At 40.1% G+C, this 207,827-nt stretch overlaps 3 protein-coding genes across 13 annotated transcripts; 1 reads left to right on the forward strand and 2 right to left on the reverse strand.

The window, feature by feature from the left end:
- Window positions 1–13,012: 13,012 nt before the first annotated feature.
- On the reverse strand, window positions 13,013–13,668 carry LOC117973264 (serum amyloid P-component-like). Its single transcript, XM_058995628.1, has one exon. The coding sequence runs from the start codon at window positions 13,666–13,668 to the stop codon at window positions 13,033–13,035; it is 636 nt and encodes a 211-aa protein (XP_058851611.1). The 3' UTR covers window positions 13,013–13,032.
- Window positions 13,669–19,372: 5,704 nt separating this feature from the next.
- Window positions 19,373–39,497, forward strand: LOC117428497 (refilin-A-like). 2 transcript variants are annotated; one of them, XM_058994552.1, is made up of 4 exons: window positions 19,373–19,648; window positions 20,500–20,850; window positions 32,680–32,789; window positions 34,251–39,497. In XM_058994552.1, exons 2-4 carry the CDS (start codon window positions 20,632–20,634, stop codon window positions 34,582–34,584), a joined length of 663 nt encoding a protein of 220 aa, XP_058850535.1. In that variant the 5' UTR covers window positions 19,373–19,648; window positions 20,500–20,631; the 3' UTR covers window positions 34,585–39,497. The 2 variants fall into 2 exon arrangements, with proteins under 2 accessions (XP_058850535.1, XP_033903474.2); XM_034047583.3 differs by lacking the exon at window positions 19,373–19,648 and adding an exon at window positions 19,674–19,804.
- Window positions 39,498–48,850: 9,353 nt separating this feature from the next.
- LOC117428496 (nuclear receptor corepressor 2-like) lies at window positions 48,851–181,664 on the reverse strand. 10 transcript variants are annotated; one of them, XM_058994557.1, is made up of 47 exons: window positions 181,181–181,663; window positions 159,876–160,037; window positions 155,922–156,049; window positions 146,020–146,200; window positions 130,958–131,140; window positions 124,091–124,204; window positions 118,170–118,226; window positions 116,367–116,419; window positions 110,446–110,512; window positions 107,218–107,390; window positions 106,408–106,498; window positions 105,644–105,822; window positions 101,852–101,906; window positions 100,708–100,806; window positions 95,093–95,244; window positions 93,416–93,585; window positions 90,546–90,608; window positions 85,753–85,895; window positions 84,632–84,779; window positions 83,518–84,004; window positions 81,890–82,010; window positions 80,877–81,126; window positions 79,385–79,432; window positions 77,895–78,059; window positions 72,704–72,861; window positions 72,287–72,392; window positions 71,962–72,042; window positions 71,427–71,530; window positions 71,046–71,196; window positions 68,943–69,086; window positions 68,500–68,586; window positions 67,883–68,118; window positions 67,173–67,515; window positions 66,386–66,616; window positions 65,971–66,216; window positions 65,412–65,564; window positions 64,961–65,197; window positions 64,538–64,712; window positions 63,439–63,992; window positions 59,675–59,823; window positions 58,847–59,049; window positions 58,436–58,570; window positions 58,185–58,330; window positions 57,912–57,965; window positions 55,691–55,909; window positions 52,858–53,034; window positions 48,851–52,407 (listed from the first exon to the last, which is right to left on the reverse strand). In XM_058994557.1, the coding sequence occupies exons 2-47, from the start codon at window positions 159,978–159,980 to the stop codon at window positions 52,238–52,240; spliced, it is 7,491 nt and encodes a 2,496-aa protein (XP_058850540.1). In that variant the 5' UTR covers window positions 159,981–160,037; window positions 181,181–181,663; the 3' UTR covers window positions 48,851–52,237. The 10 variants fall into 10 exon arrangements, with proteins under 10 accessions (XP_058850540.1, XP_058850539.1, XP_058850537.1 ...); XM_058994556.1 differs by having other exon boundaries at window positions 95,093–95,247; XM_058994554.1 differs by having other exon boundaries at window positions 106,408–106,501.
- Window positions 181,665–207,827: the final 26,163 nt, after the last annotated feature.

Here is a 207,827-nt window from a genome sequence, read left to right on the forward strand (position 1 = left end):
TATATAATTTTCTCATCCATGTGTACTAAACTGCACTGCAAGAGGTTGTACACCTTGTTCCTCCATTGCTTTATGAAAGCAGTAAAAACATCTTCAAGGTTCAAATGAGTGCATTGGCCCTTTCAGGGGATCAGTGTTGTAACAGATTGAACACTGGAACTGTTATTACAGTGCTTTCAGTTCTTTCACGATCAGATAAGACACAGGTGTGACCCCAGGCAGTGATTCACTCTGCTGCCTGGGCCCCACCTGTACCTGTGTAATAATCTCTTGACATAACACTGGAGAGGCTCAGCAAAGCACCTATTAAAATCATTAGACCAGCCCTATGTTTCAACGTGCCTCGTGTGGGGACTTGTTCTCTGCCTACGGTAAGAGGAAAACCAGTCAGCTATGTGCCAGTGGAGAAATGTTACAGCTTGTCACAGCCGAGAGACCTGTCTGTCTTGGCTGCCCCAGTGGTATCCTCTAAACTTACTTTCCAAGCACTGTTAAAAGTAACATGTGAAATTGACTTCAAAGTAATCCCTGTACTAAGAATGTGACATGTTCTGGGGCGAATCTGTCAAGGGGCAATAAATAAGGTGTACAAAATAAAATAATGTTCTTACTCACGTATCATTCCTGTTATTTGGTTTCCAGTTCTTATACTGTTTGCTATTTTCATTACATCCTTGAAACTTATTGTTAAAAAGGGTTCAGCATGGTTCACAGCAATATATGCTCTACCCATGACCAATAATACACGCCTCTAGTATCTCCGCACAAGGACGGTTTGCATCCTGTGAGAGTAACGATAAAAGACAGATACTAATTTGATTGATAGTGTTAATATTATGTCTATACATAATATAAGTACATGATTTCATCAATATTTAGCTGTGAAATATGTATTTGGAAGAACCAGTGTCAATAATACAAAAATCATACAGTAACTTGTGGATATCCATAAAGGATTAGCAATAGCACATACATGATTTGCAATTACTCCAGTCTGAGTTGAGTGTTCATTCACTGTGCAATAAACCATTATGTGGAATTGCAGAAAATTGCTGTACATGGAGCAGTATGAATCAGTGTTTGTTTGTTTTTCTTTTTTAAAGAGGGGCTGCCGTAAACACTGTTTAGCCTCGGTAGATTCAAATCTGAAAATGAGTCCAGCAATGTTCAAATAAAGCCTGCTTTCTATACTTTTAATTGCTTACTGTTCTTCGGCACCAACCAATGATTTTAATCACTAGAAGAAAAAAAAAACAGGACATGGTTAAAATATGGACTACTACAGTAAAAGAAAGACATTTACTGCTGGCTCCTTCTACCAACAAGCCCTGCTATGTACATACATCAGATATTATCACATTGTCAGATGGAGACATAAATCAAGAAACAGGTCTGAGCTGAGCGACCCAATGAGCAACCGTGAAGGAGAATTTCCCTTTGTTACTGGTGGACAGGTCTACCCTTACATTGAGGAAAATAATAAATGGCTCCAGGCATGCTTTGTGACTTGATTTGAGTGTTTTATAACTGAATTAAAATTTGAGACATTGTTCACATTGTATATGCCATTGGACAGCCCTGATGTGCATCCTTACATGTGATATATTTTTTTTAGGCACGTTTTCCTAGCTAGACTAGTGCATAGAAGTTATTTTATTCCGGTCCTTTCACTGCTCCATATGTAAAATCGCACGGCTATGAGCGAAAAACATCATGTGTGACCTAATTGCTCTTAACAAGGATGGCCACATGCATGCTATCATTTGAATTGTACCAAGTTCTTTATGAATGCATAAGCAAAAGCATAAGGAAATATATCCTATAAACGTGATATATGTTGGCTTCTGTTGAGTTACTAAAAGCAAAATTATCATGGCGTGTAATACTAAAGTAATGTATGAGATATGAGATAAGAGATGCTAAGCCTACAGAAACCACAATGAACACAATCAGAGGTCTGTCTGGTGGATTTTATTTTGTACTCAATTATAATGTTGCTAGTTCATCAAACTGTTCTCTGTTTTATAGTACCAGCTGCTGCAATAAACCAAAATGTTTACCAAGTTAAAGTATGTGTTTTTGTCATCCAGGTAAACAAATACAATTAAATTAGCGGATGTCATCCACTTGAATCAACATTTTTTAATTAGGTAGAACTGCTCTTTTTTTAAAGTTTTGCCAATTTAAGAATTTAAGAGGATCTGGATAGCACAATATCTTATTACAGGATGTCTCTGATGGGGGGGGGGGGGGGGGGGGATGGCTTTTGTGTTTCTTTCCTTTGTACTGTTGGAAAAAGACCAAAGCCTAGAGGCTTGGGTTTAAACAGTCTAAAAGATGAATAAAAGGGTGAAGAAAACATTTAAAACGATTAAATACATGAAATAAATTGCAGCCATGCCTAGTCCTAAGGGTACAGATAGGTTTTTAAAGAATGTAATTGAGGATTATTTCTTACTCTATCTAAATCATCTAAATAATGCACGATAAATTAATAAAAAGAGGAGCTACTGTACCACATTTCCTATTGTAGGCTCATATAAAATACCGCCCCATAATACTGACTGAAATACTAGAATGTCTCCAAAGATATATGCATACTGCACACAGTACATTTTTCATAGAGGGAGTATGTTACGGTTTTCATGCAGACATGTGTTTACCCAGATATTTCAATTGGCAGTTTCTGTAACAACGTTGAGATTTCAAATAAAACTAGTTAGAACTACAGACAAATAAGGAAACGTTAAAAACAGTAAAATGTTACAACCGTCTAGCAGACTTTTTCAAGAGAAAAAGTGAAAAATCAAGGGCACAATTACTGTATTCTACAAGCAAAACCAGCTGCAACTGGCTGTACCTCCTCGACTTAATGTAGCAGTGTATGCTAAATGTAGAGTGCAAGTGAGGAATGCAAGACGATTACCGTAGACATGTGTGCCACTTTGCATTGTATCAATTCCTGATCTTAAATGAAGTGTTAGCAAGACATGCTGCACCATAAAGAATGGAAATGTATGGAAATACAATGTGCTTAAACTGTCCCAGCCCTGTTGAAAACACAAAGCCAGGCCATGCCTGTTGAATTGTGAAGCCATTCACGTCTGCTTGGGGCCTTCCTCTAGCAATGTAAATGGCATGCCATGCATTTGTTGAACTGAACCTGCCTGAGGTGTCAGTATCAACTTGATTTTTTCCTAGTATATTGGAGCACTGACTGTGATGTTTGTATCATTCAAGCATCCTCAAGCAGTATTTATTTAGAATGTATGAGATTTTATATATATATATATATATATATATATATATAGTAAAAGAATCGCACCTCTCCGCGGTTCGTTGCCCCTTTAAAAACACCGACCCAACACACACAGGAATGGATTTTTGAAAGCGCGGTTGCGCTATTTTTAATGAAACACAAAAAACAAAAATAAACAAAACAAACACCTAGCTCTCTTTGAGCAATAACTAAACAGAACAGGAACCTAAACTAAAACAGGACAGCTAAGCTGTTTACCTGTACAAAAACAAAACAAACAAAACAGCACACACAAAAAAGGCTTCACACTACCTTTTCTTTTAATTACGGCTGTACCCACACACCAGCACAGTCGGGCCTCTGCCCTCTTCAGCAGCCGCCCAGAGGAGACTGACTGCTCTCCTTTTAAACCCTGCACCTGGTTCCAATTTTCAATAGTAGCCAGGTGCAGGTAAGGATTAATCAATAAAACAATTAAACAAAAAAAAATGTGCCTTCCGCACATGTTTTCCTGCAGGGAGGTTTTAACCCCCTCCCTGCTGTCTCACAATATATATATATATATATATATATATATATATATATAGAGAGAGAGAGAGAGAGAGAGAGAGAGAGAGAGAGAGAGAGGCCATTATTTTAAAGTGATTCTATAATACTGTATACTATAAGAATGCTCCTTGTTGTGAGTTAATGCTCAATGCTCCTTGTTGTGAGTTACACGCAGCTGCCTTTCATGCATTGTCAAACCCCCTCATAAAGCCATCACAGTCTAGAGTTCCCATTGAAGTCCCAGTGGTAATCAGTATGTAGCTGATCCCACAAGTGGGGCACAGAAACAATTAGATTAGGGCAGCAGTGTGGAGTAGTGGTTAGGGCTCTGGACTCTTGACCGGAGGGTTGTGGGTTCAATACCCAGTGGGGACACTGCTGTTGTACCCTTGAGCAAGGTACTTTACCGAGATTGCTCCAGTAAAAACCCAACTGTATAAATGGGTAATTGTATGTAAAATAATGTGATATCTGTATAATGTGAAATAATGTATAATGTGATATCTTGTAACAATTGTAAGTCGCCCTGGATAAGGACGTCTGCTAATAAATAAATAATAATAATAATAAATAAAGGGCATTCAAAAGCAATATGCTTTGGTTAATTTTCGTCTTTTTTTACGACCCTGCAGGACATTGCATGCATAGAAATTGTGATTCAAGAGGAGGCCATTCAGCCCATCAATGCTGCCAACGCTGTGTCCTGTATAGAGAGGCAGCAGGTAATCGATAATCTGTGATTGATAATTATTAAACATGCGCTGACTGCTTAATCACCCTGATACCCTTCTTTGAGCCTCAAGTATATGAAATATTTTATTACCACATGTATGTTTTCAGTTACATTTCAAGGTCTTGCTTCCTGTGTTTCTTCTCAATGCACCAGTAATTATTGATTATTATTACATGTCTGGTATTTGATTAGGATACTGCTGATTGCACCTGTAGTCCTGTACTGATATGAGTTGCTGTAGGAGGGCACATGAGACATGGCATTTCTGAAGGTTCGGTCAAGAACAAGACTGGTAGCATAGCATGAGACCAAAAACCATTTGTTTTCTACTAACATAGTACATTTCCATCCTTTCCCACATTTTCACAAGCTTTGACAATTCTTCTTAATGCTTTCCACAATTTTAACACGCAGGGCAGTTTGTATACCGCAGTACATTTTAATAAGAGACTGTGTGCCAAGCCATATTTCATATTCATCTTCCACAGGAAATAACTTCATAATGGCTAGGAAGGAGTTCAGAAATCCAAAATACGAAAACGTAATCACATTTACAGCTAAGCTGGTCTGCCGTCATCAAAGCATGTTGAGAAAGATCTTGTATAAATACTGTACATGAAATTAACAAAGACACTGAGGAGGTACTTGAAGAAGCTTCACTGTAAATGTTTAATTGTGCTTTATTGGCGTTTGCAATCACTTTGAGCGCTTCTGGGTTCTGTTACAATACTGAGCTGTACTATATTCTTAATGTAAACCTGCCTTTACGAGACTTCAAGCTTGGGCTAGCAGAGTTGAAACAAATACTCTGCCTTGTTGGTCTGCATTGGAAGGATATGAATCGTTTTTTGGGGTACCTGAAATGTAAAATATTTAGCTTGTATTTGAAAAAGGGATGACTGTCTATTGAGGGACCTCAATACATTTAACAACGAGACTGATCTGCTTCCCATATTTACTGCAGTAAACCAGTATGTTTCTGATCTTACTTTCTTGCATTTCTTATTTGTTATTCTTCAAGGGATAATAAATAAAGAACTACACAGGGTGGGGAATATGAAGTTCAGATCAAATAAACAAATGCTTGTAAAGTTATACAAAGCCAAACATGGAAAAGCCAATCAGGCAAACATTCAAAGGAGTCATAAGTATAATTAATGGTCCTTTATTACTTGCATATGCAGAGATTGGTCAAAAAGTCAACTGATGAAAAATTGTCTATTGTAACCTGATTTAACCTCACAGCCGATTCCTGAAATTCTGATGCAATTAAATGAATATTAAGCAGTGATATTGCTGGGATATTTGTTTAGGGAGAACCTTACTGTACTGCAAGTGGGTGCATGCAATTTCAAGCACAGAGCAGGATTATCTACAAATTATGTCTTGAGGGAAAAAATGGAATTAGATATTGTAAATGATATACAGTACCAGTATTTTAATAGTGTACAATTATTCTGTTCAGTGCAACTTAAAACAATTATATGAAACAATTCCTTTGTACATACTTCTGCATATGGTTTTGCTTTAGTTAAAAAATCAAATCATTCTTTTTTTTATTGCTGTCAAAGGAATTAAGAAAAAAAAAAATAAACAGAATTCTAAACCTAGAAAAAGATGCTTTTAATTTGTGGGCTACAACAACATTCCCCTAAATCCATACTAGTTTTGTAAAAGTAACAGTTGTGCTTTTCAAAACATACAATGTCAACTGAGTAATTGAAAAAAGCTTATCAAACAATCCTACATTTCATTTTTACTCTTTCTTGTCATAAAGTTGGCACCGAAGCAAACACTGTGTTCTATAAATCTGTTCTCCTGCCATCTGTTTGTTATATTTATGATGTGCTTCCTAATGATTGAAATGTGTATTAAAACAACAGAAAGGTAAGTTATGTGCTTGTTTTAAAATGTCTGCTTTGTAATTTACAGTACAAAGCTGGATTGCAAGGAGGGAGAACATGTTTACAGTGGCCGGGCGATATTTAAAATGCTACCAACACAACAGGCTCCAACTTGTTGACCTTGTGTTCTGTTGTTCTTAATAGACACGGGTAAGTTTACATCTTATAATAAAATAAGTGTTGCAGATTTCAGGTGCTGATCATTTTCAAGCCGCCCAATTTACCTGATTGAATTACAGCATGCTGGGTGGTTTACGGACCTCGGGAGGGGACATGACAGGAAAAATATATATCTTGTGCGCATGTCTTTCTATCTCGTGGCCACGGTAAGTCGTGCGCATGAGATATTATCTCGTGGCCATGACGTAATGAGACGCACGCACAAGATAAATATTTCGGCTAGTTTTGAAAGTTTTTCGTGCAAGGTCCTGATCTCAAAAACAGGTGAATATGCCAAGAAAGCCCTTTACTTTAGGGAAATAAAGTGGATCATAAAGCAGTGCCCTATTTCTTGATTGAATTCTCCATAAGGTAAACATTTTCACTGGAGATTTGTAGCTGAATTAAATCAACATTTTATTAGGGCTATATCTATAGCAGTGCTATAGTGCTATTGGGTAACACACTTAAATGATACCATAACTGCAGTATCAGCGCTTTCATTTCAATATAATGTTTTATGATCCTTGATTGAGGTCTTGACAAATAGAGGTGATGAATAGAACCTGACATCAGTGCTGGAGTATTTGTGGGGCTTGTCTGACAGGTCCCCAAAGCGTACTGACAGTGAACCCTGACTGAGGGCTTCCAATGACAGGACCTCAATTGTGATGTGCAACATGATACCCTTTCATCTTTGGGTTTGCATCCGTAATTGCCTGTGTTTATTTTGCTGTCAAGTTTGTTGAGCTGCAAGCAAAAATAATGACAGCAGATCGATCATTCTACGGTGATTATTCTTCATTTTAAGATGATGGGGATATGTGATTTCTCGACAGGCCCCTAACTGGAGATTAACAAGCTAATACTCAGCTGGGAGGAATACAACTACTGATGCAACAATGTGAGAAATGAGCCCTCCTGAAGGTACATGTTCAAATTATTACAACAATATTGCTGCACAGAGAACAGATCAGTTTTATAAATTGTTAAAGCAAAAGAAAAACGTTCACTTAGGAGACCATACGTTTACAGTACATTATTCAATACTTTTGGGATTGTAACCTTGTATTGCCCTGTAACACCTGTACATACAATATTCTAGCTTTAGGCTGTCCAGCTTTGAGTGTAATCCATGGATCTATACGTTATAGGTGTGTGAAAATCTATACATATCAACAACAAGGGGAACTACAATACTATTATAGAAAGCCTTCCTTTATCAGGAGCAGGCAGCCTCTGCAAGCAAGCAGCAGACTGTTTTGTTTATTTGAGGTAACACCTTCTCTTAAAAGGGATTCAGCCACATTCAATTACTATGAGTGCCAGTGCTCATCTTGCATCAACAGACTAATGCTGCTAATGACCGCTGGGCTTTTCGATATGTCAGCGTGATTGCACCTGACCTGCATTTCCTAACTCTGAACAGGTGTCGCAAGTCCCTCTGTCACCTGGGAGACAGAAATCTGATACGAGGAAGCAAACATAATTAGGGGTATTGGTACGTCTATTTGCAGGCTCTAACATGTCGGCACAGGCTTGTTTACCCACACACTGACTTCAGGGTTGATTGCAAGGCAAAACTCTGGTTCTGTTTGTTCCATGCCAACCACTGTTTTTTTCCAGCAAGGGTAAGAATCAATATTATTACTATTTGTTCAATTTTTCTACTTAAAAAAAAAAAATGATATCCTGATTTTACGCACTATTATACATTTTGTATGCCTGATCTAAATTTAGGCAATTAAAAACTATTTGATTATCTAACGCTTTATATTAATCGGGCAACAATTAATCATAGCTATTATTATAAGATCTCACCAAGTAATTTGGTATTATTTTGTATTATTACCCTTAACCTCAGTCCTATTGGTGTGTAATTGCTGAGGTTAATGAATCTGTAATTACTGCTTATTGTTGCCCAGGTAATATTAATCTTAACCTGTTAACACTGTGGAAATAACCAAGTCGCTTAGTGAACAGGTCAAGAACTTTTTAAAACGAGTAAACTTCCCCTTCAAAGAACCTGCCTGCAAGTCTATCCACTTGACTTCCCACAGCTTATCTCTCAGTTCCTTAAAGTTTGGAAGGGACTTTTAAATGATGTCTGTAATTTCCTTGAACATCCAGCAAAGAAAATGTCCCCTAAATATTATGTTGTATTGTATTGCATTGTATATTTCTAGGGAATATGAGCTCTCATGTATTACCATTCACTTTGTACAGTAGCTCTCACATGTTCCAATATGAAAGACAATGGAAAACGTATGCATACATGCATATTTATATATTTTTCCCATACCAATTTGTCAATTTGCTGCTGCTTGATGCACTTATGCCTGTCTTGTCCTGTCTCTTTTTGGGGAGGTCGCTGTAGGAGACCTGGAATTAAGTATTTAGTTTCAGTGTAAATGTTGCTTCTTTGATAAAACACTACAAATACCAGAATCCTATTCAGGTGGAACATTTTCTGGGAAAAATGTGGCGGGCGGATAAGTTTTATGTAGAGCTGTGATTGAGTTTCATTTACCCCCTAATATAATTTAAAACATATTGAATCACCGCAATACATTACAGCCACAAGAAGAAAACATAAATTATACTGTATATTTGAGGACACTGTGAATTGACATATTTTAAATAATATCACATTTATTAAAAAAAAGGTACATTTAACATTGGTAAGCAGTGAGTTTTTACTGTTTAACTGGTTATAAATAAATCAAACACATAATGTGGAATTCAGGTACAAGCAAAAAAAAAAAAAAAAAACTAACTAGAACGGCTGCATGTCACTGATAAATTGCAAATGGGTCAGGTCAAGGTTTTGCAACCCAGTGTTTGATTTGAATTAGTAATACTGTTTCTGTAGCGTTCCCCTTTTAAAACAAGTTACTGATTAAGCCACTCAGAACACACTACACAAAATAACAAGGAGCTACAGTTTTAACTAAGTTAATAGAGTTACCTCTTCAGTTAATGCCCACAAGCAAAATACAAACAGAAACACCACAGCCAGTGACAGATAAAAACACAAAGAGTTTAAGGATTATTAGCAAAAATGACAGGGAGTACACCTGTATATGGATATCAGTGACAGGGAGTACACCTGTATATGAATATCAGTGACAGGGAGTACACCTGTATATGAATATCAGTGACCTGGAGTTCACCTGTATATGGATATCAGTGACCTGGAGTACACCTGTATATGAATATCAGTGACCTGGAGTACACCTGTATATGGATATCAGTGACCTGGAGTACACCTGTATATGAATATCAGTGACCTGGAGTACACCTGTATATGAATATCAGTGACCTGGAGTACACCTGTATATGGATATCAGTGACAGGGAGGCTGTAGTGTTTCTGGGCCTAGATGATATAAAATTGAACTAGATGGTTGGATACATCATTCTTCATTTTGTCTAGCGGACATTTTCTAACAAGATAAATGAAAAAGATCTTCGTGACATTGTAATATAAGAGCCAAACACTGTAGCTACACCTGGTTGATTATATAATTTTTGTTTCTCAAACAGACAGTATGAGGTTTGACAAAATGCCAGAAGGTGTACTTTAGATGAGCTGAATGTTATTCTGTTATTCTGGTGAGGATAAATACAGTTTTGGAGCAATTTCTCAAATGTTTTGCCTAAAAAACAAAACAAAAACTGAACCACTGCTGTACACATCCTTATCAAATGCATTTCATAACAAACAAACTGCCTTTATTTCTTTATTTATTATTTTTTATTGTGTTTGCAGACAAAGTGGAACCCAAATTATAAGAACTGGAACCCCATGCTATACGAATACCTTTGTAACAAGGGGATCTTTACTGACTAAGGAAAATAATCTAACATGGCAAAGGGAAGACCATGTGTCTCTGTGGCTTTGACTGACCCCCAGTGCTTTACTCTGAGGCTCTTTAGGGTTTTCAGCTACATTCCATGACAAACATCTAAAACAGCCATAGCCCTCCTCCTTCCCCAGGTCATCCTTGACAAACAGGATTGCTGTTCACCTCAAAGACCCCCCCCCCCCCCCCCCCCCCCCCTCCACCCATGGGAACCAAGAATCAGCTGCATTCACGGAAAGAAGTGCCTCCCCCTAGAGAACATGCAAAAGATTTAGTAAAAACCACAATGAATACAAAGCACACTGTGCCTATAGGCAAAGGCAGAAACACAAAGACATGTTTGTAAAATACAGTCATACTTTGTTATGCATGATAATTAAAAACAACCATTCGATATGTTGTATTCCAGGAGATTCAGGGGGGTTGTTGAGATGTTAAAGGCAAAGAAATTCAGTTTTGAGCAGCCAGAAACGCTCAGCTTCACTCGTGCAAACTGCATGAGATGCCATCTCTTGTACAATAAGAGACAATGTGTTAGCTTTCAGTTCAATGCAGAAGTGCCGTTATTACTGTGTGGTTATTGTACATTAATACTATTCCTCAGTATGGAGCACATTGTTTAAAAAACAAATTATTCTTCTAATAATGCTATCTATATTATTGGTGGGCAGCCGTTTGCAAATAGGACGGTAAATCTCATGCTGTATATAACAAACAACGAAGCCTTCTGAGACATTTGGATCTGCCAATACAGTACAGTAAATAATATTCGATACATTTTAGAATATAATTCTTGTTTGGTAAACTTTAAGTTTGGGTATATTCCACTGCTCAGGGTCCCTCTTAGGTGAATGCAAGGTTCTCTATTTAGAGGTGGTATCTTTGGTAGCGAGCAGACAGGAGCCAGTGATTTCCACACAGCATTGCTGCTCCACTGGCCGACATGTAAAAACTTAACAAATACACAGAACAAACAAGCAGAGCAAACGTTCCGTAGCGCCTTTGTTTATTATCTTCCATCTACAGGAAGTTCATTTCATTTCTCTTTACAGCCTGACAACGTAGGCGCAAGAAAGCTCATGTGCCCTTGCAAATAATTATTATCTCTGCTTACTTCCCCTTTCACAATTGCGTTTTTTCCCATAATTTTCTCCAAAATGAAAGCAATCCCATTAGAAATAATAATAATAATAATAAAAAACTACATATATTTTGTGTGTTTTGCTAAAATACATATTGTTTTTTGTTTTGCCTAATTGCAAGTAAATGTATGTAAAAGTACCAAAATGGAATATTGTTAAATGTACCAAATTAAGACATATACATGAAAAATTATGTAATATGAACACTGTGGTACAATTAGGATTTGGGGCCTATGCAGGTAGAACTGGCTGGAAAGCCTTCCCAGCATGCACCAGCACACGATAAAACTGATCTACTGACTTGTGTTTTCTGTTCTGTTAGGATGGAGTTAGAGACTGGATTGTGCTTTTATTTTGTGGTTACAGCACAGTGTTTTGAAAACAGTGGTTATAGTTACTCACTGTTGATGTTTTCTTTTTTTCATAAAAAGGTGAGACTGATAAAAAAAAAGGATCAAACTGGTGTCATATCTCCAACCCTCCCACAGTAATTTCTCACCTTGACCTTGTTATCTTTGGGTGGGTGTACACAGTACAAATGAAAACCACCTATCCACACACATGACACACATGTCAACATTTAAACAAAGGAGATAAGAGATTGGAAATGGATATATCAGCAATAATCCCTTGAGTACATTTCTTCTGAGTGAATTCCTTTCCAGTCTCTGAATTTTTTTTTAAAGGGGATTTAACTGAAGTTTATTGAAGTGTGTAGCAAGTCACAGACAATATACAGCAAGTTATATTGGAATACCATAATAATACCAGTTTCATATGTAATAAAACCTTGCAATAAAGAAAGAGCAGCGTTTCCCCACACCTGCATGTTCCACTTACAGCAGTGATTACCGTCTTCACTGTTTAACACTCCTACTTTTCAAGCATGTGCACAGACCTCAAAATCAGAGTGGGAGAACACAGGATATAAATGATGATCTGCTGGCATGACTATTGACATAAACATGACTCAGATGAGTTAATGGGTTCAGTGCTCACTGTCTGGCTAAAAGGGTGAGTCATTCCAACAGGATTATTAAGAATACACAGAACAAAACCACAAGGTCTTTTTAAAATACCTTTTTTCAATAATGTAACATTTTTATCACTGTGCAGTTAAACTTTCTCGTTAATGTCCTTGTACACCGACAAGGGTTGAACAACAAAACATATATAAATGCCAATAATATGTCAGAATTTCATTCAAATGGTCTCTTTTTTTTAAATGTGTTATCCCTGACTTGTACTCCCTGTTGCAATGTTGTTTAAAGAAAACATTTCTTTTTTCAGTTCATAAGTGAATCACATTACTGTATTTGAACTTGGGGTTTATCAACAGATAACACGTTATTTCATTTTAGTAAATGTTATTTTACATGGTAGGTACAACAAACAGTATTGTACCTAGTATTTTCTTTATTTTATTTCACATAGCAGGTATCATCAATGCTCTTCACTAACACATGACCACTGCGAGTGTACTGCATTGACTTCCAGTTTAAAACATTCCCAGGGTTAACAGCCAAACCAACGCTCATGGCGCTTATTTCACACTCTGACAGCACGTAATCCCACATGTGTACCTCTGTGATTTGGCCAACAAAGGCCTGGGACGATTGGAATCCCCCTCTGTAAGTGTCTTGATCTTGACCGAGGATTATGATAGGCTTCCCTTCAACTAACATTCCTTTCTTTACCGCCTTCATCTCTCTGCCTTTCCCGTTGATCCACAGCTTCCCACTGCTCGTCTCCCAGGTCCCGCACACATGAGTCCATCCTGATGGAGTTCTCTCATCCGACATGAGCAACTCCGGCTGATCGTTGTTCATGGCCATGGTGTGTTTGCCATACCCGAATTTGAAGAGGAGAAATGTGTTGTCTTTGGAAGGGGTGGCAAAGGATAAGAGACACTGATCTGTTGTCAGGGTGGAGTGGTACCTGTGGCAGATGGTCGCTGCACTCACAGCCTCCTCCTTGTCCGGTATGAGCTTCACGTAGTTGCTGCTGGACGTCTCATGAAAGTAGAAGGCTTTCCCTGATAGATCTATTTGGGGCATAAACAAAGGATTTCAAGAGTTGATGCTGTTCATTAGATCAACTATTATATGCAAACACTAGTTTCAAGACAGCAAAACTGGTAACTGAATTGGAACCTAAAAAGTGATGTAATTGCAGAAGCAGTGGCACAAAATAACCTCAATCTGTTATCACTATTACCTCGATTAACACAGCAAAAACATCCATCTCTTTCAAGGAAATCTATCAAACTATCTATGTATATACAGTGCAATCCATATTTTGACCAAAGAAACTGAGTGAACTGGTCCTAATATAAAGCAGAGGGATACTTGCTGATTATCTCCAGACTCAAAGGCACTGACTGATTGGTCTCATTGATAAACTGGTCTTCGCAATGATACACCCTGTTCTGACGTCTGTCTTGCTGCCATGCTTTAGTTTTATTAGGTAGTTTAGTAGCACAGCTGGTATCTGGTTCTCATCTTGTGAAGCTCCAGAGCAGCCCGGCAGCAGAAGCAACAGAAAAAACAGCTTCTGCATGTTAGTGAATCCCAGGGTTCAGAGCCTGCTTCTGCTTCAGGAACATTAACATTTTCTATTGATTTTTGGTGCATTTTTATTGCCCACTTCAACAACTTGCAAAATCAATTTTTGGACTGTACTGTTTTGTGTCAACACTTCGATTAGGCAATTTTATTCAAAAGGTTTAAAGATTACAGATTAAGTATCGAAAAGAAAACAAACACATTGTGCTGCTCATTAGGGAACATGCAAGATACATACACAAAAAGATCTTATTTTAATTAGCCTTTATTAATGGTGTTACTACAGTTTCTAAGTCAAGTCTATTAAGCATATAATATATATTAAGTATTCTTAATATATTAACGATATAGTAGTACTGAAGAAAAATTACAATCAGTAAACGAATAACAATGTCTGAACACCGATTCTGTGACTTAACAGAAAAGTAATTACAATTAGCTTGCCTACTAAAAAAACAACAACAAACTTTACGATTGATTCAAAGCTAGACTGGTGGTCTCAGTGGATGGTAGTGTAATCCACATAACACAACTATTGCACCATTCAACAAAGGGCATGGAGAATAAAATGCTCTCTTATCCCCAAACAAACTTCATGCTGTTGCTCTTTAACGCTATATTAATCCCCCCATGGGTGATGGATTGACCCATAAGATAAATGAGATCTGCAATATTTGTTACCTGCCTTACCCCACTCAGACAGCGTGCCTACTAAATCACTGAATATATTTGTCCATTTGTTTTTCACTAACTATAAAACAGACTAACTGCGTGGGATATTTGTTCTTCAATTTTACCCCCCTCCAAAATGGTGAAATACCAAGACAGCGTTGAAACTATTTTACATTTGCTTTCTGCTATGTATTATATCGTGCTTCATTTCCAAAGGACTCCCTGTTAGCACCTGTGGACTGCCAGAAACTTAACTGAGCTCCTGAGTTAGTGTTTCTGCAAACATGGCTGAACTCTTCTCTGAGGGGTTATATTGTTTAAACTCCAGGCGACAACAGATGCATGTTCCTGCAAGTTTTCTTAAACTTATCATTAATCAAAAATAAAGCTAAGCTACTGTATACAATGTGCTTCCAATTAATATCATATGTAGTTTATGAAAGGCCCCAAAATAAATTATAATGGTAACTTATACTACTACTACTACTACTACTACTAATAAATAAGATATAAAAGAGCACATTATCCATGAGTTCAAATGAATTAAATCTTGAGATGATTTATTTATTTGGGATATCAACACTGTTATCCCTAGTCTCCAGGATGTACTGCTTTGGAGTGTGATCTTGTCTGCTCTCAGTCTCTCAAAGTTTGGGCCTTGTCAATACTTGGGCCTCGAGGGACAGGCGTTGCTGTGGGCCGTGTTTGTGTTGGCTCAGTAGGAGGCGCTATTCCTTCAGTGCGAGAGCCTGTGCCTCAGCATGGTGCTAAAGGAGTTGTCCTCCTTTGTAAATATGACTGTCCAGTTGCAAACTGGCCTCACCAGTGGAATCACAGAAATAATACACCACTGCGTCCTGTGTTTACCTGTGTTTACCTTTCATCAGTCACTCAGCCACTGACAGATTGCTGTCCAACAGCCAGACTTCATTTAACATGCCTGAGGATTACTGTTAATCGGTCTAGAGAAACGAGAAAAGTAGGTTAGAACAACACAAGGGGAAAAGTTAATATATGATATGATATGGCAGGGAACCAGACAAAACACCACATTGCAGTCCTTTGTTTGTGGTTTGTATTTTAGTTTGGATTATAAATAGTTAGTCTAAAATACAGTCCAAGAGGGCTTGCTCTGGTTGGTCCTGTATACCAGGCCTAGACAGACCAATTAAACTTCAGACCAGATTCAGTTTCAATCTTGGTTTAATCTTCTTTCCTGACAGGGTGGGTCACATCCTGACACCTTCAGATTGGAACAGTGTTTCTAAACGGCCCTTATTTTCGTACTTTTAGGCGTGGAACTTGACACTCCAATGTCTGCACAACAATTACTCTTGTTAAAGCCCGACGAGCTCATAACAATTCTAATTGTCACGCTGGTTGCCATGTTTCGAACAGCGTCAATAAAAACACCAATTTTTATGTAAAAGCCTATTATTAATTTGGCAATTCAAAATACATAAAAGAAGTGTCAGTATCAGTAAAATGAAATACTCTAAGCGTGGACACATGCTTTCCTACTGAAGTCTTTCATCTTGTGCACCATCGTCTGTGCGGTACATATTCAGTATCATAATTCTTCTGTTTTAGCCAAAAAAAAAATACCATTATTCAAAAATAAATATTTGAGCCGGAGCTGGGATCTATGCTCGTGGTTAAATGTTATAATTAACTTGCTCCTCTCCAAACGCACAAAAAAAACATGTTCTTACAACAAACTAAAACAGCCTCGCGTTTCACAAGAATCATGCTGAATTCATCAGCCCCAGCAAAACTCACACTTTCTGTCTTTTTCTTTTTTTTCACAGAGCCACTAAGCCAACATTTCCATCGTATATGGTTTCATTGTTTCCATTATTATAAAATGGTTTATTTACTTTGTTTCCACTACAGCCACCATGAAGACTGAATTACATTTAATTGGATAATAAATGTTATTGTTGCAGAGCGCACATCTTTAACTGACATGTTCTCAATGACTTCATAAGGTTTGGGATTGCTATAGTGGGCGCTTGTGGAATATATTATCTCTGCACTTTAAAGCTACAGATAAGAGACACTTAAACCCGGCAATACAGAGCATTGTTCTGGAGTTATTTTACACCTTAGTGAAATCATTAAAACTGTTACGGACACAAGTACAGTACAGTGATTGGTCAGGATCAGCTCTTGGGGCCAGCAGTATGCACCGCTTCCCTCTCACTTTTTGCGACCAGTCGCAACATTTGGTATGTCAATTTGCTGTACATACAGCACTTCTCCATTTATGTATACCCTCCCAGCCAATGAGAGAGCAAGATTTATTACCATTGTGAATAAATTATCATTTTAGCTTACCTATCAAAATACCCTACCTTCACCAAAATAAAGCATTATAGTTTCCACCTCTGTCAAATTCATCCTACTAACCTCCTGTACTGCAGTACAAGACTTTCACCTGCTTCGTCTATCGCTTTCCTACACCTTCATTTTAATCCCAGGTTAAGCCACTTTATTCAATTGAGTTATAGAGATTGGCTATGACAGACACACTTCTCCATGTTTTACCATACAGTGACTAATACAGTTATTACAAAACCAGTCTCTCAAAATACCCAGTCTATGGTGTTCTCTGTCAACACAGGTGTGAGATTGTGGGAATGTTCAAGGTGCGGAATGGAAAGACAAGTCTGATAGGACGCAGAAAAGGATGGAAAAGTGTCACTTTGGTTCTGAATATACATTTGGGTGCTGATGCTTGTCAGAAACAGCACTGTTATTTGTCCAGGACACAACTGTAACTCGTAACACTTAGTTGGCATTCATCATCCGTGACTTTTTTTTTTTAAATCATGTATAAAAAAATAGGATTTATTGGAATAAATGTGGATGACACTACCTATTATTGAGCCTAACTGCACAACATGACATAACTAAATTCCCATTGCTTGGTGATTTCATGCAAGGATGAAATTGAACAGGAAAGTAAACATATTATATTGTAGTCAAGCAGGAGATTGAACACGCTTGTGTTAGCCCAGGATCCCTTGCAGATTGAATAGGTTTAGGCTGAACAGGTTGCAAAGGACCAATAGAAGATTCACAAAGGTCACGTACAGTATCTTGCACGTGTTTAGATGACTTTCTCTGGGGAAACTTGAGACTCTTGAATACCCAAAGGCCAATATAAGGGCTGAATGTGTCCTGAAGGTTGTACTTAACCTTCAGGATCAACATCTGACAACATCAAGAACGGTGTGCAACTGAAGATGATATTGAGTTACCATCAACATCTGGGAGGATCTGATATGAAGGCCTTGTATCTAAGCACTAAACAGGCTGAACTCTGCTTAGCTTCTCAGAACAGACAAGATTTAAAAAAATAGAAATACTCTGTATCGGGAATGTTAGACAGCTGCTCACATGCACAGGTTGTGTTTTGTAGCCCTTAGGAGACTTTCAACCTTTTTTCCTTGAGTGGGAGAAGAAACGCATCGACCCTCTGAAATGGAAGCTGTTCATCTTTTATTTTATACAATCAACCCGTTTTAATAATAATATTGGGAGGACTGTAGTGCAGACAATATATACCATTATATCTGTGTAGAGTCTATTAAACCTGTGATGAAAAAACTCTTTGCTTTTACCTTTATCATAGAGGAAGTGCATGTGTTTCCCCATTTGTTTATCACAAAGTAACAAAAAAAGAGAAAAAAGTCCATTAGCATGGATGATTGTATAAATACCAGCATATAGTGTCAATACTGAAATGCAATATTTCACTGAATGGCTTCAAGTCCTATTTTGTTTGTTAAGAAGTTGTGGTGTGTGCGTGCGTGCGTGTGTGTGTGTGTGTGTGTGTGCGTGCTTGTGTGTTTATGTATATAGTGTATGCCTGCATCATGTTAAAAAGTCTGTCTAAAACAATTCAATTAAAATCACTTACTAAATTGCAGCATTTCAAAGTGACCTTAAACATGCCAGTACTGTTAGTATATTTACAGTATCCTTTAAAAAAAAGAAGACAATACAGTATTAACATTGTAGTCCTTGACAACACAGTATTAACATTGTAGTCCTTGACTGAACTGTGGTGTGCAGTTTCGTATTCCAGACGGCAGCATATTAGGGCTATTGTGTGGGCTGCTGCCTCTGAGCTGTGCCAAGGCAGTAGTGTGTTCTGCAGAGGTTAGTGTAAACCGTTTACCAATCACAAGTGCTGAATACTCCACTGATTGTGGGGAGAGCTGGGCCTCCCTGGCCTCGATCTTACCCTGAACTGGAATTAACGCACTGAAAGCACAACCCCAATAACTACAGCTCATTTAAAACGTAATAGTGCAGCTGCTGTGGATCTGCTGAAGTGTACTGGTACACCAGTGCTCTTTTTAAGGAGAGCAAACCAATGCTTTAAAATCAAAGCTGGCTGTGTTTTCTGTTCGGGGAGGACAGCAACATTTTAATTTGAGTGTAATGCGAAGACTGTCCAGTAGGTGCGTTTAGAGTACTGTGAAAACAGTAATATGTTTGTGTACTATGTAGCATTGCAGTATTGTAGTAGGTTGAAAACCTATACCATCAAGATTGTAATCCCATCATTTATCCGGATTCTCAAAGGCCTCAGTTGTTGCTGTTTCCATTTGCAACGTGTTTGATATTCACAGCTGATCAGCCCAAGTCCAGGCTGTGGAGTCCTTTCCTCGCTCTCTCCACATATTTACAACTCAACTACTGGAAGGATGGATGTACAGTATATGAGAGCTCTCCCTACTGGCCGGATCTGGAATCGTTCCAGATAATCATTGGGCTGGAATCTCTCCAGGTAGGAAAAGTAGCTGGCACTCAGAATTAAGAGCAGTCTCTCAAAGCAGGGCTGCTCAGTTTAGTGCGACGGGAGACACTCGGTGCAGAGACCACGGATTTATAAAAAGAACCCGACTACTGTACTGACTAGAGCTGTATTCTTCACAGAGCTCGGGTACTTTTTTTAAATTATTATTTGTGTGCATAATGTACGTCGGTGTGTCTGTTTTTTCTTCTACGTTATTGTTTTCTATTTACAAATTATAATTACCTGTATAATTTCAATACTAAGCGGGTTTCTTTAAATATTGTACAGTTTACCTCTAAACAGGATTGTATTATTGTTTATTCGAGATTTATTTTGCCGTTCCTGTGAATAATATTTATTTTTTTGTGTAGTGTATTGAAAATGTCAATGTTATTATTAATTTATATACTTTACAATTTAGCGTTTAAGAGAACGTAAATTAATCTACTGTACTATTTGTGGTCCTATGCAATATTTACGCTTTGGTAGATTATTCCTTCGCGTTTTAAATGCGCTTTACACTAGTTACATATTTGCTGTCAGTCAAATCTATAGCTGTCAAAAGAAGGTTCGAGTCAAGCAGTAATTCTGTTCAGTAATGTTCACCGCAATGGTATAAGATTAGCCGAGCAAGTGTTAGCTTATACAGTTGACATTTAGTTTGATTCAGATAATGACATAAGTATTAGCTAGATCTAGGATTTATTTAATTTAAATTATTATTGTGTTGCTTATTGTAAATAAAAGTGTTTTGTAAACACACACACAGAGCTTTCGATACGACATAGGTTAATAGAATTGCAATAAAACAACTAATTGTTTTTCCGATTTCTTTTTTGCAGATATCTCACACGTAGGAGCTTCGTGGTTTAGCTATTTTATCATCCTGGATTTGTTAAACATTAACCAAATTTGTAATCGAGATTAACATTTACGAGAGAGTTTTCCCAAGTTTGAATTCAGTTGCCCCAGAAATGGTGGGCCATCTACACTTGCAAGCGATGGATGACAGCTTGAAAGGGAAGAACCGGGAAGGGTTGCTTGACAGTCCGGATTCAGGGCTGCCTCCGAGCCCCAGCCCGCCTTTCTATTCTATCTCCCCGGGTATACTGGAGAGCCGAGCCGGGGGAAGCAGCACACCCATTGAACAGCATGGATACAATTACAGAAAGGAGAGCAAGGAAGGCAAACTGGTAAGAAACCAAGTATTTATTTATTTATTTATTTATTTGTTTGTTTATTTATTTATTTAGTTAGTTAGTTAGTTAGTTAGTTAGTTAGTTAGTTAGTTAGTTGCCTATTTATTTGTTATAAAAAATGAAATACTGTTTAGCATGTGATACTAATAACATACACACTTATTTAAGGAGATGTAATTGCAATTAAAAGGACTGTACTGTAATTGGATTTTATTTACAGTACATGCCCAGTCTGAAATCACACAATTACATGATGATAATAGTCTACATGCAGTACAATAAAGCCTTCCAACAGCTAGTCTACTATTGATGATACATATTAAATGCTAGCCTCCAGTTAATATGAAACTAAATAACAACTAGCCTTGGTCAGGGAATATAGTAGACCGGTAATGTAAATCATTACCCATCAATGAGGGTCATCTGCCTTATGAGAAATTCCAGCGCACAGAACTGTTCTTGTGTTATAATAAAGGTGATGTACTTTACCCCTAGCTTATAAGCGAGTAGCTGTGTGTTATTGTTCTGAACTATTGCTGGTCTTTAGCTAAACCAGCAGTTGCTGGAATTTCTGGTAGAGTGGAAACCTGAATATCTGCATACCCAACAATGCAGACTGCAGTAAACAATAGCAACCTGTTTTTGACCAATTATTGGAGTGTGTGGTGTTAACTGTGGACAACTGGCGTGTTCAGACGCACAGCGGACGGTAGGGTGGAACTTCAGTATGTCACAAAATAAAGTTCTCCAGATAGGATTGAGATAGGAAACGTCATTATTCTAAAAGTATTCTGGGTTTAATGTTGCAGTACCTGTCTAAAGTAAATGACCAGGGCAAGGGTACAATGGGACCTCTCACTGGCTACTATAAGCAGGTCTATACCTAACATTAGCTGAAACAAAGCAAATGTTCTGCCATCAAATAAGAACACTATTGTTGGTATATTGACCTTCCAGACTGCTTATTCATTTTATACGAGTACGTAGTGCTCAGCATTAGGCTTGGATGCCTGTTAGGATTTTAAGAAAACCATTGTTTGTAAGCGGCAATGTTGTTTTGTGTATTTTACTCATTAAGGCTCATGTGCAATTCTTAAAGACAGCGACCAAGTCAAAAGGCAACGTAATGAAAATACAATGTAAAATACTTGAGATTTGCACCAGATGTCATAGTAAATTAATATCTGCATATAAGAAAAATATAATATTATGTTCTTCATATCTGTGGTCTTTCGTTAGTTACTGTTACAACAGGGGTGGTTTTCAAACCTGTGCAAAATGAATTACATTTTATTAATTTATATTTAAAAATTAGCACCACAGTAGTACAGCAGATATTACAGTAAATGTGGCACATTGAAAGTAAAACAATTAGTTAACAAAAAAAAGGCACTCCATTCATTGAACAATCAATCCACACATTTCAATTTAATTAAAGACCTCTACATATTTACAAATACACAGCACATGTTTCCCTTTCATTGTCGATCTTTCAAATACCGTTCAAATTGAAGATGAAAGACTCACTTCAGGGTTTAACATTGGCTGCACACTAAGTAGAATAGGAGCAACAGCTAACTACGCAGACTGGCAAGAAATAACATGACATTTATTGGGTTGTTAAGCAGAGTAAAAAGTTATCTGCAAGATTGTTAGGATTCTAGCTATACCCCAGACAGTGCCTGATGCCTTCTTCCAACGACCCAAGGGTGGCCTGTTGTTATGTTACTGAAATATATATGAGTTTCATCTGCAAAAGCTATTTCATGACAATGTACTTTATTCTATAGACATTGTTTTCTAAGCTGTATGTCTTTTGAAGGATTTGCATTCCCTCAGAAAAGTACATTGTTGTGTTCAGCACTGCACGCAGAGCAAATTACCATGCAAATCTAGTTAAATAACCAGCCCTTTGCTTTCTCAATGCAGCCACGCAATGCCGTGTTTGGAACTGTTTGCATCTAATGCCCTGCTGTCATTTGAATGTAGAATTGCAGCTCTTTCCGTCACAAGTGCACACATTCCAACTTTCGATATTCAATACGTCAGCCTGAAACAGAAATCAGAAAACTTACTGTCCATCAAACGTTAAAATCTCCCAACTACCTACTACCCACCTTTAGAAACCTGACATGTTTTGAATGAAGGTTCCATGAGGTTAAACATTCTATGGATCTGTGTTGTCCTTTAACCAGCATGCTTTAAAAATAGTTTCCAAGACCGTCAGGTTCCATACACGCCACTTATCAGTACTTCTTGACTGCAGGGCACACAAATTAATTTTTTGGGGGGCAATGTGTGCCAGTGCCCTGTTCCTGTTAGTTTAGGAATGTGTTGATTATTACTTTGGTCCTGCCTGTCACATGACTGGATTTCTGGAATTGCAGCCTTGCATGTAAGCTGAGACAGGCTGTCTGTCAGGAACCGAGCGTCTTTGCTGTCCAGCCTGTCCCCACAGAGCTACATTTCACTGGGGACGCAGGGTACCCTTGTCCTTGTGGGGGAGGGAGGGAGGGGGCGGGTCAACTTCTGTGGAATAAAAGTGCTTGTAAGGAAGCAGAATTCAAAACTCGGTATGCTAGATTCTTCACCAAGTACAATACTGCAATAATACTTCTGCAGAATTGTGTGTTTGCAAACCAGTCGTGAAGTCCATACTGCAGCAGCATACTTGTTCAGTTTTGTGCTACCATTTGGCATCAGAATTGGTGTCAGAGAAAATAAAACAATAATTTAAAATATATATATATAAAATAAATAATATAAATATAAAATAATATAAATATAAAATTGGTGTCAGTACCTATTTGCATAAATATAATTCATATGAATTACAGAGTAAATAATAGGGCAATTATCTGTAATCATCTTCTCTGTTTCCCAGTAGTGCTTATATGCATATGAAAATATAAAGGAAAATGACTGGTTAATTGACATTCTGGTTAATAGACTTCCGGATGCTCAACTCTGTACTGTTCTGTATTAGCAGCTTCCCAATAGGTGGTGAATTGACAGCACTAGTGACTGATGTATTTATCCACAGATCATGTTTAACTCGGTGTAGTATTGCCTGTACACTTTCCTGCTAATGCACTTGAACCATAACCTACTGCGACCTCTGTGCTCTGTCAGCCTGTGAGCCTGGCCGTGGTGTGAAGTGCGCAATGAGACAGGGGTTAGTAATGTGGACTGCTGAGCCCGAGACCACGGGAATGAGCTAACAGCAGCAAACTCCTCTGTAACCCTGTCTGGCTTCAGCCCCAGCTGTCCAGCAGCTACAGACATTTACTTGACTATTTGAAAAGGACCCGGGAGCTGGCTAGGTACAGCCTGTGTTCATTTGTTTTCACCTCTGGGCTTTTAGTGAAATGGGTTTGGAAGTCCCAATCTACAGCTATGGCCAAATATATATATATATATATATATATATATATATATATATATATATATATATATATATATATATATATATATATTAAGATCTTTTATTTAACATCATGTAATCATAGAAACTACAAAATTATATCGCAAAAGTCTACCATAATAGTAGTACAGTATTTTATGTTAGATTTCGAAATGTCACATTTTTTTATTTTTGGTAGTTTTTCATTAAGTATATGGAAAACTACAAAGCACTATGTAATTCAATATGTTAACTTAACATTATTCAGCAGGTTTCATGTGACTTTATGAAGCACAATGAGTTAATTCTATAGGGGGGATGCAAACCTTTTGGCCACACAGCTGTAGGAGCCCAGTGGCCATTGCTCTTCACATAGCCATTGCGCTGGTCTCCAGGACTGAATGATAGGGGCTTCAAGACAGGATCAAGGTGTGGCAAACGATACATGGTCAGTCACTGTATTAATCTGTACAGACAGCATGAGGTGCCATATTTTCTACCTATACTGTTTATATATAAGGAGATAAGTAAGGTATTTTTTTTTTAATATATGAATGTATTTATTTTTAAATTCATGCCATTTCTCAATCATACCCAATATTTTCCATAAAATGAGATATGCCATACATGCCAGTATTCTCAGTTTTCTTTCTGGGATATTTCACAATATAAGTGCATAAAATAAGCACTTGCATGAGGTGCACAGTGTCTGAAATAAGGACGGTTCTCCATAGCGCTTCACTGTTAAACAGCTTGTTTCCATGTAAGATGTAATCCTTTAGAAGTTACTATTTTAATAGCATAAATCAACAGTACCATACTGTACTGTGTTTCCTCTTTTTAAGTGGGAACTACAATAGGGAAGAACAGTAAGTCACACTGTAGCTTTTGTTTTTTAATTTGATAGATAACCTGTTTATGAAAGTTCTGCATTGTTGTTTAAACACATGCTGGCTGTACTAAAGAACAGTGGATTCATTATTTAATGCAGAGGAATGGCTTTTGATGGTCTTTTGATTATAGGGGTTATATGAGCTCAATGTTCTTAGATATCAGAGTTGCATGGTGACTTTTTCCCATTACACCTAGTTATGTGTGTATGTAAATGTGTTAGTGTGGGGCCTCCTGTTGATTTTTCTGGCCTGTGGTTTCTCTGGATACATTGCTTTGAGGATTATCCTTCATATCAGTGCACTGAGGTCTGTGTTAACAGCAGCAACATCACAGCACAATTCTGCAGGGTTCACGTTTCAGATTGGGAATTAGAATTAGAGTTCATAGACTTCTACCTGGCTGGTTTACGTGGAGCTGACGTGGAGTTTTTATATTCCTTTTAAATTCACAAACTCACTAAACAATTAATAAACATTTACCTAGAGAAGCTAATGAAACCAGAATTGAATGATAGAAATACCATGTATATAAATGGCAGAAACATAAACCATAAAACTCTGCGAAATGCACACACATTTACACTTACAGTTTATTTAGTCAGTGATTAGACATTCATTCCAGCTCATTTAATACGCTATCAAGTGAAATGTTCCTAAAACACATTAGAAATCTAAGAACAGGCTTTTTTCTTCTATTCCAAAGGAAAACAAACACTGGATAGACATCCAGCAGACAAAAGGTTAATTTATGAGAGCATGAACCAGCAGCTAACACTGGGAAGGAAAAAAATAATAATTAAAAAGTAAATAAATACCAGTAAGTCCGTAAAGTGTTATCTTTTTTCAGCGTTTATTTTTTTGCTGTGATTAATGGTAATTTCCGATAGACATGCACATTTGTCAAAGTTAAATTTCACACGTGTCCCCTTTAATCGCTCCAGAGAAACTCTAAATAGATGCACCCCATTGGAAAAATATAGTACTTTTTTTTTTCTTCCCTAAAACGTGACATTTTTTAAATTCCACCAGGAAACCGGCCTTCACCTGAGATAACAAACCTTTGGGGCTGTGCTAATCAGTTTATTTTCTGCTGGTGCTGCTTTCCAATAGACACATGCTGTGCACGGGTTGCGTATTCCCTTACCGTGCACTTACTGTGCGTGGGATAGGTACTCCCAACACTTTTATGTGTACATTCACTCAGATTATATTCCAATCTGCCGTGCATGTACAGTAATATACTGCACAGCTGTCAACTGGGCATCAAAAGCATGTTTTTCTAATTAATCGATTACTCGCGCAGGTAAACCTTTACACTTGTATATATTGTAATATCCGAGGGCCACCTACCATTCCAAGGGTAACAAAAAGCTAAGTGGTATTCCTGGTATATCTAAAAGAAAGAAAGAAAGACAACATTCATTCTGCAGGAACTCAGCTTTATATTTTGGAAACAAGTAGGTTTACAGTGAAGCTACACTTGGGAAAATAATAAGGTATTTTTAATATGTAAGCTTTTGCCTATGTGATGTATTATAACTATTACTGAATACTATATATACACAGTGATCTTCACTATTGAATGTTCAGTATTGTTTTGAATTTGTAACTGTTTGAATTGACAGGACACTGTTGACAGTGAGATGTTACAGTATGTTTCAGTAGGTATCTCACGGTTAAATACATTTCATTTAACTGCGTAATGCTTTTGTATAGATTTCAAAACATGTTACTTATAAGATATTAAAACGTTTTGCTTGAAACGTATAACATTATAAAAAGTTCAATTCTAGGTTTGAAACACCTGCATGTTTTTTTTATTTTTTATTTATTTTTTATTTTTTAATGAACTGACAGGAAACTAAATAAGCCCTGCCATTATATTAGTCTTTTTACTTAATAACTTAATACTCTCTTGTCCGTACCAATTACTCCGTACCTCCTCCCTAGTGCAGTGGCTTGTAGGTCTATTCTATGTATTGTTTTCAATTTTCTTCTCCGGCTCTCAATAACTCTCTTGAAAATGAAACCTAGTAGCTTTATCTCAAGAGACCTGACCTACAAAACTACATTTGAAATGAACAAACAGAAATAGCCTTACATATTTTTTTTCTTTTGATAAGTGTATAAAATTTGACTTTTTAGCTTTGTTTTTTGGTAAGCATGTAATCTGTCTACTTGGCAGCTGAATGTATTTTTATTTAATGTGTCAAATAGGCTAAATGATTGTAAGTACTTACTATATATTTACAGAGGGCACTGGAATCAATATCGATTGTGTGAAGGTGAATTAATACTTTAATGACAGGCCAAACATCTTGTTTTAATAAAGTACCTTGAGGAAGTGGTGTACAGTTTTTATTTGTATTTTATTTTAATATCTGCTTCTTCAAACTTGATTGAATCCATTCTAGGATTAGACATTATCTGTTAAATGAGTGCAGTTCAGTACTATGTTATCAGTACAATTTGCTGTAGGCCTGCATTACTGATAACTGATCTTTCTGAAAGAAGAAAAGGCCTGCAAGACTTTCGTGAACGCCGATTAAAAGTACGCATTTTTCTGTTGATAATACTAAAAGGTTTTTTTTTTTTTTTTGCAGCACTTTCTGTAATGTGTAAAACCGGTCCTACAGTGCAATCCAGTTTGCATTTCTACTGTTTAACGTCTAAAAGGAGGACTTCTGTAAGAGTACAGAAAAGGTGCAAAGTCAGTTATAAAAAAAAGGCAAATAAAAAAAAAAGTGAGACTCAGATACATGCGCCAGTGGTAATGAGATAGAAGGGCAACAGGAACTAAAGGAAGCAATGGATTCTGGCATAGAGTTATCAGTGTCTATTCACCCAGACACAGCTCCAGACAAATTAGTTTATCAGAAAACTTTTGGCATTCATTTTGTATCTGTGGTAATTTTTTAAAAATATAAACCTGTTCCAGCATCATTCCTATTATTCGCCTGACTTTTCTGCCATGCTTGCAACCAAAATGAAAATAATATTCTGGAAGACATAAAAAAAAAAAAAAATTATCAAAATGCAAGTTCATAAAATGTAAGCTTAAATACATGTATCTGTGTTACCTCATTATGGGCTGGTGCCATGCGATTTACTGTCTCACTGCTCAATTACAGACGTCAGCGTATGCCGTTCTTGTTTTGTGTGCACACTTTTTATTTTGAGCGCTGGACAGTGTTTTGCACCCAGTGGAGCATTTTTGAGTGTTAGACAATTCGGACACAACTACTCTACAGTAATCCATTATACTTATAATGACCTTCATTCAAGCAGCACTCAATACTGGAGTTAAAAATTAGGTTTCATATTAACGTTTGGCATTCTGGTTTGTAGTCGTGTCTCAAGTAGTAATAATGTGTTACTTGTTACACAACTCATTCCAATCAGTGAGACTATTATAAGAATGCTACTGCTGTATCTCAGGTGCTAATGCAACATTGTGTCTTCCCTGAGAGAACTGCTGACTTAGTGACTCATCTTGGGAGGTCTCGTTTGTTTTCTTCTGTCTGGTTTAAAATCGCGTTTCGAGGGAGTCCAGGTTAAAGATATAGGAATTGCTAAGTGCTAGGTGGCGCAGTAGCCTCTCAGCGATTCGTTCCCTCCACACTGATTGGCGTGGTTTTTGCTGATTGGCACTCTTCTTGAGAGTGAATAGCAGGAACGGTTCCGAGTTCTTCTGTACGGCTCATCTGTTGTCCGCCCTGCACTGCACCTGTCATAGAGGTGGATTTTCCACTTCCCCTTATTAAATTGTGTTGAAAACGCCCCCTCATTTAGGTTAAATATCCCAGTGTAAGGGACATGCAGTATGAAAATAAATGTCATCTAAAAGAAATATATGAGACAGGTGTGATCACAGCTTTATTATATGACCTTACTAAATTAAATAAGTAGTGATTCCAGCATAGTGGGGAATACGACCCATTGTCCCACTATTAAGAACATTATTATTTTTTTTGCAGGCATTGGGGTCCACTGAGCATCAGCATTAGAATGGTTAAAATAATTACTTTTTGATTATGACAGAAAGAATGAGCATTCAATAACTGAAAGAAAAAAAAGAAACACAAACTATATACCTAGACATACATACATTTACAGTATCAACAGCAGATACATGTTTTAGCAAAATATACAGTCTCTTTAGCAACTGGAACAAGCTCTGACTTGCAATAATTTATTGATGTGTTGTGATGGGTTGAGCAGGTGTAGTAAGAGCGGTGCCCAGATACAGACAGACAGGCCAGCGAGTCAACCTTCTGATAAGAAAAACTATTGAGGTGCTGGTTGCTTATTATTATTATTATTATTATTATTATTTATTTCTTAGCAGACGCCCTTATCCAGGGCGACTTACAATCGCAAGCAAATACAAATACATTCAAGTGTTACAATATAAGTCATACAATAAGAACAAGAATTACAATAATTCTCAAGTGTGACAAACCACAATTCAATAATACAGCAGATAATAGTGAAAGTTACATCAGGATATGATTAAATGGTGATAGTTACATCAGGATATGATTAAGTACAAAATACTACAGATTAAACACTTGGCAGATTACAATATTCTGAGGTACAGGATTAAATGCAGTAAAATATTCGATACTCATACAAAACCTCTGCAAACAGCACATATGCTCTGTATGGCAATGCCCACCTACCATGATGAATTGTACATATTTTGTGAAACATCATGAAAAATATAGTGTTGGCAGCAGGTAGTGTAAAACAACAACAGTCTTGTTCTCTAAACCGAGGATTTGGTGCTCCAACGAAACAAGATTATTCAATTTAGAGAGCATGAGAATGCACTGAAGTACTGGCAGTGCAAACTTCTGTATCTGGAATCTTTCTCTGGAGATTCATGGTTTAAATATTTGGGTTTTTTTTACATACATTTTTTTTGTCTGTCTTGGTGTTTTCCAATTAGCATTGCGTCAATCTGTCTGTATTTAGATTAAGCTCATCACATCAGTTCTGACTAATATCAAAACCATAACCTAACTGGATAAAATTAATAGCATTATCCACAAATATAAAACACTCAGTGGTGGAGTATGTAGTAATACTTCAAGAAACAAAACTTATACATTTCTTCTAGTATGAATACATAAAAATGTTGAGAACTTGCACCATTCCTTTTTTATGTAAAGATCTACAATATAGCATATGCAATGTATTGTGGCTATACTAATACATTTGCGCGCCTAGTGGAGGAGTTCTGTGCTGTACTGGAAGGGCAAACTTATTTAACTGCATTAGATATACACCAGCAGGTGCCTTTTCAGAGAGAAATCATTCCTGCCAAGACATGTTCAGGGAAAATGACTAGTCGCACAACCCTATGTAAATTGAAATTCGTATGCAAGAGCCGCCATATGCAAACGCTGTTGTTGGTTTGTTCAGCATTTAGCCATCCAGGCGGTCTAAGAGTGGTTAGGAGACCAGTCAAACCACTCTGCTATAGGCACTGTCCTTTACCCTTCACAATGGGATTTAATATTAACTGTAATATTACGTTCAGCGTTTAATTAAGTTATTAAAGTTATATTACTAGAGTAATTACTTTTCTTTTTGTCGTCATCATCAGCATCAGTAGTAGTCTGTATCTGTAGTTCAATGCCGTATCAATTCATGATTTTGTCTAGCCTGCTGGACTCTCCAGCTGGTCCTTCCATTGATTTTTTTTTGACTGGTTGTCACTCGTGCCACGCAATATTGGGTTAAAAAGCGTTTTGGGAACCTGTTTGTACCACAAACCTGCGCTGGAATCTGAGGACTGCAGGATGGAGGCTGGGGCTGACTCAGCGGAGTTCTGGAGAAACTAGCTGCCTGTCTGGAGTGTATGTAAATCCTAAACTGCCAAGGGGACATGGATCCGAAGCATGTCCTGCTGCTGACAAGAGCAAGCAGCAGGGTACCTCCAGCAGCATTAGGCACTGCACTTACCATACCTGGCTACTGAGTCGCAATAATAACAGCACAATAATAACATTTAAATAGCACAGATTTTTAAAGCAGACATCTTAAGGTTCTGTACATTTAAATAAAGGTGTAAAAAAAAGTGGTGATTTTGTAGATTATCCACATTGCTGACTGTGCTTGAATGCCACTAAGTAGCATGATACCCCCCCCCATGTCCAAATATCCTAGCAACACCACTGGGAAAAAAGTGAACAATCTGCCCTAGAGTTACAGGCTGATAACAGCTAGAGAGTGGGAGAGAGAAACAGTTAAACATTTGAAGGGTGATTTGCTTTGCTTGGCTGCACACATTCACTGTGATAAAACTATATTACACAAAGGAGTTTTCTTACATTACGTTAATTAACTTAAAGCCTTTCTCACTCCAAAATAATATAGCTGTCGTCTAGTTTGTTACAGTATCTCAGAACAGATTCAGCCATAGCCACCAATGCCAAGGCTTATACAGTTGTAAACAGCTTTCACTTTAAAACCTGGCTTGATGTTTGCTTTGACAAGCAAATCTCGAGCTCTGCCACTGGGGTAGACAGGGGGATTGAAAACACAATTAAACATTCATGCTGAAGTACAAAAGGAACATTGTTCACACGTCCCTGCTTAGGTCAGCAAAAAACAACAACAAAAAAAAAAAAACCCTCCCCTACCATTCAAAAGAACAACCAACAAACAATGAAATACAAGAGCATTTATCATTCTTTTCTGCTGCCATTTCCCAAGCAAACTTAATACAATTTCCAAAGAACTGGCAGCTTGCAGTTTTGTTTTCACGCATGCATACCACACAAAAACAAACAGTCCTTATGCATCAAGGGCTGTGCATACTGTGCCGAACAGGCAAATGCTATCAAATAAGAGACTACACATAGACCAATCATGCCATGTACTGTAGGTCAGGTGTGTACAGAGTTGGTCCTTCCATTCCTGGTCTTTGTTCTAGCCCTGTTCTAAATTGTTTAATTGACCCTGACATACTTCGTTATATCATTTTACCTGTTAAACGTGGAGTGGAATGGCCCTCCAGGACTGGGATTGGACACCCCTACTGTAATCAGTAGATGAAACTGTACAGCCAACTAAAGAGAATGGTGGTTACAACCCTTGCTAACCTTTAAAACACTTATACTGGTATCTGTTTCCTCTGCTAATCCCAGGGAATCAGTACATAATCTTATAAAGACCCCAAACCATGACAGGCTTTGCCAGCAGACTCTAAACTCTAAGACTCTAATCTGTTCTTATTGTTTTTGATTTTGTATATATTTTTTGTATATAGGTTTATATATTGGTTTTATTCTGGTTTGTCAACTGACAGTATGCAAAGAGCCTTACATGAAATGTGTTTGCATAGTATATAATGTAGTATAGTTTTAAAAATATATTCTGCACATGTGCACAGAACAGTATGTGTCTTTTCTTATCTCACCCTTGGAGTTCCGTAACGTTTATAATCAGTGCTTATTTTACAAAATCCAATTCTGAAATGGAATGCGACTCAGCTCTTCTTTCCCCTGTTGTGTGCAGCTGCCGTATCTCCTCCTGAACTCCCCTGGGACTGAGATGAAGCCCAGAATGTACCCGGTGTTCTTCGGAGAAAGCATCGAGGTGAAATCAGAACCAGCTAAAGAAATCAGGTCAGTTAAAAGAAGCAGGTGACGCTTTTCTATCCACTGCACCTCCTTGAGGTTTACATCATGTTGAGCAGAATATCGTGTGTGCACAACTGTATGGCTTGCAGTTTTGCTACTTATTTAATTAAGCAATATTCTACACCAGGGGTGACCAATCCTGGTCCTGGAGAGCCGCAGGGTCTTCTGGTTTTCGTTCCACCCGAGTTCTCCGTTACTTAATTGAACCAATTATTTTCGCAATTGAACCAATTTTTTTTAATTGGTCAACACTAACATGTTTCCTAGGTCTTCGGCCATTGATGATTTAAAGAGACCCAGAAAACCTGCAGGATTGGCCACTGCTTTTCTACACCATCACCACCTTTACAACCAATCAGATCGCTCTGTCGCTGTACGATATGTCACATTACAGCTTTTTCTGTAGTTAAGGAAATTCAACAAGAAAAACAACATTCCAACTGGCTAAAGTACCGCATAAGAGAGCAAAGTAAAAAACAAGACTGTCTAGATTCATTCAGATATCCCAGTATAAAAAGCAAAAGAAAGGAAACAAAAACATGTTTCAAGGTATTTTTCTATAAAGTAATGGTGCCTGATTTGTTTTTAAGTGCAGTAAAGGTGGAGGTAAACATTCCAAATTCTAAAATAAACGACTTGCCAGGCATTTCTTATAATTGGGAATGTTAACCTCCTTGTGCTCTACACTTAAAAACTAATTATGGCTTAAATACACCTTGAAATGTGATTGGCTGAGATGATCTGTGAGGTTTAGATCATTAGAATTTTATAATGGATCCATTGAGGTGCAAATACTGTCTGGGTTTTTTTGAGAGCAGACGTTTTCTTTGGGGTAAGGGTGGTGATTGACCAGCAACGGTTCGACCAGTAATGAGAACATGCATATGGGATCTATGCATGTTTCTGAGTGGTCGGGGGTTTACATTTTCTTCAGTATTTAATTCATAAATCCAGCATTAGTTCGCCTGCTCTGTGGATTAGCTCCTCACTGATTATATTTAGATAGCAGTGCCACCTAGTTGCTGGAACTGGAACTGTTCTTCTCAGAGTGGAATCAGTTATTCTTAGCTGTCAAAAGTCATTCCTGGAGCTGCCGTTATGGAGCAAGGACACTGTTGTTTTGTGTTTACAATTACCTCCCTATCTTTTGCCCCCTGTTCTTGCATTCTTGAAAAAAACATATGTAACGGGCAGTGTTGTGATGGATTCTGTCGTCCCGTTGGTGAGATGAGGTTAAAAGCTCTAAAACCACGAATGCAGAGGAGCCCGGCTCTTTTGCATTGTGGTTAAGATGCTCGCTTGCGGTGTACGGGGTCCCCAGTTCGCGGCCAGCCTTCTCCCTGTTACACATAGACAGTTCCAAATGAATGATTTATCAAACAACTTTTCTTCTTTTTACCTCTGACAACTTATTTTAATTGAAATTGCATTTCTTTTTCATTCCAGGTGCAACTCGGAGGTGAAGTACGACTCCGACAAGCACTACAGAAATGAAGTCTACTGCGCCCCGATCCCCACCGTCACCTCTTACAGCGAGACCTTCATCGCGGCCCCTAACTGCACATGGCGGAACTACAAGTCTGAGCTCCAGTTCGAGCCCCGGCAGAAAGCACTGCGGTTCCAGAGCACAACCATCATCTTCCCCAAGCACGCCAAGAACATTTACAGAACCACCCTCAACTACAACTCTGCCAGCGCCAAAAGATGGTTTGTGTCCAGCGTGCAGCTGAAGTCGAGCGAGGACGTCAGCCCCTGTATAATCTACACCGAGGACCTTTAACTGGTGCAAAGCTCATCCCCTAGTGAGAGAGAGAGAGAGAGTCCTGTAAAGACTGACACGCTGGGCTTAGCGGCTGTTTGCTAACAGTGAAAAGGTACTTGAAATTTTAATGGCAGGACTTGTGCTGTCTGGATGACTGTACATATTTATATACATCATATACGTTTGCTGCCTAAAGCAGACATTTTTAATGTTATTGCTTAGTCGTCTTGGTATAGGGTAACGCTCTTATTTTTGTTTTAGTTTGTGGTTTATTTGTGTTCTGGGATTTGGTGGAGTGTGCCCCCTCAAGACTACGACTATATCTCCTGGGTTGGGAGTGAGACTGGGAGACCAGCACTTTTTCTTTCATTCCTTAGGCACTACTCCCACAAGGCTCCAAGCCCAGAGGTGGGGTATCACCAACAATGAGTAATACTATTAAGGGGCTATTGCCTACTTATCTGGCTGCCTGTCAGATGTAGCAGCGGTGTATGAGGGAAACAGAATTGAGAGTTTCTGATAAGATTAGGCAGGTGTGGTGCCTTTGATTGCTCTGGTATACCCTCCTTGGTCCTTTTGCTCAATATACCAAACATTTTTCATTTGAAATTTTCATTTCATATGAAAACAATATCCTTCCAAGTGCCAGGGTAGTGCCTTTTAAATATTGGATGTAATATTAAGCATTTGAATGCGCAATGCAGATTAATTTTAATATATTTTCGGTTGTGTTTCTGAAACAGATTACTATGCTCATGAGTAAAATCATTCACCTGGTGTATAAAATAAGTGCCTTTGTTTTCTTTTTTACACATGATTTAGTGGTAGCATGAAAAAAAAAAAAAAACTCCCAAATTGTCTGTATTGTGGACCAAAGATTTCATAAAGAATCAGGTCAAGCTGCGATGCACTGATATGTAAAGAAATATCAGCAATGCAAGGCCTTATTACTTCAGTAGGAAGGCTTGTTTTACTTGTGGCAGATGTAATTCTATAATAATGTTTTAAATTATTGCGTCAGTGTACTTTAACCAGCTTTTCTCTTTGCTAAATGTATCTAGTCAAAAAGGTAACATTACATTCTGAAGGACAGCTAAGCAGGATTTTCAAGCAGAAAAACTGATGCTGCAGAGACGGACAAGAATTGTGCTTCATCTTATGTTTATCAGTCATTCTTAAAAAATACAAAACATTTTCAATGAGAAAAAACAAGTTCAAATGACAACACCAAAGAGATGACTTTTCTAAAGTCGACAGGAGTCTGATTCGTTCGATAGGTCTTTGTGGGCCTTCCCTTAGCTTTGGTCATTGCCTAGCACTGGCTTTGGCTTGGAGGCCCGGTTTATGCCATACACTGTACCTACAGTATCTGTAAGATATATTTATAAGGTCGAAATCTGGGGAAAATCTAAAGTGATGCAATGTTTGTGTCCTCCACTGTAGATCTTAAAAAGCCTCCACACCTGAATTGCATTACTGCACCGCTAATGCCAAATAACTGGCTTAGGAAGCCCTGGTTTGTTGTTGTAACCTCATCGAGGGAATAACCATAAATATGCTTGTTGTTTTTTAATGACCAAGACATGGACGCTGTAAACATTCATATCACTGTGCAATATCATTCGTCTCATGTCCTCTTTCCAGTTGTGCATCTTGGGCCCTAATTTTCAGAAGTTGGTAATGGGGTTTACTAAATAGCAAGGATTATATCTTACTTTTGACATTTTAGGCCCTTAGCACAAAACTTTTGAATTCACACACAAAATGTATTCCCTATGAGATACACAGTGTGTGCTAGCAAGCTTCAAACATTTTAGCCCTGCAGGTAGATGCATGTGTTTCTTGAAGCTGCGCTACAGTTAATGGGATGTGAGCAGCAGCCGCCACAGATTGCGTTCAAGGATAGAAAATGTAACTGGAAGGAAATCCCTCAAGTCTGCCTCTGTTTCACAGTGATTTACAAGCCTGGTACCCTGGCCTGGTGCGGGAAGCTGGACATGAAGCAGGAAACACAATGAATCATACATCAGCTTTTTACAGCTTGTCACAGGCACTTATAAAACGGCTGAAACATAAAAAACATTTATAAAGCTCTGCCACCACAACGCTGTGTTGCTAATACAGCGTGTGCACGTAGCACTGCCTGATAACTCTGAAGATCAGCGGCATCTGATACTACCCAGGTCACTCTTACCAGTATCAGCCGCATGAAATTTATTCCAATATAGAGCAATGCACTCCTTATCCATCTTTTTGTACTCTACTGTAGCATTTAAAGGTACTTTACGGAACAGATCAGCTCTTATGTAGGCAAATGACCACCCATAACCTAAATCCTCAATCATAAAAATTAGAGTACTGCTAAAAAAAATAACATGGTGATAAAAATCAGACCATGGTTTTGATGAAAAGACTTGCACTGCATGACTGCTTTTTCCAGTCAGTTTAGCTGCCCTTCAAATCTAACTTACTGTCTGTCTTTCATGTTGTTTGCCGTGCAAACTCTCAAAATGTAATCCTATAAAAACGAAAAATATATATATAAATAGTACTTGAAGAAGTGACCAAATCTTTTTGAGGATTTTTTTTTTTTTAAATCTGTTCCCAACAGAAAAATTAAGAGATTTAAAAAATATATATATATATAAACAAAACAAAACCAAAATAGTCCGTTTTTAAACACATTGCATGTTAGTTGTTGAGTGTTGTAAATGTAAATTCCATTGGATTAAGTGAGGGAGAAACAAATAAAGACCAGTTCAACATTGGTTTATGGCTCTACAAACATTTCAAATTTATTGTTGAATGATAAACTTTTAAACATTGATGCTAGAGCTAAGAGTTCTGCCCTCCCAGAAACACAGAAAAAAAGTCCTGACCTAGAAAAAATGTGCTAAGTGAATTGAAACAGAAGCCTGGCTGCCTAATCTAAGGTACAGATTCCCTTTTGTGCAGCTGTGCCAGGACTCGGTTTCAGCACCTATTGTGAGATATTGTAAGGGCTGTATATTTAATGAATTAAAGTACTTTTTTTTTCACAGGGGTGGGTTTAGTAGCCACTGAATCCTAGTGGTTCTGTTTTTAATATACAGGGAGTCAGTCTTCCTTGCATGCTGCCACATGTGCTACTGAAACTTATCCTCACCAAAGGCTTGGAGAGTTTGCGTTTTATCGACATAATGATATGTGATTTGTAATAAAACATGCTGAAGGAGGTATTAAAAAGCCTTTATAAATTCCCTCCCCAGTTTCTTATTCCGTCGTCAGTTGTTTTGTAGATTTCAGGATGTTAATATTTACCCAGTTCATCACTGCCAGGAAAACAATTGTGCCTGTGATGTTGCACCTTATTGCAATATTTGTAATCAAACTCACCTTAACGTTTTAATGCCTTCATCTACGTTATTAAAGATTTTGACAATTATTAACTAGGAAAACTACAATGCAATTCTACGGGCACCTTGCTAGTAGAAATACTTGTGTCATATTATAAAGTAATTATGATGCTTCTTGTAATTCCTGATTTGCCTATTATTTTTACTAGGTAATGTTAATAGCTGCCTAATACATCCTGTTTCACACATTTAGATGTATAATGAATTCTTCATAATGGATCCTTAAGCTAAAGTGCTGTTAAATATACATCCTGATACATGTACATTATGTACTGACCTTTTAATGTTTGTATTACTGGTCTTATTTTAAATGTTGCTTACCTCGTTTTTTTTTCCTCACACACGGTCTGCCAGTTTCTCTTTATGTTGTTCAACACTGCATAATTACATCACAGAATTGCTGCCGTTTTTTTTTTTTGTTATTATTATTTAAGAAATATGTATTCTGGTGAAGATAATGATATTCCTGTATGTTTATGCATTTTAAATTCAGAATACATCGCAGAAGGACTATGAGACAAAGGAGTATGTTTTATGAATTTTATATAAGTGTGGGTCACACTGTATGTTTAACAGTAATGAGTGTGTATAACAGCGAGAGCTGCTGGGCTGGAATTGTATAATTGCTGTTTCAGACTGTTGAATGAAGATGGTTGTGGTGAAGGTGCAGAAAGACAATGTGGACTAAATAAAACAAACAAAACTGGTGCCTTATACAATAGTTCCAATCAGTTGCCGAGGTTCTAAATGTAGTTACAGAAATAAAGTTGTTCCTATTGTTATAGCCTGTAAAAGGAGGCAGGGAACTTCGGTAGTTTTGGACATTATTCAAAGCCTGGCTCATACTGGTCAATGGTGACTTTCTGTAAAGCACATTGAAAAAAGTTGAAATGTTGCCTTAAGTTACACCTCGTTTAAGTCAACAAGCATGAAGTTGAACAAAACTCTACTTCACACAAGATTATCACATTCTGTAGCTGGGTTCCAATTTCAGTAGCACTTCATCAAACCTGTCTCAGAGGCCTGCTAGACTTCCTTATCTCCAGCCCCCAATTATTAAATGCTGCTGCAGCCACCCAAGAGAAATCTTCAAAGGTTTTGTACAATCATTTTTGAACCCCCCCCCCAACCCTGCCTCCAAAAAGATGGATACCAGCTGATCTGCTTTCTCGTCTCAGTCAGTAGCGACCTTCCAGAATACAGCACTGTGCTTTTGAATTTTTAAAAGTTTGTGGTTTGTCTCTACCACAGTACCTACGGCATACGTGTCCTTGATGGCAGTGAAAGATGTAGCTGGTCCGAGCAGAGTAGAGAAAGGTGACGTGAAGGGAGTATGTGTAATATAAGTTTTTTTGTAATAACTGTTGGTTTTTCTAACTTCTTGACAACTGCTTGTAAAATACTTTCATGTTGTAAATGTGGCAATAAGGCACTTCACAATTTCCTTTATATTTTTGTATAATTCCCACGTTTATCCTTTTCTGAACAATCAATAAGAAAAGAATTAAAAAAAGACAAATGTATATCTAAATAAAATGTTTGTTGTCTTGTGGTTGATTTTCATAACCTCTTACATATTGTCCAGCAGAATGTGAACTATTACGATGTGTACACAGATATCATTCAAGGACAACTGTGTTCTATAATCTGGCATCCATCCATTAGTGAATATGTCTCTGTCTGCTAACTGATGCTTGAAAACAAATTTCATACCGCATATTAACTTTACTTACATTACCTTTTATTCTACTGAGAATGTTTTACTTGTTTTGTTTTTTATTACCTTGATCCAAAATATGTAAATATTTCAAATACGACATTGTATAATCTGCTGCATGCTGCTACCTTTGCTGTGACTCACATAGTCTCATTGCAGATGAACCATTGGAGAGAGTTTGAACGTAATTAGTAACCACTTTGAAAAATTACAAAATACAAGCAAAAAACAAACAAACAAAAATATTATCAATATATAAAGAACATTGCAATACAAAAAAGGACGAAAATCAATTCCATCCAGTGTGATATTGCATATCCTATTGTGAGCAGCTGCTTGAAATAAATTGGAATAACAACATTTATGAAAAAAAAAACTAAAAAACGTGAAGCTCTATATATCATTCATCGTAACTCCCTGCTTTCCCAAGCTTTCATGTCTACGGAAAGGAATTTAATTTGTCCTGTACACAAGCAAGGAAGTTTCCCAGACATCAGGGCACTTAAGGGAAAGGTCACTCAATTAACGTGGCCAGCTTTTAAATGGAAAAATGTGCACTAACACTTTGGTGCAGTCAGATGGTCTCTTTGAAGACTGGGTTGAGATCTCGTTCTCCAGTGCTGGAGTCAGTCCTGTTCTCATTGCGGCCTCTGCAGCTTCAGACCTCACTCTTTTAATCTGTCTCCATAGCCCACAAATATTTCATGCATTGTTTTTACATGGATATCTATTTTGGGATTACAATTTTATTATTTTTTTCCTATGAAGCTTTGGGCTGAAGGACATCCAATAAACACACAACTTAAGTAAATGACTTGCTGGTTGAGAGGTACATGGTACAAAAAGCACTAAGAAAATACAATACCATGAAGTTAATTATCTATCTGTACCACGCCTAAACACTCACTGACAGTTTACTGAATGTAGAACAAAATCACATGACATTGTTGGTGGTCTATCATGTGAGAACAGTTCCTGTAAGTTCATTAACAGGTACGGGAAATTAAGTTAGATTTTATACACAGCCCAGAGAAGAGGACTAGAGGGCATAAACCAAGATGGAACTTGAGCAAAAGCAAGACAAACCAACTGTACTTGTTTCTGGGGGCAGACTGACTGGCTGCAGGGGTGTTTCTCCAGCCTTTCTCCTGATGCCATGCTGTGCTATGCAAGCTCCTTCCTGAGTTAAAGCCTCTCTGTTTTCTCTCTGCTTCAGATTGTTTCAATTGGTGGCACCTTAGTTAGTTTTGCTGCCAGACCACTCATGGGCTCTGCTGTGAATTCACCTCCAGGCTTACCTGCATGCTGATTCTTCAAGGACTCTAGACATGAACTAGCACCATGCAGGTCCATAAGAGCTCCTAAATCACACATGTGTTTTGCTTTAGTTTAGACAGCATTGAGTTTAAATGTCCCTTCATTTAAGTTGCCCTAGTTTAAGAGGTGTGACATTTAAAAATGAATGTATTTTAAGAGGAAAGGAAAACATGAAACTGGTTTAATTACAGAAAGGGTGATTATATCATTTTTTGACCTTACTAAATGAAGTATGTCATGCCTTTATAATTAAAGCACAGTTGGAAATGGGCTACATTTACTGTATAAACATGACTATCTACAATATAACAGGTCACTCTGAATGCATGATGGATTAATAGTGATTATATATACTGAATTTATATATACTGTAAAGGATACGGTAACCATGGAATGTATCTGAATCTGCATTGAATGAGAAATCATGTGTTAGCAATTTCATATGAATTACTGCCACTTATGAACAGTTACCAAAATATGTCTTTAAATAAGTCTGGCAATTAAAGCTTGTGTGCTTTTATTGCAAGCACTGGGACTTGCTTGGCGTGAGATGGAGGGAGCTGGGCTCGTCCTACTGTAGTTAGTGGCTTTTGTTGACTGGCACATCTGCATAGAGTAGGAATTGTTTTCATTTTTACTTCATATTTTTGCACGTGTCAAGATGACAGTGCAGGAAAAAAAAGTAAAGAAATATTTCATTCTCTTCAGCCAGTACTAAAACCCTTCAGCTGAAAGGCTTATGGAGGGGCGTCAACAGAAGTACTTGATGCCATATTCATAAAAAACGAGTGTTCCCATACAGTAAATACACATGCAATGACAGCACGCAAATCCATTACTCTTAGAGAGCTCAGTGCCTCGAAATACTGTTTGCTCTGGGTTAAACTGATTGAAGCAGATTCAAAAGCACAAATCTTCTTGAATCATCTGACTGTCTTAAAATAGGGGAGAATCAGGATTTTGCATTGTCATATCCACCAGAGCCCATAGCCCCACTGATCACATTTACATGTGAGTAGCATTAACAATCAATTCATTTCTAATTCAGGGGATTGCCCAGGTATTGTTTTGTATATATGTAACGGGCAGTGTTGTGTGATACACTGCCGTTACAGATTCTGTCCCCTGTCGGTGAGATGAGAGGAGGTTCAAAGCTCTAAAACGAACCGTCTCTTTTGCTTTGCTCCTCTTGGAGTTTTTCATGACAATCCTCCACTCCTTGGTGTGGTAGTCAGAAAGAAAACTTCTAGACAAGAGAGGGAGACCCCGAATTTCAACAAGGTGAGTCTCACAGCATGCATTAAATAAAACAGCCATCAATTACAGACAATAAATCTTTCTTTTGAGAAATTTCAAGAGGAAGGACTGATCTGGAAAAACACACATGCTCCTCTCCTGGGCTTCCTAGAGAAATGACTAGATTTCTCTTATGACAGTGAGAAACATCAACACTATCCTTTTCTTCATTAAGTATTTTTTTATGACTGATGAGTATCCTGATTCTCCTTAGATATAGAGCGGTTTTCTGTTTTTGAATTAATTCTCTCTCTATATCTATCTATCTATCTATCTATATCTATGTATGTATACAAACGTTTGATTTCCAATAAAGAATAAAAGCTGATTGTAATATTTGTTAACAGATGGTTCATGCATGGGCGTTGTGAAGTGCGTGCTCGCCACAGACAGGGTGGGCGAGGACAGTCTACTGCAGTGGGAGGTGTTCTGATTCCTCTCCAGGCTCTTCAGCAAGGATCCAGGCTCCAGCACTTTATAATCTGGCTGTACATACAGACAGCGATCCACCGCACCAAGAGGCCACCTACACGAAACTCAAAACCTTTTACAGGCTGGAGGACGCAGAGTGATGACCTGTTTATTATCTGTGCGAGTGTCTGGGTGGCGCTCTGTCTTTAAAAAAAACAAACACCCAAAACCACGGCACGGACGCTCAGTGTTTGTTAGATTAAACATCATTCCTGTTCCTTCAGGTTTCACTGTGTGTGTCAACATCTGCTACACTTGGGATATTTTATAGCGTTTTTATGGATCGTATTCATTTTGTATCAACAGCAGTTGTTCAGCTGATACCAGTCACTTTTATTAAATATGAAACACTGCCAAATCTATTGAATGAAATTGGCATAAAATTGCCTATTTCATGAATACAGAAGGGCCAACAGTTGCTTGTAATTTTTCAAAATGGGAAAATTGTCTGCCAAAAGTAACATACGTAGTGCAATAACTAACTGCTTTGAAAGCCCAAACAATATACTAGATTATATTCTTTTTCATGGCGTGAACCTAATCTAGTTGTTGCAGAAATAGTGCACACAAAAGGTCAGTTTCACTACTTCTATATCTTCAGGGAAAGTCTCTACAGTTTCCAAGGAAGAGTTCAATTTCCTGATGAATCCAGAAGACTCCTGCTGACCCACTGAAACAGTTACAGGTTTTATTTTCTCAGGAAATAATGTAGACCGAGACTAAACAGTCTACATCTTCATTCACTGTGACAAGGGTACACATAACCCTGTGTTACATACTGCAAAATCAAAACAGCAAAACTGATTCAAAGGGTTTTAGAAAACATAAATATAGTCAAGGAAAGACTTTAAGTACAGCTTACCAGCAACACATCTTTAAAAACTTCTGAAGTTAAACTCTATACACTGTATGAGCTTCTTAATTGATATACCGATATTCTGGACAAAATGCCACCAAAGGTTATAACGAATGCCCTGGTTAATCAATGGATGCATCAGCACTGTAGTGTCTAAGAGTGTACAGTATATCCTGTATCTGCCGAACCATTCTGACTCCAGAGTAACCTCTCCAGTCCAGACGGGCAGAATAAAAGAACCCTGCTCTCCCATTAGTTCTGTTTTATATTATCTACCATTCCAGTAATACTGTTGTCTTATTATCCCAGTGCGCTGTAAGCCAAGTGGCCTGGCCTAGAAATCTCAAGCAGACAGCCTTCCTTTGAAGCCCTTGCTATAATTTATTGCTCATAACCAAACATTTATAAAGGAATTATAGTTATAATTGTCTTTTATTAATCAAATGAATTAAAAATATTTTTCAAATCAATTTTAAATAATCTTTCTTAAAATTGTATACAAATAAAGAGAAACTGTTTTGAGCAAAATACAAAACAGACAGACTATTTGCAATTGTTTCACCACAGCTACAATATGTCTTGAGCCTCTCTGCTTACGTGGCAAATCTGGAGAAGAATACAGTCTTCACCAGAATCTAAGGTTTAGAAATTTGTTCCAAGCTTTAGGGCTTTTTTGTGGTCTTTAACTTCTAAAAACAGTGTGACACACAGTTAGTGTGCGATTTACAACTGAGCCACCACCACCAACGAAGATCCTTTTCAGGGGATGTAATGCAAGCACCTCATGGATCAATAAAACATTCCTGGCTAGCAAAAAATAAAGAAAAAAAAAAAGACTCTCCGATGCTGGATTTAGTTTTTGTCGAGTCTTAACACGAAAGGTGTTCCTGCAAGTCAAATATTTTTATAAGCCCATTTGAAAAATAAATCTTGCAGGTTGATGGATGTCTCGCAGTGCCACACCTCACAACTTGCCAAATGACAGAGGGGGGTGTCTGAGTTCAGAAGCTGTGTTCCTACGGTCACAGGCAGCTTCATTCAGTCCTCAGCGAGGGTGGTTAGTAAAGCATTCTCAGGGCAGGCTAAGTGAGCACACATTCTACTCAGTATAGTATCATAGGTCTTTCTTTCCATTAATATTAGTAATTCATATGTGTTGTGATATATACCGATTAATTAATTTCAACTTCAGAACAATCTCAGTTGGGTTTTGCCTCATTTTAACCATTCCTGCTATTTTAGACTTGTGATGAATCAACGTTTTCCCAAATCTCTTATTGATGTAGCAGTTTTGATGTGTCCCAACTTTAACACACCTTACTTTCAATAAACAAACAACAAAAAAAGATGGAGGTTCACATTTTTTTGTGCATTATTTCATAAGCAGATAACCAACTGTATAAAAGTCACCACGCACAACAACAACCCTCTCCTTTACTGGGCTTTCCACACAATCAAATCAATTATCTCATCCCTGCCTGCATGCCTCAGTGGAATGTGATAGCCCCACAATTAGCTAATTAACTTGACTACAAATGGATTCATACTATACCAATACCCTAAATAATACTCGATCCTCACATGTTGAAAACGTGGTTGTGAATGAATGGCGTGGTTTCAGAGCCTGATGATTGCGCATTACACATTACACTTTCTTATGCGTACAGACACAGTTTTACAGCCACTTTCTACAGAGAGCTCAATAGAAATCAGAGCAACACCCCGGTTAATCTGAATAATATATTCATTCATTCAATCATTAAAAAGGGCACGAGAAGGTTAATTATTACTTCACCCATAACTCAGCTAAAATGTTTGTCTAATTAGTTTGACCTGTATTTCTCATTTAAATGTGTCTTGCATACACCGTTAAAACTTAACTGTACATTAAAACTGTGTGTAAATGAAATGTATATTCCTAGAATTTACCTTTATAAAAAGAAAATGCATCAACGGTAGACAGTGTTGATTCAGTATCTTTCTTCTTGATCTATGCCCCTAAAAGGAATCCCTCTGTACCTGAACAGGAGCCAAAACAACTAAATTGCCAGCGACTGCTGACGTGCTCAATGCACTGCCAAGTTCTGCTAGACTATTCTGTTTTTATTAAATAAGGGATGAGCTTGCATAATTGCAGCCTCTTTGTTGGAGCTCGGATTCGGCAGCTCTTGATTTACTGCACCTTTCCTGGCTCACTGTCAAACATGTCACTTCCAGTAATGGCCAGCTGCCAACTAGAAATCATTTAGTGGGAATGGAGCACCAGCATGGCTGTTGAGCTGCCAGTCAGAAAACCAAGCCAACAGCCTTGCTTTAAATTTGAAGGTTTTGAAACTAATTTACGACAATAAATTATCAAGTTCAATTAAGATCTTGATCGCAGTAGATTTAAGCTGTTGCAGTAAATCAAATTACGGTGGAGCTAAAACTCAGCACTTCTGAAGCATGGGTATTATGTGAAAAGTGTAAACTTGTTTCATTTTACCTTCCAATTTAATATTGAGTGTTGCATTTGAGGGCTGGGGTTTTTTTTTTTAAATCGGTATTTGTCACTTGCCTTTTTATGGGACAAGAAAAAAGAAAACTAATATTTCCTCAAAACAGCCAAAAAGTCTTGAAGAAGGAAAACAGCAACACACAAAAATTACGGACACTTATGAAATTAAACACTCAAGACCAAACAAAACAGTCGTGCATCAAATAGAATGATTCATTTTGGATAACTGAATAAAGTCAGAATAAACACAGACTGCCAACTCGTACTCAATTTAAAGCTCCTGACAATGGTTGGGCGCCACAGCTAAGCACTTGTGTGTCCATCAGGCTATTTCTGTCGGGCTCTTTTATATAATCCAGACTGTCCTTCCCTGAGGGTGTTGGAAAACACCAGGGGTTCGTAAACAAGTTGAGTCACACGCACCGGGCCTCAGGCCAGGCCTGGGGGAACGAAATGCCACCTGTGCACTTCACTGAACCGTGCTCGTCAGCAGATCAAGATGCACCAGCAAAGAGCAGGAGGGGAACCCTGGGGTTTCATATACACACACACACACACACACACACAAACACACACCCTGTACAGAAGAAGGGTTTAAAAAGGGTGATATAGAGCAGATTCTAGTTTCACCTGAGGAGAGGGAGACACACACGCATGCTCTTTTCAGTCCTAGCATGGCAAAATGACATTGGTGGGTAGGGGGTGTACAGTTATTAGACAAATGAAGCAATCAATATAACACATACTGTGCTGTACATACTAGACATGCAATTGTCCATTCTAGAAATTAGCAGTGCATCTCCAAGCAAACTGAACTCAATCACTATGTGTTCTTACTGGACTTTACTCATATAAGAAAATAGTTACTATAAGGTTTAACTGCACTTAGTCAAATTCACTCTTACTTATTAGTTACTGAATGCATTATTTTGCTCTTGAATTGATTTTATTGTACTTTCATATCTGCATTATGATATTCTGTAATGTGATATTTTATAATGCAATTCTTTTGTACTGTGATAGCTTGTAACAATTGTAAGTCGCCCTGGATAATAATAATATACCTGCTCATGCAGTGCAGCCTGCATGCTTAGTAATACAAGGCAACCTCCCCTAATGCTGCTCAAAATAAGAAACACATTTTGGTAAACGCTCATTTGCTTACACAGCACTGCGCGCCTGGAACAAATTATCGCCTGACCTCAGAAACGTTGAATCTCCGTATCTTTAAAAAGAGCCATCACACAAAATTCTAGCCTGGCATTTGCAGTTGTTTTCAACGCACATTTTATTACATTTCTGTTCTTTTTTTTTTTTTTTTTTTTTTTTTTTTAAGATGAGGATACATTTGCTTGTGTTTCGACAGGATGTTCCTGTAAAGAGAAGTCTGTACAGTTGACCAATGACCCAGCCTTTGGAAAGTATCCTGTCCACATCTAGTCAAAATATAAAAAATAAAATTAATATTCTGTATAAATAAATCTACACAGAAAAACCCCACTAATTAAATGAATATACTCATTCTGCAAGTCTTGGTAATTGGAAGTAGTTCATTATAAGGACTGGTTTTACATGCACTTATTAGCACTACTCTTTGACTACTGAAGGTAAGGTAGTCCAAGAGCTGTTCTTATCCGAATCAATGAAACCAGCAGATAACATCGGTAATAAAACGTTTCACCAAGTAATTGCAGCGGTCTAAGCAGTGTGAAGTAACCTGAGAGCAGCACGCTCTTTATAACAGACTCAAGCCCAACCCTCCACAGAGAAAGAGCTGCAGTAGTTCATTACCCCCCCCCCCCCCGCAGCACCTAGTCCCACAGGACACTTGACATGAAACACATTTAAACAATGGTTTCCATATGGTCTTAGTGTGGGGGAGCTGGCTGGTGGATCCAACTGAATCCTTTTTGCGTTTTACATAATAATCCATTTCCAATAATCTACTTTTTGCAAATGGGGTTACTGGGGCACACTCCATTCTACATGACCTTTAGCCCTACCCCGCTTATAATATACATTTTAAAATTGTGTGAACAGAGAGTCCCGGTTCTGTGGTGGGAAGTTATTGTGTCTGTACAGCGTTTTTGAGAGGGGGGGGAGCACAGAGTTTCCTCAAATGAATACAACAGATGCTATAAATTAAAAGTGGCTGGCATGAGCTTCAGATGTATTTCTGTATAAATGCAGCCATCATGAGGATTAATCTTGCAACTGCAATTTACTCACTCCAGATTACTTCACTGACCAGCTGCAACGGTATTTAAACGGTGAACTACGTGTACATGTGGAGAAACTGAGCATAGGTGTGGTAAAAGAACTGTGGCTGGTTTAATTCTAGCTGCTCGGAATTTAATAGTACCACTGGCAGGGGTGCAAACTGTTTTGAAAGTTTAGCTCCAGAGAGCCTACTGGTGCTGAACTATTAAACCCTGCCCTAATCAAGGTCCCCTCACAAATTTCTCACACGACACGAATCTTCTCTCCTGTGTATGTGGATGAGTGTGGGTGGGTCATTTGAGTAGTCAGACCCAATGGGAAACTGTCAACATCTACTAGCGCCAGTATTTAAGTGTTGCTGGCACTATATGAGGTACCCTGGCGCTAGAATCTGAAGCTAGATTATCTGCGAAGGAATGAGATTTTCTGCTGGAATTTGTGACCCTGGTGTGTGTCGGCTGTCCCGGTTATGCGCGTGTGAAAAAGTAAAATAAAATAAATAAATGTCAAACATATTGTCTTTGCTGGCAATAAGCTTTTTTATTTAAACATTAAGGCAGTGTAAAAACACTGCTACCCACAATGCTTGCTGGTGGGCATGTCGAGTAAAACCGTGAACAAAATCTCCTTCTGTTGAAGAAAAACAACCCTGTAGCAAGCCACATAAATATTTACATCTCTTCAGTTCTATATACAGTCCATTCTATCATACACTGGGTTCGAAAGATCAACATGCACAATGTTGGTTGTACAAAAGATAGACTTTTTTTTTTCCTTCCCCCTTGTTGTACAGTTGAGACAATAGATTGGCCTTACTCGTTCATTTTAATTACAAAAAAAAAATAACACTAACATTTTTCACTTTTGCTTTCGAACATAAAATCGTTCGTCTGATTGCACAATCAATAGAAACAATAGCAGGCAGCACAAAAAGACACATTCCACAAAAAAAAAGAAATAACCAGATGCTTAAACAATGACTTTAAAAGTAAGAAAACTGTTTGAAAAAGAAAAAAATGAACAGTGTGTTTCTGGTACTGTTATTTCCTTAGCATCCCCCCTTCAATTCGACTGATGTTTTTGCTTTGCGGCCAGTTTTAATAATATAGATTTGTAGTCGGGACACAAACAGCCTAATCGCTCTACTCCGATGGCAATGGTAGTCGGCAGGCAACCGGTGCATTAAGACCAAACAGTCCTGGTATCAGAGAAGTGTTCACTCATAAGACAGGTTCATTCATATGACTGAGTTACAGATAACACTGTATAGCACAGTATAGTATTTCATAGTATTGTTTACCAGAGGTGTGTTGAACTTGGTTAATGGTTCTTTTTGAAGAAGTCCACAAAGTTAACTGGATAGAGGTCTGTTTTATTTTGTGCTGAGGCTCTTGTAGAGGCCTACACGGCTGTCTTCGGCTAGGTCTTTGCAACTGTTATCATCTGTCGTTTTTTGTCTGGTTTTTTAAAACGCACTCGCTAAAGGGAAAGGGTTAAAAACATGGACCAGGACTACATTTAATAAGTGTTTCTGGGACCTGAGTAAAACACCAAGGTATTAACCACAACTGATCACAATTGTTGATCCAACCTCCACCTCGGTAAGGTTAAACAATCAGATCACAAGATGTTTGGCAACACAGATTTGCTTAGTAATGATGGGTAAACGGATCAGTCGTTCTGCCTGACTGGAAACGTATCTCATGCAGACAAGAAGGTAACCGTATGGGAGGGGGGGAGGGGGGGAACAATTCAAAATCATTATCAGATTTTCTTTTTTTGTTTGTTTTTTAAACAGTACAGTATTTTCCAAATCATAAAACTGGCCAGCTCTGCTTGAAAACAAAACAACTTTCAAGTTAAAGAAAATGAAAACTTCACTCCTAACACTTTCTACCTCAGCAGCGATGCAACAGTCTCGTATTTGTAACAATAACCTTTTAAAAATAAAAACACCTGTATGAATGTTAGGATATTGAAATGACAATGTTACTGCCGCTTTCAATACTGCATTAGAGTTTGGCTTTGAAGATTGTTTTTTTTGTGAATTGCAAACCAGGGACTGCAAGATACAATAACGTATATACAATACATTTTAAATGATGATTAAAACCAAGCTTACAGGTGAAATCTGAATTATAATATAGCATGAACCGTTCAAAAAGAAGTCTTTACATAACAGAAAGGTAAAGTCTTAGCAGTACACATGGTTCTCTAGGTTTAATCACTTGAATATGTTAACAAACTGCAGTCACTTTCCTTTTGTTTTTTCTTCCTGTGGTGCTGATGCTGTTTTTTTTTTAAAAGTCTTGATTTTATAGAACACCATTAGTTAAACATCCAACAGGTTCGTTTGTTCTACTGCAGATGCAGTTTCACATTTATGATGGTGATTATTTAACAAAAAGGGAATCTCTTCAGATTTGTAATACAGTACCTCTAAACATGTACACCTTGGCATTTTAAAACACTTGTGCGTAGTCACTTGGTAAATTCACTTCTGTATTGTGTATGTTACATCAATGGCACTTTAACACTAAAATATTTTATAAATGTACATAAACAAAACGTTTTTTTTGTTTCTAATAATAATAATAAACAGAAATGTGTATAATGTCGTAGAACTGTTTCTCAGATTGACAGGCCAGTGCAGCACCATGCACTGATAAGATTGTAATACCACATTGCTACCAGCAGAGGGGGTCAATTTATTTTACTCTGTATTTTTTTTTTTTTTTTAAATGTTACTGGGGAAAGTTCAAGTAAGCATGTGAATGGCCTTAGAAAACTAGCCTGCCACTGCCCCCTGGCTGTTTTTAAATGCTACTAACTTCAACCTATTGTGCAACAGTGACAAGTGTCCAGTGGTTACACAGACGATGTACCATGTAAATCTAGTATACCAACGTCTTGCAGTAAGTGCCTATACAAGAAAATGATTACTCCCTCTGAAGAACATGCATAGCTCGTTCACAAACTACAGTAAAAACTGTGCTGCCGTGACACACATTCCACTCTTGTAATGGTTAACAAAGGGAAAACAAACTGTAACTGTTCATTTAGTTTGGGAAGATCTCTCTGATGCTTTAGAATAGATCAAACCCTTAATTATCTAACCACAGGATACATACAATACAGTGATTACATCACTTCCAGTTGTTGACCATGTAACTGATACAGTGCAGCCACCTGGACACACAGTGGTGTGTAGAACTGTCCTCTTCAGTCCTGTGCTAAGGTGCTTTACCAACCTGTAAATGCCCCCTAGACTAGAAGGGCCAACCTTTGAAACCGAATAGGATTTGGGGTGATTGAAGGGCACCTGCGTGCTGAATAAACTCCTGGAACAGTTATTTTCGCTATGCTTCTGCATGTTCAGCTGTTTTAAAGATATCTGAGCTGATAATCCAGTGCTTTGAGAATGTACGTCCCCACCCCCACTGCCTGACACTGATTTAGAATCGAATGAGTTCAACAGTTCTGTTCAATTACCCAAACAATAGCATTCGCTGGTCCTGTTTTAGTTCAAGGGTTACAGGTTGCTACAGTACCTTCCACCAGCAAGCTTCAGCCCTGCAGGTATGTTGGGAAGGCTGGTGAAACACATGTTCATTACCCAGAATTCTTTGCATATGTTTTGTGGTCGTCTTGACAGTAAGGTCAGCCAGTCCCAGTTCACAGCCAATGATTTGAGAACAGAGAAAGCCTTAATGTTAATGTGTGTGTGTGTGTGTGTGTGTGTGTGTGTGTGTGTGTGTGTGTGTGTGTGTGTGTGTGTGTGTGTGTGTGTGTGTGTGTTTCCCCTTAAGGCCAGCAAGGACATAAAAACCCAGCTCCTCTTAAAACTGGATCCCCAGGCAAAGTCCATGATGAATCTGCAGCAGACCCGCAGTCTCTGCAGCTCACTCGCTGTCCGAAAGGGTCTCATACTGGGAGCAGAGCAGTGGCTTTGGTTCCTCGTCCCACACTCTGTTGGGACCGCTAGCGCTGCCCTGCTGAATTGTCGAGGGGCCCGGTACAAGGCCGGTGGGGAGTTGCATTGTCAGTGGATTGCAGGGGAAGGGAGTCGAACCTGTAACCGGGATACAAAAAAAAAAAAGAAGAGCCTTCTAATAAGAGTTGACTCACACATGAAAATGAAATCAGACGGCGTTCAGTTTTATACCAATGTTGTTCTTCAGTGGTACTCTAATCTAGGACCTTGCCCCCACCAGGTTACTAATAATTCAATTAGGAGACCGGGTTGGACTGTTCAAATAAATAAATTAAGCAAGCGATTAGTACAAGATGCTAGACTGGAAAGCACAGGAATACTGCTTTTGTTGTTGCTCATACAGTGGTATTGAGAATGACCTAATTTGCCATACTTGTCTTTACACACATTTATGACAGATTGTTTCCTTTTTTTTTGTTTTTACTGTATTGAATTTGTATTCGATTTAGTTTTGCAGATCGTTTCAGTGACCCAGCTGAACAATGCGGTTCTACAGCACAGGTTCTGAGGCTGGGCAGGGAGCTGTACCTGCGGAGGAGGGCCTATCCTCCCAGACCCGGTTGGTCAGTGGTGTCTGGCGGTTGCAGTCACCCTCGGAGTGCACAGAGGAGACGGACGAAGGCCTCTCGCCGCCGGACAGGCCGGGGCCCGGAGACTTGCTTTTCCGGCTATTCGACCGGCCGCTGCCCTTTGGCTTCCCTCCAGCTGCAAGCAAAAGAGCTCATTACTTAATCTTCACCTGCTCCTTCCGTTACTTACAGATAACACAGAGTTTACAGCGATCTGCATATCGCCACTTCTAAAGCTGAACCAAAACCACGACTGTTCTTGTTGCCAGCGCTTCTTTCTCTTCTCCTTTGATGTAATATTGAGCGTGTTATACCGGCCTCGCCAGGAATCTCTTGTTAACAATTTGTTTAACCTCAGTGGCTGGTAAGCTTTCCTGGTGTCTGTGGTTACCACGTAGATGTCAGCCAGTCACAGAACTTGTAACCTACAGTATTCCCTGGATCCTTGAGATCTCACGAGCTAATAAAAGTGCCTTAAATGCTTTAAATAAGGTCTGTGGTCCTGTTCTGAAGCAAAGGAACATTTTCAGAAATGAATCAAATAAAATATAAAAGTAAACAAACACACCAATTCAACTGCTCATTCTGGTGACTAAGTTGTTTGTTGCGATTTCCTCATAGCTTGACCCAGGAAGTACCTTTCCACCTGTTGCTGTGGTTACACCAATAACCATAAACACATTTCTAGTGACCCAAACACCCACATCCTGGCACTTGGATTTGGTTTGGTACACAGACACAGGAAGTGAGCTACTTTCTGAATCGGGGGTGGGGCAAGGGACACACTTAGGGCCTGATGTAAGGACTGGCACAGTGCAAACAATTGTGGCTGCAAAATCCAAATGACCTAGCAGCCAGGCAATTATTTTGCACTGCGGCCTACGTGAACTTAAGAGCAATGCAAATTACTCAACACCCGTAAATAATGAGCTGCAATCATGATAATGAGGGTCGCAATGAGCACCGCCTGTGCATCGGGCGGCCGCACCTACAGCCCCGAGGTGAGTTAGGAGTACAGAGAGCAGGAGGCACTGTATGAGATTTGTAAAGCACGAAATTCAAACCAAACAAAAAAAAATATGTCTGAAGGGCAGCGAAGTCCTGTTGGCGCACAGAAAATAAAAGTTTTCTGAGGAGTAGCCGAGAGTCCTTACGGCTGAGATCACTCAGCATGAAATTTAGTTATTTGGAAAAGCCTCAGCTAACATCAGTTTTGCTGCCAACAATCTTTATTTGTATATATCCTTATTCAATCTTTATTTGTAAATATTCCTATGTATATATCTTTTTGTATTTTCCTTTATTTATATTTATTTTGTATATGTGTTTGTTTTTCATTTTTATTACCTGTAATGTATATACTTTTATATTTTGTTTAATTTTCTGTAGGTCTCTTTGGATTATTAATAATAATAATAATAATAATAATAATAATAATAATACCAAAGAGGCCATTGGTTCTCTATAGTGGAGAAAGTCAATGGTGTTACCAGGAGGACAGGTGATGAAAAGGTGGCAGGACCTGCAGCGGCGAACAAAAGCTTAACTCGCAGCAGGAACAGGAGGAGGAACGCCATCCACATCACAGCTTGACATCACTGGACAGGCAAGCGGAGAGGACAATCCATCCCAAACAAAGTGACCCTGGGTTTGAATATGCAGGGTCTTCCCATCTCCTCTGAAGGTTTTCCTGCCTCTCCTCAACAAGAGCCAAACTCGTCGTCGCATCAGGAAGCGCACCACAGCAGCCATCCTGAGGCCAATGCCTGGTCTCTGAAGGTGTGTGCTTTTATACAGCTCTTAATTACTCACTTCTAGAATTGTTTGCACCTTGTCAGAGGAGGTGCAAAGTTATTGGAGGGTCAGCAGTTGCCCAAGTGCAAGGCAAAATCCTTACATCTCATTATAATGTTTGCGCCCGCTTAGTATTCCAGATCCCTGCCCAATTCCATGCTCTTTTCTTCATTTGAATACATTTCAATATCATGGATTCATGATGGCAAAGTGCTAATTTGATAGCAGGTGCAGAACGCCAGGTGAAAACCATTCTTTACACACGCCGCATTTTTAGTGACCGCTATAGTCTCATTTTACGGCAGCTAAAGGCGTTATTTGGCAGCACTATGGGTGTTTTGCAGCCGCAGATCACTTTGCACGTATCCTTACATCGGCCCCTTAATCAGACAGTGAGGCTTCTCATAAGAAAGCACATGTGTGAAATGGAGAGCATAAAAAATGAATACAATTGCAAAACTGCAGCAAACAGACAAGCAGGCCCATTAAGAACACAAATCTATGAAGAAACTCATTACTGTACTTTCAATTGCTCATTATAAACAGCCTAAGAAGAGTGAATGAAAACACTAGACTCAAATAGACATTCAATACATAGTGAATTACAAACAGCCATATGGTGTGACACAATCATAGGTTTGAGTGCCAATGCCTCATTTTCACTTTTTTTTTGGCCTTAGGAGAGAGAGAGAGAGAGAGAGAGAGAGAGAGAGAGAGAGAGAGAGAGAGAGAGAGAGAGAGAGAGAGAGAGAGAGAGAAATGTGATGCATCCGTTCAAAGCAAACAACCAGCTGTGGCTAAAAGCTGACAGATAGAGAGGCGCCTTTTAGAGGTTTTAAAAGGTTACGGTATTAGCAAATTAAACAGAAAGACACGTTAAAAAGAGGTAAGAAAAAACAAAACAAAGCTTAAAGCCTTTTGCAGAAATCCAGACAAAAAACAAACAAACAAAAAAAACAAAAAAAAACTGTGGAGTAGTCTGGAAAAGAAATGCAGACCTGCCAAGGAGTGAATGTCCTCATTCTGTCCATCAGCAGCAGCAGCAATGGGGATAGCAGCAGGCACACTTGCACTGGCAGCCAGAGTGTTAATAGCAACGGCACGCTCCTCCCCTTGGTCATCATATTTACCCATTAGGGCCTTCCTAATTATTGCCTCCAAGCCTATGTTGTTACTGGAATGTTCTGGAGTGCTGTGGCTTCTATTACTGATTGGCCCTGGGAGACAGAGGTGTTGAAAAACCAGTGAGAAGGAAGAAAGATATGAAGGGAGGGAGAAAAGAAAGGTGGTTTCAAAGTGAGGAAAGTACAAAACAGACAGAGAGAGAGAGAAAAGGGAAGAAACAAACAAACAGTCAGCACATTATGGCAAGCGACATACTTATTCAGTGCAAGTAGTAGATTAAGTTTCTTTACAAGCTCTTGGAAAAAAATAAAATAAAAACCAACCCACCGCCTTCCCGGAAAACAGACAGAAAAACAAACATGTTTTTTGTGCTGCCACTAGTAGTTTTAGAACTGATTGCAGTACAAATTGCATAGCTTGGCCAGGTTAATAAAATCCAGTCTGTTAAATACAATACTAATTCATACTGCACTTGCATTCCCATCACCAGCTCACTGACTTTATTAGGTGTGGCAGTGTAATTTAATACAGTAGTAATGGGCCTTTAAATGATCATTTCTCTACGAAGTCTGGCCACTAAGTGGTAGGCCAATTGCCTTCAGCTTCAGTCTGGTGCCCCACAACCATGGATTGTAGCATGTTAAACTTTTATAGTCTGCACTGCAGCAAGCATGAAGATGCTGAAGCAATTCCAGTCTGCATGCAACTGGACGGGTGGTGGCAGAGTTAAGCAGAGAGCTTTCTTGGCATGTCCACGCGCTACAGGACACAGGAAACAGACAAAACAAGGAATGTCCAGTGCTGGGACCCAAACCTCCTATTTGTGTTTAACCCTTTGCGGTCCATTGTCGGACTGGGTCCGACATTGCAATTATTCCTCTCAGGTCCTTTGTCAGACTGGGTCCGACATCATTATAGAAACGCAAAAAACGGGTTTCTGGTCGTTTTTTCTCCGGAAAAAGCCGAGAAAACCATTTCAATTGCCGAGTGGGAGCGACAGGAGCCGAGACAAGTCGAAAAAACAAAAAAAAACAAAACAAAGACGTATCTCATGAATAGTCATACATGGCCCTGGTATCAGATAACGGGGCGGTCGTAAGTAAACAAGCTGGCTGCCTGTGAATCAGCGCACAGAGAACACAGACATTTGCAGAGCTTTTTTGAGATGTTATAGTAATAAAATAATGACTTGGATCGCATTATTGAGGAGTTTGGTGATAAAACGAGTGATCAGGAGATGATTGATCGGTATGTACGACTATTATTTTTATTATTATTTATTTCTTACATAGGTGAAAGCTATAGCGAACAAAAGGGTGGGGCGGGGCTGGAGATGCCTAGCGAGTGCTTTGTTGATATGCAGGGCCATTTAAACCCGTTTGACTGTGGAAAAAAATACTTTTAAACAGCGCGTCTAAAATTAACTGCGCGTGTGAAAATTAATTAGACCTGACGTGCCTGACGCACATTTAATAAATGGACCGCAAAGGGTTAAAGCATCAATATCGGCTACTGTAGCGTCTATTAAGAACATACACATATTCACAAGGTCCTAGGATTATTAGAATATTTGAGAGGCTAGCATAATACATTTTCAAATCAACTTCTACAGATTCTCTTTCTTTCTTTGTAGAATGGCAAAGCCAACTTAGCTCACTGTGCTCAAAGTGTAAAACACAGAACTCAAGGTATGCAAAATTCTTTCAAGGCACAAGATCAATATGTTCTTATGCGTACAGTACACCCATTCTACTGGTCCATAACCTGTCCTCCTTGTATACCCTTACTGTACACCCCCTGTAACCAAAGGGCCCTATTGATTAGTCAGTCTGCATTGGAGCAACTTGCTTTCTAATATAGAAGGTTACCAAAATTGCCACCTACAGTCGTTTTGAAAAACTATTCCAGAAGTTTCTGAAACTCACACAATTTTTAATGAATAAAAGACCAGAGCAGAAACAGCCAAACCTGCCTAACAACAAACACTCAAGGTGCAATTTAACAGGCAAGTAAACTTTGTCTTCATTTAAAGAACCCCTTCAACAAGCAAAAAAGGTATCATTATTACAGAAAACACAAAACCAACAACATTACCTGCTGTCGTCGAAGCTGGCATATTGAATATTTCAGTTCCTGGCTGTCCAGTGTCTAGAATAGAATGATAAAAGCAAAATGAGTTACTTTTTTTATTTTCCAACAACATTTTTTAGCCCCCACAGCAAAACTGATTCTAATTAATAACATACAGGTAGGTAATGCAGTATTGGCAACCAGGAAAAAGTTCATGTAAGATTGAACAATGTGCAATAGCAGCCATGGTTTTGCACGGTCCCCTCCAGATACAGAACGCTGAAACAATGCCCTTACTGAAGTGCGGCTCATTTCCACTGACTGCGCTCATCTTCTTGAACATCTCCTGCTTCTTGGACTTGACGATGGCAGAGTTGCTCTCCGTCAGCTTGCTGAAGAAGGCTGGGGGCTGCGAGCTGTTCGCCGGAGAGCGGGAGCCCATTCTGCAAGAAACGAAGAAATCACGAGTCTCAGAACACGCCGGCGAGGGAAGACTCCTCTGCTCCTTACACACGATATAAAACAAAACAACAAAAAAAAAAGCTTACGATTGATCTTCCTGATCCCCGTGACAGCCAGGGCCCTGGGACTGCTCGGGCTCAGATAGGCCCCCTGCTGGGGAGATGGGTTCAATGCCATCTCCTGACCCACTCATTGGTGACACCTTGTTCTGCAGCGGAGACCTAAGTGAACAAATATCTTCTGTCATACGATGTGAGGGTATGGAGGTGCATTAATACCAGGGATAATCCAAACCATCTGTCTGCAGAAGGTTTGGGTTTTAAGCCCTCTATAAGGATCTATTTTTGATCCAACATGCTCAGCGATTTTCTTCCAGTACTGCACGCTAGTCTCTTTGACTAAGGCATGCTGTCATTAATTTGGAATCTGGTGCCGATGCTTGAAGGGTTGCACATGCTTGGTCCTGTGCTGAGCTATAGTTTTCAAAGCTGCCCTACCTGTCACGGCCCCTGTCCATGCCTGCCCCATCCGGAGTGTAGCGGGCACTCTGGCCAGGCTCCTGCTGCTGCTGGGAGAGCTGCTCACTGGGGGTGCGTCTCAGGTCCAGCACTGGGGAGCTCTGGAAGGGGTAGCCCTGCTGCTGGGGCTGGGAGTTCAGCTGCTGGGGGTACTGACGGGTGTAGTCCTGCGTGATCACCTCCTGTCAGGACACACAAGGCAATTATGATTGTTATTAACTATTCAAACATTTCGTTCAGAAGAGACAGCAATAATACATCCATCCATCCCTTGATCCTTATCCATTAACATTGGAGACGTGTATAGATCCAGAGTACATGATCTCATAATGCAAGCTCTATAGCTCTTGTAACAGTACAGTGTTATTATATAAAGGTCATGGTTATGGGTATTTAACCCTCATGGGGTGCTGGAATCAGCTCCTGTGTGTCTTTGTTATTTCCAGGTGGCCTTGTGATTCTCTTTTCACTTTCATGGGGTATACTTTATACCAATCCTGGTCCTGGAGGGCTGGTGTCCCTCCTGGTTTTTGTTCCAGCTGCACCCTAAATTGCTTAATTGGTCCAATTACTTAATTAATTTCATCCTTTATATACAGATATCATGTTGCAAAAACATAAGTGATTAACAACCAAGGCAATCGTCTTCATCTTGTAAGTGAGCACCTATTTTAACCAGTAAGAGTGCCTTTAGTTAAGAAGCTATTGAGCTACAACATGACAATATACCCCAAACTTACTATAGAATCTTTCCTACTTCTTGAATATTTCATACCCCCCCCCCATACTAACAACGTTAACACCTACGTTGATGTGCTGAGCCAGGGTGACGACTCTCTGATGCCCTTTGAAGGAGGAGGGCTGCTGTTGCTGTGTGGGGTGACCTGGTGACTGGTACCCTTCAGGTACAGTGCGGAAATGCTGGAGATGGGACTCCGAAGACATCTTCTGTTGAACTGGAGAACAAAACAAAAAACAAGATGTGTTCAGCCAGCGAGGTTCAGTTTCACAAGACGACAAGAACTGAGCAAGGATACACACAAGAGGCTCTTAGGGCCAGATTTACAAAGTTTGAAAAGAAATAACCAACCCATAATCTGACCAGTCTGAACTCTGTTTTCCACAATAATAAACAGCATCATTTCTTTCAGTTGCTTGGGGGAGTTTCCTTCATTTTTCTTTATAGGGAGTATTTCTAAGGAGCAGCTACTGTGTACAGCACATTTGCAAACGGAAGAGCACACATACGTTTTACTTCAAACTCTTGGGCATGTCAAAATGGAATCAAGGACTTAAGTAAGTTTGCCTTGTATTCTAATTCATCAGAAATGTGAACACAAAAAAAAGTCCAGGTGAACATACTATTACAAAAACTATCTGAGCTACAGTCGCCCGGTGCACCTGTTAAACCGACACAAAGCACTACATACAGAGTCATCATGCCACCTGTTTTATTCATTAGCAACACTGGCCTTTCAAACACTCTGCACATGTACTGCTGTACTGTATCAAGCAGTCATGGATTCTGTACTGCAGGCCTGGTTCAAAGTGCTGTGCTGGAGTACTGGAAAATAGTTTCTTGGGAGGGGGGTAATCTCAAAAGGTCTTTGGGGCCAAAGGTACAACCTGTTGGCTCCATTTAAGTTATTTTTGTTAGTGAGTCTCCTTATGGTTTCAGAGTTTGATGAATGACTCAGAAGCACTTTTTCCATGCTTAACCTGAATATAGAAAAGCTACAAACTCAATCATCTACATGTACACAGCACCTTGATGAAATAACCAGAGTGCCTTCAGAAGGTAACGCATCTTATACATAATGTACCTGTGTGTGCTTGTGTTCTCATTAATGAGACAGTAGGGGAAGTCAGGCACCATTTAAAAGGCAAAGCTTACTTCTATTTATTACATGCTCATTGCTGATCATGTATCTCTACACAAAATAACCCTCTACGCGGATTTGCTTATTGAAATGTGTACTTTTATTGTTGAGGTTATAGGCAAGTGTTTCGGGGCGAGACACTGTGTTAGTCCACTTTTTTAAAAAAAATTTTTTGTAGTGTCCAGTTTCAGTGATCATACCTGCCTATGTGGCAACCACCTGGGCCAGTATTGAGGGTTTGTTCAGCATCATTCAGTTTGAAAGAATGGGGACTGCTTTGGAAACAGCTGATGCACACAATAACAAGCACTGACAGGGACCTCAATACACATAATAGAAGTAAATACAAAATACACAACTGCACCCTTTGATTTCAAGCCAGCCTTTTTGCATGTGATGAAGGATCATCCTTGGTCATGCATCTGACTAAACCAGCTTCTCTCTTCACTTGCGTAACATGGAGAAGATCTCCATTCACAGCAGATTCAGCGCTACCTGGACTACTGAAATATCCTTCTAATCCCCCACCTCGGCCGGAATTAAATACATACAGTAATGCTATCTTGTAAAGGCTACATCATTGTTAGAAGTTTAATTCAGGCCGTATCACTAGATTATTTTTAAACACCAAGTTAAACAAAATGCAAAGGTCACAGAAAAACAAAACTGTAATATACTGTGGTGGTTGCAAATGTAGTTTTCACTGAAAAAAATTCTCATATACAGGTAGTACCCATATAATAAGACTTAACCATATAATATGTACCCTGCTTGCAATAAACATGCAAGTCAACAATATACAGTAAGCATCAACTACTGACTACCAGCAGCACATTGATCATAGCAAAAAACTATATATAGTATAAAAAAGAAAAGAAAAAAAAGGCTTTAACATGCAAGTAACTAGGCAGAAAGCTGGGGTGGGCCCGTATGCCACAGGAAACATGCACCTACAATGCACAGATACTGTACACAGGTTTTACCCCCCCAGTGACAACATACTAAAAGGCAAAATCTGAACAGCAATCAGTACAGCTTAAAAGTAGCTTTAAAAAACAACCCAACCGAAAGCTTCAGGAAATGCAAATATCAGCTTTAACAGTGGTCTGTATGAGAAACGTGGTTCATTCCTTCTTTACTAAACCTCAGGAGGAGATTTAAAAAATTCTGTTCTGTTTTTGCTTCTCTATACACTGCATCCATGAAATTGGCTCTACAAAGCGTTTAGAAGTGGCTTAACCACAATTGTATAATTAGAGCTGTTTGTCTAGGTTTTTGTCAAGATTTCTCTGGGAATGAGATACACTTTTTTCATGTTATCCTAGATAAATGAATTGAGCATTATAAAGACCGAAAGACATGCAATTTAAATCTGGTTCAAAGCCCTTTTAAAATCTACATTTAAAGACCACCTTCATGCGCATGTGTCTACTTTGACACTTGATGTGGCAACATGGATTGTCCTTAATCTAAAGCCTTCAACTGTGTGTTCAAGATCGAACATAAAAATGTGGTTGCCCTGTATTCCTGAGAAACAGCCTGGAAACAAAGCATCGTTTTTCCACGAGACACATTTTAAATAAACACATTTAAACTCAACCTTGGGCAGGCCATGTGTCCAAATGAACCTGCTGTGCTACAGATTGGAAAGCAGAGCCCTGCTGACGACTATTCCTCTTGGTTAAATGTATGGTCAATCTAGCCCTATTGTATAAGCCAATACATTCTGTCCAGCTAGTTTTCTACTTTTGCAGTGAAAGAGCGTTACGCAACACAGGTTATTACGAACGACATTCTCATCATTGATCTTGATAACCAGCATCCGCTCCACAGTTCAGATCCCAGTGCTCGCAGTTCACTTTCGTTCTGGTGTGGGTTTTAACTGGGGAATTATGGGTGAGTGATCACTGTATTAAAACAGCAGATTAACCTCTAGTGCCCTCTAATCTCTACATGTGAAAGCTTTGCAGTCTCCAATAGGATTTCAGATACAGTAGGAGCAGAAATAATCCCACCAATAACCTCCACCCCTCTCTTGAAATGCAAAATGCTGTACATTTCCTAAATTACAGAGAGTACTGATGCTCTAATTAACATAGCACAGTGGGAAACTATTAAAAAATGTAAAGCAAGCTTACTACTGAATTGTAGCTGGATGTAGATAGATTGAGACGTAAATAATCCAACTGACAGCACCGTGAGATCACAGCTACGCACTGTCCCTCATCGTTGTAAATATAACCCTGTTATATCTATACATTACAAATGCATTGTCTCTCCAGTCTGGCATTTTTCCAGCACAGTGATGGCTTAACAGTGCTTTCCACTGGTTCTGCAGTTTGCCATAGGAGTCTCCATTTGAGAATAATTCAAAATTCTTGCACATCTCACTTTAATTAAAAATCGACCATACCACACACAGAGGCCACTAATAAAACTGAGATCTACCAAAGCTCAACACCCGGCCAAAAAAATCATTGTCTTAAAAAAAAAACAACAAAAAAAAAACACCCACCAGCCCATAAATTGTTTTTAAAAACAAACAAACAAATAAACAAACCCACAAATGATTACAACAATAAATATATAAAAAGAAAAAAAAAAAAAGTATACATCACTGATTTGATAATGCCAACCACCACAACGTGCAATAGGCCACAAACTGGAACCCCTTGTTCCCGAGCATCTTACCATCACAAGCGGAGCTGGCAGCGAGCGAGCCTCTCTCTCGCTTCCCCTTATCGCAAGGAATTTGACGCATGATAATTGCGTTTATGAAGTTGGCCGCAGTCATGGTGGTCTTACCGAGTGCTCGGAGCTCCTGTTCCTGAACCGAAACGGCTTTGTTTTGAGTATTGTCCCTACTGGGGTGCTCGTTGGCGGCCGGGTCCGAGGAGGGCAGGGTGTGCAGGTGCTGGTTGGGTAGTACATGATGGTTTCGACCCTGTTGCAGTTGGTACTGGCTGTTGTAGCCCGCGCCCAGTGTGGCAATCAATGCCCTGGGCTCAGTTTTGGCGGGTAAGGCTGCGTGCTCTTGGGAGTGCTTTGGCATCATGATGTTGCTGCTCGCCCTGTTGTGGTGGCGCTCTGCCTTGCCTCCTTCATGCCCCCTCCCTAAGTCCCCTTTGGGCACGTTGGCAGGGTCCATGCCCGACTGGTAAGTCTCTGCTGAGCTGATGGGTCTCTGAAGCTGGGGGTTATACCCAGTGTATCGGCCTGCTGGGGAGCCTGCTGAAGACATGGACCTGAAAACAAAAAAAACAATAATGAAGTTAAAACTCTCAGAATGAATAAGGCTGCCACCTTTACATGTGGAAACTTCTCGGTCAGTTTACAGCTAACTAGTAAACATTTAGTTGTGTTATTGCACTACAATCGCGTAGTTTACTTGAAAATTAAATCAAGATCAATGTTTCTGGGAAAATCTCCTAGGAAATAAATAAATAAATAAATAAATAAATAAATAAACACTGAAGCAGAATAGGCCTGGTCTGCTTTAAACCTAGTAAGCAAGCAAGCAGAGACAACATGATGTCAGCACCTGGCACAGAGGCACACAACATCATTATCAAAAACGAGCGGTCAAGCCGGTGGGTGGTGGGTGGAACCCACAGTGGAAACTTTCTGACGTCAGCTACCAGTGTAGGGGCCTGTCTGACTGGCCAAACGCCCAGACATTCAAAACCCGAGCAAGTGGTTTTGAGTGCAACAAATTCACTATTGCAAGTATAAACACTAGTCCCTGTTCCAGCATGTAGCTCCCTCCTCATTGTTTTTCTGTACAGCTCACCTGAGCACGGAGGGTGTGGTGGACTCGCTGGTGGGCAGGGGGAGCGTCTTGTGCAGCACGCTGGGTCTCTGCTGGATGTTGTCCTGGGTGCGCGGGGAGACCGGGGAGTGCTGGAGGCTGTAGGAATGTGTGGGGGGGTGGCTGCTGCTGCTGCTGCCGCTGCTCTGCTCTGTGCCTGCAGGAAAGAAAGGAAACAAACGACACTGGATGTCACGCCTCAGCTGGCAAAAAGAGCAACTCACTGACACATGAAAACACACCACATGCTCAGGACTAGACCTGGTGGTGTTCCTCTGTGTTGCCTGCTAATTGTAGGAATTTAAATGTTGTCTACCATAAAAATCGAACTATAATGCTTTTATGTGATCCTTGATTTTTCTGTATCCAGAGGTAAATAAAGTGATAAATAAAGCCAACTCTCACCGGGTCTCCAGATGGGGGCATGCTTCTCGTTGGCAGCAGACGGAGTAGGCTTCTCCCTCTCCCTGTCCCTGTCTCTCTCCCTGTCCCTGTCTCTCTCCCTCTCTTTCTCCCTCTCCCTCTCCCTGTCTCTCTCCCTCTCTCTGTCCCTGTCTCTCTCCCGCTCTCGCTCTCTTTCCCGTTCTCGTTCCCGCTCTGACGAAGGTGTCCCGGGCATTTTGGTCATGTGAGATGGCCCACCTGAATTAAAAAATAAATAAATGAATAAGTAATAATAAAAATCAATATCTAAAATATGTATATGATTTCTTCTGAGATGTGTTGCTGCTGAGGCCCTGCCTCACTATCTTGTAAAGGATCTGGTTCAATTAACTTTAAGCTGGAGCGAAACACTATGGGCAGGTGTAATATCATGCAGGTAATCGGAGTGGAATGTAGAGCAATATATATTCACCTGGTGAGATCGGGGAGGTGTTGTAAGGCCTACTCCCGTAGGCAGAGGGCGCTCCAGGGATGTACGTGATCCGATCCATAGGGGGCGCTGATGCACCAGCACTAGACTGCACCAGGACAGGCAAGTGTGGAACTTGAGACAGGTCAATGATCCCTGCAAAACAGACCAGGTGTACATGCTTACAATCCTGGCAAGTGAAATCTACGCATGGTGTTGGACACCAATTGTTCCCATTTGGAAATTACCAAGACACACACAGGATGATTCATTTTGAGCGATACCACTGTAAAAACCAGTTAGATCCTTACATTCCTTCAGTGTCAGGTCTGGGTTTTATTATTGTTTAAGTGCCTTGTGGTGAGCATGTGTTTAAGTATGCTTTACAAGTGCTATTCTGTATTACACAGCCCATGAAAAACTGTTGCCAGGAAATCCCCCCAACACCATTCCACACGCTCCAGTAAATGAGCCTATGGATTCCAGAAAATGACTCAGTCCACACTGTGTACACCAATTACTGCCAACCCCAGAGGTGGGAGGCAGGGAAAGCTGTACGTACCCCGCGGGCCTGCAGAGTAGGAGAGAGCCAGGGCCTGTTCCCGAGGCGACAGCCCACGCAGCAGGTCGGCCCTCTGGGCCATGGCAGCGGCTGCGGCGTGGTGCATCTGCTGGGAGGTGATGTAATCGTTGAGGATGGTCTGTCTGTTCTCCAGTGCGGCCGTCTCGGGGAACCCACGGATCAGGTAGGGGGGGTAGGGGTGCCCATATGCGTGGTTGGGGGCGAGGTGCCGAGGAAGGTAGTAGGCTGTGAAAAGACAAGAAAGAATGGCTTGCATCTCATGGAGAAATATAAATATTAAAAGAAACTTACTAAACTCAAATCACTTTCAATGCTTAATGTACATGTTTTTTGTGACACCCAGGCATATAGGCAGTTGTTTTGTAGGTTCCGCTTGGTTCCCTTAGCACAATACCTGGTTCCATTGGGATGCCCCTGGGCAGGGAGGCAGGGTCGAAGGTCAGGGGGATCTGCCCGCGGTACAGCTCGGCCGCACCCACGCCCCGCAGCAGCTGCTCGTAGGAGGCCAGCGAGGGGTGGTGGTCCTGGACGCCGGTGTGGGGGGACTTGGTGGCGCTCACCTCCCTTGGTGTGGGCGTGGACTTCCTCTCCTGAGACTGAGCCTTCCCTGAACTCATCCCACTGCCTGGAGACAGACGGACAGAGAGCAGAGCGTCATGACACCCCCAAACAGACACACTGCATACAGTATGTGTGTATGCACTATATAGAAGCACTGTTATACTGTAGGTAAATATAAGCAAACATTTAAATACAAGTAAACAATATACTTTATGTTTAAATGGTAAACAGCTGTTAACTGAAAGGTTTTCAACATTTATGGTTAGATTCTCAAAACTCTTAATTGGAAATGGTCTTTTTTTTACCATTTCAGCACTTTACAAAAAGACTACCCAAGGATAAATTAAATAGTTTCTTTGTCTGATAATGAAAAAAAAAAAAAAAAAAAAAAAAAAATTATATATATATATATATATATATATATATATATATATATATATATATATATATAAATAAATGGGCTTGGATACACATGATAGTATATTAGTTTACTGGTCTCCTTATTCGAGAGGCATTATCTTCAGTGGTCTCTGGAATTATCCTTCCCAGGCCTGCTGTATTGTGTCAAAAGGCCCATATCTTGCTCAGTTCCCCACTGAAGATGAATAATGAAGCCTTACTCTCGTGCTGCCTGGCTGCGGATTCCCTTGACGATACAGGAGAGCAGCGGTGGGGCTGCCCAGCGAATGTGGCCCTGTGTGCGGCCTTGTGGTCCTCATAGGCCAGGGGGCTGTGGTGGGCCTTGCCTGGCTCAGTGATGATGACCGGGGAGCCGCGGGAGATGGAGCCCGGGGTGCTGACCACCGCGCTGGGCCGGCCCTTGAGGCTCTCCTCATAGCGTGCCCGCGCGTCCTGCAGCATCTCCAGGTGGTGCTGCATCGGGTGGTACCGCGATGGGTTCCCGATGATCGAACGCACATCGTGCCTTTTACTGGAACCGCTGTCGTGCTTCATTGGGGTGCCCTAGAGTTTAAAAAAGAAAAAAAATATATAGATAGCACCTGCTTTACGATTTGTCCGTTTACTGTTTACATTCTTCCAGGATTAGCCTTCTATGTATTGAAAGGTATATTTTTTATTAATGCATTGTTGTAATTTTATGTATTGCATGTGTGTAGTTATTGTTCTGCCTGCTACCTCTCCACTTGCATAAACAATACATTGCATCTCAATGAGATTGCAGTTAATAAGGAATCAGTAGGGAGTGGAAATGAAGACAAAACAGGTACAGTAAAGCTTCTCCTCAAGTGAGACTTGTACGGAAACGGCCGGTCATTAACTGTTAAACCAGCTGAGTGCGACTCCAGTGACCAAAGTGATAAGCACTCACCTGGGTAATGGATCCCTCTTTGGCAGGCTTTGTCGCTATGGAAACCTCTGGAATGTGCCGCATCTCCTCTCGCGGGATCTCGTGAATGGACCTGCCAGGCTCCTTCACCGTGGCAACTTCGTGCCTTCCTTTGAGAGCCTCAGGGGGCGGGCCTCGGGGAGGAGTGTTCTCTCTCTTTAATTGTTTGCCGTCTCTTCGGAGATAATCCTCCATGGGCTCCATGTGGCGAGGTATACCTGCAAGAGCAGTCAGCCTGTCAGCACAGGAAGCACTGGACGGCTTTGTTTTATACGGCTTATTGGATGTTTAAAAGCAAACTCATTCTCAAAAGAAAGAACATAAGGAGTTTAGCCATTGTTACTGAATTACGGCGCTTTGTGCACCTGCTGTTTTCCTATGTGTTTAAAACATGCCATACGCTAGTCATAATGTGATCATATGTAAAAGGAACAAAATGTGCCAAGATGTACGTTCACAAAAAACAAACTATAATATCATTTCAGTTGCTGATACTGAAATGATATTATAGATACTGTGGCGATGATCAGCCCGAGAGTCAGTACAGTAAATGAGCGAGCCGTGCTCCGTTGTGTCCACGCTCACACACTGTACTGTACCTTGTGAGATTGATCCCCGGATGTGATGCGCATCCTTGTAGTGGTGAGGACTGTGTCTGTCCTGTGGCATGGCTCGACCAATCAGCCCTGAGCACAAAGAAAACGCTATCACTCAACACCACCCATCATCCAATCACAGACTTCTACAGTCCTTCATTAACACCTAGAAAATTACGATTTAAGAGACCTAACAGAAACTTTGCCTATGTAAATGTCCCTCTTAATTATATCATTTGTTTGGTTTTGTAAAATGATCAGGGGTCTTTTTCCTTTCAAAAAAAAAATTAAAGAATGAAAGAGCTTATAAATCTTCCTTTTTTTTAAATTTACAGCAGGTGTCAATGCATCACCCAGGCAAATGCTATGAAAACAGTATAGAGCAAATATAGAAAACCAACGCAGAGAGTAAGACGAATGCTCAGGCTGACTAGTCCCGCTCATACCTTCACAGTTGACAGACAGGGAGTCCCGTACAGGTAACCCTCTGGAGATTCCTCCTTCCATCATGTCATAGGAGCGCTTCATTCCCGTCGCCTCGGGGGGGGCGCTCGGCCCCCTGCTTTCCTCTTTAGAGTTCTGGCCAGCACCTGGACCCAAACAACACACAGTCATACCCTACAATAGCAACTCAAACAGAGTACTGCAGGAGAAGCTGAAAATGTACATGCAGCATAACATAAAACAGCATACTGTACCACTTGTTTCTTGAAGCTCACCTTCTGTTTTATTGTTACAGTCTATCATCAGTATTAAAAAAGAGCTTTACACTTTGAAAAATCTCAACCCCCAGCAGAGATCATTTTTACAGTGTCTTTGGGACAGGCTAGGTCCTAATGCATCCTTCTAGCGTGGGTACATCATTGGCAAAGTGGTAAAATAAAAAAAAAAAACAGGCAATTTTTTGTATTGCCCAATAGGAACATACGGTAGGAACTTTTATTATAGCAACAGTTTGACATGAAATGCTGAAAATGGGCTTGTTTACAGTGCACTGCTTTAGCGATCTGAAGGGTGCACACTCAAGATAAATGCAATGCCATTCAGTATTGTTTGAGTTTGTCCTTCAGTGCATACAGTAGCTCTCAGGTTCTGATTAAATGGTTCTGAAGTACAAACACAATCCATTATCCATCCAATCAAGCATCTAATCAAAAAATGGCTGCGGCATTACAAACTGGACGCGCTTCATGTTTGTACATTATGCAACAATGGACTCCTGACATTTATCTCTTGCATTTCAGACTGGAGCATTTCAGACTGGGGTACATTACTCTCCTAGACAAGTGATCAGCAAACATCAGGCTTATGTGCTTGTTCCCCCCCACTCCCGAACAAGACTGTACAAACATCATCTGAGCAAACAGTGTTTGTAGGGCGAGGACCGTGGTTGTCGAGTTTAGTTGTGTAATGTGATGACTATAAGGACATCCACTGATAGGAGGGTGGCAGTAAAACAAAAAAAAAAGTCTCGCCATTTTATATGACAAAAAATCAGGCAATAATAGGCAGATGTGTTCCACAGCCATGCTTTTGGATGGAAAGTATCTGCTCATACAAGATGTAAGGTTGGTTAATGATTTTCTCAGATTATCCTGCAATAATGGATAGCAATAAAACAAAGCTATTCTGCAATACTAAATTAAGCTTGTAATAAAACTGACTCTTAAAGGTTTTAAGTCAACATACAATAAACCTCATGGATTTTTCTTTTTTTTATAGGCTGGAAAGTATATAAAAGCCTGGAATGATGTTCGATTCTTTGACACTCCCTGTATTAGCAGGTTTTGTCCGTGCATTTTTAAGGAATGATCCGATCCAGCCCTTGCATTCCCAAAATGCTTCGGAATGTTTTACAGTACGTTGTAGCCGACACAAAGCAGTATTTCACTTGAGTCAGCTCCGTTTCTGGCAGGCTAACTCGCTTGCATGCAGTTTCAGGAGCGCTCTCTCTGGTGAAAGGCACTGTCCTGGTGGTAAGCAAATGGAAGGAGCGTTATTGGGCACGGAAGCCCTGTCCCCCAGGATGTGTACAACTCTGCGGTCAGTGAACTATTTCCTGCCACATATTAGAGAGAATGCTGTTCCTGTTAAGTCAACGTGAATCACCATTTTGAGTGTGTAACGCATCTTGCTCTTAATAGAAATGCAATGGATTTTGCTTGTTGGCTTTGTAGATCACTGATGAAGCAAATATTGCATTTGTCGTGAGGTTTTTAACTAGTAATTGCGTGATATTTGTTTTTTGCAATACAAGTTAGACACTTATTAGTCGTAATCATACAATATTTTACATTAAATATGACAGAGAGCATGTGTTTTCTGCTTTGGGCTGACACTACACTGTATTATAACATTTTGATACACATTTGAGGTGTCGGTACCATGTCACCACAGCCTACAGGAGTGGAATAATATATTGTAATAAATGCCCATGTAGTGTATGCAGCCTTCATTCCTGCCACCAATCAAGAACTCAAGAAAAACAACTTTGTTCCAAATATTCAACGTGAAGCTTCCAAGCAAGAAGCTCCCTCCAGCTCCCGTACCATCGTAGGACAGTATGTGGCCGATCTTTCCCTCGTAGATGACGTGTCCTTTACTCGAGGCCTCCTCTCTAGCTCGCTCTGTTCGGTTGGGACTGTCTTCAGTTATTATCCTTGCGATGGTACCTTTGTACAGGACCTCTGCCGGAGTGCCCTTCAAGAAAACAAAGAAAAAGAATTTATTCAGTAGAATGTTGCAAACCCTTTCAATCTGAGCAAACCACTGAACCACGCTTTAAAAAGCAAAGCACTGTGTCTGTGTGTGTTTATTAGGGGTGTGCTCATACTGCCTTTCAGGAGTATTTATTGGCAGGTATTAAACCAATCCACTCCACCTGCTTAGAAATGCTGTGCAATGCTTACAGAAGATGTTCTCAGACTAACCTGAGTGATGGACCCTCTGTAGGTCATTGGTGCCTCCTGAGGGATTCTGTTGCCGGGGATTCCCTTGGTAATGCTGCCCCCTTGCACTGCAGAGATGGAGGACCCTGCAACGACATTCTACCGTCACCTTCTGGTACGCAATAGGCATTTAAGAGGCCGAATGATTTCAACAGAGATGAAACAGTGGAGAATGGCTGCCGGCTGCAGCTTAAGACAATTTCAGGTTAATGGAAATGGCTTGTTGTGTCTACAGGAAGCAGTTTTCATTCTTTAGGGTTTGACAGGAGTATGCCTTCCTGACCCCACGATTAGGAACACAAACTGGAAACAACACTTGGGATTCCGTTTAAGAATTAGGTAAACTAAACCATCATTTTATTTTATTGCGTTTTGTAACAATGCTGCTTCCTGAAGTACACCATGTATTTCTTTGGCTGCAGTTTAAGATTAAAAGAGGATGTTGCAGCGAGGCTGGTTGCATCACACCTGTGTATCATACAGAGTTCATTAGTTTCACAAGAGAGTTCTGACTCACCCCTGATAATGGTGCTCTCTTGGGTAAGCATGCTCTCCACCTGGATCGTTTGACTGCGAGGAGAAAGCTGCTCCTGTTTCACTGCAGGGAATGGAAAACAAGCAAAGCAAACGCATCAGTAAAACCAGGAACACTGAACGAAGCACTGCAATAGGACGCAAACAGGACTGCAATGAAGTCTCCCTAACTGTGTTTCTAGTGTGGTGTGATCTAGATGGATGCACGCACTATAGACTGCTGAAAATCACTGAGAAATCATGACGATGAACAGTACAAGATGTGCAGTATTCAATAGTTCCCCAATCTGTTACAAAGAGATTCCTACCCGTTTTTTTGTGATCCATCCAGGGCATCCCCAGGGTGAGCGAACCTGCAGAGTCCTTTCCATGTTCAGAGACATAAGCCGAACTGTGAAGCTGAACGGGTGTGCCCTAAAAAAAAAAGTACAATATAGTACAGTACCCCCTATGGAGCTAGTGACCTATGCATGAGTTAATATACAAGTCTATTGATTACAGTACATTTTAGAAATCAATGGTCAGACTGCCCTTATAAAAAGTTTATCATAGTGAAAGCATAGCAATGTGTAATATAGCACCTTGAAAAGCATGGCAAAGCATAGGTAAGCATGGAAAAGCGTATTAAAAAAACCAACAACAACATGGCAAACTATGGTAAATGCATAGTACAATCATGGGACAAGCATGGTAGAACTGTAAACTTTTCTAAGGGTGGTCCTTACTTGTGTGATGGAGCCCCCCGGCCTCTCCAGCATGCCGGGGGGCTTGGTTGACGAGATGAGCGGAGGGGGGTTGGGGATTTGGAGGGGTCTGACTGCCGCCAGTCCACCGCTGTCCTGCTGCAAGTTTATTGGCATGTGGTGAGCCGCAGTCTGATAACCTGGAAACGGCAACAAAAACGACAGCATTAAAAACAACGCTAACAATAATAATCACGAATATGAAAATTCACGTGCATTTCTTTTTACTTTGTCAACATAGCAATAAAGACTCGTCATCTTATCATCGTATCTGGGAGCAGGTTCCACCAGTATGGTAATCATTTTATAGTAAGACCCAACTGTCTCGGGGCTGGAATGAAACTCAATCTGAACCCAGTTCTCTGCAGTGAAATCCAAGATCGACCCATTATGAGATCTGCGTCACACTGCTATGATTTCGCAATGAAACACATTACTAGTTATACTGTTACTGACTGAAGCTGGGAACACAGGCCACTTCATAAAAATGTATTCATCCAAACCCTTTACCCTTGCTGAAGGCTTTTGGTGTTGCCAGGTAACAGTGCTCTGTAAAGATCTCTGGAATCCCCAGAAGGGCCTTCATGACACGGCACTTGTGCAGCTAGAAGAGACACTGTTTTTTTTCTTTCCATTTCTATCGCAAAAACATTGTGAAATACTAATCATTACCTGTACTCTGTGTTTCTCCAGAAACTACAAAATACACTGATAACCTTTAGTTTACTGCAGAAGGCCTACATCCCCTACACACAAGAAAAACTAAGGGCCTGATTTTCCAAGTTGGTCAATTTGAAAACTGATTGTATTGTTTTTAAACCCAAGAACACCTCCTTATGTCGGACAACCATGTCCGGTTTAGCGAGGGGCTACTGTATGATTATGAAAAGCTTAACTATAGAATCTGATGGGATTAAACTGCCTTTCATATATATATATATATATATATATATATATATATATATATATATATATATATATATATTGTAAAAGATCTCACCCACTCGGGTTCGTTGCCCCTTTAAAAATAGACCCAACACACAGAAATGGGGTTTTTATGCGCTGACGCGCTATTTTTAATTCACACAACAAAAAATAAACAAACACAAAACAACACCTAGCTCCTTCGGAGCGCTAACTAAACCTCAGGAACACCCTGACTATAAAGTGGGACGGCTAAGCCGTTTCCCCACAACACAAAACAAATACACACTGTATTTTTTCAAAACCCTTACTTTTTCCAGTGGCTGCTTGGACACAGAACACTCTACCTGTCTCCTTCTAGACAGCAGCCCTGTGCAGACTGACTGCACCTCTTATATACCCTGCACCTGGTCACAATTCTCAATTACTATCAGGTGCAGGGGATCATTAACAATAAACCAATTAAATAAAACAATTAACCAAACTAAGGTTTTTCCCTCTGGGAGATGTAGTCCCATTCCCCCAGGACTACACTACCTTACACTTCCTCCCCCTTGTCTTTACAAGACTCCGGCCATTTAACGGCCATCTCCCCCCCCCCACCCTTAAAAGCCCACCCACCCTCAAGTCCCAAGTCTTTGGTCTTCAGCCTCTTCCACAGGCGTGCTTGAGGGTGGGTCGGTCCTTCCTCCGGCACACTCAGGAAGGGACCACGCACCAGCCAGAAGGGACCAGGACGGCTTGTCCTGGGTGACCGAAACGCAGGCCTTTGACCGGGAGTGAGCTGTGACAGGCAGAAGTGAGTCGCTCGGGACCGGCACAGCGACGTCTGGGACCCTGAGGGGAACAAAGTGGAAGGAAGGGGGAGCGCACGCGACGTCTGACGCCCACGGCGTGACGTCTCAGGTTCCGGGAGGAGCGGAGCTGGGGACCGTGCACCCAATTGTGCCTGGCAGAGCTGCGACCTGGGCATAAGGTCGAGTGGAGGGAGGTCGGGGCATTCCGGACTGGTGTCCATGTAGCTGGAGCACGGGACCGCACTTGAAAGTGGCGGAGTGTCTCCCTCGGCCTGTTGCTGAGGCTCTGTTGGAGGTGGGTTGCTCACCTCCTCCCCCTTGACTGCATCCGGTGGTTCCTGTGACAGCTCCACCCCCTCTGGCTCTCGGGATGGTAGCTCCACCCCCTCTAGGGCTGCAGCCAGCGGTGCCTCTCTTGCCTGCTCCCACTTTTGGAGCAGCAGCACCAGCCTGTTTGGCTCCGGCTCCGGCAGCTCCAGCCCCTCTGGCTCTCGAGACTGCAGCTCCACCCCTTCTGGCTCTCGGGACAGCAACAGGTCCTCCTTGTCCTGCTCAGGAGACAGCGGTGCTTCCGGCACACCAGGCTCCCGTGCACTTTCCACCCATCTCTGGAACATGAGCTCTATCTCTGTAGGCTCCGGATCCGGGAGCCCCCTCTCTGCTCTCCACTTCCTGTTGCTCTCTTGCATAGCAGCAGTATTCCTATTGATCTGTTCGATCAATGCCTTTAAATCAATATCCATTTCTGGGTCTCTAGGGGCGCCCACACACGCTGCCACCAAATGTAAAAGATCTCACCCACTCGGGTTCGTTGCCCCTTTAAAAATAGACCCAACACACAGAAATGGGGTTTTTATGCGCTGACGCGCTATTTTTAATTCACACAACAAAAAATAAACAAACACAAAACAACACCTAGCTCCTTCGGAGCGCTAACTAAACCTCAGGAACACCCTGACTATAAAGTGGGACGGCTAAGCCGTTTCCCCACAACACAAAACAAATACACACTGTATTTTTTCAAAACCCTTACTTTTTCCAGTGGCTGCTTGGACACAGAACACTCTACCTGTCTCCTTCTAGACAGCAGCCCTGTGCAGACTGACTGCACCTCTTATATACCCTGCACCTGGTCACAATTCTCAATTACTATCAGGTGCAGGGGATCATTAACAATAAACCAATTAAATAAAACAATTAACCAAACTAAGGTTTTTCCCTCTGGGAGATGTAGTCCCATTCCCCCAGGACTACACTACCTTACAATATATATATATATATATATATATATATATATATACATACACAGACGTGCTCAAATTTGTTGGTACCCTTACAGCTCATTGAAATAATGCTTCATTCCTCCTGAAAAGTGATGAAATTAAAAGCTATTTTATCATGTATACTTGCATGCCTTTGGTATGTCATAGAATAAAGCAAAGAAGCTGTGAAGAGAGATGAATTATTGTTTATTCTACAAAGATATTCTAAAATGGCCTGGACACATTTGTTGGTACCCCTTAGAAAAGATAATAAATAATTGGATTATAGTGATATTTCAAACTAATTCGTTTCTTTAATTAGTATCACACATGTCTCCAATCTTGTAATCAGTCATTCAGCCTATTTAAATGGAGAAAAGTAGTCACTGTGCTGTTTGGTATCATTGTGTGCACCACACTGAACATGGACCAGAGAAAGCAAAGGAGAGAGTTGTCTGAGGAGATCAGAAAGAAAATAATAGACAAGCATGGTAAAGGTAAAGGCTACAAGACCATCTCCAAGCAGCTTGATGTTCCTGTGACAACAGTTGCAAATATTATTAAGAAGTTTAAGGTCCATGGAACTGTAGCCAACCTCCCTGGGCACGGCCGCAAGAGGAAAATCGACCCCAGAGTGAACAGAAGGATAGTGCGAATGGTAGAAAAAGAACCAAGGATAACTGCCAAAGAGATACAAGCTGAACTCCAAGGTGAAGGTACGTCAGTTTCTGATCACACCATCCGTTGCTTTTTGAGCGAAAGTGGGCTCCATGGAAGAAGACCCAGGAGGACTCCACTTTTGAAAGAAAAACATAAAAAAGCCAGACTGGAATTTGCTAAAATGCATATTGACAAGCCACAATCCTTCTGGGAGAATGTCCTTTGGACAGATGAGTCAAAACTGGAGCTTTTTGGCAAGTCACATCAGCTCTATGTTCACAGACGAGAAAATGAAGCTTTCAAAGAAAAGAACACCATACCTACAGTGAAACATGGAGGTGGCTCGGTTATGTTTTGGGGCTGCTTTGCTGCGCCTGGCACAGGGTGCCTTGAATCTGTGCAGGGCACAATGAAATCTCAAGACTATCAAGGCATTCTGGAGCGAAACGTACTGCCCAGTGTCAGAAAGCTCTGTCTCAGTCGCAGGTCATGGGTCCTCCAACAGGATAATGACCCAAAACACACAGCTAAAAGCACCCAAGAATGGATAAGAACAAAACATTGGACTATTCTGAAGTGGCCTTCTGTGAGTCCTGATCTGAATCCTATCGAACATCTATGGAAAGAGCTGAAACTTGCAGTCTGGAGAAGGCACCCATCAAACCTGAGACAGCTGGAGCTGTTTGCTCAGGAAGAGTGGGCCAAACTACCTGTTAACAGGTGCAGAAGTCTCATTGAGAGCTACAGAAAACGTTTGATTGCAGTGATTGCCTCTAAAGGTTGTGCAACAAAATATTAGGTTAGCGGTCCCATCATTTTTGTCCATGCCATTTTCATTTGTTTTCTTATTTACAATATTATGTTGAATAAAAAATCAAAAGCAAAGTCTGATTTCTATTAAATATGGAATAAACAATGGTGGATGCCAATTACTTTTGTCAGTTTCAAGTTATTTCAGAGAAAATTGTTTTGTGGAGGGGTACCAACAAATTTGAGCACGTCTGTATATATATATATATATATATATATATATATATATATATATATATATACACACACACACACACACACACACACACACACAGTATTAAAACAGGTAAAATAAAGACAGAACTGATTGCATTGTACAGAGGATGTTTACACTTAAAAAAAAAAAAAAAAAAAATGTTATTTGGATTCTTGCAACCTTGCATGTATAGCCATTATCCTTTGGGCACCCTCTGCTGCAGCAAACCACAACTCAGCTTCGTATATTGCGGCTCTCTTCATTAACATATTTTTTTCTTAGTATATATGACAAAATGTTTACTTTGCCAAGTGTCGCAACGAAAATGCAAATTGCAGTATGTTTGCGCTGCGACTAGCCCATCTTAGCACATCTACCCCTCAGTGTTTAATAGTTATGGACGTGCAATAAAGACATCCTTACAGGTTACCACAGGCTGTTCAAATAAAAGGCGTTTGTGAAAATTAATTACTTTACACTAAAAGCATAAACTTAGCTAAATGATATATGGCTCTAGGACTCACCTTGGTTGTAATGCAATAGGTGAGGCTCAGGGTGAGAGGAGGTTTTGGGCATCTCTCTTGGAGAATGCTGGTATGGCGACAATGTGGGCCTAGACAGGTTGGTAGGCCTCAAATCCTGCTCCCCACTCTGCTTCCTCCCTTCTGGAGAGTAGGCAGATTGTTTATCTGGAGGACAGAGAGAATAGCAGAGAGTCAGTACTGGACTCATTTAAAATGAAAACAACATTATTAGTAGTTCTGTATTTATTTATGTATTTAAAAAATAAATGTTTTTAATGTCAATACTAGAATTTTGATTTAATTCAGTGCCAAACAGAATGGCGTTCAGCTGCAACACCTTTTGGAGTCAAACATGGATAAAATCATGACCGCTACGCAATTCAAGGAATGAACAGGTTAACTCTCTTATTTACTAGCTGAAAAACAATCTATAATTCCGAACTTCCAAAACCAAACCGAAAGCCTACAGGTCCTTTACTACGATTGCTTGGCAGGTATCCAACAGTTCCTTAACATTAACATATGAATTGTAACACAACACAAGTCTGTGTGCCCAGTACATGGTCAAGGGCAGGAAGCTGGGGCTTTAGGTTCTGATACTGGAGTATTTAGGAGCTCTAAACTGCATCTCCCTTTGGGTAGTCTGGACTGACTGCTCCCTAGAGAGAGGGTAGCTACAACACTGCACTTCTGTCTATCAGTGGGAGGGCAGATTGCATGTGGGGAATGCACAGATTAAATTGATATAAACATCAAGACAATAAGATGATTTCTTTCAAATTCTTTTGTGATATGGACTGTTTACCTCATCAGTGGCATGCGATTAACCACATGACTAGATCAACGGCTGAAGCAGCTGTATCAAATGTCCATTACTGATGTCGTTGCTGAATACTGTAATTTAGAAATACTGAAAGAAATGTAAATACATTCAATAACAAGCGCTTTGACTCCGATGTATTTTTAAATATCTTCAATGTTGAAATGAGCTTCTCCTTGCTTACAGTAACTAGCGCCAAACACACTTGTGAGGTTAATAACGTCTGATATGTGCCAAATCAGCATATTCACATTGCTCTTAATGGGTCCATTAAGAGATCCTTCACACTTTATCATTTGGTGGGGGAGTCCACATCACCCAGTGATAAAAGTATACGAATCAAAACTCCTTTGAATACTGACGACATTGAAAAAGACATCGGAGTCAAAACGCTTGTAACTGAATATAATCTAAATGATGCACTACTGTATACTAGATCACATTAAGCACTAGCTTCTTAAATTGGTCAATTCTAGCTCAATAAAAAGGTGTGCGTTTCCTTGGTCAACCATGCTCTGACCAGTGCCGAGGTGTATCACACACACACACACAACAGTTCTAGCAGGTTAAAGGTTAGGCATTTCTCTCCACACACAAGGGGTTTACGAATTTGAAACTTGCGAATTAGTTTTGCTTTCGCAATACATAAAAGGTGTAAAGAATAACCTACGCAATCCATGTAGCAGAGTCTGCAGCCATCTCTCGTTCTCATTGATTTCTGTAAGGGACACAGACACAAGCTTCCTCTTCAATATGCATACGTGTGGGTCACAAATTACATTCCAGCCACAACCAATCATTAGTGTTTGACAACGCCCTTCTGAAAAAACAATACTGACCCTTTCATTCCTAGTTTTCAAAATTTTCATTTTAACAAGTCAAAAATATATATATATATATTTTTACACTAACCACAGTTTTTTGTTTTTTTTTTTTTGCTCAGTACGGTAAATTCAAGACACCAGTAAAAAGTAAACACAAGTTAAAAAGGAAACTTAGGCCATTTATTCACATAATGTGTTTATATCAAATATTTGGAAGCAATGAGAAATTCCAACATGAATGGAAAGTTAGGTCTTTTACTTCAAATACAAGTCATTTATAAGGGAGTTTGTCTTCACTCTAGTAAGAAGTACAATGCTTGCTGGTGAATACACTGGAACTGCAGTCCATGTACAACAGACGATTTCAATACACATACACAGCTTCACATGTTATGATTGGGCTCAATCAATACGCTATTATTTATCATGAAGAGTAAACAGGAAACCCTCAACGAAACGGCTTGTTCAAAGATCATCATTAGGGTTCATTTACTCAGAAATCAGCAACAGAAATGTCACTGTGCTCTTAAGAGCCAGCTGCTCACAGTGCTGCAGGTTGCTAGTTGAGAGGCTGTAACCAATAAGAAAGTAAACAAAACAATAAAATAAACCACACTCTTCCTGTTACGTCCAGAAGAGATATTATTTGCGCACAAGATTATTTTTGTACAGTGACTCCAAATACCTAGAACCTAACACAGTTTCCCCATTAGTGAATTCAGTGCACTTTGTGTGTGAAAGCACCACAATGCCAGCAGAAAAGCACAACCCCCCAGAGCCTGAGGTTTTATTTCAGAGAGAAACAAACTTGTCACGTTGTAAACTGGAAGTGAAACCAATCTCTTCTGGCCTAATTCAGTGAGGGTGCTGCGGCTACATCAACTGGCAACGCACTGGCCTTTGCGTGGAGAGTAACACACCAAAACTGCCTGCAAGGCTGAGTTACAAAATAAATCCCCTTTATTAATAGAAAATAGGCACAAAAAAAATGAAAACCACTGCATAATGAATGGCTAAATAAACAAACAGAACGGTATTTTATAGGCATAAAAAAAACACAAAACGACTGATTAAATTGGAAGGCGTAACCAAGCAGCTGGAATATCTACAATATATGACACATGGCAAAAACTACAGAAACAGAGAGCTTGTTCAATATCAGCCTTAGGACCAAGAAGGACTTTTAAACCCCTGTAAAAAAAATACAAAAGGAGAAAGCCTACTACTGTTATCTGCCCTTCAGCACCTGCAATCTAAAAAAAAAAAAGTACCGTATTTATTTTGTTGTGTGAAGTAGGGTAAAGGGTTATGAGAACAGGGAAGGGGAGTGCTTATTACCTTCTCTGTCGCTGGGGGCTGCAGGGCTCCTGGTTTTGATCCGAGGGCTGCTGCTCAGCTGCTTCTCTCTTTCAGCCTGTTGCTGTTGCTGCTGCTGCTGCTGCTGCTGCTGCTGCTGTTTTATCGCTGCCTTATTCTCCTGCACAGATTCATGCACCATTGTAATTTGTTGCTGGTATAGGGCCAAGGCATGGTGAGGAGCCTGAGGCTTCCCGCTGCGGGGCGTTCCCTGAAGGGACACCTCGGACATCTAGCGAAACACAGAAGAAAAAAGCTCAAACGCTAGCGCTGCAGAAAGCCAATCTGACCCCAATTACTTCAAACTCCAGCATCGTAAAGGGGCTGCTTAATCCCAGCGGCACAAGCAACTGAAGCTCTAACCTCCAGTTTGAATTAGTCCTACAGCAATGCTGCCACCGCACCTGGCTTCACTTATACCATCCGCCAGAAACAAACAAGAGTACTACAGAGGAGCAGAGATTGCAAAACAATATTACTGCATTCTCATCTTCAGGGGCCGGTTGCTTAGACAATAAGAATAATATACATACAATACCTGCCTGTCAGTCTGAAGCTGGTTATCATGTGATGTTCAGCTAATGGTTTTCAGAGCTTCATACAGTAGCTTATGGGGCGTGTTCTTTAATACCCAACCCAAAACAACCAAGTTACTTTTTAACAATGAATCTGAGCCAAACTGCTACTTCATAAAAATGGAAGAAAAGTAAAAACACAAGTGTTTGTTTGTTTATTTTCCCCCCAGTTTCCCTTCTATTTTTTCTGACTCAGATGTGCATGTTGCTGATTGGATTTCAGCTGATGACCAGTATTAATGTATTGGTCATTCGCTGTGGTTTATTGTGGAATAATATAGTATGTGATTTTGGTCTCTACATGTGGTTGTGTACTGCTGCCTATGTCTGTTTCTAGTCTGAGACCCCCACTGTTAATAAGGTTACTTCACCTCACCTGGCCGTGTTTTTACCTGGTTATTTCTTTTTTTAAACACTTACAATGGGAGGGATGGCTGCAGCCCGCTGTTTTAGCTGTTTGAGGTCCATCGGCTTCTGCAGCGGTGAGTTTATGACAGTGTCGTGGGAGTAATTCAGCAGGCTTGGCCGGGGTGAGGTCATCCTAAATAAAACAGAAATCCTTCTGTTGGCATGGTGTACAATACTCCAGTGCTGAATCATGGTGACTGCTGTTGGATCACGATCCCTTCTATTAGGTGTGCTCCAGCTGGATAACAAGACCGTGAAACACCAGGCAACATCCACGCAGCGTTTATCTGTCAGCTGAATGTGACATTTTCAAGCAGTTTTCATTGTTTCTCACAGCAAAATTGCTGACGTGTATACTGCTCAACCGACTTGCACAATGAACATTGCTAAAAAACAGCAGCTGCATACTTCAGTAGCTGCTTGAAAGGCTGACAAAGTTACTTCACAAAATACACTGAACCTGGGAAAGACTGTTCTCAATTCAGGGAAACATGTACTGTACCAAGGACAAACAAACACAAGCTTGTTACAATAAATGAAAACCATGCCGGGTGAAACTGTAATTGCCATTAGTTAGAAATGAAGTTCAAATGCAGTTCCTGTTTACTGTAACTCGAGTTGTATTTACAGAACACACATGGCGTTCAGACAGGGTGACTCGCAATGTTCTTGCCACCACGGAATGGATCAGACCTGTGTAAAGCCGTGTAATGAAACCATTAGATGCCTGCATCAATAACAGAACATATAGAAGATTACATGGGCACACAACTACAAGCCACTCTCAACAAGACAGCAACACGGAAACACACTGTAGTGCAGCTAAAGGAAAGTTACCACGCAAATGCAGCAGGTGAGCAATTAATATATATTTGAAAAATATTTGAGGTATTTCAGAATGACAGGTGAAAGGTTTGACGATCTGTTAAGGAGGTACACCTTTTCAAATAATATTGCAGATGACGTAATTCCGACTTGTCACACAGTCAAAAGCAATAGCCTTTATATTATAGTTTTTTGGGGAACTATTTAAAAGCTCCTATGTATGTTGATGTAGCTAAAACTGTATTATTTGGTCTGCTGGTCCTCATATGCTAACAGAAATGTCAGCCTGTGAATCGCACGGTGCCCTCCAGGGCTCACCTGGCAGACTGCCAGCTTTTAATTGTTACACAACTTACACTCTGCTCTGTCAAAACGGATCAATCTCTCCAGAAGCACGTCTCGTCCTAGCTTGTTTAACTCTCCTTTACACTCCCCCTCCATAAACAAATCTGTTATGTATTTTGTAGGGTATCCCTTATTATTATAGAAGATGTAATCTTGCGCAGTTTGGGATTTCTGCTATACATGCAAAAGTATTAAAAAAAATTACGATTGTACTCAGGAACTTCTATAAATGTAAGAAACAGTTGTTGATTTTTTGTTTTTCTGAATTAGAACGATGTCATATGTTCTATGCACCAGGTGACGGCTATACAAGATGGTACGGTACATGGACGGAAACATTTTAGAAAGCCGACAACTGCCTCCATGTCTCCAATAGTTACGCAATGGAAATTGCATTGAAATCAGCAGTACCTGGTGCACCTCATTGCTGGCACCTAACAGCCACCTATCTGTATGCAGTCTGCCCTTACCTGTTCTTGTCTGAGGTATCTGGCTCCTCTACTTCATCTGCACTGCAGGTGGCGCTAGAGTCACTGTCAGTGTTCGCGCCAGCCTTGTGTCCATGCTGGTTTTCCACTTTCATAGCCTTGGCTGTCCTTTTGCCTGCCTCAATATCCCCTGCTGGTTTCTTGTCAGTAGAGTCCGATTGCTGCTCCTTTGAATCCTCAGAGGCTTCACTCTTAATGAGGTCTTCTTTGAGAGTCTCCTCGACTTCAACTTTCACCTCTTTCTGCTCCTTAGGCTTGCTGCTCTGAGCAGAGGCCTTGTCTGGAATTCTATGGGGCTCTCCAGCCGCAATGTCGTCTGATCCAGCACTGGGTCCAGCGCTGTTCTCTACTCCAGCTCCAGGAGTTGACTTGGGCCTGTTACCTTCATTGTTGTTGTCTTTGGTTTTGCTTTCCTCTGAAGATCTGGGAGATGGGAGGCTTTCTGTGTCTGAGCTATTATTGGCTGCACCTAAAATAAAAAGAAAACATATTAGGAGATATAAACAAGGCAGGATATTACATTTATTTTCATTATGTATGACTAAATCAGTTCTTAAATAGTTATAAAGAGCTAGTGCTCAACACCATCAATTTACACGTATGCCCAAGCAATTTCTAGCACTAAAACATGCCATCATCCAAATGACTGAAGGAAAGAGAGACAGCACTGGATAAAGGTGGTTGCTACTCCAATGTACGCGTCCTGTAGCTGTCCTTTGTTTTTGAAGCTGTGTTTATTAAAAAATAATGAAAGATGAGGGATGTCTAGCCTTGGATAGGCTCTGTGCAAATTTCCTCACAAAGCTCCAGCAAAACTACACAATATCTCTGACAGGCGGTGACATCACACCCCCATCCTTTTACATTACAGCATTTTAAAAAGAGCCTTCTGATAAATTCATATGATTACCATTAGCTCATAGTTCAGTGACTCACTGCAATCAATGGATTCTGTGGCCACCTCTCCACGCAGCAGCCTACAAATCGCGCTACAATCTGAAGAGATCATTCTGAATTAAAATGGTTCCCCATTGTCCCTTCAGCTACGGAAGTGAATTTGACCCCCTCCCACCCTCCCTTGCTGGGAAGGTCGTACCCTCTGCGTCCTCGGCCATCTCCTCCTCGTTGCCGCTGGCCCCCGACCCCTCCATCTCCTCCTCCTCTGCTGCGGACGGGGCGCTGGCCTCCTCGCTCTGCACCGCCGCTGCGTTCTTCTTCTTCCGTCGGCCGTTGCGCTCCTTCTCCTGTGGCACAGAACACCCCCCTGTGTTAAGCTGCTGTTACAATCGAGTTCAGGGCTCTACTTTCCTGCCGTAGATACATGCAACCTAGGCTAGATCAAGCAGGGTCTCTACAGAAAGCAGAGCCAGCACTAGGGGTCAATTTTCCTTTAGTTTGGCTGGCAATGGACTGCTGTGAACTAGATGGCCTACATTGCTGTCATATCAGAGGCAACTGAATAAATCCAAGTTGTATCCAAGCGTGTAAAATGCCACACATCCTATATATTGAATAGCTGTCAAGACCCTGAAAGAACAGACTGGGAAAGTACCAAAATTTTCATGCCTATGTTTCTTTAAAAATGAATTTTCTAGAAAGTGATAAACAATGAATACAAAAGCCCCATAAGTACAGTATGATTGACAGCAAGGTATACCCCATAATGATCCAGGGCTGTGAATTAGAAATACAAGGCAAGTTTTCAGCTGTTACTTGCTTGTATCATGTGATGTTCTCGTTAACATGATCTCCAAGTTACCTCACCTTTAACTTTTGAGTTAAAAATAGTCGGCCCAGTTTCTACGAGGGGCATCGTCAAGCTTGTTTCACTTCTGCTTGGAGCCCTGCAGGGTTTTTTTTTTTTTTCACTTCTCCCCCCTCCAAAGTTCACATTTATGGTTTCCTCTTTCTTGACTTATCAGATAACACCCTTTGGCTTTAATTCAAAGCATTGCCCCATTAAACAAAGAGATTCACATTATTAGAGTGATCATCTCTTTATTCACAGGCATCACTTACTGGAATGACAGCTTGGAAAACTCCAGGAGCCTCTATTTGCATTGTAATATGTACTCTACACATCCACAATAAGAAAACCTGTATACACTGTGTTACACAGTACAGTACAATGCAGTCTTGTGAAAAAAAACAACAAATATCTATCTATCTATTTTTTTAAAAAAAATAAGGTTATATAGTTAACCTGCACTGACTTACCACTTTCATTTTGTGTTGCTGCAGAATTTCATCCAGTTTCTGCCTCTTCTTGTAGTTAAAGTAGAAGTTCTTGCACTGGGACACAGTTTTGGAGCCCACCATTTTGGCAATAGCAGACCAATTTCTGCCATGCTGAAGAAGGCCTAGTGAAACAAGAAAATAAGATTTAGAACAAGGGAGGAGACTACAAAACAATAAGGACTTTAAAAATATATCTGTTCACCAGTATGATCCAACCTTTACAACACAGTGGATCTGATAATGCTTAACAAACCATAGCAATCGGATTGTGAAACTGAAGGGCACTGTGTGTTAAGACTGGATTTGAATCCTTATCACAAAGTTTCCTTTATTAGGATTATTTATTACCCTGAGCAAAAAAAATAAAATAATAATAATTCACACATTCTAAACAACGTGAGGCTGGGAAAAAAAAAAAATCATGAATCATCATTATTATTATTATTATTACATCTCTGTTTATATAAATAACAGAGATGGAAATAACTCCCATTCATCACTCAGTTTAAATAAACACAGCTGAGCTTGTTACCTTCTACACTGTGGCTAGTCAAGCTCCGAGTTAAACCTGAAATGGGTGAAATTGTTATGAAATAGGATATTGTTATGAATAGGATTGTTATGAATATGATTTCTATACCTGAATAATAATAATAATAATAATAATAATAATAATAATTAAATGCTGCAGTATATGAAGTAGCTAGCAGAGTGGAAAAGGTTAACCTGGCTCACGCTGGGGGAAGTCTCTGTAAATCATTTGCTTGTTACAGCCCAATAGCTCCATCTCATACAAAAAGGTACAGATAAGATAGCTGGTTCGATTACTAAACTAACAGAAGCACAAGATACACAGACAGCAAGGCAAACAGCGCAAACCACTGCTTACCAACGACTTGTACAGTACAAAACTTTAAAAGGCATCTATAAACAGGAAATATTCTGTGTACTACTGGCAGTCCAGACCACAGTCCATTCCACTGACCACAGTCCATTCCACTGACCACAGTCCATTCCGCTGACCACAGTCCATTCCGCTGACCACAGTCCATTCCACTGACCACAGTCCATTCCACTGACCACAGTCCATTCTGCTGCAACAACTACTGTACTGTTACACTTCCCAAGGAACGTATGCTATTTCATGAGAATATAATACTTTAGAAAACTGCACAATTAAAAAAATAAAGACTGTAATTACATTCACCCTGAGGAATAAAACAGCAGACAGGACAAAGAAACGTCAATCCCAAGCTTAACGTCAAGAACACAAACACATTTTCCATTGAAAGCCACAGATTTTTAATCTCCTGGGTTGGTCAATGTTGGTTCTACAGTACATAACACAATAAACCTAGCAGCCTCTTCAAAGCCAAAATCCCAATTAACTTAAAAGCAACCTCCCATAGATAGTCACATAGAGTCATTTCTTCTTTTTTTCTTTTCCAATATACCGTAATGCATGGCACAGCGCAAGACATTACATCCTTGATTACATTTCTAAATGCTAAACTACCTTTTTATCTTGTAGAATCCTGTAAATGCTTCACATTCACTCCGATAAGGATATATAAATATATTTTTTTATTTTTAAAGTACCAACATCAATCCAAAAGAAAGTAATATTTAAAAAAAAAAAAACGCAGCTCCAATTCCCAACAGGACATAAAAAAAGTTGTATTTCCCAATCCCCTCCTTCCTGGCGTCCTCAGCTCACATGCTTTCCACCCCTATCGCCTTCAGAAGAGAGTCCCAAGAGGCTGTTTTGAGTTGCCATAGGCCAGGTCTTCAATGTAACACGTTATTAGCGAGCAAATACTTCAATATTGAGCTCAAATCCAGGGCAGAAGCCCTTAGACCCCCAGGCCCCGCCAGCAAGGGCAACACAGACGACACTTGAGAAGCTGTGAAAGGCACATGCAGCGGCTGTGCATACTTTCCTAGTGTGGGCCTGTGCTGTGATAAATACAGCGCCCCTTTCACAGCTGCAGCGGGACTTCAGAAGTAGTATCTGCTCTCTGCTCAGTATTCCATGCCTCCTTAGCCATCCTCTCTCTCTGCCACTGAACTGATGACTATGAGCGGGTACCAGAATACCACTTTCAAAGCCCCGTCCCTACCAAGTAAATAAAGTGGAGGGGAGGGAGGGAGAGAGAAAAAAAAAGAATGTGAGAGAGAGAGCGAGAGAGAGAGAGAATGAGAGAGAGAGAGAGAGCGAGAGAGAGCGAGAGCGAGAGAGAGCGAGAGCGAGAGAGAGCGAGAGCGAGAGAGAGCGAGAGCGAGAGAGAGCGAGAGCGAGAGAGAGCGCGAGAGAGAGGGAGAGAGTGCCAGCCTGGCAGTGCTGCAGGAAGCCTGCCAGCTGAAGGAGAATTGATGCCGTTGCTATAGAAAGGAGCAGCACATGAGTTCTAATCTTTCCCCTGGCTGACCCCGCGTCTCATCTCCTCTGAATGTGACCTCTAGAGTGAGCATTAATATCAGAAAGAGTGGCACCGGTCCAGGCTGGCAGGGCTGCGGGCGGCTTGGCACTGGTTTTGCCCCCACGCCTCTCTATTAAACACACATCACGCATTCTGAACGTCAGCGAGGCGAAGCGATTGGCAGGAGTCACTCGACGGAGCCAAAACTCCTTCAGTTCCTACAGAACAAGGCAGGAGGCGATTATCCGACTGTATTTCGCTCGGAAACAGCTTGACAGATTAGACGACTTACATAAAAGGAAGTCAAGGTGCATCAGGTTGATCATGTTTTTTGTTTACAGAGAAAGCACTTGACTATGAAAAGGCACTGCTGTGCCTGTCTTTTGAGGATATTTAACAGCATCTGACAAGTGTTTTAGGTTTTGCAAGGAAAGGAGGCACCAACACTTTTAATCTTATCCTTAAATAGACACTATCTATATACAAGCACCTCTATTCAACAGCATTTATTAAATAGGTCAACTGAGTTTCAAGGAGAAATAGAGAGAACAATCTATCAAGCCACTTCAAATTATACATTACAATCACATACGCAAGATGTACATTATGTGAACAGCGAGAGGAAACTCAATAAACGAAGGAGCCAATGCACATTTACCCTCTTATAATCATTCTGGAATAAAAGTTTGGCTGAACTAACCAGTAATCCACTTAGCCTCATATGAAAGTCAGCTCTCTATTAAACGCCAGTATATTAGCTCTGCTGCACAATGCCAGCTGTAGTAAAAACGAAACAAATGCCATGCCAAGGTTAACCCTTCAACCAGTTACACATTTACAGTTGAGTCTTTGTTTAACCTCATTAAACAAATAGGGCCATACACTACAGCCTTCAAACACTTGCTAAAAAGATCTTGAAGTATAACACTGTTAGGTTATATTATTGTATGGCTAGACAGTGTTCATTGAAAAATAAATACTCATTCTCCCAAAGTTGCAATCTGATTCCATTGCTATAGTCACTAGCATCTCAAAAGCATTCAGTGCTGCACAATGCAGATAGGAGATGTGCTGTACAGAAAAAAGAGAGCACTGAACACTGTATAATGTATCCGGCATCTACTATATTATGAGGCTAGTATGCCAGTCTGGTATTAGGAACAAGACGTCAAATCCACAAACCCCTCTATAAACCCTAAACAAAATCTGAATACTTGTTTCCAGAATCACCCAAGTGTAAAATACATGTATATTTTCATTTTATCCTATTTATGGAAGCAAACCCTCCATCCATCCACTGCAGTTATATCAAAACCTTTATACAGATCCAGATCATCGCTCTGCCTGCTGCAGAATTAATCTAGGATCTGGGACTGAATCCTGTTAATCTCCCCTAGGAGAATGGAATTGAAAACATTACCATGGATTAAAAGGAGCTTGTTCCTAATGAAGACATACTGTAGGGAGGGACTGCACAGTAAATAAAACAGACACTTCTACTGGGAAGACTGATACATCTCATCAGGTGCTCTGATGGTGAAGTGACCACAAGTCTTAAAACAGTTCTTTAAACAAGTGTAACGTTTTAAAAGCAAAGCCTTGTAAGGTACATACTGTACAAAACAGTCCCACTAATGTTTTAAAAATGGAACAGCTGTTATTTATATGATATTCCCCTAGATCATGCAGCGTAGATTACTGACCCACTTATTAACATTACCACTTACCAAAAAAATGCAGTGAAATGAGTCCTGCAGAAAAATCTGACTCACACTTTAGGGCAGCAGTATTGAGATCTGCCTCTGTTTAGATCATTAAAAGAAAACCCTAATAGCCCAATAACAGCAGAAGGTATAGATATGTTACAACTGTATTTGGATTCAAATACATTTGTGGCTGAAATGCCAAAATTGAGATATACTGGAAGTGACTTAAACTCCGATAGTCTCCTATTCAAAGGGCAAAACCCTTTAAAAAGAAAAATGAAACCGTTTACGTTTGAACTGGAACAAAAGCTTATTAAATGGATTCATCCTGTTTACTCCGCGATCGCAGATGGATCTATTTGAGTATAGTGAAACCGATTTTCCTTTTACAGAAAATAGTGCAGATTACATTCAGTGCTTCTGGCAGAAGCTTGGGTTCCAGAAGCAGTGTCTTCAGTTACATATTTGAATTGAAAATGATCTAAGAAAATAGGGCATTCGCTGAGCAAGGGAAAACAATGCATAAAAGAAAAAGGAGCACGGCACACTAATCTAGGAAGTGAAACACAGATCACTGAACTGCAGACTGAGGCAGGCAAGCTTGCCCCAGTCAGAAGAGGTGAGGCAACAATAGACACATTTCTACCTTTTTTGGCGGTATCCATTTCCTCCTCTGTCCAGCGAGAGCTTTCATTCATCTCCAGATTAGCTGGAAAGCAAGTCAGAGTCACATGTAAGAAAACATGAGCAGACAAGCACAGGTTTACTCACACACAGCTATTCAGCTGCTCCTGGTTTAATCAACTAAACGCCATTTAGCGGGAAGCCCACACCAAATTCAGTTAATCATTAGTTATTACAAGCATGCATTTATCCCACAGCATGACTGGGTTTAGTGTATCCCAGTCACAACACCACCAGGAATAACACTGCAACCCCTCAAATCCAAGTATAACAAACATAAGTAAGAAAATGTACGAGCGAGAGGAGGGCAATTCAGCCCAGCAACTCTTGTTCTGTTTCTAGGAGCCTGTTGATCTCAGACCACTTCCTTCTCCCATGTTATCTGAGACTCGAAGCATGTTTCTGATGCTAAATTGCTTATTCAGCTTGTATAGCTGAGTGCAGATGGCTCAATAATTGTCAGTAGATATACGCCTCCACCTGTAGAAAGATGTGTGTACTGCTATAATCCACAGTTCAGAACAGGATACATTTAAAAATAATTGGGGGGGAGGGGAGGGGAGGTGGGGAAACCGGGGTAAAAAACCATTGGCGACAACTAAATTTAAATAAATAAATAAATAAATAAATAAATAAATAAATGCTTCCCGAAATGTAAAACCAATTACTGAATGTTTTACAGTTTATGAAAATCAAGGGACGTGGGATGCACTATCCACAAAAAAAAAAAAAAAGAATGTTTCCCCTGCCCACAGCCAATTACAGCTAATATTACAAAAATGATGCCTGTGGTTTGAGCGAAGAACTGGGAGCCAAGAATTTCTGGTTTCAAATCCCTGACTGCCAATACACATCCTCCTAGGAGACCTTGAATTATGTTTCTTTAACTTTGTGTTCCTTGGCGTCTTCTGCTTTTAAACCAGGAACAAACAGAACTCCCACAAAGTGTGTATGTGTGTGTGTGTGTGTGTGTGTGTGTGTGGATACAAACAGTGAAAACGTTAGAGGATTAAGTCTCGCCTCTGTGGGCATGTTCTTGCTACAACCCTGGTCAAAAATGAAGTTTCCAGTTTGAACTGCCATTAAGGTTCCCCTACCATATATTTAAAAAAAAAACCCAAAAAACAACCACATGTAATCCCCAGTTAGTCACAGTTGCAGATAATTGCACAACAACTGTGTAGGTGGAAGTCGATTCTCAGACAAACCAACACAGCATAGGCACTGTTCTACCTCTGCAGATTACCTGAAGGACAAAAAAACACCTGTATGCTTGTAGTGCTTTATGCAGGTGGTTTTGCAGGTCAAAAACCAGGCCTTAAAATAGTTGTTGGTTGTTTTTTTCTTCACCTTATTGTAAGTTTCTCTTCAAATACATTTCCAGACATTTTCATATGTGATATTAGAATAACTGTAAATGTTTAACTTTTGAACATTGAACAGGTCAGGCACTGTATGGGTTCAAACACAATCGGATTTCCTTTGCTCCCACAAGATTCCCGCGAGTTGTAAAGCGCAGCAGTGACTCACTGTGCAGTCAGCAGAGCACTGCTGCAGTGACCCTGCCTACATGAAGGTCGCAGGTAGTTTACAGTCGGATTTTGCTGGCTGGTAAGTTTGGGGATCAGCAGCAATCACAGGAGCGGCCTGGCTCGCTTCCAGGGATCCTTATCCTGGGCAATTAGGAGAGGAGCGTGCCCCTCCTTGGGGTTTGGACCAGCCGAGCCCCTGACACATCTGCTAAGCTCCCCTCACTCAGACTGGCTTTGTCAGGCACTAGCTGTAGGGGAGTCTGCAACTGTACTGGCCAGTCACTCTGCCTCTCATCACACGAAGCCAAGGGGCAGGCTGAGTGTACTGAGAGACAAAAGAGCAACATGCAGAGCAAAACTCAAGTGAACTCTATGCATGACTGGCTTTAAGAAAAGCAGTCTCTAATTATGCACCCATGGTGATTAAGCCTTTTATTATATTCTCCCTTTGAGGTAAGTCATTAGCTACGAGTAACAAACCACTTGCAAGGCGAATACATTGTTTGTAGGTCTGGATTTAAGGAATGGCAACAGCGGTGCACATGTTTGGATGGGAATTTACAGCAATTGGCCCAACACCCTGCACTGACAGGCCCTCCCCATCCATCAGAAATGTTACATCTAAAATATCTGACAATACACGTTTCAGTACAGTGTTTGTGGTAAAATATAACATTTACAGCATTTGTTTAGGCAAATTAATTTCTAAGATGTCAAAGTTTGCTACTCAAAACTAGAAATAAAGAACACTGAATGTCAACTGCATGCAATTTGAAATAAGCACAATAATATTAGTAATAACAATAACAATAATAAAATTACCGGTACTAGAGAGAGAGTTGTCTTACGCGTACTAGTGGAAAAACGAAAATAAATCTTTCGATCATCGTTGTAAGAAAAACTTGGAATCTTGTCAGGGCTTCCTCCGAGGACTGGAGCTGTGCGCCTCGTCCCCAGCCTTTTCTTGAGAGCTGCTCATGTTTCCGTAGTCTCAGGCTGGTACTTCCCCTCACATGAGCCTCAGACAAAGAACAAGATCCAACCACATGGCTCTCTGGTTTTCACTATTGCTCATTTTGTAATCCTGTTAGTTATTGCGCAAGCTAAGCAGGGCACTAACGGCTATACAGTGCCTTCCTTATGTGTTGTATCTTTACATCTATCTAAACCACTAGTAAACTGAAGGTGGCAAATGATTAAACTCTTATACCATTACTACTATTATAAATATATGGTAGTCTACTACTGTACTTAACGTGTGCTTGCAGATTTGAGGCACTGAAAGCAGAGCTTCTCTTACCAAGTTCGTTGCTGAGCTGTGGCGCGGAGGCCTCCTCGTTCTCATTGGCCATTGAGCGAGTGATGCGCCCCTTGCGCCGCCCTTGGCTGTTGGCGGTCCGGCGGCCCTTGAAAGCGACAGTGGGCTCCTTGTCTTCCCCTTCCTCTCCCGAGGTGTCCCCGCTTCTGTCCCTGAGAAACCCAAGCAGAGGGTGGGGTCAGAACACTGGAAACAGGAAGCATTTCAACAGCACACTTCGATTGTGTTGTCTTCTAGTCAACTGTAAAACTTCACTAGCAAAGCATTGCCCGCTCACAGCCAGAAACACGTTTCTCTACAGTGCTGTGAACCCTGTTTATCTACAGATGTATTAATTCAGTTATTTAACCTGTTCACATACGCCTCTCAAGAGTCTTGTCAATTTACAATACTGTACGTTATTCAATATGCAATACCGCTATACCTAATCAAGGTCAACAAGATTGTTCTTTTAAAAACACACTTGTTCCAAGGGAAATAAAAGCTGAAAAGAAACAGCAATAAAGAAATAACAACTTTACAGGGTTTTACCGAAAGGACCTTCAAGCAGCTTTCTGCAATTTCTGCAACATAGGCACAACCAGCCAGCTGACAGCAAAGCCTTTCCAAATTCATCATTGCCGGCTCCTAATTAATCCTTGTGAAAGAAACCTGCTGCTGAACTTCGGGCTAAACTAAATATAGCTGAGCCAGATGTTACACCGACTGCATCAGGGTGCCAGGGCCCGCTCTGGACCTCACTGAACATCACTTCCTTTAGGAAGAGTACCTTTGTGGCTGTACACATTTCTTATTTTTTAGGCGCACTGCATTATTAAATATGATATTGCTTATTGAGGTTATAGTGAATACTGCTACTACTACTAATAATAATTCAACAATTTTACATAGTTAAGTAGGGTTGGTCAGCAGCAGATTTCAGTCTTTCTCTCTATCTAGTTCGGTCTGCTCCTGCTTGCTCTGACTCAAGTCTGATGGAAATATAAAGTGAATGACCTAAAACATTCCTCTGGCACCAAGCACTGGCAGAAACAAAACAGTTCCCTCACATCTGAGCTGAAGTGCGCAGAAACTCAGAAACAGCTGCAACAGTTGGAGCAGTGTGCCGATCGCATTGTTTAGACTAAAAAGGACTTTCTTTGGAGAACACGTCTCTGCCCTGGGGACTGGCTGTGAGAAAATAATCTCATTTTAAATTGGACTCTGTGCCCCTGGAACTCAATATTGGGGAAACAAAACCGAGAACCACCCAGGAAATGGAAAACACGGGCCAGTTTCCCAAAACACTGCTGGCACTTAGAAGGGTGCTAGTTAGCAAGCTAAATTATTTTACTTGTTTTAAAAAACAGTATTTCAAGATAGAACAATAGTTTAGTTGAAATCAACTCAGCAAGTCTATATGATTAAAGGATAAATGTGTTACTTTCTTTAAAAACATTTTTTTATGAAAGTGAATTAGATTTAGCCAACTGCTACCTAGAACTGCTTTGTGAAACTAGCCCCAGGAAACTAAATGATATTTAAATGTACTTTAAGAAATACAGAATTGTAATAATACCCTTATGAGGGCAGAAATGTTTGCCTATTTGATAAGGAAGTACAAAGGGGGGTACTGACCATGGTTAGCCCAAATAAGAAATCGAAAAGCTTGCCACTTACTTCAGAGGGTCATCCTTATCGTTGTCTAGCTCTGCTTTCTCCTCCTCCTTCTCTCCCTCTTTCTCTTTCTCATCCTTCTCTTCCTGGCTGCTGCGGCTCACTTGCTGTTGCTGCGGCTGTTGCTGCTGTTGCTGCTGTTGCTGCTGCTGCTGCTGCTGTACAAAAAACACACGCAGCAATGAATTGATGGGGGTTTGAAACCTGCATGCTTATAGGTGGTCCGTATCCCTTGGCAACCTGCCTGAATCCTCATTGCCAAAAGGTGAAAGTAATATTAAAAATAGCATTTTTTTTTTTTTTTTTTTCAAAGAATCCCTTAAAATATCTTTAAAAATAAATCAAAACCAGCAAGCAAGTACAAACTGAATTCCCTTTCCAAGGGTGCCAGCCAAAAAGTACTTCTTCCTGCAGTGCAGGTATTATTGCTGAAATAAAAAGCACAGAAAGCTGAACAGCTCCTACACAGCATTTATATAAACAAATGGTAAAACATTTTTCTATTTTTTTCTGAACTCATTTTCAGGGAAGAGTAACATGTACTCACAGTACATTTGACTGATCATTTTAAGTGTGCAAACATCCACGATTATCCTGATAGGCTGGTGCACAACAGAAAGAGATGACTGTAGTCCCACAACCATGCTCATTATTACACCAAAACAGAATTCTCTGTCTGTTTACAACTGTACAATCTTCCACAATTTAGCCTAAAGTGCATGTCTATACTTCCATACAGTCCTGTTTGTTCACAGCTCCCTGATATAGTTTCAGGAGCAGCTTACTCAAACCCCCTCCTGCCTTTGAAACCAAAAAAGATTTGCCGATGTAATCTCAACAGCCACACTCCTCACCCTACAGTATCTTCAGACAGGAGGTTATAACCTAAACCTAAAGTTATTCAAGTATCTTTTAAGGCATTCCAAGGCTCCACCTGTTTATCAGCGCTTGATTATCTTTCCATGAGTCTTCAAACGAACGTAATTTGCGCTCAGTGTGCAAGCTTCCTTCCTGGGGTTCGAGAGAGTCTGGCGCAGCAAAAATGAATCCCTGTTTGTCACTCCTCGTTCCCTGCTGCTGGAAGGAGAGCCGAGGATCATTTTTTAAATGTTCTTGGCACTGGCACGGCTTCCTGCTAGGGGAGAAAGCATCTGCGGAACAAGAAAGAGGACCTCTGCGAATCTCTATTCCTAGTCCAGGGGAAGCACACAGGCTTGTCTCTGCTTTGGTTCAAATCTGAGCAGCTCCTGCTGGGCACAGACTTCAGCAAATGATTTTTTAACACTGCATTATTATGTATGTATGTATGATTATGTTTTTATACTCTTTATAATGTAGGTAATTATTATATACCATGTTTTTATACTCTTTATAATGTAGGTAAGTCTAAACAGCGATGCATCTAAATACTGCCATCATCTGGGAACTAATCTGTACTTGCTTTTCAAAGACAAAAAACACACAAGGGACTCGCACACACTGTTTGAGATTAAAGTTTTGTAAAAGTCACGTACTTTTAATGATTTCATTTTATTCAGACCTGCGGTAAACAATGAAGAAAAATAAACGAAAAATACTGACCCCTGGTCTTCGACGCTCCAAAACAAGGTCGTATTGGAGAACTCTCCAGTACTACAGGACGCCTCTGTGATCACTTCATAAGAAACCAGCTTAAATAGCTAGACTGCTGCGGTCATTTGTGGCTTCTGCCTAAAAATTATGTAACTGCACAAAACAGCAGCTGCAAAAGTTAAACTCCACAGCATGTTTGTTCAACTGATAAAAACAAGCAGAAAAAAAAATAACAATGTTGCTTGGAGCGATAGCCAGCCAAGCCTGCCTCCATGTATCTTGCGTCTGACGAAAGGGTATTCCAGGCCAACAAGATGATATAAACACAACACCACACAGGCAGGGCAGGATGCACTGCGCTACCTAGAGAGCTGGCATATACAACAAGGAGGAGCGTGTCTAAAACGCTTTCCTTAATGTTCCAGCCTCCGCTGTTTATAAAGCTTCTCTCCGCGGTCTCGATGTTATGAAAAGGCTCTGAAATGACAAGGCAGTCTGCCAAAGGAGCCGCATAACTGCACTGAATCTGCCCCGCAAAACAGCCTGCTCCCTCGGCACCCAATGGGTTAAAACAACAACAGTCTCAATCTGAAAGAACAAGCTCCACCCACCTTCTCTTCCATGGGCTTTGGAAGTGCCAGCAGTTCTCCAGAGTTCAGCAAAGCAGGCGAATGTTCACTGAGAAGAGCCGCTGGGCCAAGCCCGTGCTGCTTGCAGTCTCTCATCACTCCCGACCAAACTGATTTTTTTTCCCCTTCTCTTGGTGCTTTGCGTATTGATGCCGTCAACTAACCAGGGCATTCCAGTTATGATTTAGCAATTTACTGGAACATCGAAGAAGCTTAAAGGCTAGGCTATGATTCATAATCTAAAAACCACACACAACTGTCACAACCCAAACCACATTGTTGGCTGGCTGGCTGGCTGGCTCTCTGGGAGGTGATTAATCTGCAGGGACACACAGTTTGAAGTTGCTGTAAAGTGGGTTTCTCTTATTTTTACCTTTCAAAATCGGGGAGGCACCCACACCCGCACATACATGTATATATGACGGAAATGAAAACCTTCTCTGTGCCCAGTTTAAATCTGTTCCAGATTGTGACTCATTACACAGTGCTTAACCCCTAACCGAGATCTCTCAGTCACACCACCTGAAAACGTATGTTTTTCTTTGTTGTTTTTTTTCTTAATATTTTGGATATTCATTTCCAGTTTAAAAGTTAGGTCATCTTACATTCATTTTTTATTTACGAAGCGTTACAAAACACTACTATGTTGCTTGAAGGCATACACTTCCATATGAAGTCTGATTTATGCCCCCACTTTCTAGCCTTTCAAAACTGTATTTGTAAAATTCCATCCACAATCTCTGAATAGGTCAAAACGTGGAACCAAAGTCATGTGTCTGTCACACAATACGCAAAACTACCTTGAATAGCCTCATAGCGTTCTATAGACCATTATGAAAACATTTAGTTCAAATCTGATAAAAACAGATGAATTTATGCAAATGTTTACATGACTACGATGACCTTTTTGTTTTTGGTGCCGGCAATCATTTAGATAAAGGATTAAAAAATATATACAGTTTCAGTGAGAGCGCAAGTGATTAATTAACCCTTATCGGATGGTGAGCTTTTCAGGCTAGTGTCGGAACAATGAGCCATTATCTTTTCCTACAAACGAGTCCTTATCTCCTCGATCCTACAAATCAGAGTAGACTCACCTACTGCTTGCACATAACCGCTAGCGTTTCCTTGATCTCTTATCTCGGAAACCACAAAAAAAACAGGCTTCTGGAAAAATCCGTCCGGAAATTCACAACGTGTTCCACATCTAGACCCAAGTGGCTCGTTTTACTGGCCTGCAGTCATACTGCCTTAGAGTAAGATCTTATCAGATCTCTGAAGCTAAAACAGGGTTGTGCCAGGATAACACTTCCATGGAAGACTCCAACAGACACATTCCCTCCATCTACTTCCCAATTCGGACACAAGTGTGGTAAAGAAGATCATAACCCAGTTTTATCACAATTCGTTTTCTCAATATCTGCAATAATGAAAGCGTGACATACGTCCGTAAGTAAAGACAGACAGCTATGCATCTCCTTATACCCCCAGATTCTCATACCTCTCAAGAACTGAAGAATGTCCCAAGTTTCAGAACATACGTATAAGGATAAGCAGCCCCAGTGTCGTGGGCAAATTCCAAACCACAATAAACTGACATAAAAATAAGAGCCTGAACTTAACACTTCTGCCAACAACTGGGACTGAGAAATTCAATACGAGAAAGAAACATGCTGAAAGCGGCTGCTGCTGCTGCTTCAAAACCTGTACAGATGCAAAACACTGTCTGCCTCACAAACATTAGAGTATTTCAACTTCAGCAGTGGAAATGTGTTTACAACCACTCCAAAAACACAGTCTGCAAACCACCATGGCTATACTGCAGAGTTCAACAAATCAACTCTAGACCCTATACAATCCTTTAGAATTACAGCCTTCCCTCACCACAGTGGCGTGCACGAATCCTCCCGCTTGCAGTCTTGCCATCTGAAGGCTACCTCCCTAGGCTACTGTTTTCAAAGTCCTACACCAGGCAAATGAACCAATCAGGTTTACCATAGTGAATGAGCAAAATGTGATTGGCCATGCCTGGAAAGCTCTGCTTCCCTGTCCTCTAGCCATTGCTTCCTTGAAGTCACCGGAGATGTTCAGCAATACTACTCAACCTTTAAGGAATTACCATAGACTAGTGTGGTAAACATAGAGAGCTGACAATTTTAGTGACTGAAACATTATGTCTCACACAGCCTACAAGCTATTTTTTTCTACCTCTTTGGCTTTTAATTTAGTTCATTTCAGGCCACAGATATAAATAAACCTACAGCAAACCACAGAAAAGCAAGATAGGTGTTGACGTCAAAGATGTTTACACTCTTCAAGAATTGGTTTGAGAAGCCACAGCCTTCTTTGGCAATGTTTTTATTTTTGCTACATTAACATCATTTCCTGAATAATTCTGCAAACCGGTTAGCAAGAAGCTACACGTTATCTGTCTGAGATTGTTAACTGATCACTATTTCACTGACTTGCACACAATTAAAAAAAAAAAAAAAAATCCTTGCACATTCTTTTACCAGAGATGAAAGACAAAAAGAAAAAAAGGGGGGGTTTTCTCTGACGTTTGCATCCAAACAGATCAATACAGACATCAAAGCCTATTTATTAAGACTGCGGATATTTAATGATCCTTGGAGGTCACTGGCACTAAAACATACAAAAATCATTACAGCCGCCAGCCTCATTATCAGGTTTTTACTTGCAACCTTCTCTCTCTAAATGAGTGAGTATTAACATCACCTTCTCTGACTGTGCTTACTGAAGCACTAGAGGATGGTTATCTAGTGAATGTGGGAGTTGTCATAGGAAGACCAGCCTCCTCCATCAGTTAGTAACTCAACACAGTGGGACTCTGGATACCAATATTCCCTGCTGCCACATGCCCTTGACATTTCAGGAAGCAAAGCTGTTTTTTTTTTTGTTTTTTTTTTTAAATGTGGATACAATACTGTAATATTTGACTCCGTACCCAGACCCATATTCGGTTCGTATGATGCTCCAATGTTAATTTCTCTTTTTAATTTATATAAATCGCATTTGAGGAACTCATCCAGTTCATTTTATCCTGTGTAGAGACGTCATCCCATGCATAGAAAACAAGGATCAACTACAAAGTTAAACACTATGTTTATTAGCAGTTCCTGGCAACAATATCAGTTATATAAATCAGTAATATGTCAGCTGGAGGGTGTTTTATTAGAAGATTCATTACGCACAGTTTCAGCAGACATAAACTGCAGGAGATGTCTTATACACACACACCATATTAACTTACATTAAGTGTTATGTGAGCTATGTAGTAGATTCTTACATTTCATATACAAAAAAAACCCACGCACACACCAAAATAAGAGAGAGGCTGGTGAAACGGAATCTCAAAAACAATTCAAACGAGTTCAAGAAAAAAAAAATGACAACTACCTGGCTCCTTCCGCGGCGGCGATAGTTTCTTCTCACAATGTTTTTGTAATTTTCATTTTTCTTGGTAATATAGTAAAACAGGACACAGTCCGCCACAGTCTGAAACAAAGGACATGCATTTTTAAGATCTATACCGCATATACAGACAGACCATACAGTACAGTACACAGATACAATATATACAGTACTCAAATCTGCATACACTATTGGGATGTATACAGCTTTTGCTATGTTCAGTGTGGAGTTTCATCTCATTACAGTCATGTAGATTTTCATGACTGAAGGAACAGAAATCAATCAGAGAGGCTAACAAACTGTGTGAAAAGACTTTTAAAATGAGAACAACTAACTAACTAACTAACCATCCAACTAACTAACTAACTAACTAACTAACTAACTAACTAACTAACTAACTAGGTTTCAGCTGCTGCCTGAACCCATTTGAAGTTGCAAACCCACACCGTTCAGCACACCCTCAGAACCCGGCAGATAAGAGAGATGAAAGCGAGGAGCACGGTCTCTTCAGGGCTCGCTTCTATTTACACCGAATCAAATACTCTCGCCACAGAGCGCTCGGCTCGCATCATCTCCCTAAAGGACCTCCAAGGTGCTAAAAGATGAATCTGCCTTCAAAAAAATAAAAAAAGGTTGCAAGCAGAGGCAAGAGGCGTTTGAATCCGGAAGCTTTTTTTTAATAAAAGCAACAAATATTTCAAGCACCCTGAGCGATCTAGTCCAAATTCTAAACCTAAAAACATATTTTAAAAATGTCCTCATCCACAATATGATTTATTTAGTTGCTAGTGATAATAATATCCTCTGCAGCAGTCCTAACCCATAGATAAACGACCTTGTCTTGCACTGTGCCCTTGCTTTCATCTAGGGGCTCCACACTGTCACCACGGTCAATTATCTAGCAGGTAACAAACGATGCAGAGAACATTAGTGCCCAAATAACTCAACTCAAATGGGCATAAATAAGACATCTCAAAGACTACCCACGTAAAGCTAATGCTGCCAAAACAACCTTTTCCAAAGTGATCCTGTTTAATCTCAGAGGCTGGTTTAAAGCATCGGCCGCGGTGCCCTTCAGATAAAAGGCTTCTGCCTTTTTAAAATCGCATCAAATCAAAGCGACTCTCACCTTTCTCTCCAGGAACGAAGCGATCAAGCTGAAGTTCTTCGGGTGCTGGATGAACCTGTTGGCCCAAGAGGGAAATAATAAAGCTGGAGTCGCAGAGCTCTGTAATTGTTTTACCTGCGTTTTAATCTCGACCCCCTCAATCCCACGGTGCTGCACTCTTGCCAAGCTCATTTAGAAAACTGGATCGCTTCCCACCTTCACTGACCCAGGGCTTCGTCTCAGAGAACCAGCAGCTAATTGAAAACCCTTAAATACTTTATAGACCTCGTTCTGCAGTCTGCATGAAGGGCAATGAGAGCACGAGGCCATTTAACACCAGACTACCCCTGAGCTTCAGCAATTTACATTCTGCAATACTGTGTTAGGTACTTATTTATTCATTTTTTAAAGTTTTTTTTTTACACCAAGAGCAGGGAGTTCTTATGTTAAATAAAGAAGATAAAGGTAGTTCCCCCTACTGCAGTTTTTTTTTTTTTTTTTTAAATTATTATCTGAAGATGTTTTTCCATATCATTTTACATCAGTGTAATACAAAACTCAAACAAAAAAAACATGTGTTATACAGCTACTGTGTAACACATGTTGTTCAATGTCAGTTATAACCCCCTACTGCTGCAAGTCCAGCTGTAGCACAAACATGTCGATTTGTCTCACTTAGTGACAGTGGAAAGCAGGTTTCAAGGTTTTCGCTCGTGTACCTACAGCTAGAACTACCTTGAGTCAATGTAAATAAACTGCAATTTACTGCAGAATATTGTATTGAGTATAACACTGAACACCACTGAAGGACATGGCATAAATGCACTTTGCTGGAATGAGAATTCATGTTTTGTACACTTCAAATAACAAACCAATAACAAAGACTGTGCAGCTACTGAGCTTTTGTGTACAGTATGTTGCACTCTGCCACAGAACATCTTTTTAATTACGCAGTGAAATAAACAAACAACGCATTCACTAAAGCATGCCCTACTCTAGATGATTAACAGCATGTTTTATGAGTAAAACCCAATGAAAAAGAACTAATCATAGCCTGGACAGCAGAACTCAACTGTTAACTGCACAAGCAATGCAATGACTCGGTTCTCTAAAGAGACATAGAGCCAGAGTCAGAGCCCTGCACCCCAGTGTCATGGACCGGAACCAAGACACTTTGAATAAGGTTTTAGATTGATTGATTAGAGATGAATCACACTGCCTACTACAGCGCTGTTGGTTCTGAAATTGTAACTGCAGCTTATGAATAGTCAATTCCTGGTGGGAATTCGAACATGAATACATGTTTTAATAAGAAAAATGTGTGTGTATTCTGTTTTAATTCCAATAAAAGCATACACTTTATGGTAATACCAACCTGTTCACATTTTGTGTGTACAAACTTATTGTAAAAGTGCTTCCAACAAAAATATATAATATAAATGTCATAAAATGTATTTTGTTTTGATTCGTCCTGATCGACATTTCTGTTTACAAAGCAAATACCCCATTTGCTTTGTAGAGCTTGTTTTAAACAAAACAAACAAAAAAAATAGGAGTTGCACACACACCATTTGCGGAAAAGTTAAGGAAATAACTACTAATTATTTCCCAAGCCAACCTGTTTTGATTCCCTCAAGACGCCTGTACGATCAATTAAAATGGTCTGTCAGTACTGTTGAATGCCACTCTGCATTCTAAAAAACTCGATTATAAACTTAAAACGCAGAGCTCTTACCAAACCATAAAGTAATTGTTTTTCATCGACAGACAAACTAAAACATTTGTGAAGGAGCAGCGGGCAAAGTTACTTCAGAGAGAACAGGACGCACCCTTGCTTCCTTCACTTCCACCTTAAGAACAAGACCTCTGTTACTGAGGTAAACGTCAGCCACTCAGGCATGGAAAAGCACTCGACATGAAACATTCACACTCCTCGCTCCTCTAACCCCAGGACTGTTAAGAGCAGGGTTTCACTTGAAGGCAAGAAGTGCTTTAAGAAAACAACCAGTTCATTAAAGATCAGACAACTGCTTTGAGAAACATCTTGAAAAATTGGATCTTCATATTTTTTTTATTGCCTTTGATACGGTATTCAAAGAACACTCTTTTAAGCGACAGAATCGCTGTGAGGAAAGTGCTCCTTCAAAGCTTATTTTCGACTTTCTTGAAATTTGTATTCACATCGCAACCAGGAACGAAATGCTAAATGCTGTAGGTGTTGACGAAAATTCTCTCAAATTGATGCTGAAATGGACCTGCAAAGAATTTTGAACTTTATTCGGTGCTTATTTGAGTGGTAAAATAACTACATTCTAGTTTTTTATACTGTATTTATTTGTTTTATTTTGTTTCAGGACAAAAAGGCAATTAAATGTTGTCATTTTATTCACTCTTTGGTCTTTCCCCTTGACCTCAGCAAACACCCTTGTCCTTCTTGAGAGGCTGTGTTAGAATGCATCAGACGTGGGAAATGACTCACATCACCTGGTTTCCCTCGTTGCTCAAATCCCTTTTGCTAAATGGATTGTGTTTTTATCATGAAGGCACAGCAAGAAAAACCGAAACAAAATTGCAGCCAAGTGTTCATTTCAAAACAACTGTAGCCGTACAATCCATTCTAGACATTTCAAAATGCTGCAAACCATCTAGTATTAGGAAATGCTTACTGGTGAATTGAATGTATATGCCAAATTTAGTTTTAACTAATTGTAAGTCAATTTAACTGATCCTTCGAGATAAATAACAATAAAATGACACAGCTTGACACTAATCCTGGTTATCAAATGAAAAATAAGTTAAAAAGGTCAACAAAGTATTATTATTATTATTATTATTTCTTAGCAGACGCCCTTATCCAGGGCGACTTACAATTGTTACAAGATATCACATTATTTTTACATACAATTATCCATTTATACACTTGGGTTTTTACTGGAGCAATCTAGGTAAAGTACCTTGCTCAAGGGTACAGCAGCAGTGTCCCCCAACCTGGGATTGAACCCACGACCCTCCGGTCAAGAGTCCAGAGCCCTAACCACTACTCCACACTGCTGCCCTTATTGCGCCCCATGCAACAGCAGCCATTTCTGTGTTGAGATGAAGATAGAGCCCTTTACTGTGCTGCATGCCTTGGAAAAGAACATTATGACATCACACACATCTAATGGCAGACCGCATTCCATCACGTTCTGTTGAGATAGACACAGCTGATTCAGTCACACTAATAAAACAAGCTGACTGTTCAAGTGAACATCTCAAATCAGCAGAGGAAATGGTCTTGATTTCCCAAGCACAACCATCAACTAACCGACTGATGGATTAGAATATCTGTGGGGCTAATTCTCCTGCTTTGCACCCTCGTACATTATAATAATAATGTGGTATTAATGTAGGGTTAGGAAGCAAAGTCTGAGAATTAGTCTCTTTCGCTCTCTCTCTCATTACGTACACTCCCTGACAGCTTCCAGAAGTGGGAGACACTGATGCTGCCACCTAGTGAGAGCAGAGGGAAGTTCATTCAACACATTTTGTGTAAAACAGGTATTAAAGTTACATGTTAGGGTTCACAGATAAACACTAAAGGGTTAACGATGCAAAACAGCATCTCTCTCTCAGGGACGTTAAGATTCATGTTGACTCTGCTCATTCTCTCTCTCTCTCTCTCTCTCGTTAAGATTCCTGCTGACTCTGCTCATTCAAATAGCAGCTCTTAAGCTGTGGCAGGCTATCAAACCACCAGCCTTGTGAAAATAGAGCCCAGGGGGCCTCCTGCGCTACCCTGCCCGGTCGCGAACGCAGCAGCTGGGCTCTTACTTCTCTCGAAAGGTCTCCTTCTCCTGCTCGCTCCACACGTTCATGACCTGTCTGTCCTTGTACACCTTCATGGGGTCGTCCATGAGGCCGTTCATGTTGATGAATTTGATTCGCTGCTGCTCTGCGTCAAACAGCATGGGCGGGATCACGGCCAGATGACGCATCTGCTTCTCCGAGTTCTGAGGGGGGAAAGAGAATAATAACACTGATGTGGAAAAAGGCTTTGCAAAAATGTTTTGAAAAAAAAAAAAAACAACAAACACAAGGAAAAGACAATTGTGCCATGGCAGCACAAGAACATTAAGTGCTCTTTTGTCAGGGTAATCATAAATAAAACAGCTTCAACATGGGAACATCTGATCCTGCTTCCATGCTAACAAAACACAAATGTGGTACTACACACTCTGCATAATCTTGATTCAGTGATTGACAAGTCTTTTTCTTTTATTTTCAGTTATTTACTGGGTCTCATTTTTTTCTGTGAAAACAGGGTCAATTCTAGAAAATAAGACATCTTAGTAAGTTCTCCCAAAAGGACTCCCAAGGGTCACAATATATTTTATTAGTATGTCTCAGTATTATATTCTTAGTAACCTTCCTGACTGTAACAATTAGTTATTTTCAAGACCAGTAGGAGGCAGTGTAGCCCTGTGGTTAGAGCACAGGACTGGAATCCAGTAAAGCCTGGGTTCAAATCCTAACTCAGGCACTGTAGCAACTTCACCTTATAGGCTATGTGTACATGCATGTATTCCAGATCTTACCTCCTGTTCTGAAATGCCGTCAATGATCTCGGACACCTCGTGTTCGCTCCGCGCCGCCGATGTCGAGAGGCCTCCACTCCTCTGTCCGACCCTGCTGAGAAGCAACCTTTTAACTTTAATAGGCTGCCTTGAACCACAGTACAGTATGAAGGAGCCCTACCCTGTACAGCTGGTAAACATGACATTGTGGACACCACTCTGAGATTCAAACTTCAGTGCAACAGAAAAGAAAGCGGGTGAGATTTTATGGTTAACATGCGAGTTTCGCTGCAGTGGCAAAAACAATATAAGGAAACATTGATTCTCCTACAGTACTACAGATACCAAAAGCTACCATATTACTCCCAGAGTAAAATAATTGTATCGCATATCGCTGCAGTTAGTAAGGCTTTTTCTCCTTTGGAAAGTTGTCACCAAAGGTTAGTGTTAAAATAAAAAAAAAATGTAAATCTTAGCCCAGAGTTTAGGTCATGCCTCGTTACCCAAAACTCCCCTCGGGAAAGAGGCTGCACTACACTGCATCCTGCCCAACCTCATTGTGGGTCAGTGCCTACTTTTTTTTTGTTGAACAGATTAAAAGAGATCAGTAGCCAGTTTCCTAAAGTGCAGTTTATCACATTCCATCAGTCCACATCAGACACATTAAACCTACATTGCTTTCCTATTATTACAGTAAGTGTACCTCCGCTCAGCATGACATCCTCATTTCTCTCATTCCCTAGCAGGCCTGGCTATGTGCTAGAAGGCAGCCCCCTGACCCTGACCCTGGACTGTGCTGCACTCCACAGCGCTGTTCTCTGCCTGCCTCACCTCTGCATGCGCTCCTGCAGTTCTCTCTGCTTGCGGATCTCAGGGAACTGTTTCTCGTAGTACTCGCGCACTTTGCTGTCCTTGGCGCGCCGCCGCGGGTTGTTCTCGATGCGATCCACTTTCTTTTCCCAGGCTTCCATCAGCTGGTCGTAGCGCTGGCAGAACTTCTGTTCCTGAGAGGGGGAGCGTGATCAAAGAGAAACGACAGCTCAGGATCAGGGAAGGGAGGGGTCACTGTGTCCCCGATTGGGTGACACTCAAGAGACAAAAAACTCTGAATGAAAGGGAAGAAGCCTGTAAATAGGGCAGGCAGGGAGGAACGTCTTATCAGCAGAGCATCTTGTTGCTGCCAGCTTGCCTGCAATGCATTTCTGTTACAGAATTCAGACCTAGTTTTATCTCTTATTTATTTTCAAAAGGACATTTGTTTTGATTTGTTCTCCATCAAAAAACACAAACATTTATATATATATTTATATATATATATATATATATATATATATATATATTTTAGCTCAAAGAGCCAGCTGCCCTATATATATATATATATATATATATATATATATATATATATATATATATATATATATATATATATATATATATATTTTTTTTTTTACAGTAAAATTACCTGTATTTCATTGTAGAAATAATTATCACACACTGCATATGAGAAATTCAGATCAGTAACAAATTATAAATGTGTTACTTGTATTAGTGTGATGTACCAACATCCAATCTTCTAAAACCTATTTATAGTACAGAATTTAAATGGTTTTAGGATCAAATAACATGCAATTATGAACAACCAGTAGTCAAAAAAAAAGAAGAAATGTAAATTGGTCCACAGAGCCTCCTCCTGCTTCCTGCAGATTGAAAACAAACCTGCAGTGGCAGCCTATTCACCTTCCGGACGTACAAAATGGCTTCAGATTACACTGGCATGTGAGTTTGAATTTAAACCCAGGAGAGTCCCATGAAAAGGAACAAAGCTTCTCACCCAAGAGCCATCCCAGAAACCCCCTAACCGCTGCTTCAGCTCAGCCACACTCTCAGTTTCACAATCGTTTAACTGTAATGAAATGGTCATTACTAACATATACTGGAGAATGTACAGACCCTCGCCTGCTACCAGCCTCCAGTGCTTATGTTACCAGACAGACGGCTTCATTAAACAAGCTGGGATGATCAGCTTGCACCTAAACTATCCAGGCAACTCACAAACCACTGACTGGAGAAAAACAGAGTTTATCTTTATTCATTCTGCTTGAAGATTTCCAAACACAGGAGGGTTTATTTATTTATTTATTTATATTTATTTATTTATTTATTTATTACGGTTATTATGTGAACGCCTGGTCGCTGTGAACACAATGAAGCACGCAAATCATAAAAGCTTGTCCCAGTGACTGTATGAAACACCGTACACACAGCTTAGTCACACAGGCAGTGGGGAAAAACAATCAGCTCCATTAGTTTGCCAGCTCGAACCCAGCTCTCTCTAATCATTATTATTGTCTTCGTATATATTTACATCTCGCTTGGATTTACTGTAGAATTGTTGAGCACCTTATTCTCATTTGACGCTGCACTGTTGTGGAGAATCATTAATTATATTCCACGGGATTGAATACTGCTGTTATGAAGCCTTGTTATTTGCTGCATGTTCTCTAAACTGAGCACAGAGCAGCTCTCTGGGTAACAAATCTACCTGGAGTGCTGAAAGCCCCGTCTGCGGGCACACACGAAGTCAAGGTGAATGCTTCAGCCTGCCCTGGACTACTCTCACAGAGCCACAGATCATACCAGAACTCTCTAACTGCAATTTTACTTCCTAAAAGTCACATGGCTAAAATAGGAACAGGAATAATACGGCAATGGCCTTGTCAACTCAAAAATAAAAACTGAACTTACATTAGTAACCCATATAAATGTTTACCACTGTATGTTTGCAGTCTTCTCATGGTTATACAATGCATTTACAGTACCGTAGTTTACCCTGGTATGCGTTTGTTTATTAATATGCTTACAGACCAGTTCAAACTCATTACCTGCCAAACTGGTGTGTAATATCTGTTAATTCATCGATCTGCCAAACTGGTTTGTAATATCTGTTAATTCATCTATGACTTAAACCTTCGACATAAAACTATAAAGGAAATGATTCTACAAAACGTGTCGAATTTACTGATGTATAAATAGTGAAATTCCCTTATCTGTGCTTCTTATTTCACTGACCGGAATGCAACACTATTGTTATCTGATCTATTGTTTGTACAGACTACGTGTCAATGTTATAAAGATGTACTGCATCAAACTGGTTTTGGTTTCTCTGGGACATTTTTGGATCAAAGACTATTTACTCAGGCTGTTGACACCTAGGTGAGTAGAACAAAGAAACAAATTAACAGTCCTATCAGAACAGCCATAATAAAAGTTTGGAAGGCTGTGCTACAGCAGTTTATTAACAAGTAACTACAAAACTCCATGAATAAGAGGCTGTATTCCCAGGGTGATGCAAGCAGACTTGACCTTTCTCTTAGTCTAAGTGCCTGGTACAGTGCACACACACACACCAGGTCACATGTTCAGTACATGTGCTTCCTGATCACATTCATACAGCGTTCAGCTGCTTTCCACTGAAACTGAACACATTTTACTGTGCTTCAAATGTTTCATATATGCAAGACACAGTACAGACAGAATACTCAACAAACAAACACACAATGCATTTTTCAACACGGCTAGACTTAGACACCACCTTACTTCACACAGTACAAACAGCATATCATTTGCCTTCTATCGCACTCACATTATTGACTCTATTGAATCAGGCAGCTCAAACATAAATAAATTGAATTAGGTTGCTAAAGGAACCCATAGGTTTTCTATTTTGATTTCAAATGCAGAGGCGTATTTACATACCACTGCTTGATGAGACAATGTTGGCTTTAGGGAAACGCCTACTGGTTTCATTATTGGTCAAGAAAGCCATTAGTGCACAAGTCTCCAGTGTGGTTTATGTAACTCTGGTGAACATACAAATGTGTTTGCTCCCTCTCACACACACAGAAAAACACAAAAAGACCAAACATGAATCAATTACACTGGTCTTATCAGTTATTTTTAGGCACGTAGTACATCTTTCTGTCACTTCCTCCCTCCCTTTACACCAAAGGAGTCTCAGATCTATTTTTTTCATCTTTTTATAGAAAGCGAGAGACTTACCCACTGTTTACGAGCATGGTTTCTCCTCTTGAAGTATAAAATTAGCTTCTTCCGCATTGCCTGGTTTCTAAGATAAAGGGGGGAGGGAAAAAATCAATGGCACGTATTAATAGGCTGACCCTAATCAACGGACTTGAAAGATTTCGCAGGCGGTGAACTCAGCCAGTACTGAACTCCCTGTTCAGACTCCTGAGTAAAAAATAAATGTTTTCCACCCACTTCCACAATGAAATAAATATTTTTATAAACGTCTATGCAGCATGACAGCACTGGCTTATTGAGTCAACAGAAGTATTCTAATACAGCACGGTATTTATTACTTAAACATTTTTTAAAAATCAGCATACATTTATACATCAGTATGTCGATTAGCATTTTAGCTAACCTATGAAATGTTTGAGATATACAAAATATAATACAGGCACTATTATATTTTAATTAGCTGCAGATTAAAAAGAGCGTTAAAACATAAAACACCATTTATTTTTTTTACCACCTTGCTAAATATTTAAAACTACAATAAAAACACCTTCATATATTTTTTAAATTGCACGCTTGAACAATAATCTAGATTGTAATAATTCAGGCTGCTCTTAAAAATGACCATATGGCGAGTCAGCTCCTAACCGGTTCTCCTTTCCAGTTTTTCAGCATTGAATAAGCTGCTGCACTTGTTCTTATGCAAGCTTCAAACCAGGCAAATTATATTCCACAGGGACACTGAAAAATAGGTTAGAACGTTTCAGCTACAGACAGATACTTCGAAACAGTACTGACCATGTAGAGGTGTATACAGTTTATACAGATGATTCCAATGTACACATACAGTATACTGAAACTATAAAGCCACCAAGGCAAAGTGAACTGACTTTGCATGTATTACATGATTAACAGTGGAAATATTGGGGATTACCAGTGCTTTGAAGAGGCGGCTCTTTAAAACAGTTTTTAAACAGTTTTCAAATCCCTCACCCGTGATCTTAACCATACAGTATCCTGACAGTACTTACCGTTCCACATTGACCCAATCTAAGATTCTCGGTATAGTAACGTGGCTTCTCTGGTTGGTTGCTACGACACATCAGAGTTTGACGAGATCTAATTAACAAATGCATCCGATCATCCTAGATTACGAGCACCACACACGACCCGAGCCATCGGCCTCTACATCTAATTCTGTAATCGCAGCTATTGGATATCAATCTCTTTACATTTCAGAGGAATTCAGGACAGGGGCAGAGGTCTACTGTCTTTAAAGAGATTCCCCCGAAAGGAGCGCAGCTCTGTCTGTGTATTAAGAATTACAAGGACAGTCCTTTAAAATTTCCTTATAGTGCAAAGAAATCCAGGTATAGATATTATAGCAAGAATTAACACACAGATGATAAAATGAATAACGCGTTACTGTTCTCTCAATGATCTGGGGTCTTTGTGTGACCTGTAATCCCAGTTAAAGATATTAGCCAATTAACTAATTAAACCACTCCTATCCCCTTCTTACTATGGGTAAACTGGCCAAAAATAAAACAATGAAGCAATACCAGTGAAGCATTTGTAAACCCAGCGGTCAGGCTCCTCCTCTTAATGACTAATCCGTGGGAAGTCCTGAACAACACTGGATCTCTCCACTTCAAATCAGCAGCTGCATCAGCTGTTGAACCTTGTCATACATGGTCATGTTTTAAACACACTTAGCCATCGACACATGTAACGTTTCAGTGTACCAGATTCTCTACTGTCTGCCACTCAAAGGAGGAACAATTGAAAAAAAGTGAACATAAGATATAGCAGTATTTATTTCAAGGTTGACCTGATCCAAGTATATTAATTTAATTCAATAATAATTTTGCAGCATCCTGTAATAACTGAGAGGATTCCATGCCTCTCTTTCCATTTAGATCAGCGATGTTAACCCTTGTGGCTTTGAAATTCAGTAACATTGTAACCGTCTCCCTATTCACACAAACACTGAGCTAATAATTGCCTGCTCATTTCTGACTAAGTTTAACAGAACTACTGTGACATTTCAGTTCCCTTCTTCAATTGGAATGAAAACAAATACAAGGCAGCAAAAGAATTTGACCTTTAAAATAAAGAACAGTTAAACGAATGAGAAAATAAAAATGCCAAAGAAACGGCCCGCATTTTCTGAAGAGTAGCCTTGAAGAGGGTTTGGATTGTTAACACAAATGGGCATTTTAAATTAGCCTGGGTTTTCAATACATTCTTTCTGAATCTGAATCCATATTAAAAGCAGCTTTTGAAAAGACAAGAGGAACAAACTGACATTAAGATACAACATGTACTGTACTTAAGCCTTCTCCAGCAAAGTTGCACGTGTAAAGCACATGCTGTACCAATGAGATGAATAACAATGAAGTTCAGAAACAATGTTGTAGTGCTTGTACTGTACTTTTTCCTATACGTATTTATTATGCATTTGCGTTATGCAACGAATGATACATTTTGTATGCCTTTCTTAATCCCTTGTATCATTTTACACAGTCATGGTTTGTTTTATATAACAGAACGGAAACATGGTTATTCAGCTTTGAACTGGTATGATCTCTTCAGCTCAATGGGCTCTGCGTGCACGTGTTTGATGTCAAGCATAAATGTATTAAGAACACCAATAGGATGCTACAATGGAGAGCAGAAATAAGCTGTGATCGGTTGTCTCGTGGTAGGCACTCTTCAAAGCAAAGCACTGAAGAAAAATAAATAAATGCAGCATTCAGGTACTATTATAGGATTATATACGACTACTTTTCCTATTACGTCAATGATACTAGACATTGCAAGAGATTGCATCTGCCAGTTGAGACACCGCATTTGCTTCCTTCCTATGCACACTGGGGGCCAGTCGATATTGATTCGTTAGTGGAAATAAGAATGTTTTTGGGCGGGGGTTGGTGGGAAAGACATCAAGCTGATGAAATATTTTGAAGGCTGGTTTCACAGACCATGATTAGCCCTGGTCCTGGACTAGAATACCTGATGTCTACGATTACTGCTAATCAGGCTCTGTGAAACTAGAGATGAGATTTCAGCATGTATTAGAGCAACCCTGCCCTGCAAGAACGGCTCCAATCTAATTTTAAACACCTAGCAATATATTCAAGCAGAGTAAATAAAACTCACTGGGATTTACTCGTAGTTTTCCCTAATTTGAGTTTACCGGTGCAGTGTGGAAGGCTGCCCGGTCTTTGAATCATGGGTTTTAAGCCTAACCATTTCTTATTGAATCAGTGCATACGTATCATCACAGTATCTGATAATAGACACCACAGTAAATGGAGCATGATATTACATCTTTATAAGATATATCCCAATATAATCTATATATTTCACAGAAGGTGGCAATAACACAAACAGTCTGCAGAAATGACCATTCCCCAAATCAGAGGGAACAGTTGTTGTCATCGAACGGGGCTATTGACTCGTAATAAACATTTGAAATACAATTTTAAAACTTTTTTTTAAAATTTTAAAGTCAGCCTGCCAAGGTCAGAACCACACTTTACTCGTATCTTCACAAACAAAAACCTCCTGTATACATTTAAATCATTTCAATTCCCTTTCCTACACAAACGCTAGAGGATGACTTAATTTAATTTAACCGTTTTCTTTCTTTCTTTTAAGTTAAAACCACAGCAAAACCATGCCAAGCCCCACCCTGTGTTATGGCTGAACTTAAAACAGCTCAGGAAACACAAACCCTTTAAAGAAAAGAACATTACAGCCCACGTTCTGAATTAATCAGCTTATAGCAAGTAATCTGTCTCCCAGCGGGAGTCATTTTTGTAGCGCTTCATCTTTTCATTACAATGTTAAGTTCTTCTACATGAATGTAATCTTAGTCAACATGAGTTTCATCACTTCAGTAACATAGCCAACACCTGCTGCCCTCGGCGCTTAGCCACCAGTAATGCAGGTGTCATTCAGGTCAGCCATGTGAAAAAAAAGCAAAGGATCCTTATCTATCCCTGATAAAAACACCAGCTGGGCGGATACCTTGCCATTTCATTTCATGGGCTCCACATCTGATTTTTTTTTTTTTCCTGCCCAAACCGACTGACCGATATTTCAACTCTCCAAAGCTGGCGTCACTGATTGCTGCTCTCTACAAAGCCGTAAGCTTTTCTTAGTCTCTGCGGAAAGCAGCGATCTGCAAATATTCATGTTTTAAATTAGAATGACAAATTAGCCCACTTAACATCCCTGAGCCTCACCTGGGTGTCAGCACCTGCTGGCTGAGGCGATCTCAATCTGAATAAATAGGTGTGATTTAAAATGACACCTGTGTACTTAAATACTAGTGTTGCACAGATGTCTGGAATTACAGCTCAATAAAATAGACAGAGTCATATTTTACATACAAATTGAAATAAACCACCACATTCCAGGGAAAAGGTTGCTATAAACACTGCTTTACTTTAAAACAGAGAATACATACAGTACCTGCGTGTTAACCTGTGTTATTCAAAACTCAAAAACGATGCAAAAACATACAGAAACGATCATCAGTTGTTGGGGAAGGTCTGATTATCACCCATCATTACAAAATACTACTGGGGACAAACGCTGCTATACTGCCTGCACTTCTTCCATGTCAAGTTTTGCTGAAAAATTAAACATACAGTACAACACACTGTCATCTTATCTATAGCGTATCTCTGCTACCTCACCCATACCTATACCTCAACACTGTAAATGGGGACTGAACACCTTTAGAAACAGGTGAGAAACCGGGTATCAATAACTTCAGATACAAAATAAAAAAGCTTTGTAGAAAGGAGGATAGAGAATGGGGAGAGAGCAGGGGGGGCTTTGTTTTCAGTGCCAGAAAAAAACAAGGGGGCACAAAGAGTGGCTTGTTGTGCGATCAAAGCGAGTCTCAGGTATTTAATAACACAGAAGTCTTTATACATATCACTGCGAGCCAATGAAGGTGAAGATCAAACAGCTTGTGTGCAGGGAGCGATGATGGAGCTGGCGCGGAGCCCCGTTCACAATTAGATGCTGTTTTGTTGGTGGAGAAGGGGGCTGCTCGAGGAACAGTGGCTTGTCCTATTAAGTAAGAATCAAAACAGTGCTATAGAGCTGCAGTAAATGAGAGCTGGCACTACAGAGAGAAACCCTGGTGAGCAAGAAAGAGAGAGCACTGATCAGCTGTAGAAGAAGGTCACAAAGATGAATCTCTCTCTGCTCCACCAGCAGGGACGGGACCCTAATTCACTGACTGCGTGAGAGTGTGTCAGGGCCTAACTGTGCCTAGCAGTTAGAAATCACAACAAGGGAAAAACACTTGGGACTTGAACTGCTCTTAATCCTATTGAAGTCAGAGATTTGCACTGCAGTAAATTTGTTCTTAAGACATGGTCACAGCAAAACTAAATATACTGGAATGTCAACGTGGTCAGGTTTTTGGTAGACTGTACAGTAAACTATGACATAATGCAGCCAAGATAATATTTTAATGCAAAACTGACGTGGCTGAGGTTTTAATTAGTCATAACACGTTAATGTTTTAATTCGATATCACGTCTTGGCAGACTATTGGACATTTTAAATAAATGTTTGTTGGTAATTTGAATGAACTGAATTCTGAACTCCAATAATTCTCAGTATTTTTGATTGCGATTATAAGTACAGTCTACAGTTTATAGAGAGGTCAAAAAAACAACTTTCAGGAAGTACATTTCCACTGGGTTTTGGAAAACAAAATTGTTAATGCGCTGACCCTTTCAAATAACACGTTTACGTATTTTTTAGACACAACTAAATCAATCTGAAAAGGGTACAACAGATGGAAAGATTCCTGTACAAACATTAATCAGAGAATAATCAAAGGCTTTGTGCTGCCCGTTTGCACCAGGCTTCCTCCTAACCTGACATTCAGGATATTATTGCATACTTACATTTTTATATTTTCATGGTATTGCTTGGTGTCTGAAGGCTGGTTGTATAGAGGCTGAAACAAATGAAAAGATGAAAGTGTGAATCACACCGTCAGAGATTTCAAAGGGAATACGTTACCAGGTCGGAAGTTTATTTTCATCACAAGACAGGTTATTTAGAAAGAGGATTTATTTCCAGCGTGCTCGAATAGAATCTCTTTATCTGCTGAGCACGGAGACCCTTTGCATTCCAGACCCCTCATACTTGGAATTTGCTGCAAGATTTTACCTCTGTGCGTGACACAGACCTTTCTGCAGTTGCCCATAAAGTCGCACGAGGCAGGGTTTCTGTTTGAAGCAGCTCCCAATAAATGACTGAAATCACCCCGTTTAAAGTTGAAAATCTACATTGAAAATTATTGTTTCGTTACTCACTGTCACCACTAAGTGAACAAATCAAGAGAGAGAGAGAGAGACACACGTGTTCCTTCTTTGACTGGGTCTTTTTGGTCCCTGCATATTAGTCGCTCTGACTGTTTGTTAACACCTGAACCCTGCTGCGCTTATACGATTATGGAAACGGTGTCTTTGCTTTCAAATCAAGTCGGGAAGGCTCTAGCTGGTCATCTTTTCTTCCTTTCACACAGCCTTATTTTCACACTCAAAGCCGCAGTCACAGCACAGCCAATCACATTCTTTGGTATGCAAACAGCGGTCTCACCAAGAAGAGCAGACATGACAGCTAGCCAGCAGTGCGAGGAATGTGTGAGGGGACGCAAGATAAGAGACAGTCTGGATATCCCATCAAGGACCTTTCATTTGTTCTTTTAATACTCTAATCTGTTACATGTTTGATATTTTTAAAAGCTGTTTTACCTATGTGCGAAAATGAATCAATTATAAATTGCAATTAACAAGAATAACATTTATAAAACTGATACTTGACATGAAGAACTGCTAAAACTGATAAACACAGTATAAATTTAAAGAACAATAAGACTGGCACCTACACAGTCACCCCAGTAAGTTAACCAGCTTCTTTATTCACTTTAATATGCACCTATTGGACCAGACCAAGAAAAAAATAACTCCATTTTATTTTCGTCTTCAGCAAACTGATTTCATTGTGTGGCACACAGCCGTCTATTAAATGGGATAGTCGACTTCATTTGGCAGCAGAGTCTGTCAAAGGTTTAGCGCTGATTTAAAACCAATTAAAAGAGCAAGGTTTGGTCTGGGCACTGCTTGGATGGGGGAGGCCTACAAGGATCATTCACTGTAGTGCCAACTTAAGACCACTTAAATGAAATATCTGAAGTTATAGTTTTAGTAAAATTATTGATTTTGCTTTCTGAAAAAAAAGCATGTTAATGAAGATTTGGAGGAAAAAGCTTTGGAAATTGAATTCAATACATCAACTGTGTACATATATACTGTACACTGTGGTACAGACATCCATCATTCATTCATTTTGAATGCCTATCTGATAGCTCCCTTTTACACATGGCGACTGACAGTCATTGCAGAAGCAGCTGATCTGACTAACACCACAAACCAACAGTCAACCCTACAGTACATTGTGTAGAAAGCAAGGTATTGTTCAATCCGGCAGCGTGATATTGCTATTTAACCTCAACATCTCTGCAAGCCCTTCCCTTGCTAGATAGCTTGAACGCAAGAGTTTGATGACTTAAAACCCACACAGAGCACTTCCTCCTTCGAGCTGACAGGCAGGCACTGACTTGGCTTGCCTGATAAAGAGACTGTGAGCGAACTGGCTGGCTGTAGTGTGCTGCACTGCATCCACACGACGCACACACTTACCAGCTCCACGCGTGGACCGAGTCCCTCCAAGATCCTGTGGGCCTCCTCTGCTTTTTTCTGTCAGGAATCAAAAGAAGATGCAGGTCAGGATGTGTATTTCTCTGTAGTGGTGCAGTTCCACTGTCACTCACTCCTTGTGTTAAGTATTAGCAACCACAAACAGAACTAATAATAGAAATCCCACCGTGTACTGAACAGAGATTAGTCACAGCTAGAAACAGATATATAGACAAGTAATGGGCTCCTGACAGACATACAAGATGCAAAGAAAATAAAGAAAAGGCTCACATGTTAGGTTCTACCTTCAGCAGCTTCCTTAAGCGCTTTTACTCCTCTTCTGTCCAGGACTAAACATTTTAAATGACAGCCACCCTTTTTTGTATCAAACCTCCTCCTCTACTACCTCCACCTCTTCCCCCTACTCATTCATTTAGTAGCAACACACTACTCGCTTCCCCTTAGCGAGACAGCAGCAGAATCTTTCACTTTCCAACCCACTTCATTTCCTTCAATTACCTCAGCACTATCAACCAGAGAGAGAGAGAGAGAGAGAGAGAGAGAGAGAGAGAGAGAGAGAGAGAGAGAGAAAGAAAGAGAGGGCGGATGAGCAAGTGAGAGAGAGAGCGAGAGAGAGCGAGAGAGCGAGAGAGAGAGAGGGAGAATGTCAGAGGCTGCGGTGCTAATACTAATTAAACAGAGCTGAAGCAGGGAACACAGGGTCAGCACCAGAGTTATTCTGAATAAAAGATGACTGCTTTTTTTTGTTGCTATCCTAGACAAGACTGGCTGTTTCTTCTTCCCTCCCTGAAGCAAACTTTGGTACTGCGTACAGCAAAGACAAAATAAAAGGCGTCACAAGTCATTTTTACTCTTTGACAAACACTTGTCGAAGCTCATCAAAAGCCTGTTTTTGTAAATGGCTCTCTCGTTTGTGCACGACTCTTCTACCCTCAAACCAAATAATACAGAGAAAAACAGTCAGCCTTCCACTCCCCCCACAAATTATTATTATTATTATTATTATAATTATTATTATTATTATTATTATTATTATTTATTACTTATCCAGGGTGACTTACAATTGTTACAAGATATCACATTATTTTTACATACAATTACCCATTTATACAGTTGGGTTTTTACTGGAGCAATCTAGGTAAAATACCTTGCTCAAGGGTACAGCAGCAGTGTCCCCCACTGGGGATTGAACCCACGACCCTCCGGTCAAGAGTCCAGAGCCCTAACCACTACTCCACACTGCTGCATCCTTCTGGATTCTGTTCAGCGTTGTAGATGTAGGGAACACTGCATTCTGCTTCTAAAAACAGATACAGTAAGACTGACCTATAAAGATGCAAACTGCTGATTCATTTAGATTCATTTACAGTAAAACAATATACAAAGTAGTACTGTAGCTTATTTTTTCCCCCCAAACCACTTTTCCCCTTTTAACCACACTCCTTTAATTTGTAAAGGAGTTTTACAGAGCCAGTGTAATTGTACAAGGCACATGTTGTAATTGCTGTGTGTTTCCAAAACACAATCCGTGACTCATGAGGTCCACTAATCTAACCGTCAGAGGAATCTTATGCAAGAGTACAATGGCCTGGAATGCCAGCGCATTAGAAGTGTACTTTATTGAAGACTAGTGTTTTAAAACTCAACCCCTCCTCGCCTCTGTTGAGTGGAGCGTGAACGAAGCTTTGTGAACGCTGTCTATCTACAGCACTTACAAGGGAGAGCTTTCAGTTGGGAAATTCCTTTCGCAGTTGACAAGTTGAAAAAATACATGGGGATTAAGTCAAGTTTCAGTAGCGTGGAAAACAAAACACAATAACCATACAGCACTGAAAAGCCCTTTTCTATAAAGAAAGTAATAACATTCTTAAAAGGGATACCATATGATAATATTTATTTATTACCGGTTTAATATCCGCTCCGTGTATGTGTGTCCCATTGATCTGAATCGTCTTTTGTTGCTTGTGCTGAGATCACTGTTCAGCATGCTTACTAACCATCCTCTTTCAATCACCAGTCTGCATCTAAAAACTACAACTAAGATGCAGTTTCTGAAGTGAGGGGGTGTGAAACCTGACCGTGCAGTGTAGGGGTCAGTTCTGCCAGAAACCCAATGCCATATTAGAATGAGTTCATTGCAGCAACTGGCCAGTGGTGCAGAATGCACATTATCTTTCTTGTTCTTTAGTTTTCACTTACATTAATACCCACCAGGACGTATTTACTCATATTTGTGACAGCTATTGTTCAACTTGTCCACTAGGGACAGCCCTCCCATTATAAAAATATATTATATTACAACATTTCCATCTCAGCAATAGTATTCCCAGTTGAAAAATAAATACCATTGGAACAGCTTTGCTTATTTTAAATGGTTCAAAAATTCATATTTTTATATGGTGTGAGCAAACATTGGTTTAATTAAGTTAATTAAAATGACTGATTTTTAGTTCATGAATCAAAATCAAACCACTATTAAGTTTGTGTTCTTAACTGCTCAAAAATGGTTGGACATGCCCCTTGTTCTGTCTCGCTACTCATGTGAGGCTGAATTTATATTGAACTGCAAATAACTGTGGGCTATTCTCAGAGGCTCAGAGACTCGAAGGTTGAATTGCACACAACACTGTACAGCAATAGGGCACAACATATTGCTCCACTAGGGAAAAAACATTGGGCATTAATGGGTTAACAATATAGTGAAAGGACTTGAATCCCAGTGTGAAATGTAACCCCTGCCAGAATAAAAACACAAATGAACTGAAAACACTAAGCAAGCGCCAAACAAGAAGCAAAATCAGGACAAAGAGCCTGTCATACTCTGCAGCAGCTTGTTAAACAGAAATGCCTGGAGGGTTCCCTCAAGTTATGCTGAGCCTGTAGCCTCCCTGTGGCCAAAAAAACACATTACCATCTCAGGCTGGTATGGATTAAAGATCATAGGCATTACTCTACAAAGAGCAGAGTTACACTATCCTTTCTACAGTGACTGGAGAGACACAGGAGTAACAAACAGGGCCAAATAAATAAACAACGGAACAATGCGTTATGACAGGAGCAAAAGTTGGTTTCAAAGCTCTTTTCAAAATGGCCGCTCTAGTGCACTGATAGTGTAAGGATTATTGTCCACATTGTCAAATGGGTAACACAGCAATAACGATCCATGATATGGTACGCAACAAAAAAGCCAGAGCACTTTTTTAAATTTTAAAATCACTCTTCCTGCAGTTATTTAGATGGCAGAGCTCAAAACCCAGTGCACTACAGCGGCCATTTTGAAAACAGCTTCGAAACAGACTTTAATGTTATAAGTGTAAAACGTTGTCAGGATGTTAACAATGAAAAGAAAAATTACAGGTACGTTATTTAAAAGTTGTAGCAACACGTGGGGACGTATAACGCTATATTTGTCGGAAACCCGCTACTTACTCTTTAAGCCTGATTATAATTCAAGAGCAAGTGAAACGGCATTATGGGTAAAACAGGAGCCACTGACTTCATGCCTTACTACCAGTTATGTGCTATGAAAGGTTGCATTAAAAAATGACCAACGGTCATCAAGTTACGAAAACATATAATGGCTCCGATGCAAGTTAGTGTGTAACATCGACTGGCAACAAGAGCCTGAAGGAGCATTCCACGTGTTCTATCATGCATACCTGTGATCACTGATTACTGTGCTATAACCTTTGAATTATTGGTTTTGCTGTAAGATAGGTGTGTGCATGAGCTCCCAGGGAGCTTGACCGGTAGGGTTTGCTGTAGCGTGATTAGGAGTAACAGTCTCTGTTGATTTGGCTTTCCTAACCCGCGGGAGCAGCAGAGACAATGCAATTCTCCCTGCACAATCCCCAGCATAGACCGACCGCCAGCTTCACACAGCCAGGATGTAACTCTGTGCTCCTTGACTGCACGACTCCTCTGCTCCCCAGTTGTTTTACCAGGGGATCCACTCGGGAACCAAGCTAAATAGAATTACGATAATAAAGATTATCACTGTGTCTACAGCTTGGAATCCATCTCAATACTCCATACCACAGGTCTCATATTTGAGTCAATGAAATGCTCTCAGGGTTTTGCTTGAGTTGAAATGAGCAGCTCTTTTCCCTTGATTTGTAGATGGTTTCAGTATGAATCTATTGCAGCCCCCAGCAGGGTAATGACAGAGTGTTAAAAACACCCAGGTCAGTGCAGAAAGCTAGGTGTGAAACGCATTTTAAATTTGTAAGTGCCTCTGTGGATCCCAGTGACACTCAATCAAACACAGAACATCACTCTAACCAGCGCTCATCCTGGAACTGCCAAAATCAATCATTTCCCTTTTTTTTGCATCTACCTATGGAATTAAAAGTGACAGAAGCAAATTAGATAACATGTGTCCTGGGTCTTTGATGCTTGAAGCTGCTGCTGTTTCCTCTAAAAATAACACTCAAAGAGTCCTACTGATGTGCACACACACACACACACACACACACACAAAAAGATGCTTCTTCAAAGGGCCGCACAGGATCAGAGAAGAGAATCACAGGACTATTCCTTGGAAAGAGTCCAACATCATTCCACAAATGCTCCCAGAAGCAGCCTCCGAACCTGTCTGGTCTGGTCTTTATTTATAGAAGCTCAGAAAACATGAAAAGGGAGCGGTGCTGGCAGAAGCAACAAGGGCTGGTCAGGAGGGATGAGAAGCTCTTTGGAAAGCAACTTCCTCTCCAGGAACATAAGTCCCTGTCCCGGACTGTGCACGCAGCTCTTCAATAGCACAAGGTAATGACTTTACAGTGCACGTTCAACTCAACACCTTACACTTACTACAAACAGTAAACTGTGTTGCACTGAAAATCAAAAGCACTGGATTTATTACCACAGCTATAAATATCAATAAAGAATTACAACCTTGTATTCTGAATCTCAGGATCACAGATCAGATAATGTCACTGCTCCGTTCCAGTGATGATAAGCCAATACAAATCAACATATTTTAAGGTATAAAAGTATCACAATAATCCTCACAGTGCTCAGCCCAAAACCAAGCAAATCAAATGCAATGTATTACTGTTTGCAAATCATCCTGGATAGACTATATTACAGATAAATGACTATCATATCATTTTTAGATGTGCCATGCAATAGACAATAAATACTGCATGTTGGGTGGGCAGAGGGGTTAGTTTTTTAAGAACCTTTCCCTGATAGACAACTGAAACCACACCACCAGCTCTCCAAAATCCATGTACTGCATCTTGTCAGAAGCTCTGGTGTATTTATAAACAGAACGTGTTTCACACAGTGCATTCCAGAGCTCCCAAGAGGAAGGTATGACCTGGAGCCAGCAGGTATCACTGATTTGTTTGGTGGCTCTCAGGTGTTCCCCACCCCATTCACAGGTGCAGACAGCTTGCCAAGCGGCTTCTGTTAAACAGTTCAGTTTCAGAAGTTTTTTAGGTTCTTTTTAAAGTCTGTGGATTAATTATTTGCTAAATTGCACAGTGGGTTTGGTGATGTGTACTGCTCTGCCCTAGGAGTTTTATTGGAGGGAACCAAACTCATTTGTAAACGGAGCAATTTTACCAGAATTAGAAGGAGCTGCTCTTATCTTTCACTTGCATCATGTTTATCAGCTGCCATGGTCTTCCTTTGATAAATCCTATGAAGGTGGCAAAGTAATCCAAAGTTACTTCCTTGTTAAATAGCTGGCAAAAATGGGAGTGCAGTATACCGGTTCTCTTCATCCAATAGCAAACAAGTAAATTATTTAGACATCAGACCACCTAGCAGTTGAGTATTATAACAGGTCACAATGCAATTTCCTTGTTCCAGCAATCACTATCTCCATGGCGACCTGGTAGCAGCTATTCCCAGGGTAGTTGAAAATGTAAGTGGTAGTTCTTAGATATTCTGCTCACCCTGTTTTCGTCGTAAATGATCTGCACCAGACTGCGATGCTTGGCTTCACCTGGCGGGGGAGATATCGGCTGCTCAGGTTCTTGGGGTTTGGCCACTTCCTCTTCAAACTGTTGCTGTAATATAAACATGCAAAGGAGGGGTTAAAGGTGTTAGGCACTAGCACTATTTCAAACACTCTTTTTCATTATTATTTTAAGGGAGGTTTGACAGACTCGCTGGTTATTCATTCAGTGACTATTTTACCATTTGCCAGAGACAGTTACATAAAATCATTACCACACCTAAAATCAAGATTCGTCAAAAGCAAAAAATGCAAAATGAAACAATCTTGAGCTGTTCAGAACAGGAAGCTCAACTGTAAACCATTTCCTACGAGACGCCTATGGAAAGTGATAACAGCTTGGGACAGTCAAAACAAAACCACACAGACACACAAACTCATTTCAACGGCAATCAATTACTGTACACTGCTTGACAAATACGGGCAGCCTGTGAACCACTGCATTTCAACTCCTATATGCAACACACAGCACACCGCAGACAAGAATGTACATGTAGCTGAATGTCTCTGTTATACTGTATGTTTGTATGAACAGTAGGTCAGACATTGTGTCTGTAGATATAAAGTGTTGCTAGAAAAGGTGTGTATACTGTAGATGACTGTTAAAGGGGAACTTGCAAATATACCTAAACACAATAAAAAACATGAGGCAAGTCATAACGTTCAACGCTGTTGTGGCGATTATGAAGAACTAGACAAAGCAAATAAACCTGTCTGACCTCGGGATATCTCCAAAACAATGTCATTCAAGCATCTGAAGGTCAGAATAACCTTCAGATGCTTGCAAAATTTTCTAAAACAAAACCAAAATAATATATCTTTAATATTTACAGATGGATACTGTAAAGTAAACGGCCATAAATAAGTATTTTTATAGCACTGCTTATTTAGATTCTGTGCTTGTCCCCACAGTAGAGTAATCAAGACCCCTGTGAGAGTCACGCAAAATGCTTTGAAAGAAAATGAAGCACCTATAACCTCAATAGCACTTGAGTCACAGCTTCAAATGTGAAGTGAAACTGACTCGAAGATGATGACGAGACCTACGGAGCGTTCTCACACCAAACAGAGACAGCATGGATTCTCTGAGACCTGGCTCCCCTCTCGTTTTCACCAATTAAAAAACAGCAGGTTTAATGCATTTTAATAATTATGCTGCAAGCAGATAACCAATGCAAAACGTTTACAATATTTATTGTAGGTAATAGTGTATTTAAAATTATTGCATTCATCATTTGGTTTCATCTTAAAAAAACAAACAAACAAAAAAAAAAAACTGTCTAACAAGACTGGTGGGGGTTTCAGTCAGGCCTTCAACCAGCACACTGTCCCAGGTTGCTATAGAAACTGCACTGGATTAAGGTCTCTGCTGAAGTAGCTCTTGATACAGGGAGTGCATCGTTCAGCAGACAAAATGAAACTAAACTAAACGGATCTGTCTTTGTATTTTAAGTTAGGCTTTTGTTTGGTTCTCTGAAAGAACCTCTCTGAATGCAAGCATTTATCAAATGCTCTGTTTTCAATTTCTATAGAATTCCCACTTCCCGCTATTAATACAAACTAAGCCTAATATATTTCTATGTGTAGCTCATAACTGTGGAGGAGTCAGAAAGAAAAATTTAAATGCCATGAAAATATGAAATACGAGTATGTATACAGCTAAGGTTTTCACATTTCCAAACAGGTTTTTATTAAATAAAAACATTACCATGCATGTCCTCTTGAGCCTTCAGCTAAAGCACTGTGGTTCAAACCCAAAAGATTTGCTTGATCACACAGCTATTGATTTTGCGAGAATGCAATTAAACCTCATTTTACCCTCAAATTTAACATGGAGCAACCCCACCATGAAATGGTCAGGTGTCGACCTCATTTGTACTGTTGCCAAGGGAACATGCATTATATATGAAAAGTCTTGTCAATATGGAAAGTCTATGCAGGTAAATTGCAGTACTTTCTAGATTACAGCCAGCATGTATCACTAGATTACAAGGTGGTGAATGAATCAGTCAGTGTGGAGATATGTCATAATGTGCATTTTGGGCGAGAGAACTGCAATGTAAAAAAAAAAAAATTATTCATCGTAACAATTCACCGACATGCCTGAACTGGCCAAGCCAAGGCAGTTTTTTTTTTTATATTACCTACCTGTTTTAAATAGGATTTGAAATTCTGCCAAGAGTTCAGGGGAGGTTAATGGCCAAACAAATGAACGAGGAGTCTGTCTTGTACTAGGTGTGTCCAGAAGCCTCTTAAAAAGGGCACACCCACCCAACACAGGTCTCTTTCTTTTGCCCAAAAGACATCTCAAATTCTGTCATTTCATTCTGCAAACATGTAACTTGACACTGCGATCAAGTTACCAATTCAGCCTTTATTTTGTAGAATATAATGTCAGTGTTTACAGTAGCTCTGTTTTATGCCTTGAGTTACCTAGACTATTTGAATAACAAAGTTATTGCGTTACGGCTTTACTGACAATCAAACCATTATAGGATGCTAGTAATAGAGAATGTTAAGAGGTAAACGAAGCGAGCCGACGCCAGTGGCAAAGGTAGTTCCAGCTGTAATCACACGGTGCAATAACCTACAATTAATAAATTGCCAGGTGAGATTTTTCCAACCCGCTAGTCATGAAACAAGAACTCTACCTGGGATAGCTCTTTGTTCTCTTTGAAATGATAAACCTGACCTTGGCAGGGCCAAGCAGCTAAACAGCATTGCTGTGTAAAATTAATTAAAAGGAGAGGCAATAATAACAAATCAAAACCAAAAAAAGCACAGGCTTGAAGCTGCCGTATTCAAACCACACAGTCCTCCGACTGCAGCCTATAATGACAACAATGGCCATGTGACCTGATTCACTCCAGGTTTTACAGTATAGAGGGTCCACTTTATCACTGCTTTTTTTACTCCACTGTGCTGTCTGCACTGTTTTTGTGAATAGGAAAGTTTAAACCTATATTGGAAAATCAGCTTTTTAGTATTAAGATCCGCCACGCTTTAGAATCATCAAAACAGAATCCCTGCCAATGTCAAAACTACTACTGGCTATGAGCCTTCACCAGTCTAAGCTTGTACAGTGAAATTCTCCACATTACAATACCCAGTGGATTGAGCCTTGGAGAGCTGGTACTGACAGGGAGAGATCTTAAGATTGTTTGCATGAAAGGGGCTGGTCGAGTGGTCTGAAAGGAGAGGGCCACAAAGAGAAAATTTACTGCGTCTTGGAATGCATTTCCTTTCTCTATTTCTGCATTGTTTGGGGTGCGTCATGCTCAGCGCCACAGGTAATTGCTGCCGTTGCATCTCCAAAGCTGTGTTCCTATTACTCATCCAAGCAAAATACATTTACTGAGCTCTCCTGCTACCTCCCTCTGCATAATATTTGCAGCAACCAAATGCACGGGGTACCAGAGTTCCCAGAAACAGATGGCACATACTCCCTGACTGTGTTGCTGCCATTAACTCGCATACTGTAGGTAGTTTCCACTCCATAGCTAATGAGCAGGATAATACAGGCATTAACACCTCCACTTGTTTAGAGTAATTTAGTAAGTGATGTGCTAACCTGCTATCAGCAAGTAATGTAAAAGTGTGACGGGTATTCAGATCCACGAATGGTTAAAATAGGCAGATAACTGAATAACGAGAATGATATACAGCAAATGGACGGTATACACGTGCAGTATACAAAACTTAATGGTACAGAATACCCTGAATAGGGGTACACAAACAAAAGCGTGTGGGTTGAAGAGGTTTACGAAGTCGACCCGGGAGAGCTTCGGATTTAAACTCACAAACTTCTCCCTCCAAAGATCGGACGTCACCAACTGTAATCAATCTGTTTTAGCCAAGCTACAATGCTCTTTCGCAGGCCTGCCAACTGGGATTATGAGTAGGCTGCAGTTTATGAAGAATCCTGCAGCTTATACTTTAACTAAAACCAGGGCTGGACAGCACACTTACCCAATTCTGAAATATCTTTATTTGATTCCGATAAGATACAGATTTGATTTTAATTAAGGCCTTAAATGAGTTCCTGACTATATTTCAGAGCTGCTCCCCTATTCATTTACTCTGGAACTCAATTCTGAAGACATTAGGGTTAAAATCATTAAATTAAAAAATATTACTATACAGTAATTTGGCCTTTGCGACAGTTTAGGCATGTGTATTGTAATGCTTTAGCAGAGGTCTGTTTGTTTTTGTAAGCTGGCATTTGCAGCTGTTTGTTCCTGTCTTATATAAGGGTTTTCATCTTGTATAGAGAAATGACAAAGGACTGTACGGGAGTAACGAAGGAAAAAAAAAACAACCTTAGTTCTAAGTATTCATTGCCGTTGCTGTAGCTCTAACTCATTTAGGGCTCATGTTTGTGCATGCTTCGTCTGCAAATGCATTTCATTATCTCTAGGAGCTCATCCAAGGACCTTCACAAAGCGCCCAGGATTGAAGAGCTGAAAGGAACGCTCCAGGATTGAAGAGCTGAAAGGAACGCTCCAGGATTGAAGAGCTGAAAGGATCGCTCCAGGATTGAAGAGCTGAAAGGATCGCTCCAGGATTGAAGAGCTGAAAGGAACGCTCCAGGATTGAAGAGCTGAAAGGAACGCTCCAGGATTGAAGAGCTGAAAGGAACGCTCCAGGATTGAAGAGCTGAAAGGATCACTCCAGCTGTATCTCTGCTTCCTGTTGCCATGCTGCTGACGAAGGACCCTCAGGTTAGCTCTTCAAGAGGTGGCATGAAAAGCAGAAACACCACAATGATGGTCTCAGGATGTTTCAGTACCTGTATCCATTTGAAAGCCTGCTTTGTTATATTTTTCAGACTGTGTGCCCAGTTAATAATACCACTCACATTTATTTGTGAAATCAAAAGAATGTATGGAGAAAATATTTTGATATAAATATACCATGTGACTCCTAGAGCTATGCAACTGCAATTTGGAAGCCTGCAGGTTATGCGAAAAAATAAATTCAAAAGGCAATCAATGCCAACATTTTCTTAAACACTGGTTTTAAGATACCAGCTGATAGCAGGAAACTGAACTCAAGACGTTAAACAAACATTTTGGAAACTGAAACAGAACACCTTGCAAAAGGAAGTTCCTACAGACTAATAGCTGGTGGCAGGGATCTCCTATCCAGGAAGAGTCAGGGGAAGTCCTGGTTTTACTATGAGTATAAAAAGAAACCCCTGAGCTTGCTACCTCCGCAGTGTGGCTAAAACAAACTGGTCCTAAAACCTGGAATGGGTGAAACTGCTATGCAACAGGAGTCTTATTTCCAACCCTGAGCCAGTCACACAGTTTTGGAAAAAAGGACTTCATAAAACTGTAACCAACAACCAATCAAAACTAGCAGCATCCAATGGCAACGGTAAGGAAGGAGCAGCGGTGGCAGTACTTGGACAGGGGACCTCCTCCAAGGAGCACCAGGTGCTGCAGAATGTACAGCAGTGCTGGAGGCACAGCAGGGAGCACTCACACTTCCCTGCTCACCCTCAGTCATGTGTCCCAGCATGACAATGAAAGATCCAATAGCACCACCACGCTGGCAATGCAGTTGTATCCCTGGCTAACTTCCAATACATAGGCTAAATGAATAAATAAATAAAGATCCATTGTCATATTTAAAAACAAAATCCCCCTATCCCTACAAGTAACGGCAGGAAATCTCCCATTGCAGTATGCACAAAAAAACATCAAATGTAAGAAGCCCTAATCGAGTGTTTAGCTCTCAATCCAGGTGTTCTTCCAAGACTCCACGTCATTGATAGCTGTTCAACTTGCTTCTAACACGCTCATTCCAGGTGTAGCTAGTAACCTAAATCAGACTATCATGAATGAGCATGGGTGCGTAGCAAGTGGTGCTTTCTGCTTCAGTGACCCAGAGCCTGGAGGGTAGCCTCTAATGCTTCATTCTGTTTTCATACAGAATGAGATTAAACCCATTTCTCTGGTTAAATCAACCATGTTCAACATTTTGGTGAAATGTAGATGTATTCCCCAGCCTCGTATCCCTCTGCCGTTTCTAACTGCTCCAGGTGTTTTGGTTCCAAGAGTGAAAAACAAAGGAAAATGCTATCGAAGGGGCGTTTCATTTTCCTTAGCATCGGAAACTACTCTAAACCATTCCCTAAGCCTCCTTCCCCCCCTCCGAGTCCCCCCCCCCCGTATAATGAGCAACAGAAAACAGGTGTCTTTGATTTATGAAACCATACCGTGAAAAACTGCCAAGTGCAGGAAGGAGAGAGGGAGACAGGCAGGCTGTGTCCACCACTGCAAGCAGAGCATTAATAAGGACGTTGCTGCGGAATGCAGTTTTCTAAAACATGACGTGGCTCTCGGCCAAGAGGGAGAATGCGAGTGGTTTAACAGCCCGAAACGCAGCCTTACTCTCCTACCCTTTTTTTTTGCTATCAAAATAAACTGCTCCACTTACTAAAAGCATTTGTACAGAAGACAAATGTCCAGCACTAAAGTATGGACTCACTTGGGATTAGTGCTCCATTCTGTCAAGTGTTTTTTTTTCCATATACTGTTTCAAAAAAACAAAAACTGCACACATGCCCCAATAATATTGTAACTAGATAAAAGAAACACCCACCACAGGGCCTAAAGGAACTGAGATCCAGTGTTGTCAGAACAGCATTCAAGGCTGTATGAGCCACACATATGACTACCTTACAGTCTAGTCTAATAACAAGCTTACAGTCTAGATTGATTTAATAAAGTGACTGGTCCCAAATGCACAGCATTGTGGCTAAATACAAGCAAATCCCTGGCAATTCGACTCCACTGACCTGCTTCTTCCTGAGTTTGGAGATCTGCTGCTCCACCATGGTGATCTCGCGGTCCACTCTGTCCATGTTCTGGATCAGTTCCTCCTTGGAGAAGCGGGCTGGTACCAGGTCCAGCTCCCCCTCCAGCTGGGCAGGGCTTACCGGGGAGACGGGCTCCAGTTTACCAATCCCACCGCCACGCTCCTGAGGGAAGAAACAAGCGACGCGTTATCAAGAGGCAAAAGCGAGGGCAGTGCTCAGATCTGGAGATTGTGAGCAAGGCGTACCAACATAGAACACTCAAGCAGTCAAGCAGATAAATGTGTATATTATATCTTATGCTAACAGTTACACTAAATATCAATGTACTGGATACCTATTTTTTTTAAAATCCTGTGGTTCCCCCCAATTAAAAGGCCCTCTTCCCACTCCCAGAGGACTGTATTTCAGTGACTCAGATGGACTCCAGATGGACTCTCGTCAAACTAACATGAGCCGACAACAGGTGGGCCCATCCGTTTCGTTAATCCTGAAAGCCACCCTCTCAGGACCCCTTCTCTCTACACCAGCTACCGCAGAACGCCTCGCCCTGCCCCTCCCCCTCACTGTCAAGGACTCCAACACGTTCTCTGTGTCTGGGGGCCAGCTGTTGAACTCCAGGGACCTGCGCCTCAGCCGGGCTAATCATTAATTTACTATTTTATTTGCCCACGGAAATACTACAGACCGCGGAGGTTAAGCGAGTTGCTGCAAGTGTAATAGCTTGTTTGCCCTGTGCCCATTCTATGTGAGGGGACCTCGTGGAAGGATGTAGGTCAAGGTACGGTGGCAATTGTCACGAAAATCTGGTCAAAAACATAACTACATAATATCAGAACTTACAATGTGCTGTTTTTTTCTTTTTAAAACTGTTAAGTAAATGCAGGTGAAGCCATTTGAGGCCGTATCATAAGCCTAAAGAGTCACTCCTGATTTTAAATTATACGCATCCTTGAAGACAAGGTTCATATTAAAACCTGAAATGGGCTTAAACTGCTGAGAAATTGCGACACCGAAATGTGATAATATTTAATACCAAGCCTGTAAACTGTGAGTGCTTCCATAAACTGGTACTGTATATACACATTTGAGATTGAATCTTGTATTATACTTGTACTGTAGTAAATATGAAACAGGAGTATAGTTTTATTCAGGGACATTGTTTAAAATGCTGAAGCCTCAAGTTCTTCTTTACCTGCACTATCCTAGTTAAAATGGACTGCTGCCCGGAGCGAAGAGATTCAGTAAGAAGATGGGGGATTGCCAAGGATATGAGCACTTGTCAGACCGTTCTTCAAGGAAGTTTCCAAAGGACATCCAGACCTTTAGCCAGAATTATTCTAGCTTACCATTCCCACAAGCACTGTAGGATGCCTTTGATTTAGCATATTTAGCTTGTAATTGTAAATTAAAATCAATCCCACTGATCTGTCGGGCAGAGACTTGATGCTCGATAAACTTGAATTGAACAGGTCAAGTTACTGCGCTCAAGCCAATGTGCCTTCAGTGCTCTAGTTTTATCTGTACACGAGTGAATACAGAAATCACAAAACACATTCAAAGCATTAAGGGGTATGAAAAAACATAATTCATTCAAACCAAGAGAATTTTTTTTTTTTTTTTTTTTTTTTTTAAATAGTAAGAAGCTCAAAATGTATATTTTCATGTGCTTTTTTAAACAGTGCTTTTACCTTGCTCTTGTTATTTTTCTAGTCATTCTTGACTTTGTTTATTGCTGTTTGTAGTTTGCTTTGAAAGCAATTAAAGAGTTTATTTTCTTCTCACCCCCCCCCCCCCCCCCCCTTCAAGGCAAACTACTGAGCATACAAACTGAAAAACTGAGTTCTAAAGACTTCTGAGAACAATATAAATGTGTTAAGCAGAGGGAACATGAACATGAACTTGGTTTCAGGCCACTGTATGGCACACCAGGGGGGACTTGGGGTTTGATACAGCAAAGTTGCCTCAAATTAGGTCTCCCGGTCTCCTGAAACCAGGTTTCAAGCTGTTCCTGAAAAAGTGGCTTCATGTTCCCTCAGCTTTACATACAGTACTGTGCGTGAAAATGTAGACTTCCCTAATGAAGGAGAAAGCGGCAATGTTTCTTTAAAGACAGGCTTCGCTCTACACAGGAAATGTATCGACACATTATATTCTCGTCTAGGAGGGAATATATTTGACAGCCTTTGTTCAAGGAAATCCTCACTGGTTTGGCTGCTTTCTGAAGATGGCTTTTCTGTTGTCTCCCACTCCCTTTCCTGAAAGTCATTTTATTCAATTATGAATGAACAGGGATTTTCTTTTACTGTCATTTTAAAACTTCTGAAATACGACTCACTCAGATCAAAGGACGTAATAATGCTTGCCTACAGCACCTCACCTTGAATGATGAGAGGCTTTAGCAATCTCACAGAAACTTTCTTTTTTAGAAAAACGTTTCCAGTGACTAAATAAGAAAAGATGCATTATTTATGTCTAGTTTTATTACCAAAGCCAGCACAATCTTCAGAGTTCATACACAATACAAGAATGCCTTCCTCTGATAAAGCATGTGGGTGTCCGCTTCTCTTGTAGACTAAATTGCCTGCATGTTTTTCTCAGCTCTTTAGAAGCAGATGGATTACTGCCATGCAAGTATTTTTCTCTTGGACGATGAAAGGTCTTGACCTTGCATTATTTTTAGTCCTTAAAAAGGTTGGTACAAAGCAATTTCTGTTTCAATACTGGGTAATACATTTAGCATTTGCTTGCTCTGAAGTCTGGATTTGCTACGCTCCCCTGCCTCCAGAGCCCGCTCCTTCTCCACCCTTGCTCCGCAGTGGTGGAATGACCTTCCTACAGATGTCAGGACTGCCCAGTCCCTGACCACATTCTGGCGCCTCCTTAAGACTCACCTCTTCAAACAGCACCTGTAGAACTCCTCTGTTTGTATCCTGGGACACTATCACCCTTCATGTAAATGTGCTTTATTTTGCTCTTATCTGCCCCCTATTTTACTGCATTTAATCCTGTACTTCAGAATACTGTAATCTGCCAAGTGTTTAACCTGTAGTACTTTGTATTTAATCATATCCTGATGTAACTATCACTATTTAATCATATCCTGATGTAACTATCACTATTATCTGCTGTATTATTGAATTGTGGTTTGTCACACTTGTACTTTGCTTGAACAAAAGTTATTGTATTTCTTGCTCTTATTCTATTACTTGTATTGTAACACTTGAAATGTAAGTCGCCCTGGATAAGGGCGTCTGCTAAGAAATAAATAAATAAATAAATAAATAAATAAATAATAATATTTAATTTCTTTTTAACTCATTTCTTCACGTTATCGTCCTGCCTTATACCGAAAAATTGCACATGTGCTAAGTTGTGGATCTGGGCTGGAGACCCACAGTGGGTTCAGAGCTGCATTGGCCTTTGTGCTGTTAGGGAGGAAAGTCAAGGCTAGTTCACCTCAGCGATCTCTACTGGTCCGCTGCCCCCGAATCCAGGCAGACCTCCCAAGCCGTGGCCTGTTAATCTTCCGGAGTGGGTGAGTGGGTTGAGGCGGTGAGGTGAATCGTTTGTTTTGTACAAATTGGCTATACTGGTCACAAAGAGGGTGAAAATGAGGAAAGAAACCTGCATGATGCAAACAGCTGCTGGCTCACTGCCTACTCTTGGCAACACATGTACACTGCAACATCCACTTTGCCTTAGAAGAATTTCAGAATAAATAAATCACTCCCGATTGATGACTGAAGGTACTGAATCGATACTGTAGCAATTTAAGGTATGGGGATCCTTAGTATTTCATTTTGCAGCTATAAAGCCCTTCAACACTTATTGATTTTCAGTCAGGCAGCAGGAATGACCCGATAGCATACAACCTTTACCGATCTTGTCAACAAAGTCATCTGAATACTGCTTTGCGTCTGCAAGGTTTTTGTTACACAGGACTATGAATCAACCTATCAGCTATCAAGAGATCGTCGTCAAGCCTCATCTGGGGGGAGTAGATTTCAAACTGAACTACAAGCTAGAAGCATTTACTTCTCCCTGTGTTTGCTCATCGGCAGGTGCTGAACTTACAAGGCTCAAGCATTAAAAGGGACCAAGCCACCCAATCAACACAGGAGTCTACACATGGTACACTGGAGGTACAATACCACGTACACATACAATAGCCTTTGCAGAAATATGAGGATAGTTCAGATATGCTGGAGCATCAAGATTTTATGAGAGGTTCCACACAACAGGGATGATAATGAAACTCCCACTGTATTGCATTACCAGTCCAGGTAACTCACTTGAGTTTCACAGATCAATCACAAAGTGAAGCTCTAATGAAATAGTGCAAACTGCTGCACTGTGTGGGAGTCTTGCTGGGTTTCTATTACAGAGCCATGTATTGTGCACAGTTTTCACCTTTACTCCCTGCAGTGGAAATGCTCAGGACATGCAGTGTGAATCTGAGGGAAGTGCTTGTGTAAACAGGACTGTTGTTCCTGTACCACTTGATTCCTCACAGCCCCAATAAATCAAGGATTTCTGCAAATCCAGCATCTGCCAGGTATAGCTTTATGAAGGTCATAAATCTCGAGTGGCTTCACGCACCAGACTCAGCATCTGGTATCAAGCCCCGGTGCTTCCTGGGCTGTTTCTGGGAGCTCAGACGAAGTGAAAACAAGCCCTGAGCCTTCATACACACAATCTGGGACGCATTCTGAAGGCTGGGGATGGTTTCAGCAGTCTGGAAAATAACACTGACTGCCTGTCTGTCAACAGCTGATCAATACCAGAAACATTACCTGCACATGCTCAGTTTTGTCAAAAAAATAAATGTATTTGACTTCCAGGCCCAACAAGGAGCCTTCCCCAGGGCCATTATTTGTATAGTGCTAAATACAAGGTAAGATGCTGGCTCTTTGACTTTCCTACAGTACCGGAGTAACCAATAATAAATCCGGCATATTTAGGAACTTTTAATCTACAGCTCTACATGTTCTCTGGCAGTATACTTATACTGTAGATTCCTGAAGTGTTATAAGCCGTGTTCTTCTTGTAAGGAATATGGGAAAGATATTTCATGTTGCCTTATTAAGCAGTGTTAAAAATGCTCAACCACGTAGCGGAACAGCCCAGTTTAACGGAGATGCAACATGAAAATAATAAGACATGAAACAGGTGTACAGCCATCGCAGGAACTGTGATTATTGTTTCATTTGTTGACCTTACAAAATGAATAAAAGTCATGCCTTAACATTACAAAGGGGCCAAATATGCCCCTACCTGTGCAAGGCAAGAATTGCAGACGCGTTTTGGTTTATGTTATGTGTGGAGCGTTTAGACCCCTTCTGCTTTCCAAAGAGAATAACATTTGCTAAAAGGATTGTCAAGCAGGTTTGATGGGACTTCATGAATGTTCTGGTTTCACTGACTTCTCTGTGATAATGTATTACAAGAGCCGAGAAAACGTGACACATGGAGGTCACAGAAGCAATGCTGTGAATATTACTGTGAATTTACATCCAAACACGCTCAGATTTTTGCACAAACCCCCCATGACGACACACCATAAAATGCAAGTGAAGTGTTCATTAGGAAACAAACAAGATGTGAACTGTAATGCCTGACAAGAGTCTACACCCTGTGTTCCACCAGAAACTCAATAGCAAAGCAGGCCGTTTGATCCTGGAATCGCATCCGTTCCAGGATTTTTGTATTGCCTCTGCAAAACTGCCCCATTCTGAGAAATGCTGCAGGTTTCCTTGATTCCCAGCAGATGGCAGTGTGTGTGTCCAGGCAGTACTGTATCTGGTGAACTGTTCTAATAAACATGGAGAGGAATGCAATGTGGCTCCTTCACAGAGGAATTATTTTCCATTCAAACGTTTCCACTTGGTAAAAAGGAGTCTGATTTGAATTTGTATTTTATTAAATTCTTTCTGCCAAGCTAGAGTTGGCAAGCTCAGTCCTCCTTCAGGCTTCACACTGCATGCATTACACATCCTCAGTGGTAAAGGTAACCCCTAATGTGCGGCGTGTCAGAACAAGTGACCCGAGAAACACAATCACAGACGTGATTTGATTACTTTTCCAATACGCCTGCCTCAATGTCAACACACCACAGCTTCAAGCAGGCTTCTCTTTTAACCCTCTCCATGGAACAGCCAGATGCTGAGCTGTTACAAATACCAACACCACAACCTTAAAGGGGAAGTGCCTTTAGCCACAGTATCAAACCTGAAATCTATCCAGTCTCAACAAACCGTAAAGTATACAGCTAGATTAGGGCTTCTCAGTGAAATGAGATTTAAGGCACAGTGCTCCTCTTGCTGTGTTTAACAGCCCCCAATCTAGCCAGCTTCTTAGCCACACAGCAAGTGGAATACTCCCTGACAATGACTTTACTCACCTTAAATATCATTTTGTTGTGTGATGGGGTGCCGGGAATCACAGTTAAATGACATATTGTAGCTATTCACAGCTCAGGAGCACAAGAGGAATACACTTCTGGGACACTATCAGGTAAAACATGAGTGCTGCCCTTTGCAGTTGCCAAGCACAGCCTCATGCACTAGTTACTGCATGAGAAAGACTTGAGAAAGAAAAGGGGCCACAGCAGCTAATGCCTGGAGCTCGATTTCAACAGCAAGAGCGGAATAATCTATTAAAATCGTCTGGCCAACCCATCCACTGAACTGACAGCCCTGGCGTTTCTTTACATCTATCCTCTTGACAGTCATAAATGAGAAAGCACAGTACCATTCATCAATGCCTGTCCACTCTGCTCTGACCTTCACCGCTTCACATATCAACAGAACATCAACAAGTATTTCTTCTTTACCTAAATGGTTTCTATTTTACCTTGGTGAGTACATGACCATAGGATTATCAATACCATTCAGTGATGCATTTACTGGAGCAACCTGAGATTGCTGTCTCACCATTAGGATGTCTAGGGTGATACTGCTACAGAAGTCCCCAAGGTGTTAAGTACACAGATACCATAGATTTGTTTCTGGAAGTAAGACTTTTTTTTTATTCAAAAAAACAGTATACAGCAATCTTTTAATAGAAACATGGAAATGTCTATTAACCTAGTATCTAAAGAAACAAGCACTGGTTCTACACAGACCAAATTAATTTGCAGCGTGCAGATGTTTGATTGAATCTCACCAGGCAACAGATAAATGTCAAATCAGTCAAGTATTTTTGCTCTCCCAGCGTTCTGTTCAACCTAACGGGGGATTTTTTAAGGAAGCTGTATCGCGATTACATTGAAAAACAGAAGTGCAGAACAGTGCTAAAACACAACCCAATGTAACCCAAAGGAAGGAAGTGTGTAATGTTTGAGGCTCTGCAGTTATTAGAGTGTTGTTTGATATGCCGACGGTCAAGAACAATGAAGAAACGGGCACTTTGTTTTTATCTGTGCCTATATTATAGGGGGAAGGACAGGTTACCCGATTCAATCAAAGCACAGAGGTGTTTGCTATGCTTGGAATCTCGGCTGCATGAAAACGCTCTTGTTAAGGTGATGGGTAAACTCATTAGTATGAGTGGCCATAAAAATTCAGATCCTATCCTCATGCTTTAAGAACTCACTGGATGAAGCGAGATAAGCGGTCAGTGACAATTAATCCCGGGCGAAGAAATACATCACTTTGCGACACAGGCAGGGGCAAGAACCACCATAAAACATATCAGAAGACAGACCTGGGTTCAGGGAAAGTTTGAATCCAGGCAAACTCCAGTTCAAGACTCTTTCCATGGAAATAACTCAGCAACGCAATAACTACCCATAACCTATGACCTGTATTAAAAACAAACACTCACAATTACAGATAAAGCAAAACTGGGCCACTGACTGTCAAAAATCTTGAAATTAAAATCTCACTGCTTCCCCCGCCCCCCAATTTCCAAAATTAAATTAACTGACTGTATATTTTTAGACCCACATTATATACAGATCTGGAGCTGGCATTTATCACAATTTCATTCCAGTGTCTCCTGCGTCCAGGACTGTGTGACCAGCAACAGAATGCTGTACTTTCAAGCACTTTCAAAAACACTTTAAAGCACTTTAAATGAAGTGAAGACAGACTTAGGATAGAGGGAAAGAGACACTTCTTCACACAGAGAGTGGTGCGGCTATGAAATGGGCTACCTAGTCATGAGGCAGAATCACTTGGATCCTTTAAGACTCAACTTGACCACGTTTTGAGATTGTTCAGCTGCAAGGAACCGGACAAGCTTCGTTTTTCTTATGAATACTCACACGTCCCCCATCATAGCGTGAAATACAGTACTAGAGCTATGGAAATCACAATGGCCTACAGTTTGTTTGACATGTCAACCAAAGAACAGAAGGACAGTTTACTCCATATATCCTCAGACCCTCATAACGTAGGATAAAAAATGTCATCAGAATTGGATAAGCTGTTCTCTATCGTGTATGTCTACAGGATATGTGTGATCTACAATACTGTGCATCTATGTATATACAGTACTTGTGCATCCCCAGTGGGAGAAAGTACCCTACTGTGTATGGGGAACAGCTGCATCTAGATTTGGAGGCATGTCTTTAGAAACTGTCAAGCTGCACTCTGGGTAGAATAATGAATTGGATTGGGAGGGCAAAAAACAAGGAGACCTGGGACACTGGGCCCTACTCACAAAGCTTTAACACATGGGTTGGTTAAAGACAGAGAACAGTTTCATGAATATCAAACACTAAAACTTGAAATGACCTTGGGAGTTCAGCCTGTTTGCAAGTGTGAAAAGAACATGGGCAAAAAAAACAACTCTGAAGAGCTCTCTTTGAAGACTTTGGGCAACCGTATGTGGAAGCACACACCCCTAAAAACAACGTAACCAAATGAGCGGTTTGATAACGTCACCTAAAAAACACAACAACGTTGGAAAATACAGAGCAATCTCATCCCTTCATACGCAGAGCAGCCCTTTGAAAAAACACAAGCCACTGCCTGCACTTTAAAGGCTGTAACTTTTATATAAATATATAAGAGCTGCAGATGGCAGCGGTCTGTGGAGAGCGTAGGAATGTAAACACCCTGGGGTACACTTTTAATAATGTACCCATTGCAGGATTACAGAAGACACTGCCTCTCTCATATTCTCTTATGTCGCCCTCATTTAAGTCAAGCAACTCGATTCAAGATTGTTCTGGTGATCATTTAGATAAAATAAAGATAACAGTATGGCCTTGAGGTACAGCATGTCAAAGGGTCTACGTCATATGTAACTGCACAGAGGCTGGCTACCACACACTCCACAAGTCTTAACCACTGTGTAAGAGCCAGGCACGTCTGCAGATGTGGTACAGTACAGAGTTTTTAACATCATCACGCAGACAGAATGCATTGTAAAACATTGCCCCTTACAAACTTCCTCTTCTAACCTCAGCGCTCGGCTGCAGCAAGTCTGTGAGAATCAGGTTAAGGTGCCAATGTAACAGGGCAGAGACAGACGCAAACCGGAAACGAAGGACAGTTTTTAGCTGCTTTGGAGGACAAAAGGCTGCATGAATCTTTCCACCTGCTGGAAAATGTTTTTTGTAGTTTATTACCTTTGTGTTGTTCTAGCAGTATGTTGTCCTCACTCTACACGTTTACTGTAATGCAAGGTCGTGAGACATCGTAGTACAGACACAGTAACACTGAGAGATGTGAAATAATGCACTTATAACGATGCCTGCTCCATGAAATTAACCCTGGTAATGACTGACTGCTTTTCAACAGCAGTTTACATATTTTACATGTTTATCAATGAACATGTTCACTTGTTTCTCAGATATTTATTCCACAAGCAAAAAAAAAAAACAATACCAAATTGTAATAACTCCCTTTAAAAAGGATGAAAGACTCGTAGAATGTTTAGTCTTCTTAACTTGAAGTGCACAAAAGGGGAGAGTTACAACCAGCATCTCTCAGTCAGTCAGTGGTTGAGCAAATAATTCACAACTATGACCTCCTGGCTCCCAGCCATCAGCTCAAACCACTAGGCCTCTGTAATTCCCAAAAACCACTCTGAGGCCACCTGTCAGATGTGTATGATGTGCTAATTAACTGCATTCAAAATTCCTTACTGAAGGCATTGTTATTAGGGAATAAATGTGACGGAGAGGGTTTTTTTCAGCATTTTATAGGAACTAAATTGCTACCAAATGTTTTAAGAAATGCAGTGTTTTCCTTTACGCAATATTTTCCTCCTTCAGTGATTTTTCTTTTGTTTCGAACTAAAGTAATCTGGAAGAATCTCCCTTATTGAAGTTATTGAAGTGTAAATTAAAATTAAATTGCAAAACACACAACACAAACACAGTATAATACTATGCTTACTTCATTTTCCATGAGGAAATACAATCCTGAATCCCACCAGTGCAGCACTATCCCTAACAAGCTAATGACTCAGCTTTATATCACAGGCTACCGACTGCAGAAGCTACGAAAAAGCAATTAACAACTAACACAGAAACACAACAATACCCTAACATGACCACTAGGGGCATGCAGCTGTAATTTCAACAACCCTTGAGTTAGTAAATGGAACATCTCTACGCAGAAAGAAATCGGTTTCAGAGGGGACAGAAATTTCCGTCGCACAACCACAAGTTGTCATTTTAAGAAACAGAAAATTCTGAAATGTATCTTTGAGGAGTCTTTTCAGAAACAGTGTGTAAAATAAGGACATTGGTTAGTAAATAATACTGATTGCACTGATGAGCACAGCAGTGGTCTTTCAGAGATCCCTTTCCCATTGGCAGGGACCCATAGAGGGAAACCAAATGATAGTTTTGTTTTCTTAGAAAGAACCCCAACTGTCTGCTGCTTGCCATGCATTCCCCATTCCCCGTTCCCCTCACTAGCACGGAAGGGTTCTGATCAAGAGGGACAGACTTTGAAAATGACAAAACACCACAAGAGTCTGTGCCAAGTATTCAGGAGGCTTCAGAGCCAAGGGGGGTTAAACTGCTTCCAGACCTCTTTTAAAAAAATTTCGACAATGAGAAGAGAATCAAATCCGTTCGGATAAGGTACATCAATGAGTGACTCGTTTATTAACCCAGGTTTACAGCGCGGACACACATGAGCATAGCTGTGGATCCACTGAAACGAAATGCCATGCTGCTGCTGTAATAGCTGTGTGTGGTTTAGCTGCTTTCTTCTGCACATATCGTTTCTACACGCAGACAATATTGTACCACATTTGCACACAGGCATTTACCAATGTGGATTATCTACAGTATGGTTTAGTTTATAAATGTCTGGTACTATTTTTGTATGTTTTTATATATTTTCTTTTATTGCTGCTGCTGCTTACCGCAAAGATACTTGTGTAACCCCCCCCCCCACCCCCCAGTTGTTACTTCAAATACGTTATTAAAACACAATACACAACTGTGGATGAGACATACAGTGAATAAATACAAATGAATAATAATCTGTGGCTAACACTCCATTACTTATAAATCAAACTCGAGTCTAAATTGTTTATGACCAGATTAACACTAACTGTAACCTGCATCTACCAAACCAATCTTTGGAGGCAAGGGGGCGTTGCAGAATGAGTTAAATTATGTTTAGGGAGCTGAGAAAAACACATGACAGAACGAAATCAGAAGTGTGTACCCAGCACATACACTGCTAGAACAGACCCTTGCTGCACTGCTCCAGGATCCAAGTGACAGAAATAGAATCCATGTGCTACTGCAACCCACTTATCTTCTGTTCCTGCTGTCAAGCCAATCGTCTGTTTTCACCAAGCTACTGTACCGTGGAGGACCCAGTCTGGGAAGTCTCCGAGTGGACTTGTCATGTGCCTAACCACTAGGGGCCATGTGGTGAACTACACCCCACTCCCGAGGTCTGTATTACGTGTACCTCGATGCATACATAACGACTTACCGTCCACCTAATGGTTATTTCATGGGAAATAAATGGGATTTATAGTTGGTGGGACTATAGCTTTTGGAGCATCGTTACACCATTAAGGCCATCAGTAAACAAGATGTGTACTTTCAGTAATGCTAAAATCAACCACAAACACCACTTACATAGTCAATGGTCAGAAGACTGCTTTCTCGGAAATGCTTGTGAACAATCTGGGGGAGCGAATTCCAGGAGAACGGAGCCAAGAAGGGCTTAAAAAGACGCTGTTGTCCTGACAGTCGGAAAAAGACCAGGATTCCAGGAAATCATTATAAAAGATGCTGGATTGCGGCATCGTTGTCTAAAAAGGCTGACTAATCCAGAGGAACACTGCAGCTGAAAGCACATTATGTAATTCTGAACCGCGTTACTGATGCCGGATTGCTTTGGGACGCGGGCTGCTGCTGCTCCCCTGTCTTGTTGCTGTGGTTGCTAAATAATGTCCCATCAGCAAACTGGGACAGCCAGGAGAGAGATGTCGCTATTGAAAACTGCTTTTTTAGTTTTCTTGTTGCACATACTGTCACTAATACACTATTAAACTGTTGTACTTTACAACTGATGTCTCCCTGATGGTCTACTACATCAACAAGCATCCCACGGTACTTCTGGTCAAGATTACTGGGAGCAACTGAAATCCATAATTACAGGTTCAAAAATTAGACTGGTTTCATCAGTCCCAGATACAATAGTCCATCAGGACTAAAGCTACAAGCCCCCCTTCCTTCACCTGTTACTGATATTGTTATTGCAACACATTCTCTAATAGTGTTTAACCAGTGCTTGGTACGTTAAAGGTTTAAGGGTGAAACACGCTAGCAATTTTGTGTGTAGCGAGATCCCAGGAGCCCAGTGCCGAGGCAGAAAGGGTTTTCTTTTTTATAAAGCAGTTAAAAATGAAAACATATAGCTGGGTCCCCGATATTGGATCACTCAATTTGGGATTGAGCGTTTCGCTGCTGCTAAACTCCTGGCCAACTGGGCCAGGTGCCAGGACCCATCCACTTCCCCGACAGTTCCCCTGCCTGAAACCGCCCACTGGAAACTCACTGGAAAGATTAATCCCGGCAACAGATGTGCACTCGCATAACAAAGCTGTGTGAAAGAATCCAGGGAACCAAAATATCCTGGGTCATCCACCAGCAGGGCCCCCTGGACTGTTCAGCTGAAACCTTCCCACAAAGGAAGCTTCCACTAGACAACCAGCAGTGACCCTGTGTGTGGAACACGAAGGGTATTCTGACATTGCCAAAGGGAATCAAGTAAACAACCAACAATCTGACCCCCGGGTACTGTACGACAGACGGCACACCGTGTGCAACGCTAACTAAACAGCTGGCATTCCCAATGGTCACCACCTCTGTAGTCACGCTGCGTGCAGCAATCAGCGAGATGTATCATTGTAATTCAATACACAGTAAACACCACCTTCATTCTAATACAGAGACCAACGGATGTCAAAGCAATTGGAAGCTAACAAAAGCGCTTCATTTTGCTGTATATACACAACCCAGAATTAACAATTACAAACAGTGTGACTGACTGTACAACCTCTAATGGCTTATTTCCTCAATAGCCAGTCACACACAGGTAAACGTTCTGAGAGGAACACAAACACAATGTCTCTGTATAAAACCAGCAAGAACCAACTTCACTGAATGGGGGATTGCTTTCTCTTATGGGGCTCTTCCTGTGCAGAAGGTACAGGTATTCGGACCCCACCTTAGTTATTACACCTGTTCTAAAGACTTCTAAAGTCTTCAACAGTAAATATGTTTTCAATGCCTGTGTTAAAAAAAGATAGTAGCAGTCTGTTTTTTCTTAAAGCTTGTATTTCTATGTAATGCTTTGTAAAGCACACAAGTAATGTGTTAAAGGTGATTTATTATTACAGCATAATGTAATAAATGCAAGTAGGGCATTTCATACAGAGTTATAAATGTATGGAATAGCCTACCAGGTGATCTAAAACACTGGGAACATAAAGACTAGATTCTGTGCTTTAAATTCAACCCCCCCCCCAGTAGGGGAGAATGCTGTGCTAGCCAGGGACGAGCCTTGATGGGTTGAATGGCCTTTTCTCTCGTTCCCAAACTGTTCTTATGTGAATGCTTAAACTCTTTATACTGCAGCAAAGAGAATATTAAAAACAAAGTGTCCCTTTTAATCTATCTAAAAATAACCACAAAAAAAAATCAGCTATCTCAGGTAATAAACAAACACTGGCACACAACACAGCAGACTGCCAGAGGGCTGTGAGCAAACAGCACACGCAGTTCTGAGAATGGAGGAGCATTCTTCTGATGATTACTGGTAGATGAACAAAGCAGTGCTTGGAATTCTTGAAGACGGTACAAAACGACCCAGATTTCCCGTATTCTTCCAAGAACAAGGTCTTAAGTTCAGGGAACAGGGAAGACAAGGTGGAGGGGTGGAATGGTAATTTCAAAGTGTTTTGCGGTATGCAGCCAAGCCATGCAAAACAATAAAAACAAACAACATACTTGTCTACATGTTTAACCTTTTGCCTAGAAAAAAACCTGTTCAGTTTGTTATCTAGGAAAACAATGGCAGTCATGAGAGGCTGGATAGCTGCAGGAGTAGAAGTCATGTTCATGTCTCACTGGTTCCCTCCCTTTTCACCTGATTCTCCCTCTATCACACACTGCAGGTATGTGTCTCTGTCCTTGTTTAAAAAGGTTTGCATCACTACCTCTTGTCTTTTAAGGTGATTTCCTATTCTAGGGGAATCACACTTTAGTGTGACGTTTGTTTTAAAGCACACCTCAATTGGATTTCTGCTCTAAAGTTTCATGCACTGCAGCAATGGTGTTACACACCAGTCTGTTACAGAACAGGTCATTGGTTTCAACAGGCAGGTAACACAGCACAGCTTGATTTGAAAGGATCAATATCAACTGAGTGGCTGTGAGTATTGCATTGTGCACCGAGTATAAATGCATGAACACCACTTTAAATGAATAAATAGACTGCTTAATTTACTGTGGGTAAAGATCTGTTCTACTCAAATCATACTAAAAAGGAACATGTTGCTACCATACACCAGGTTTGCTGGCAGTACGTTTCAGAAACTCAACTTACCTTTGACACATCCTCCGCCCCCCCGAGCTGGGAAGAGGACAGGTGGGCAGGGTGTCGCATCAAGGACTCTGCCGCCAGCTCCAACCTTGGCCGCTTGGCCTCGGCATACTCAGCTTCTGATTGGTTGTTTGACTCAGTAATGTATCCAATCTGTTCATACCTCAGGTGCTGGTCTTGACCTCTGTGAAGAAACAAAAAAATGGTCAAGTTAAAAATAAATGTTGTTGAAGAATGCACTGCAGATGAGCATGCTCTTGCTACAAATTACTACAACACCTCCACTAAACCGCAGGCTGAGAGACTGAACCTCTTTAATAGATGACAGAATAGCAATGCTGCCTGCCAATCCGGGCTGGCCGTGATTGACCAAGCTGCAAAAGAAATGGCATGCTTCATGTGCTCTGCCAATGTTCTGAGCCACTCAAATGTACTTGTCCTTAGAGACTTAAATACAGATGGTCTCCTTGACTGCCAAGTGTGAAATCCCAACTTTGCTCAGTCTGAACTGAAAGCAAATGGGAGGCTTGTGGACCTGAAATGACGCATTAATTGGGTGAGGCGAGACTCACAGACTTCAAAAGGAAGCCGTGGTTTGCTGAAGATTAAACAAGGCAATAGGCTAATGCTCTGTGCTTGAGTGAAGGAACAGAGTTAAGAATGACTGCAGGAGTACAAATTTGCAGTCAACACAGAAAACTATCGGAGAGGAAAGTCATTGTCTCCACAGGGGTATGCAGATCACGTTTGGAATTCGACTGGGGGGAGTTTCACCTGAATGCACAGGATTAGCAGAGGGTTGGAATGGGGCTTGTGCTTATCATGGTTGCTAAATAATACACAGTAAATACTACCTGTGTCTGACTGAACACCCCCCTGTACTGCTGCTGCATTCTAGGATGTATTAAGCATCTAGAAAGCTTCAGGGCACAGAGGGGTTTTCTTTATGAAGGATCTTCGACTCTTCTATTACTGTATAACAAAACAATCTAGAGACCGGTTCATACAGCATTTCAGAATAAGCCTCACTGGAACTTTCCTAAGCACAGTTATTAATAGCTGGTTATTTTATTGTTTATCTCCCGGCACTAATGAAAGTGGTTCTACCGAGCTCACTTCCTATTAATCAACCAATTCATTAATAAAACCTAGCTGATTTTTTATTTTTTTATTTTCAAGGCTATGGTTATGGGAAGTGGTTATTTATTTAGGCCCTGTGAAAAATCGTGATTTCACAGGCTACGCAGAAATCATGAAATTAGCCCAATACCGTGATTTTCACAATATTCTCCAAATAAAAATAAAAATAAAATAAAAATAATTTCATAATTCTGTATTTCATACAAAAAATATATATATTTATATATATATGAAAATTTACAATATATACACATGGCCTTATTTATGTCATTTCTTTATCTATAAAAAGAAAAGAAAAAAAACACAACACTTGGCATGTATATGTTATTGCTTTGATAAAAAAAAATTGGTCCCCGGCTATACAGAATCTTTATCAGCAGCAGCTGTCAACATCAAGTCAACCCCGAGCGGCTGTGAGTTTTTGAAGCTGAAGGGAGCAGTCTGTCAGTCCTACAGTACAGTACTGTGGGTTCTTAACTCTCCACTGTGAAAACACTGCTCAGCCAAAACACAGCGGCATTCACTGGCTAACTTCCCAGGGTGATGGCATCACCAAGGAATGAGCAAAAGTGTTCTCTGTCTGTCTGCCGGTCTGAAGGTCTGTCTGTCAGACTACAATCAGTGCTTTGTTGTCGGTATCAAGGGCCATTGTTTTCTTCCCTTTCTTAAAGCAACACAGACCTAAATTTAATATTTTGTTTTTATACAAACAAATATAAGAGGCTTTCTACACTGCTAGATATGAAAAAGTGTTGGAGGTTACCGTTCCCGCTGCTTCCTTAATTGTTTAGTGGACCTGTTTATTTAAAGTTTTTCATTATGTTGCTCAAGTCCCTACAGGCTTTTAAATAGTAGGATTTTTTTTTGCTTTATCAAGAGACAAGCTATAATTTTAACTATTGTACTTCCAATTTCAACCAGAAAGAAAGAAGCAGATAGCATTAAGGGAAAATATGTTTCCATTAACGTACCTTTTAATTCAACGCCAAAACTAAGAACAAAAAAAAAACCCTGCTGAGCTCTGATCAAGACTAAAATAACACTGACATATTTCAACAGTTCAAAAGTCCTGCCTTGTTCAATGTCAACTAAAAAGCACTTGATTAAGCATATCAGTATTATAATAATGGCAAGGACTTCACAATCCATCAAGATAAAGAGAAAACACACTGCAGGACTGAAAGCGCTCTGCTTGAAAAGGGTGGAGGGGGGGTGGAATGTACACAGTAAGCAAAGCCTCGCTCAAGCTTCATCACAAACAGACTGTACAAATAATAGAAGTCAGTTCATTATCACTTGTCTTCCCTCCAAACTTATTAAATGCTCTACAGTCCAAGGACTACAATGTTACTGCTGCGTTAACATGAAACGCCTGACTTTAACATTGCTTTATCTTGTGTTGTCTGTATGCTGGTGTTCTGATTGAAATCAGTGGTGCATTGTGGGAAGACAACATGAGTACTGTTTCTGGGATTCCCCTTGTGATTTATGAACATGTGTGAAAAAAATAATAAATACAACAAACAATATTATGCTGCGGCGATATGGACAACATGGGTACAGCAAGTACAGAAATGAGTAAGAAGTACCCGTCACACGTAAAAACAAACAAAAAAAAATAAGTGTACTTTCTTGAAAACGGGTAAAAACTACACTGTTGGAAAAAGAATAGAAGTGGCTAATACTGTTTGAAAAATGACAATGTTGTAAATACAATCTGCAAGTCAGATTCGTCCCATCACTACAGGGATTACTCTCTCCAGTGCTCCAAATCCTCACAGTAAACATGTCAAATGAAACAGGCCTCAGGGGAGTTCTACACAGCTGAGGTTCCATATTGGATTGGGGGGGGGGGGGGGGGGGGGAGAGGAAATGTTACAACAGGCGTATCTGATTGGAAATAATCTGCACATCCACTATGCTATCGTTGCTGATGTTCAACACACCTCTCCCTCCCCCGTTAGCCAAGCTGTATTATGCCATGTCATGTTACACTACAGCCAGGCTGCCACATTTCACAACATGGGCACACTGGTGATCTGATAGCACAGGGGGGGCCACTGGACCATTGTGAAGAAAAATAAAATGAGCAACCAGAAGGATTCAGTATTTTATCAGAGAATGCTGGGCTGAGATCGGTTAGTCTGGCACCGTAGATGTTTTGTATAAATACTAGAAAGGTACTATAAAACAGTAAAGAAGAAATGGGAAAAGGGAGATGATTTAATTGATTTACAACCTGCCTGAGCATGGCGCCGTTTGTTTTACAGAAATAACCCAAACGCTATGTCGATACTCGCTGGTACATTAATTCCATGTGTGGGAGGGTGGGGGGGGTGGGGGGGGGTGTTGCCAATAGCTGGGTGGTCACTAAACTACCAGACTACCAGAATCTGATAGTGATATCTCTTTTTCTGGTTTGAACTGTGAACTGGATTCTATCAGACAATAAAATTTGCTAACCTGGCTCCATTCTTCAATGACCGTTTCCATTACACCCCAGTAACGTCAAGCACCAGTGGTGGGCTGAGGTCACTTGATGGTATTATAGGAAACATGTTGGTTTGTGATGTTATTTTTGACCAACAGGAATTATAAATTAGCTTGGGTCACAGCACTTCACTTTGGCTTCCACCACATGATTACAGTTGACAGTGGAGAGCCAGCATCTTCTGAATGCAGACGCTCATCTCTTTTTCATCTTTCTGTTCAAGGAGAATCTTTTTCAAGGCCTCTGGTCGAGAGGTCTGGTCACAGAGGGCCCTGTTTTTAATCTTATTGGTACGATATTGCAGTCAGAGCACACAGAGATTAAAATACAGATGCAATGCCATATCAGAGGAGGTTTTCTACTTCAGACACTGGTGAGAGCAAGTTTAACCATTTGAAGTGCATAAAACCTGTTTAAGAAATATACCAATATAAATCAGTATATTAATTGTAAACGACTGAGAAATAAAAAGAACCATTTCTGGAACTGAAGATCAGTCTATAATGTAATGCTTGTACTGTAAAATGCATTAGCTACGAGTATGACAGAACTATATAAAAAGTTACCAGTTTTATTCTAGCACAGCAGGAGTAGTTATGTTCTATTTAGGGTGGAAGTAAATTAAGGGGGAGGGGCCAGGGATTGGAATTCCAAGCTGATTTTAATCAGTGGTATAAGCCGCACAATCTCCTTCACCTACTTAAAGTAATAAGCATTCTTTGAAGTTACCTTAAAAAAAAAAAACACGTTGGTCTCTAGTCTAAATTCATCCACCAACCTGTCTGTACATGCCACAGGTGAACATAATATGTACATGCAGATATTTACACTAAATATATGATACTTGACTAGGATTATAAAATGATACAGCTACCAAAGAACATCTATAAAAACGAAACAAAGTCCTGGCATAGATTATGTTTGCACAGGGACTGTTTAAAATCAAATACTGTAGATGAAATGGGTAATCATGCTTTTCAGCTCAGTAATTATTACCCTGGTTCACTGGCTGCAAAGGACGTCACAGCCAAGCTGCGATTATTTTGAAACAGCTGGGTTCAAAAACTGGCGCAGACAACGTTGGCTGTGGATAGGCAAACAATGGAAGCAAGCTGTCCACCCCAAGCCAGTGTACGGCTGGTCATCGGGCAGTTACACACGGCAATAAAAGCCCTTTCTGAAAAATAAAACACTCTCTCTCAACTGCAATAACCAACTTCACTGAATGGGGGATTGTTTTCTCTTACGGGGCCCTTCCTGTGCAGAAGGTACAGGTATTAGGACCCCACCTTAGTTAGTATACCTTTTCTAAAGACAGTAGCAGTCTTTTCTTAAGGCTTGTATTTCTAGGTAATGCTTTGTAAAGCACATGAGTAATGGGTTAAAGGTGCTTTATTTTTACAGTATAAGGTAATAAAAGCAAGCAGGGAATGTCTTGGTAGATGTCTGGAAAACGACTTCATACACAGAGTTATAATTGCATGGAACAGCCTGCCAGGTGACGTAGTAGGATAAAAACAATGGAAGTAAGCTAGTGTATGGCTTGTCATCTGGCAAAAAAAGCCCTTTCTGAAAAATAAAACCTTTTTCTGGTTTGCCTTTGCCCCTCAAATCACTCTCTCTGGAGATAACATTAACTTCCCCCAAAGCAGTTTCATGGTTGATCTGGGAAGCTGGCCAGAATGGGAGCTTTCCCAGATTTGTATCACTAACCTGCAGATACCTCAATAAATGGAATGCTTTGTTGGTGATTTGCAGCAGGAAGCGGAACAACAAAAGTACCACTTACATCAACAAAGCCATCGCCAGCCTCATCAGCAGTCACTGATACACTTGTGGTTGAAAGCCCCCCCCCCCCCCCCAACTTCCTGCGGTGTTTGTAACGGTTATAAGTCTTCCGTGTCAATTTCATGCAATTGTTTGGGCTGTATCTCAACTCTCCATCTCCCTACTTCCTGATGGCTGTCCTGAGATCATGTCACTATATACTGACTCCTCCCAGCAGGGCTGAAGCAGGAGAAACGTCTTCATAGGATATACAGTAGGGTGCTGCTTGTGCTCATGAAGGAAGGGGTACTCTTGTCCGCCCCCTTTTTTATATAAAGAGAAATACAACAAGCAGCTTACGTGCCATTCCTACAAATTGTGGATTCCACACAGCGGTGTGCAGTAGCTGGTAATAATGTTAACCAATAACAGTGGTTTACAGCTTTACTGCCTCCTAAGGGGCAAAATACAATTAACCCACAATTTAAACAAATTGCATGACACACAAAATAGAGCAAGTCAATGAATAATCATGGCTTTTGGTAGCATTAACGTAAATCAATTTACTGTAAAAGCAACTCCTTGACTGTGTGCTCATAATTCAAGTGCGTATCAGACGACAAAGCAATTTATTTTTAAAGGGCCTTTTATTACCATTATATTTGTAATGTTGCTTGCACAACCTAGACTCCACCTGCAGTGCTGACAAATGTTCGATTGTCTTTTACCACCCTTTGTAACTTTCCCACACTTTGCGCTCCCTCAACTGCCAAAAAAACATAACTATGGAAAACCGTTACAGTGCTATTAATCAGCTACTGTCTAATATTAGCTGGTGTTGTGAACAATGGTGGGCTGTATCAAGTATGAGCCAAGAAAAAAAATAGCACTGGAAAAAAAAAACAAGACAAAAGAAACAGCTTCACATTCAAACACGAGGAAAAAAAAAAATAATAATAATAGGGCTTTACAAAGTATTAACGGTAGACATGTTCCAGACACAGCGGTGGTACTATTATTATTAGGGAGCTAAACGAGCTGGAGCCAGGGTTATCCTGAGAGCCTGAATGACTGCCATGCTAAAGAACAGTTTGCACTCAGCAGAGAACCACTTCCAATGCAATACAAATACTCTGTTTCGCATCAAGGAACGTTTTTCCAACTGTGAGAAAAAGAAAAAGATTAGCCGGTCTCGGTGCCTTGGCGGCAGGAGAATCCAGCAGTTACCAGAAGGAGCCTCGCTGGTAGATGGTGGAAGGGGTCCATGGTTACCTGCACTGTGTTTATAAAATGAAGTAATAGAATAAACAAGGGTCCCTGAATTCAGGAGTTGCTGTTCTGTACTGGTTGCCTGCAAATACAGTACATATAGTGCAGTACAATAATAACATGCAACTTACTTACACTTTGGCTCAAGTTAAAATAAATATTTGTCTCAGCTGATTTCTTACATAGGCCTTATATCCTGTTGCTTGAATGAAACACATCTCATAGCAAACATTTATATTTTTCAACATTTCACCTACAAATCATGCGCCACCTATCCTAAGCATCCTGTTAGAACAAAGCAGCTGAGAAAGTGAGAAAAGGTGAAATATTTGAAAGCAGGTGTCCTCATATTGCTTAAAAACGTATAAACCAAATCACCCGGTAACACACACATGACCAAGACAGAATTCATTATCTCCTTATAATAAGTCAGTTGGGTGATGTCAACGTATCTCTAGGGCGTTATCCCAACCTGAATGAACCCACACTCGACTTTTTTGTACAGGCAGTGCAGTGCATACTGAAAGCTGTAGAGCCCCACAATCGTATTCCATTTTCAACATCTAACAAACATTCTCATAGCAGACTCCGACAAAACAATATGTGACCTTGAAGTTTTCATACCAATATACTGGTTTATTTGCTTTAGGGTTCCAGCCTCCCCTCCCCTTCGAATAAATGCTTGCTGCTTCCAAATACCAGCAGCAGTTAAATAATAATCCATTTGAAGTCCTCGTGCATGAGCACACACAATAATGATATAATGGTGGGGCAGAGATTAGTCTTTTACCCCCAAGAACGTTTTCATCTAATATTAAATATGAAATTAAGAGACGATTACGCATATCAGTGTGCTATAAGAATCAGAACAATAAAAACCTTTATGAGAACCACTGGAGATATCCTGTTGCCCAAGGGGAAAGAAAATATTGCAATGGTGATAAGCTGTGCCATTCTGAGACAGCCTACAGTATACTGTAACAATAGGAGTACTATACTAGACGCTGTCACAATGTAAATGCAAAGACCGACTGTCTAAATGTACTGTTCTCTGCCTTATTAAATTAAGCTAGTTACTGTAATTGACAGGGGCAGAATCTGATTGGCCGAAACTATCTGCAAGCCTTAATACACATTCGAATACGTAAACAACTGCCAAGAATGTGTGCCCTGTGATTCACTTTGTCTATTCATTAACCTGGCACCATGTGAATACACACCATGTGGATACAGGGGCACTGCCAGACATTTATTCTGACAAGAACTTATATATATATATATATATATAGTAATACATTGTTTGGAAGCTCAGATCTCTGCCTTCATAGTGTACTGCAAGAATACAGTATTTGAAAATCTAACACACAGGTCTCACAAATCAATAGTTTACATTTACAAAGACCTGAACGCCATACTCCCAGTTTACATTTATTCTTTATCAGTTCTTACACACAGCACATACACACTTTGTATAAAAGCATATGGATAAATGAAATGGAATTTAGACATGGTTATATGCAAACATTTATCCTTATTTGCAAAGCCTTTACGCCCACTACAACAGACTACAGCTGGAAACTGGGTTTATTTGAATTCTAAAGCCTGTTCTGAATGGCACTTGAGAGCCCCCAAGCATTCCTTCAGGCAAATACTGCAGTCACCAGCTGAACGTTTTATTTTTGAAAGCTCGGTGTAGCTACAGAATGCAGTTGGGAAACTATACTGTAGATGCACCCAATTGAAACGCTTGCTCCCTCATTTACTGCCTTGCCAAGCTTCCAGACTGCAGTACAGTAATTCATTTTCCCCATCCACAGACTAGCTACTGAAAGAGCAATGTCTGTAGATCACAGAGTTTTGTTGTGATCCATTCAAAGTACTGAATTATTTATTTTGTTTCATTGAAGAACAGGCAGCACCGGCCCATTTGAATTCACAGTGCAGGAGTAGTACAGCGCAAGCAGTTAGAGTTAAAAGCAGCTGCCTCTATTCGCTGAAAAACACATGAAATATCAAACCTCTCCAGCATACCTCAGAGTATTAGAGCTCCACATTTTCATTCTTGTCAAAGCGTTTCACACAGAACATTTAAACCATGCAGCTGGTCAGAAAAAAAGATTTCTGACAGCAAATGGCCTTGAAATGTTACATTACTTATTCTGGCCTCATCTGTATTGGTACAAAAACCTTCCTGTCCCATTAACATGTGACTGTATGACAGTCTGTAATGAGAGTTGGGCTACAGCTCTGCTCATGTAGATTGCTACCAGACATGCGAGTACTCCACGCTTGTCATGATAGGAGTTTGCCTTGATAAAATACCAACCATCAATAATGAATGTGTATTACTGTTGTGTAGGGGACAGGTTTGACCAGCAGACAGACTATGTAAAAACATCAGTGGCCACCATTACTCTCGAGGACACTGGTATTTTGCATGATGTATTGTCTATGAAGCAACACAACTGCGCAAGTTAAAAAAAATCTGAGTGGCATCCTCAGTGGTTTCCAAACCCTCCAAACGAATGGGATTACAAGCTGCTCAAAGCCTGAAACAAGTCGGGACAGAGGCCAGATATTAGAAACCGAGTCAGTGGAATGGTACGCGGCTATGGGAAATTACACCCAGAGTATGGTATGCAGACCAGGGTAAAAGAACGGGCTACAAACGGCTCAGTACCTTAGCAGTGCTTGACCCCAACCACATACTTAAACAAACAGAGGGTCAGACTTGACCATGCCATACAGCATATGGCAAGGGTGGCCAACCCTGGTTCTAGAGAGCCACAGGGTCTTCTGGTTTTCGTTCCACCTGAGCTCAATTACTTAACTGAACTTGGTTTTCTTAATTGGTCAACACTAACTTGTTTCCAGGTCTTTAGCCATTGATGATTTAAGATATCCAGAAAACCTGCAGGATGATGGCTCTACAGGACCAGGTGGGCAGCCCTGGCATTTGGGATCCACAATAGAACTCAATACATGTATGGTATGAATAATATTTTCCAAGAGCCCGGTTTACTCACATTTTGCACCTTTTAATTCCTGGACTGTGTTATGGTAACCACACCTCTTCACTATGAAACCCCTCTCAGATTAAGTACCTCACTAACTATAAAAGAGAGGGCTGCATCAAGCTATGGATTAGCCAAGCATGGACACAAGCCAAGCTCCAGCAGAACTCTCCCCAACCCAGGCCTCTTTAGAAAACCCGAATACTGGAAATCCAAGTGCATACCTTTCATTTCCTGGCTGAAATTCTGACAACAAAGACGGTCTTCTTCTATAAGGCTGGGACATTGCCCCATGAGACATGTGAGAATTGTAGTCTCTAGAATGATGATGGTAATCCGCAATTCCTACATCCTGAAAGAGAAAAGAAACAGATGATATATTAGCTGAAATGACCTCCCATTCTAATACCTGGACAGGTAAACCATGAATTACAGACACAACATTCATACATTATGATCATGAACATATACAAAATTGCCGTATGGATAGAAGCCCTGTTGACAGATATTATTTTAAAGGCATTACCTACTTATATTTCTTTTTCATGCTGGTTTCATATAAAATGCAACTAAATAAACACAGTTCAAGTGATTATAAACCTGATTAAACACTGGAGTTGAAATAATCTGCTGAAAAGCCCTGCATGGTTTTCTTTTGAAAAATACTCCTACAGACACAGCAAATTGGCAGTCGTTTTCACTGCAAGCGCCCTGCAGTCTCCGGTCCCATGAAACACGTCTGAATTTCTATTATTATGATGGAAATTCAAGGCTGCTTATTGCACATAAGCATGACTTCAATACCAGGCCTCTGGAAACACAAACTGGCACAATTAGACAACCGAGTAACCTACTCATTACAATTTATTTACGTTGCTGGAAAAATATGACCGCATCAAGCTTAGAAAAGTGGTGAATCGAACCATGTTTATGTCTCTATTCAGCAGTGGAAACAGTAGCTTACACAGACACACTGCCCGAAAAACGTTGCCCCCTGGGGGAGACAGTCCATGGGGGAGGTGTAGTGTGAGGCTATTCAGTCTTCATCTCGCTTGTTATGCTTATGAAGGTTTCAAGTAGTACTACAGTGCTTTTGTGACGACATCTTCTCATTACCATGCAACCATCAAAACATACTCACTTCAGTGCTAGGGAAAAACATCCCAATATTCGAACATACAACGCTTAAAATACATTTGGTAGCAAAAATGTGCATGTTTGTTTTCGTTCTTATAGCAGAATATATATTATTATTTGTTTATTTAGCAGACGCCTTTATCCAAGGCAACCTACAGAGACTAGGGTGTGTGAACTATGCATCAGCTGCAGAGTCACTTGCAAATATGTCTCACCCGAAAGACGGAGCACAAGGAAGTTAAGTGACTTGCTCAGGGTCACACAATGAGTGAGTGGCTGAGGTGGGATTTGAACCGGGGACCTCCTGGTTATAAGCCCTTTTCTTTAACCACTGTACCACACAGCCTCCTATATAATTGACTGTATCCAAAAAGATATCATGCAAAGGAAGCCAATGCATAAATGATATCTGAAATAAATGCCACCCATTTTACTGTACTGAAGAACGTTTCTCTTCTTTCTTCAATAGGTTATTGGATTTGGAGTTCTCCTCAGTCAGTACCAACCTGGACGAGCTTCCAACACACAGCGCTTCTGAGATCAAAAGGCGATATTCCCAACCTCCAATAAACTGACACAACTGTTACCGATGACAATGACTTCACTACACAGCATTAACTAAAGGTTCAATGCTCCCAGGGTTCGTTTTCATACAGTATACATGGCTGCTAGGGCTAGACATAGCTGCATTGTGAAGCGATTTGCTTGTACACAAATGAGTAACAGCAGTAAAATACATCACAAGCCTCGGTATGGGGAAGCCCCACTGCAAAGACCACTATCTCTGCAGATGACATCAAGAAACTTCCGAAGAGAATCGACTGTGGGCTGGAGGAAAACCACATGAACTGTAAAACGGTACCAAAAAACAGCCTTCGAAACTGGAGATCTGTTTTAGCAGACTGCAGATGCCTTATGACACAAGGGAGAATGAAAAGCTATTGAAAACCGCCTACAGAAGCTATCTGAAGCTATCTGAAGTAGACTTGATTACCTTGATTACCTATTGCTGCAATTTACTCCCAACACATAGCTAATCATTTGTTTGGTGTTTGATTGGGTAGTAAACATTTATTCTGTATTAAATGGCACCTTATCAAAAAAAGACCAGGTATTCAGAAGACACACCGACACCTGCACTAACTCTAAAAGCAACCTCATTTTAATAGGATTAACAGGGTCCTGGGACATTATAAAAAGAATGGCTGGTTTTAGCTCATGAAATAATTCCATTGAATCTTACTGGTCTCGGATCCATTCAATCCCTTATATTATATTGTGTTATGTTCTTCTGTACTGTAGTTTCACATGTGCAGTTTTCAAAGAAACACAAGCTAATGTATTTGAACACGTCCATTTAAAAACATGGTATCCTGCACTAAACTATGTTAAAGAAAGCTCTGAATTGGATGTGTCTGTTCAGGTAGTGTGTTACGGTTTAACTTCCTGTGTCATTTTACAGCAGCAGTGTCATCGCGGTCAAAGCATGTTACTGGCTGCAAAGCATGTCCTTCAACAGTGGACAATTTAATTACCATCTGACAGTAAGGAATTATTTTACTTTGTTAGCTGCAAATCACTTTAAAATGCTCCCTCTGTACCAGCGTTTCAGTTCCCCTTTAAGAAGTCTGACAAGACATCACATTCAGCCCCCCTACAATCCCAACCAGTTCTATCACATGCTGCACCGGCTAAGCCACGGGCAGCTGAGTGCAATGCACTGTATGTTAATCACATGAGCATTGCAAATAAATGGTCTCGTAACAAAAGCTATGATCCTGTCCACAGGGAATGTATAACAATGGCAGCGTTCGCTTGTAGCAAGCTGCAATTCATGAGACAAAACATTTCTGATGAGTCTGTGTATTAAGCCATGTCTCAATAATATACTGCTTCCAGTACATCAATGTGGCACAAGGTTATTCTGAGCTGCTTGCAGCACATAGAAAAGCAGCTTTATCTTTAGACATGTCAATTGTAATCTAGGACATCTTCACTTCACAACCCCCCAGCTATAATCAGTTTTATTTTGTGTCAAACAGTAACAGATAAGGGGGTGGGGGCTACAAATGCTTTCCCACTTTTAGTGTGAATTTGTCCATGTCTGGCAAGACCGATCTCAAATCAGTGCTGTGCGAGCGGCAAGCATTTTCACTGTATCTCACAGCAACATTTCATTTTACCTCCGCTTTCATTTGTCAACCTCAATTTACCTGGAAAAAACTCAGGCAATATTTGGAGAAGGGTTCGCAGTGTTTCATTGACGCTAAACACAACTGAAAGTCATCTTTTTTTATTATTGTTAAAACGGTTTGATTGAGTAAGCTGCTTTGGAGAATTATACAAGATTTGTTTTGTGATTAAACACCTAACTAGACCCTCAAACCTTGTAAAAATATTGTTCTTTTACTTCCTGCATATACATCTCTCCCTGGATAAGGGCGTCTGCTAAGAAATAAATAATAATACTTATTGGGTGGGGTTTGACTTTACCATGAACTTTGTGATTTTCAATGGAACAGTAAGTCCTCTCTCAACTGTGTCTTTTGGCCTCAGTGATGTCTCTTGATTAATCATGCAATAAACAAATACAGTATGGGCACAATAAGGCCTGCTCTATGTTGCAAACACAAAAATCTTTCCCAGATCTATTCAGGAGAAATTGCTCATCTGTCTATATCTACATATATGGGCAAAAAGGTTGCATCTCCCTATAGATTTAACTAATTGTGCTTCATAAAGTCGAATGAAACCTGCTGAATAATGTTAGGTTAACATGTTGAATTACATATCGCTTTGTGGTTTTCCATATACTTAACGAAAAACGGACTTGAGGTATGATTTGCAGTTTCTTTGATTACATGACGTTAAATAAAAGATCCAAAATGATGTTCATATATATATATATTTTTTAGAATGAGGTTTTAATTCTAAGAGATGCTAAACCTTTGGCCATAGCTGTAGACTGCACTCCTGCCTCCTTGTAGCTGCACTGCCAAACCCCTTTGTTGAATTAATCTTTTGCAAAAGGAACTGCTTACCGTGCGAGCCCTGGCTAGCTGCATGGGGATGGGCAGGGGACTGGGGAGGGGACGGCTGTCCACCGGCCTCCTGTTCTGGGGCACAGGCTGTGTAGGTCTGGACATTGTGGTGGTCCCTTTAATGGTGATTTACAAGCTGCTCATTATTGATCTGCGTTCAGTCTGGAAAAAAAAAAAAACAACAGGAGGACAAAGGGGATTAATCACTTGGTACAGTAGCTCAAGATCATAGCCAGCTACCACACGGTACAGTCATGCATGTGTTCAATAAACGACAAATGTGAACTTGACATATTATTCTGCGTGTATGCTTGACTGCACCCACACACACATTTTAAAAAAAGGACAACTGCTGAAAGTCATTACCCGTGAAACTGGGTTTAAGGTCATGAAAATGTGAGATATGTATATAGCTTTCTTCCCTCAAAAGGCAGATGAGAAAGAAGCTACTATTTATGATGTCACCTGCCCAAAAGGTACTTAACTCCAAAACAACTTCCCCCTGTTTCTCGGTAACCAAGGAAACCGAGTCGTGCAATTCCTTGCTCACTTGCGAGCCTCATCTTTGTCTGCATTTTAGCCTTTTATTTATTGCGGAAAACTAGGATCCCTTCTAGGATCCCTGGTAATACAGCCATGCATGTATATTTTTAGCAGGACCTGCATGCTCAAAAAAGAGGCAATCGCTACCTCCTTGCTCCCTTGGCACATATGTGTCATGCAGTTTCATTTTACACTTACACTGTGCAGATAGAGACAAATAGACAGAAGAGAAAAAGAGACAACAGGGACACACAAGGATCATCGGATCATTCATGTGTCAGAGGACTACTTAAACTGGCAAGCAGTTATACTGCAAATCACATGTGTGCTCACACTCACACACACACACACACACACACACACACTCAAAACAGACACAGAAGGCAAACATATTGAATAATTTAGGAAACAGACACCATGACAACAACATGATTGTTGTGTGAGCTAAAAACATTATTGCCGATAAGAATTTATATCCAAGAGAATTACCTGAAAGGGACCACTTGCTACAGCACAAACCTATTCAACTTGTAGGAACAAGCACTGGACTAGATGAGCACAGAAACAAAGGCCTGGCCCCCTAAATTAAGTTTCAGATTTACTCAGGTGACTAACTTGTTTGCAAGAACACTGATCGTTTCCAGATCTCTATCGCAGGATGCAGAGGCCCCTTTGTGGCCTGAAGCCAAGATAACCAACGACCTGCAAGCCAATGAAACCTGCTGAACATAGAGCAGGCAGGGGACTGGAGGTGAACCGGTATCCGCTCAATACCCACCTCCCACGGAGACACGCCATCACTTCACACTGGGGATTGAGCAGAGCAAAGGTGGACTGTAAACCTTAGCCGTAATTACAGTATTACACTTTAAACCCTGTTTGCTATTTTGATGAACTCTTATGCAATGCTTGATACAATTCTATACAGAATCAAGGGCCTTACTCTACAGCATCATCCGATCAGACGGTCTCCACTCTCAACTCTGAACTTTATTTGATTAGTACAGATTACAGCAGCCCCTACATTACTGTAGCTGCAACAGAATTACAGAAGACGATCAAGTAGAATACAATTACATATCTACTATTTAGTCTTGGCGTGTGCAGAGAATTTGGATTCCTTTTATACCTCAGTACTGGAGCAAGGGAATTCAGAACCAATGAGAATGATTGCAAAAGGTCAGGAAAAGGTCATACACACATTATATAAGCCTGTTGCTCGCTGGGGTTAGCCACATTCTAAAAGGATCTGTTGCACATGCATGTCTGCTTCTACTGAATGCCAGGAAACAACTTAGCAGAATTGGGCCTGTATCATATGATATTGTACATTATAGGGAACGTATTTTAGTAGTAGTTGTAGTAGTAGCATTTTTATTACATCCGTACCACTACACTGCTACTGATGTGGTCACATGTCCAGGCACAGCACACTGTGTAACAATCTGGATCCAACAACTAATGACCAACCCAGGCCTTGGCCAACATGACGGATGCAATATGATTGGTGTTATTCTAAAGAAACGGGACCCTCCTCAGCCTTCATCTGGCAGCATAACAGTGGGAAAACAAACCCAGCTGGCAGGCTAGAAATGGAATCTGCGAAAGCCCACATCTTCATCTGGAAAATGTAAGACTTTTGTTTTTCTCTCGATTGCCTCATGTACACGGTATGGTTTTCCTAAGCAAAGCTTGCAAGGTTGTGCACAGTGCATTACTGCTGAAAGGACTACAGGACAGTCTGTTCCTGGCACATTTGTAGTCTCTGGATTTTATAACTCCCTCTATCCCTGGAAGGCAGTTGCTGACAAGGAACATTCCTCTTTTCTCTCTTGGGAACTCATCAAAACCTGTCTATGTAGATAAACCCAGCTTATGGGACCGTAGCTCATTCTGTATGAATTTACATCATCCATTTGTCAATTTAAAACTACTGGTAAAATGCATTGATGAAACTGCAACTGAAATTGAAGGACATTTGTGGGGGAAAACAGTTTTTAAGAAGAGCAAAATGACTTCTCTTCTTAAGGAGGAAATCACTTTGATGTTGGTTGTGTAATAGGATCAAAAGAGCCCTTCAACTTTTGAATCTCACTTGCACCGGGTGACACAGTACTTTATGGCAGAAGGTAATCATCTGATAACAGATACGAGACCATTCAACAGTCACTAATGTTTAACTTTGCTAAGCTTATACCTTGGCAGCGCCTGATGTAAACACCCCTTGAACTTGTGCCTACTTTTTGCCTGTGTACTGCAAAAGCTGGTGCTGGTTCTCTGGATCAACTAAAGCATGAGTAACCTCTTCAAACAACTTAGAAAGACACAGTGAGAAGACAGCAGTCCATTGCATAATGGTGACCGGGCTTCAAAACACAGCAACTCCCCTTGTCTTTAAATCTCCGGGGGTAGAAAAATGAAATTTTTACAGTATGCGATCCTCATACAAAGCATGTGTAACACATAATATAGAGATGAATAAACAGTCACCTGAAGGTTTCAGAAAGCTAAAAAAAATTACTAAACCACCCCTGACCTCCCACCTCATCATCCCCTCTAAAAAACACCATCAAATATTTAAGAGCTCTTGAACCTCATTCACAGTCACCCAAGAATGTAGCCCCCTGTCAAATTGGATGAAGCTTATCCCTAGATCCTCATTAGGGAGGCTTGGGGTTGTCTCTCTCTGTTACCACTGCTGCTATGAACTACACTATAAGGAGTAAGTTCATTGATTGTGTGTCTAGAGAGTATGCTGCAAACTGTGTTGACGATCAGTGAGGTAACAGGGCGTAGAAAAAGACAAGGATTAACCAACTTTTTCACTTTTAACATTTTCCATCTTCCGCACAGTTTTTCTCCACTTTTTTTTTCATATCCCTCAATTGTCGCTTTCTCCAGTTAAAAAAAAAAACCAAACAAACATCCTGAACACATTATTTGAATGACCTTTCCTGGTAACTTAACCCATATGTGTACTAACCCTTGGGAACATAGAGAAACCCTTTCAAATATGCTGCAGCATGTAGGCTACGCAGTGCACAATACACAAGAACTGTACTTGGACAGAGTGCAATGAATTAATAAATACAGAGAGCAGGATTCCGATTTACGTTCTTGAAGAAATCTGTAGAACAATGTACTGTGTCCAAATTACTGGATTACATAATTTTAGCAGTTTTGGTAACCAGGAACCAGCAAAGTTTAATATTTAATTTACATTGTATACTCATATCCTCATTTGAAAATAAAAAAAGGAAATAAAGAACCAGTGATAATGGTTCTTCTGTTAGTAAGAAAATGGATTTCAAAGCCTTGGTTATTATCACTGCTTTAAAAGGGATTCCAACTGAATTGCACACAAACTGCTGCAGGTTCACTGTAGGACTTCCTATTATTTATAAAACAAGAAACAACTCTGTACTGAACAGCCCTGTGGAGAGTTCACAGGGTTCCACACTAACTACCTTAGGGCCCATTGAAATCCGTGTTGAGGAAAACACAGACGGAATCACGGAATTCTGAGAAAAATCTATTTTGAAATGTTATAGTTCCGCTTGTGTTGAAAAGAAAAAATCTACTAAAAAAAGTCTACATTTTGATTTTTTTTTTTAAATTTACAATGTTCCTAGTTTGTTTCTATTACATTGAGCCAAGTTGTACCTTTTTTTTCTGAAAGCACTTTGATTCAAACTGTTTAGAAAGGATTTTTTGTCATATTTTTTCATGCATTTCTAGCTTCATCATTGCTGTCAACGTAGCCAACACTTGTGGTTATAAAAAACAAAAATTACAGATTACAGATTTTTAAAACCGAAAAATCTGAAAATCAGGAAAAAATAAATCAGAAAACTCAAAATAAAACAGATTTCATAGGGCCCTACTAACTGTTATTCAATTTTAACCGATACAATTTCCCTGTGCTGGTACTGGCTGGTCTAAAGTGCATTGCTTTCGCTGGATAGCACCAATTACTCTGGGCTGGCTGACATTTGCCCACTCATGCAGAACAAATGCACTGGATCACTGCGATTCCAATCAGAGGCACAGCAGAATCTCCAGTGCTGTTAAACACTTGCTGTCTGGCTTTCCTCTGAGGTCACAAATTACGCTGAAGAGGCTTCAAACGCACCAAGTAGAGCACAGCACAGGGAGTTCCTTCAAGTGTTTAAGACGTTTATCATACAGTGAAGTCCCTTTTAAGGTATGCCTTCATTTTGATCACATAAAAGCAGTCAGTTTTGCAGTAGCTGAACAGCAGTATTACACTATGTCGTTCATTCAATTACCCAGTGACTACTAAGCGTTTTTTTTTTTTACTATCCTTCTAAATTACAATTAAAATAAATATTAGATTACCTTATCATTTTCAGAGAGGCCCTTGCTCATTATGAGATGATTTGCCCGTGTATAAAATGTTTATTTCCTTAACGGTGTATAATACTGAATCTATTCCAGTGCATTCCACTAGACCTGGTGATCTCCACCCAGTCCAGCAATTTCTACTTTGTGTTTTCAAAGGGGAAGTCAGCCTTGAACTCTAGGCCTCCCCTGTTGAAATAGCCCCAGCAAACCAAAGGCTGTTTGAAATCGCTCTTTGCACACAGTATTATCGGCTATTCACAACTGGAACCTAACATTGCAACACTGTCGGAGCTCCAACTAGGCCCTTTACAAATTTCCTGTTGTTTCCAAAAAAGGTTGCTGAAAGGTTAAGCTGGTAACTGCAGGTCACTGTCGAGGGAAGCGAAGGTAAACAGCGACACTGCCAATTTACCAGTTTGACACACATACAAACTTTAAAGGGGAAGGGAATGACTTTCAACAGAGAGTGCGCTCCACAATCAACGCTGCCCATACCAGGTGACAGTGGACAGCCTCTAAACGTGTGGGTAGTCTCAGGGTGGGCTAATCCATGTTCATTATCTCAGTCAAACAAATCCCAGTGAGCGACAGCAGTGACCCAGCCACTGATCAGCACACTAACACGCTTCCTCTCGGCCTAACATGTACAGTAATTCTAGACCACAGCATGTGCGGATATTTTAAATACTCCAAATGATTAAACTCAGGGAACTTAAGAGGCTCACGTTTCAGATATTCACTCTGACAGTACAATACACGTAACAAACCAACTAGTAGGCCAGTATTATTAGTAGGATAAACTTTAATAGTAAAAGACTAAAACCACACCAAATTGGATGATTATTTAACTTACTCCACACTCCAGGGGTTTAACAAAAAAAAACAAATAAACATCTGCTACTGTACAGTATGTAGCTGCAGTAAAATCTATGTAGGGCACCCACATTTCCTCTCCGAATCATTTTTTTTTTCACAAATAAAAACAAAACAAAGGCTCACCGCAGTGCTTCTCGCTGTGGGGGAAGGGTGGCAGTGTGAGGTTTCGCTACACAGTACTGCCAGACAGATGTCATTTATACCTCTCATCTCCCAGGCAGTGCGCCTTAACAACACGACAGGAAGACAAGGCCAGTCAGCACAACTACACACACTACCAGAGATTCGAACAGGAAAAACACAGCTCGAAAAATCTACCAGCATTCCAGAGTCTTTCTTATGAAGAGTTCAACTACATCTACATGTAAACCTTCTAAATATTACGCCTTTTTTCCCCCCAAAAGTTATATTAAGCAGTGTGGAAATCTGTTTTATGACTAACAAATGCAATTGACATTAACCAGTGTGTGTGTGTGTGTGTGTGTGTGTGTGTGTGTGTGTGTGTGTGTGTGAACTACCAAAGTGATATTATTAGGACATGGACTCCCAATTATATTCTGGCCATTTCAACATGGTAATATTAAGAATAGGGTTGGACCGGTATTAAGTAGGTTTGACAGTACTTTCCTTTTAAAAAAGATAAAATAAAATAGTAGTGCCATTTGGACCAACAATCTCATTAACGAGGCGACATAATCACAGCCACTTATTGAAAGACAGAAGAGGCGATTGACAAAGATGTGTCACTGTGGTCCCACAGAGCCGAGCTTCACATTATGGAAAATAGACAGCAAGCTAATAATGTAAATGATCGCATGCGACAAGATTTATTTCAAATTATATAAACCATTCCGGCTTCAAATAAACATGAACTTCTTTCTGAATGAGCAATTTCCTGCACAGATTAGTCTCTGCTATGTGATTTGCACATTCCACAACCTGACCGCCTCCCGGGTTCCATTTCAGCTCCCTTAGTTACTCTGCTAATGAGTTTCATACATAGAACCTCATTGCTAGGTCAGGGGAGGAGTTTGCATGATAAACTGCCACTGTTCAGCGAGAGTACATATTGCACTTCACATAGAACCTCAGTCAGGTCAGGGGAGGAGTTTGCTTGATAAACTGCCACTGTTCAGATGTAAAATGTGTTGACAGTCATACTCAAATCAAGTCAAATAGTGTCCTGGAACTAACCAATGACAAGAACAAGCCAACAGAAAGAGATCAACAAAACAAACTACTGTATTGCATGCAAAATGTTGGTGACTTTATAAAAAAAAAATGATGCACATTTGTGGTCAGTTAATTGATAACATGTTATGTATGTACTGTATATCTGGTCAAATTTAACGGATATCATCAGAGAACAGGGAAATAATGCAGGCTACAGTATAAAGCAACTGTGCTTTTTTGTTATGAAGTTTTTTTGTAATTTAAATCAGCCCAGGGAGAGCTAACCCATGCTTTTGTCCCAAGGTGTGAGGTTTTAGAACTCGGTGAAAGGACCGAAATCTCAGGAACACAGGCAAGGGTGAAAGGAGACGACTGAAGGCACTGCTTTCTGGAGCTGAAAGAGAGATGTACTCGTTGACCTGGCTGCAACGTGACACCCACACAACACGACACCCCTTCAGGAATGGCAAGTGACCGTGAAGCATGGGGGCCAGCCAGCTCTCACACATTCAGACTAAAACAGGACGCAGGGTTTGAGGAACATGGCAACAGTGAAAGGTAAACGTCCTGACGGGCTGAACTGCCTACAGCGTGGTGTTATGGGGGTTTCCACCTCTGCACTGCAGTCACAATACATCAATCCTACAATAACAGTGCAAGAGGGACATATATTTTTAGCCGACAGTCGTAACCTATAATAAATTCTACTGCTCTCCGTCTAAAGAAATAATGATGTTAACCTTTCTCTTAAGAGACAGAACCCAACTGTGGATCACAGCATTTTTTGGCTGGTAGAATAGAGGGGGTTGGTTCTTAAAAATCCTTAAACTGCCAATGAGCCAGTAAATCCACTTTAAGCTTGCTTTACTGTAAAATCCTTCCAGAATAATCTAAAAACAGCAGCACACTTGACTTCCCCTATTTGTAGCAGCTGCATACAGTTCGCCAATATACCAGGTGGACCTTCTAATGCTACCGTATCAGTAAATCCTTGAGAAATAAAGGCCAAGACACAAAGGAGATAGCCTACACTAACAGGGCCTCCCTGTGATATATAGAACCTGTTAGAATTTCCTGACTGCAAAACTGTGTGGATTACATAAATCCGCTCCTCCCGCTGGAAAGCCAAGAGGGTATGCTTTTATTCCCAGCGCTGGCAGGGAGTAATAATTCTCGGTAACCATGGCGGTATTGGCCTACTGCCAGTAGACACTCAAGAGTTGCAATCTATCACAAATATAATCTCACCCCTAAATAATCTCACCCACTAGGATAGTTTATTCTGGCGAGAGATGATGGATGGTCCCATAGGGGGAAAAAAAAAAAAAAAAAAAATGAGTAAATGCAGCATATAAGTGTATTACACAGACCTTTATAGCATAAATTTATGAGTAAAATTAATATGCACAGAACAAAACACCCCTCTCCTGCTTTAGCACAGCCAGACACAGAGTCACAGGGCAGGCAGACGGCCCGCTTCATCCTGCCAAAATGGCAAATGAGAGCATTCTAGCACTGCTTCAGTCAGCAAGATCTGTCAAGCCTATATATATATATATATATATATATATATATATATATATATATATATATATATATATATATGCAATAAACATGTTCAAGAACAGTTTTAGCTTAGAAATGTCCTTTTTCGATTGCAGTTTACTGAACGATGTGTTGTTCTCAGTTTTTCTACACGATTAGCACATCTTTGTCAGAAGAAGCCCCAACTAAACCACAGGAAAGTCTAAATCCTGGAATACAATGTTAGCTCCTTAACTGTTGAATTTCCTGTTTCAAGGAGACACAGGTCGATATACTGAACAGCGCCCAGTCATTCAGTGCACAGATTTACATAGCAGGATACATCATACAGTACTCCGGAGACAAAAGGCCTCATCATAACTACTTAGTGTTGAAATCTGAAAAAGGTTTTTATTAGCCTCAAGATATAATTGACTCAAAGCAAAAGAAAATAAAAAGTGTTGAGAACAATGGCTTAATATCACCTTTTTCTCCTGTAGTACTTGAGATACAGAGAAGGATAAGTACTGTTCACATGTCCAGCCAACAGTTTACATGGCAATAGATTGGTACTTACAGTATTCACAACCTCATTGGAGTTTTAGTTTGTTTGGTTAAATTGCAAGGGGGCAGATTATGGTGCATAATTCTTGCAATTCTGCATCCTGAAACTAAAAAAATGAATGAAGGTACAGTAATAAAAACACTGCATGAACTTTGATGGAAGCAAGCAGCTCTGAGGCCTACTTTGGATTTAGATCAAAACAGGGTAGGGGGCTGTGAGTAAAAACAAGGCGGCTTTGACAAGAGCAGACTATTTTCTATACTGACATTTATTTCATTATTTGCTTTGCCTTTCTCTGCAGTATTTAGAGGAGTGTAACTTTGAGCTAAATTTAGCGCACCTGACCTAAGCCAATGAAGCGTAGCTTTATAATCTCATATTAAAGCCTAGAAAGGCTCAAACGATTTCTGTACACATGACTTCTTATTACCTCATGAGCACAGCAGTAGTTCAGTATCCTGGAACACAATCTCTATCAAAACTGTGTGGCAGATGAACTGATAACAATGGTCTCGGCCCACAAACAGTCAGTTTTAGATGCAAGTCACCCTAAAGTAACTGCTTGTCTAAATATGGCTTCCTGCCACCAGCAGTGCTTGATTTGTTATCTGAATTTCTACATACATTACAGCAATAACATTCAGTGAAGCACAGCGACCCTGAAGAACACATTTACTGGAAACTCACTCGCTCGAGAAACCCCAAAACGCTGTCCCTCCCTCCCTCCCCCACAGAGAGCAAACAGGAAGCAGTTAACATTTGTGTTAATAAAGCCATAATAAAATATCAGGAAGGAGCAGGCTTCAACAGAAAAACACACACACACACACACAAAAGGCGCAAGACCCTTCTGTGTGCTGAAATACAACACACATCTGCAACTGACTTCTTAAACAGCATACTGAAAGAATAGACATTATATATGTGGGTCACACACTAGATTAATGCTGCGACAAATTTTGAATACTTGGAAAAAAAAACTGCTTGAAATGTATTTGGCAAAAATTCACATATTATATTATATTCATTATATTACAGAATGTATAAATGACTGTATCAGAAAGATACCATGCAAAGGAAACCACAAATGACGTCTGAAATAAACAGCACACTGATTAGCGTTTATCTTCTTTCTTTAATGGGTAATTTGATCGGGTACCTGGTTTGTTTTACTCCAGAGAGATGTTTTATTTCTTTAACATGGAACAAACTGAATATCAGTTTCATTTTATTTTAGAATATTCAAAACCAACGTTCCCGTTCAGGTACCAAGCGTTAATGTCAAAGTTGTTCGTTGCCACGCCCAATTAGATGCAGACATGCACAGAAAACGTTTCAGCCGTCAAAACGACCTCCCATAGGCAAGGCATCATAAGCCACGGCTACGAGTGGCAGCTTAAGTCTCCTATTAACCCAACCCCCAATCTGTGCCTTGCCGGTCATAACTACACCCACAAACTATCAATCTGCTTGACCTGCCGGAATGTCATCTGTGCAGTCAGGCCCCAAACAAATAAGGCTGCAGGTCTGTCTAGCCATCAGATTCCATTAACCCCGAGGTCAGGAACTATTCATTGAAAAGAGCAGGCTGTTGGCCACAGCCCCATCCCCCAGTCCCCCTTAATGAGTTGCTCAGTTTGACGATAAATCCTTTGACTGCTGGGTGCTTCAGATGTAGAGAGAAATGCATTAGAAACAGGTTAGTGGTGAAGAGGGGAAAACAATTATATATATTATATATCACGGCCTTCTCCCTCATGCACATTCATTAAACTGGGATTCCTGAGAATGGCCAGGGGATACACCACACAGTAAATATTTCCTGGGAATCCCAATACAGCTGAGCTGCTGGGATTTTGCAAAAGAAAAAAAAAAAAAAAAAAAAAAGAGCTCCAAGGCATAGTCTGTACTGCAAGTGCCAGAAGAATCCCACTGCTTAAAACTGTAAATTACTCCTTAAAAGTGAAATCCAGCTAAGAGCACATGGTATGTATTCTAAGCCTCCAGACAAATATGCAAAACCCTGCCAGGCCAGTGAACTGAAGCTGTGCTATTTGGAAAGTCCAATACTACAGATATAATTACAGGATTTTATTAATCAGGAAAGTATTTAGGCGGTTCCCTACCTTATAATGCAAGGAGAAAAATATTGCTTTGTTTTAACATCTGCTACTTGAGTCAGAAGCAATAGTCCCCTACCTTGACAAAGTGTAGATCAAAGCTCACCGCAAAAATGCCAGCAATGTGCTGCATACTATTATTATTATAGGAGCACCGAGGCATGTGTGTGTCAGTTGTCAGATTTCAATGGGGATAGTGGCAGGTTCTCTTATCTGACAAGTACTGTATGTTTTCATAAACTGTGATCAAAAGCCAGTGATAAAGCTATAAACCAGAACAATTCAAACAAAAGTTTCTCCTCCACAATTTATTTTTCCCTCAAGCGGCTGCTTTTTTTTTTTTTTTTTTTAAGGGCTTTCCATCTATACAGCGATTTATCCTAGCAGGGAAATACCCGAATCCTTACTATACACTATGCATTACTGGCACCCTACGGTCTCATACAGGGTTTGAAAAAGAAGCACTTTAATGAAGCTTCTCATCTTAACCAAAAATAAATGTCTTGTCCTTCCAAGTACTGTATAAAAATGGCTAAATTAAATCTGCTTTGAAGGCTTGCAATTCACTGGTCTTTTCTTTCCACCGTACCACGCCCTGAAAGATGGCAACTTAAGGTTGGCTTTATTAAACAGTGTCTGGGGCTCAAACCTCTACCACACAGATCTCACTACCCTAACCAGATTAACTAGAATACTGTAAATGTCACCAACTTGGAAGCAAAAAATAAAACCACTCTGGGAACAGAGTGGTTTTATTTTATTGAGCACTCTATTTATTCAGGGATTAAGAAGCTTCCCCTTTTAAAACGATGACATTCCTGCACAAACGTCACATGCGTCTGTCTGACTAACCGGCCATTCAATTCAGAAAGCAGGAAAAGTCGCTCAGTCAATCTGGCAGGGTAGCGAGACTGCAGTACAGTAGCTGTAAGAATGTGGCTCTCGAGGTAATAAAACCACAACCGTGCCTCCTGCTGAGCGGCAGCAAAGCACACCAGGCCAAGAGACGCTAAACAAAAGCAATCAAATCACTAAGTATAGTACCGGCTGTCATTAGGAGAACACTTCTGAGATGGGGCCGTGTCTTTGTCTTCATTGACATACAGGACTAGTCACTCTCCAAATACTGTAATGAATGCAAAAATATCTCTGTTGAGTGCTTTTCAAATAATTAGGGTGGGGGAGATTTCCTTGTTAGTTGTTTAGTCACTATCTAAATATTTATATAAAAGTTCCCTTTCATAATATATTGATTTACAATGAAGAATCAGCTTACGACTACTGAAGCTTGACTTCTTTCAAATGCACAGACCAAAGATCTTCCTCCATTAGAAGCTGCCAAGCCCAGTCCTGTAAACTCATTCCCCTGTATTTAATTCTGGTGGGGGGGGGGGAGCACAAAGAAGAACTGCTGCCCCTACCACCACCTCCCCACTGCCCAAGAGCAACAATTCCATTCACATGGGCAGTTACATGCAACACACCATACAATGTGTGTCAATTGCTGTACTGTAGGTGTATTTAAGCCCAGACTTGTTCTGCACAATGGTTATGAAAAGAAACAACAAAAAAAAAAAATCTGTCTCCAGATGTGTGCTGCCAAACAGCATGCAGTCTGGAAATTGGCTGGAACTTGCCTGTCATTTTCATCTATTTTCAAATATTCCGAAACATGATACAGAGCGAGGGCGGCTTGCTAGAATAGTGTAACCCACATTATTAAGACAGTTACAGAATGGAAATTAACAGTACTTGGGGAGGGAGATTTAGTTAGTTGCTTACAGTATGTATTCAGTTCTAGCAAGGGTGCTTTTTTTACAATGGATAACAACAGCCCTTTCAAGTAGCGGTTCCTGTTAAGTATGACTTCACTATAAGGTCAATGGCTCACACGATAGCCGCTCATCCTATGCTGTCCGCTGTAGCACCACGCCACTAGAACACAACACCAGGCGGCTGGGAAGCCTTGACATGCATTCTGGCAAACAGCACTCACACTGTGTTCTTGGCCTGACTGCACTGGCTGCATGCCACAGACCTTATCTGCAGCGTTCTACAGTTTCAACATATCCCATTGCTAACTTCATACATTAAAAACGTGTACTTCCCCCATTTCTTACCTGGTTGTAAGAGTACAGGCTCTTGTTACAGGACACATTGAGATGTTACTGTAGTGCTCTACACAAAAAGCAAAACCGTACTACAGTGCCAGGTTTTTAATCTAGATATCTCGGGATCCAAAACCCCTGTTCATTTGTATCTGTCTTTCTTCCACTGAAACATGAACTCCCAGTTCCTATTTAGTTTGTGGCTACAACAGTATAATATTCTGCTCATCAGCACTGTCAATATAACCTGAAGATGTTAATCAGGTCGTAATGAAATGGAGGCAATGCTGCATCAAAGAAGTAATTTGAACTCAAATTTGAAGATACAGTACCCGTTAGTTAATACAGACAGTTAAACTGTTCACACTAAATACCATACAATTGAATCAGCTCCAAACTGCGGAGGGGGCTGTGAGGAAAGACATGCTGTAACTAAATGTGATAAATACATCTGATATGGTTCTGCTCTTGTATGACAAGAGACTATGGAAATACAGCTTGTTTATTAAAATGTTGCCCCCACCCCACCACCCTTGTCCTAACCCAACAAGACTCCAGGGACATCGACACCTGACACTAACAAACAGCAGAGTCTTGTAGATTTCGAGCCACAGAGGAATAACTTCAATCCACAGAGAGAGCACCAAGTGAGAAATACTGTATAAATTGCCATCTTGTGGGGAATTACTTTCACCTGCAGGTAAGAGGATTCATGCTACAGTACACAGCGGCTGTGCATAACCTCAGACAGTGTATTACTGTGCTTCTGTGCTTGTTATTTAAGCTCACTCATATGCAAATCACATTTTTTCTCCCCTTGTACTTTGCTTCAAAGCCTTGAGTGAAGGTGGCTTGAGAGCTGCCAAAAAACAGTGTAACTGATCAGCATTCCACTCACTCCTACTGACCTGCAGCTGGAATGCCATTGGAAGAAAGCAAAACATGTATTATCCAAACTGACTGGGGATGTTGGTTAAACCAATTAGTCAGGTCTCAAACCAAGAAGTCACCAGAAATAATTACAATCTGACATTTTAAATAACTTACAGAACTGTAAATACCAAGTACAGGAATGGAAGCAAGACTCCTATTGCACAGCAGCTTCACCCATTCCAGGTTTTACGATTAGCCCCAGTGTATAGGTAACAAGTTCATGTGTGTCTTATTAAACTCATAGTAAAACAGGAATATATCAAACTGCTATGCAATGGGAGTCTTATTTCCATGCCTGAAGCATAGTAAGTTACAGGACATTGCCTAGTCAATTAGGTGTGTGTAAATTCAAGGTTTGTACAACCAAGGTTTTACTGTAGTTTTTATACAAAGGCAAATTGAGTGACTTCTCCTCTTGCCTAGTACCCACTATTTTAATAGCTTATTGGTGTCACGGCATGACAATGGCCTTATTGAGAGTCTATTAATAACATCGCAAATTAACAATTATCCCAACCTGCAGCCAAACGGTCCTAACCTGTTTCATAACTCAATAAGATTTTGTAAAGTCAGTGCATCTCCTCTACAGTACTGTGCCTTAGCCAGCACACAAACCTAACGCCTGGCTCTATGCAGAACAGAAGATTATCTTTAAATTGCCTCCATCACGGAGCGCAAACTGGCATGTGTTCTAGGATGCTAGATAATGCTGCAACAGTCTGTGTGGTGAAAATAAAAACAACTCACTTCAGGTTTTCAGGGTCTGTTGTTCCCTTTCATTAATTAGAGGTGCTCCATTTCCTGTTAAACATCTTGGCAATAAAAGAAGAACGCTTTTTTTTTTTTTTTGATCAGCATAGCTTGCAAGGGCACAGAAGTCTGAATGTTGCCTCATCAGCCAGGAAGATCATCGGGTGATGTCTGCTAATGTCCCTCTGATGTTGCCAAGCACCTGGACCCTGCAGGCAAGGGTGCAGCCTGGGAAGTCTTGTTGAGTGCCTGGCCACTAGGGTTCCCTGAAGCACGAACAGGCAAACCATCCCCAGAAGACTTCACTCCTCGACCCTGCAGGAGCACAGAGGCCAATGCAGCGCTTCCTGTGGGCCCCAAGCCAAGATTGGACAACTTGGCACAAGCAGGATTCAAACCATGCCTGCACCCCAGGCGCCAGTGACTGACAACCACTTTGACACAGCAGAGCAGAACCAAGCAGCAACAGTGCTATACTTCATCCTGCAAAGCTTTCTGCATCCACCTTACACAGGACGTCTTGCAACAACACAATAACGGTGCCAGTTTCATACAAACGCATTTGTTTTATTGCGGTCAGTAAATCTATCAGCAGAGCTGTAAATGTGTAAGTCATTTAAGAGAATTTCAATGCAGTGGGAAACTGCAATTTTCTTTATAAAACTGAACCCACCTGGGTAATTTAAATAGAGGTGAAAAGATACCTTATCATCCAGAGACCGTCAAATTATGAGAGATACCTTATCATCCATTATGAGCAGTGAGGAGATTCATTTCAGTCATTTAATAAATGAATCAAAACACAGACTAATGCAGCCAGCCTATTATAGGACCAATAGATGTTCATTTGTATACAATATAGACTGGGATATATTGGTTTAATGTCTTCTTTAACGATTAGTAGGATCTCTGGTGGGTATTAATCTGGTTTGAGGTATAAGGGCTGATTAACGCAATCCTATGTGTTTCCTGTAGCCCGGCTGACAAAGAATTCAAGCGGCTTACTGACTTTGTAACCACCCTGTGCCTTTCACATGAAGCATTCGAAACAGATCTTGACACGAAGGAACAATCTCTTAATTGAAAATTGCTTTAAGAAAAGGAGGAGCAGGTTTACAAATCACTGGAAAAGTACCAAAACTGCAACTGCCACTCTGCAGCACTGGAAGTTCTGCATCAAGCCTGCAGTATCTGCACCCACCACAAAGGGGCTCCTGTATTTCAGAACTCCTGTAACCCTTTCTGTTAGAATCACTGCGCAGCTTCAGAAACCCGTCCAGTTCATTCATGGGGGGGGGGGGGGGGTCATTGTGGGTTCCAGCAACAGACATACTTTGTACAGTAAAGTCTACAAATTAAAGGAATACCATTTTTTGTGTCTTAATATATTCTCTGGTGGTGTTCCAGACCCTGACTAGCATTAATCTTGGACTGTCTGATGTTAACATTGGGAAGCTAGTCCTAGATTAGTGCTAATCAGGGTTTGTGAAACCAGCCATTGAAGTTCAGCGTATCTTGTTGAGATGCCTCAAGCACATCTGACAACCTAAAAACCTTTTACTATCCAGGCAGTGACCTTTTTGAACAATTATGACAGCCTGCATTTCACAACCAAGCACTTTCGGTTCTCTCAACATACAGTTCTGAAAACCGAAATCCGTCTGTAATGGAACTTTTCAGCCTGAGTGAGCAGTAATGCAGAGGAACGTGTCTCCCTGGAGGGCTGTAAGAACACGTCTCACTCCCCTCCAGACACCACGCCCCGACCCTAGTTCTGGCCACACATTAACAACACATTCTATTATCAGAACTGCTGTTGGCCACAATAAATGTGCCGTATTTTCCCCCTTCCACCCGATTCACATCGTTACTCTCATTCGTCTTTGTCGTGTCCTCGGGTGACCTTTCATTTAGATGCATCTTTATTTATTTATTCATGTTTTTTTAGAAAGCAAATAAACACTGCATGTTCTTTTCCAGTCATACTGACAGGACTACATTCTTTGCGGTGAGTTACACAACTGTATGAAACATGATGGTAAAAATGATTCAGAGGTTGCTGAATTACTGGTATGACTACAATTAGAGATAAGAGTTATACAACCCAGCATAAAACACTGGCATTATTAATACTGTATTAATGCCGCTTTGTTAAACCTATATTAAACAGATTGCTGTTATTATTACTAAGAATGCCATACATAAGGGATATTCTGAAGGATATGAAAATCTTGCTTATCTGCATTTCGCAAGATGAGAATATTGTACTCTAGCCTAGGCATGCCTTTGGCAGGATTTCTGGCGCTGTATCTGGGCAGAACGGAACCCTGGGTCACCTACAGCACAGTAGCACAATGGAATCAGAATTCACTGGGCTTTCACATTACAGCCCTATCACTTCTAGAGAGACATGGGAGGGAAAGCCTGTGGAAACAGCAGGGCTCCCAGGAGGAACGACAAGATTGTGTGACTTGTTTTGAAGGGCTTTCGCTGCATCGCGGGGCATGAGCAATACAACGTCACACCGTTACACAAAAGCACAGTCTAAAACCCACACAGAGCTCTCATTACTACAGACAGCCTAGAGAAAGATATGCTAGCTCTAAAGAACTGACTAAAAGACCTTTAAGACAGCTATTAAAGAAGTGGCCTGTTGTCCCAATGTTTCACAGCACTGTATCCCACGAACGCTCGGTAAACCTTTCACAATGCCAGCAAATGTCACCTCGCTTGTAACCAATATGGAGTGCTGAAAGGTCAATATACAGTATTTATTTTCATATCTGGGAAAGGCCTAGCTCTAAAAAAATAAACTGCTGTCCGCTGGGAGATTTAAATCCGATGATGCTCGGGCTCAGACAACATGTAATAAACACAGTACAGTTATGCAATGTACGTAAGCCTGTTTATTTTCCCATTTAGATTTATGCTTTATTTCATAACGTAAGGCCAGATCTGGATTCATGCACCAGGTCTGATTATATTGTGCTGGTAATGGGCTTTCTGGACCCCCTACTGCTGCAGGTCTTTGTGGGAGCGGGTCTGTCTGCTGCACGTTGTGATGTAAAAGCTTGCAGCTTTCAAGGAAATGGAAGCCAGCGTTCCTGCTGATAAAAATCTTGAAATCGTTGTCAACAAACTGTTTTTGTTTTTTTCTCCCCATTTTCCAATTCTCCCAATTTGGAATGTCCAATTATTACTCAACCTGGCACCACCCATCTGTAAGTCATAAAGGAAATTTGCTTGGATTTTAGTTTACAATAGATCAGCTCCTATTCACACCACGAGAATGCTAAACATCATCAATCTCAACATTCCTGAAACAAACATTTTAATTTGAACTCAAAATCCCCAATGATTGCAATTGCCTTCCTTCGGGAAACCATTACAGTATATCAACCTCTCGTACGTCATAACCCAACAAAATGAGCTGCCCATCACACTGAGCTTAATATCAGGCCAAACACAGAGAATCTCCCGGGAGCTTCCTTAGATTCCTGCTAAGACAAATGTCATCATTTCAATGGATGCGATTCCTTATAATTAGAGTACCAATGTAATGAAAAGTGCTTAATGTCAGTACAGTGGTAGCCAGAAGTATTGATACCTGACCTTTCAGATTCTCAACTCAATCACCTAACTGCTTGTCATTTAAAAGTGCTGGTAAATGTGCCTGTACTTACTAGCCAATTTACAATTACACATATACAAATAAATGTGAACAAACAGGCATTTAAAAAGATAATTTGAAGCCAAGCTCAAAAATGTTTTTTAAAGTTTTGCCCATTTAAAATGCTTGCGGCACTGTCTGTCAAACTTGGCAGCGGCAAAGTCCTCAGACTCCTGTCACAATATACTGTACCACTAAACCCTTTGGCAAGCACTGCTAAATAATCTATATGACCAGAACTGCAATATCAGCTAATACATTCCAAAAATGTTTTATTTTCCTCTCGTGAGCTGCCAACTGCAAGAAAGCTTGCAGCTGTACCAGACTCTTTTAGCACCTGACTGTCTCGGATGTGGGATTATTAATACTGTCCAGCACTTTGAACACCGGCAGACATCCAAAAGGGAATGCAATTTCACTGAAGGCCTCTTTCTGTTCAGATGAATACGTTTCATTTAAACAGTCCTTGGCTTAAAACACGCACAATTCTGTTGACGTCAGAAAGATTTCTAGGCAAGGTAATTAGCTTGTCCCGGCTGTGTATATGGCCTACAACTAAAGACTAGAGAGGTTTATCCCAATTAACATGATCAACTGCAATAGCCGGATATGGGCGTCTATAGATCACATGATTAAATATGCAGACTCCCCTTTGTGGACAGCAGTAATTTGAACAGTAAGCAAACAGTCAGATGCATATGCATTGTGCCAATATACCAAAGCTGATGTATGCAATGCAGGCTCAGTACAAAACTGCAAAGCACTAGATTGCATTTTAAAGCATCAGTTACACTTCCCTTATTTTTAACATTGAAAATAATACCAAGAAACCCAGGTAACCAAAAGTATGTCTGGATAGCAACAAGCCCCAGGATGGGGGTGGAGGCCTCCAAGTATGCAATTATTTATTTGTTTTTATTCCTCAGATGAAATTCACACACGTGAGTATAACTTCCATTTAAAAAATAACAGATCAGACACAAGGTTCTGAGTTTGTTTTAAGCTGCAGATTACAAAAATATATATATTAACTTGGGAAAATTAATTGAATTGGCTCATTATAAACATAGTATAAAACAGAATGCGTCATTACAAAATATATGACATGAGAAAGGACTCGTTATTAAGGCAGATTCTTTTTTTATGCGTACATTGAAAACATTACTAAGTGCTGTCGCAAAATATTTTGCCATACAGAATGTTCAAATAAACTGACAGTTCCATTTATCACAAGGCCATGCAAGCCCATACTAAATATTTAAATGTTACCGGTATTTTTTTGTTTTCTAAAACCGCCCTATGCAAAACTTTACAACTGTAATTCTTCCAGCTGGTGTTACTTCGGGTCAAGTGAATTCACAAAACAAAACAAAAAATATCCCACAAGTGGTGTTAGGCAAACCGCTGGCTGATACTGTATCTTGACTTTATTAGCGTGAATACCCAAAGCCAGATTTGTCGTTATAAATGTATTTGCATTTATGTTATGCACACAAAAAAAACACCTTATAGGAAAAGCCATTTATGGTCTATTATATTGCAATTTAATTGCAATTAGTAGTACAGAAATGCCGCCCTGCTGGTCACTGACCCGCCCCACCAATGCAACTGAAGACCTGACAATGGCATGCCAATTTCTGAACGGTAACAGTTCAAGCACCACCACGGTATGCCTATGACAACTGTCCCATTCACATTTCAGAAGCGATCGCACCCCAATCAATACCATTTGACACACATTGGCTTTCCAATACCCCCCACTCCCCACATTGATTTCACATACATTTTACTTTCAAAAACTGAAAAGTATGCAGCCCAATGAGGATTTAAATGACTGCGTATATATTTTATGGTTTTTTTTTTATTATTTTATTTTTTTATCCAATTGCCATGCAATTGGATAAAACTAAAGTTCACCGTGAACTGTTTTATTTTTAATTTTATTGACAATACAGCAATAATATATATGTTTAGTGGAAGAGAATCTGGGTGTCACTGTTTTTGCCTTCTTAGGCTGAGTTTCCACTTTGAGTTGGAAAAACAACACAGACCCATTGTGGCAATAGTGTTAAGATCAGATAGTGTGAATGCTGTGGTGTTGAGCCCCGGCGTCAGCAATAACACATGTAATAACATGCGTGAAACACAACTAAGCACATGATCAAAGTGGTTTACCACGTTTTTTGCGAAAACTGTTTTATTAAAAAAAAATCGGTGTGAACATGAAAAAGGATAGCTCACGGTACTACCAGCCAAAGTGATCTGTAAAACGAAAATGCAAAGTTTGTATTACGTACACTATTCATCCAAAAATATCAGTTTTTTTTAAACAAAAATCATCCCTTTTTGTTTATTTATTTTTGCAGATCAAGGTCGGTTGATCGCTTATTTGACAAGTTAACTGAAACGACTGAAGTTTGATCTATGAAATAAAAACCTGTGGATTTGCAATCCATTTTAAATTAACACCACGTCCTGCGAAAACACAATAAACAAACAATACTAAAAGATGTGTATCGCGTGTTGCATCGTTATTTGCTTAAAAGTTAATTGTGTATAGTAAATAAATGCTTAGTCTGCGATTAAATGGAATAAACAGTAAATTATTGACATAAGACTGTATCGGGGGGAAAAGGGGTTACTGGCCGTTTAAAACTCGTATATTGTTTCCGCCTTACCTTACTAAATCCGACAAGGAGTCTTGCAAAGTCTGCGTTAACAAAGCTCAGTAAACAAGCGGCCACCACGATTGTCCTATATCAAGATTTCTCGGCACCCGCAGTATTCTCTTGTGACAGTAATCCACAGATTAACGTTTTCTCCGTTTCTCCTCTTCTTCCTCCTCTTCTAAAATGCCTGCCTGTGCTGTGCCGTGCTTCTCTTTCTCTCTCTTGAGCTCCCCCAGTCGCTCTTTCTCTCTCTCTACCTCTCTCTCTCTCGCTCTCTTTCTCTCACTCACTCGCCCAGTCTAACTTTGTGATCATGCTGGGTTTTGTGGTGGTGTTGTTGCTTTGGTTTCCTTCTTTTTTTGCCTCTGCAGCCCCTGACTGAAAATATACAGTGGAAGATTGATGGCCTGCTTCCAACAGTATTGCAAGACAACACTACCAGACACGGCGTTTCCACTCTGTGTTCTTAAAGGCGCAGTACACCCCCTGGCACCACTTGCAGAAACATGTGTTGTTAGACTACACAGTTTTGTAAATATCGCCACATTTCCCTGCTGGTAGATTGTGCAAATGCGGTTGCAATTACATTTATTAAAAAGGCCAGAGAGGCGATTATGCAAGATCTAAATATAATACATCGGTTTTTTGGCAACTGAATACGCTTTTGTTTGTGAACTGTAATCTGAGTTCAAATGCGGCGAATGTACTCGCATAGTATCTAGCTAAAGTGGAATATGGTTTTGCAATAGTGCCTTAACCTTCTACTCTGAGTATAGCATTAGAAAATAATGGACAGTGTAGGGTGCTTTTGAAGATGCATTAAAAAAAACGACCGATTCCTGTTAATGGAATTATCCCCTTCAAGCCCCGAATTCAGGAACACATAATATGCAATTCTGGGAAACTTTTTTGTTCGCTAATTACGGGGAAAAAACAGGACTTTGATGATTTTTTTATGATAGTGTTGCGTGGACGCGGGTAGGAGCCAGGGCTGGTTGGTTACGCAATCTAAAACATAAACACATAAACTCGATATCTGCGCCTGCAGTGGAACCCGGCTCTTTTGTACAGCGGTATCGACGTTATGCTCCAAAGCGGAACATCCGTAGTTCGCGTCCAACCTCCGCCTGTGACAAACCCCTGCTTGCGCGGGAACCTTCATTCGCCACAATGCTTACAATTTACCTGTCGAATTATCATGCAGCTGTCTGCCCCCTTCCATTGATCTTGTTTACTGCAAATGCAGCATGCAGAAGTATGCCAATTTATACAAAAGTTGCTATTGCTTCCTGGTAGCATACTGTAGGTCAGTGGTAAAGCTGCAAGAATGAAAAAAACATAAGGTGTGATTGTCAAGTCATGTTTTTCATTTCTCCAGCTTAACCCTGATCACTGATACTGGTTTCCTTCTTTGTATTACCTTGGGAGATTGCTTGATGAATTCCACATCACAAAGAAAGAGGTTCAGTGTTATGGACGGCATGAAATATTTAGAACATCTCTCACTAAATATTTGAAACCCTACAAAGTAATGCAGACCACAAACTCTTCGGTGAGGAGCGCTCCCCAGAGGAGAGCATACCATTTTAGTAGCATTTGGATCAGGGTTACTTGGTAGAGTTCGTTGACCCTCAACCCCCCCCCCCCCCCCACCCTGTATTTAAAAACCCCACATTGTACGAGTCATATAATACTGAAGGTGCATGTAACAGCTTTGTGTTTAGTTAATGAGCAAGGCCTTAAGGTCTTAAGGTTGTTCCTTCAGCAGTATTCTATTTGAATTATCTTGTAGATTGTAGAGCCTGTGTGCTGTAGTGGTTTCTATTTGTGTGGTGGAGCCCCTTTCACTTCATTTGTCATCTCACCAATATAGTCCTCTCCACCCCCTACAGTGCCTTCCTTCCTGTCATTAACCAACCAGCTGCATCTCCTGATGATTCATAAGGTGACATGCTTTGACCCCGAAGAAACTGTGCAATGATCTGAGAAGTGCGAGTTTCACAGACTACCTGAAAGTAAAGTATACAAACCAAGAGATTTTAAATAAATAAATAAATAAATAAATAAATAAATACTATTAACCCTTAGAGAAATGTAATTCATTACATTGACATTTAATGCATTACCCTAAAACCACAACCCCTTTTGTAGAAATATTACCAAGAAGAGCAGGGGGAATGAAACGTTATTTATATGTAGGGCGTATGATTTTCGGGTGACAGTTTTTTCCAAATTTGGGTGAATGCTTTTTTAAAAATCGGGTAGAATTATTTAATGAAATCGGGTGTATTTATATATATATATATATATATATATATATATATATATATATATAATCAAGAAAGAATAAATATTCGGGTAGAAGTCGGGTTTTTTTAGAAAGAAGTAAACAAATGCTTCAACACAAAGTGTACAAAACAAATAACTGGGAAGAAAAGTGTGCAAAAAAAGCAAAAAACTGAAAGTTATATTGCTGTAATTTTGAAAAAAAAAAACAAACAAAAAAAAAACAGTATGTGCCTATTCGGGGAGTTTTCGGGTTTAACCCGAATGCATAAAAAAGCATTCGGGGGGAATCGGGTAAAACCCGAACATCAGACGCTCTATGTGACTAAAGTGCCACTTTTAAGCTGTTAATTTTAAGTACCATTTTAGAGCACAACGAGACCTCTGGTGGGAAAACGCTGTAACTTCTCTATTGATTCCATTCTGAGTGCTCAGTTATCTGTTGGGTAAAATCAAAATCTTTACAAATAAAGTTTTACACTTTTTATATAATTCCAATTCAAAGAAAATACTATAAAATACAATAAAGATTCTGAGCATTAGTTAAATATCAGCGATTTAAAATAGCATCATGAATGATGTTTTTGACACAATTTTCGCGTGTCTGCAAATTGAACCCTAATTTAAAAATAAATAAAATAACATTCAGGAGAAGACATTTATCAGGTAAAACCACAGAATCAAAACCTCCACTGTAAGTATTTTTTCAGTTCCTTGCTTTATAATCCAGCTTTAATCCAGTCTGTTGGTTCTGTGGGAAACCTCATCTTAAAAAATAAATAAATAAAATACAATTTTAGAAATCAGGTTTCACAGCTCCAAAAGAAGCAATTCGTGGTAATGTCTGCATTGGCACTGATGTTGATGTAGATGGATGCCATTTCTAGAAGTGGCAGTCTTTTTGAAAGATCATATCCAAAACTTATTTTTTTTCAATTGGTGATAAATAAACTATGCACATTTTTACCCCTGTTTTTCTTTCCACTTTAGAATGTCCGATTATATTCTCTTCTCACAGCAATCCCCACAGCCGCTCAGGAGAACTGCAGGTCAGTGGGTGTCGAATGCCTCTTTATACCCGGGCGTTCTAAAGCGGATGTTGGCGAGCTACCAGTTTCTGGAGGACAAAGGTCAGCCCTGCAGGTGTCCGCTTTGAGCTCACCGGGCACCTGGCCAGTAGGGGCAGCTGTAGCGCACTGCAGAGAGTCTCTCATGATTTTGCCTGAGTAACCTGCAGGAGTGCCAGAACAACACTCCTCAGAGAGTCGCCAACTTTGCACAGCCAGGACAGGAGGCAAACACGCAAAACACTGACTGTGAGAAGAAAATTACCCAAAAAATTAATAAAAATAAAAAGTATATTCAGCTTCTGTACTGCTTGTCTAATTCTTAGTAATTATCCACCAATTTGGTTTTTTCTAACCAGTCTAATAAGCTGCCTTTAAAGCCACCTCGACAGTAAAGGAAAACAAACAATACACCACCAAACAAGAGGAGTGAGCTTAACAATGAGAGCCAGGCGTGCTGGGGAGTGCCGTTACTTACAGTTAAAGCGAATGTCAGCATGCACCCCAGACTGCATAGTTTCAAAGGTAATTGGAATGAATGCATTAGCATGTGCTTAGCTCAGTGGGGGTTGGGGGGGATCCATGCCTTGGAGGAATGAACATGATCTATGGAGTTCTCTTAACCTGTTCTACCCCAGCCAAAATACAGCTATTTTTTGTAAAGACAGAGTCAGGGGGGGTGTTTTCTACATATATTTGTAGGGACTCCAATATTGGCAGCTGTCCGGTGGCTCCACTGAACACAGAAAGGTTTCCCCTCTACAGATGAACTCTTTCCCAGCCTGCTATAAAGACCAGCTCACTCCTCTCTTTCCACTTGAGCTGGATCAGCTCCTATGGATTTTCAATGGAAATTCAGATTTCTTAATCTGATAGCAGTAATCCATAAGTGTGACTTCAGACCCTAACATTAGATCAGTGATTGGAACGTGCTGAAAGCTCCACTACTGGTCCACTACTTCCTGTGGAGATAAAAACAAACACCTTCTATAGGGTCTTTAGACCAGGCAGAGCAGGGGCACAGCTCCAAGATCATCGGTTCACCTACTGTATGTAGCAAACCAGATTCAACAGCAGCCCTATTTCTAATTTCCCTCATGCCAGTCTCAAAGATAGCCTAGAGAAGAACAAAACCCAACAGAGCACTGTCAAAATGTCATTCAGTGTAGAAGAATATTTGTTATCGTGATGTACGACTTGCTAAGAATATCTTGCTGGTTACATCAGGAATCGCATGCAGGCTGCTGTAAATAAGCTACACATTTCCTGGGGACAGGCTTGGAGAGTCAAACCTCAAGTGGGCTGTCTACCTTCCAAGCAACTTTGGGCTTCATCCAGCACCCAAAAACCCCTTCAGACTTAGTGGGATCAATTAATCTAACCAGTAGAGGGTTTTGTGTGTGTCTGATGATGTGCGAGGGTTCAAGCGTGTTGAAGCTGTATAATATTACTGCCCTGAGGAGCTGTGCATTCCTTTCCAGCCAAGCACACACGTTATGATTGCATACTGACATTTAGATAGGATGCCATGGAAACAATGGATTAAAGCACTTATGAGGTGTTTCGTTTTGCTTGGGAGACGATCTGTACTGATGAAGCATACATGAAAGAAGAATTCAAAAGAATATAACCTGCCTGTTACTTTTCCCTGACCTTCAGTGTCCTTCTTGGGAAAATGCATAATGCAAATACCAATCAACCTCTCCCTAGCCTCCAGCTTAACATGGTATATTTGAATAACAGTTTATCATTTATACACAGGTAGATAATTCAACTTCTAACTGCCTCGATTTTGCATTGTCACTCAATTTTCCTAGCCTCCTGCAAATTTCTGATTGAAATATACTATAATCCGATAAAGTGTTGATTTTCTACAAGTAGTTTTAAATGTTTCAGGTACTGTATTATGCGATTATGAGGACCATCTTTAAGCGCAGGCACTGTTTTATAATGATTTATCACACGTTCCTGTGTTTTACTATAGTCACTGTCTTTACCATAGTGTACTGCACAAAACATTTATAACAGCCTATACTTAAAAAAAAGAAGATGGAGTTAACCAGCCAAATAAGAAAATATTATTATTTATTTCTTAGTAGACGCCCTTATCCAGGGCGACTGACAATTGTTACAAGATATCACATTATTTTTACATACAATTACATTATTTTTTTTACATACAATTACCCATTTATACAGTTGGGTTTTTACTGGAGCAATCTAGGTAAAGTATTTTGCTCAAGGGTACAGCAGCAGTGTCCCCCACTGGGGATTGAACCCACAACCCTCCAGTCAAGAGTCCAGAGCCCTAACCACTACTCCACACTGCTGCCCTATTGCTTGAGGTTTTTCTACTGTCTTCTGGAAGCTATGAAGCAACAGAGTGTGCTTTTTTGCTTATTTGTTATTCCAATAAAGGGTATCAGTTTACCACACTTTTGTGTTATGGTCAGCTAAGGCTGCTGTCACAAACATGGCCCAGTTGTTGAGAATGTATTGGGAACTGGCATGATGGAAAAAGTTCAAGTAAAGCAGCCACACATTATTTTCATTCTGCAGTTAGCAACCTCATCAACCATTCAGTCCTGGACCTCTTGTCAAGTAGAGACTGCCCATTATGCCAAATCAAATGTATGACTACTGTCTACTGCGGTGAGATCACCGAACAAGGCCAGCTACAAAGGCATGATCCATTAGTAGAATGTTACTATAGAGGTTACATTTTCATATTGTGATATCATTACAGGTATTAACCAATAAGAACTGTCATCCACGGCAGGACAGTACCATTGTTCTCCTGTAACAGGGTGCCATTATTGGTAATGCTGTCATCTGTTAATAGTTCGGCTTGGGTAATAACTGGATCTCAAAGTTATTTGAGGGAGCAGGATTCAGACCAAGGCTTCCACTGTGGCAGTGCCACCAAGCTCCAATTTATTTCACACAACAACAATATAGAGGATTTGGTCTGTGGGAACCAGGAATGATGAAGGCTAGGACTCAACCCGATCTCGTGTGAGACGTTTACAACACAGCAAAATACGTTAAGGGAATGCCATGCACGAAAAATAAAGGCTGTGCTTCTGTTTCCGGTCATAAATATTTCACTGAGCAAAAATAGAACAAAAAAAAAAAAAAAAAAGCTGCAGGCTTCGAGATCTGGTTCAATTGATAATGAATCACACTCCAAGAGAGAAAGCCAGAGAGGCGATAGGGAGCTGAAGGAAAGAAAAAGAAGCATTAGAGAGCCTGCTAAAAAGACCCATTATAATGATGATGCAACTGCTATTCCAGAGAGAGGGGTTACTGTACATTGCTGCCTGCAAGGTGTATATTAGTCATACCTCTTACATTGTAGCTTTCTTCCAGCTCACAAGCTAAAAATCCAATTATTACACCCGGTTCTAGATGTTAAACAAAGACCTCATGGCATTTCGTGAAGGATCAGGGTTTTTAACCACAGTACATGAAGTCCCTCGAAGCTGACCTGTATACAGTAAGAATGGGTTTGCACTGGCTTTGAATGAGGACTTCACTTCAATTCAGGGTCCCAGTTCTCAATGCATGAATGACACTGCTGAAGGCACGAGATAAAACGTTTGTTTCAGAGCCTTCTGCAGATTCCACCGAGATTTTCAATCTGTGCATTTTCTGTAGCTCACTCCAACTCAAACAATACTAGGATCAAAGAATTTAAAGTCAGTACTTACCTTAATAGAAATTGCTTGAGTTTGGCCTGACCCATATGATAGCAGCTGTTTGATTCACTGTGGCAGTCATTAACAGGCACTGATTTAGAAATGCTTTAAATAAGTTTTGCAAAACCGCTAATGCATGTAGGTACGTACAAAACTAAAATAAATGAGCCAAAGGCTAAATCTGTTGAAACTTCTTTCAAAATATTATTGGCATGCTTAAAGGATGCAACTATTTATTTTTTATGCAAAGGGACTATATATATAGTCATGTTAAGAAATGCAGAGTAGTCTAACGTAGTTGAATGGTTCACATTGCAGTGGTAGAACTGAGTGGTTGCTGTTGTGTTTCTAGAAGTGCACCTCATGAGATTAAAGTGATGCCTGTAAGGTAGAAAAATCAGTAGGGGCCACATACAGTAGCTACAGAAAATATACATCCATTAGGCAGACTATTAAAGCTCACTGCTGAAAGGTATTTAGAGAGATTCTGCTAAGCGAGCTCCTGCAAAATTATGAGGCTGACATTAGGAGTGACAAATGAAGGTGCTACAGGGTGGCAAAGTGGAGAGGATTTTACACAGAGCCATTACATCCAAGCTGCTGATCGTTCATTTTTGATGAAGTGTTTTTATTGCTTTTTAAAAATGAATGCAAACCATGACCTACACAACATTATAAATCACATCTGAGAATTCCTTTCCATCTTATCCAGTGTACTGATGCTATCCCCTGCTTAGAACATGCACTATACGTTTAAAACTATTTTTGTGATTTATAATAAGTGCAATACATAGCAAAGCTTTGCCCCAAACTTGGTTAGGGAGGCAAAATCAGTTGGGTCTCCCCACTATGCTACAACAGCCCCTACTGCCCAGGCACCAGGTGTGCCTAAGCGGACGTCTATAGGGCTGGCCTTTGTACACCAGCGGCCGGTAGAGAGAAGCTAATTGGACACTCGAAATTGGGGAGAGACCAGGGATACAATAATTAGGCACTCAAAAAAAAAGTTAATATAGATATATAAAAGTTAATATAGTGAAAGGAAATGTGTACTATTTTGTTTCTGCATTGGTTGTGCAAAGCGATCAGTCCCACCTCATAAGACAGCTGAGTGGTAGCTAAGCGTGAGAGTTTTTAGCGCTGCCTTGGGATAAAGCAGCCAGCATCTTTCATTCATTACAGCTGTCACAGCCTTGACTTGATGAGCACAGAAAAAGAAAGAACACTTTCTGTACCTCGCCTGTAGTCTTACCTATACTGTCTTGCCTCTCGCTATGCAGGTCTTCTATGCTGGTGTTTGAAAGGAACAGATCTCATACCAAGTATTCTGGATTTAATAACACCAGCGAATGGGGTGTGCAATATCAGTGGAATTCCATAATAATAATACAGTATAACAGTCCAGCACTCTGCCCGCTCATCTGCATATCTCAACATAGGTTCGATCAGGCTAAGTACTCAATTAATGGTTAACATTGTAAGTGTAAAAAGTTGTCAGGATGTTAACAACGAAAAGAACAATTACAGGTACGTGGAAACGTGTACCTATATTTTTCGGAACCCCACTACTTGGTCTTTGAGGCCTGACCCAACCTGTTAAAATAAGTACAGGATAGCTGCCATTTTGGATATGATTTATATATCCAAAATTCAACACAAAAAGCGTGGAGTGATTTATGTAGCTCCGAGGGAATAAATTACTGAGAAATCACATCTAATAGCTAGCCCAATTCATAATAGAGGTAAATTTACTTTTTCAGTGCTACCAAGGTACAGTATCTGCTGCACAAGGAAATGGTGGTTTTGATCCCGGGGTTTTCTGCATGCGCCTGTGCTAGAGTTTCACAGAGCACAACAGAAGCATGCCATGCATCATCTTGTAATCAGTTAGAAAGGTCAAACCTTGCAGAGAGGAACAAAAAGTACACCTTACTATCGTTGACTTTCATTTTTGTTACGGCGAGCACATTCTGTAGCACTACAGAAATGAGATGAAGGCGCAGTACTGCCACAAACTGCATTTTTCAAATAGTTCTGATTTATATTTTCTTCATATTCAACTACTGGAAGAATCCTAAATGGTGCCAGATTAGACCAAAACATTTTTTTTTTTTAATTTTACCATACAAAATGTATCCAGTGGTTTGGTATAAATGCTTTTTATTTACAGAACATTACATCACAAACACTTTTACTAAAACAAATTACACATGGTCACCCAGCATGATTTTTAAATGAAACTCACAACTGGTTTAGCAGGTGCCAGTGAGCTCTAATTACTGTACAAGAGGTAACTATCTGATGTTACTTTACATATGATACTCCAAGATTAGTACTAATCGTGCTCTGTCAAACCAGCCGAACGTGGTTCGCCTAGAAACTTTATAGAAAACATTTTCAGGTTTTTATTAAGTCTCTTTCACAAACCATGTATCTATATCCTTAAAAAGCCTTTTAAGGGTTGAACATTAAAGCTTTGCATGCACTTCCACACGACTGCTGTTATGCATGGTTTGTGTTGTCGTTGTCTTAGATTGCCTCTCGCATTTGCCTAATTTGTTACGTTTCTTTGCAGTATGTGAAAACTAGGCTTTCTCACCTTGTTCTAAACAATGACACTGACTTCAAACTGTAGAAGCGTTGGAGACGTTGTAAGTGTGAAAACCCTGTCGCTCCACATCACATTTTAAAACCCTTCCTTGTGGTTTCTTTGTTCATCAGTGCACCTCTTGTTTTGCTGCATGTGGCTAAGGCAATCAATAAAGCAGCCCTGTATACACGGATTGTGCTAGTTGTCACTGTTGTGTCCTATTTACTTGTTTTAAATGGATCACTCTTTGCTCACGATATATAAGGCACCATATTTCTATGCCCCGTTCCATAGCAATATTTGTCATGTTTTAGCAGAAATGAACAATGTTTACAATTAGAGGGGAAATCAGTAAGCAATTTCCAAAGCAAATATCAGACAGGTCAATTAATCAATGCATTGAGATCACTTGTATTATTCAAAGGAAAGACAGCATTTAAATACACATGCATGTGCTGGGAATATAATATATAAGGGAGATGGGAGGCTCTGAATAGGGCCCCAGTCTGATTAATCAATCAATTAATATTTCATTGAGGTTTGCAAAATAAAAGCCATGGAGATCAATCATTGGTTAATCAATGAATCAATGAATTGTTAGTTTCGTTTTACACGTGCTTCATTTACTGCAGAATGCAAGGTAACTCTATGAGTCTGTCAACTAACTGGAGCTGCCAATGAGTCACAGCAAGCATTCAACACCCAACATAGTATATCAATCTAACAGTAATTGATTCCTCTGCTCCAGATACAGAATCAAGTTGGGAAAATAGAAGTCTTACCTCTGATAATTCAGCACTCTAAATAGGCTAGGTAAGCCATAGAATATTTGATATAGCCAAGCGACTTTATTTATCCCACTATTTGTGCATGACTGTGTCATTTATTATTTTGCAGCCTAATCTAATATAAGAAAATATATTTTTAAATAGGTTACTGAAGATTTAGAGCAAAAGAGTAATAACATTGGAGCAATAGAACAACTCACAATTATTGCAAACACCATAAAATATCACATGTAAAAAGCATTATTATTATTATTATTTAATTTTTAAGCTACTAACTCTTTAACTAGCCATTCCCTGAAATGTAGTATTGTCTATCAATCATAATTACTGTAGTTATTGACAGATTTTATTCAGCCCCATCCTCTTACGCTACATTGTAAAGAACATCTGGGGTTTTGAACAGGAGAGAATCTTTCTCAAATAGATGACACAGGAATGCAATACTTCTTTCCCCACACTCTGACACATACCAAGAGTGAAACCAAATTAACTTCATCAAACAATGATGAATGGATAGCGTGTGATCCAATTTTTTTATGAAAAAAAATCTCAAAGCATGTAATTGTAATGGAAGACTTCAAGGGTAGAGATATCTGGGTCCCACACAGCTGTGCATTTAGTGAACTAAATTGTATGAATTCCAGCACTGCTTCTTGTCTGTTTTATAGTGGACTGAAGCCACAATATATTTGGTACTTTTTCAATTAACAGCATGTGTTAGCTTTGTAGCAGAGTGATGACCTAATTCAATAGAATTCAATGTGAGAGCGTATCCTCTTAGGAAGACTGACTTGAACAAAAGGCTTTTTATTAGTTTGGCTGTATTTAATGAATTTGTTTTCTCTTCACTTTTATGGTAAGGGCTTTAGGCACCACAAAAAGTAGTTTGTATATGTCATTGCCTTAAAATACAAGACATGCTTCCTCAAGTCTACATGTGCAGATTAGCCTTATGATCCAGCATTGGAAATCTTCACAGTCATTGCGATTCTTTGCAGGGAGGACAGGCCCTTGTCCTTGAAAAGAGGGCTAACCAAGGCTTGTATTTTACACATCAATTTAGAATGAGCAGATTATTTAATTATTATAGAATGATCTAGATGGAAAGTTGTTGCTGCTTCCTGAAACCTAATCACTTCCTGTGTTGTAGTTCAAACAAACTCCAATGGTCCAGCTGTAACCAGACCATGTGATCCACAACAAACAGTACCAGGATGTTTATGTATACATTTGAAACATCTGCATATCCTGAATTAACTTTAACAAAGTGAAAGCCCAAACCATTCTCAGCACTATTAAAAGGGCAGCAGTAATGATGTGAATAATTGTTGTAAAGCTTTAGTTAGCACTCAATTAAGCAAGACCATTCAGTAAATAGATTATGATTCAGGCTTGTGATGTTTGGTTTTAACCAATAAAAACCGATAAAACACCTCCAATACAAAAAAATGAAATTGGTGTAGAGCCAATAAACACCAGAAAAACACTGGAAATGGTTACTCAATTCATGCTGACTTCACCCCTTTCCCATTTAAAAAAAAAACAAAAAAAAACTACCTTTCCCAGTGCAGTTGGGCAATGTCCCTCCCCCCTGATGGTATTTATCATTGATTGATCTAAATACTGTACTTTAAACCCACCCCAACTACTGAGTGGCAGCAAATTCCTACATTTCTATTGGAGACTATTGGAGATTTCAAACAAGATTACAATTAGGAACGAAGGATTGTTCGTGGATTTAAAGCTATATATTACAGTCAGATAGGGAGGATTTAAAACAAAATCGCAAATTATGGCAAAATGCCTAGACACACAAAAACCCCAGAAGAATGTGCCCGTGACCATTAGGATTTTGTTGAGGAAGATAGCAAAGGAAAGACGGTACCATTTAAGTGTGCAAGTACTGTCAAATACATATTGTGACAAGAAAAAAACAAGCATTTTGGAAAGTAACCAAAAACAATAATTTTGTACAGTATATAAAAAGTGAAAGCCCTGAAAAAAAACAATTTCGAGGTATCTCGAAAATAGCAAAAAATAAGCACCGAAAAATGAAATGAATAAAAACTGAAAAATAGAAGCCCTAATTATGATAGAATGAGTCTAAGGGGTCTCTCTTCAACATCCCAATACCCCCTGAATCCAAGATGACCGCTTGCGATCTGATAACACCTCTGGCTGTTACCACCCCCTCCTTCAGAAGCCCGGTCTTTAGGATGCAGACACAGATGTACAAATCTGCCATTGGGAGATGCCACGTTTCTCCTATCCATATGTGGCAGCAAAAGTGCGATCGCTGCCCTGTGTTTGTCAGCTTGGATTAGTGTGAAGGGACTGCTCATGCTGCCTGTTTGTTTGGGAGACTCATTGCAATCCGCCTGCGTCGCCTCTCTCCTCTTCAGAATCAAAGCAGTCATCCCCTGAGGCTCTGTCTTTCCAATCTGCTCCTCAATTCTCCATGCAGGGCTTTTCAAAGTGAAGGCAATGGTGGTTGAGCAGATTTGAGGAAGTTTATTACTTATTAAAATAAATCGCATCCATATATTTTCTTTATGAGACATCATCAGAGCATTATTTCTATAATAAAAGCTATGTCGCTTTACGGTTTGCACACTCTTTACACTGCCCAGTTCGCAAACTGACAAGCCATCTGCTGAGAAACAGGCACTGTTAGACATCATAGCACATGTTTGAATGCTTTTTTAAAACATCTGTGAAAGCTTAACAGGGTTTAAAACTTCTGACTGCCTTGTTGGATCTGATCATTTGCATACTGTAATGGTGGGGGATTGAAGCAGGCATGGATATTTTATAACAAACCATTCCCCCGACCACTTCGAAAACCCACTTACTTTATAGATCTAAAAGAATAATATTTTGCGAGCACACATTGGTGCGGTTTGCTGTGCTTTTCAGCAGCCATCTCTGTTCCCCTTGCCTATACTGTAAAGAAGGTTATGAAACTTTAACACCATTCTGGCTGGCTGTGTAGTGTACTGTATTGTAGAGTCACAAAGCAAACAGTCACAGAATGGAGCATGACTGTAGCAAGTACAAAAGTAAGCTCTTAAAATTTATCAGGCACTTGTTAATCCTATTAGGAGTTTGGCAAAATTTCCTCAATTTGAAGACGATACACACAATACAATAATCTAAAATACAATCCTAATTATACTGGGACCTGTACAGTGTAATGCAAGGCTGTAATCTTATATAGAGTTCTTGCTGGTTCCCAAGTCAATATCTTTGTTTTTCAATCCTGCAATAGCTCAGGGGGAGACAGTCTTTTGTAAAAGCAGTGAAGATCGTTTGAATGCACATTAAGCTGTATAGTAACTGTATTTTCAAATACCCTGCATTTTCCTACTGTAACTTCTGATCTGTGCATTTGTACTGTTAATGTCTAACACTTGAAAGCACTTTAAATGTCCTCCACATTGCTCCACCCCCTAAGTCTTTCTTGCCCTGTGTCGATTTGAATAGGGATATTGTTTCAGGTTGACAGATGTTACATGAACAGACTGTTTGATACCTGTATGTGAACTCCGTTAACAGTGGCATGATTCCACCACCTCAATGTTTGGTCACTCAATCAAGACCTTCCCCTCTAATTTTCATGAGGTTAATCAATGCTGTGGTGCTGCTGCTTGCCAGTGTTTACTATGCATGGGTAAAAAAGGCGATTTCTACATTTTCAGTCAAGCAGTTTATGCAAACAGCAAATCTTCTCAACTTGTTCATTTCTCTACTTAATAACAATGCAGACAGAATGGGCATGCTAATCTAACAAAATGCTACAGCTTTCTGTACCCATATCTGTCCATCAGGTTAAATTAGCTCTACAGTATTTAAACTATTATTCACAATGGAATATGAAAGACAGCAAAGTAAATGTTAATGCATTTTGGTTTTGCTAAAAAAAAAAAACAATAAAAAAAAAACCGTGCTGCAGAAACACATGACGTTTTGTCTGCCGAATCACTGACAAGAGTTGCACCCTACTTCAGAATTCAGCACAAACAGAAACAAAGGCCAACTTACACATCCCGCTAAAGCCAAAGCCTTGCTGTAAGAATCTGATAGTTAGCCATATGTCTGAATTAGTTGCTCTAATCTCTTCCCTCACTGCCAGGCCTGTTCATCTGGCTCAGTCTCCTTTGGATTTCTCTGGCTTTGCCAAGCAATAACAATAGCAGAACAGCAAGTGCTGAGCCAAGTTAAACAGGCACAGGAGATAGAAGTCTCTGCACTGACGCATGCTACCTCTTAAGGTGGAATTCTTAGTCCTTGCAGGCATTCACTGTCATGCAGTGGGGGTGCGGGGGAGCTGCTGCATTATCCACTGCATTTGGGTATTCTATAGTAGTCACCTATACAATATTAACGCTTATTCAAGCCAATTTCCCACAGGGGCCACCATGGAAGTCACGGAAACTCTGACAATGTATTTTCTTGTCTGTTTTAGTTTTCCTGATATTATAGATATTCTTGGTAGATTCACTGAGTTCAAAATGTTTGTTGCTGTTGAAGTCACAAGGCTCCAAATGTTACAACCCTACTAATCATGATGTCAAACACTACATAACCCTTTGTACTTACCTATCAGAGCCTGTTACAGTGGATGTGTTCAAGTAGAGGTGGCTGGTGAACGCTGCTAATACGTTGTGTGCAGGGTCTCTTAATATCATAAGAGACACCATCTTGTGCAGTTTGGGCAAAAGGACGTCAATAAGATTTAGATTTAAATGTATTCTTACAAAGGTAATACCCGAGCTGTGTGCACAAAGCTGTCACTGTCTAACGTGGATTGGCGGAGCGGAATTACCATTATTATAGGCTAGAGATTCGTCTAAACTTCTCTCTAGAGTTGATAGAGCTCAAGCTAGGAAACATGGTAACACTTTAGTTTAGGTATCCATTATCGGTGATTATAAACAAGCTATAAACATGTTATTAATTATGCTATTAACAAATATAGAATATGAATAGAAAGACTTACACACTTTTGCCATTTTTTTCTTTGCTATTGTTTATAACAGATATAGTCTGTCTGCCTGTCATTTCAGGTCTGTCTTTATATGACTGTCACCATTTGTATGGGGCTGCTTTGTTTTTGCAGTGCAGTTATCATACACTTTTGCCATTGTTTTCTTTTTTTTTCGCTGTTGTTTATAATGTCTATTTAACCCTATCTATTACGGCTTTCAGTATACTCTTACTGTGTTTAGTGATGTTAATAAATCACCACTAGAAGAACATACCAGCATGGTTAAAGACCAGCTATATTTAGATTATTCAAATAGACGGAGATAGTCATTAGTTGTTTTTGTATTTGTTATTATTGCTTACATTATCAGTCTCTCCTTGTGGGTGAGTCTCTATAAATATTCCAGTCAAGCAAAGCTTTTCATACAGTGATCAATCACTGGGGTGGTAAATATAAATATAGCCCCTAAAGAGATCAGCATTGTACTCACGCAGCCGAAGAATCCCTTACAGCTGCTGTTTAAAAAAAAAGAAAAACAGAAAGGGTTCAACAGTGAGCTTTAAATCCTAATGTAGTCATTTGTTAAAAAAAGGCATATCAGGTATTTGAAAGATTAATAATAACATTCCAGACTATTTCCAGCCCTTCCTTTACTGCTGACATGTAGAACATAATGGAATTACTGTATTATTCTACGGTCTGTTTTAAATTTGTTTGCAATACTACCCCATTGGTGGGAGGGTAGTGCATTTACCAAAAAGTCACTTAACAGTAAAGGTGTATTATTTGTATTCAATTATGATGGGAAATTAGGTTGCATTGGACACGCATTACAGAGTGATTAGACATTTCCCTGCACAGCTGTAAAGTCAATCCCAGACCAGTGTTTGTCTTCCAACAAGAGAGACTGTTTGAAACTGTGCCATATCTCTATAATAGCTCTGAGTGTGGTCAATAGGAGGCTGGAGAGAATGGCCATTGACAGGAAAGAGTTAACAGCTGTTCAGTACCCAGCATGCTGCTTCTAAGTTGGGGTCTGCATCTTTAAACTTAAGTCCGGAAAAAAAAAAAGTCAGGAAGGCTCGGAGATCTGACATATATTTGTCTTGTAATCACAGGATTCTCCTCTCCTGCATTAATGTCCTCTGGTGACATTGGACTGCTGTTCCCTGATGAACACTGTGAAACTTGTTTAGATCATCAAACTTTCTGTCTGGGGTTTTGTTGCGTTGTCTGACAGTGACAAACGATGCTGAGTCTTTAATGTTTAGACAAAGCACAGAAGGGATGAAACAGGAAAAGGGTGGCTGCCCTTGTTTTTGTTGGAATGGCAGAGGGGTCGAAGTGTCCAATCACTTGGCATTCTCACTGCCAGGCACCCGGCCACCCGTCACTTGATTGACCAATGAGGTGGAGACAGATTGAGAGTTCCAAGTCCCATTTGGAAGAAAGCTAAAGAAGCATAATGCCCTTGAATTGTAAATATTATTCAAATGTTTTATTCAACATTTTTATACAAAGTACACTGTACCCTGCTCCAGCATCAATATAATGGGCTACAGTGCAGGAAGGCTGATACTTATACTTTGGACACACACACTGACAATATGATATACAGCACAATGAAAATGTGGAAAGACAGCTCTTGTATACATTACTGTAAATTACATTTCCATACTTGTGTGGGTGGATAGAGATAATGCGTTCGCATGCTGTCCTTCTCTAACATTATCAACAAAAATGAAATACTTTAAAGCAGCAAAAATCCATTTATTTAATCTTGAGTCACAAGGCAAGATTACGTGTTAGTGCAGTGCAATGTTTCAGTGGGAAGTGCCACTATCTTGAGTGCTACAGACTCTGTTACCACAGTACAATTTAGAATGATGATCGAATCTCAAGCAGGTTTTACAGATTGCAATGATTCATTTTACAAGGGTTTAGGCATGCCAGAATTGGACCTGCATTGGCCAATTGAGAACAACAACAATCCTGTTGTTCTTAATTATTAAATTTGAATGATATTTACAAAGAAGAAAGACCATTGGTCACCAAAACCTTTGTGCAACATGGACTCCTTGCATGTCCCCTATATATAATTGACCAAGGCAAACCCATTATATGTTACAGCTTTTTCCTTCCCCTACACCACCTGAATGGAAGCTGAAGGTAATGTAATCCCTGTTTAATCATGAACTGAACGCTACAATATCCTGTCTACAGTGCCAACTCCAGCCTCTGCATAGACACTCCGCTGTGTGATCTCCTGCCTTGCTGTGCTCCTATTTTGTACAATGGGGGTCTCAGACTGAACATGAACTCTGAGCCCTGTTGGTGACAGATGGGGCGTCTGGTTGGTGTTCCACCCTTTTCACCAAGAACAAAAACTGTTCATGTGTGCATAAAATCTCTGAAAGCTTGAAGAAACACTCCAAAACAAGCAGAGCTCAGCTCCTTGATCCCTCACCGACAAATACATTTCAGCACTGGTTTAGGCAGTCTTTTGTCTCCTTGTCTTTAAACACACAGTCTGCAGGAAGATGGGAATTAAACAGCTTTTATAAGGTTGCATTCAAAAGAAAATATGTCAACCTTTCACCTAAAAAGAAATTGCAGCAAGAAATAAGCCATAAGAAACAGATTAGTAGGCATGCTTATCTCTTGGGCTTGTATACAATTTTATGATGTGTTTAAAACCCATGGGCACATTTTGTCCCATATTCCTGACACGTTTATTTTTTAAGCCTGTTTTTAAATCAAAACATAAGAGTCTCTACACAGCGAACTGTATGTATACTTGTATAAATACATATTTACCTTTCTCTAAACAACAACAATAAGATAGACATATATATTTAGATTTCTTCAGCCTTGACGTTACTTGAAACTAACAAACAACAAAATCCTAATATTAAACTAATTTTTTTTTCTTCCCAACCAAGACGTGATGACGCTACCCCCTTTACAGAAATAGCAGTCCAACAGCAACCTAAAGTTTAAAGGTGAGTCAGGGGAATGTTTAGGAATGTTTGCTCTTTATGTCCACTGTCAATTTGTCATTCACACTTCTGCTCCAAACATAGAGATGTACATATAGATGTGGTCGTCTAGCTTCAGAGGTGTGATAAATAAGAAACAAACAAACCAACCTACATTTCCTCTGAAAGACCTGACAGCTAGGGCTGCAAGGCTTATTTCACAGCACTTCACAGTCTAAAAATAGGTATTTCAATATATTTCACGATTGAACATAATATGTATTAAAGCAGGAAAAAATAGCGCTGTGACATTCAAAATTGATCATTGTGACTACAACAAATGATCCTAAATATGTAAATGCTTACCTGAAAAACAGTAAATGCTAAAATAGGTCAAATATTTTGTTTATGTTCACCTTTTAAAGACATTCTACCTTCACCATCAGTAAATTGTCAAACAAAATAAAAACCGAAATAAATGTAAAACACATGAAGAGTCCCCTTCCTGTACTGAACAGAGTGTGATTATTAGCAGAAATATTTCCCATCTTTAATGCAGCTTTTTCACTGAATGACATGTTAAAAAAACTGTGCAACTCTGTGCAGTGTATTCAATCATTAACGGAAGCAAACTAAACTGGCTGCCAGGTTCCTAAATGCACTGTAACAGGTAGTGTGTCTATAAGGCAAACGTGCTGTATTTATTTTTAAGTGATAAAAAATAATTTTCACAGGGAATTACATATTACACGGCAATGTACAGATGTCATGGAAACCTGTAAAATCTGATAACCGTGAAAGAAATACAGCTTCACTGATAGCAAAAGTAATAATGTTGAAGTTCAAACAGCTGGCACAAGAAGTCTTTATCTTGTACTTGACACAGCTGCTCCAGAACGCTATCAGACAGATTGTGGGCAGCTACTACTTCATAAGCATGTCTTCTTCTAGCAGCTGGAAGTTATATGGTTAGAATTCATTGTATTTGATTGCATGCCTGTGGCAGCACAGTATTTGGAATGATGCGCTCGTTCTGGGTGGATGAACAATCTGGCTCATTCGCAGTCGTAAGGCTTTCCTTCGCAGTTCATTCCAGTCGACCAATAGGTACCACTCACCTTTAGACCAGAAGGTCACCGGATCATTTCAGCCAGAGGAAACCCTGGAGGCCGTGATATTACTGCCAGACCGAGAGAGAGAGACGAAGGAGATGGGTATGGAGTTGAGAATGCCCCCAATAGGGTTAAAACCCCTGAGTATAGGGCTGACATTTATTCCAAACATGTATTCTTGTTTTTATTTAACTTCACTGCTATATACAGTAGCAAGTATAGGGACTTGGCATCGCCCTGGTGTGGGGCATGCTTTCCTGGTATACCCTGGGTCCCTTGGTTAATCTGGAAGGCCGAACGAATACATAACAAACTAGGATGTTTTGCACATCAAATAGTACAAGCTGGTGGCCAAACGGAGGTTTCTCTGATGGGGGGTTGTGTTTAGAATACAGTGCCACCAACCCAGAGAGGAGGCAGTAGTGCTGAGGTTCCTTGTTTAAGATGATCCTTTTGAAGCAAAACTGAGTTATTGCTCCCAACAGCCCTACCCAAGTCTCCCCAGATGCTTCATTCATCTCAGCAATTTTTCAATTTTGCAACAATAATAATACTTATTATTATTATTATTATTATTATTATTATTATTATTATTATTATTATTATTTCACAATAAGCCTGAATGCATAAAAATTACCATAACCAAAATTCAGTATCTTATTTGAACGAAGACCAGGATTTCTCTTTTTTTTGTCTAAGGGGGTAATGCAAACAAAATTCTGTCAAAATAATAGCCAAATATGTTCATATTACCTCAGTAAACTAACATTTATTTGATCCCCAGGGTAAAAATGCCCTATGAAATCAAAGGTCATTTTGAGAAAATGTAGTTCCTACACGAAACGATACATCGCTCGTTCTGAATGTGCAGGTCACATGTAATGCTAAGTGAAGGGAAGAGTTATTGCACATGTTGTATTTAAAGACCTTGGGGGTTTTTTTTACGATATCACATTCACATTTACATAACACCTCTGATATAGTTATGTAACTTTGAGGTCCATGATGAAGGTTGCTGCTTCTTTCACAATCTTATTACAGTGTGGTGTTTTTGTCGCCTCATCCATTGTGCATTAATAGATGCTTCTCAGGAGGAGACAAAGGATGCATGACTCATGTCTCCGACGCAAAGCTTCCGAACACAATCACAGTGATAGGCACTGCTCACTTTGTGCTGTCATTAAGATCATCAACAGAATCCTCATTTGGAAGTTTTGACAACCTGTCTAAAAAATGTATTACGTTAAATAACATGCCGTCCCATTGAACTTTCATTCACTGATCATCAAAAAAAAAAAACACACTGCTGCATTGTTAATGACTACTCAGACTGATCGCTGAGACATAATTGTTTGCTGAAGTTAAAACTGCTGTAGATTGGTATTTCTGTGTACATTTGAATATACTGGTTAAACAAAAATTGGATGGCGGTGTTAAACTTTCCAGTTACATCCAGTGCTTTTATAACGTGAAGTGCTTTTGCACCTTTTGAAACTTGGACTTGGATCGTGAAACACTTCAAAACGACGGCACTTTTTTTTAGTTGTTACTGGATTCAACGTACATGGAGAAATCCCTTACTAAAACAATATACTCCTTGTGATTTCAAAGACACCGAGCTTGTCTTCCCCCTGTGTGCAGTATTCTTGCATTTTTACAATTAGCTCGTTCTATTCTACCCGATTCTACTGCTTTTCCAATGCTATTTAATAGTGCTCAATGTTAATTTAAAGTGACGTATGGGTCCTATTCATGTTATTCATCTCGTGTCTTATCTCTCAATATTCCTGCCACAGTGACAGGCCACGTCTGTCAATGAGATTCTGTGTCTGTGTGGGTTCATCTTGTATTTTACATATTTTAGCATAAATAAATATATCAATAATAAAGAGCTATTTTTCAGTTTAAAAAGCAGAGGCATTATATTTTGAATATCGTTTTACATATTCTTTGCTAAAGCAGGTGAGAACCCTTGGGATATAACTGTACGTTTGATTTGCTAGTGAGTCTGAGCAAGGCAGCGACGGTTAAAAGAGGATTACTTATTACAAGAATATTTGCATGGGCGTAATACAGTCTTGGTAAGGAATTACACATATTAGCATTGTATGTACATTTCTATGAAAAACATTTTAAAATCATTCCACTAAATAAGTGGGGAATTTTTTAAAATTCAATTCTCAGTTACAATACAAGCAAAAATATGTAAAAAAAAGGTAGTCTGTTAACAGGGTATAAAAACAAGAATGTGACAGACGGAGAGACGGACAGACGGATGCAATCAACACATAAGGGAACCCCGTTTTTGGAATGAGGACCCTAATAAAACGATTTCCTTAGGCTTTGCATTCCACTTATACGTAGATTTGGAATCTATCCTTTTTGGTAGTTCATAATAAATGTCATTCAAAAGCTGTATGATTCTCTAGTATTGAATGTGGCTTTGATTATGACTCAGCAAAGTAGAGCCTGTTGTTTGAAGCAAGTTGCTTCTCCTCTCTTTGTATCCTAGGGATATAATACATAGCAAGAGTTAATAAGAATATTGTCGTTACACAATTGCTTTGCCTGGAGGGGTTCGGTTATAATTGGTTTCTACTTTATGGGATATGAAAGACTGGACAATGAGCTTTGGCTACAAGATGTTTAAAAAAAATGTTTCTCTGTTTTGTTCATAGCAGCCAGGCTGACCAGGAGTCTATATTTATTGTCCTGTCCTATTTTTAATTGCAAGTGTTTGGAAAACCTGTGGGCATTTGTTTTGAGGTAATACAGTGAAGAGAGCTATAACGGTCAATAAGGTTCTCTTCCTCCCCGTAACATTCAGGAACTATTGGAGTTGAAATGGAAACCCAGAATGACACCATCAGATAATATGATGCCCTAATGATCTTAAGAGTATGTGTGATGTGATGAAAAGCGTCTTTCTTCGCTTTACCAGTCTCTGAGATGATGTGTTTGGCGAATCCTAAAAAATATTGCTCTCCATTCATTCAGCTAATTAATAACATTTCCCTCCAGATAACAAGCTAATTGAATCAGGCCCAGTGATGCAAAATGTAGTTTATGTTTCACCACAGGTTCACTCACTATGCAGTCATTATCTAGACGCTGTCAGCTCTGAGAGATACACTATTTATATGAATGAGGAAATTAAATATAAAACAAAAGTTCTAACAGTACTTAATTGATCTAAACGCTGGCAGATCTAAATACCACCAGATCTAAATACCACCACTTCTAAAATAACAAATCAAACATCTAACATTTTAGATTTGTTTCTGTAAAAGCATGAAAAAGCCTGTGTCAGTTCTAATAAAAAGAAAACATACAAGCAAACATCTTCAGATACACAAACGAAGCATTGTCACGACCGTCGGGGAGAGGGGTGATTTCAGTAATAATATAAACGCAGTGCCCACGTTGTTTCCTTGATGGCAACAGTCAGACTTTCCAGGGGTGCAGCACGTATGTGTCTTTAACTTTAAGGTCTATTGAACATTAACAAATAGCTTTTGGCATTTTGGGGTATGTGGAAATAGCAGCCTGCACTTAAAATAATCACAGTGCTGTTTCCTTGCAGGGGTGATTTATGTATTAAGTACATTACGAATGCAGCAAGGTTTGCGAAGGATCTGGCACTGTTTAGACCTGTCTGGCTGTTGCATTGAATAGCGCCAGAGATCAGGAATATAAAGCAGGTCATGATGAGGGGCTCTGCTGTTTGACAGAATGATCTTTCCCACTAAGTCTTCCAATACCGAGCTGCCTGTGATTCTTTGACTAAAGCAAATATTCAGAGTACACTGTTCCACTCTAATCCTCCATTATTCTGACTGCAGGATGAGCAAAGTGGTACACATAGCTATGAGTCACACTAAGAAGTAATAACTCTTCACCTTTCTTCAACGGATATTGAAAGGAAACACAGTTTCCTGAGACTGACAGGTCGGGATTGCTTATAATTCACAGCCTGTCATCTAATGAGCAGGTAGAAAAAAATGTTTAGATTCAACCGGGACATTCTGTGTAGACCTAAAGGTCAATCCGATTGTGTATGAAGCAGATAAGAATGATAACAGTACAGAGAAAAATAAATTGATTTAGTTTTAATTCTACTAATATGCTAATTTCTTACCACATGCTCTTTGGCTTCAATTTATATTTCATAATTTAACAATAAATTAATAATGAGACTTATTTCAGCACTAATGTACCATGCTTTATAAATTACACTGCTTGGCTGAAGGCAATGCAAATGCTAAAGCCAATGCAATTAAGAATGATCAGGCAAAGCATATGTTGATTGCATCCCCCGTCTTGTGTCAGACACACTTTAGTTTAATTACAGTATCTATTTATAAAACACCTATAAACGTGTGTCACAGAGGATGGCTTGAGTGGAGTGGCAGGTGACGTCAGCGTTCAGGAAGCAGTACAACACACAGATGATACTAAAACGGCCGCAGCCATATCTTTATTAACTAATAAAACAGAACAACCAAAACAAAACACACAAAAGAAATGGGCCAAAACAAAATAAACACAAACAAATGATATTTTTATAAAAAGAGTACCTTGGTTTGCTTACTAGTAGCATTCGCTCTCGCTCTTAACTCCTCTTAACTCTTCTCCCTGAATGAGCCTGGAGTGGGTCTTTTATTCTGTGGCTGGACCCTTAATTACCTATTAAACAATTACCTTTTTAAGGCTCCAGCCACATTCCCACGAGCTTCTCGGGATGGAGATTTAACCCCATTCACGCCAACTACATTTTATAAGACTGGCTTTTCGCCGCTCTCAAATAATAAATAATAATGTCGGACGGCTTTCGTCCGTCCGCACACAAACACAATATTATTAATAATAATAATAATAATAATAATAATAATAATAATATGAATAACAACAACAACAACAATGATAATACACATGAAAACACATCCATAAATAAATTAATATCCACAAGGGGTGGGCACCCTGTCACAATGTGTAACAGATTTTGACGAGTATTATCAAGGAATAACAGTTGTATTACAGTAGCATTTTACAATGGCGCATACATGTGATAAAGCACACTCTGGCATTTCTCTTTGAAATGTAAATATACTGTAGGTCATGCATGATGTGAACCAGCTTCTCTTGCCCTATGGAACTGGCAATCTTTTCAAAAGGTCACCAGTGTAAAACTGTCCTCAGTTTGTTCTACCGAATAAAGAATAGGATTAGATTACATTGAATGAATTTATGACACTTTTTTCTTTAACAATTGCTACATCATTCTACTATATGTCTTTGTGCATGCCTGCTGCATGTCAATAAGGACGTCTCTTATGATTTAAATCAGCAAGGAATGCAGCATCTCCCTTGAAATCTCACTGCATGCTCAATAGAATTATTTCTGAGCCCTTGCTACCTTTCATGTTGAAATGAAATACGGAAATGTTTTTTTTATTTGTTTATTAACTATTGTATTTAATTTTGGCTGAGCCAGGTATTGCCACAAGGGACTCCTAAAGCAGGGAGGCAGAGGGGAATGATCTGCCAGCTAACATTAGAACAATAAACCTGCCACTCTCCTTGGGTTGATCCCAACTCCACCTTCCTGTCTGATCTCTGCAACCTGCATTTCCAAGAAACAACATTGAGGTCCTGATTTTTCTACCTAATTGCCTCACAGGAACGGCACATCAGAAAAAGAACTGTGAGATCAATAGAACCTAACATGTATTTAAATAATCATTGCCAATTGTTGTATCATATGTAAAGCAGTTCCATTTGAATTCCTGGCACCCATAATGGAAAGATAATTCAGCACTTTCATGATATAATACAACCCTTTATAAAGCAGAACTGTTCTTTTTTGTGGTATATCTTTTCCTATTGAAATCGGGAATTTACTTCATTTAAACTCAATAGAAAATTAAGGGCTGGTTCATAATAATTAAAATGAAATGTTACAGAAAAATCTCCAATGCTCAATAAATGGAACCCCTGTCAGGGCTCGTGGCTCGGTGGGGGTCTAAACAGCTCCCTCGCTCCCTAAGAGATATGCTGGCAGAGAGGAAAATTACTTTTCAATTCCCTGTGCTTGTCCTGCACTGCGAGAGATGCCAAAAAAAAGAAACTCAAGGCCGTCTTCCAGAAGGCTCACTCAATAGACGTCTGACCTTCTGTTGGATTTTTATCTCAAAGAAGTGAATTAGTCCTGATTTCTCAATGACAGCCGTGTCCCTTGAGCTCCTTTTGAAAATGAGAGTGTTCTGTTCTCTCTGTCTTTTCCACTTGTCTGTTTTTATCTTTTTGATTATGTTAATAATTGGTATCAAGTCTGGTGGCAATAATGTGGCCATTCTCAGGCATTTCCTCAGCAGGTTATAGGTCACGGGTGATTAACACACAGGATGGGACCTTTCGCCCAGAAGCAGTTGCTTGTAACATTAATCTGAGTCAGCCACCAGTCAAGAACAACAATGCCACATTAATGAATGATGGCCTTTCCAAACACAGAAAGGAGAGAAGTCAGTACTGCACAACAGAGCCACTGTGCAAGGTTAACCCTATAACGTGTGTAAAGATTAGTAAACCTACGCTATATCCACATGTGCTATTTCTATATGCTTACAGTATGTAGTAGGGGTTAGGTGTATTGCTACAATTACTACACCCAGCCACAGAGCGGCACTGTGTGCTATGCGAATATCTTATTAGAAGGTAAGGGCAATACAAAATGTTCGGATTTTCTTGGGGGGGTTACATTTAAAGTGTACTAGCATGTGTCACTGTCTGGTATATAAACATGCCAGCACACATTTTATCCTGCTGGGTAATGTGTTAATACTATAATGTATATAGCATTCAAAAATGAGCAGAGGGAAATGCACCAAGAAAGTGGAGCTTTCCTGTATATAAGCCAATTACAATAAAACTGGCATAAACCTGAAACTAATTTAAACTAATTTAGTTCACTGAATGTTGTTACAGATGCCTGTATGTATTAAAAAAAAAAAACCTTTATACCAGCAATCTTAACAGAAGGCAAGTTTTGTTTGTATGAAACTGAGGAAATAAATAATAATAAAAAAAAAACCCTTGAAGGGCTTCTGCATGGGCAGTAAAGAGTGGATCTGAAGAGCCCTTTTAAACCAGA

The sequence above is a fragment of the Acipenser ruthenus genome, chromosome 21 (assembly GCF_902713425.1).
Source record: "Acipenser ruthenus chromosome 21, fAciRut3.2 maternal haplotype, whole genome shotgun sequence".
Classification (NCBI taxonomy): Eukaryota; Metazoa; Chordata; class Actinopteri; order Acipenseriformes; family Acipenseridae; genus Acipenser; species Acipenser ruthenus.

Bases quoted from the DNA above. Each gene is read 5' to 3' on its own strand.
- LOC117973264 (XM_058995628.1), bottom strand. From the start codon at position 13,668: ATGCCCCAAATAGATCTATCAGGGAAAGCCTTCTACTTTCATGAGACG.
- LOC117428497 (XM_058994552.1), top strand. From the start codon at position 20,632: ATGGTGGGCCATCTACACTTGCAAGCGATGGATGACAGCTTGAAAGGG. The intron at 20,851-32,679 runs GTAAGAAACCAA...TGTTGTGTGCAG, and splicing joins AGAGCAAGGAAGGCAAACTG to CTGCCGTATCTCCTCCTGAA. The intron at 32,790-34,250 runs GTCAGTTAAAAG...TTTTCATTCCAG, and splicing joins GAACCAGCTAAAGAAATCAG to GTGCAACTCGGAGGTGAAGT.
- LOC117428496 (XM_058994553.1), bottom strand. From the start codon at position 159,980: ATGTCCAGACCTACACAGCCTGTGCCCCAGAACAGGAGGCCGGTGGAC. The intron at 101,907-105,643 runs GTAAGAGCCCAG...TTGGGCCAACAG, and splicing joins AAGGAGACCTTTCGAGAGAA to GTTCATCCAGCACCCGAAGA. The intron at 100,807-101,851 runs GTGAGAGTCGCT...CCTTTGTTTCAG, and splicing joins CTTCGTTCCTGGAGAGAAAG to ACTGTGGCGGACTGTGTCCT.